The following is a 243,793-nucleotide window of genomic DNA, read 5'->3' as shown; positions in this document are numbered from 1 at the left end:
TGTGAAGTAGCTACTACAGGCCGGCCAGGTCTAGGGTCGTCTTCAACACTCTCCCTTCCACGTTTAAACTCGCTTGACCACTTTTGAATGGTAGATAAAGAAGGAGCAGACTCACGGTAAACACAATCCATTTCCTCTTTTATGGTTTTTTGATTTTTACCCTGTTTTGTCAAGAATTTTATCACGCATCGATGTTCTAATTTAGTTAACATTGTCAATTCCCACATGATGTTCATGTTTGTTCAGCAATTGCAGAAAAACAAAAGAACATCTCGGTTCGAATTATACTTTTTTTTAATGTCAATGAATAAACCTTAGCGGCCAGTAACGAAAGAAATTTTAGAAGAGATACCGAGAATATTTTGAACGCCCCTCGTATATATTAGGTATATTTTGATGATCGGACCTAGCGGTTAATTAATAAAATTGTTAATGGCATCGGCGAAAAGTATTAATTGGCAGGCTAAATTGTAGTATATTAAATAGCTCACTTAGCTAATTACACCTCTACTTAAACAAATAGAGTAACGACTAATGAAAGCCGAATCCAATAGCTTAGACCAGGGGTCTCCAAATTTTTTTACCCGAGGGCCATATTGCGCCTCAGAATTTTCGCGCAGGCCACCGTCGGCGCCGAGGGGGGGGGGAGTATATTTGCTGCTGTTAGGGCTGAACATCTGGAGCCTGGCTCCCGCGGGCCGGATTGGAACGCTTCGCGGGCCGGATCTGGCCCGCGGGCCGGGGTTTGGAGAGCCCTGGCTTAGACGACGCGTCCTCGTCAATTATTTGTATCTTATCACTGTAAATTAACTGTAAAAATACCTAATTGACAATCTTGATCTACCAACAGCTAATACAATTTTTTTATTAATACCAGCTGTTTGGAAGCTATTATGACGCTTATGGTGCAAAGTTAGCAGACTGACTAGTGGATTCGAATTTTGTTAGGCAAGCTTTAACCCTTTGCACGCCACGTCTATCGCACACGGCACGTCATAGTGAACGTTGTCGGAATACACGAAGGTTGATCATGGGCTGTAGCCGCGCGCGTCAATTGACGTCTTTGGCGGTCAAAGGGTTAATCGTCTAAACGAATAGGTACCTAATATTCGTCTTGATTGGAATAATTAATGTTACTGTAGGTATAAATAAATAATAAACTGTAAGCACTATTAAACTAACTCTATTGCTATATTGTATTGGATATTGTTTTGCACTGGTTGATACAATTAGTTATGTATACACTAAGCTTTTAAATAAATACGTTTTTAACTATGACCATCTTTAATTTAATTATTTGAAGTTTCATGAAGGGCAGGAGGATAATTCGGCTTAATTAGCAAAAGTAGGGATCGTACATGAACTATTATATAGGGGGCAGCACATGAGCCGTCAGATTTTTGCCGCGAGGTGTAAATGTAAAGTTTAGTACCTATGCTTTCGATGTACCTACCCACAAGTTGTCAGAACCTACTCGTACTATGCACAAGAAAACGTAACTACGAGAACTGTAGATGGTAGCACTTGCTTTGGCAATGTACATGTTTATGTTTCCGATTCAAGCTACTATTAGACTCCGGGGCTACCACGAATATTGAAAATTGGAATTCGCCTGTGTATCTTCGTCCGAATATGCAAAATCGATACAGGCAAATAGACGAACGAACGTAGTGGCTCGTTTCGTGGCTATCCGCTCGCGGAACAAACGCGAATACACGTCATGATAAAACTGTCGTATTGCGGCTATTGTAATCAGTAAACAGACGGCCCGTGCATTGTTTTGGTCGTTACAAGGCTGAGGTATTTCACTTAAACAAGCATTTTCCTCAATGGCCTTGTTTCGGTTTTTTTAGGGTTCCGTACCCAAAGGGTAAACCCTAGGGTAACGGGACCCTGTTAAGACTCCGCTGTCCGTCCGTCTAGCTAAGATATTTAAAATTTTCACAGATGATGTATTTCTGTTGCCGCTATAACGCTCCCATACACCTAACGTGATTTTTTTGCCTACCTAATGGTACGGAACCCTTCGTGCGCGAGTCCGACTCGCACTTGGCCGGTTTTTTTTAATAAAAAAAGGTTGAAATAGGACACCACATTCCATTAGGTACTACTAGGGTTTGCAGGACGGATCCGAAATGTATGGGAATATCCGCGGATCCGGATCCAGATCCGGATAATTTCGGATCCGGATTGCAAACCCTAGGTACTACCACTAAAAAAGAGCACACCGAATGCGTAAGGCGTATAGTATCTAGACGTGCACGTGCGCTAAAATGTTGGGGCGGCGGTGCTACAAGTGTTACAACGCGAATGTGCACGCCTACGCACGCGCAAACGCATCCAGTGCGCACCGGCCTTAATGGGCATATCTAGAACCAAAGAACCTTGGTAATTTCGGGGGGACGGGCAGTGGTTCAGCGTTCTACAGTAACTCCCGGTAGTCCCGGTTTAGTACAAGTAAGTACGAAATGTACAAGACGATTTATAACTTTGAGTAGAGCACCGGCTGCCGTTTCGCCAACGCTGTTCTACGCGTGGCGTCTATAGTGTATGCTAGGGAGTTTAAAATCAAAATATGTATATTTAAGACAGTAAAATTATCTTTTATTGTTCATACTTTATAAATTAATAACAATGTAAAAATGGCGGATGAACAAGTGAAGTGATGAGACTAACCACTGCTAATGATGCATTTAAATGAAATAACTATAAATTCATATGATTACCACAATACAGCTTTCTAATTCGGTAATTAATTTACAAATGAGAGCAAAAACATATTGGTAACAATACAAGCACAACCTCATACACAAAAGATAACCTAATTTAAACTTTATTTGTATGACAACAAGACATGATTTCAAACTAATTCATACACAACATTAGCAATGATTACAATAATGACTGCCTTAGTCTAATTTAAAAATGTAAATGCTTTCTAACTATATAGATAGAAATCTCAAGAGATACATGTCAATGGTTAAAAAGTCTATTTCAGGTTTATTAAAAGGCGAATCATGTCCAGTCAGCAGCAGAAGTTGCTAAGCGGGCCAGGTGTTCAAAATGATCTTGACGCGACTTTATTGTTAAGAGAATAAGAGCGCGTCAAGGTAATTTTGAACACCTCGCCCGCTTAGCAACTTCTGCTGCTGCCTGTCCATCCATTTGCTTACTGGTTTTAGCCTTACTTTCTTCCCTATTCCCTTTCAATACTTGATAAATGCATCTAACAACTTGAATCAATTACCCATATAGCTAAAAATTTACCCATAGCCTAAAATCAAATAAATAAAAACAAAAAGCCGTACACCCTAAAGTGTAAGCTTCAATAATTATTTACATGATTTCTTTAGACTTGTCTTTTTGGGTTTTTACCTGAAGATGAAAATTTTCAACGACTTTTCTCATTAATCTGTCAGCTCCCACGGCTCATATATGAGCCAGAACGCTTATGGTGACGTCATATCGTGGGATTTGACAGGTTAATAGAGAAAGCACAAAATTCAAAATTATATTGTTGGATAAAAACTTTCATCCTCCGGTCAATTTGAACCTATCTAATGATTCTTCTTAGGTTTACTGAGTTTCTCGTACTTGGTCTTTGAGGACCACCAGAGGCCGAAGGGGATGGCCAGAGAGGGCAGGGTCATGACAGCGAAGGCGGCCCAGTCCAGGACGTGGGAGGAGAACTTGCGGTCGAAGTCCTTCTGCGCCACGATGGCGCCCTCGCCGGGGGAGCTGCTGATGGCGTGCTGAACCTGGAAATGAGTAGTTAAAATTTAGTAGTTTACTTGTAATTTATAGTGTTCAATCAAAACCAGTTTTTTTGCCGAAAGCGAACCTTCGGTCAAAACATGGTACAGACACTAAGGTTACGGTGCGGCCAAAACGTTCGGCAGTTTTTTGGCTGATAACGAATCTTTGGTGCAAATATGATTTTTATGTGGAAACCTATAATAAACTTCAGTTGGATATTAATTTATTACAATCTAGCAAGATGACCCCTTTTTCCAATGCAATATCATCCAGGGGAAGTCCATTAGGGTCCTATTATAAAAAATCAAAATTAAATATAACACATAACAGCAGGTAATAGAGTCCTATTACCTGCTTTAAACAATTATGTGATCTATGAAAACCTATGTTTACTTATAAATATAAGATTTATGAACATTTTCAAACTAACTATGAACTATGCATATTTTAACAGCATCTCTACTCTTGCAATAGTAAAGGTAAATTAAAATAAATTAATATTGGAAATTATCCATATCATTATTGAGAAATACACTACCAAGCATTATTATGCCTGATAAGTAAAACAAAAAAGTGAATATTCTACTATTTTTGAAATGAAGTCTTGAAAAAATTTTGGCATGATATCCATTTAAGACTTTATAAGGAAAAAAGATTAATAATTTGTTACACATATAGTCATTTCTGTGTTCTTAATTATTATTTAATAACATCACTGGGTTGACAAATGTTTAGTGAAGCTAGTGCAATGTTTGTATACTATTGTTATTTGTAAAAACTGGCAAGTCAGACTAAAAATACCTATAAGTAATAAGGTTACTTTAACATACCAGTCTTAAAGATAAAACAAAGCATTAGAATTACAGTGGTTGTGTATGATGGTGTAGCTGCAGGTCTAGCCAAGGTGACAATCGCTTGCGTTTCTCCATCAAATCACTTTGTGTCTCTCTATTACTTTTCCCTATTAGTGTGACAGTGACAGTTTGACGGAGTATTAGCGATCGGCATGTTGGCTATGGGGCTTGTATACTGGCAGTGGCATGGAAACTTTTTTTTAATGTTCTCAAAATCAGAAGTACATAACTAGTGTACAAAACTCACCTCAGTAGCGTCTTCGGTGGGTTTGTAGGTGATCTCAGCCGACGTGAAGTTGAAGTACCCGTAACGGTTGGAGCGCACGGTCACGACGTGCGACACGTTCGTCTGCGGCGCGATGCGGTCGATCTGCGCCGACAGCTGCCCGCCCACCACCGTGAACACCTCCGGGTGGAACCCGTTGTCCACCAGCTTCACGTCCACCGCCGGTGCCGTCCCGACGTTGTACAACGTGTACTTAATCAGAATATCCATGTCCTCGACCAAGTACTTGTTCAACACTTGCTTCGACACCAGCAGGCGCGCCGCCGCCGTCTCCTCATCGGCCGTCACCGCCGCGGCGATGATCAGCACGAGCGACAACAGTTTCGCAGACATTTTATCTGTAATAAGAAAATTTTGGTACCGTTATCGATGTGTAACGAAAACTGAGAATTTATAAATGAAACTACTGTAATTCATCACTGTAACACTGACCAGGGATGCTGTTGTACACAAAAGGAAATTAAAATGTACAATTTACAAGCATTACCTGTTATCGAGCTTATTTTAATACACAATAAATGAGAAATGAGAAAGGTTACGTTGACAGGCGATTGTACGTGGCTGACGTTTCACTCCACGCAACCAATCTTCTTGCCAGCAAACAAAAATAATTACCCTACGGTGGCGATCACATGAGCGATATAATTTTTATTGAGTTGCTTAAGAAACAATAAACCTAAATATTATTACGCTAAAAATAAATAAATAAATTGTCATTTTTCAAAATGATTGCGACCTTTTGGTTATAATAGATAAAATAAAATAAAAGTCTCTGGCAGTCATTCTTTGTGAAAAGGTTATATTCTTTTCTTATTCTTTTTTGATTAGTCAGTGCAAAGTCAGTGTCAATGAACGCGATCTTACATGTGTCAAAAAAATACGTGTTTGTATTTCTTGTTCGCAAACGATTAAAGATGATATCAGGCGAAAATGTTTGAATTAATTTAAGCTTTATTTATTTATTAAGTAGTATAGTGTACAATTTAACTTAGCACTCAATTAAACTATGACCGACAAGGAAGATACTACCAAAAAACCGGAACAAGAGCCATTAGACGACGAAGCACTAGAGAAGTAACACAATTTCCATTTACTGGATGTATACCGATTGATTTCCAGTATAACGACATTCTAGCCTTAAATTAGTAAAAAAAACCGAACCAAACAAAATGTATACAAAATTTCCAGTTACATTTACTTGTGAATGTACACTTTCAGATTAGCCGTTGAGGAACTGATGCGGGAAGCGGTCCAAGGGGCAGCAAGAGCCGAAATCGTGGGCCCTTCCGGTTGGGTTAGAGGACCCCAGCAGAAAACGAACAAACGCTTCCTCGTTAATACACTGCGGAATGCGGTGAGCTCAAACAAGTACCACAGCTCGCGTGCCGCTCACAAGAACTCGCGCCACAGGTCCCCCAAAAGAGACAGGTATCCTGAACCCAGTATTAAGAAGGACAGATCCAAAAGAAAAAACTAAAAATGGCAGATTACAATATAGATTCGCTTTTGCAAACTATTTTCGATAGCACTGAATGTAACACTTGGAAACCTTCAGATAAAATTCAACTTATCAACAAAGAATTGGAAAAGCTCAAAGCTGACACTAGAGACTTCCTTAGCAATGCTGACTATGACATATCGGCAATCGTTACCGAGAGCAATGAGCTGTGTGCCGAGAGTGGCGCCCTGGTGCAGGAGATGGAAGCTTGCAGGGAGGAGATAGAAGGGGAAACTATGGCCGACATCCTTCAGGCAATAGACAAACAGAATCAGCTGACCAAAGAATTACAAACTGTAAACTTCGCCATTAATCTAATCTATGACGTAGTCACTTGTGGGAACTACGTTAAAGAATTTGAATCTGGCAGGGTTGACAAAAGCTTCAACCGTGCTTGTGAGTCCGTGTATGACTTGCTGCAGTTCTTAGAGAACCCGGCAGAAGGGTTCACGAGCCTGGATATATACAACACGACGAAACAGAATGCACAATTAATATTAGAGAGCCTGCTGCGTGACTTGTACACAGTATGGGATAGGATGATAGCATATAACATTAAGAGCGGGGCCAAGAAAACGGAAGTTACCATTACTTTCAACATGGAGGAGAGACTTGTAGTTGTTGATGCATTAAATGCCCTCTGCAAGTGTAAGAGACTAATGGAAAAGGTTAAACACGTATCCCAGTTTCTTTTAAAAGATGTCTTAGAACCAATCATACACTTTGACTGCACAGTTTATGCGGAAACTGATGATCAAGTTAACATAACAATTAATCACAAACAGAAGAATCCTCCTTATGACAATGTCATAGCTAACTTGAGGATACTCTTCCATTTTCTGAGTAACAAATTAAATGTAGATTTTGACTATCACATGACTCTGATGACACTTATAGGTGAGACAATTGCTGTAGAATTCATTGATATACTTGTCAAAGATTGCCTTTTAGACACCATACCAAATAACTTAAATGACTTGCAAACATATGGCAAGATAACTGCAGAAATAGAGGATTTCCAGCGGTTCCTTTCAATGGTGAAATTCTTTTATAAGGACAAATACTCATTATTAGCATATATGAAAGATATTGACATACTGTTTGCTAACAAATCCAGTCAGTACTTTCTTGAGACAGCTAGAGCTATCATGTTGAAAGATTTGAGTGTGTCGATGTCTATTGGTGTGGAAAGTATACCAGCGGACCCAGAGACACCAAGCACCTCGAAGTTAGATAAAAGTACAGAGGAGGCCTTAAAAGTGTTTGACGAGACGCTGCCTAACAGCCTGTTCTACTTTCCCCGGTGCATGATATCGAAGACGGCTCAAGAGCTGCTGGACCTGGTGTATGTGATGATGGAGCAGGCGGTGCAGTGCTCGGACGTGGTCTCCAAGAAGCTGTACAACACAACAAGGCTTGTGTTTGAGTTGTATGATGCTGTGGTACCTTATCATCATGAGAATTATCTGCAGACCATTCCTCAGTATGTTGGTTAGTATCCCAAAGTTTTTTTAATGTTTCATCTTTAAAGCATGCAAAATAATTGATCATTTGAAGCTTTTACCTAACTAAATTAAGGCATTGCCATCTGCTGATAAGCTCTGTTTTTTAAATGAATTTAAAAACATATTACAATATTTAATTTAAGCTTTAATCACATCAAATAGTCCTTAGTTTGGCTTTGTCAGTATTTAATGCCTTAAAAAATCACTATCTTGTCACAGTTATTTATGGATTGCCCCTCATTATTTTATCTGAACAATCTGTTCAGTGATGGTGTCGATGTCGTACGGAGTCCTATGACTTCTGCCGTGAACTGATTCTTGTTATGTATGTCAGTCAGCCAGTCAATGTCATGTCAACACTGATTTTATAAGCATTAACTTTCTACTACTTGGCGCCGTTCTGTGGAGCAAGAGCTAGGTGTATTGGGGATGGGGTGGGAGGAGGCTACCCAAGCTGCCCAGGACCGGAGTAAGTGGAAGGATTCGAGCACTACACTCCAGCAGGGGGTAACCGGATGGAAAGAAGAGAAGAGAATAACTTTGAGACACAAAAGTGGTATTGTTTTTAGGGTTCCATACCCAAAGGGTAAAAACGGGACCCTATTACTAAGACTCCGCTGTCCGTCCGTCCGTCCGTCCGTCTGTCACCAGGCTGTATCTCACGAACCGTGATAGCTAGACAGTTGAAATTTTCACAGATGATGTATTTCTGTTGCCCCTATAACAACAAATACTAAAAACAGAATAAAATAAAGATTTAAGTGGGTCTCCCATACAACAAACGTGATTTTTGACCGAAGTTAAGCAACGTCGGGCGGGGTCAGTACTTGGATGGGTGACCGTTTTTTTTGCTCATTTTGCTTTTGTTGATGGTGCGGAGCCCTCCGTGCGCGAGTCCGACTCGCACTTGGCCGCTTTTTTTTTAATAAACATTCCTTTTACCTTGCCTTCCAGCGTTGTTCCACAACAACTGCATGTTCCTCGCTCACCACCTGCAAACCTTCGGGGACAAGTGGCTGATCCTGATGGAAGGGCGGCGCATGCAATACCCAGTCAGCTTCGTGGACTACGTGCAGCAGCTGCGCGCTCTCGCTCACTCACACCTAGCGGCGCATATGCGGCAGCAGCGCGCGCAGATACTCGACAACATACGCTCTTCGGGTAAAACCTTTTCCCAGTTAGTGTAGAATTTTAAGCAAGGATTTAATTTGTATGCACTGGTTCATTTTGGATAAATGGGGTGTCAATGTTTTTAGGGTTCCGTGCCCAAAGGGTAAAATCGGGACCCTATTATCATAGAGAAATATAGTAAGACAAGAGTGCTCACTCCATACATCAGTTAGACTATTAATTTCAGTGTCTACATCTAGCATCGAGTAGCGGAACTATCAGTACTGCTACATCTATTGTCAAGTAGCAGTACTGATAGTTCCGCTACTCGATGCTAGATGCTAATAGTATTTTTGGTACTAAAACTGATGTATGGAGTATTGTATTTTTTTCTCTATGCTATTACTAAGACGCCACCGTCCGCCTGTCTGCCACGTGGCTGTATCTCATGTACCGTGATAGACAGTTGAAATTTTACAGATGATGTATTTCTGTTGCTGCTATAACAACAAATACTAAGAAGTACGGAACCCTCGGTGGGCAAGTCCGACTCCTACTTGTCCGGTTTTTATTTGAAAGTATCACTTATATTACCAGTGGTTTTTCAAATCAGATCAGTCTCAGCAATGTGTATTGTTTAAACTCATGTTTCAGACTTCATCCGAAACTAACCTTTTATATAGTAAATAAAATTGCAGTTAATCAGTATTTGAACCTACCTACTCAATAATTCGAACTTTCATATTTTTTCTCAAAAATTTCGAACCATTTGATGATATTTCAAACTCTCGATAATTCGTAATATTTTAAAAGTCCTTTGAGTTTCGAATTAACGAGAGTCGACTGTATTACGAGGCCATATTGACAAATCACAAGGTTGAATGAAAACTCCTATACCTACTACCGCCAGTCAACGTGTCACATTTTCTGACATTGACATAATTTCGTCAGATTTGAACAACATGGCGATGAAGGATGTCCTCGGCGACGACGCGGAGGCAGCGATACGTCAGAGCCTGCGGCAACTGCAACTGCTCAAGAACGTTTGGATCGGCGTGCTGCCTTACAACGTGTTCACGAGGTATGGATACCCGATGTCACAGGCTCATATAACATGTCCTCAGATCTGAACATCATGCCGATGAAGGATGTCCTCGGCGACGACGCGGAGGCAGCGATACGTCAGAGCCTGCGGCAACTGCAACTGCTCAAGAACGTTTGGATCGGCGTGCTGCCCTACAACGTGTTCACGAGGTATGGATACCCGATGTCACAGGCTCATATAACATGTCCTCAGATCTGAACAACATGGCGATGAAGGATGTCCTCGGCGACGACGCGGAGGCAGCGATACGTCAGAGCCTGCGGCAACTGCAACTGCTCAAGAACGTTTGGATCGGCGTGCTGCCTTACAACGTGTTCACGAGGTATGGATACCCGATGTCACAGGCTCATATAACATGTCCTCAGATCTGAACAACATGGCGATGAAGGATGTCCTCGGCGACGACGCGGAGGCAGCGATACGTCAGAGCCTGCGGCAACTGCAACTGCTCAAGAACGTTTGGATCGGCGTGCTGCCTTACAACGCGTTCACGAGGTATGGTACCCGATGTCACAGGCTCATATAACATGTCCTCAGATCTGAACATCATGGCCATGAAGGATGTCCTCGGCGACGACACGGAGGCAGCGATACGTCAGAGCCTGCGGCAACTGCAACTGCTCAAGAACGTTTGGATCGGCGTGCTGCCTTACAACGTGTTCACGAGGTATGGATACCTGATGTCACAGGCTCATATAACATGTCCTCAGATCTGAACAACATGGCGATGAAGGATGTCCTCGGCGACGACGCGGAGGCAGCGATACGTCAGAGCCTGCGGCAACTGCAACTGCTCAAGAACGTTTGGATCGGCGTGCTGCGTGAGGTATGAACTTAAACATAACATGAACTTAAATGTCATATACTAAGAAAAAGTGACCAAGGCCTCTAGTGCCCCAGGCTGGAATCGAACCAGCGTCCTCTGCTATCGCGGCAGGTGCCTGTACCATTCGGCCTGCGGGCCACAGCGGCATAGGTCGAATTTTGCCAAGTATATGCACTTCTTACTGAAGGCTTATGGCGCCCCCTGGCCACCTCTAAGGTAGAAATGGTTCGACCCTCTAACAGTTAGAGGGTATCACCTGAGATGATCCAGTTAGAATCTAACTGGATCATCTCAGGTTATACCATAAAGTAAGTATAGTATAGAGTAATCGGCCCATACAAGCCTCGCTTAGTTCCACAAAAATCCAAGAGATGTCACTCAGAGCACCATTGGGCCTAAATATATATTTGTGTTATTTCAAATCTTGCCAATTTTTAAATTAACATGTATAGTTCTAATTTATTTAGCATATTACAACAAAAACCTTTTAAAACATCCATTTACACATAGTAAATCGACGCAGAAAAAAATAAATAAATAATGGCATGAACTATTCTAAGCGCCATCTATCGCATTACTAGACAGTTAGTTTCTTGCCGTTGTAACACACTAAATAGCTCGATTGTTTGAGAAAGACTATCAATAGATGTCACTGTAGTAAATCCTCATACTTTATGATCATATCACAGACAACATATCAACATTATTAAGTAATAAATAATATAATTTTTCTCAAAAATGGACGGCAAAGTCGACGTTGCCGGTTAAAAAATAGGTCGCGAAGTGTGTAGTTTATGGTCATTCTAAAAATTAAAAAGTTAAAAACATTGCTGTCTCGATTTCGGGACTGCAATGTTGCATACAAATTCCATTATTAAACGAGTTCCAAACTTTTTAAAACTTTAAATGGCCATATCAAATGAAGGCATAGGTCCATTAAACAGCCGAACAGATGATCAGCACTTATTATTAATATAATGTTGGTACCGCGACTATTTAGGTGTCTCAAATACGTTGGCGTATTTTCAGCAGAAAAATACACTTCTATTTTTTTTAAAGGCGGCAAGCAAATCTTTTTAATGGTTTTACTTTTCTCTGTGAAAATTAGAACGTTGCTTCTGTAAAATATCTCTTGCACCATTTTTGAGAAAAGCACTATATATGACTCGGCTGGAAGGCTACTTGCTGGCTTCGGATTCAATTAAACGGACTCCCAAGGTCGTCCGTTTAAAACGAATCCTCAGCTTGCAAGTAGCTACTTCCGAACCTCGACAATAATGTACTATTGTTCTTAGAAACGTGATAATAATTAAAATATATTAAACCTACATGGTATCATCAGCCACACTGTTAAGTGTTAACTGTACCGATGTACAGTTAGGAGTGTTGCTGTTTGTATATTAATTTCGAGGGCATGGCATGAGTGGTGGGGATAACTGACAGAACGGGATAGTCTTATGTATCTTTCACTAGGAGTAGCAGAGAAAGCGCTATCATTGTTTGTCTTTGTCACAGTCTCATATTTTTTTATTCCCCACCGTAGTTTATGGTGGGATACAAACAATGCGTAAACGTCAAATTGGTGTGAAACATATGAACAGTGCAAAGATTATCAGGAAAAATATTGAAATCAGTGTTTCGTGTGCATGAAGTAGTACTTAAAAACTCAACAAATATGGTGAATTGCTCAGTTTTGCGCTGTACAAGTGACTGCCGGCAAAAACAGGACAACGTAACATTTCACAGGTAAATACAGTATTTTATACTTCGGTCACATTATCATGCTTAGTAACAGCATCCTACAATCTATATCAATTAAAATCTGAGTAGAAAAAGCATTTACAGTAAATAATAACTCGGGTAAAAAAATTAACCTGTAAATATTTCCTGATAAATTAACCGACCAAATTACGTACGCATATTGACAGTAAGCCGTCACCCTTTTAATAAAGTGTATTCAATTTAGTCGCATTGCTATTATTCGAGGGATACCAGCCCGTGATGCATACAATTACCCCAGAATTCGGGTATTTTGTATTTTAATAACATTTTTATAAATAATTTTGCTGTAGAACTGGACATATACGAACAATAAAAATGAACTGTGTTTAAATTAGAATGTAAATTATATTTATTTAAGCATTACGGATTCTTTCTAACGTTATAGGGGGTTTTGCCACGGCTCAGAGAATCTAATTCTATGATATGCTGCAGGCACTAATTCTTAATTTTGCAATAAGAGTGACAGATTACAAAATGAATATTTCGTTTATTACCTCCAGATTTCCACAAGATGCAGGCACGCGTGCTAAATGGATTTTAGCAACCGGAAGGAGAAACTGGGCACCGACGCAAAACTACCGGATATGCTCAAAGCATATTACGAAAACCTACCTTTTCTATTTCTTCCTGTGGCACACAGTATGCTAAAAATTCTTTCTTTAGGCGTACTTGTAATATGTATAATGAATCGCTTAATGATATAGACATTTTTGTTCATAATTTGTCCGTTTTCAAGAACAAAGTTCGGCATATTTTGTTTACTAGTAATTGAAAAATTGTTTCAAATAAATATTTTGCATTGTTTTCTTACTTTATTTGCGTGTTGTACTCACAACTATACCTACGGGTAATTTATAATTAAGTAACCTATTTACTTTTCATTGTAATAGTCAACTTAGTAACGTATGAAACTTTAGGCCTATTTTTAGTCCTTTTTGTAAGACTTATTTGTAAAAGGCTGTTTGTTTTCCAAATAAATTAAAAAAAAAATTGGCCCATTGATATTTTATTTATCGCTGCGTCTTACGTAGGCGAACAACTCGCGAACGTGATTAAAATTACCCCAATATTTGGTAATATTGGGGTAATTTTTACCTATATGGTATCCCCGGGTTTGTGACGTCATCTATGTCTATCCCTTACGGGGGCACGCGGTAGGCCACATCTATAGAAATACTACCATCTATGATTAATTTACTTAACCTTACGCATTACAAAATTGTCCTCATATAGCTATACATATATTTTAGGACAGTCTTACACTAATCGACCTACTTGGTAACAAAACATTGTAAATTCTTGAGTAGTTTGAATAGCAGGGCAGGTGACAAAAACTTGCTCAAAAGCATAGAAGGTAGCATCCTATAGAAGTGGTGTACGCGTGCCTCCGTGAGGGACAAAACATGTAAATTCGACCAATCATAGCGTCGCATTGCGCCGCTATGATTGGTCGAATTTATTTGTTATGGTGGGCAACAAATGAATTCGACCAATCACGGTGGTCAATTTACGGTGGGGAATAAAACAAGATGTGAGACTGTGACAAGGACAAACAATAATAGCGCTTTCGCTGCTACTCCTACTGAAAGATACATAAGACTATCCCGTTCTGTCAGTTATCCCCTGCAGAAATTCATGCTCAAAAGAGAAGAGACATCCGACATTTAAAAAAATATCCCTATATGTATGAGAGCAATAATACAATGTGTAAATGTAAATACATACATATCTTATATTTTATGATCATATCAAAGCTGGAAGTCCTAGGTTCGGATCCCCCTAAAAGTGTATTAATATGGTGTCCCATGGTGGTGGCCCATTTGTCCCCGCCGCCATACAAGAGGTGTGGACAGATGGGAATAGATATAGACCATTAATATATACACACACAATTAAAAAACAAATAAATGTCCTATGAGGATTTGAACCCAGGACCTCCTACTTCATAGCACATAGCAGAGCAGGGTCACTGTCACTACTGACTAGCTAGGAGGCCGTAGAAATAATATACAATTTATATATATTTAAATTAAGTACAGTCAGCGTCGTATAGTAGGTCGCATCCAAAGTATTCAAATAGTTCAGTACGCCATACAAATAATATGGTGTACCGAACTATTTGAATACTTTGGATGCTACCTACTATATGACGCTGACTGTACTTATATAACAATTAACAAATCAGACTGGCAGCCACAGTTTAATGGCTAATCTAGGATTAAAACTTTTTAGTGGCTTGCCATTATGTTCAAAACATTTAGCTTCATACCACATCAAATATTTAAGTTTACCGCCATTGCCCGCCAGCATTGAACAAATTGGTTGTTAGTGGGTAGACAAAATAAAGTCACTATCATGTTAAACATTGAATTTATTAATTGTATTTTATTATTTTTAAGAGAATCTTCATAGCATGTGCATGGTATAATAATATACTCCGCCTGGTACTCTCTTCCGAGATTCGCGAATGACCTAACTGGCACTTGCCTACGTCATCATGCTGTTTACAGGTTCTCAAACTTTAAAATGTGGGAGGATTTTAACCAACAGTGAAAATTATTTTAACGGCATTAATTTTAAGTTATTCATGTAGAAACATAGTAAAATAAAACAAATCTATACTGCACTTTTCACTCCTACTCTTACAGTTCCGAATAGAGCAGCCAACCATTTTCGTAACAAAACATTAATTACGAAGTTTACGACGTGAAAAGTTTGGAAAACACTGCGACTGCTGACACTGAGCGAGAAGGAAATAACAATTAACACGCGTTCGACAAGGACGGTCAGTCAGGGACAAAATGGCGGATTGTCAAATGTGACAGCGCTATCCTGTGTTGCCAGTAGTGTAAACAGAATTACCCGAACGTCTGAAATTTCTTTCGTGAATCGGAAGATATTGCTAACGAATAATTAAAAATGACGTGTTATTGTAAAATTTAAGATAAAATACATATAAATGAAAATTCTTAAATTATAAAGAAATAAATTAACTTATTAACCATAGATATAATGTACCCATGTAACATGTTATGTTGAAATAAAGTGGCAATGTTATTGTGACGTAGGCAAGTGACACTCTGGGAAGAGAAGACCATGTTTTATTAGACCATGAGCATGTGTCTGTCCGTTGAAACAGGAATCAATCTCAACCATCTTCCACTCAAAATATTTTACTTGTGGTACAGTCGCCATCAGATATATCGGAGCGGCCAAGGCGCTCACAAATATCTGAACACGCCTCTATTGTCAGGGCGTTAGAGTGCGTGTTCAGATATTGTGAACACCTTGGCCGTTCCGATATATCTGATGGCGACTGTACAGACATGCATTGACTATTTCATCTTCACTCTCTTGTTGCATACATTGTAACTTCTAGTGGCTAGAGGCTGGGTCCTGAAATCAGAAACATATTTTTTATATATAAAATGTAATAATATCACAATAAAGTTTAATACACATTGCCTTCACATTGGAGTCTGTTTGCAAACACTAACCATTGTATAGATTTAGACCAAGAAAAGTATGCAGCGATATTGATCGCCTGCGCAGTACATGTGTTATTTTAAATGTCAAACATCTTTGAAATTATGACGTACCTTTCTTCTTTCTTGCTCTAACTCTAAATACTTTGGAATCTTTTGCTTGCTCGGGTATCAATATTAGCATGGGGGGTTAAAATAAAACTTGACAATAGTTATTAGTGGGCAAGGGGGCAAAGCAGTTGTTTAACCGCTCATGCTAATGTTGATTCCAGGGCAAGCAGAAGATTTGAACTATGAGCGTAGCGAGTGGTTCGAGAAGTGGAATCTTGAGCGTTGTGAGAATTCAAGGCACGAGGGTTAAACAAACATTGCCACCTAATGAAACACAGAATTTATCACCATGCCAATGCAGGGAAAATACCAACTATAAAATACCAAAAAAATCAAATCCACATGAACATTATAAAGAATTTATAATTCAAAATCATCATTTAAAAGTAAATTCTACCAGCTAACATAAGGAAACTCAAAATTTAGATCTGATTACTTTGCCCCACATGTGGGATAAATCATAAATGCAATTTTCTCATTAGTATTTGAACAATCAAGGGGGCCTTTACCAGTTGGTGTGGTGATAAATTATTTAATTAACCTTTGTATTCAAAACAAACTTACCTGAAGTGTTAATTTTTTATCAATTTTATCATTTATTGGCAAACAGTAGACACTGTCAGATTAATATGTAGGTTTTACCATTAGTAGTGTTCCGTTACTACATCGGCAATTCACGTCATCATCACAGGTCTTTTCGTCTATTGCAGACGATTTATGCATTGCTGTTTAGACAACGGGTTTGGTGATTGTGGAGGCCGATGCGTGAGCGGCACGACCTCCCACATTTTGGGCACATGTCACGCTTAGCACAGTCTTTAAAGCGCCACATCGGTCTTCCAACTTTCCTTTTAGCATACCTACGCAACTGCACCAAGCAAGACACGTCTAGGTATTCTATTCACGTACTTGTACTATAGTTCAAATGAAGCTATAATATGAAATTAATAAGTTTGTAGAGACAAACCAAAGAAAGTCTGCAGCGCAATAATTTGACATCGAATTAAAAAACTACATATGGCAATGTTTTTAAGCAGTCAGTAAACGTCATGCACTATGGTATGTGTTTGTCAAAATCGTTTAAATATTCATTGTGTTTTGTGATGAACGGAATAAACATGGTGAAACCTTACAAAACCGGCGTGCGGGAGTTACTTTTCCGCATGACGAATAATTTTACACTTGTAAAAAGTCAGCACGAGGCGATTCAAGCTGAAAAACGACAATGTTTACAAAATTTGGAGTTGAAGACGGGTAAGTGGAATGAAACATCTTAATACTTCACCATATGTACCTACTTAGATAATATAATATTGGTTTAGACAAAGGTTTCACAGCAAATTGAACACACCTAATAGGTATAGGCATACTTATGAACTTCCTCTAACATTTCGAGAAACTCATTGGTACTAGCCGGGTTTTGAGCTCGAACCCACAACCTCCATGCTTATGCTCACGGCATGGGTACCTACTAGTTAAAGCTAAAATTAATTTTTAATATATGTTTATTGTTTTAATGGTTTATTTCGTTTTTCCGAAAACTTTAGTTCGCAAATTGCGGGCAATTTCTCTGTCAATCTAATTACGCCTTAATGGGAATAAAAGAGAAAGATGCTCGCATATTGAGAACTTCGGTGTTCGCGGTAGGCCCTCTGTACCTATTTACCGCCGTCGCGGATATTACAAAAGCTTATTAATTTTGATGAAGCCAAATGTCACATTCTCCCAATATTATTTATCAATATTAGTATATTTCTACATATTAATAGTGACATCTATTGTTGGAATGAAATTTATTTTACCATAAAAATTAAGCTGTGCATACAGCTTAATTTTTTCATAGACGGTAAATATGGTAGAAATTTCACAAGTATCAAAACTATTTAATCCATTTTCTGTGGTGTTGTCGCATACTGATTTTTAAAAACTACTTTTAATCTAGCGCTGCAGACTTTCTTTGGTTTGTCTCTATAAACAGAAACAAAGCAAAGGCAACCAACAAACGCGGTGCCGCTTTGTGGCGACTTGACTATTTGACAGTTTATTTTTAGTGTTGCCGTTGAAAGTTCTTTCTTGTCCCTAAATAGAGCTTTTATGATTTATTATTATACAATATTATTAGTTCAAATAAAATATGATATTCCAAAAGACTACAATAGTAGTTTATGCAACAGTGATATAATAAGGGTTCTTAAAATTCAAGGGTCGAAGTTACAAAACGAGACGTAGTCGAGTTTTGTAAAAAAAGACCCGAGAATTTTAAGAACCAATTATGAGCTGTTGCATACATTACTTTTTCTATGACAGCTGCAGCAAAAAAAAAGAGTTATTATTAAAAAAAAAAGAGTTATTATTTAAATAAAATTGAGTTATTATTAAAAAAAAAAAAAAAGAGTTATTATTGTAAATGAAAACATACCTCTTTCAATCAAGATGATCGGCACTTGTATTTAAAAAAAAAATAAAGCAGTTGTATTATACTCATAAGATGACTGCTAGCAGTCATCTTATGAGCCTATAGACAAATCATTCAAATGACATTGCTTTAGATTTCACTGTCAGTCATTTAATTGACACATTTAAGTGCTGGAGTAGAAAAATAATATTATATAGTACTTAAATTCCAAAATAATGATAATTATGCCTCAGTGTCCATTTCTGAGGGCCTACCGCGAACCACGTTCGACGTGTTGCCTCTCTGTCGCACTTGTAAATTCGTACGTAAGTGTGACAGGGAGGCAACACGTCGAACGTGGTTCGCGGTAGGCCCTCAGCTTTTTTAAGGAACAGGCGTATAACATTACCCTGAAGTAGGGGACTAATTTTAAAATAGCAATAATCATTACTTGATGCCGTTTTTGACGTTTCTGTGCACGCTGTTGTCTGTCTATACTTATAGGTCACATAATTAGTGATACAAACACCTGCCTGGTCAATATACGCAAAATTAGATATATTTATTCTAATTATAACAGAAAAAGTTTATTAAAACAAACATTAAATGCTTTTGTATAATAATTTCAGGTTTGATAGGTACGGGTTTTGCCATGGGAGAAGTTGAAAAGGAACGTTATGAAAACATATCTTTGTATGTATAGGTACTAAGATGGTACAAATCATGTACAAATCTGTTGCTTAAAAATAAAAGCACGACGCGACGTTGCCAAACTGCTATGAGTTACTGCGAAGCGAGTCCAGTTTAACTCGACAACGTCGCATCGTATTGTTACAATAGGGTATTTTCGTACTAGTCAAATCAGTTACTTTTTTATAGTTATTGCAATGCAACTTGTATCGTAAATTTTTAGAAGGCACGATAAGAGTGAATTGAGCATGAATTGAGGTATTTTATCTCATTAGGATCGAAAGAGCTCGTGAATTTGAGTACAAATAACACAAAAGTGGCAAAAAAGATCACAATATAAAAAATGGCAAAAAATAGTAGTTTTCGATATAAGTGCGAGAAGTATGTCATTTAGCACGAGTACCGAGCTTTCGATTTTTCCGGAAATATACTGAGGGGCTACCGCCAAAACCGAAATTCGCAAATTGCGGGGATCTTTCTCTTTTACTCCAATGCAGGCGTAATTAGAGTGACAGAGAAAAATGCCCGCAATTTGCAAAATTCGATTTTCGCGGTTATAGCCCTGTCACTTACAACGGATGCCTTTGCTTTGATATCTGGTGGCGTTAAATTAACTCCAAAATCGTCTGAATCACTCATTTTTATTTAATAACTTATGCTTTCTTGGCAATTACTTACAAACATAAATCACTTTAAATGTTGAATAAAAAAGGCGGGAAGGGAATAAAAAAAGTTTTACTTTTAATTGCCATTTTTTTCAATGTGGATTCTGTTGTCACTGTTGTCAGCATTATGCCAATTGAAGAGAAATTGTATTATTAAAATTAATAAAATTAATTTTCAGAACATATAATTATACATGGTCAACCAGATCTTGACAGTAGAAAAAGGCGGCAAATTTGAAAAATGTAGGCGCGAAAGGATATCGTCCCATAGAAAATTTGAATTTCGCGCCTTTATTTTACTGACAAGATTTGGTTGACCAGCTATATGTAAAAAAACATGAATCTTTTGTTATTTCATTATATTGATATATATCTAATTAATTACATTTATATTAAGTGTATAAAGTGTATTGTACGAACGTCAGCTTCATTCTGTCGCGCGTTGTTCAAGTAATACTATTGGGTCTCGAATAATACTCCTTTATGCCCAATCGCGCGTTGTTCAGGTGGGTCATTTATAAGCGGGTCTCGCATAATACTCATTTATTTAAAATGTATCAATCAGATTACTTTTTAGCACTAGTGTAAAAAAATCAAACTTTACGCACGATTTGCAGCTACAAAAACTAAACTTTTTGAGCAATTGGATTAAAAAAATATAAAGAAACGCTCAAGTACCAGTGGCATGGTGGCATATAGACGGACTTACGCCAGTAGTAATGTCTAATCCTTTTGCCATGCACCAATGGTAGCATGCGCAAAATTATTATGACAGGTATTTATTTTCAGCCGGTTTAAATAGTTTCGGCAAGACTTATGTAGCATTCTTATAATATATAAATATTATCATCACCACAGTATCGTTTTCCGAAATTACTTTATGGTTATACCGTTTGGCTACGCTATTTCTCTGTACCCTGCCTCTCCCTTCCCTCCCTGTACTCCTTAAGTGCCCGAACTCTCTTTACTCATACTGAAAGATACATAAGACTATCCTGTTCGGTCATTTCCTTCCACCCCTCATGCTTGATCCAGTTTTAAACTAGATTCATGATTTATTTAATACGCTATAAAGCGACATCTGTTGATTACTTCTAATCGTTGGCAACGACATATGTCTACTAACTTTCAATGAAGACGTATAGATGTCGTTAGGAATTCTATGATTTGGATGTGACACAGCGCCATCTTGTATCCATGATAGGCAACAGTGCTTTTTCAGTGACGCCATCTGGTAATGGTGCGCTTTTAGGCGGTCACATTTGAATGTATGGGATAGCAGCGTCTGTATATATGTAGTCTGTGGTTATACCGACAGAAGTAAAAGTTCCAAACAGCTGACAGGCTCATATCGTCCGGCGGACTGGTAATCAGTGGGCCCCTAACAGTACAAACATGGAATATGAACAACAATTTATGAGACTATGAGTACGTACGGAATGTTCTGTTTTGATAATAAAAAGCCGCCCAGGCTAGCCGTCTTTGGAATTCACTCCCTCTAAATATTAGACAAGCTACTAGTAAGTTTTCTTTCAAGCGGATGTTACGTAAGCATTTGCTAAAGCAAGAGTTCGAATAATATCCATCATTATTATATTTATAGTATGTATTTTATAAATATGTGGTAGTTTATATATATTTTATTTATTTATGTAATTTATAAGTATATGTAGTTTGCTTTTTTTTAACTCACTCAATATATTTTCTCTCTCTGCACCAATTGAAGGTATCTCTGTTTGGCCCTATGGTTGACTGGTAGAGAATGCCATTTGGCATTAAGTCCGCCATTTGCACATTGTTGTATATATTTTGTGCAATAAAGTTTAAATAAATAATATAGATTTTTATACCTTACCGACTATGCAATGCAGGCCCGAGAAACGACAGAAATAAATTCTTCCTGCAGCTACAGCTAAACTATGGAATGATCGCCCGCAGTATTTCCGGACCAACACGACCTTCAAACCTTCAAGAAAAGAGCGTATTCCCATCTAGGCCGGCAACTCACAGCCCCACTTGTTCAGATCTGAGAATATGTTATACCAACACCACTCGCTAACTCGGTATCACCTGAGATGTCTGTCTGTCATAGACCCCGGATTCTTGTCGCGATCACGTGACAAAAGGGTGATTTGGGGAGTAAATGGAATGGTAGAACAAGATAATACTTAAATTATAAGATAACTAATAAACTTTTCAAATATGCTCCGTTAACATCTGTCCCAGTGGAAAGAAGCTTTTCTTTTTTGAAGTGGATATATTCTGCTAGAAGACGTAGCCTAACCGCAAGTCATTTAGAACAACTGTTGATCTGTTACGGAGAGTCCGTTAACAATAGAGCGACGTCGACATTTTAATCTTTTTTTTGTATTATCTTATCTTAATAAATCCGTATTAATTAATAGGTACTGTTCCATTTACTCCCCAAATCACCCTTTTGTCACGTGATCGCGACAAGAATCCGGGGTCTTCAGATGATCCAGTTAGAGTCTGTCTGATCCAGTTAGAGTCCAACTTAATTTCTATTTTATGTCGCACTATATCCATAACTTTTCTAGGTTAATGGCAACACTGGTGAACATGTTCGTGGGGGAGTTGATCCACCGCGTGTGCACCGTTGAAGACATCTCCATGGAGATGGCCTCGCAACTCACTGATATGTACACGCTCGTCGTGCAGAAGGCACCGCAACTGTTTCAGGTTACATGATTGTTTTATTTTTCTTCCTGCCGGCCTAGCCAAGGTGACAATCGCTATCGCTACGACACCGGAACGCTTTGTATCTCTATCGTTCTTGCATATTAGTGCGAGTAACTAGTTGCCTTTCGATCGCTACGGAGCGTAAGCGATTGGCATGTTGGCTACGCGGCCTGATGTGGATGAACCCTTTCCAACCCTGTTGAGCAGAAAAATTGTATACAAACCTTGGGCAGTAAATAAGCCTCAGATTACATGATTGGCGACCTCGGCTTTGCCTTGGCCGAAAATTACATGTGTACACTATTGTACAGTCGTAAATATGGCTACTTTGGCCGACACTATTTCGTCGGGTGACAAGTAAAAGTCACTAACTAACACCATTGAAATTATTGGACAATAAACCGTGTTACAAGTGTAATAAAGTGCATTGTTACTTTAATTTTTTGATTGACTTTTCACCCGACGATATATTTCATGTAGACTATACTATAGTTTGTCAAAGGACTGTCTCATTTCAAACATAGACAGAGAGAATCTTATTATCTTTGTCTTACACTATAGTTCGTTTTTTTAGCATTAGAAATAAGGTAAACAATCTTGACGTGTCTTTTTATCGAAAAACACGTTTTAAAAATAAATAATGGCAAATATGTAACAATTATGAATCTAATACGATCATTTATATTCTTCTGCTTTCATCAGTAATAGCATAGAGAAATAAAGACAAGAGTGTTCACTCCATACATCAGTTCAGACTATTAATTTCAGTGCCTACATCTAGCATCGAGTAGCGGAACTATCAGTACTGCTACTTGACTATAGATGTAGCATCGACCGGAAAGTCTTATCTCAACAGCATAAGACTTTCCGGTCGGTGCTACATCTATTGTCAAGTAGCAGTACTGATAGTTCCGCTACTCGATACTACATGCTAATAGTCTTTTTGTTACTAAAACTGATGTATGGAGTGAGCACTCTATGTATTTTTTTCTCTATGGTAATAGTTACTGGTTTTTAAAAAGCGTTTTTCAATTAAAAGACATGTCAAGATCGCTTACCTTCTTTCTAATGCAAAAAAAATCGAACTATAGTACTAGCACCCAAAAGAAAAGGTTGAGTATAGTTTTCCTGGTTCTCACTGACTGACAAATTGGTTTGACCAACTATAGCTTCTGCCCGCGCCTGTCCTCGGTATGTCGTTATATTGCCACTTTCCTCCACTCTCAAACCGCACCATTTGTTATTCGCAATAGCAACTTACATATATACTTGGTCAAGCAGATCTTGTCAGTAGAAAAAGGCGGCAAATTTGAAAAATGTAGGCGCGAACGGATATCGTCCCATAGAAAATTTGAATTTCACGTCTTTTTTAGGGTTCCGTACCCAAAGGGTAAAAACGGGACCCTATTACTAAGGCTCCGCTGTCCGTCCGTCCGTCCGTCCGTCCGTCCGTCCGTCCGTCCGTCTGTCACCAGGTCTGTCTCACGAACCGTGATAGCTAGACAATTGAAATTTTCACAGATGATGTATTTCTGATGCCGCTATAACAACAAATACTAAAAACAGAATAAAATAAAGATTTAAGTGGGGCTCCCATACAACAAACGTGATTTTTGACCGAAGTTAAGCAACGTCGGGCGGGGTCAGTACTTGGATGGGTGACCGTTTTTTTGCTTGTTTTGCTCTATTTTTTGTTGATGGTGCGGAATCCTCCGTGCGCGACTCGCACTTGGCCGGTTTTCATTTTTTACTGACAAGATTTGCTTGACCAGCTATAATTTATTTTTCAGAAACCGAGCGATGTGGAAGAGCACGTCAAATCCTGGATCAAGCTTCAAGAGCTCATCTTTGTCCTTGGAGGTTCTCTGAAAGATATCGACATCCACTGGAATGACGGCCAGGGCCCGCTGGCCGTCCACTTCAAAACAGAACAGCTCAGGAACCTCATAAAGGCACTGTTCCAAAACACACAGTTTAGAGCTAATTTGCTGTTTAAGATAAAGTAAACGTGTTTTATGCTATTTCAGTCATTATAATAAATAATATTAAAATAAATATGGTGTTGATTGAATTAGCTTGACTTTTATTTAGAATAACGAATTACCAAAATGGAATTTTCGCCAAATTTTCATAAGTTATTGAGTTTCATTTCATTCTTATCCAATTTATAATCCAGTGAAATTGTAGAATTTTGTAACGTGGCTCTTCTGCGTCAAATCCGGTAGTTCTGATTTTTTGCAGACTTATTTATGAATCTAGGTTTGTGACCTCGAGCCAGTCCTCTCATATATATATTATACTACTCTTTGGCCAGTCCTCGAGCGCTGAACGCAACTTTTTCAAAAATCGAAAAAACCGCGAAAATTTCAGGTGTAGATGAACTTTTTTTGAGTAGACAAGCGCTGCGTAAAACGAGATGCAACTGTCAGTGTCAAGTCAAACTGTCAGTGCATAACATAACCTCTAGTATTGTACTCTGTTCTGTGATACCAATATTAAATTGCATAAATAAATATAAAACGTGATGTGAATAACTTTACATTAAAATGCAAGCTTTAAAAAAATTATTGCGCAATAGAAACTTTAGCGCCCTAGCACCTAGGGCTTACGCCACTACTAAAAAGAAAATACCGACTTCCACAGAAGAAGAATTACCAAGTATGTTTATAAAAACTATATTTATTTTGTTAAGTGAATTAATGCTGTTATATTCTAGCTGTTAATAAATTGTTCTCTATCCATTGTGCTCCATTATCTTTGTTGTTCATGCTATTCAAAATATCACCTAAAATTATACCTACCTAATCCTTGCTAAAATCTAACTTGAAAAGCGCCCTCGCAAAGATAAGTCTAAGGGCACTGTACTTTTTCTTGAATATAATCTAGTTAGGGTTGTTCCTTTAACCTGTAATTTTATAAAATATAAAGTGTATACATACAATTTCTTCCAGTTTTCCAGTACTCAGTGAGCAAGAGTTCAGATCGGCGGGTGTATGTTTGGGGATTGGCTGAAACTGGAGCCCTGGGCATCCATATGCCACGGGGCAAGAAACGAGGGAAGAAAGCCTACAAGAACAATTTTTCGTTGGCCTGGTACCCTATGAGGTCTACTTTTGGAGAAAGATTTGACGTATGTATAAATTTTTGTTACTGTGTAATAGATCAAGTTTGTTGTCTTCAACTTGAGAAGCTTTTCATCAGTGGAGGTTTAAGTATATTTAATATTTATTATATCTTTAAGTAAATGTCGGATATTTCAAACAGTTCATTACAATTTTGCAAATTATACACTTGTTTTCTATAAAGAATCCTCCATGATCTAATTGAAATTAACTAATATTACAGGTAACAGATATAGCATGTGGCTACGGGTTCACAGTGTCTTCGGTAAAGACCAGTGAGCAGCACAAAGTGTTTGGTATGGGCATCAACACAGATTCACAGATCGGCTATCACGCCCCGCGCATGGGACATCCACTGGAGTTGTTGTTGAGCCCAGCACCCATTTATGTACCTTATAAATCTTTAGAAACTAAAGTAAGTATTGATAATATTGAAATTTACCCTTCCAAGATAAGCTAGGCTGTGATTACATAATATCAACCATTATTTTGAGCATACTATATGTTAAAGCTTGTTGGAAATTAACTAAACTACAAGGTACAGGACTTTCCAGACATTTTCCAAGCTTCGGTTACTGATCATCGATTTCATGTTGTAATCCTTGTTGCAACAACTTATCTTTAGTACAGAAGGCTAATTGGGATAATTTATTGCCAATAAATGAAAAATAACTGAGGACCCAATCACTATAATGTTCTGATTTTCACAACATAGTACAGTTTGAATTGCAATTTTAGATCTTTAATAATTATAACTTAATAATTTAGGGCACATCCCCAGAAACCTCACACTAATAAATAGTTACTGATAATATTGCAGGCACGATAACTTGTCACCATATGCTCTAATGTTGTTTTCTTGTAACTCTGTTTGTAATTGCAGATAATTGGCCTAGCAGCCGGTAGAGCCCATACAGTAATACTGACAGACACAGAAGGAGCATACACATTAGGCAACAACGCGTATGGCCAGTGCGGCCGCAAAATCAACAGTAACGAGGAATACAAAGGAAGCATGGTGACATACAACATACGCAGTCTGGGCAAGGAGAGGATCACGAATGTGTGCTGCGGGCAAGATCATACGTAAGTTTTGTTTAGTTGCTTCTTTCTATGTTACACAACTCTTGAAGCCAATATTTTTACATTGGTTAGTTTTGAATTTCAAACCGTGGATAAGTCAGCTTAGCTTAAAATATTTACATAAGTAGAATAGGGACCGTAAGCATTGGAGAGCCTCTCTTCTTGACGCCGATAAGTAGGTGCTGCCCCTACAGGCAGGTGCTGCCCCCTAGCGTTGGAGGGCCAAAATCGGAAATTCAACTTGACAATACAATCTCATATCGAGCTCCCATACAATTTTTAAATTTCACGCATTTTTTTACTAATAAAGTTGGCTTCCAGGCTAGGTACCTATACTTCCATTATTTTGTTCTTGACTCCAACACAATACTTCAGTTTGAAAATATTTCAGTCTGTTCGTAACAGAATCGGGTCGAGTGTGGGCGTGCGGGTGGGGCGCGGACGGGCAGACGGGTCTCGGGACGTACGACAACACTAGTGCGCCGGCCCCGGTGAAGGGGGACATCACTAGCGAGAGGATCGTCAAGGTGGCTTCGACTGGGGACTGCGTGTTGGCGCTTAGCGGTAAGTCGGGATCAAAGGGCCTACCGCGAAAACCGAAATTCGCAAATTGCGGGGATCTTTCACTTATACTCCAATGAAGGCATAATTAGAGTAACAGAGAAAGATGCCCGCAATTTGCAAACTTCGATTGAACACAGAGTGCTTACCACGAAAATAGTAGCTTTGTTATGTCCTTCTCTATCGCTCTTGTTAGTGATATTGAGATAAATGGACGAACGAACGAACGAAGTGGTTCGCGGAATGCCCGGAGTTGATTCAAAGCCGACGCCTCATACAAGTTCAGTAGGGAATCGTTTTCGAGGTTTCCGGGTATTCAAATTTAATGGATATGATTTTATATTTGAAAGTCATGATTATCAAGTTTGTTACTCTTAACATACCTAGTATGTAGGAGTATTTATTCTAAGTATCTTTGTCTTTCAGATAAAGGAGAGCTTTTTGGTTGGGGCAACTCTGAGTACGGACAAGTCCCGATGGCGACACAGCACCAGCAAGTGAATATGTCGTACGCATTGTACAGTTTCACCCGAGGACTGGGCAAGATCGTCGATATAGCTAGCGGGGGCTCCTTCTGCCTTATTGCTAATGGTATTCTAAACAACGATTAATTAATGTACGATTCACACCCCTGGGGCCCGTTTCTCAAAAGCTTGAGTAACTTGTAATACAAGTGGAAGTCCCTTTCTAACAAAAGCTGTCAAAAAGTGACATCCGCTTGTATTACAAGTTACAAGCTTTTGAGAAACGGGCCACTGGGGTCAGATCGCGTCTTACTAGTCAAACGAATTTGAACCTTATGTAGAGTACTTACAATCTATATCAATGGCAACGCCATTGGACGCTAGCAGTTGCACGACTTGCATGTGCGCGGCCCTGCCATGTAACTATGGAATGTAGCAGGTTCAAATTTCATTGACTTTGGTCATAAAAAATACTACTCTGTTCCAGAACAAGGCGATGTCTTCGTATGGGGCTACGGTCTATTAGGTCTCGGCCCCAACGTATCCAATAGCACCAAACCCAAGCTAATACCGCCAGCCTTCTTCGGCCGCAACGAATTTAACCCCGAATGCATGGTCCAACAAGTGGTCTGCGGTATCGGACACCTAGCAGCCATCACCAATAATGGGGACCTTTACATGTGGGGAAGGAACCGTCATGGCTGTTTAGGCTTAGGCCATTGTAAAGACCAGCATTTTCCCATGAAAGTGGCGGTTGGCGCCCAAGTCCTAAAAGTAGCCTGCAGCGTGGACCACACTATAGCTTTGAGTAAACCGTTTGTGTAGAGTAGAATGTTTGGGTTGTATACTGAGAGACCTGATGTTTATGTTAAATAAAAATTTAATTCCTTCATCTCAAGTTTTTAATTCTTAATTCTCCTATTTCATTATGTACCTGCAGGTTCCATTGAGAAGTCGCAATATTATTACAGATAAAAAATAATAGAGGCAGAGAAAATGTGACCATCAAGGTTTTAGTTATTTACATGTATGAATAAAATTATTATAACTCAAATTCCAGTAGGCACCATTTGTCATCAACTCATCACTGTAAACTGACAACTCGTAAATCTTTTAGCAACAACAAAGTCTACCAATGATCAGTAAAGAGTGTAGCTGTAAGTACATCTTATTTGTTCTCTAAAAGTGTGCAAGTTTTAACCTTTGACTGTCACTGACATGACAACACATGTTAAAAAAAAAACTGTCTTTTATTCAGATAAGGTGTTTTATTGAAGTTACGTCAGGCGTGTCTCACTCCGCGATTTCGTCGCTTTGCTACAGGTAGCTAAAAGTACATCCGTTCGGCCCCAATTTTGGGGAAAGCCATAAGCCGCGCGTGGCGCTGTCGCCACCTAGTGGCCATATCTGTGCTGATCGTAACAGACGTGTTTTGTTAGAGAGTGTCTTCTGTACTTAGTACTATTATTTATTCTGTGGTTATGTTAAATATGTGGCAGTAATAAGGGCAAAACACTGACTTAATATAAAAGAAATAGACACACAAAGCAGAACAAAAACGTCAAGAAATGTGGATCCCAATGACGTTTCGCACCATTTGCATTGATGATAAAAACGCTTACGTAAATTTTGAGTCAAGATAAATGTTTCGTACAGAAAAGAGCTTAATGTCGTAAGCATTAAGTGTCAAATTTGCAAACATAAGTACCAACACTGTTAAAAAATTTAGTCCGATGGCACTAAACGTAACGTATTTACGTCAAACAACGTCAAACGAGAATAATGAACGAATGGAGTCACTTTGGTACACTTTAATATGTATTACTGTACAGGAAAACCAATTGAAGTAATAAATAAAACAAATTTAATTTAATCGGGAACTCAAATAAAATTAATTCGTGGTTCAAATTCAAACAAATTAAATTTTTAATTCGTAAGTATACGTCTTTAAATACTAATTTCCTTGAAATAAATTCTACTTATTAAATAACTATGTATTTAAGATCTACATTTACTCATAGCATAGCGCGGGTGCACGGGGACATTTAGATACTGATTGGATTTTTTTTATAAAGTCTACCTATACTTTATAAAAAAAATCCTGTGGTTGTCACTGTGTTCCGACAGGTTTAGCATTTACTTAGTCGATATAAGCCCTTATTGGTGGTGTATATGTCGGAAACAGGGAAATGGGCCGAACACACAAGTGCCGTTTTGCCTTGTTTAAAACTGCAACACCCCTATCTCTTGCTATAATTAAATAGCAGTCCACTTTGCACGTCGCATAGGTTTTCTTGGAAATCTTGAATTTAAACATAATATTATTTCTTATGAATTTCATATAAAAATATAAAAAAATATTGACCTCACATCGACTCATTAGATTTTTGTTCCTTAACATCCCTTCTTTGGTACTAACAAATTAATTTATTCAAAACCATAAAATTACCACCAGATTACATAAATTATGTAATGCTATCCAAAGAACTAACCGAAAGAAATACATTCCATCCTTTTTCCTTGTTTTATCATTGTTATTTTTACATATTTTAACGGCACATTTCGTAATTGTTGACAACTTCACATTTGAGCGTTTCAAACAAGACTAAACGAAAAAGTAATGCATGATCTGTTTTGACATCACTTTTGTGGGGCCATTTTTGGCGGCTGATTGGGTATCCAGTTCTTTATACTATATCAATGGGGCAAAAGAGCTCTACTAGTACTTGGGCTAACAAGTTTTTGCCTGAATACTGCTTCAACTTTAATCAGAATAATTAGTAAACTACATACACCATGATTCTCCTTTATTCTTAATAATCCCTAATTATAAATAAGCAATCTTAGATTAATTCTATGCTATAAAATTGGTATAATCTATATATACATATAATAAAGCTGAAGAGGGTCGAAAGTCTGTACATGGAAGATATTCGAAAAAAAGTTGGTTGGGGATACTTAGAATCGATAACAGAACACGTTCCAACAGTTTTTAGAATTTTTGTCTGTTTGTCTGTTTATCTGTTTGTCTGTTTATTTGACCGCGCATCACGTGAAAACGGCTGAACGGATTTTGATGCAAACTTTACTAATCTGTCAAGAAACTCCCTGGCCCTATTTTAGGCTAGAAAAATTCAACCCCTAAAAGGGGGGGTGGCCACTACACTCAATTAAGTTATGTTTGCACCTGAATCTTATGGCGCTAACTTAAGAAAGTGGTGCACACTTTTTTTTGTGAATGTACTTTGTAAAAAAAACAACATTTTTCTTAGTCAATGTCAAACGTCTTTGCAAATACATATTAAATCACATTTATAGACGGGTCTAGCGCGGGTTTATTGACAATAATTAACATTATGTGAAGTGGGTGGTTTGAAAATATGATGTCTACCCCAAACTTTTTCATACACTTTTCGTCGGGTAGTTGCACAAATCTCTGTTTTGACATTTTGTTGGGACATCAGTTAGCCGCGACCATGACCAGTGAAACCTGTGTCGAAACGTCGGTAAATAAAGGTAATAAAATAAATTTCGAGATAGGCCCGCCCGTCTATAAATGTGAGTTAATATGTGTTCGAAACGCGAAAGTTTTTAAATAGGTATTAAGTAATTGTAAATGTCAAACAATTTGGGACTTGCATTTTAAACGCGTTACCATACCTATCCGAAAAAAACTAATTTTTCGCGAAATTCTCGCAACGTATTGAGGTTACAAGGTAGCACGGTCTCAGGAATCTGAGGAAGAATCGGAGACGTTCACGCAGTGCGAAGAACGGTTGACCGCTCAGCGGATTCGCACGACAGACGCGCTCGACGGTAAGTACTGCGGTGCATCAGCGGGTACTGGAGAGCCCAGCACACACATTAACCTACATTAATACTATTGTTCTGTGTTTAAGCACTGACAGCCTGGACGCTTCGGGCCTTCCTCCCTACGCGGAGCTCGGCCTTCGGCCTTCGCACTTAGACAGTTATACTATTGTTCTGTGATTAAGCACTGACATCCAGGACGCTTCGGGCCTTCGGCCCTACGCGGAGCTCGGCCTTCGGCTTTCGCATTAGATATCCACACCAAAATTCAACCATTGCGGCGGTGTCCCTGACATAGCCTCTCTCAATTTTTTCTATCAAAAAAATTCGCGCTCGCTACGCTCGCGTTTTTAACTTTTAAGGTTAAGCCTACTTTGATAAAGGTGGCATTCTGGGCACCCTACCGAGCGACTACTACTACGACGGACACTTCGGGCCTTCGGCTCTAAGCGGAGCTCGGCCTTCGGCTTTCGCATTTAGACACTGATACCATTGTTCTGTGATTAAGCACTGACATCCTGGACGCTTCAGGCCTTTGGCCCTACGCGGAGCTCGGCCTTCGGCTTTCGCATTAGATATCCACACCAAAATTTCACGTAAACCACTGCGGCTATGTCCCTGACATAGCCTCTCTAATTTTTTTTCTATCAAAAAAAATTCGCGCTCGCTACGCTCGCGTTTTTAATACGATTTTAAAGGTTAAGCCTAATTTGATAAAGGTGGCATTCTGGGCACCCTATCGAGCGACTACTACTACGACTTAAACACTTACATCCTGGACGCTTCGGGCCTTTGGCCCTACGCGGAGCTCGGCCTTCGGGGAGCTCGGCCTTCGGCCTTCGCATTTAGATACTGATACTATTGTTCTGTGCTTAAGTACTGACAGCCTGGACGCTTCGGGCCTTCGGCCCTACATGGAGCTCGGCCTTCGGCTTTCGCATTAGATATCCACACCAACGTTTCACGTAAACCATTGCGGCTGTGTCCCTGACAACATTACTCCCATCTCTCAATTATTTTTCTATCAAAAAAAATTCGCGCTCGCTGCGCTCGCGTTTTTAATACGATTTTAAGGGTTAAGCCCTACTTTAATAAAGATGGCATTCTGGGCACCCTACCAAGCGACTACGACTTAGGCCAATTTATAATTAAACATTTTTTTACACTGTTAAAAGTAATCCCCGGTACATACATATATGTAGATATTTAGTTGTGCATACATAAACATAACTGTAAATAAAGTGTAAATACTCGGCCTCAAGTTTTTGATATTTATAATATTCTCCTTTCCTGTAATCTTACTTCTAACTAATATAATATTAGACCTAAATTCGAAAGTTTGTTAGGAAGTATGGATTTCTATGTGTATAAATCTTAATTTTTCATGCTCAGAATGATTTGACTGGAGGACAGAATTGGATGATATTTGCTATGGACATGTTTTGGATAGGTACACTCAAGAACGTAAAAATACAAAAGTAGTACTGTATTGTCCGTTATACACCTTTTTTTTTTTTTTTTAAGAGGGGAAATGCTTTAAGCATACCACCCGGCGCGGGGACGGGCCGGGATGGTTATGTGGGACTCCCTGTTGTGAGCTAATGAGACCCCAGGTTTACCCACTAAAACCCCTCTGTTGCCGCCTCGCTGCTATAAGGAACGCCGAAGTACTCTTCCGCAACCTCGCCAGCGGCCGTCCGGACTCGGACCCGACTCTTGGGGAAATCACCCCTTCACCTCATTGGGCGCGTTGGCTACACATCGCGCCCGCCCACGCAGGGGTCCGTTATACACCTACTATAACTCTGTGTCGTTTAAATCACGTCTAATATTGGAATAAGGGCGAACTACTACTACTAAGGGCGGACTATTGGTTTTGGAGTGTAGTTTTGTTTAGTGGTAAGTACCTACCTAATTGTAAAATATTTTATCTGGACTTCAGTCCGCTAATCGTATCCATCTGTCAACTTTACTTCAAGTTCCGCCTCCAGGGGAGAGAAAGAGAAATTAGGGATGAATTAGCTTACTGACACAGACCGAATTCCACGCGGGCGGAGCCGCGGGCACAGCTAGTTTTTACATAAAATTAGAAAGTTTACAATATGAACTCTCACTGCATGAGACAGAAATAGTAAAAAGACTTAAAAGGAAGCACATTGTGCCATATGAAAGTAGTGGTTAAGAGAGACGATGGTCTCCAAAACCCAAATTTTAATAACTATATACAGCAAAACTGATTATAGTCATTATCAACTGATGGCAGTTCAAACCAGAAAAAAAAAACTCACTTAGCACTTAAGAAAATACACATGAATATGTAATTTATTTCTACACTATTTTCTTTATGGTAAGTATAAAGATGAGATAACTAAAGACAAATAATTGGTTCATTCACTGTTAAGAGTCACATAAACCTAGCTGCCGTTCTACAATGAAAGTGAGAATCTTGCTTTAAAACAACATTCTGAAATAACATGAACTTCGACATGAAGATTTACGTACAAAGTTTCTACTCACTCTATTTCCTTTATATAACCATCTTTCGTAACAATAACGAAGTACCAGACATACATATATGTTACGTAAAATGTTCGAGCCAAGTTTCATGTCATTTTAAAATGAGAGTGTAACTAAATAGTGGCTTATTGGTGGCAGGTTTGTGTAAATCTTAAAGTTCAAATTTTTATGAACTGGAACAGTATAATCACAATCCTGCTGGTAGTTACACAGTCCCCTCATTACACTTTACATATTCTTATATTGAACGAGAGTTCACACAACATAAGTCTTTTCCCAACTCTCTCGTTCAATACCACAAAGACTATTGTTTGCATTCATCGTGGAACGGTTCCAGCGTGCGGAAGTCGCGCCACGCCGGCGGCAGCAACGAGGTGTGGTGCAGGTGGCATGAGCATCTCTTACAAGGTTCACTGAACAGGTTCACATAACTATGCAGCCATGTCATGAATGAGCGCACCGCTAAGTCCGGCAGTGTTGGAGAGTAAAAATGAAGCATAGCTGCATGAGCATTCTCTGTTACCTTCCTAAAGACATGGTGTCGGGACTCCGTCCACAAATCTAGTGTTTCACCGTACCCTTTTACCATCACCCATTCCATGAGCAGCCCTTTAAAGGCAACAACAGCTTTTAAAACATGACTCAAATTGATTTGGACAACGGCGTTGCTCGCGAACGGGCGGGAGATAGTTATTTTCATGTCACTGTAGGATCTATCGATGTTATTGATGACTTGATCGACCTGGACTGGCGCTACGTTATGGTTGCTTTGTAGTTTGCCGCGTCTCTTGGTGTTGCCGGAGTTTATGTACGAGCGTTTTAGAGAGTTCTGGCTTAACAATGTGTGGGCGAAGGAACTGTACTCGTGCACTTTGTCAGTCCATTTGTAGCTGTTGACTAACTGCGTGTAGTACGCTTGACGTTCTTGTGTAGTTTCTTGGCTGAGGTACGTCGTGTTCCCCAAATTTAATGTGAGTGTTGTAGGCACCGGGAGGCCGTTTACAGTCTGATCTAAATCCCTCAAGTTAATATTTACATTGTTCAGAAGTTCTTGCAGCTCCAAAAGGAATTTATCTTTACCATCTTCGCCGTGGTCGGCTCGCAAGCCATTTGATAGCGTTTCGAAAACATGGCTGACGCTTGAGCGTAACGTTCGAAGCGAATTAAGTGCCGAATTCAGCTGGTCCACATTTAGAGTTTGATTCATTTTGTTCTATAAACACAATCTTTATAATTTCGCAAGCAAACACCGTCCATTAACAACAGTTCATGAGAATCATGAGTTTAGTTCACCCACAGACCTAGAATCCACTCGAGTTCACCATTCACCACAATCACCACTGTCAGTACTGTCATCGCTAATTTGACGTCTACATAATAGTGTCAATGTCAAAAATAATATTTGAGCTATAAGTTTAAAAGCTTGTAAAGAATTAGAATTGGTTTACACGAGACAGTTCGTTGCAGCCAAATTTGTGGTACTACCGCCGCCTGGCAGCTACTATTTACTTACAAATAAATATGACATTGATGCTTCAAGGCGGTTTGTTTAATGTTTGTGCTAGTGGCGCCCCCTATGCAGAGTTTTGCTTAACCTTTTGGACGCCAATGACCGATATATCCGCAGATCCGCACCGTAGGTTCAACGCCAAAGACCGATTAATCGGTCACAGACCACAGAGCAACATCGACCTACGTGCATATACATAAAGTTCAACTTCAGTTTTGACACTTCAATGATGTGGCGTCTGAGTGACAGCTTTGGTGTTTGACACGGCGTGGGAAAGGTTAATATTTCCTAAGAATAGGATAGGGTGGATTGACCCACTTCCTATACCCCATTTGGCTTAATTTCCAGTAGGTAGCTGCTTTAACCCTTAAATGCATTATTTTTTCTTTTTGCCCGAAATTAATATATGTGTTACGTAATTGTTTGCTCATTATGGGAAAAATGGTAAAAAAATTATAACATCGATTTTCACTGCGAAATCAGTGTTAGAAGTTGCATAGGCTAAATCATGTTTATGTAAATATATAATTTTCAGTAAGAGATATATGATAAATCCCACTATCATCAGAAAGGTACACTATTTGTGATACACCTATGATAGAGTTTTTAAATAAAAAATAATTACAAACCTCAAAAAAACATCCAAAATCACATACTAAAAATCATCAAATTCTGTTTTTTTTTCGAATTTTCTGACATTTCGTCTTAAAACGAATGTAATTTTTATAAATTAAAATATTGCGTTAGTAAAATTTATATAAAAAATCGGAAAACGGATTAGTTTTACTATTGAAATAATATATAAATAGACATATATAGGTTTTTCTAATTATGTATAAAACTAGATGTTTTTTGTGTACGCTGCATGGTACACCATGCATTTAAAGGGTTAAGGAAATAATTTACCGGACCGAGCGTTAGCGAAAGTCTCCGTTTCAGCTTGGACTTTCGTATGACCGGATGTCGCAACCGATTCTCGTGAAATCTTGTGTGCTGATAGAAGTTTTTCGTCGTTTCCGTTTTTGGCTCGGAATAAGGTTTTTGGATTTTACATTTATTCAGTTGTAAAGCGAGGTCTACAGTTCACAGAGCCATTAGTTATATTGTACATATAAGTAATTTCAAGAAACTCGGGCTGATCATGAAACAAAACATGTAACATTGCTTACCTATATTTCATACAGTCAGTATACACCGCAACTTTACGAAGGAAAACGACTTCAAAACGTAATGCTAGAAGGCCAAAAAATGCTGCTCACGTAGCACTCAATCTCAAATTAGTGCTACTCTGAAGTTTTTTACATATTACCATATATTACTTACATCTTTCGCGTAAACAATTTTACTACAATGTTACCATTGGTCCTAATGCCGCCCATTCGCCTAGCTTTTCACTGTTGTTCCGACTCTGCTTAACTCCAGTTTAGTATGCTAATGTGTGTTTGGCACGACTGCCGTCTTTGTGAAATGCGCGATAAACGCTCTTCATTGAGGATTTTAAATAAACGTAACTGAGTTATGTTCAGTGTGGAACTGCCTTAATATCGTGTTTTTTTATTCGATGTTCACAGAGTTTTAATTTTCTTAACTAAAAAGGTTTTTGCCTAAAATTTCTCTATGGTTAATAACACCTGACTGCTATGGATCGAAAAAAATTGACACCAGCCACTAAAAAAAAATGTTTTCTTCTTCTTTATTTAATGGTATCATGATTTTTTTTTCTTTATACTGACAGTAATTGCAAAACAAAACATAAGAAACCTTAGAAAAATAAAAGTGCTAAACCCATACATTCAATGACTCTTCTCTCTCCGCACAGACATCTAGAATTTTTCAATGCGAAACTCCGAGTGAGTGTGTATAATTTTAAATTTTAGGAATATGTAGGTACAAGGTCATTAGGTATATTTTTTACTTAAAACTATTAATCACTGATTTAACACCCATTTCTTATAAAAATACTAAAAATACTACCAAATACTTATAAAAATCTTTCAGTTTAACCCGTCTTCGAGCTCCAGTATATGAACAGCATGTAGGTATACCTACTTTATTTTACAAGTGTACGAGCTTGTTCGCAATATATTTCTCTGAAAACTATGACTTAATTCCTCGGTCTTGACGCTCGGTTACTGTTGCAGTGTTTCAAGGCTGTTCTGTTCTTGTTGCTGCAGCGACCACAGGAGCCCGATTTAGATTAAAAAATATGTTACGGTTGAAGAAATTTCACTATTGTCAGCTGACAGATCATATCCATAACCATATGATATCAAAAACATACTATTCGAATAGGCTTCAAAGTCAAATTATTCCCGTCAGTCGAATAGCGAATTACTACTACTCGTAGTTTACATATTAACTATGGGCGGTCGTGGTCAGAAGGACTACCGCGAAAACCGAAATTCGCAAATTGCGGGGATCTTTCTCTTTTACACCAATGAAGGCGTAATTAGAGTGACAGAGAAACATGCCCGCAATTTGCGAACTTCGATTTTCGCGGTTATAGCCCAGTGGTCTTACAGAGGCGATAGCTCGCCTCCGTTTAGTGAGCTATGACAATAGGTTCAAGACTTACACAGACATTATTGTAAAGACGGGCTTTAGTATGTCTACCGAGATTCTAAAATAGCATCAATTCAGTGCTACAAAGTACTAAAGCTTCAAGTTGGTATAAATGGTGGTGCAATAATGAAAATATATTTTCCACCACAGCACAGTGAGATAATATATCATCAATGACGTCCATTGAAATGAAAATAAAATAGCAGGTTGCAGACTTTATTGCTAAATCAATAAGGTTCTAAATAGATGATTTTATTTAAGTAATGCATAGCATAAAAAGCAACTTTATGCCGCATATACGCGACTTAAATACCAACTTTACTAGCATGAGAAAACGTTTTTTCCATGCAAAAGGCTTATAAAAGCTGATTGTATAAAATATTCGCAGGTAGACCTATAAATCGACATCTTGACTTTTGGACCATTTGGGCAGACACAAAATCCATTAAATATAAAACACTGGTATCGTCTTGGGTCGTCCCATTCGTTTTTCGTCAAGTTCTTAAATTAGTCCTATTCTGCTTTCGTCACGTATTCTACATTGAAAGCCACCGACGATTGTGACGAATGTAGAATGGGTGACGAAAGCAGAATAGGACTAATTTAAGAACTTGACGAAAAACGAATGGGACGACCCAAAAGACGATACCAAATGAGGCCAATTGTATCCAATATTGATCGAGGTGTTCGTTTCTTAATTTTATTAGGCATTTTCCGCTAATCGACAACCATCGATTCAAGCCTAAGTATTTTGTGTGAAAAATGAGGTAGCGCTACTCTATCAACCCCAGCTCCTCCACGAAAACTCCTGCAAAGCAACCTGAAAAGGTTTTCAGGTTGCTACCTGTCTCCTTTAGTGTAGGTACACCATGTGTACACGAAGACCCGGGGTACCTGTTCCTGTATATACTTCTAGATAGAAAGTAGGTACTTGCAGTCCAGAAGAATGTGTTTTGTTGTTTCCGTTGTTTCAATAGGATAATATCGGCGGTTAGCTCATTCCACAACCGGTGCGTTCGTGCGGATTTCCCTTAAAACCGCATCGTGTAAGATCATTAAATGCCAAAGCGTAAGAAGATAATCTATGTGGAATTAAATTACGCTCCGCTGAAATCAAATTAATTTAAATTTGTATAAGAAAATTTACTCCCACTACAGATTATTGACGATGAGAGATTAAATTGTATTAATGTGCTAAAGAAGTAACAACACTGCAAGCTACGCCGTACCTGTGTTTTCGTAGCATGACGTAGCATGTAGTCATTTCGAAGAGCTTCGTAGCACAAACGAGTTGAACGAGCGCAAGAGCATTCTATGAATTCATATTTTCGTCCATTCACTTGACGATCACCAAATTATGCACGTCTTGTTTACAAAGTGGGAATTTGGCGCGAAAATATGCCGACGTATCTCGTCAGCAGCGAGAGGGTTAACGCCGTCGTTACTGCGCCATTAGTTAGAGCAGTATTCAGCTAAACATTAAGGAACCGACTTTGCAGGGTTATCCGAGCACGTATTCTGTAATGACACGTTCAAACTGCTGCCGTATTTTCAGGATGGTTTCAGCTGATGGCGGGGTCTGTGGGGAACTGGATTCGGAAAAGTATCGTGCATTTGAACTTGCTTCGGCACGTCTTCATTGAACGGATTTTTCCCATATTTTTCCGAGTATTTCGCTTTAGAACTGAACTTCTAAAAAATAGGTCTGATTGATACCTTTTTCCTGTTTTCTTCATCTTTCAAGTAAAGTTCTTGTAAGATGAATATTGAATTGAATTGACCTTTACAAAATTTACAGGTTTGATCAATACTTGCGTATGTTACGTGTTGCCGAGTTTACATAAACAACAGGCGTGTTATGGCTCACTATAGCTGAAAGCTATGCTGGGCTGATAAATTGCTGAACAAAACTCAGACGGATATAATTTAATATATGTACCTAGTTAGCGATTAGGCCCACCTGACCGGAGTTCAAAATAGAGGCCAAAATGTTGTTTTGAAAAATATGCAGTCGTATTGAAAATTACCTGCGTTTCTTAGAAGTCGGTTAAAAATAAGCATTGAATTAGGTTCATAATAAAATGGTGTGATGTTAGTGTAACCCGCGGAGCCTCCGAACGGCTCAAGTGTAGGTAACCGTTCGGACTCTGACAATAGGGCATTCATCTAACGTCGACAAAAGATGCGTGAAGGGATCTTTGTATCATTCAGGCGCACGCCGGCCCGCCTGCTCCCTCCGCCCTATGGTAATCCGCCCCAGATTTACATGACACCCAAATGGAAATACAGTTTCGCTTAATAGAATAATTTATATGTATATCGAATGTCGCTAACATATTCCATAAGTTTGCATTTCATCGCGAAAAATTAGCAAGCGAATCTCTGAAACTTAAATAGAAATCCCGAATGGCTGATGAGCGCTCGGCGAACCGTTCGACGAACGTGTTTTCTGATTTGGTTAAACGGCGCGGGTCGAGACGCCAAGGGCCTCCGAGGGCGCGCAGGCAGACGGCCGGCTGCAGCGACCTTGGCGCGCCCTACTGGCCCGGGCATGTCCTGCTCAATCACCGCTTCCGCGACGTCTCCTAATCGCGAGAGAAACTATAGGACAGAATGATCGGAACATAAAGAGATTCGAGGGCCTTTTTGAAGGGGCAGGGCCGGGTCGGCGCGCAGACGTTCGCGCGCAGCGGGGCGCGGGGCGGCCGGGGGCGGCCCAGTCCCGTGCCGAGCGCCGCTCGGGCCGGCCGCGTCACGAGCCGCATGAGCGCGCCGGAGTGCTAGCGCAGGTGCGCGGGTGTGGTATGCCCGCGCGTCGCCGCCATGGCCCCTCTGCTGGTGGCCTTGGCGCTGATGACCTTGCTGCCCGGTGAGTGAGGGCGCGCAACAGGCGGCGCCGCCCCCGCGTTTGTTTACCGTGCGGGATCGATGGCGTGACGAGGTGTTGTGAGTGTGACCTGGATGAGGAGCCGAAGGTAGAGGTAACGGTTACAGCGAGTGCCGCCAGCCAGGATATGTCACATTTTTCTAGGGTGTAAAAATGGCAGGGCTCGCCTGTGGAGCCCGGTCACGAGCCACGTGGTGGCAGGTAGACGCGCCGAAGCTCGGTGACAGTATAGGCATAAAACGAACAAACTCCTTTACGAGAGCGCCCGCCGCGCCTGATCCGTGCCACGTATGATAAGATGGAAGTTTTATGTTCTTGCTCTTAGGATTTTATGGTTCACCTTATTGAAGCCGTCTTATCCCTGATTTCCTTCAACTTGCCTGTCTTTTTGATAATATTTCCATTTTCTCCGAGAAAGTGTATTAGAGGATATCTGAAAAGGTACCTACGCGGTTTTTCCTGTGGGTAGGTAGATCGTAAAGTTGGTTTACTGTAGGGTACCCAACCTAGTTAGCTATGGCTATAACAATCATAAGCAAAGACACAATCCGTGTTTTGTTACGGTTAAAAACCTACAGCCATTGTTTCAGCCATTGTTTTCTACTGTAATTAGGCAAAGAAACAAATAAATGCGTGAATTACACCTACATACCTTTTTGTACTTATTTACAAAAAAAGAACCTTAACAGCAACACTTTGTATTACTGCCTACACTTCACATTATGTTTTCATGAGAGTGGCGCAAAATTCACACACGTCGTTAACAAACGTAATGGACCCTCAATCATAATCTCATAACTAACGTTACCTTTCTTCTTTCATTCATAAGTGTCATGAATGATGGTCGCCATCTATCAACTGGATTGTCCAAATCGGCGGGCAGCCTGGGTCTTCATTCCCATTTATTGCATAATACTCACTTAAGACGGACCAGTATAAGTTTGTGCTCTGGATATGCGTAGTTGATACTGTTCTCGGGATCGCAGTTATACTGGTTTGCCTGAGACGAGCGTTTTTTAAGTTACGGTAATGAATGCCAGGTCTCCATCGCTCACTAACTCATTCCCCTCCCATCCGTTACCGTCCAATTCTGCTGGATAATATTCCAACCGCCGTCATTTCGCAAACATTGGATGGGACGCCATTTGTAATTTCCCAGCTATCTCGCTTTATGGAATAGTTTGCATTTCAAAATTGAGCACAGTTTCAATGTAAAGAGACTTTAGATAACATTTTCATAATTAGAATGCGAATTAAATCTTCGTTCATTCTAGTGAATTTAGCTGCATAATAAGTCTTTCTCAGAATACTAAGCTAAAAGCCAGCCTGTTCACGTTATACCTGATAGGTTTACCTAATGGGAGTAGTGCCGTGTCAGGGCACGGTAAGCCCATTAGACCATATATAGCCTGTAGCATTTACCGTGAGTATGGCCACGAGTAGTTTAATACACGGAGTGGAATAAACACTAACGAGCTAAAGCACACGTAAACCGCGTTGTGCGATTTATCAGCTCGCAAACTTGACTACATACGAGGGGTGTTCAAAATATTCTCGGTATGAGAATGAAAACAAACAAGTACGAAAAGTTTGATATTTTTATTTTTCAATATACTCCCCCCCTATGTTCATACACTTAAAAGATCGATCAATTATTTTTTTTAATCGCTCGTAAAAATATTTTTTATCTTTCGTGTAAAAATGCTCCTCCACTGCCGCCTTCAATGCTTCATCGTCAGAAAATTTATTTCCACGCAGATCCTTTTTAAGATTGGGGAGCAAAAAGAAGTCGCTGGGGGCTAAGTCCGGACTATACGGTGGGTGAGTAACAGTTTTAAACCCACATTCAACAATAGCTGCCTTGGCAATATGAGCAGTATGGACGGGGGCGTTGTCATGCAGAAGCAGAATACCTTTGGTTAACTTTCCTCGCCTCTTTTCTTTAATTACATCCTTTAATTGACGTAGAATGTTAGCGTAGTACTGTCCTGTGATATTTACACCTTTTTCTTTATAATCGATTAGTAATACTCCTTCACAATCCCAAAATATCGTGGCCATGACCTTGCCAGCTGAAGGGATGACCTTGAACTTCTTGGGATGAGCTGAACCCTTAATGTGCCACTGCATGGACTCTTGTTTACTCTCTGGGTCATAATGATGAACCCAGGTTTCATCTCCAGTAACTATTCTTTGCAGCACCTCATCAGGATTTTCACCGCACAGGTCAATAAAATCGGAACAACAAGCTACACGCATGTCTTTTTAAAGCCGAGTCAGCATTCGCGGAACCCATCTTGCACTTACTTTTGACATATTAAGATGGTCATGTATAATATCATGTACGGTACCAATAGAGAGATTGGTTACTTGTGCTATAGATTTTACCTTCGCTCGACCATCTTCCAATATAAGTTTTTCCACTTTATCAATATTTTCTTGTGAAGTAGCTACTACAGGCCGGCCAGGTCTAGGGTCATCTTCAATACTCTCCCTTCCGCGTTTAAACTCGCTTGACCACTTTTGAATGGTAGATAAAGAAGGAGCAGACTCACGGTAAACACAATCCATTTCCTCTTTTATGGTTTTTTGATTTTTACCCTGTTTTGTCAAGAATTTTATCACGCATCGATGTTCTAATTTAGTTAACATTGTCAATTCGCACATGATGTTCATGTTTGTTCAGCAATTGCAGAAAAACAAAAGACTATCTCGGTTCGAATTATACTTTTTTTTAATGTCAATGAATAAACCTTAGCGGCCAGTAACGAAAGAAATTTTAGAAGAGGTCGTAAGATATCAATACCGAGAATATTTTGAACGCCCCTCGTATAATCCAGTACTTCATAAATTATTGGGTTGTTCTTGGAACGACAGCAACACATTTTTTTTGCTTTATAGCAAACACGCGCACGATATCCAAGGTGAACTACGAGTAATTGGGCGTTTTTTTTTTGTTGTCCCCAGCACTTTCTTTTCAAATTTGGGATTTTTTATGTTACTTCTACTCAGAATCACGAGCTCTTTCTATTCTAATAGGAGAAAAAAAGTGTCGTAAGGTTTTTATTTCCATTACGTCACCAGTTTTCATAGACTTTGTATGGCGGTCGCGCAATGGAAAGGTCGAAAAATTTATGGAAATTTTGGGACATTTTTTTTTTCCTATTAGGATAGACAGAGCTCGTGATTTTGAGTAGAAATATCATAAAAAATCCCAAATTTGAAAAAAAGTGTAGGGGACAACAAAAAAAAAACGCCCAATTATGTACAAGTACAAGCAAGCTGCACGGACATTAGATCGAAATAAGTAGAAACCGTCATAAATTTGTAATTCGAATCTGCTTCCAGCCAGCCTATTATGGATAGCTTTATCCATCTTTATCCACGTGATAAAATAACTGTCACTGTTTAACACCGTGGGAAAGAAAGTGACGGACACCGTTTTATCACGCTGTCACGTAGACAAGAACGACCATCATATCCGTACAGGACGTTACCTTGCCTACGCCTAGTAATAATAGGCAATCCATATCCACGTAGCGTAATGCGGGCGATACTAATGGCACGAATGATCGATGCTGCGACAGACGGACGAAGGATATCTCCCGTATGACTGATGAACTTTTAATGTGCCGACTTAATGATGTAGGTGATGTTACGTGGGATGTTACAATATCATACAGGTTTTGGAAATATACTGTGAACAAATATGGTGAATATGTGAAAGTGTGTACACTAGTCGAATGTAGGCGGTCGCATTACAGTTTTTACATAACAAGTCGTAAACATGAGTTCAGGTAATGGCTCGATCAAAAATGCGAAAATCGCTGAAATAAAACAGTTAAGGTAGGTTAGGTAAATAAGGTACACGTAACACGTCTAATGATGTATAAAATATTAAAAAAAAAACATAATAGTACAAGATTTTTATGTACCTAAATAGTATTTATCAGTGACAAACAAACTTTGAGCCAAGATTCTCAAAAACGTTATCTACAAAATGTTTTCAAAGACTTTTACGCCAGCCACTAGTGCACTTAGTTGAGCCAAGTCGATTAGCAAGACTACATTATTAATTCAAACTAGCTTTTAACAAACCGTCGTAAAATCTTTATTTCGACATTTTCATAAAATCTCAAATTCTTAAGTACCTAACGTTGAACTTAGCTTAACTTTGATATACTTTTATGGCTCGCTCGTTATCAGAAACTACAACAAAAAGCGACCGAGTGCGCCATCAAAGTTCGCTGGAAAGTGGTTACAAGTTTTCCTTTGAGCTCGACAATAGCCCAACTATGATATCCGCAGATCATCTTCCTAAATCGATTAAATCCGTTTTATAAGTTTGCATTGAAACTGTTGGCTCGAACGTGCCCGGGATGGCGGTCGGAAGATTGGACGATGCTAGTGTAATATCCGAGCTTGGATCACTGCAGCATATTCGGTATTTAGACCTCCTCGGCTTTATTTATATATTTTTTATGCAATGTGTTACAGGTAAATGTTAGGTAAATACTAGTTCACGTCTTTCCTGGAGACTTCATCATCTTCATCTTCCTCGCGTTGTCCCGGCATTTTGCCACGGCTCATGGGAGCCTGGGGTCCGCTTGGCAACTAATCCCAGTAATTGGCGTGGGCACTAGTTTTACGAAAGCGACTGCCATCTGACCTTCCAACCCAGAGGGTAAACTAGGCCCGTATCGTACTATCCACACAAGGAACTGTTTTCTGAAATAGGTTTGACCCAAATGTGCTTTTAATGAAACTAAATGTCAGAATTAGTTAATTATTCTTAAAATCTAGAGTGACATGTAATGTAGAAAACCTTTTAATAGTAAAAAGAAATCAATAGCTACATGTAATTAATAACACAGTTAAAGTTTTTGAATCAAAAGCCCGTGTAGCGTATAATAAAACATTTTAGACTTAAAGTACCTATTTATAGTACGGCACTAACTTAACAGACTTAAGAGCTAAATATTTAAGGCTACGTTTTAAGAGCTAGCGTGTAAGAGATTGATAATAAATTCACGAATAAAATGTGTCTCAAAGAGATACGGACTACAACCGGAATGCTCAGTTAAGCCCATCAAATATGAAGGTCCCACTTTGCAGATAACATGCGATCGTTTGTCAGTCGCGCAGCTCAGAGCCGTTTTATTTAGCCACGTGATAAAGATAAAGTTATGTCAGGATAAAGACAATTTGTCTCGTTCTTAAAGATATATTCAGTTTAATGAGTTGGTGCTTAGACACATGTGATTTCTTTTATTTGTATTTTTATTGCCCATTTTTAACAGCGACTTGATTCAAGCAGATAAGGAATGAATTTAATATATTTGGCACGTTGTCAGCATAATACGACAAAAATCGCGTAGTCAACCGGAATTATAGCTCGGTTAAGCAGTAGAGGAAGCATGACTTTATTTCAGATAATTGCGATTTGAGATTTATTCGAGACTAGAGTCTTTTTGTACATTTTAGATGCCACAAAACAAGTATAAATTGAATAAAGAGTGTCTTTTTGAGCTGGTGAGGTGAAAAAATAATACAGGTAGTTCCAAAAGTAAAATTTTGAGCGAGGCCTCAAACCAGAGCAGTATTTAGGACATAAACTTATTCTCGAATAAGTGAGGATTTTATTATCCCGTAAACTCTAAATCGAGCAGAAATCTCCATTACCTGTAGGCTCGATAAATTTGTCGCTCCAAAGGCCTAATGGCGGCCATATGTGATGTGCCTAAAGGCCAGACATGCCGGGGCTGCCCCCGCATTCCGCCGTTATGAGCCCGTTTATGCCAAGATTCAAAATTAAATTTAATGGATAGTTGGCGTTTATTGCTTTTGATGGGTATGTTGTGCTGTTACGGTTCTGGTGAGCGGCGAATTTAAGTAATAACTAACTAAACTAACTACAACTAAAGGGATTTTAGCTTATGTTATGTCGAAGAATTTCTAATCAGTGGGCCCGATTCGGATTTTGTAATAGACATCTATTAGATATCTTTTAGTCATCGCCAAGATACGATAACGATATGTTTAAGATCTAACCTGTCAAATTTGACATTTCCGCGATTCTGGAGATACTCTTGAACGATTTCCACAAGATATTACTTAGAGATCTAATTCACATCTAATAGATATTTAACACGATCTATCGTAAAAATGACATTGGTTGCCCGAATTGCGCTGTAAAAGAGAACTAGTTGAAATCTAAACTACTTATAACGTATCTAGAATGGATCTAGTACGTGTCGTCTCTTGTGAATATCTTGAAGTTCGAATACGGCAGAGTTTCTTATTTAGTCTTCTTAGAAATTGTGTGGTAAATAACTGCCTAATAATCAATATCTATACTACAAAAACTCGTTCCACGCCACTGCTCGGAAATGTGGCAATAGATGGTCTGAATCTTGGCTAGAAAGTAGCTCTTAGTTGTACACCTGAACCAGCATTCCAACAATGTTTTCGTTCATACACAGGCAAATTAAATTAGAATAATAATTTAATTGGCGACACCGTCGACGAAAACCCGAACTCTTTGAAGTTTATCCAAATAACCCTTCCGAATTGCAAACTGAGTCACACGAGAAACTCACGCCGCTGCATTCCAAATTATAACTTATTAGGGTACACGCTGCCTGGAATGCAAATGTAATTTAAACGTATTATGAATATAATTTAATCCGTTCTATGTGACACGGACCGAGTAGAGTACCTTTAAATCAGTCACATCAAAAAATACACATTTATGTTGGTACGTATTAAAAATATAAGGTTTACTTTACCTGTTTTATGTTAACATCTTATATTATTCCTTGATTACATTCCTATACCTACTATTAGTAGAAGTGACCAAAAGCATCTTAAAAAGCTTTTAAGAGAGTGCTTTTAACAGAATATATAGTTGTGTTCAGATTACTTATAATCATTTTAAATACTATTCGAGAGTGGAGGCCCTCAATGACGGCGTTGCATGAACAAAAGACTTCCTTTGGCAGGATTGGTCCTTAGGACCCAAGGATGGATTTAAGAAGTGGAGCCACCGAGATTTTTGATGTAAAATTTTAGGAGGGGGGGGGGGGTCTCAAATTTATCTTGTTATCTATATTATTTAAGCTACTAAGCCAAGTTTGGTATTGTTTTCATATAAATCGGGGATGCCGAATTCATTTATGATATCATAATGACACCATTCCGAAGTAAGAACACATAAAATATGAAAAAAAAACACAATTTTTTTAAATTCCTCTTCACGCTTAAACTGCTGAACCAATTTAGTTGAAATTTAGAATAGAGATAGTTTGAGTCCCAGGGAAGAATATAGGATACTTTTTAATCTCAAACATAATCCCTTAAGTAGGGATTGCAGAACCGGTACTGTTTAAAAGAACCGGGATTTTCGGTACCGGGCAAAAATGGAACCGGGATTTCCCGGTATTTTCGGTACTTTCGGGACTGCCTTCAAAAATCAGTTTTCACATCAATTTTCAGTAAAAAAAAAGCGTTAAACGACCACGAATCTTTCTTAAAACAATAAAAAAGTAGCACAGTGAAGGTACACACTTGTTTTGTACCATAATATGTGTCTTTAAGTCACACAATCATTAATATAATTTTTTTTTTCCTAAACTACATGATGTTTCTACTATCTTTGTTGATTGGCAAAAACTGAATTATGGCTCAGTAATATCATAATTTTTTTTAAATAACTATGTAAGACGTTTTGTGAAAAAGGATAAAGAAAATGATAATTTTCGCATGCGTTCAAAATGGGCTGTGAACCTTCGGCTGCTTGGGCTGTTATTATTAACAGAACTATCAATACGACAAATCAAGAAATTATTCAGCCAGAATTATTAATTCATTTAAAATATCATTATCATAATTATGTGAGTATCTTATACCGTGTTTGAATTGGAATTAAAAGTAGTATTTTATTAATTACAAAATTGTCTCTATTTTTGCTTCTAGTTAGTATACAATTATGAAATAACTAATTGTTCGTATAAAATGATTTATCGTACAAAACATTTATGCCCTTAAAGTATCAAATTACGCAATTTTATACTGTCGGCATTGTCAAAACCATTGACTTTTTTAATTTATTTTAATGTAGTGGTAAGCCAAGCCAAGCCAGCCAAGTAAAAGTATTACCATCAGCCTTAGATTGATAAAATATATTTATTTTCTTTATAAAACATGATATTTCATGCTAAGTAACAGAAAGGAGTCAAATATTGTACCGGAAATTTTAGTCCCGAAAATCCCGGGAGTACCGGGATTTTAATTTTGAAATCCCGGTTCTTTGCTTGGCTCTAAATCCCGGGAATTCCCAGTACTTTCGGTACCGGTATTTCCCGGGAGCAAACCCTACCCTTAAGGGTGTGAAAAGGGAGGTGGAAATTTGTATGGGGATTCAATAACCGCTAAACCGATTTAGATAAAATGTGGTACATATAGAGATAGTTTGAGTCCCGGGGAAGAACATAGGATAGTTTTTATCCCAAAAAAAACCCTTAAGAATGAAAGTTAAGGTGTAGGATTGTATGGGGAATCATAAACGCTGAACCGATTTGGATGAAATCTATGTACTACATCTTTGATTTAGTTTAAAATCTAAACTTAGAATCTAAACTTATTAACCTCAGACGTCGCAGACGCTTAAACCCCCCCACCCCCCACCTGCATAAAAAATCTGGGTGGCTCCACTTCTTAAATCCATCCTCGGGTCCTAAGGACCAATCTTGCCCATAGAAATCTTTTGTTCATGCAACGCCGTCGTTGACCTTTTTCGTCGTTGAGCACACTCGACTATACCTGGCCTATTTAGCAAGGTACTTTTACTGAAATTTAAAAGCAAAAACAGCTAACGCTATTTAGTAAAAAACCTATCTGTTTCATAACACGCGCAAGTCTAATTTCCTCCTCCGGACTTAACCTAAAAGCATAGGTACATAACTTTTAAAACAGCCTCCAAATTTCACAAACGGCGCTTCTTACCCCGGTCACGTGGCCCAGCTTTGTATATTTAATCTAGGGCCGTCGTTAAAAACCGGCCAGCGTCCATCGTAAGCGTTTCACTTTCCGCGGGATTATATTTTGCAAAATACTTACTAAATAAGAACCAAGTAACACCAACATCTAATAAAATGGCTGGAAAGTAATTGAGACGGTGGAGTATTTTGTTGTGCATATTTTAGGTGCATTCAATTTCAAATACAAACACGCTTTTGTGCTTAGCTGCCCTGAGTCAGTCTCGAAAATGTACATACATAATACAAGTATTGAGAGATAAATTGAATTCACTCTGCGCAGCGCGTCGTAAAAGCTGCCTGTGGCCGATACGTCCCGACTGTCAATTGTTCACGACGTCGGCGTCGCGCGTCGCCCATGCACGTTACGTCCAAGTTCGAAATTTCGAACTAAGCACGGCGCTGTCGTCCCTTTAGATACTTTCGCAACTAAGAATGAGAGCACAGAGCAAAGTGATCGAACTTCGTAGAAAATTGTGCCATTATCGTAAATGGGATTTCACGGTGCTTTGTTTTCTGAAAGAAATCTCAGGTGAGCTGTGTAATTTGCAAGTCTGGACTGTAGTTACCTACTGTTGATAAAGATTCGAAGCTTCTTTCTCATCTTTAAAATTCAACTCAGTTTTTGCTGCAAGACAAACTTGAGTTCTTTTAAACTTGTTGGTAATGTACAGTAAAAACTCATGTCTCTACTATTAGATTTTTAGATCCATTTTTGACAATCGTTTTTTTAAATACATACTGTAAAGTGTAATCATTTATCAGACACAAAGTTTTACGAGGACTCTTTACCAATACCTACATACTCAAATTTAGATAGATCCCTCAAATAGATGATGGGGTTTTTCTTATAAAACTCGCATACTTTTAAGTTGTGCCTTGTGCCTCAAAAGACTCACAAAGGACTTAATACTCGAAAGTCCTCTAGGCGTCCTTGTGAAAGTGAGATGAGTACTTCAAATGCAAGGCAAAGCTCTACCTCTAGGTGTAACTAATTCGTAACTTTTTGCACCCGGGATAGCCACGGCCGAGGGGAGAGAATTTCAATTAGTACGGGTACACTTTTCACCGAAATTCGGGCCCAAATTCGCCACCGAATAATAAGAATTAAGATGTATGCTTTCAAGTTGCTCCCTCGCGTAAATTACGGTATGGTTTTGCTTGTTTTTGAACATTTGTTATTGAGGAAAAGATATTTGTAATCTGTAATTACGGTTGTTTCCGAGCTAACTAGGTCGTAAATAAAAATGTTGTTCCTATTACTTTTTGAAATGTTTATGTTTCATGTGCCCTGACATTTTTTGCAATTTTGAGGTTATCTTTTTCTTTTTTAAATACAAGGCACCTACCTATTTTACTCCATTTCTAAGAACTATGGAAACTCAATATTCTTAACTTAAAGGCTGCGGCTATTTTCTTCGATAACGGCAATCTACGAGTAATGAACAGGGAATGAGGCTGATGTTTAATCAAACGAGTACGTAGACATGGAACATAAATAAAAGAAGGACGAAGTGAAATAGTGCCCGGAGATAGAGAACTAATAACACACTTTTAGTTCCCTTCGTGATTTCTTTCTTGAGAACAATATGTCATACTGACATTCCTACTGTAGGTATATGCAACACAAAAGATACAGGAGCTAAAATTGGCATGAGTTAATTTTAAATTAAACTAACATGTACATTTTTAGTAATAGTTATGGTTTTTGTACCTCTTTTTTTAATTAATTAAGATAAGATAAGATAATATTTATTCATTGAAAACTTATGCTAATTTGATTGATACAATGGTAATTATCCAATTTATGCTTAAATACTAGTACATTCATAGATTCAACTTGAAATAAGTAAATGTCATGTTAAGAAGAACCGGACAAATGTGTATTTCTGTCGCTAATGGAAATTTGATAACAATACCTAAACTAAGTAAACATTTACTTGTATCTTAGGTATGAACTTTTTGTAGGTCAATGTGTAAGCGGGGAAGTGCTTACCAAACAAAATGATAAAAAAAAGATTTAAAAAAATATTAAATAAAATTGCGGTAAAAGGTAAAAGTGACAATTGCTATTCGAATACTAACACGTAGGCGCCCGCTTTATCAAGTTCCAATAAAGTGGAAGTTAACAATTTGGTTTCATTTTATTCAGTTCTTTCGTGCAGCCTTAAAAATAGAAGCTTTGAACAATGAACATGTCCATGAACAATGAACAGGGCCCAAGAAAGTTAGGCTTTTAATTCCATCTAGTTTAGATGTCTACAGGAAAGACACAACGCTAACTCATTCGAAAAAGTTTTTGTCCCAAACACACAGTTAAATATAACGACCCAGATGTAACGTGTCTAAGACGTAGCGTACAGTACACGTCACGATAAATTAGATCGTTTATTTGATAAATACACATCTCTGATATTGTTAGAAGCATTCGGAACATTGAGCACTTTGTACTCCAGTGAATTGAAACGAGATAATAATGACGTTTAATCAAATGTCAGAATTGAAAATGTTAAATACGCTGTCTAGTATTGGTTGAGAATGACAGGACGGTTTTCATCAGTAAAACATTCCATTTACGAAAAATGTTTGCCATTAAATTATATTGTCGACATTGTCGGTCATACTCTTACATATAAGTATAGGCTGTATAGGTATCTTATCTTATCTTATTGTTTTCGGGGGCCGTTGCGGATACACTTCGACCCAAATTCAGATTCCGGCTGTATAGGTAGGTACTTATTCGCTTTTTCCCGTGACTTTGTCTGCATGGGATGATGATGATGATTACTAAAAACTATCCTATGTCCTTCCCAGCCTCAAAAATATCCGTAACTGCCAAATTTCATCTAAATCGGTTCAGCATTGGGTATATGTTAAAGCAAGAAGAGGTAACAGACAGCGTTACTTTCGAATTTATAGTTTTACATAGTGGGATTTCAAAGTGAAGTAAATAAATTGTAGATTTGCGATCTAGCTTTTACTAGCATGTTTTATTCAAGCTAACAAATTAGCTACAGGTACTCTAGACACATCTAGCGTGCCTACATCCTATCTGTTTAGTTTAAGTCCTAACTAGTGCAACTAGCACGCAACGCCGACGGAAGCCAGCGCTATTTGTAACAACATGCGAGATAACATCTGCCCCGCAGCGCCGATTCAGCGTTTCTGCTATATCCAGAAATGTGGGTGGAAATGGTTTTCATTTGTAACAGCTGCCTTTGGTGGCGATTGTTATTTAAGGCCGTGCATCGAAAAATAACAGGATCTTAGAAAGGTGGCAGTGGCTAGCCCCGGAAACAAACAGTAGTGATTTTCGGATATATGTTTCTTGACTATATGATAAGAGATTTCGTAGTAGTCGAAACACGAATGCTTAAAATTTTCTCGATAGAAAATAAATCCAAACTTACGTGTTCATTTTTCGGTTTTAGCTTCGTGCAACTAGAAAACACATCCATATCCAGCACAACCCACCTTACAGCAAAGGTTTTCATCTCGTCTTAACTTTCAAAGAACTAAATATTAACTTATTATCCTTTACCGATGGATTTATTATCGATTTTTGATTTTATGAATTCAACAGCAAACGCCCATTTTACGCAGTTCCGTTTCTCTTTCTGTCATGCGTCAAAGTCATAAATGCATCCTTTATGCCAGTAATGTTAGATGGCCGTCGTGCCTCAAAGAGGTAAGACCTATGTCACTTCGCGCAGCGCTCCGAATTACGTAAAATGTTAATATCCAATAAACGTTGAGTCGTAACTCCATTGAGTAGTAACGGAATCGGAGGTAAACCTATGATGGTGCCTTCTTACAGGGCTATACGTTACGCATGTGTGCGTGTTTGCTTAGCTACGTCATGCTACGTCGAAATCTATACTCTTTGTCAGTTACAACGGGTTAGGAAATTTCGACAGATATTGAAATGTATCGGTAGCTGTTTGGTATTTAGCCATCAGAATCTAAGCGTAACTTTTTGCTTTATTTTTGTTTGAAAATAAAATATCTATAAGAATATATTTTTTGCTTTTTTTCTATTGTAATGATAAAAATAAATCTAGTATGTTTCATGCTCAAAAAATTTAAAATAATTGAATAAATATTAAAAACTAATTGATATTATTCGTTTTAATTATTATATTATTAAGTTTGTTTGAATAAAATATTTTATTTCAATAATACGAAAAGTTATTATATTTAAGTACCACTAAAAAAAGGTCCTACTTACAAAAACTCACTTGCACGGGCCGGGGTTCGAACCCGTGACCTCCGGTTTGAAAGTCTCACGCCACTACAATTTCACATAAGTAATTTACAATGACATGATACCGTAGAAAAAGTGAATATTACAATGTACTGTGTTACTATCATTTTATAGTTTATTTTGGCTTGACAAGGAGGAATGAGAAAAACGTGCAGAGCGAGAGGATTAAATCTCTCTGTCCCTTTCTTAAAGTAGCCAATCCTAATTATGACATCTGTTTTGATATTAATTCTTTGAACATCATTTGTCGATGTTCTTTTTTATATAATCGAGAAAGATTTTTATTTAAAAAATGTGTTGAATTTATATGTTTTATTTATGTTTTTTGGCATAAATTTCATTACTTTTGACAAATTTTGATTGTGATGACAAACGATTTGATGTGATGTGTGAAACGAACCATGTGATCAACGATTTATCTAATAAAACTTCATTTAGTCGAAAAAAATAGTTGTCTACTACCGGGTGGAAAAAAATTATGGGCCCTGGAGGGAAAGTGCCTTAAAACCTTAAGTTTGCTATTTTACTTAAATGAAACATTATTGTTTTTTAAAGAAACAACTGCATTCAAAGATTTTTGAAGTGAAAACTTCTTTAGCGGCGCTAGGCACTTTTTGAGGTGGGGAAAAAATGATAAACTCGAGACAGCGTAAGGCGATCATGTGACCGTAAGGTTTAGATGGCCAATCATTTAGATGGCATTTAAATCAATAAAGAAAACTCAATGACATTACATGAAAAAGGTTATAATCTTGTACGGGCTGAAATACGAGGATCTCACAGTATTATAACTTTATATCACTCAAATATAATTCAATAAAGCTACATCTTGATGAAATCGCTAATAAAAGTGAACTCTAGTACTGGTGAATAAAACTCAAAATATCATGACCAAATATATTTAGATGCGAGGTCTGCAAGGTAACTACAATATCTATTCGAATTTTAAACAATTAACGCTATAAATTTGAATTTCTAATTTTAAACAAGCTCACTGACCAGCAATTTCGGAACCAAAAGTTTTCAATAGAAAGGAGGATGGGTCAATTATACATAGTGCTGCAGACATTTTGGACTAGTCATTGAGTTTTCACTTCTGTCGGCACTCCCGGAATGCAACACGTTGTTTTTTTTTAAATTCGCTTAGTCGCGCCCGGGAATCGAACCTACTTTTTCCACACTGTATAAAAGAACACAAATGCTTTTCTTCTGGTAACTTAAATGTTCTATCTATCTTGGTGATATGTCAATGCAATCAAATAATCTGAAAAAATAATAATAACCCAATTTATGAATTCCGTTCCTTCAGAAAAATGCGAAATGTACGTACAATTTTTAGGGATATCGTACTTTTCCCAGAGACAAATTTAGTTGGCTAAGAGACATTTTCACTGATTTGGGGTCTGGGCTCTAAAAATCTAACATAATATGATAAGGACTTAATCGTTTTAACCTCAAGAGTGAGTTTTCCTAAAGCTTTTTCTAAAAATTATGTCTTTATTAACGTTAGGAGTGCACTGCAGCATGTCAAATGTATGCCAAATTGTCAAGGGAGAGAAAAATAAATTAAGTTTCAATTCCACTTCCACTCATCAGCAAAGTGATATAAGTATATCAGCAGTTTAAAGTTATTTTAGATTACAAAATTAGCGCATCAAAAAAATCAAAGTGCATAGAAAAAAAGTCTCCTGAGTCATAATAAAATTGATGTCTCTTGGGTCACCAGAAAAGTCACCAGGGAGAACGATGACCCAAATCACATTTAAAAGAAAATGTAAATTTTGTGTACTACCTACGAACATTTTTCAAAAAACTATGTTTTTATAACATATTAGACCCAGGATAGATCTAATACCTCTTTTCGTACCCCGGATAAAATGGTCGGCGACTAAAAAAGTAACTGAAACGTTACGTTATTAGGTTCACGATGCCGCGTTGTACCCTTGCCTTCGTTGCGATATGTTTGGTAAGTCAGGAAACTTAAAAAATGAGCCATGATTTTGGGACATATTAACAAATATTTTTTTGAATATATATTAATTTTAGCTGACTTTAATAATTTACCAGTTAAATTAGACGTAAATACCTTTTTAGTTAATCGTTAATATGATATATTAGTAGCAGTAAAACACTTTATTGTACAAAAAGACACATAAAACATGAAAAAACACACGTCCTTCGTATATGGTACAATATATTTTTCACACTTATAAGTAAAAACCAAAACCGATACGCGATTGGGATACGCTCTTTTTGTATGGGATACAAAAAAAAATCTCCAGGGTCACCAAGAAAAATCGACATATTAAAATAATTCAGTTCGTTTTTAAGTTCTAGTCAGATTGACTTTTTGGTTATTTGAGATAAATTACAATAACGCTTAGATTTGAAAAACATGATTTTCTATTTTACTATTTCTATTAATACGGCGAATTTGAACTTTTGTTTGTTGTCGTTGTAAAATGTATTAAAAAATAATGTAGGCACCCTTGACAATTGAAATTCAAAATTATCCAGAAAAAGCGGCCAAGTGCGAGTCGGACTCGTCCATGAAGGGTTCCGTATTTAGGGGATTTATGACGTATTAAAAAAAAACTACTTGATACTAGATCTTGTTCAAACTAATTTTCGGTGGAAGTTTGCATGGTAATGTACATCATATATTTTTTTTAGTTTTATCATTCTCTTATTTTAGAAGTTACAGGGGGGGGGGGGACACACATTTTACCACTTTGGAAGTGTCTCTCGCGCAAACTATTCAGTTTAGAAAAAAATGATGTTAGAAACCTCAATATCATTTTTGAAGACCTATCTATAGATACCCCACACGTATGGGTTTGATGAAAAAAAATTTTTTGAGTTCTAAGTATGGGGAACCCCCAAAAAAAATTTTTTTTTCTATTTTTGTGTGAAAATCTTAATGCGGTTCACAGAATACATCTACTTACCAAGTTTCAACAGTATAGTTCTTATAGTTTCGGAAAAAAGTGGCTGTGACATACGGACGGACAGACGGACAGACGGACAGACAGACAGACAGACATGACGAATCTATAAGGGTTCCGTTTTTTTGCCATTTGGCTACGGAACCCTAAAAATGAGTGTTTCAAAAAGGCACCCTGTATTCCTTACATACCTAAATAATCTCTTATTCAATAAAACATATAATTACTAAACACTGTGATTTATTTCAAATAAATGCAAATCGATCGGATAAAAGATATTAATACCTACCTATACAACAATGAGTACGAGTACAGTCAGCTGCAATAATATGTTACACACCGAAGGCCGTTTTGCGGTAGATCATGTTAGATCTTATTTGTAGAGCCATAAGAGCGTGTCACATATTTTTGCGGCCGTCGAAGAGTAACATATTATTGCAGGTGACTGTACCTATGAAAAATTCGAGGGTTAAAAAGCATTTCAACCAAAGCATTTATAATAATAACGACTATGGACGCCTGCAACCCCAGGGGTATTGTAACCCCATAACAATAAGGTTGAAATTTGCATTTAGTGACCGCAAAGTCAGGTGAGCGTAATCAAGTAAATCTGTTTTCATCATATTTTATCAAAAATAATCTCTTTTCTGTTCTTGTGCTATTTTCTTATTATCAATACTCTTAACTTATATGCTATATACGCTGCTGCTTCTATGCTGTTAACATCTTCCAAAACAACAATAAATATTCAGGTTTATGAATTAATTATTTTATTGTTTGCTATTATGAACAAGTAACAACGCCATCTGTTTAAATTTTTTCCGAATTTAAGTTTCTGGCCGACTGCAGCGACCGCGTATAATGGTAGTTACCTTTTGTAACGTTAGATGGTGCTAAAAGGTCACACAAACTTCACGTGCGGCGCGAAGCGTTTCCATGTGTGCGTGTTAGCGGGGAGGGAAGAACTAGCGGGCGTGGTTTACGAAGCGCCAGACGCGGCTGCAGTAGGCCCTTAAAGTTGTTTTTGGCTGCGGCTTGTGTGTTTTACGACTTGCATTTTAGAGGAGAAACGTTTTCATTTAGCTTGTTTAACTACTAATAACTCTAGTTTGCAATTAACAAAGGGGTTTTAACTAGCACCCTGACATATTGCTGAATTGCTTACTCTTGCAAGTTTAGTTATTAACGCTTTTTTGATATCAAACATGGTTTGAACAGTACGGCCGAAAGTCTCCGTCAATCACGGATTTAGAGTTAATAAACTGGATTGAGTACATTGACCAAAAAGTGTGTCCACATGAGAAGTCAAACTAGAGCCCTGCATCTCGTTCTAATTAGGGTGACCATAAGACATCTGTATGTGGGATATTAGGATAACATGGAATATATCAGTAGGGTGTGTCATTTTCTAAATAAAGTGAAATTTTAAGTGGTCAGGTTTTTTTTTCATTTGTAGTCGGCCTCTTTCGCACTCACTCATGGTATGTTCATAAAGGTAGGCTTCCCTTTTGTCCACTTCAGCTTTTTTAAAGTGTAAGCGTCATTGAAGATCTGTTTAGCAAATATGACGTTTTTTTAAAGTTGGTGCCTTTTTTCTATTGACGGAAATGTGTCCTACCTATAAAGAATCGATGTCATATATCAATTTGACACACCTAACAAAATATTATGTATAAATGAGAGTCTGTAATGTTTAAGGAGTTAAGCACTTTGGTTTTAAATTTTGGCAATTGAAGGGATGTTTACAAAAACAACATACCTGACTACACTGGTTGACACCTGAAACGATTAACAATGTTCTTAAAAAAGTGTCAACCGGTCTAAGCAGTTATGTTGTTTTTGTAAACATACCTTCAATTATTCTACAACAAATCTTAAATTAAACATGCCGAAATAAAGATATAAGGTACCTATTATGTTAAACTTACTTTTACATTACCTACGTTAATAATAAGAATTCTGTGAGACCGATTCAAAACGTGCCGACATCATAGTCACCCTAATGAGTTTGACAATGTTGTCTTGTATTTTTATAGTAAAATGTAATAATTGTGGCTTTCTTGTGAAACAATATTCCACAATTAGCAATTATTTCACTCCAACAACCTTTAACACAACATTTCTTCACAATTTTTAAGAAATTTCGCATTCACGTGTTTTGAAGAAATGTCATCAAGTTGGGGATACCAATTAATATTTAAAGTTACTACAAATTCTACCATACTAACATTTAGTTTTTTTTTGCTGTGTATGCGCTTGGTTTAATCAGTTAATAATATTGGCATCATAATTATTTACAAATTACTTAAAAGATATCAGAACTGTAGTCTGAATATAGCACTAAAATTGTATAAGAAGGTAATTAAATTCAGTAGTTTATTGATATAATTTCTACCACAATGGTATCTTTTTAACATTGGCAACATGTGCGAGTGAGACACAGGGCTCGGGTTTTTCTATCTCAAGTGGACCATTTTCTCTAGTCTGGTACGAACAACTTTCTGTCTCGGTGATAAGGTTCAAATTAGTATGGCAAAAAAAGTGACAACTCGCTCCAGTTTAAAAAATATAACTTCATGCCGTCAATAGAACTTGCTAACTATGTAAACAAACCGCCATATTGAAATTGTCTCTGAATGATGAATTTACTAGTGATGGGCAAGACTCTTACTTACAAATTTACTAATGTCAAATCATATCGAATAATAAAATACCAAAAGTAAAAAACAAGTAGTTACTTATTTTTAATTTGTTTAATCACGATCAGAAGTCAGAAGACAAGTTGGTACTTAAGAATCATGTATTGATGTATTTTACAACCGCGGCGGTAGATACAGAGCGTGAGTTGGGTAGTGTGTAGCGGGTTTATATCACAAACTTTAGTCACAACACTACCCATCATAGACAATTGTAGAATTTAAAAGAAACAAAAACGTCATTCCATGAGGTCCTAATAACCTAACTTATGAAACCATTTTAAACTTTTAATTAAATATCCAAGATACAGCTATATATTTATGTATTTTACGGGACGGACCGTTTCAATAGTGTATATGTGTATGGTTTCAATGGTGTTTGATGAGGTGGTGTGAAAATTCAAAGAGAAACAGTGATAAAACAAAGTTACGTTGTTTGTTTATATAGTTAGTAAGTTCTATTGACGGAGACTTTACTCTCGGGTTTATTCGGATCGATTTTGTGTGGTGATGTAGTTAACTGTAAACTGTGTCAGTTACCTCCACAGACATAACAATAAAATAAAGACTCCGATCACCGCTAACGAGTTCGTTACGCAAGCGGACGCCATGTGCAAACGTAACGTTGGACTACGTTGTTAGTTTTAGAACCCCAGCACTGTGGCTAAGCATTCTAAATGAGGCATACTAATCAAGTGGAGCGCTTGGCTAGTTGCATTAGTATGCAGTGTTATGAATGTTATGATAGAAACGGCATGTGTGTTGAGCACTCATTGCAAAGAGTTTGGATGTAACAAGTGATTTGTTATAGAAAATATAAAGCTTGCGATGAAAAATGTAAGGTAGGGTTAGACGAAATGCATGTAAGGTACTTAAAGACTTACTTGTGTACTGAAGTACTACTCGTACTACAGATATTGTGCCATTTGTGCCCCTAAATTACATGTAAGATATTTGATTTCGGAGTAAAATTAAACAGCGTTTTTAACCTTGGACTTTTTAGTCCAATCGCACACTATGCCAAAACTGTATAAGTACAAGTGCGCTGCTCTTAGAATGTCACAATTTTTATTGCACTAACAAGTAATTCTTCTTTTAAACACCGTTTTCTCGCAACAAATTTCATTAAAGTTACAAAAGTACTGGTGTAGAAACTTAAAAGTCATAAATTTGTTAAATTGGACTTACCAACGGGACAACTTAACACGTTAGAGCTTTAACTTTGCTTTAAACCTCGGCACGCAAAGTGACTGTAGCTTGTGTGGGAGGATTGGCTTACTAAAATTAAATAACAAGACACCGCTTCTTTTTAAAACGAGTGTTCTTTAGTAAAAATTCTAAAAACAAATGAAAAACAAAAGTGCTTGTTATATTCAACAACGCGGAGAAGATAAGGTTCTTTCATAGTGTTTTGTTTAAATTAAAATTGTATCGCCTGGGGCTTTAGTTTAAATTGCATTTGACGTTGAAATGATATTGAAAATATATTGATTTCTTCCACTCGCTCGTTCGCGCTCTACAATATTGCTCTACGTCATTTATCTCTTACGATGTGATGTATACGAAGGAAAAATATGTGGCCAAAATTTTCAAAACAATTTTTAGAACAAAGCTAAAATATAGGTACTAAGTTTGACCTATAACTCATTTTCCGCATGTACTAAATTACTAGCATGACTTTCTTTTACTAGTAATATATTTTTGATATCAATCTGGGCCACCACTTGTCCCTTGGTTTACTGATTAGGTTTGTTTATTTCTTATTTATTCCTCACACACCCGTCGGGCCAACTCGGGGACCTAGAAACTAGTAAGACTTAGTAAATTAGCTTTATTAGTTAGGAGGAGTTCGCGAAACTAGTTTTGCTGCGGTGTACAAACTCTGCTATGTAAGGCAGATTCTGGTTTCGGTGTAAGTTAACTTGTACAAATACTCACACTTAAATTGTTTTGTAATATTTTATGCATTGTTACTACTCGTATATGTTGTATACCAGACATCGAATTCTAGGGGGCAAAATTTGTTGACAGATAGGGAGTTCCTAATCGACAAGTCGATTATGTAAGTAATATTTCAGGGTCGATGATAAATTTTGCACAAAGCATATTTTATGTGATCATTAGGTCAGAAAAAAAATTAAGGAGCTTCAAAAATCAATTTAAAATAAAGAAGAAGGGGCGTTAGTTATTATTTTGTTTCAAACAGAACTTGGTGCGAACACCATTAAGGTTTATTCGGGTAATTCCAGAAATCGGGTAATCCCGAAAATCATTGTAAAATCACTCATATTCCGTTGTAGTAAGAGTCAGCTTTCGGAATTATCCGCCACTTTCGTTCATTCGGAAATACCCGAATACACCTTATCAATGAGAGAAGCATCAATAATTGAGTTTAATGATAAAGGAACTCCCGACCTGTCATTAAAGTTTGCCTAAAATCCGATGTCTGGTTATTACAGACTGCCTCTGTTTATGAATTTCTCATAATAATACATTACGGCAAACACACTACTTTGGCTTTGCATTTTACTTCTTGGAATATTCTCCATAATTCTTCCATTAAGAACGTCAGAACTGCGAAATAACTAACTTGAGCTAAAGAAATGATGTCACTGTGATAATGACTTTATAAAGCGCCGGCATTATGTCCAAACTCAGCACTGACACGTACTCGAAGAGCCCAAACTATCAAATTAATTATCCCTAGTTTCGGACTTGTAACAACCGCTCGTGCACTTTACCAACCTTAATCCAAGGGAACAAGGTGGGTTTTCCTGCGAATTATGTAACCGCTGTAGGGATAATGAGCATGGCGCATTGTTAACAGGTTTCGATTAGAGTTGGTTCATATTTAGGTCAAGTTCGGATGGCGAAGGGTGTGTAAAGTTAGCCACTAAAGGCTGATGAGTTGAAATTATCCTGTGGCTAATGGGTTAGTTCTAAGAAGTTTCCGTAGATGCGACATATGTTGGAGGAGCATGATTTATTAAGTGCCATTACGGTGAACGCCCAAGTCATTTTAAAGTAATCAATTTTAATTAGGTATAGTCAGTGGTATAGTGTTATTATAATGGATGGAAATCTTATAGGTACTATTTCATTTGTTTTACATAAACACAGTGTTCTATTGCTATTCTCTATACAATCACAGAGGATAAAGATTAAAAAAAATCCCTACTATAAATAAAGGGTGGCCCAAAAATACACTGACAAAGTAGGAATATTTTCTTACTTACACGTCTGTTACAAAATGTCATTAAAATTAAAACTGCAATAATTTAACTAAAACAAAACTTAAATGTAAGACCTGAGTGGACGCTCGAGTTGGGCGTGCAGCGGGGCGGCGCGTGCGGCGTGCATGTTAAACAAATGCAAGCGTATAGGAGCGGCCTTAGTGCACGCTACTCAAATTACTTGTGAGCCCGACGCCACGCTGCACGCCCCGCCGAACGCTCCGCTTCGAGCGTCCACTCAGGCCTTACACTTAGTCTTCAGAATATTCTCTTTTGACTTTGATACACAAACTCAAACGTTTGTTAAAATTATCAACAGGTAAATCGTCTGTCACTGGCCATCTTCCAATAACTGGACACAAACTACTTAAACAGTAACAAATATTTGTCAACGTATTTTTGGGCTATCATGTAGGTATAGGTATCATGTAGGCTTAGTCGTTGTATCTGTTAACATAATAATCAATGTATGCTTATTTGCACTTAGATCAGACTTAGATACACAAAACTATCCTTCTCAATCAAACCAAAAACACCATTCCACAAACCTGTCCTAATAAACAAGTTCTATAGTTTATGATAATAGGCCCGTCTAGACATTCCATACGATCGAGAAAATAGATCGCACGGGAACATAAAACGCGTATTGTTTATTTCACTTATTCTTTTGTATAATAATGGGTATTGGATGTCGACATAGCTCGAGGCGAAGGTAGTCTTTCAAATGAATGCCTTGGCTGTTTGTTTTGCTACTAGTACTTATAGAACAGGGGATACGGCGTGCGACAGTGCATGTATTAAAAAACTTCATCTTTAAATAGCTAAAGTAAGTGTCATAAGTAGCTTATTTTCATTACGTAACTGTTATGTAATGTAATTTTTTCTACTCCCGTACTTTTATTTTTCATTTAAAGGGTCGTGCACACACCTTTAAACCCCTATCTTATAGTTGTCAAGACAAGTCTGTAGTCTATTCCCCAAAAAAGTATTTGTGCATACACGCAGTATCTTTTTGGCACTTTTACGATACTTCGTGTAACCACCACCTAAAAAATATTGTATGAAATACATTGTTGCCAACCTAATTTTAATTGTCATCTCTGACAGATGAGTGAACCATAGACATGTTTTTTTTTATTTCATTCATTCTTTTCCCGCCCGTACCCTCCATTTTTGCTACTTCTTGAATGAAAAATATTTGTTAAATTTACAATTTTATTTCAAAGTAAGTGCTTGGTCGTAGAAAAAGTATTGTATGCAAGTTGCAGCAACGTTGTTTAACTGAGTCAAAAAATACTCGTGGCGTCTTTATTAACAATTTTCGGCTTCGCCTCAAATTGTTACTCACGCCGCTCGCTTTTTTGACCTCTCTTAAACAATAAACAACGGTTGCATAAAATACTATTATATGACTGCGTTGCCATGAAAACACCAATTGCGGCTAAATCAAGTAGAAAGAACATGTTACCTACTTATTGGAACGTGTCTTTCTGATGTAATGGTTGTTTGCTCTGTATCTCATTGGCGTTCGCTCATTGCGTGCACGTGGATATTATCGTGTTTTTTTAGGTCGTTTTCTTAGGATACAAGTGCAATGTCATATTTCTAACATCCTTTTTAAACTATAAAAATTGTTGCCATAAATGTTGCATTGTATAGGTACGTATAGTACATATATAAGCGATCAGACCTTCGGTATAATATTTTTAACTTGTGTATACTTCACAACCTTTTATTTCATAAGATGTTATGTACAACATGAAAGCAACCAACCTGCATTGCTAGTAGCGGTGGTTTATTCCCTGATCCCTATAAGACAGGTTTACCTAGTTTAGGGCTCAGGACACTATTCCTAGGCTGTCTAACAATAGAATACTTACTCCTAAAAATGTAATACCCTTCTACTATGTAATAAGCTGCATTTTTGATGCCTAAATAAATCATTTTTCATTTTCAATTAGCTTCCTTCCTTTGTAAGAATAAGGCTACCTTTCCTATGAAGCGGAGATGAGTGGAGATGACAGGAGACATCAACCAATGCTATTGGTTGTAATCTACATACTTATCTTCTCGGCTCCGCTGGATTGTAATGAATACTATTGGTTGATTCCCGCACACCTTTCTCTCATCTCCGCTCAATTCCGATTCAGTGGAAAGGTAGCCTAATGCGCTTCGATATTCATTTAAATTGACTAGTCAAGTAATAAAATCCTATCTCTAGTAAGAGGGTACAAAAAGTTTTCATACTTGTAGCTTTTTGTGACTTGTAATAATAGCTGTAGGTTTTTATGTGATAGTCAGCCAACGAGTAGACGAGAAGTTTGATAGGAAGCGATCACCGTCTCTACTTCTCTCTCTCTGTCTCTCTCTCTCTTGTGTGTGAGCACAATGTACTATTATAAAGCAAAATATATATGTATAACTACGAGTGTAGCTTTACTGAGGATACGTTGAATCCATGTATTGTATTACGTACGTTACGTTACGTTGTATGTTAAACAATAAAAGTCGGCATGTCACGGAAACTACTTGAACTTTACGGTGCTAAATGTACGTGGAACCTTTTTGTTTTATCTCACACAGTTGAGGAGCAAATCGCGCGAGTGTCTTGTTACCGCGCCGAGTGAAATGAACGACTCTCGACTAGTGATGGGGGGGCTTTGTAATATTACTAAACAACTGGTGCGTCAAACTAATTTTTGTACCAAGCTGACGTCTTAAAAATTGTTTAGTATGAGGTAGCACATGAATTTAGTATGAAGTACTGGTGAATTCTCAATATAACATGAGATGATATAACTCCGGTGATGTTAAGTTAGAATCATAGAAGGTAGGATCCTATAGAAGTGATATACGCGTGCCTCCGTGAGGGACAAAACATACGCAATTCGACACTATGATTGGTCGAATTTATTTGTTGCCCACCATAATCCATACTAATTTATGGTGGGGAATAAAAAAAAATGTGAGACTGTAACAAGGACAAAAAATAATAGCGCTTTCGCTGCTACTCCTACTGAAAGATACGTAAGACTATCCCGTTCGGTCATTTCCCCCCCTCCCCTCATGCCTGGTCCAGTTAAAATACTAGGTTCATACCTAGTACTATTATTTATTCTGTGTTCATGGTTAGAATCATCTTTCGGAAGATGTCGCTATGCGCCTCCCTAAGGCGTGTAAAAAGGTAGGAATTGAAAAATTTGCTCTGTAGCTCAGTTCATCAGAGCGATTGGTGAGTTCGAATCTTGCCAAACGCAGACAATTTTCAAATTTTCCTTTAATCAAAATTGCTAACTGGCGAGTGTTGACATAACATATATCCATCTTGTTCATGCGAGAAATATATATATATATATATATATATATATAATATTTACAATAAAAATACAGCATAATTAAAAGCAGAATATATTACCAGTATTGCAAGAGTTTTGTAATACTATATATAACTTTTACTTTATAAAAAACGTAACGTGTTTTTAAGTATGATGCCTATAGCGCGAGCCCATCACTACTCTCACCATCTACGCCGTAGAGCCGTAGCACTGCTACGGGCGTAGACCCTCTACGAGTCGCTCATTCGTTATAGCTCTACCACAAAGCAAGCGCGTAACGTTGGGAGTATTTGGTATTTTCATATCTATGTATACTAAAAATTAAAAATTATAAAGAAAATACTTTGGAATGTTTATAATTATTTTTTTATTTTTTCAGTCGTTGAAGACCATTATAAATCTAATAATTTGAAAATAAAAAAGGTTTAAAAATAATAATAAAAACAGCATACAAGGTATAAATTTATACAACCTGCGCCATAGAAAGCCCGTTTCTTTTGTAAGTTTTAAATGGGTTCAAATTTTGCGTACAAGTATAGACAAAACTGCAAATTCATATTAATGGTCCTTCATTGACGCAGATCGCAGATCGATTTTTATAAAAAAACCCGGCCAAGTGCGAGTCGGACTCGCGCACGGAGGGTTCCGCACCATCAACAAAACAGAGCAAAACAAGCAAAAAAACGGTCACCCATCCAAGTACTGACTCCGCCCGACGTTGCTTAACTTTGGTCAAAAATCACGTTTGTTGTATGGGAGCCCCACTTAAATCTTTATTTTATTCTGTTTTTAGTATTTGTTGTTATAGCGGCAACAGAAATACATCATCTGTGAAAATTTCAACTGTCTAGCTATCACGGTTCGTGAGATACAGCCTGGTGACAGACGGACGGACAGCGGAGTCTTAGTAATAGGGTCCCGTTTTTACCCTTTGGGTACGAAACCCTAAAAAAAGAACACTACTAAAAACCTGTGTCGACTATAAAAGCAGATGTGTTCATAACTCGAGTATATCGCGAGAGTCTACTACAGAGTGCGTCTCTCCACGAGCCATTGAACCAAAGTATAATGCTATTGTCTTCTTCAGTCGAGGGTTTACAAGAGCAGTGTTCGGCGAATCATGGGGGCTGTATTTTTATGACAGCGTGCTGAGGGTGATGTAATTATGTATTGTGTATGTAATTATGTATGTATAGTAGTGACTAGAGTCTTTTGAGTTTTTACGAAATGCCGCACTAGAAAATTCTGATTATTTAAAGTTTATATTTTCTTCCTGGACATTTTACTAGATTATTTTTATGAGCTCAATTTCATTTGACAATAAATTTTCTATCCGAGCTAGATACACTACAAGTGATGTCAAATAAATATCGAATCATGATAATGTATGTGTAAGGTTGTCTGGAAGAGATCGCTTTTTAGCGATAAGACCGCCTGTTGTTTACCTCTGTTTATATTTCTGTTTTATTTGTGTTGTCTTCTTTTATTGTGGTGTGCAATAAAGAGTATTTGTATTGTTGTTGTATATCTTGAACGCCGCTATATATCACGTTACATAAATTGTATATTGAATCTCCCATCACCAAACCTCTCCCACGCAAATGAAACAGACACGTCACGACGTCAGATAAATGACATGTTTCAGCACAAAACAATCGCGTTATATATCAATCATGCACCGGTCTGATATTCCAAACGCTTGTGTGTTTTTTTTGTTGTCCCCTACACTTTTTTTCAAATTTGGGATTTTTTATGTTATTTCTACTCAGAATCACGAGCTCTTTCTATCCTAATAGGAGAAAAAAAGTGTCCTAAGGTTTTTATTTCCATTACGTCACCATTTTTCATAGACTTTGTATGGCGGTCGCGAAATGGAAAGATCGAAAAATGTATGGAAATTTTGGGACACTTTTTTTTCTCCTATCCTACATTTGTATATAATAAATAGTTGACGATCATAATATAAATTCGTATAGATTAGCTTAGAATAATTTATAATGTAATTTCATATTATGAAATAAATAAATCTAAATCTAAATCTAAATTTATACGCCAACGTGCCAATCTCCATGATCCGTAGCGTATCGTAGTCATCTCTCTATATCACTCTTCCCTACTAGTGCGACAGTCACAGTTACTTTGCGTTTCGTTTGCTACGGAGCGCTAACGATTGCACGTTGGCTACTCACCATGGTAATCAATAGCACGCAATAGTTATTTACAGTACATATGGGGCTACTTTTCCGCACTAGTGCGTAAAATAGCACTTTTCGTGCGATGTCGAAACTTTAAAGTGCCATATGTACTGTAAAACGTTATTCGATACGCGTGCGAATAGGTAATTCGCAACGAGTGGCGATAAATTAAAACACGACCGAAGGGAGGGCGAGAGGAGAACTAGTGCGGGAAAGTAGCACCATATGTACTGTAAAATATATTAAAGTTTGAATGTGGCTCTGGTTTAATTACACAAACGGGTCTAACGCGATATAATTTCATTGTTTTTACCTTTAATTCCGACGTTTCAGCTGAGTTGCACCAGCTGTGGTCACGGAAAGACTGACGTCTCAACAAATGTCGACGGATGTCCGGGTGTCTACAAGATAGAATGCAGTTGTGGAAGTGCGTACATTGGCCAAACGTCGGAATTAAAGGTAAAAACAATGAAATTATATCGCGTTAGACCCGTTTGTGTAATTAAATGTTACGGGTTCAGCGGGGAGCCCTATAGTGGTATAAAATAAAATAAGGAATTACTGTATTTAAGGGTATATTCCTTTCACCTTACAATTTGCTACGCCAGCTTAGCGGTAGGATTAGGTTATGTAATAACTAATAATGGTAGTAAACTAGCTCAGTCTTAATTTAAATTTAGAGCACAGGGGGTGAGTCTGTGTTTCAAGATGCTGGAAGACCTTGGTAACTGTAGGTAAAAATATTAAATTATTGGGCGCCTTAATAAAATATATTATAAGGAACACTCTGACCTCGGGTTAAAAAAAAGCACGAGAGTTGGGCCCTGCAGCCGCGTGGTGGTGAGCTCAACCACCCCGGTGCCACAGCAGCCGCCTCCGAACGTCCATGCCAGTTAAGTGGTCAAGGGCAGCACCAGCTCAGCGCGGCCTGGAGCACAACCTCGCTCATGCCGACGCCCTTGACTAACTAGGGAACTGAAGGGGTAAACGAAACCTCCTCTTGAAAGCCCTGGAAATAATTTAAAAACAATAAGTATGAGGCTTTGCCGATCCTCGACGAGGGTTAAAATTCGCAAGAACGGTTGAGCAACTTACCCAATGCAGAAAAGAAGCCGGCTTTGTAAATCCGTGCCTTCATGTCTATGCATGGGGCCTTCAGAGGTTATGGTAAGTAGAACATAATATTCTCCCTGAAAATAAGTAATAAAACAATAAGCACTGAACACGTCTCGAACAATTTGATACGTAGATCAAGAAAAATACTTACGATTAAGCGGTTTAAGCCGCGATTTAAAAAACAATGTGGCACACTGGCCTTTGAAGAAAACGGAATCCTCTCGCTACAACATCTCATCCGAAATGCCGATGACAGCTGACAGATCGAATCACAGATACTCCCACCGCTGCGTCTCGTTGCGCGTACGACGCAGATACAGCGACCGAAACTCGTTTCAATAAAAAAAATAATTTCCAAAAAAGGAAAGAAGAAAGTTATAAAATATTTAATTGTGTTTTAATATTTGTAAATTAATAAAAGTAAACCTTTTATTGAAGAAAAATCAGACAGCGAGCTACTCACGCCCTCTGTCGATATTTTCAGCAACTAATTAGCTTTCGGACCGACGTTAATACGATCAATGCAAGTATTACCATCGCCCAACGCTAGATGTCCTATGAGGTCTAAAAAAATATTGTTACAATGTGTACAAAACGCGAGAGTTTAAAGTGTTATATGTGGCTCTGGTTGTTCAAACGTGGAGTTTTAAGTTCCGCTCGCTCCTTTTACTTAAACTAATGATCCGTAAGCGTTGGCAACATCAGCCCTTCTCCACACCTACCATTGTCATGTACCAAACACGAAAGGACAACATTACGAAAACCCTCACATACACACAAGCAAATTACGACCTTAAACGCACAGTTCAAGGTTTAATTTAAAACAGGTATAATGTCGTATGTTGATTGTACTACGGAATTCCACAGACGGAATATTGAAGTCAGTATCATTTGGGCGGAGGCTGGAGAAATTAATTAAGGAGGGTGCCTGTGAAACATGTGAGTGACCACGTAACGTGTACGAGTCTTGAAAATTATGAGGCACTAGCATGGCGTTATGGCCGCCATTTGTATATGTTGCGAGGGTCACGAATGCTTATGTCAGCAGTCAACAATATCCTCGGGCTTTGTCTGAATGACGGTGAGAATGTGAGTTGCGATCGACTTTTCTCGCGCAAGGATCAATGTAACAGATCCGTGTATTCATCGTTATTCCCGAGTGTTAAAACTGGTTGTATCAACTGTTTTTAAGACAAAACTCCCCTACTATGAAAAACTTACTCATGGCTGATCTAGGCAAAAAAAAACCTGGTAGAGAGGTATCCACCAATACAACTTTTTATTTTTTTATTTGACGTTTCACTCTTGCCAGAATTATGGTAGATTTCACGTGGCGACGCCACTCTTGCCCGATATTTTTTCCACTTAATCTATCTTTATATCCTTTTATGAAGGGAATCGTATTCAAATGGCTAACTATTTTACTTTTACTTTTTCAGTGTGTCGAGAATGAACGTACTCGTATTTATATGCTCTATCTAATGGGCGCGTATAGTGAAGGAGCCACGCCATCAATTATACAAGCGCTATGCGACACCGAGCTCATACGCACAGATTACCTAAGTACGGTTGGTGCTTTGTCTCTAGAACAGCTGATATCTGTTATCAATGACTACTCTTTCTGGGTTAATTAATTTAGCAATAATTGCAGTGCTAAATAGAAAAATAATACTACTGCTTATTAATCTTATAATACAGATTCTTATAATCTAATAATATATAATATATTATTATATTACTGCTTATTAATCTTAGACAGAAAAAAGTAAAAATAAAATAGGTTAAGTTTTGTGGTAGTGTTCAAATAGCTTTCTGTTCTTGATAAGTACAAATAACGTACCGTAAAACGGGATGAAGGGGGTTTCGCGGGGAGAGGTGGGTTATGAATGGGGAGAGAAGGTTTGAGAGGGGGTGAGAAGGGATTTTAAGGCTACTGCTACAAAAATAATGTATTCCAATTTAAAATGGAGGTATAGTAATACGCATAATAAAAAAAATCGATCCAACAAACTTCCAAAATCACCTTTGTATGAAAACCCCTCTCACCCCAAATACGAGGCACTACGGGGTGAGGTGGGTTTTCCTCTTTATCGTCAAAGTTATGAAATGGAACTACCCAAAATAAAATAAAAACTAAAATACAAACGTCCGGAACACTTATTATATACACCATTCAGTTTTCATATGTAAAAATAAAATGTTATCGAGGTTTGAATTTCAGTTTTGACCCTACTCACCCCATTTTACGGTACCTAAGAAATTAATATTATTGCATACGTGCACACAAGAATATAACCCACAATTGAAATTAAGTATTCATAAGTAACGTTCGTCCAACAACTTCACCTTTTAACTCCCAGGGTAAACTAAAACAGAACATCAAAAGAATAGTTAATCTGATACGATTATGAATTCAAAAGTTTTCATTCAAGAACGAAGTTAAAAGAGTTAGTGACCGGCTGAATGAACGGCTCCCGTGTGACCGAGTGAGTGAATGGCTGAGCCGCGTTTTAATATTCACTCGCTTCGTTCCGACGCTTTCCTTTGTTTTGAATTTTGATATTTTAGGCCGGAATTATGGAAAAATGCCTTTGTCATTTTGATTAGATTTTTGTGAAGTGTTTTTTATTTACGTTTGTTTGTATGAGGACCTGGAAATTTAATGGGCAGGTACTGAATAATTGAAAATGGGTTTTGACAATGGCGTTTGTTTTTTTAGGCATACATAGGTACTTATTTTTTTATAAGTGTATATTACTTATGTATGCCTAAAAAAATAAACTCCCTTGTATAAAGACAGTACGAATGCAAGGAAATTAACAAAATAATGGGATAGATAAAGTTTTTTTTTTAATAAAACGTCGGTGGCAGACAAGCATACGGTCCGCCTGATGATAAGCGGTCACCTTAGCGCATAAACGCCTGTAACTCCCGGGATATGCGCATTGCCGACCGTTTAAAAACCTGTACACTCGTTTTGTGAATTAGTCCCTCGAAAAGACCTCGACAGCTCTTACGAAAATAGAAATAGAATAGAAATTTGAAAAGAGTTGCTAACCTTTAAACTTTGCAAGCTGTAATTAAGTGATATGAGAGGCATCGACGAGAGACGAGATATTTATAGTGAACGCCAAATTTTACGGTAGAGCGGCTGACACGGTAATGGGATGAACTGGATGAAGGCTCGTCGAAATGAGAAGTATTTCCCACGCTATGTGCACAATGTTCCTAACATATCGCACATATAGCACCCGCTCATGGCTATCTCGTGATATATCTTATACCTTTAAACGAGAAATTCTTGTTTGTTTATTTATTTATTTATTTATATATATATTTCGGCGATCTCGGAAACGGCTCTAACGATTTCGATGAAATTTGGTATATGGGGGTTTTCGGGGGCAAAAAATTGATCTAGCTAGGTTTTATCTCTGGGAAAACGCGCTTTATCGAGTTTTTATATGTTTTCCGAGCTTTGCTCGGTCTCCCAGATATTCTGGCTTATATTCTACTTTGTGTACGTTGTTTAGTGATAATAATTTATACTTGTAAGATAAGTATTGTGCGGGCGTATCGTGGATTATAATAATATACATATATGGATATTGATTTATGGGAGTCTGGGTCAAATTATTTTTATCTAAATAGAATTTATTCCTAAGACATTTTTTTTCAATTCGGTCAAGCTAGTTTATATAATATAAGTTCTAATTTTGCTACAAACACGATCCTGGCCAAGCGAAATTATTAGAGCATATTTCGTCTGCGTGGAATAATGATAGTTAGGTAATGGTAAAAACTACCCTATGACCTTCCCCGGGCCTCAAACTGTCTCCAAACCTAATTACGTTGAAATCGGTTCAGTGATTTAAGCGTGAAGAGGTAACAGACGAACAGACAGAGATACCTTTCTTTAAAAAATGTCTTTAACAATAAGTAAATGAGAGTACCTACCCTAATGTTTAGTGTATCGTATAGATACTGCAGACAAGTGTTACATTACTGAAGCCGTTCGACCCGGCACGCGATCCTAACATTTCTTCATTTTTTCGCCGGTCCGCATCGTTAATCTATTTTCTCCATTTACTCGTAATTTTTTCTTATCTATTTGATCTACCTTGCATTTTTTCGTTTGCGTTTGTTAGGTATTATTATAATAATTAGGTATTGCATGTAGAAGTACGAAAGTTTATTAAAAAGAAGGGAAAGATAGTATATTCCTTAAGGTTTGATTTGAAGGGGGTAATAGATTGAGAACGTCTTAACTCAACAGGGAGAGTGTTGCATAGTCGAATAAAATTTGGAAAAGGAAGATGGCACAGATAGGAGCTAATTTTGAGAGGATGTAAGAGAATTAACTTAAAGGAAATGCTCTTTGAGATAGCGGGGAGTTGATCCGCTTTAAATAGATCAGATTTTCTATTTATTTAGGTGTATATTTTAATTGATTTTACAATATTTTGTTCGGAAACTTACGCAATTCTAAATTCCTGTTGCATAATCCTTCTGTCCACTGTGATTCAACCGAGTATTTAGCAATCTGTTCGTTAGTAACCGTATAGCATACAATAACGTACCTATATTATGAGTCGCACAGCAAAACAGCTGAACAATTCAGGCGCGGTGCGGCGTAATACCCGGCAGCGCGGAAATACCGTTGTGAGGCTTGACTAGGATTATTCGTTGTTGCCCATGGCTTGGATTCAATTAGTAACTTGCATTTCGCTATGAGTTTACGGCGACAACAATAATTTGCGCTGAAAGATGTCTTCCTCTCCGTCTTCATTAGATAAATGCATCTCGTACAAATACAAAGATATCATACGCATATGATCTCAACAAATATCACTTACGGCCATATTCGAACTTTAAGATACGTCAAATACTAGAGATTGAAACGATATGGAATGGATATGTCAGTGTCAAACAAGTGTCAAAAGTGACGTTTCTTCAAACAAAAGCGTCACTTTTGACACTTGTTTGACACTGACATATCCAATCCATATCGTTTCAATCTCTAGTATTTGACGTATCTTAAAGTTCGAATATGGCTGATAGCAGGCCTATGGAACTCTCCGCGCGAGCTCGGTTTTATACCTACGAATCTGTTCCCGTTCACGGTAGAAAAGCAAGCCAGTTGGTTGCCACACGCGCTCACGCACGCACGTCGAGTCGCCGCGCGCTCGAATATGCCAGATTGTATGCGAAAGAAATGTCTTCTTCACGAACAAATAACACAGCTTGTAGTGTCGATGGATGCAGAAACAACAAAATTAATAAAAATAAACCATTTTTGCTCTTCCGATAGATAGGAAAAGTATAGCATAGATAGACATTCTCAATATAAGTAGTTTATAAAACGGCGTAAACACTGCGGTTACTGCAGGGAGATATGACCTTTTAAAATGTTTCGCAGTCACTTGTCGGAATAAAACGCATAAACGGAATATTATAATAACTAATTGCAACTTATCTTACTCATGTGTAGTTATTGTACGCTATGATTTTATATGGCAAGCTCTAATGCAAGTTGGACAATTAAAACTTATATTTTAGGTATCTTCTATAGAATATATAGTTTAAGTAGGTACCTACTTATTTGTAAAATCATTTCTAAGCGTCGGCAACCCTAGCGTTGTGCCGGCGCGCACGGTGCGGGAAGCGGCGCGTTGAAGGTCACTCCATTGTATTTTTGTGTAGGTATCAAAACGGTAGGTATTTGCGTTTTCTTTGAGAGATAAGTATCTGTTCGTAAGAACTATTATATAATCTGTGCTGATAGTGAAATGCCGTGAAGTCCAATAGGCGTAGCGTCTTGTGTGGGTAGTACGAGTAAGAGTATATTGTGGTAAGGTCGAGTTCACAAACATCTTTACAAGCCAACGTATAACGTATATCTTTACAAGCAAATCTATTTTCACGACCTTGTTGTTAGTGTCTTAAAGACTTGTAAGTAAATATATTTTTGGAACGTTGATTCATAAAGATGTTTGTGAACTCGACTGTACCTACACTGTTAATGGCTTTGGGCCCGATTCGGATTTTGAAATAGACATCTATGAGATATTTTTTAGACATCACCAAGATACAAAAAATATCGATTTTTAAGATCTAGCCTGTCAAAATTGACATATCCGCGATTCTGGAGATACTCTTGAACGATTTGCACAAGATATGACTTAGAGATCCAATTCACATCTAATAGATATCTAACTCTATCTAACGTAAAAGTGACATTGGTTGCCCGAATTGAGCTGCAAAAGAGAATTAGTTGATATCTAAACTATAATGTATCTAGAATGGATCTAGTACGTGTCGTCTCTTGTGAATATCTTGAAGTTCGAATACGGCAGTTTGACTGATCCATACCAGATACGTGCTCATTGCACTGCAACTCATACCTAGAAAGTTTACTATGTTGATAACAATGATGACATTGATTATCGCAAATGTAAATAAAATTCTCATTTCTGCTTCGATCACGCAACGGACGCGTTCAGCACTGTGCGCTCCATTGCTTTCAAATTTCACGCTTCCAATTCAAACTGTTGTTTTATTTTAGAAATTATGTATGAGATCGCTATTTAGATGGCATAATAGGGATGATGACACATGTTGAATTTTATAACAAAATCTAGTAAAATAGATAGCAAACGAGCAATTTATCACAATAATGTGGATATTAAAATAAAATATTGAAAAATTACAAAAATACAGGACCTGAAAGTTTCAAAATTTAATTTTTTTTTAACTTCCAAAAACGATAAAAGTAAGGGTACTATTCGATTCCTTACATTTCATCCAAAAAAATATTGTATAGCAACTATATACATAAACGCAATATTTCACCGACAAAAACGCAATTTTCTTGTTTTGTCCATACTACAAGATGGGCGATGACGTCACGGCCTCTGGCCGTTTTGTATAGAGCGTTCCGCGAGTGCGACTGTCGGCCTTTGACTACAATCTCTGACTTTAGGTCCCATATAGACATTTGATCCTAAAAACAAACCCGATCGATTGATACCATAAAAAAAAATTAGTCATGTAGCCTATTATCAATAGGTAATGCACCGTGATTGTGTATTGTGTTGGCTCATATTATGCGTCAACCCAATAACTTTACACACCCTCAATCAATCGCGGAAACCAAAATGTGCCATTCAAATCTGGTAGGCCGATCGCTAGCCGTCCAAAATACAAGCTCACGTTTGCCGCCGCCAGATAACCGCCTGTCAAAGACCCCTTTGCGTTTGCGTGGTTCCGGTGGCTATTAATTATAGTTTCGGTTAACCGCAGAGGTAACTTTGCACATCTTAACCCATGCCTAAAGACAACTTTGAAGTCTAAGGTTTGCTCGGAACTTCGGATGCGTCCCAATTCAGTTGGAAACTATTGGATCATGTTTTAACTCAATTAATATGGAAATAATGGATTTGTAATAAAACCCGCTGTTTAAAATTGATATCTTATTCGTTTTCCGAAAAATATATAGGAAATCGTTATTTTCTTTATAATAAATATCTGATCACATTTTTATAGAAACCATTAAATGCTAGATTTCTAATTTAAATTCAGTCAATATCAGTTAAACTCCTAGATTGAGGGCATCAGAATAGGTACATACAATTAATCCATTTCATTGGGGAAAGTCGGAGTTAAAGCTCTAAAGAAATGGATGAATATGTAAATGTTCTTAGATGTTGCCGTGAGAACACGAATGGTCCAACTTTTACTGCGAAACTTATACTTACTGCAGCTTATAAGATTAAATTTTTACGCGTACTTTTACCGGGATTACATGAACATGGTTCAACATGGTTCAACGCATAATTTACAAAAATACTTATAAACTTTTACATTTTCCAGTGGGGTGTTCCTCAATAGTCTCCAGGCGGTGTCGTGTAATACTCTGTATATAATGACGCAGTTCATAGTTTCTAAACTAACCCTGCTGTCTAATCCCTCTGGCCAGCCAATGAAAGATAAGACAGGTTTACAAATTGGAGGAGCTTTCCTGATGAAGCTTGTTTTCCGGCCTCACATTGCCAGAACAACCTTTCGATCTCGCCTCAATTTATCATGAACAGCATTTATACAGGGTGATTCAGGAGACGTGAGCAGGATCAAGCCTACGCATACAGTAAGTAATAAACAACGGTTTCGTACCAGTATTTGTGGGATTAACTTTAATTTATTTTACACTGTTTAAAAAAAAAGTTTTAATTTATTTACGACATTTATGGTCACCCTCTTTATTTTATCCATAACAAGTGCCAAATTCAATGTCATCGGAGACTGGTTACTTTTGAAAAATCGTATCTCACTCAAGTGTGACATTTCATTTTCTTCATACTCGATGTGCTGTCATAATGGTTAAAAAGGTTTTAATAATTTAATAATTCAGCCTTTATACGTCCCACTGCTGGGCACAGGCCTCCTCTCATGCGCGAGAGGGCTCGGGCTATAGTCCCCACGCTAGCCCAATGCGAATTGGGGACTTCACATACACCTTTGAATTTCTTCGCAGATGTAAGCAGGTTTCCTCACGATGTTTTCCTTCACCGAAAAGCTAGTGGTAAATATCAAATGATATTTCGTACATAAGTTCCGAAAAACTCATTGGTATGAGCCAGGATTTGAACCCGCGACCTCCGGATTGAAAGTCGGGCGTCATATCGACTCGGCCACCATCGCTTTTTTTATCTTTGTTAATTAAATGTTGTAGGGTATCCATGATAGTAGATAATTAAATTTGTCCTTACCAAAAAGTATAACAACAGAAAAAAAGCGTGATTGTTTTACTTAAATATTGTGGTGAACGATTCTACTACATTTACTGATTGTGTAGGCTTAGTCCTGCTCACGTCTCATGAATCACCCTGTATATGGTAGCTTATTTTCATTAAGTCTCTCGGTCGCATTTTTCTTGGAAATGATGAAGAGAATGCGTTTTGTCGTTGTCTCGGTGGAATGGTGTTCTATTTGTTTCTGCACGATAATAAACCCTTTAGTAGGTACAATCAGTAGCTAGTTAATCGATAAAACAGTTACTTATTGGAAATATTCGTTGTTTTAAATACTACAGTTTTATGTTTACCTGTCCTGTCCCACGAGCATTGACTTAAACTGAAAGTTGCTTTTAATAATGTACATATGTGTCCCTATCCTTTTTGACCCAGATTTGAGTCTTTGGGTGAGGACAGGTTAATATTGTTTTTAATAAGACATAGCCTTTCTTATACAGTTCAATATAAGTTACAAAAATGTCCACCAACCATTTTACATTTCGTATATCACATGCACGCACCTTGTCTGTACAACAATTATAATACCTACTTATATTTTATAAATACCATTACTTACATCGATGGTTGTTGACAACCACATACTTGGGCCTGATGTTAAATAATCTTTGGAGCACAAATATTACGACGATACCGCTAACGGACTGTATATCGTAACGATTACAAGAGTCTACATATGCTATACCTACCCAGTTCTGACCACCAGAGATGCTGTAATAGTACTACTATATATTTAACAGTCAGTATTTGAATCTATCTATAAATGTAGTATATTACAGAACAAGTCGTGTCGTAATCCTTCGGGACACGCTCAGCTGCCCGCTCTAGAACTTTTAAGTCTTCTGTTCCCGGTATATCCTCACCTAAAACGCTTAAAACTCCGCTCATCCAACAATGGCTAAATATTCAACAGTTGCTAAGTTCCCGAGGTTAGTCCAAATTGAATACGAAATCTAATCTCAGTCTAACTACATATACATAGGTATCTACATTGAATATATTATGTAAATACAGTTTATAGAGTCCTTGGGTTCGATGTCGCCGGAACTATGTTCGGGGAACTATTGAATTAATTTGAATTTGTTGGGATGTTTTGGTTAAACTTCCACTATAATTACTTTGTTATTCCGAATTTTGTATCCCAACTTTTACTGTTAAATTAATACTAGATATCCGTTTGTTGCTATAAGGCGTGGAATTAAAACTTTATTCTTGATTTTATATTATTCTCAGCTGTGTATCCTACTTTCAAACGACAGCACAAAACTTTCAACTGGCTATATATATTTGCTCGCACAATATACTCCACGTCGAGGGACAGTACGTACTTACGTGGCGCGCTGTCAAAGCGAATCCTCTAAAAGTGCTTGAAAATACAAGTGACTAAATATTGTGCACTTTGGAGGTATAAGTCTTTTTTTCTACTCGTCGACTGCAATGCTTGAATTAAGACTTCGTATACCAAAGTGAAATTTGATACTTTTTTCACTATGGGACCCCAACTCACTCCCATACTTTTATTTGTCATTTAGAGGGTCGTGCACACATCTTTAAAACCCTATCTTATAGTTGTCAAGACAAGTCTTTAGTCTATTGCCCAAAATAGTTATTTTAGATACAAGTGCGAAAAAGAGGAAATTCGAAACGAGTGGCGATAAATTAAAACACGACCGAAGGGAGTGTTTTAAATCGAAACGAGTTTCGAATTACCTATTCGCACGTGTATCGAACAACGTTTTACAGTACATATGGCACTTTAAAGTTTCGACATACGCCCGAAAAGTGCTATTTTACGCACTAGCCCCATATGTACTGTAAGAGCATTTATGCATACACGCAGTATCTTTTTGGCACTTTTTCGATACTTCGTGTAATGACCACTTAAAAAATATTGAATGAAATACATTGTTGCCAACCTTATTTTAAATATCATGTGACAAATAAGTGAACCATAGACATGTTTTTTAATTTCATTCATTCTTTTTCCGCCCGTACTCTCCATTTTTGCTACTTCTTGAATGAAAAATATTTGTTAAATTTACAATTTTATTTCAAAGTGCTTGGTCGTAGAAAAAGTATTTTATGCAACGTTGTTTAACTGAGTCAATAATACTCGTGGCGTCTTTATTAACAATTTTCGGCTTCGCCTCAAATTGTTACTCACGCCACTTGCCTTTTTTGACCTCTCTTAAACAACGGTTGCATAAAATACTATAATGTCTCCTTCTAGTGACCGCCTTCCATTCAAAACAGTTTAGTTAGGTTTTTATTTCTTAATGCTTCTATATCTGCCTGAGCACATCACAAGAGTGAGATTGAGAACCGCTTTTTACTTTAAGCGAATTGCTTTTATATTCAAGAAATAATAAAGACGAAGTCCAGAAAGACCTTAGCGAACTCGGCGCCGTCGACTGGACAGAAACGGCTTTGGACAGAGTAGCGTGGCGGTCTTTGGTGTCGGAGGCCAAGATCCACTTCGGGTCGTTGCGCCACAGCAGTAAGTAAAGTGAACATCAAAATCAGACCTACATATAGGGCATTTTCCTTCCTTGCCTTGTCGGTGATACTTGGTGATAATGCGTGGTTATCTTACGCTGAGCTTACAATGCTGAAATGTAAGCACTTAAATCGCTGCCAACCCGATTGCGAGGATCAAAACTGACAGCTGCCAAAGATTTTATAGCTCGCATTTCCTCATGGTTAGAACTGTGTAAGATTATAACGGAGTATCACCGAATTACCAAGATAAGGCAAGATTTGCCAATTTGACTATGATAAAGTTAAAGTGACCAACTTATTTCGTACATAAAGTTCTCGATACAAATATACAAACGTAGTACTTATATACTTAAGTGGCATGGATTGCTACGTATACTACGGCATGTCTTCAAAGGATCCAAAGCACTTTACTGCTTCAAGTGTTTTCGTTTGTAGCCGTCGTTTTTATGGATCTCGCACCGTTAACTCGAGATTCAGCATAGTGGGATTGTTAGGTCAGTGAGCTTCCGGGTGATTGAGGCAGCTATTTATGAGTTTTGTGTATATAGTCAACATACGTTAAGTTAGTATTTTCCGGAGAATATAAGTTATTATGTTTTTACAGAAAACTGAGTATGAATGATGAACAAACGTGACTTTTTTTTCATTCGTCCTTTGATTCTTATTTAGCAATTATGGCAAACTTTCTTCAATGAAATAAATCAATTTTTGTAGTAGAATAAAAATCTATGATGGTGAAATTAATTTATTATAATGCTTAAATAATTCCGAAAACCAACAATAAACCATGTAATCTTGAAAATAAAAACAACAATAATAGTTCCAAAACAACCGCACCAGTACACACGTATAAAAGGATACAAATACGAAACATGATCTTTTAAGATAAAGCTCAAATATCCACTCTGTTAGAGCTGAGTCAGCTGAGACAAGATTCATATTACAATAACTCAAAAGTCTGAGCTCCTTTATTGGGGCCCGATTCGGATTTTGAAATAGACATACGATAACACCAAGATACGATAACGATATGTTTAAGATCTAACCTGTCAATTTTGACATTTGCGCGATTCTGGAGATACTCTTGAACGATTTCCACAAGATATGGCTTAGAGATCCAATTCACATCTAATAGATATCTAACTCTATCTAACGTAAAAGTGACATTTGTTGCCCGAATTGCGCTGCAAAAGAGAACTAGTTGAAATCTAAACTATAACGTATCTAGAACGGATCTAGTAAATGTCGTCTCTTGTGAATATCTTGAAGTTTGAATACGGCAGTTGTTCTCAATTCGCGCCAAACCCGAGTCATGAATCAAAGAGCGCATTACAAAGTTTTACTGCGCGTGCGTTGATAAATAGAAACCGGTAGCCGCAATGTCCTGAACGTTGCGACCATCAACTTCCCATTACTATTCAGACGAAATTCTATAGATACTGTACGAGTAGTTAATGGTAAGGGGCTATGCACTGAGAATGTGGTGATTACAATTTAACAATTTCCTTACCACTTTAGAATTTATACCGAAACAGTTTAGGCCTTAAATATGATGCATAAGTGTCACTTATTTTTTACTACTTACACCTCACTTACACTTAAAGATAATTATTTCAGCGGCTTTGAAAGTTTCTGTCAGTCAAAGGAACTGCATTTTTTGTCTGATATCTCTTAGAAATTACACTTTTATAATAATAATAACTAACAGGAACACAATAAGTAAATACATTAAGAGTTACATTACATTATTATGAGTAAATACTCATTTATATTATATGTGTGCGAGGCAGGCTATTTATTTTTGTGTCTGTGCACTCAAGACACGCCGGAGCGGATCGCGACAAAGAATTTAACAAAAACGCTTGAAGTGTCGAAGCCCTCGGGAGCCGGTGGCACGTTTCAAACAGCAGGGTTTAGTCCGTAATTTTATTTCATTCGAAATCTGGTTTAAACCGCCTTCGTCTAGACAGAGATGGTGGTGCACTGATCTTAAACGATATTAATGAAGGAGTATTCATTTTATGCATTTATTCATTTCTTTATAGCTCTGTTTGTATTTTGTCAAGGTAATTTAACCCAGAGATAGGTAGATTGAGTAGGAATAATGCTTGACGTGCATTATGTACATCTTTTTCTTTTTCGCTCCAACAGGCCAATGATCATAATTCGCGAATTATGATATATGCTTTATTCACCAAGACTTTTAAATTTGCATTATCTTCAAGGCAATGTAATGTCCCACAATTGATATAATAACAACGACATGTAATAAATATGAGTTTTATACGGTTATGTAAAGTTTTATGTAGCTAAATAGAATACCTCGCAAGAAAATGAGGTCGTCGTCAAATTGCCTGCAAACTAATTAACATAAACTAACTTATGCCAGGAAGTTAAACAAACTACTGCGCTCCTGATATGCATGTGCTATATTACGTACCTACGTATATTACACCTACGTGTAATTAATTATATGCGTGAAAAATTAAGAAAATTAAGTATGAGGTGTCATCTTTGCACCGACTTGAACAGAACGAGGTGAGGTATTATAAACGTCGTATTTTCATAGAAATTTGACATTGATAATGACATGGGCATACTTTTTCATTGCAAGTGCCATTCAGTGTTAGCTTAGTCTAACTCTAGCTCCGCCCGCTATTTTATCTGCGTAAAAATTATCAAATTGGCAGCTTCGAATACTAATTTCCAATACCTCCATTCTACATTGATAAAACGTATCCTTTCTACCTGTATGCTAAATGTTATTCAAATCCGTTCAGGCGTTATTCGTGATCGCTCAGGCTTTATTCGTGATCAGAAAGCATCAAATCTCCAAAATATTAATTGATCTAATCATCCAATGGATTCAATTTCATAGTTTATCCGATAGGTATGTACTTCAGAGAATATCACTAGTTAACATCAAGAGTCCTAGTATTGTCCTTCTGTAACACTGATTTAAACTTTCACGATTTTTACACATACCCGCACTTGGTCTTGTTTATCCGCTTGAACGCTAGGTAGTTCGAAAAACTCGCGCGGTTAGAAGATGCTGATGTCAACTTAAGGCCAGTCTTCTCCGAGACCACGGGGACAACGCCGTCCCCGAAACGTCGGAGGTAAATCTTAAAACTTAGATACGCGATTAAGTCCCGTTGTACAATTTAATAATGTCCTTCTGTACTCTGTATTTGGCGGATTATTGTTCCAATGTCATTTGACAAAAACAAATGAAAACCTAAATCCGTGTATCAGTGCCGCTGCTGCATCGTCGGTTCGACGGATTACCCACTGATGACAGCATTGTTCACGGGATTACATCCGAATTCCCTAATGACCTTTATAAAGGACGCCTTTCAATGCAATTTGAATATTTATCAAGTAAGATCAACGAATTCAGTAATGAATAAATTTGATAAGTCCATTTCTAATCCCATTCCCATTTTGTGAAAAGTTCGGAGGAAGTTTCATCCAATTGTTGTGGATTTAGTCATATAAAGGTGACTTGCATCTTTTCTAATGCGAGTTGCCAAGCAATGGGACTTGCTCCAGTCACGTATTTACTTTAATACATATAATATGAGCCCTTCAGGGTAAAAGCATGTAGCCTAAATCATTATTTAATCATCTGACTTTTTCGGATTCTCCTGCTCTCTCTCGGCCCGATTCGAACAAAGCTTATAATATATCACACCGATATGTTACTGTTCTGTCAGAGTCAAGTGACGTTTTTGGTTGAAAAATGATACCGATAACGACACCGATATGATACTGACCGTCAATCAAAGTGACAAAATGTCACTTTTGACTGCAGTTTTTGCTCGCTGCGCTTGGACCAATAAATTGCCTCGGATAAAAATGGATCGCTTTATGCCCTTGTTGTACAATATGCTAAATAATAATCAAAAGCCATATAAACATGCAACTGCTCTAGGTTGTTATCAGTAAATGCGTTATCCTATTTCTATTTTCCTAATGTAGCTAGTTATTTACGAGCAGGTCATCACCCCGACGTACCGTCCTACCGTCCACTACACGTTCACAATCTCGCCACACGGCTTTATTGCGATCTCGGCTCGAGTGGCTTCATGAAGCAAGAATGACTGTAATCATAGACGTGACGTTTTAATACAACTCGGTCAAACGTGAGTTCACATTCACAATATAGTAGGGCTAGCAACACCGCACAGCTGCGGTCGGCTTTTATTGCATTGGGTTTGGCGGCCATTACGTGAATCACTGGCAACACTGACGTGCTCGGTTGCGGTTTTAACATACATTGTTCCCACTAGATCGCACATTTACGATCGAATATAACACGGTTTATGATAAAGCACATAATTATGTACCTATATGTATTAGGAAATAAGAAAACGGGGCGTCAACGTGTTTTACACAGTAATGACAATCTCTTACGATGCATATTATTTGTGTAAGGCGATACGCGGTATTTTTTTTAAACCTACAGTGCTAACTTCAGTGATCACTAATCGATGCGGTTCACGGTACAGCTGTACACGGTATTTTTAAATAAACTATTTTTTTTTTTTCAAAATTTATGGTAACAGAATATGAGCTCTCCGCATTAGGCTACGCAGTACGCCTATATCGTAGGCAAAGGCCGAAATAACGCTAGGTAGAAAAATATGTAGTGGAACAACGTTAAATAAGGATTGACACACGTCTGATTTTATCAAAAAACTTTATTAATGACACCCTTCAATATAACAGTTAACTTAATTATTGTACCTTCATATAAAGTTGTCAGTGCAATGAGACATAAGTAGCTTCGCGTATTGTATTAACTTTAACGGCTTTCATAACATTCTCTTTAATGCTTGTAATATTACTAAGAGTCGTTTTTACACCTCGCCGAGTAATAAAAGGAGCAAACAGGTGGAAGCCGAAATGTGTGCTGAAATTAAAGCTTACATTTTCAGCAGCGATTTTTAAGCTGACAGTTGATGGACGATGGTTTGTGGGGGAGAACCAAAGCAAAGTATTGGCACTTCAGCCTGGCATGTCGGCGAGTACCTAGGTATAAAATAAATGACGCGTGAGACCGGTACTGTTTTGGGGCGATAAAGGCCAATGAAAACTTGCATTTTGACATAAAAATAATACCTAAATGTCATTTTGTTATAATTTGCCCGTGCCCGTGCGTCTCGCTCGCGCTAACAAATGGTACAAACTAAGTACGAGCGAAACGCACGCGCAAATGATAACAAAATGTGATCATTTAGATAGTGATCAATTTGATGTCAAAATATAAATTCAATTAGTATTTTATAAAAGGCACGCTGAATTGGACATCAGTTATACAACAACGAAACTGCCGCTTTTCAATTGTGTCGCTATTTCTGGTGTCACTCACGCAACGTGACCAGCGAACGTGCCGTGCGTTGATATGGACTATGGTGGCGCCGGCTGACCACAGCCGCGCTACGGTCGTAAGTAATGTGTGTATTATCATACTGTATAATGTGCCGTGTAATGAATGTCTGAGTAATAAACAGGTTAAAATATTATCTTCCTACCAGGGCATGAATACCGGAATTTCGGAATCCCTAAATACCTACCGAATTATTGGACAGATTTTCACGATATTGCAATACCGGAATTGAAAAGATATTGCAATAACAATATCGATACACCTAATTTTTTTACTCCGTTTAAACAAACAAGAACTAAAACTTAAAAAAATATATTTTATTAATGTAATTACTTAATAAAACATTATTTCTTAATTATAAAACACAAACTTCATAAAACAAAAAATATGATAAACCTAAAGTACTTAAAACATATTGGAAACAAAATATACACCTATGTAGTTGAGTAAGTTTAGTGATAATTAATAAAAAACTTTTCGCGAAACTGTTTGATGTAAAAATATAGATTTAAAAGCATATCATTTAAACCAGTAAATCCGACGTCGTCGGCGTCGACGAATAATGCAGAAATAACTGGTGATACCGCCGCTTAATAGCAAAAGAAAGAGACTCAGAACAATGAGTATTTGAAAATGGTTTCCAATGCGAGTAAGGTGCCGAAGGGCTTTGAGAAAAGCCTCTTTGATTTTATTTTTAAACCGCTTAGTTCAGTTCCGATCAATCAAAGTCAACGTTCTTTATTCCTCACTTCAGGCATATTAAAATGTATTTACGAATGTCAAAAGGCTACCATGGAGTCGTAAATAAATCGTATTTGCGTTAAGACGGCGAACTGATTTTTCGTAAAATTTATCGGTTCTGGAGGTTATACTCTGGATAAAGTTTGTATAAAGCCATAATAAAAATAAGACCGCCTTTTATACGATACCGAGCGTCGACCACTTCAGTTATTCATGTTTAAACTGAACAATCCGTGGTTAATTCGGTCAGAACACAATAATCGAAACAAGCTGAATCTAGAGATCTGTGTTGTTATTTAAATAAGCATTTGGAGCATTCGTTCAGCTGGAAAATGGTTTGTCAATAAGCAATCGCGGGAAGCAATAAAACAAAGTCCTAAGTAGCATTTTCGAGCTGTAGAAATGGGAATCTAGACCACAGTTATAACGTAGATATTACTTTGAAAGTCCGATTGCTGCAGAAACGTTTTTTGGCGTGTCATGCAATGTCTTCTATCGGGCAGCAATTTCGTACGTCATTCACAGATTTTCCGGCAGCCACTTTTTTGTTTTGTGTTTTTTGCAACTGCAAAAAATGTTCAACTATTTGCTAGTCCGTTTCCCTTTTGATTTTGCAGGTTATTTTTCATTGTGCTGTCGATCCGATATATATTATCTATGACGGTTATAGCTTCCTGTTTGCTGAAGTCACAAACGACATTACTATTTGTGAACGTTCGGCCAGTATTGTTTTAAAAGCCCTAATCTTTTAATACTTCCAAAGAAACTCATAGAGTTAGACCAAGATAAGTCTGCAACGATTTTGATAGCACACGCAGTGCAAATCTAGTGTTATTTATACGTCATACATAACTCCATAGAAGTATGGTTTTTATTTTCCCAAAACAATCAAGGAGGAGCGTTTGTGACCAACATACTGGTTTGCAAATAGTTATTTAGAGCATTTATAGTTAAATAGAGCCATTTAGGTTACATTACAATAGACATTTCGTAGCGTAGTACTGAACAGCCTATTAAATTAAATTCTAAACAGCATAAATTATGTGATTACGTGAACGTGTCATAAGACATGCATATTTCGCTGAAATGACCAAGCATTAGAAATGAGATAAAACTAGACGTCAGATGAACAATTTCAGATCAGGGGCCCGTTTCTCAAAAGCTTGTAACTTGTAAGACAAGCGATGTCACTTTTTGACAGCTTTTGTTAGAAAGGGACTTCCACTTGTATTACAAGTTACAAGCTTTTGAGAAACGGGTCCCAGATCATGACTAAGTCATTGGATCTCCCTTAAACAATAAGATAGTTTTGAAATACCCCCTCCAAGTGCATTGGCAGAACAAAGCCACTTTACCAGCGGAACTCCCAAGGGACAGGTGCAGAACGCTACCCGTTTGAAACAAGTCTTGACGTCTTGTCTCTGTGCGACAAAGTAAACATCCCATCAAAAACATTACATGTAAAAAGGTGCAAGTCTCGCAACGCTTTTACTACAAAAAAGTTTTGAGATGTAATGTGAAACCAAGTCGGTTATTTTAATCAGTGCCAGGGGGTGTTAAAACCGTATCAATAAGATATCTTTAATTTGTAATACGTATAATGACTTGGCCAGCGCACGGCTGCATAATGACAAAAGGATCATCGTCACCTATTAAAAATAATTCTAATTGAACATAACGCTAGCGCTAATTGTACGGTACGAATAAAGCATTATGTGCGATTGCCAAGTCATTATATGTATTACAAATTAAAGATATCTTATTGATACGGTTTTAACACCCCCTGGCACTGATTAAAATAACCGACTTGGTTTCACATTACATCTGAAAACTTTTTTGTAGTAAAAGCGTTGCGAGACTTGCACCTTTTTACATGTAATGTTTTTGATGGGATCTCATCTCTTTTTGTAGGCAGTCCTTCTTTTCGGGTACTCATACCCATACTATGTATACACATATCATAACTAAACATATCTTCATTCATACTCACATCGTACATCGTAGTGTACCTTTACCTACTATTTGTAGGAAGTGCAACAGTAACTTTGTAATATCATATATTTATATGGGATTACAAACTTACTTATGCAATTCTCAGATCTTTAAAACGTGACTGATATTGCAATATTTTTAGGTTTACCTTTTATGTGGCCATTAAACCCTAACTCTGTACCAAATTTCAGCTCTCTGAGTTTATGGGAAGTACTAATTCTATTCTGATTAGGGCTTCCAAATACCGGACTTCTCACAATACCGGTATTAATACCGAAACTGTCTTCATCAATACCGGGATCCCGGGATCCCGGTATTGGATATGAATCGCTTAAAAATATATAGTTTTACAAAGAAGGGGAATTAGAAAGGCTCACTGGAATACCAGATATGTCCTAAAAGCTATTACAACAATAAACAATCAATGCCGCCATCTGCAATAATTTTATTTCACACTCCAGGTTGGCAATAATTTGATCCAATTTGTTGACTTCACCTCACCAGTCACATTTGTAGTTCAACTTAACCAACCAGACAACATTTTTTCAAATTTCCGTCAAATTGGTTTGCCATTATTACAGTTATCCTTGCTCTTTCGTTTTATTATTTGATAAAATTATAAGAACTAATGATGTTAATGTTAATGTCACTATCATCATATTCATCACTCACATAACTTCAGGATTCATCCACCATCAATCACTAAATATTTATCTGACGCATTAGGCAACGATCTTGTTTCAATAATAAAATGCGGGCTAGAAACCAGTTAGAGTTAGACCAAGTAAAGTCTGCAACGATTTTGATAGCATTACGCAGTACGCAGTGCAAGTGTTATTTGTACGTCATAATTTCACAGAAGTTTGACGTTTAATATAACACTTGCACTGCGCGTGCTATCAAAATTGTTGCAGACTTTTCTTGGTCTAACTCTAGATGCGTCTGGCGTTTAGTAAGCCTTTTGATACAGCCGAATATAATGGATTTAAAGGGTTTATACTGCGCATTTCCCTCATTTTTTAAAATACCGGGATCCCGGTATTGCCTTTAAAAATACCGGTATTGAAAAATGCGTTTAAAAAGACGGGATCCCGGGATCCCGAAATACCGGGATCCCGGTATTGGAAGCCCTAATTCTGATGATCATGAGTGAGTGAATGAATGAGTGTCATAAATGCGAAACTTTGCTTTCGCTTAACTTCGGAACTAAATGACCTACAGACTTGAAACTTTGGATTTTAAGTATGTGATTATAGCTTACTTGATGACGAAAATTTCTGCGTTCTGGTCTTATCCAGAGGTTCTCAAATAGGGGCCTGAAAATGCGGCGAAATGGTTCCAGTAAAGGATGGTACGGCAGTGTTTGCTTCGCGCTCGACTTGGCGGGGGCACTGCCGTGCCCCCAGATTGTAACCAATGTTTAGTGTGGCCATAGATAATGGAAGTGTGGTGGCTAGGCTGTCAGACTAAGGACAATCCAAGTCAACAACAACAATCAAGTCTAGTACCAACAACTGGTCAGCCTTATTTAGCTTTCTATGGGACTAGGTCGATTGTAAGATTGTCCAGTATCTATTTTAATTTTTATTTTACTTGCAATGTATGTATGTTCGGGTATTAGTTGCCTGTTGAAATAACGTACAGATAAGAGGTACACTTTTACAGACTACAAATAAAAAAAAAAGAACTATGACTAGGTATAACAGTTTATCTATACTTGGTCAACCAGATCTTGACAGTAGAAAAAGGCGGCAAATTTGAAAAATGTAGGCGTGAAGGGATATCGTCCCATAGAAAAATTGAATTTCGCGCCTTTTTTTACTGACAAGATTCGGTTGACCAGCTATATATTTATATTTATTGCATTAACTAGCTGTCAGTTACAAGTGTAGTTAATCCAACGAAAATATTCACTAACCACAAAACTAGTTCCAAGTATTTATTTACATAAGACATATATACACTTATACTTACAGTGGTACTACCATAGAGAAATATAATAAGACAAGAGTGCTCACTCCATACATCAGTTCAGACTATTAATTTCAGTGTCTACATCTAGCATCGAGTAGCGGAACTATCAGTACTGCTACTTGACAATAGATGTAGCACCGACCGGAAAGTCTTATCTCAACAGCATAAGACTTTCCGGTCGGTGCTACATCTATTGTCAAGTAGCAGTACTGATAGTTCCGCTACTCGATGCTAGATGCTAATAGTCTTTTTGGTACTAAAACTGATGTATGGAGTGAGCACTCTATGTATTTTTTTCTCTATGGTACTACTAAACTAAATTTGCAACTAGCTTTAATCTAAAATAGGCGTTTGTTCCAAGTCCCATTAAATATTTGTTTGTCTCCATCATACTATAAACAGCCCCTTCATATAGAATTGGTTGCAGAGAGTAAACCGAATGGATAAACAAGTTCTCCCAAACCTATCCTATTAATTAGAACCAGTTAGGTAGTCATAGCGAAGTTCATTAATTAACATAGGCAAAAACTTGCCAACACTCGTTCATAACAACTAAAACCCGCAGACATGTAATTAAATAGACCACGCAGCGTTTTGTCTACTGACCGAACGTAATACGTATAGTTTGTCAAAGGACTGTCTCATTTCAAACATAGACAGAGATAATCATACTATCTTTGTCTTACACTAGTACTAGCACCCAAAAGAAACGGATGAGTATAGTTTTCCTGGTTCTTTCTGACTAACAAATTGGTTTGAACAACTGTAATAATGAACAATGATTGGTGAAGTTTAACGTAAATTGTATTGAATTTTATCGAACACAAATTGAAGTTAATAAAATTAAATTGTAAGTTTTTTTTGCTTATGAATCTCATTTTGAATTAACGTTGCTTGTAAGAATTGTTAGACGCAACATTTCGATGCCAACAATCCTAAAATTTTGTATCTTTCAACTCAATTCTCATGTTAGACATAGGTTAGGTGGCATCGGTTAAGAACATATATTATGCATTCATATCAATTCTATCTCTTTTTGACAGCACTCGCACGTGCATGTTACTGTACAATTTTTAAGAAATATAAGTTTTTTACACGCCTATAGTGATAAAGTACGAAAATTAGGGCTCAAAGTCCGTTTGTTACAGGAATGTTGCTCAACCTTAAAGGATGACTCACGTTAGACCGGACCGTGTCTGTGCCGGAGCTTCCGGAGCTTCGTTTTCTATGGAAAGCATCACGTCATCACCTGTCATCTGTCATAGAAAAGTAAGCGCTGGAAGCTCGGAAGACACGGCCCGGTCTAATGTGGGTCATCCTTTATTCGTCTACTAACAAAGTTTTTGACCCATGACGGTGCGTTGTCTATTATATTTCAATGTCTGCCACTCAACCCGCTTCAACCGGCTTGTCACGGCGTGTATGACGGCAATTTAAGTGGTAACTAGTGAAGATGTTTTGAAGCTTCGGGTTGTTTGGGTCGAACCACCCTTGTTTTAAATCGGCTATTCATGGTCCTTGTGCTGAAAGTTTTAATAGGTATCTTTGTGTTTGTATGTTATCCCACATACATTGAGGACCCTAATCACCCGAACTTTAACTATGTATTCTGGCTAGAGTGTTATATTTGTATAGGCCTCATTTTGACCTAAGTACCTATTTATATTCTAGAAGAAAATACAGACTAACCCAGGGGTCACCAATTAATTTCTTCGGGGTCCGATTCTTAAAACAAAATGACCATCGCGGTCCGTTTCTCCTTGAGTGTATGAAATAAGCAAATAAATATAATAGGTTCGCGGTCCGGATGGGGACCGCGGTCCGCCAATTGGTGATCCCTGGTCTAACCCGACTGGCTCTTGAGGGTAACTTTGACCATTGGGATGAATTCAAAGAATGATTGCACAGAAATTATAGCTTATTGGCAATAAAAGCTAAAAATATCAAAATTGCTTTTAAAAATTCAAAAACATGATATTCGCGGTCCCGAGCATGCACATCCATCTCGCTCATGCTTACGCTCAGTGAGAGTGAGAGAAGAACACGAACTTATGGGGCCTTAAGTTCTCGTACTGTTTTCTTGAAGGTTTAAATATTTAAGGTTTAGGTTTCATATTTGTTGCGAACGCAACCTTTATATTTGTATAAAATCTCAATACCTATATTCCTAATGCAGTAGCTAAACGCGGCCGTCGGGCTCGGCTAGTATTCGGAAGCTTTTTCTTAAGCACCAATAGGGGCGCTCCACATACTTTGTATCGCGGCTAATTAGAGGCACCTAAATTTAAACCACCTTTTGTACTGATCAAATATTACAAATCACTCTCTCATCAGCCTCCATACAATAACTCCACCACTTCTACATTTAACCGTTTTGGCAAGAACACTTTGTAACCAGTATCTTTGGAAGATTACATCAGTTTACTTTAAATCGAAGCTTTTTATTTGAGTCGTCGAGATCCTGACCTGTACGGCGGCTACAATATTCATTCCCAATCATATTCAAATAAGGCCCACACTTTAGCGTACAAAGACGCTCGTCTTAAAAATCCTAAAACTTCCATTGAATTTAAACTACCACTAAACAACGGACGTAACACGGACAGTCTTGGCCTGAAAGAAACTCTTTACGACGGGAAACGGTAAAAGAGGGCGTAAAACGTTTACGGCCGAGCTCTGTCTGACACGCCTCACAATACAGAGGAAGGTAATTAGTCGAGAAGGCATATTGCTGTATAGTGCATAAGGGCAGGAGAGCGGGAAATGTTGTAAAGATATTTTTAGCCTATTTCGCCGCGTGGGAAGAGTATATAGAATTTTTTAACATAACGCGAATTTTACTAAATTTGGCACACAGAAACGACCAACATATTTAGTAGGTGTAATTAACCTGACTAGGGAATGCTACCGGTACTGAGTTTGTATAGCGACAACAGGGAATTCGCGGTTCCGGTACTGTATTAGTATAGAAAACCGGTACCGGGAGCACTCCTAAAACCTGACACGTTTCATGATTATATGAAAAAATAATATAAGTTGTGCACGGCTTAAAATAATGAGTTTTTTATTTATTTAGATGGAACGATGCACCCCATTCGATATCTTCTAGTACAGTCAGAGCAGAAGTTGCTAAGCGGGCGAGATGTTCAAAATTATCTTGACGCAACTTTATTGTTAAGGGAATAAGAGCGTGTCAAGGTAATTTTGAACACCTCGCCCGCTTAGCAACTTCTGCTGCTGACTGGACCTACCTCTGTCGTTAATAGTACCTAGGTACCAAAATCCGTCCCCGATTCTCATGTCTCATACTGTACGTAGTTTCACCAAGCTTATGATTCTCCTCTGAGTTACAATGACAGAGGACATTACAGTTGCTTTGATTTAAATCATTACTTACTCAGAGATCGACCTTTGCTCAGAAAACATAATATAAAAAGTCAAAAATGCGCGTTTTTCCAGAGACAAGACCTAGATCGATTTTCGCCCCCGAAAACCCCATATAGTAAATCTCCCGTTGACGATAAATTAGGTAGAGTAGGATTTTTGATGTATGCGTTGTGAACAGAAGACTAAGGTATAAACTGAGAACTAAATAATACCTCATCTAAACTGATGCACGTCTCAAGCATATTTTATCTCGAGCAGATAGTAGACAAACTTGCGAAACAATGCTAACCCCGAGCAGACGTCGTCAACACGGCAAATCTATAAATCCGCAGCCGAGTCGCGACTGCACATGCATTATTCAGCCATCTCGCCTTTATTTTATTTACGACGCTTCTTTATTTACAAGCCACATGTTGACGAGCCCTGGTTATAAACGGCTGCTATAGACTGTGAAAGGTTATTACGTTTTACGTGTGACGTAGAATATCTTCCAAGTGTGTGTTACCTATACTTTTGTTGTGATGTTTTCTGCGTATCATACTTAGTTTTTGAAGTGAAAACTTCTTTAGCGGCGCTGTGCACTTTTTGTGATGGGGAAAAAATGTTAAAATCGCGACAGGTCACGTGACCGTAAGATTCGTAAGACGTAAGACGGACACGTGACCTGATCGAAAAACTGTTACAATGTCATTGAGTTTTCACTTCTGCCGGCACTACCGGAGTGCAACCCGTTGTTTTTTTTTTGTGATATAAAAGGCAAACGAGCAATCGCATCGCCTGATGGTAAGCGATTACAGTCGCCCATGGACACCCGCGACACTTTGAGCTGGGAGTACGCTCTTTTCTTGAAGGTCGTAGGTATCGGCACAGAATAAGTAATAGTATTATCATACAGAACGGACACGCACCGCCCCGCCCCGACTCGGATTACCTCGCCCCGCGACTGGCCGCGACATGAATGTCTACTGAGAGCATGCCAGAAGTCCGTCAGATACACAATGACGCGTGTACAGACGTGCCGCGCACACATATAAACGCAAATCATTTTTGATGTATGGCGTGTCCGCCCTGTGGTATCGGTCTGGAAATACCGCAGGCGGCGGTTCATTCTACAGCTGTGCGAGTATATAATTAGTTACACGTAATATGATAATGCAGGAATACTTCCCGTAAAATATTAAATAAATCCTTATTCTTTTTTTTACTGCTCATAGTGTGTATATTTATTTTACTTTTTCCCTGGCCAGGAAAAGCCAATTTTCTGCCAACGAGCCGGGCGTTATTGTTTTACGGCGTTGTGTGTTATGGGAACTTTATTACTTATGTCTTTTAACTTTACAAATACACAAGTAAATCTGCAGCAAGTTGCAAAAGTGCATGGACAGATTAAACATGAAATCCATTCATAAAGTGGCCATGCAATTGTGCGGCTAGATGTACACTAGTATAGAGATACAGTTCTTAAATTTCTTAGGAATTCTAGTCCTTACATGGACCCGTGAATTATATACAGAGCTGGGAACAATACTCCATTTCGTATTCTCCGAGGAATGGTCTAGCATTACGGTTACTTTCCCGTCCAGGCTGCTGCAAAAGAACTAGTCACAAATAGTTTTCCTGAATATGTAAGCGCGAACAAGAGACACCAGAGTGCGTTTAGAAGAGCGATGGAATAAAGATGGTGTTACTTTTATTCAATTTGTATGTTTAGTCGGTAGATATATCGGCGGCCAAGGTGCTCAAAAATGTCTGAATGTGCGCTTTAACGTCTTGATAATAGAGCCTTTTTTTTAATTAACTTCAAAACGTTTAACTATCAAAAATGTAAAATCATAAGAAAACAGAAATGAGCAACAACAAAAACATTGGTAGCGCTAGAGGCTTTGTCCAGATATTTGTGAACACCGTGGTCGTTCCAATATATCTGATGGCTAATGTATAGTCAGCAGCAGAAGTTGCTAAGTGGGCGAGGTGTTCAGAATTACCTTGACGCGCTCTTATTCTCTTAACAATAAAGTCAAGATTATTTTCAATACCTAGCCCGCTTAGCAACTATTGCTGCTGACTGTACTAACAGCAACACTCTTAACTCAAATGTGTAAGAAACCAAACAAACCAATCCCTAACACTTTGTTGCAATATAATAACACGTGTATTCATACTCGAACGATTTCTCGAACTCTCAAAGCTCGGGAAAATGTTACAAAAATTCTAGAGCATTCACGAAACTTGTGACTCAATTGTGCTTCTCGTTGATCGAAAAATTTAATCTTAAAACCGATTGGAACCCACTGCACTTTATAATACTACGAACCGTTACTTTGAGCTTAACGTGTATGAGACATTCGAGCGTATTGTGTAGCTGTAGTGAGGATTTTTAGTGCGAGAAAATGGCGCGGGTGTTGTATTCCCATGGCCGTATAAGCTGAAGTGACACACACCTTTCTTAAATTAACAAGTATATGATGATCTCGAGTTCTGTAACATCTATTATAGGACAGAAAAGTATTTCACATCAGCCCTCAAATCAAACTTACGAAAATACACACTAAATAATAAAGTACTCGGTAGTGATAACTTTATTGTATATCTCTTCCAGCTAATCATAGAGTAGAATAGGCAATTATCTTAGGCTAAGGACGTTTAAGATAATATTTTAATATCTGGGCGACCGAGCTTTGCTCGGTAAACATATAAAAACTCAAAAATTAGCGTTTTCCCTGAGATAAGACCTAGCTAGATCGATTTTTTGACCCCGAAAACCCCCATATACCAAATTTCATCGAAATCCTTAGAGCCGTTTCCGAGATCGCCGAAATATATATATATATAAATAAATAAATAAACAAACAGGAATTGCTCGTTTAAAGGTATAAGATAAATGTCTCTCCTGTACTCGGCAGACGACTGGAACGTCGCTGATGGCTTCTTTCGCACATGAGCGGTTATCTTGGCCACTTGTGGCGCATATGGGGCACTTTAATGACGAACCGTACAACTTTACTGACGCCGATGCGTGGCAGGCGTACAATGGGCACGAGAAATGTTAACTAGAAGTTTAGAGATAGGGGAATTTTAAGGAAAAGGGTATTCAAAAACATCTACTAAGTATATAAATATTATAACTTATGAACCTAAATACGTCTTTAACTGTAGATCGGTAATTTTGCAGCTATTTGGTAGAATGAGATAATGATATTCATCTCTGTAGTATAGCTGTGTAACCCCAACTTACGTAAGTAAAATACAAGTATATTTTGGGTTTTTGCAGAATGCGAAGGGAAGTGGAAAGTGTACCAATTAAAAAAATAGTATTCGGTTTCAAGAGGGATTCACCAAATTTTATTGTTACAAAGGATAACTCGGCACAAAAGAGCTTGAAAACCCCTGTTGTAAACATAATGGGGAGATAATTTGTCTGAAAAATCTGTCGATCCCATTCTTATGATGGTGTAATAAATAATAATAAATGAGCGATTCTTATGAGAAACCTAGGGAAGTTTTATTATAAACGAGCCTGTTTCACGCTCATCGCCTTCCTCATCTACTTAATGTTCGAATAACTATTCTTATTTAAGAGAAAAGTGCCGACCGCTTCTCAATACAAACGTATGCCTCATTTTCCTCTCAGGATATTAACATTACCTACCTAGTACCTACAGAAACTATTTAAACACAATGTAATGTATCCATAGCTATGGTCTGTTCTTTTTACATTTTATAATTTTGTAAGAGTTAAGAGCTTTTAAACTTTTTATGGGATTTGTATAATTAAAAAAAAATCTTAAAATGTCAAAAGAAAGACGCATACCTATGGTTAATCTTATCTTATCTTATACCTTTAAACGAGCAATTCTTGTATATTTATTTATATATATACAGGGTGGCCCATTTAGATCGGTCAGTATGGGAAAATCTGAAACTATAAGACATACGACGATCTCTTCTTAGGAACCATGTCATCGATTTCAGTAACAAGAAAAACTGCATTCATACATTAAAAAAAATGTGTACTCAGCTCGGGAATCGAACCCGGACGTTTTGAAAAAAAAAAATATCTAAAATTATTTCTATTTAGATATCGATTGTGTAGGTCTTAAGCAGTAAATGTTACTATGAAACATGATGTCTGAAATGAATAAAATGCATTGTATTCATATCCTTTAATTTATTTTAGTATGTTTTCGAAATGGCCACCATTTTTTTCAATACATTTTACATCAAAAAAAATGAAATGTATGAATGCAGTTTTTCTTGTTACTAAAATCGATGACATGGTTCCTAAGAAGAGATCGTCGTATGTCTTATAGTTTCAGATTTTCCCATACTGACCGATCTAAATGGGCCACCCTGTATATTTCGGGATCTCGGAAACGGCTCTAACGATTTCAATGAAATTTGCTATATGGCGGTTTTCGGGGGCGAAAAATCGATTTAGCTAGGTCTTATCTCTGGAAAAACGCGCATTTATGAGTTTTTATGTTTTCCGAGCTTTGCTCGGTCTGCCAGATATTATACAATAAATTGTATAAAGATAATTTCCATAAAGTAAATATTCAGGGAGGAAAACGTGGACCACGTTTGTATGAGGAAACGGTCGTCCACTATCGTCTTTATAACTCTAACTTCTGCCAACGCCCGCATTGTGCTATAATTACAACTATTCTTTGTGATGGACCTTATGGACGATGTTTCAGGGCTGATCAAGCGAACCGGACAATGATTGTAGTGACGGAAAGTATTCACGTTTAGAGTGTGTGCGGAAAGAAAAGAGTCGTGAATTGTATGGAACAAAATACATTCTACGACTCTTCTCTTTCCGCACAGACTTTATACTGGGGATGATACATAATATATTACGAGTAAATGAACGAATAGAGGTTGAGGTTTGTTGTCTCGGTGATTTGAACTTGAGAAATCAGTGTCAAAAGAGAACTAAATGTTATGTATGTCATGATTTTGGTAAAGTTTCTATAAAAAAAAATGGTGGTGATATCATTTTTGAATCCATCGAGTCTTTTAATAATTCGTGAGACCAATGTGTTGAATCAACTTTTTTTGTCACTCGTTGGCATGGTTCTCCTGGGTCACTCTTAAATTCCTTGTTTTATGGTACCTATTTAAAATAACCAAATATGCATTTTTATGCCGTTATATTATAACGGCATAAAAATAAACAGAGCATAGGTAGTAGTAGAACGTGGTAGGTATGTTTGTCATTCCTTTTAACAAACTATAGGCACATACTACTATTGTCGCCTGCCTGACGGGACCGAATAACAAAAAAAAATTGATACACCCATCTATTGATAATAAAATCATCTATTGTAAAATTTAATTCAGCCACCGATAACGACTCGAAACTAAACCGCCACGTAATTAATTAGGGTCGCCCTCGACAAATGGGCTATTCAGTTGGCGCGTTAAAACGAACACTCTAAATGTGGCAAATGACCTATTGCTCCGCAAAGGGTTTATGGACATCATCGTTGTGACTACGTTTGTTAGGGGTAGTTCACACTTCACTCTGCCTTACAGCGTTTCGTCCCAGACTCGGCACATATTGTTCTTGAGGTGAATTATCTTTAGAACCAAAAGGAGCAAAGATCATTCCCGATTCTTAGATACATGACAGAACCTTCCAGAATTTGATATGAGTTACCTCCTGCGGTATTTAATTTTCGTGATATAGCGTTCTTTAAGAAGCGGGTCAGCACCCCTGAAGGGTCAGCAATGCATAAGTGGCTCCCCCGACGTTGCTTAGGTATGTCCATAAGCAACGGTGACTGTCTCCCATCAGGCGGCTCGTCTGCTCGTTTGCTGACTATCACAGTAAGAGAAATATTTATTAGTTTTATAAATAAAACTAAGTATACTTTGATTAACAAAATAAAAGAGGAGCGAATTTTAATAATACCTCCATCACCTTTACGTCTGTCTGTATTATTTGCGTTTCCGTACATTTATTCTGAGGTTGTGCAATAAAAAGGATTTGTATTGTATTGTTATAGTTATTGGCCGTATAGCTGGTGGATAAACGACCTCCAAACAATAAGCCTTACCACCATTTACAATGAAAACCGACTAATTGGCTCTTTTACAGAAATCACATTCCGTATTACGGAAACGTGCAAACGCTTTTTTTTTCCTTTTTGTTAAGACTTGTTGCTTCGGCCAGTCGGCTGCCAAGACGCTAGCTAGATTTAAGAAACGCAGCCACATAGACTAATCTATTAAACGTTTTTAAACTAGATCGTTCCTTTTAAATTGAGAAAGATTCGCCTTAACTACAGTTAAGAGCCCGCAATTTGGTTTGTCGTAAGCATTAAAGATTATAGCTTGATATAAAACGCTTACTGTGTCCGATAACAGTGACATTTAATGTAAAATGGTAGACGTAATGATCTTTACGTCCGGTATCTTTATTTTTGGCTATTAAAACTCTGTCAAACCTTTCTAAAGGCATTATATTCTGTTTTGAAATGAAGTGCCGTATTGATCGATGTCATTTCCTCTTAACTCATCCTTTAGAGCACAGTCCACCGACCCGGAAGGCGTCTCGCTTAACGCCGCCCGCACGCCCAGTGCTCTGAAATGGCTTAGCACGACAGCTTTTATTGTTTATTACGTTAAATTGCTTAAAGTACTGCAAAACTGTTCTAGAAACTTCCAAACCATTTCAAAATAGATACCAAATAACTGAATAGTGCTATTAACACTATCCGTAAACAACACCCGTATTTGACAATAGTGACCCATAAATAAATGAGTAAACACCGAGCACTTCACGACGGTTTCCGAGGAGGCCCGAGGCGGACATTTTATGGGCCATAACCGCGCAATATGGCGGACGGCGGGAAAATATTTCGGCGCGAAATTTGCGACATCGAAAGCGTCATTCGGGATTTATAGTATCGCGTTGTCTTTGGGAATATTGGGCGTCACTTACGCCTGTAAGTAGAAACAAGCGCGGTAAACATGGTACTCGGAATTGCCCGGGCTTCGGAGCGCATTTTTTATCACTTGGATGTTTGTAAGCGTTTTATGTGATGGCTGAATGTAAGTTCCGTCTTTGTTATTTGGCGCTTTATGTTGAAAGATGCCGAGTTAGTAAACATGGCTTTAAACTCTGGTACTTTACGAATGTACTTAAGAAGTTTGGATATTACGGGGCAGTTTAGCCTAGCTACATCGTTACTTTGCCTACGAAATTGATGGCCGAGGCTAAATCTATTAAATAAATAATAAAATATAAATATCGGTGCAAATACAAATATTAGTCTCCCTTTTTTCTCTCTTTCTCAAGCATCACTTTCCCACATGAAAGTAACAAACTATTCCCCCTTTTAACCCCAAAAACCTTCGTGTCGTCACGTACCGTGACAGATAATAAAATAACTAAACGGATAACCGAGGAGTAATAGCCCCGCCAAGTGTCGACGCATCCGAATTCGATTATATTATCTCCGCGACGGAAATCGCCGATATCGAATGCCTACGAACACGCAAGACTACCTCTATCAGATTCCACATCTGGATCCGTGACACAACTTAAATAATAGTACTAGGTACAGAAGATTCACTCTCTAACAAAACGCGTCTGTTACGATTCCGATATAGATATGCCTATTGGTGTGGGACGGATGTACTTGTAGGTACTTGTTGCCACGCCACGAAATCGCGGAGTGAGCCACGCCTGTCCGTGATGATAAATGGAGACTCGCAATCATAACACATAGGCGCTTTTATACTTGTCAAGTACAAATCATCTGCAATATCTTAGTTAAGTGCGCAAATAAATATGACATCAGGCTCTTATGGTTCTAAAATAATAATGTTTCAAATTTATTGCACGCATCGTTGTGCATTCTACTTGTAGTACGACATAAGCCTTGCTATTCAGTTGCATTAAACTACATTTCTGTTGATATTGCGTAATTGACAGCAACAGAAATGAGATGTTTCACTATTTTACAAAGTTAGAAGGGATGACAGCGCAGATGCCTTGTGATTTGCCGACTACGGATTTGCTGGCTCCATTCTTAATATGTGTCGTGGCCAGATCATAGATCTTGATTCATGAAATGCCATTTTAGAATTGATCACTTCATATTATGGTTAGGTTAGGTTTGACTTGACGGCCAACCGATCATTTCACGAAATTATTTCCACATAATGAAATGACTAATCCTAAGATATGGCTAATCCAGAATACGCGTATGCGTTATCTAGTGGGCCAGTGATCTATAAAGCAGCCACAACATGAATAGCTAGGAACAGCGCAATATCTGTCACGCAACCGGTGGATTGGGGCCGAATTCGGCACTTTAGGAGATACTTCGGTTTGGGTTTATTGCTGAAACAGTTATTAGTTTATTGGTTGTGTCTAAACGAGGATGGTATACAAGGCAATCTTTAGTTAAATACAAAACAAATTCCAATTTATTGGTTAGAACTAAATAATATCTTTAGTGAGTTAAATATACCAGTACCTAGGCATATATCTTTAATGCTGGATAATAAACATGGCACTTTCTGTCATGATAAAGATGTTAAGACTAAAGGGTCACGTGACCACTTTTCCATACATCCCCCGTTTTCCTCTCTGGATATAACTCTTTGGATAATATATGTTTACGCGATTTGATTCGCACCTAACCTAACCTATCTATAGGATAACCTAACAAAAATCCTGAAATGTTAACGGTTTCAGTTTTATGACTAATGATAATATGACAAACAATACATTATGACTTAAAACGTTATGGGAAACAACGGGACCCCGATTCGCATGTATGCGAAGTAAGTAATAGTAGGGATCCTGTCAATCTGACGAATTACCTGTGTAAACAACCTTGACGTAAGCATAAAGTTACCCCCGCAGAGACTTCCACATAAAATACCGTCTCAACACGGCTACACGTCGACTCCATAACATATCGCACGTGCTGTCAAGGAAATGTACCGTTAATAAATAAAGGGGATCAAGGGCCGAAACCCTCTTATAAATGAGGTCACTACTTTCAGTTTCATCTGAATAGGGTTATTGGGGGAGGTTAGGTTTGATACATATCGGATAACGTGGGTTTGGTGCGTAAATTATTGAGTCCGTTTATAGAGTTTAGGGATGGAAATAAAAAAAACGTGAAGAAAGTGGTGAAAGCTCATAACGTTGATGTGAGTCACGCGATTTTAAGCGGTTTTCGCTATATTGTGCGAATGCTGTAATGTACACATGTACCTACCTATTTTGCTTAGGCCCTAGCTAGGCCACAGGTTGCTAAAGCCACATAATCTGCTATAGTATTTCATACAAAATGGTCACGTACCACTCCGCCTCGAATGGAACTACCTCACCCCGCTACGCCAGATTTCGATTAGCAAAGCAGATGGCAATTAAATTTACAATGCTGGTGTATTATACCATGTACGGGTACTTGTCAGTCTGTGATTACGCTTTGATTACCCTAAGGAACTTTGATCAGTGATCACACATTGATGCTTTATGATTGTACGGGCTAAATATACTAAAACGATTTCCGTAATATGGCGTGTCCTGTGCCTGTATTCTTGTGTTTACATTTTAAAAAATTTGCAGCTCTTCCTGCGAACTAGTCATAGTTCAAGTTTAAGAGGGGTCGTAAAGCCAGGAAATTAGAAGGAAACAAAAGATAAACTTGCGATGGTTACAAACTACAATTTTGTGTTAGCCTCCACTTAAATAAAAGTCATTCACGTCCGCTAGAACCGATCGTGTGTGTAAATTCCATTTGGATATGGAAAGCGACAACTGTATAAAAGGAATACTTTTGAATTTAGTAGGTACGAATCATTCCAGCCCGGTCCGGTCAGTAGGTCTCGTTTACCGTGAAAGTAGTTTTTTAGATCGAACAATTTGCAATTATCGTATTTTATAACCTACAAAGTTATATTTGCCAGCAAAACTTGACTTTTTAGACACTTTAAATCTACATTGCTACAGTTAAGACTTTGAGCATGAGCGTAAGATATACATATACATAAATATTAGGCAATTAACAGACTTAAAGACTCAGAAAAACACATAAAAAACACCTGATTGAAGATACTGTCATCAAAAAGGTGTCAGTCAATAAGACAGCCTAGCCCTGATCTCCCTCTCTCAGATAAGGAAGTCTTTTGTTGGCCGTATATTGAAAAAGGTTCGCTCGTTTACGCTCCATCTTGTGTGTGACGTGTTTGTGCGGGGCTTCATAACGTGAAGTTTATGATGATGGTGGGAAAACGTTTTCAAGGTTTTGTTTTGTGTAATCTGCTGATTGAATTTTGGGTTTCGGAAGAAATAAATCGTTAGAGAGATGACGTTAAAGTTTGCATTATGCCTAATGTATGCAGTTATATACTGGGATTCTAAATTTTGCGATAATATTAAATTGTTATTTACGGTTGAAGTTCCGGTAAGATACCTAACTTTTTCTTGAGTGTAGTAGGTAACACATACATTTCACCTTATAATTTTGTGACTTTATTTCCAAACTAGTGATACGATTTCACAATTACACTTGATTTAAAAAAAAAACGAACCGAAATCGTGACGGAATGACCTCGGTTCACCAGCTATTAACGTAATAAGCCCCGTTAATGCAGTTCGACGCATTCTTAATGAGATATTCAAATTACATATTGGTTGTTACTGAAAGCCCTGGAGGTGTATGGAAAACCGTAAAATATGACGTCAATTTTAATTAAATTGTGCATATCATGAATTCGGCACTACGGTGGTGTGGTGGAAGATGTATATTTGAATCATGTTATTTATGTATCGTATCCGTGTGTGTGTATTGTGTATGGGTAGCGTGGGCGATATAAGTACCTACCTAATACTTTCAGGGCACATTATAACTTATATTACGTCTAAGTGTACTTTTTATGTAATGAGCAATGAAATTCTTTAATTCTTATTTTATTATTCAAATAGAATTATATTTTAATAACAAAACTTCCATGAGACACAGACATATTAAATATATTAATAAAAACGGGTCATTCACGTATTTTAAGTCGAAAAACGCTCAACATGTTTCACTCCGTACCGAGTTTTTAATATATTTAGAATTATATTATTATCCAATGAACTTAAAAATTAAAACAGGGACATTTTTACATAAGAGCCTCAATATATTAAAGGTTGAGAAGGTTTTATCGCGACACATAAACGACCCCATCCCATACCCTCGAACCTTATTAGCATAGGGCTAGCAATCCCGTAAAGAGACGTGAAAGAGATGTCTGGTCGACAGTAAATTAACCCTTTTAATGGCATTTGCAATTATAATATATTTAAGAACGAGTATAAACCCTTTATTTTAAGCAACGCGCCCCTGTCACATAACTCTCGGAAAACATAAAAACTCAAAAATTTGCTTTATCCCAGAGATAATACCTAGCTAGATCGATTTTTCGCGTCCTTTTTTTTGTAATTTGACATGATCATTCAAGTATATATACTATATCTAGTACTAGTTTTAGTTGCTAGAAACTGTAATAAAAATAAATTAGAGGGATTAGATTTAGAAGTTTACATACATAACTTTTACTAGCTCTATTTTATTTGTACGTATAACAATTTTTAGCAAGAGAAACTAGTATCAAATATAGATAAACTTTATTGTGACATAAAAATACAAACTAAACTAAGTAAATATTATAGATATATGTTTTGCAAGTGTTCAGGCCAAATTTCACGTAATTTACGTGAGTAACTCGCTGACTACGTAGCCAATAACAATAAAACTTCTCATCTGCGAGTAGTTTTTATCGTTTTCAATTTCCTTCCATCCTTTTATTTTTATACTACTTATTTTAATGTATTAAAATTTTACGTCGCCATCTGCCGTCAGAATTTTAAGTAATGATATGATTCAAACAGTTTTACGGCGAATCAAACAATCTGTATTTTACTGTAATGGTAAACTAGAATAATATTTTGGATGTTTGACGAATGTGGTGTTTGCTGTGTACGTATGTATATCTCAGCATCATGCTGATATGACACATCATTTCGTAGAACTACCTCCTTCGTTTGTTTTTTGGGTTGTATAATTTTCTCTTCTGGATTTACCATGTCTAATATCTACTTTGATTACATAAAACTAGAGTATGTTAACTCGGAAAATATTTTGGACAGCCTAGGCTGCCGCAATTGCCTAGAAACCGAAATATTGTCCGGATATGTTGCGGATTTGATCTGTTACGGATATAATCTGTCGGCTGGCAACATTGAAAATTTTCAAGTCGAAATAAAACTATTCACAGCTGATAGATTCTATACATAAGAAATTGATAAGTACTCAATACTCAATACTCAATATCTTTATTGCAAATAAGGAAGAGTCCATGCAGTAGTGGATACACAGTATCAGACCAATTTAAACATAACATGTCAAAAATATGGATAATAAATAACACATAATTAAAATTAAAATTGATGACGTTTGAAGTAACAATAATACAAATTGTTTGCAGACGTTTTAATTTAAGAAATTACTGTTTGAGCCTTTAGAGTTCGTTAACGTAAAAACTCAATAGGATCATATTTTATCATATGTCGAACAAACTAAAATTAACTTTAACAAGTCTTTTACAGACAGATACTTTCAAAGGCGCTAATGAGCCTGCCTTCACACTTCAAAACTAAAATTCTTTCAAAAGTTTTATAAAAGACTTTATGCCATCACGTAAAAGTTCAACATCGAATGGCGAAAGCCTTGGAGGATACAACTAAACGGAGTAGCCATTAACAGGCTTTCCCCTCTGTCGAAAATAGGCGGCCAACGGTCATACACAATCTATGGACTGACGTTTATCTGACATGGCTATTTTTACGTTACGCATACATTTGACGTTCCCCTCCCCCGCAAAAATCGGCAGACTGTTTTGTACAGAAAATTACAGACATGGCGTCTCCGTTTGATTATATCCTCCAAGGCGAAAGCCGTATTTCCTGCAAAATTTTACGTGTAGGTTGTATGTATGTAACTCATATCACGGCATGTGCTGCCAGGCTCTTGTAAAGCCGAACCACTTTATCCGCAAATTAAGACAGACACGCATTTCATTATTATCATATCTCTTGCGTCTTCCACCCATGGGGCTTGACGTTTCTAGTAAAAGAAGAACATATGCACCTAGAAAATGATGTAGCATTTGCTCTTTTCGATTCACAAGTGTATTGTAATGCGGAACGCCACATGCAGCTTACGACGGACCCAATTACACGCCACATAAGAGTTATACAACGTTTATATAACCCTTGTACAGCCCTCGTATAGCTTTTATATGATCTTTGTGTAAACGCGGCCAATAGAAATGCGATGACACAATTTGCGTGCGAGATTATCGTTATATGGCCCTTATTTTATCAAGCGCGGGATATGAGATAAAGGGGTTAAATGGATATAACAATCATGTTATAGAATAATTTGAAATTTTACACAATCTCTTACGACATTTTTGTTGACATTGGAATTCCAATTTCACTGTAGTCAAGTCAAGATTTTTGAAGTGAAAACTTCTTTAGCGGCGCTGGGCACTTTTTGAGGTGGGGAAAAAATGATAAACTCGAGACAGCGTAAGGCGATCACGTGACCGTAAGGGGCGTAAGGTTTAGAATTAGATGGCCACTCATAATTTAGATGGCATTTAAATCAATAAAGAAAAACTCAATGTTATTTGACATTTATGTTGCGGACTCTTTTTCAAGACTCTTTACCTATGTTCAAATAATTTGACGTTGTCATGGCAGTATGTAAATAAACATGTCAATGAAAAAGTGTGATCATATTTGAGAATGATAATAATATGTATATGCTGATAGATAGGCCAATTCAGTATGGTAACATTTACTATCGTTAGATCTTAGAATGGAATTAAAAAAAATGTTTGTAGTAGCAGTAGTTGCAGTATGTTTTATTTTTTTAAGCGCCCTTGAAGGGGTGATTCAGATAGCCCTCTAGGTCCTCTACCTCCCAGCTTCAGTATATCACTACTTCTTGGGACACCTTGTGTAATAAATAAATAGAATACCTCCGCTAAACGTATGTATCGTGTTACCGGGCGTCGGTAACATAGTGAGGTGAGTTTTCACTTCTATCGGCACTCCCGGAGTGCAACCGTTGTTGCTTGTTTTAAAATCAATTTGTTATCTTCTGGTTTTTAGAACTTTTAACTTTGCCTAGGTTTTTTTTAACGGATCTGCATACCTATTTAAAATTTCAGTTATGTCTCAATCTCATTAAACAGTCAGTCAGTTGTGGCTTATAGATTTCTCAGCTCAAGGTATATAATGTAATATAATTTATAATAGTATAGGCTGTACAGGGATCGATTACATTTCTGATATTTTGTATTCTTTCCTCGTAGGTACCTACTCTGTTAGATTGGTCTAATCGACCGACCGACGAATTACGAGTGAGTTAAGCAAAGCCTGCTTTGGATCAACCCTCTGAATTTACCGATTATTTTCACAACCTCGCTTCTTTAAGGCTTCTTTTGAATTTGAACTTTATCCTGAACAACGAAAGGCTCCTTATGCAAGAACTCAATTAGGGACAATATCTTTGCGAAGGTAAGCAATCGGATAATGATGAATTGGATTTTCCCAGGGTTAGCACCTTTGGAAAAAATTGGGTCCCATTTGTTTCATATAAACTCTTATTCCTTATGTATACCTAATTTATCTTTAATGTAATTTATACAAACATTTCTTAGATTGGAGATCTGAATTGAGTAGTTTGGGCAATGATTTAATTCGAGAGAAACGCTTTAAATACTTTACATTGCATTCTTACCATATAAGTTTGAATATCCGAAATTTCAATGAACGTCCATATTTATTGGTAAAAGCTGCTAAATAGTGATTTTCGTTTGTACCTGATCAGAACGATAATCTCTCAACGTAAAAGTAAGGGCTGTATCAGTCACCTGCAATAATACGTTACACAACGAAGGCCGCAAAAATATCTGACACGATCTTATTTGTAGAGCCATAAGAGAGTGTCACATATATTTGCGGCCTTCGAAGAGTAACATATTAATGCAGGTGACTATACTCGCAACAGAATACTGTACCATCCATCTCTGGGCGACCTACTCTAAATAATTAATTGTACGGCGACGTGGCGCGTCCTTGTGGCTCATTTGTCACTCCTTACAATTTGCAAAAGTGGACTTTCCTGAGATCCTAATTACTTAGTGTAAAACACAAACTTGCAGATAACATAGTTTTCACCACACCCGCAAATAAAGGCTCTCATAATTGTTCACAAACTGATGAGAAAGTTGCATTTTATTCACATGTGTGGCAAAATACCTAATCAAATGTAAATTTTGAGTTTTTCCCTTGTGTTGGGTGGTAAAATTGACTTTTAAATGATGATTTTGAATGATAAATATTTACAACATCCATTTTGAATTGATTTGATTTGATTGATTTGATAATTTACGGTTAGTATATTTCTTGCGTTGGTGTGGTAAAAAATGTAGTGTTTCATTCGACGGCAAAATTTGTTTAACCGTGCCTTGAACTCTCGCAACGCTCAAGATTCCACTTTTCCCAGAAGCGCTGAGAAAAGATGAAACAATTAAAAGGGACCTAATTTTGTGCTGTGATTAGAGATTTGCTTTTAGCATAAACTTGTCAAGCTTTGCCTTCCGTGGCAGGTCGGCTAAGTAAACGGCTCCAAATTAGTCCTACCCGGGTCTACCTTAAGACCCGGCTGATGTATGAGACAAGGGCTTCGTTAAGCACCTTGAATTTCATTATGGAAGTAAATTTTAGCTCCAAGATAATTATGTGCGATATCATTAATATCATTATATTAAATTCTTGTAAAATGCCTTTAAAGTTTTGGCATTTTCATAGACAGTTTACGCTTGCTTTTGAAGCTCGTAATGCTGTGAATACTTTCATCAGAAGTTCAGTTTAATTAGATACGCGGGCAATGATGGGCTTTTAATTATTTTTAGATAATGTTCGGTATGTAATGTAGGATTTACCAAAGTAGTAGTTACAAGTGACTTTTTGTACAGTTTCACAGGCCTGTAAGCAAATTCCAACTCATTACCTAAAATAAATAATATTGGTTCGATTGACATGCGTTTCGATCGACATTTTAAAGTTTAAATATACGCTACATACCGCTACATATTGGTACTTATTTTAATACATATTTAAAGCCCCGTGAAACCGCATGTAAATTTAATTAATAACATACTGTAATATATTATTATGTAAATAAATGTTATTAAATGTCCATCATACCGAGTTCTATTAAAAGGACTTTCACCACTATATAGAAACGGTCAGCTATTGTCATCGAAAACTTTTTCAGTTATGAGCTATAAAACAAAAGCCATTTGGTTTTTACAACAAACTAATATAACTTTTAGTTCACGGCACAGTGTTACAGTTAAATTTGAATTTAGTTCAAAATTGCACCATCGTCGACGCCCTATATAGCCAGTAGCCACAGTGCGTTTGGATAGCCCTAGTACCTACTTGATCATCAATCGACATTGAATCTTACGCGCTTACGATAAAGACGAATTCAATGAACATCGCCGAGTATTAAACCGCTTAGCAACCGTTAGCAATTTGAATTTTGTGCGTGTAATAATAAGGATTAAAGTCGTTGATTTTGACGCGATGTATTTTGCAGGCATCGACAAGCAGTGGTCCAGGGTTGCCAAACGAATACATAATTAATCAAGGCTGTCAGGCCACAGAGCTGATACGTGTACGGTTCTAATAGGGTCGTTGTACATGATAAACTACTTACGGTTAATGAAGGCGTGTGGTCTATTGTGTTACTTGCCGCGACCATTACCGAAATATGGTAGTAATATTTCTATTATTGATATTGTCGATGGGAGTGCATTCGGAAGATTGGGGTTCTCTTATGGATACTATAAGCTCAGGATATTTGGCGATCGAACAATAGGGTGTAATGTGTTTTCGGAATTGTATGTAGGCGTGGAATATTTGTTTTCCTTTTTTTATAGTTCAATCGAAAAGGACGTGAACTAGCGCAATGTTTGACTATTTACGGCAGCGTTCGGCAACCTTTTAGCAGCCAAGGGCCACATAGAGTCTCTCGAGCTAAGACGTAAGCAAACGCTTGCCTTACACTACTGTCTACTTCTAAGAAATCATATTGACAACCCATCCGTTCTGGAGCGTATGCGTATTTTTACCCCCGACAACTACATAGCTGCAGTAGGGCGAAGCGCACGTAGAGCCAGAAACCTCTTCGCATATCCAAATGTTCGCACCTATCACGGTTCGAACGCACCCACGTACCGAGCAATAGAATTACTCAATAACTTCTTAGCTACAGTCCAAAACGCAGACATATTCGCAGACAAGTGGCCGTCCTTACTGCATAGTATCAGGATGTTTTTAAACTCAACCTATGTAAATTAGTATAGTATCAGGATTTACAAAGTAGTTTTTTTTTTAACTCTACGAGTACCTATGTAAATTAGTATAGTTTCAGGCCTTTTTTTAATCTCTACATATGTAATAGTTATAATGACTATGTATTAACAGTATAAGTGTTTTGGCATATCTAGAGCTGTAAACTTATACCTGTATTTATTTAAAGAATAAAGAATAGTAGTTAACGAAGGTGACGCGGGCAGCACTTTGTTAATATTTATGACTTTATCAGACATTGCCGTTTGTTAATGTTACATACAAAATAGCCAGGGAGGCACGCGGGCCGCAAGTCACAGGTTCACAGGCCGCATGCGGCCCGCGGGCCGCAGGTAGCCGACCGCTGATTTACGGTATGCAGCCTCTATGTGGGTATTGTGAGTGGTACTAAAAGTAGATAAAAATAGTCATCAGAATTTTCACATGCAAAATAACTAGAACAAGTTATTTTTTAAATCCCACTATTACAAAAGGTATAACAAAACATGACAACTAAAACTTTACAGACCTGCATCAAAATGTTGGTAAAAAACTGTTGGTAAAAATATTCACCAACCGACAGCTGCTGCCGCCATATTTAGCGACAACCGTTCCATTAAATTGGGTTTATGCAACCTGCCCTTAAAATGCAAATGGATATTTTAATTTCATGTTTTTCAATTTAAAATATTGCCTCAAAACATTTTCGTGCAACTATTTACACGCATCGGTTGACTTGGGAGACTCCGTTTCGATGTTATTAGTAACGTAACGTGAGTAATCAGTTTCATCTGTTTATTCACGGCTGTGAACATTGTCGGGATTTACATAAGAATATTTTTGAACAATTGCAACTGTCCACGATTTCGTTCGCACGGAATTCGTCAGTGGCATGGATATGACATTTTAGTGTCACAAGTGACATTTTCAGTTGACGAAACGACGTTTTTGACACTTTTGACAGATAACAACCATAGCTAATCTAGATCAAATTCCTTCCGTTATTACAATTAGAATACGCCTCCAGAGTAGGTATTGGTTTACGTGATTTTTCAGAAAATTACCTAAAAAGCTTCTAAACCTACAAATACAGACATTAATGAAATTAGTACGATAATGTTCACACAAATTTAATTTGCTACATAATTAGTTTAATGTTTTTATAAATAGGACATTCTTAGACAGCGAGTATGATAGTTTAGGCCGGATGATTACGGCCCGGGCTATCCGATCCGATCTGGCGGATAAGGCCCGGTTTATCCCGGATCATCGGTATTGTCCCGAGAAACGCCCAATTTAGTTATTATATTACCATCGTAAATATCGGAATGTTACGTTTACTGAATACATGGATTAAACGCCGCCAATACCCGTTTTACTATTCATATGCAATGATACTCTACATACTTACTTACTAAACTGAATTATTTTACACAAACTTTGATAATTTACACAAAATCTCATTTGACACCCAAAAATACTGTTAATAACTTCCCGCAACTCCGTGTTACAAATAATTCGTACCTATAGGGAGCGTGCATAAACTGTAGGGGGCACCACAGGAGACGCCAGATTTTTGGCGCGAGGCGTAAATGTAATATTTTTCTTTCCACAGTAACCCACAAGATGGCAGAACCTACTATGCACAAGAAAACGTACGAGAACGGTAGATGGCAGATTGCTTTGGCGTGAAGTGTCAATGTACTTGTTTATGGTTGCGATTCAGGCCACAAGATGGCAGACCCTCCAACGCGCACGGTCCCTATCTTACCTCTGCGTTGATCTTGGACAGGACCCGCTGTAGGGCGGAGTCGACTCGAAATGGCGACTAATAAAATGGCTGCCCGTCACTTTGAGTGGGGTCTACTTTGATTGTGTTATTTCATAACTGGGAATATTGTATATTTTATAAACAGTCTTGAAAATGGGATATGTATTTATCATATAAGTATGAGCAAATGTATTGACTGAGAAAAATCTAGCAAATACGAGTACATGACTTTAGTACCTAAATTCACTTGAACAATATTACTATATTTACGGCAGTTGTGTATTTACTGGTTCTTAAAATAAATTAAATATAATATTTTTAGTAGATTTATGCATAATATGTATTAGAAACGTTAATATCATGATATTTATAACATTTATAAAAAATTAATAACTAACGTATTATTTTTCCAATATTTATCATCAAAGTTAACTGGCGTCTGTGGAATGTTAGAAAATTACTTTAGTAGTTTATTATGAGTACGTATTTAACTTCCCACAGAACCTAGGTAAGTCAGGCAAAAAGCCTTTCTATGAACGCATTCGTATTCAGACAGTCTTGCAGCAATTGTAACACTTCCAGCTCCGTCGGTCTGAAGCCTCGGGGCGTCGCAAGCGTCAGTTTGAGATGCGACTAATAAAGGATCTTTGTCTGGCACTTTGAGGCCTGCCTTTGCGTTTGTTGGACATTTTTTTTTCGTTTTTGTAAGCGTCTTGTTAGTTAGGGGTTAAGGACCGACTAGGTACACCGCATTGATGCGCCGTATAGCAGTGGTGTCAAAGATATAGTCTGTCAAGCAAACTAAAGTATGGTATCCCTAAGAAACGATACAAAAAGCAATGTACATCGAACAACGATGAAATGTAACAAAACAGTTCCACAGATAACTCACGAGGTAACGATGCAGCCGACATCCTGGCGAGTGGTGGCTCGGAACTGAAGGTGGCAGGACCTGAGCCAATTATACCTCTGCCATTTGCCTGGCTCCGGAACATGCTGCGTCATAACACCAAGGTAAAACACCAACAATACTGGTCTAACCTAGGCACCTGCAGGCAGGCGAAGGAAGCCCTCCCGACACTCAACCCCAATCTGTCACGGAGGCTGCGACAGCTGAAGAGACCACAGCTCCGGCTTATAGCTGGGGCCATAACCGGCCACGCCTCATTTAACAAACACCTACTAACCCTACGTGTTACAGATAGCCCCCTCTGCAGGGCGTGCATGGAGGCAGAGGAGACAGCCGCCCACGTCATTCTCGAATGCCCAGGGGTGGCAGAATACCGGGCACAACACCTCGGCTCACCGGGGTCGCTCCCAGAAGTCGTCGGCAACGTCAAGGGTCTGCTAGGCTTCCTGGTAGAGCTGGGTTGGCAGGAATAGGCCGCCAACCCATCACGCAAAATAGGCGCAATAATATGACGTCGAGTTGCGGAAACCAAGCCCGCGAATACCTATAACCTACCTATAACCTATAACCAGTTCCACAGATAAGATATAAATGACACGCGATTTTCGAACAATGCAAACGTAGTGTTGCTAATCCGCGATTTTTCTTTACCGCCTTTTTCTACTGATAACATTTGCTTGACCAAATATAATGTCTACTTAAATACTTATACTTTTGCACCTTTGTAATAAGGCGAAAAATATGAACATATCTTTGAATGTTTATTTATTACTTGTGGCGTAAAATGTACACAACCTATTTGGAGTGTCGGATTGTTTGACATGTTTATAGCCCCAACAGGACTTGATAACATGATAACGAGAGCTCTGCTATTAACGTTCGATGCTCTGAAGGGCGCCAAAGGCTATAAGATAACGATAGACTATGACAGAATTATCGCTATGCCACCCCGACACTTTCCGATGCCATAACTTGAATTTAATATCTATATATAGCTTCGGTTGTCACCCAAAGATTTCCTTTTTTTAAATTATAAATGGGCTTACTCATGGCCACAGACTAGCCGAGGCGAAGGCGTAGCCTACGATGGAGCGAGCCTGCCCAGAAGGTGCCTGTTCACCCTTGATTTGAAGGATGCCGGGATATAAGAGCTCGGAAATATAGACGCCGCCGGCAAGGAATTCCATTCCTTGGCAGTGCGCATAAGAAAAGAGGAAGCAAAGCGCTTCGTGCGAATTGGTGGAATATCTACCAAGTAAGGATGGAAACCGGCCGTTCCTTCCATCATTTTAACTTTTATTTGTTACAATTTTCTTTAATATTTCATTTTGCTTTTGCAAAATCTAAAAAGCTGTGTTTAAGGCATATCGCCTGGCAGCGTTGCAATCGTTTCGGTTTGTAATGGCGCACAAAGGAAGGCAGGCGCAGACAAAGTGAGACACGCGGGCGACTCCGGCCGCAGTAAGCTGCCTTAACCTTAATACGTTTTTATTAAAGAAATGTTACGGTATTTTCATCCAGTTTAGAAAATATCTTCATAATTAAAGGAATACGATTCTTTATCCGACTTTAAAACACGGGGGTAACGTTCTTTAAGTCTTTATTGTAGAATTTTTATGGCGATAAAATTAAATGAAAATCGTAAATGAAGGAAAGGATTTGTAAGTACAAAAGTTACCATCACTTAAAACCTTTTAAATCAAAAATCTTTTTTTATTTTTTTCTGTATTTCACTTTATCGCCTATTATTCCAACCGATTAGATACCAAGTTATTCTTAGGCCAGTACGCCCTTGTGTTGTGTAACTTATACGAACTGCCTATAAGGCCAGTTTCTTTTTTTACGTTTTCTAGATTAAAAATTGACCTAATTCTCCGATGACCTGGCGCGGCTAAATATAAATAAGGCAAATTACCACCAAACATGATGGAACGCCGCGCCTTGCCACGGTGTGCACCAGCCACAAAAATAATGCTAAATTTAAATACAAACTGGTCATAAATCTCGACCTTGGATAGTAAAGAGTTGGAAATTTAAAAATCATGATCATCATCCCATTTTAATCTTTGTCAATAAGACAGTATACGTTATGTGTGAAAACACAAAAAAAAACTTTATATTCAATTGCACTCTGGCGGCAAAACATTGCAGTAATACTCCCTGTATTACTGCAATGTTTTGCCGCCAGAGTGCAGCACTAGTGACTTAAGTATACCATAGAGTAACTTATACATCATGTACCTTAAACTGTTTTTAGGGTTCCGTACCCAAAGGGTAAAAACGGGACCCTATTACTAAGACTCCGCTGTCCGTCCGTCCGTCCGTCCGTCCGTCTGTCACCAGGCTGTATCTCACGAACCGTGATAGCTAGACAGTTGAAATTTTCACAGATGATGTATTTCTGTTGCCGCTATAACAACAAATACTAAAAACAGAATAAATTAAAGATTTAAGTGGGGCTCCCATACAACAAACGTGATTTATGACCGAAGTTAAGCAACGTCGGGCGGGGTCAGTACTTGGATGGGTGACCGTTTTTTGCTTGTTTTGCTCTATTTTTTGTTGATGGTGCGGAACCCTCCGTGCGCGAGTCCGACTCGCACTTGGCCGGTTTTTTGACAAGTTTTCACAGACAATCAAATATGACATTGATACATCAAAGCGGTTTGTTTACAAAGGGCCTACCGGGAAACGCGAAATCGAAACTCAGCTATCTGCCTCTTCATCGCTCGAATATGCAAGAGTGATAGAGAGGTTAGATAACAAATAGGCTATGACGGAATTAGCCACATTGACCTTATATCAAATCTTATACACAAAAATATACTTATACAAATTCGAACAAATAAAGGGAAAATCGTCACTCCTAAAAACCAGTTCACCAGCACATCTGCATTTCTACCTACAGCTTCACACAATACGGTTTTTTATTCTTTGTCCAGTCAACGAAATTGAAAGGAGTTTGACGCTTCTGCGCAAATCTGGGTTTTAACGTAAAATCGGAATTCAAAAACAAAAGCATGACACGTATGCCTCGGTTTTTTGGCCGTTAGTGAATACGTGGGTATAACAGAGACTTTTCATAAATACAAGCTTGAAAATCTTCTCTGCATTATTTTATTTCTGCTAGCTTTACACTCACGTCTTAAACGTGTATTTAAATATCAGAAATATACTTACATGTAAAAATATTTACGGGTTCAAACCCCGGCTCTTACCAATGCGTTTTTCGAAACTTATGTACGAAATATCATTTGATATTTACCAGTCGCTTTTCGGTGAAGGAAAACATCGTCAGGAAACCGGACTAACCCCATAAAGGCCTACTTTACCCAGGGCCGGATTAAGCATGTCGGGGCCCCTAGGCAGTGCAATGCTCTGGGCCCCCTTACAGTTAATTCTGCATACATAAGTTCAGTTGTTCAGTACAGCGAAGTAAGTTTGCGGTTTTAATTTCAACCTTCAGGTATCGGTTGAGCCGATCCGAACATGCCGAACGATGTCTTTTTCGCTTTTGCGTGGACATAAAGGTTTTTTATATTAGTTTTTGCCGATTCCTCCTTGCGTCCAGTGTGGGGAGAGCTCTTTTTTTCTCAATAAGTAGTTAAATATTTTGCGAGGCTGAACAGCGATTGTCCGACCATATTAGCCACATGATTAAAATTAACCTAATAATAAATATTTTACATGTGTTTAAATGATTATTCATTGACCAGTCGAACTAGCATGTAAGTATTGGGTAATTTGGAAAAGCAATAAAAATCGCGAGCGCAGCGAGCGCGAAATTTTTTGTGAAAAAATTGTGAAAGCGTGTTAAAAAAGCCTAAAAATCCGAAGTTACCCAGTGAGGCGAGCTTTGATGCGAGGTCAAAGCCGTGCTTCAGGATAAGCTCAGCTAGATCACAGACGCCAACCAATGTTCATTGTATTAAAAAGCGAGACCGCAGGCCGAGCTTGGCGCAGCGAGGCCAAAGGCTAAGCTGAAGAAGAGATTTGGTAGACGAACCAAAAATTGAGGTAAAAAGTGAGGCTGAAGGTCGAGCTCAGCAATCTCCACATACTTAACAAGCCCGAAGCGTACTTATAACCAGCGAGGTGAGCTTTCATGCGAGGCAAAACGCTAAGCTTCTGAAATCAATGTTTATATTTGTTAAAAACCGACGCCGAAGGTCGAACTGTAAGAAAGCAGCGCTCTGATATGAACCAATCATCAAATGTTACTCAACAATAATATATGTGTCATACAAGAGTTACTCGGAGGGCCGCAGTTTCATTAATGAGGTTTTAGGCCCTCGGGAGCCTGAAATTCGAGCTCGATTTACAGACTTTAAAAGCTATAAAATAACATAATTTACATAATCTTTTGATGATTGTGTGTCTGAGAAACTGATATTGGACATTAGGTATAAGTAGGTACCATAAAAAATTATTTATGAATTTTGGTCATATGAAACACAATTTTTTTTGGCGCGCGCGGGGCCGCCGGGGCCCCCTAGCCAAGGCGGGGCCCCCTAGCCGAGGCGGGGCCCATAGGCAGTTGCCTACTCTGCCTTAGGGTTAATCCGGCCCTGACTTTACCCCCTGGGTTGAACGGTCAAAGGTCAATAGCAGTCGCTTTCGTAAAAACTAGTGCCTATGCCAATTGGGAGTAGTTGCCAAGCGGACCCCAGGCTCCCATGAGTCGTGACGAAATGCCGGGACAACGCGAGTATGCACGTAAAAATATTGGTATACTCACAATTATATTTATTAAGGGAACCTCGATTATTGAAGAAAATTGTTTCCCCGAATCAAAAATAAACGACGACTTGATTGGCCTCGTAATATTTCCGCGCCGAATTTCATTTTGCGAAATTTCATTTTTCTTGTTAAATGAAGTGTGGATATGGAGGTAACGTGGATATAATGATGTGTCACGGTCTCTGAGTGTCGGTACAATATTTGAGCTGATTTTTGTATACATATGTTGGACTTGAAAATAATTATATAGGTACCTACAGTAATATACAAGCCTGTTCATTATTTTATGTTTTTCTATTAGGTATTTAGCTTCGTCTGCGTGGAATAATGATAATGTTTGATAAAAACTCCCTTTGTCTCTCCCCGGGCCTCAAACGATCTCTATACCGAATTTCATCTAAATTGGTTCAGTTTAAGCGTGAAGACAGACAGAAAAAGTTACTTTTGCATTTATAATATTATAGTAGGGATAAAGCTTATCTGACCTGACCTGACCTGACCTTAATAAATCAAGAAAACGAAAAAAGTAAAAGCTAAAACTCATAATAATTTTAAAATGTTTTGTTAACAGCTTTTTGTTTGATTTTAATACTAATAGTATAATAATACTATAATAGTTAATAAATACAAATGTATAGCCTGAACTTTTTACCAAATATCTATTAAATCATCTTCATGTTAGAACTGTAACAACAAAACCCACAACCCGTAGCGGCTTAGCCAGTGCTAAGACAAGTACAGTATGTCTGACTTCACTCTCACATACTAGGGGCCCGATTCGGATTTTGTAATAGACATCTATTAGATATCTTTTAGACATCGCCAAGATACGATAACGATATGTTTAAGATCTGACCTGTCAAATTTGACATTTCCGCGATTCTGGAGATACTCTTAAACGATTTCCACAAGATATTACTTAGAGATCTAATTCACATCTAATAGATATCTAACACGATCTATCGTAAAAGTGTTATTGGTTGGCCGAATTGCGCTGCAAAAGAGAACTAGTTGAAATCTAAACTATAACGTATCTAGAATGGATCTAGTACGTGTCGTCTCTTGTGAATATCTTGAAGTTCGAATACGACAGTAGAACCATAAGCGTTTCTCTTTCGCCCATTAGATTCCAATCGTAGAAGTTGAGAGTGCGACATAATTCGCCGGTTAAACTGCTACGGTTGCGGCGCAGACCGTCTACGAGCTAGCGGGCCCTGATTTCTATGGCTTGGCGAGCTCTTACGTTAACTTTTTACTTTTTTAGTTAACGTCGTTAGTTAACAAGTCAGTCATCGACTAACGGCGCGATTCGGGAAATTTTAGAGATTCACTAGATATAAAATAGTAAAGATATGTGACGTTCCACGGCAAAAGGTACCATTGCCCCGGCTGAATATTGGAGCGGCGTTAATAATAGCGTAAGCGCCAGCTGCCATAAGCCATAAGGTACCTTTTGCCGGGGAACGTCACATATCTTTACTTTTTCATATCTAGTGAATCTCTAATTCATTTCCCGAATCGCGCCATAATTTGTATTTTAAAGTGATAACTTAGGAAAAAAAGCTTTTGTGTATTTATGAACACACTAATATAAACTAGTTTTCACTAAAAAAATTGATAATCTAGTTAAAACTAATATGCACCAAGGAACACAGGTGAAAAACAAATTTAGCTTAACTGAAAAATCCCATTGAAATCGCATTTTCACTAAAGCGTCACGGAAACATGCACGCACTGGCGAATGATGTCAAATATAGAATTTACTTTAATTTTTAAGTTCGAATTGGCTCTGTTCACGTGTGCACAAGTGTGATTTTAAAATCCGTACCAATAGAAATGTTGACTGATGTTTTAGGCGAATTAAATAATTTCAATGAACATACTTGTGTTTTAAAATATTATAAAGTAAGTAGTTGCTTACAAAAAAGTTATAGAATCGACTGAGGCAGTACGTTCGGCAAGCAGTTAAAATGAAGTCCTAGTTGAAATCTCGGTTGCAACCCGCTTGGATTCCAGCTATTCGGCTGGATATTTGCACAAATTGCACAATGCACCGTTAGCTTAAAGAAAAATGGTAATATGCGCATAAGATATTGTAAGTCGCTTACTGTGTTTTGGTACTGGAGGTCTGGGCGACTTTAGTACGTAAGTTAACTTGTGCTTGGGAATTGGCTTTATTTAGGGGAGATACTTGTCTTTTAACCAGAGGTTAACATAGTGTTAAACAGTTTTACCTTTGAACTGGTTGTAAAAATATTTGGGTAAGATTTAAGTAAAGTTTTCCTTTAGTAATCTAGCACACTTTTAATTGGGTATATATTTTAATCTTCATAATATGAATATATAGAAGAATATAAGTTTTCACCTCAGCAGCTCGAACAAGGGTACTTTGCTACTTAAAAACAGTGAGCAAAATCGCATTTTGCTCACTGAGTGAGACAAAATGAGCAAAATGCGATTTTGCTCACTCAGTGAGCAAAATGCGATTTTGCTCACTGTTTTTAAGTAGCAAAGTACCCTTGTTCGAGCTGCTGAGGTGAAAATTTAATTGTTGGTATATCTTAAGAAAACGTGAGTGAATAGAGGTAAGTGATGAAGAAGGAATACATTTTTCGGGTTCTCTAATATGTTCTCACTGCTGAGGTGAAAAATGTTGTGTACTACACGAGATCAAAGTTATTTACATCTCGTGCGCTTTTGAGTCCCTTACTACGCTCAAGATTCTAAATTAGATTCACTCGCTACGCTCGTGAATCTATTATAGAATCTTTCGCTTGCACGGGACTCAAAATAAGCACTCGAAGAAATATCAAACTTTGATCTCTTGTTGTACAAATAACTATTCTCTGATTGTATGAAATGTCGTTAAATATTTACCACCTATTTTTAGGTCAAAATATAACCGTGAGTACCATTTTTTTTGATGATATGAAGATGATTGATGATATAGTTTGTCTAAGGACTGTCTCATTTCAAACATAGACATAGAGAATCATACTATCTTTGTCTTACACTAGCACTAACACCCAAAAGGATGAGTATATTTTTTTGTTCTTATTTACTGACAAATTAGTTTGACCAACTATAGGTTAAATCAAAACGAATCTCCCATTCAAAACTGGCCGCTATGCGAATCGCAGGCGGTTAAAGAATTCCCCTTTTTAAATTTGGAACTGGTGATCGTTCGTGATTGTTTCGTTTCACAAATGGCTCAGACTGTCGTTATGCGCGCTCACGCGTAACCGTTGAATTGATTCACCTAAATTCGAACTTCGAAATCCGAATTCGAATGTCCCATAAGTGGTGCTGAAACGGCGACCAATATTGGAACATTGGGGCGTATTTGGAAACGAGAAATTGACTACAAATTTTTATTTCAATGTTAGTGTATCCGCCTCACTCACGTGAAACTACAGTAACGAGATAGGAATGTACAAATATCCATATGAAATGAATATAATATTGTGGGCAATCTGAATAAGTTATTGTTTAAAATTGTTTGTACAAACATACATCGTGTTGACAAACATCAAGTCATCAAAGTGCATTGTAAGTGCTAGAGGATTTTATGTTTTTCTAATACTGGCATAAAATGGAATTATAAATAATATATCAGCTAAAGTGACACCATAAAAAGTTATCTAGTTACTAACGATATTTTAGTTGCGCTGTAAGTACTTATGTTGGTACCTTTATACCAGAAAATATAATGAAATTATGTACAATGACGTTACATTTTGTTAAAGTAGGTATAACTAGTTCATTGTTGCCAAAGCAAGCGTTTGTCAGTATAGTTATGTGCAAGTAGTAAGTCAGTTATTTAGTTAGATATTTTAAACTTTAATATAAATAATAGGTACAAGTTCTGCAAATAAAATGACATTAGTAAGGTACTTGCGCCGCATTCACGTGGACCAATTTATTATCAAAACCTTAACAAACTTTAAAACCAGAATACCGATCTTTATATAACAATCACGTCAGTCTTCAGTCGGACTAATCGGCTCGGGCTGAAATCAAATTAAAAAGTTACATCGATTTGCGTAATGTCGATTTTAAAAAGTTTTCATTGGTTTTTTGCAGCGTTTGCGTGGATTGATTTCGTTATTTCCAGTGGCTTTATTGACATTGTTAACGTTTTGCAAATCTATTTATTTTTAGTATTTGTACATTTTCTACCCCGAGGCTGCGTGTACGTTTGAGATGAAACTATGTACCTACTCGTACATTTTTATCGTTCGTACTTATATAAATTGACATATCGAATGCCAAATGCGTTTCTGATATAGATATATCGAATGTAGCGAATTATTTGGACTAAAACGTGTATATTTTTTTATTCAGGGTTCAAAACAACTGGCATCTTCTAAACGAGCGTACAAGTATTGAATAATTTTACGGTTTAGACTCACTTGTTTTAAGTCACTCGCGCGACATGTTTCGGAGAGCCTAGGTCTCCTTTCTCAAGCACTAACATTGCGAGCAGCGTTCACGACGGCGGTGTATCGCATACTGCGGCACGCCGAAAGAAACGCCGAGAAAGCCGGTTGGGGGAGGTCAATGTTAGTATGTCTCACAACAGTTTAAGAGCCAACAGTAGTGGTCATTTCTCCATACAAACGTACTCGACTGTTTCCTCCGTGAGTTTGGAAGCTAGAGCAATGATTTTTTCAACACAGATTAATATTGTCAATATCTGTGTCGGACCGTTTTGCTTTTTTTGATATTTTTGTTTTTTAAGGCGCTAGAGCCCTTCAAAAATGGCCGAAATGGCCTAATTGACTATGCCGCAATGAGAGGCGTGGTATTCAAAACTGATAACAATTAGCCAAAAAAGAAAAACGGTCCGACACAGATAATTTCATAATCATTTAGATTTCCAAATTTGGTTACGATTGGTTAAGCTTTGGAGGAGGAAACAGTCGAGTACGAAACCTCGATTTTTGAGATTTTTACGCAGGATTTTTCGCCTTGTCCTTATCGCACTAGTTTTAGGAGCCGCTTCCGTTAGCGAGACGGGTATATTTACCTAAAATATTTAAATCTCAGCTCCTGTTTCGTCTTAAATTCGATTAGCGTACAAGTAATTTGATATTTGACACTGATGTGAAAAATAACTACAAAAACTAATACCTTTGTAATACTATACCTAGACTTAGGCCCCGTAAAACTAAAGTATTAATAAAGCAAGGATCCTCCCTGAATGTTAAATACGCCTGTTAATTTGCAAACTCCGGGAACTTGGCGAAGCTCATCGACAACCCGGGCACGGCGCAGGGCTGCCACATTGATGGTTCGAAGCTAGGTGCGGGTTCACAAAGTACCGGTAAATAATGTAATTACCACAATATTATTTTCATAGTTAACCACCCATATATGTATTGTTGTCAAAACTCAAATCTCGTGCTGTATAGAGCAAAAATAAACGTTCTTGAAAAAATGCAAAAAACGCCTAAAAATTCGGTCAGGGTCCTTATCATTTACAGACAAAAGGTATAAACTGCAAGAATAGGTATAGATATGAAACATACCTTAATTTGGTAAACTGTAGGTACCTATTATATTCACATCTTTTAGTGTAAGGCCTGAGTGGACGCTTGAGTTGGGCGTGCAGCTGGGCGGGGCGTGCGGCGTGCATGTTAAACAAATGCAAGCGTATAGGAGCGGCCTTAGTGCACGCTGCTCAAATTACTTGTGAGCCCGACGCCACGCTGCACGCCCCGCAGAACGCTCCGCTCCGAGCGTCCACTCAGGCCTTACACTTAGAGACGTTTTGAAGTATCAATGGAACATTTAAATTAGAAATTGCTTATTGAGGTTTTTGCATAGGTAATCTAAATATATTTTGCAGAATCTAAATATATATTAGTTTTGCTCAAATTGCAAAACTAACTAAAGTAACAAATTACGAACTTTCAATGCGTGCGTCCGACTTTTTGGTGCTGATTTTCCTAAGTTAAAATTTAAGATACCTGAAATGCTTTCCATTTTTACCGACCCTAGATGCAAACCGTGACACAGCTAATAAAAACTTTGCAGTGTAAATTCGAATTCGAAGTTTTGACTGGAATTTCTTAAAGAAATACGAATCGAATACCTACCTATCCTTTTCAATTTGTTACTTTTTGCTCTAGCTGAGTAGAAATAGCAATGTGCCAAAGAGAATTAACACATTCTCTGCCAAGAACATATATGTGTGTTCAATTTGTTTTGAAAATGGGTCGCTTGGCACTGAAAGTGTTAATAAACATTGTAAAGTTCCCATGAAATGTTTTGGGCATTTTTCTGCACGTTTGTTATCAAATCTTCTTACAGTTAGTTTCGATTTCTATCAGGGCTATAGCCGCGAAAATCGAAGTTCGCAAATTTCGGGCATTTTTCTCTGTCACTCTAATTACGCCTTCATTGGAGTAAAAGAGGAAGATCCCCGCAATTTGCGAATATCGTTTTTCGCGGTAGACCTTCTGACTTGAAATAGCCGCCAATGAGTGACGTATTGAATGAAATTTACTTTAATTTAATATGAATAATGAATCGACGAAAATTAATATTAAAATAGTGATAACACTTAGCTGTGAGACACAGCATTTTGCGCTCGTATGTTACATAAAAGACGGTATAGCTTCACATAATTACTAGCCTAAATTGACTTAGAGATGTAAAGGTCTCTAAGTGTCCGAATCATTAAAAATATAAGTATGTACAATAATTTTTTCGGGGATCTCGGAAACGGCTCTAACGATTTCGATAAAATTTGCTAAATGGGGGTTTTCGGGGGCGAAAAATCGATCTAGTTAAAAAATGTAAAATGGGAAAACGCGCATTTTACATTTTTTATGTTTTCCGAGCGAAGCTCGGTCACCCAGATATTAAATATAATAAGTGGAAATTGATGACAAGCAAATGGTAATACAATTAAATTTACGCATACCTATTGCAAAAACATTTCATATATATATTTTTTTCTACTCCCGTACTTTTATTTGTCATTTAAAGGGTCGTGCACACACCTTTAAAACCCTGCCTTATAGTTGTCAAGACAAGTCTTTAGTCTATTACCTAAAAAAGCATTTGTGTATACACGCAGTATCTTTTTGGCACTTTTTCGATACTTCGTGTAACGACCACTTAAAAAAATATTGAATAAAATACATTGTTGCCAACCTTATTTTAAATGTCATCTCTGACAAATATGTGAACCATAGACATGTTTTTTTTAAAATTTCATTTATTCTTTTTCCGCGCGTTCCCTCCATTTTTGCTACTTCTTGAATGAAAAATATTTGTTAAATTACAATTTTATTTCAAAGTAAGTGCTTGGTCGTAGAAAAAGTATTGTATGCACCGTTGTTTAACTGAGTCAAAAAATACTCGTGGCGTCTTTATTGTTAGTCAAATTGTTACTCACGCCATTCGACTTTTTTGACCTCTCTTAAACAACGGTTGCATAAAATACTATAATCTTATCTGGGTATCAGTACGAGTTATATTATTGGACGATTGCCAGTCAATCGAAATAATCATGAATAATGCGAAACATGAAATCGGCTTATGAAACGTGAGAATCACTGCCTGTTCCAAATAAAATGTCATGATAATAAATATTTAAATCCCTACAGTACAGAGCATGAGGCGTTTTCCGATTATAATAACAAGTTATGATTTTGATTCTCCTTCAATCAGAAATGTCACTTTTAACACTACCTATATATGATACATATATATACATAAGAAATCATGATTAAATTAATAACCTTTCATTACAATCAGAATACGCCTCCATAATACCGTTCACATCCTGCACAGAGTATACTAGTAAGTATAATGGGTCAATCAACTTTTTCTTGTCACTCGTTGCCATGGTTACGGTCGCCTGGGTCACTCTTTAAATCCTAGTTTTATGGCATTTTAAATTAACTAAACATGCATTTTTGTGGTAGTTATACGCCCTTTCCACTATGGGCCATGCACGAAGCACGATATGATAATATAACTCGGTACAATAGTTCTTCTAACAGACTGTGCTATTATATTGTCGCCTGGCTGATGGGACAGAATAACAACAAGAAATAGTTGGTTACCTAACTAACGTACATTTTAAATATTACATGCGAATGTGGTACAAATAGATAAAATGTTACCGCGGTATTCGGAAAACAAGATCCGTTCTACAGAAGAGAACGATACGATATGTACTAGATACCTGGCGGCGTAGCACGGTCGCGTTTTTATCGCTTGTCACCATGCCTGTCACGTTCTAACAAGTATGTAAGTGCGAAAGGGACGGGCATGGTGATATGCGATAAAAATGGAACCGTGCTGCGCCCGCTGGTAATAGTTTAGATTTCAACTTTCAACTAGATATCTTTTGCAGCTCAATTCGGGCAACCAATGTCACTTTAAAGTTAAATGATCATAGTAAGATCGTTTCAAAATCGTTTTGAGATCTAAAAATACATAACGAGACGTTTTTTAGACATTGTGAAAATCGTTCAAGAGTATCTCCCGAATCGCGGAAATGTCAAATTTGACAGGCTAGATCTTAATAAATATCGTTGTCGTATCTTGGTGATCTATAATAGATATATAGTTCCAAATCCGAATCGGGCCCCTAATCTCATTCAGGGTTGGAGGTTGGAACTAGAATTTTCAGTTCATGCATTCCTTGCAGTTTCGCTGGTTGAACCGCGAGGAAAGTGGAACTTTTGAGTGCGCTTGAAACTCACATTATTGGTTTGAACTTAATGCAATCATTTTGTATTAAGCTCAAGGACTTCTTTTTAAGTAAATCTCGAGGATTCTTTTCTGTGTCGGCTAAAGGCAAATAATAAATTTAATGTATTAAATAACGTTTTACACATCGTAGCGGTTATTCTTTAACGTCTATACCGTACTATGAATAGAATTGTAGGTACATCAATTATGTACGTGTGTACAATGTGACTCGGAAATTCAGCAATAACATTAATCTGTCGTCGGATTTGGATGTGCGTGGGTTCGAAATCAGGAAGTGTCTCGTTGCTTATATATTATTATATGAACTCATATAAATGTATGTTGTGACTTGTAAAGCTCTAAATTATAAATGTAATAACACTAAATAAAATGACAGTTTTTAACTCTCTCATGTTGATTTTCTAATTTTATTTAAATAATAATTTATGTATTAGTGAATTTTTTGTTCTATGCTTTTAAAAATAGGTAAGTCTGTCAAAGATGGTGAATGTGGATGGTGTGTTATTTTATGGCTGAAACAAACGAAATTTGAAGTTTTATTCAAAACTTACCTTATAGGTAAAAATAATATATACGTTAATGGATATATACATTTAACAAAACAAAATATAGCAATATGCCACACCGAAAAAATTACCCTGTATATGAAGCACTCAAGCGATACACCTTTGCATGCATATCGAAAAACGCCGAGTGTACAAGACGCGATATTAAAGTTTCAAGCCCACGTTATGCGGGTTATATGTTATGTGTGGATGTGTGCGAATATGTGCAAATGTGTGTAAATGTGTGCGGCAGATATAATGTAAATCGGAAACCGCAAACTTGCCGAACTTTCGGATACTTTGCGAATCTCCCGCCGAACTGCGTGAATAGTTGCGAAATAAGTTTTGCGTTGATATTAAAGTAGTTGTAGGTACAGTACATGTTGTTTTTATTCTTAGTGTATTTAGACACTAGTTTTTACGAAAGCGACTGCCATCTAACTTTCCAACCAAGTGGGGAACCTAGGCCTTATAGGAATTGGTTCAGTTTTCCTTCACCGAAAAGTGGCTCGTACCTAAATATCAAATGATATAAGTAACGTACATAAGCTCCAAAAACTCGTTAGTAGGAGCAGGGGTTTGAACCTGCGACGTCCAGATTCCAAGTTGCACGCTTTACCGCTAGGCTAGAAGGTAAGTACTATATGCGAAATAATAAAAAAATGATAATTTCGCGCATGATCAGTTTTAGTCATCGTTAAATATTTGTAACTTACGAGTAAGATGACGTTGACAGACGGCTTGGAGACTGCTCAAAGTAAAACTAAAGGAAAAATACTTAGATTTGATTCATTTGGTGCGAAGACAATACAAACAAAAATGTTATACTTAAAATGATATTCTATGGAACTTGCTAACTATGTAGACAAAAGTATAAATAATTTAGTAAATTGACATTCAGACAATTTTAATATGGTGGTTTGTTTACATAGTTAGCAAGTTCCATAAAATGACACTTTACATGAATAAAAAACAAAATAGTTACCAGAATGTGTCGTACTCATAAGGCTTGTTCAAATCATTTTTATAATTCGCCGGTCGACTGTACACTCGAGCGCATAAGCGGATATCGCTCGGGCGCGTTTAAAAATTGTTACAAGCATTGAGGACCGTCTGCGCTGCGATATTAAACTTTAGCACGAAACTTTACACGAACGTATATTATTATTTGTACAAGTAACCTACTCCAGACAATATATATTTTTCACTAGACTTATATCGTCCGGGATTCAAAACTGCTATGTATTTTTATTTCAAGCTTTTCTCAATCCTTGAAAACATCAATGATGTAGAATTATGCTATCCATATCAACATTTCAGTGATAATGTAATGTTATCCTACTATGCAGCAGGTCTCATCTGGTGATGAGTACTTAAAATTGGCATAGGAGCTTTAGTAAAAAACAAGGTAATCTATTGGGATTTAGGTTCGTTTGAAAACAGTTGCTAAAGTGTATGCATTTTGGCAGCTCGCTGTATATATGAGTAATAAAAATCCAAGTATGTAATTAGTTGTCAATAAAACCATGTGTCGAAAATGACATAATGACAAATAAAAGGTTTTGGTATCAACTCCGTTGACTTTCGTCGCATGACATTGACGATACGAATTCATTCGTGAAATACAGTCGGTCCAAGCGAATTCTGTATGGTATTAGAAATGACAAAGTCTGGGAATGTAATCATTAATGTCAAATTTAATATGAAAATATGATGTTTATAATGACACCAACACACTGTGTTCAAGTCGGCGCAAAGTTATCTTAGACTCTTATATCCATTTTCGATGGCTTCATTGATCAGGCTATTAGTTACAAACATTATGTACCTACGTATATACCATACGTATGTATAATAATAAGATTTTACTGGGTAATAATTTGTCGAAGTTCCTCTAAGCTATTGAGGCCGCTGCTAATGCGAGAATAGTTTAAATTAGTTTTGCACTAAAGAGATTAAGATAGTTTTCCGATGCTATTTTGTCCATGAGGGATCAACATTTTCCGTTAGGTACCTACATAACAGCACCTTTGGCAGGACTGGATTGTAAAAAGAATGTTTGTTGTTTTTTTTTAAATTTTCCAAGCTCTTGCTGCTATTAGCTACAGTAAACATAATTATTATGACAATTATCAAGAAGATAAAGAGGCTATTTGAATCTCTAAATCTAATTAGAAAACAATGTTTTGAATTAAATACTTATATTATTCAACACTGCTCATCACATCAATAATCTCTATTTTACCCCAACGCACCTTAAAGCATATTTTAGTCCCTAAAATGTAAACGCAGTCTATTGAATTATACTATTTTGGCATTGCGTTACATATTTGTAGATAATTCCACAAATATGTAACGCAATGCCAAAATAGTATAATTCACAAAAGCCATTGAATGATAATCTAATAGACGTGTATTCATATTCTGTAGTGTCTTTTTAGAACCTCGTTACAATCAGTACTCCACACGTGTAGTGCAGAGACACCTAAAGCCAAATATAATTTCATCCCAAACATTTCACTACTCCTCGAATTAAGCCATGGAAATCTCACATTATAACATACACAACCTAGTCCAAATCACTTAAGAGTTAATTTTAATTACACGCCGAATTAACATACGATCTTCCAATCAATGCCAGTTAATCATGTTGCAGGATTAGTAATCTTGTTTGCTAAGTCGTAAAGTTCAATTTCGGATACAGAGGGTGGGGACATGGGATGTTGTGAGTGTCAGTGAGGGCTGACCTTACCGAATTCGCAGCCCTGCAGGTAACTGGGGCAAGAATCGAGCCCGGCGTTGCTAGGCGACGCCCTGGCTGTTGCGTCCCTGGCGGGGTACAAACCGACCGCATGGTGTGAAGCGAAAGAGAATAAAGTTTATCTGGACTAAAGTATACAAAATATTGCATGACGTTACCTAAAAACGACTGTTTACTGTTTAGAATATATTATGTTGTTAAAAATGACCGGGCATTGCAATTGTACACAATAGGCAAAGTGGTTCGTTATAAATGTTACGCGGGACATTGTTCTACAATTCTTTCTTACTATGTACTAGATACTTAGATACTACTACTACTACTACTACTAGCACTGCAGTAATGCAAATCCCAACGGTAAAGTAAAAAAAAAAAAAATTCAGTACCATTTCGTACCTTGTTACAGTGCCAATCGATATGAAAGTCGCTAGAAACCTCATACTACAGGTACGAAATGGTACTGAAGTTAAATTCCTTGAACCTTAAATCATCTTCAAATTACTCGCGTACAGTTACCTGCAATAATATGTTACTCTTCGAAGGCCGCAAAAATGTGGCACATTTTTGTGGCTCTACAAATAAGATCGCGTCAGATATCTTAACGGCCTTCGTTGTGTAACATATAATTGCAGGTGACTGATGTATACGTGTGGTCGGTGTGTCCGTTATTAATGTACGACCCGTTAACAGCGGACGGTGGATTTACAAACAGCAACAATCTTAACTGTACATCGGTGGACCTTATTACGAAAGGCATACGGTCCACCGATGTACAGTTAACAGTGTGGGTGTGTGTACTAAGTACCAGCAGATTATTACTTAGCGGCCGGGCAAGACATAGAGAGGATTTACGAATACAACGTATTCTTTTCGTACAATAAATGGTACGGGTTTTGAAAGATATAAGTTTTTTTCTACTCCCGTACTTTTATTTGTCATTTAAAGGCTCGTGCACACACCTTTAAAACCCTACCTTATAGTTGTCAAGACAAGTCTTTAGTCTATTCCCCAAAAAAGCATTTGTGCATACACGCAGTATCTTTTTGGCACTTTTTCGATACTTCGTGTAATGACCACTTAAACAATATTGAATGAAATAAATTTTTGCCAACCTTATTTTAAATGTCATCTCTGACAAATACGAGTAAGTGAACCATAGATATGTTTTTTTTTTAAATTTCTTTCATTCTTTTTCTGCCCGTACCCTCCATTTTTGCTACTTATTGAATGAAAAATATTTGTTAAATTTACAATTTTATTTCAAAGTAAGTGCGTGGTCGTAGAAAAAGTATTGTATGCAACGTTGTTTAACGGAGTAAAAAAATACTCGTGGCGTCTTTATTAACAATTTTCGGCTTCGCCTCAAATTGTTACTTCCTCTATTGCCACTCGCCTTTTTTGACCTCTCTTAAACAACGATTGCATAAAATACTATAACATTATCATCTGTGTTTGTTAAACATGTTACGTTTTTTCTTAAACATGCAATAAAATATTGATGTTACTTATGTTCCAACCTGCGAAGTATCACATTTCGCGTGCAGCCAGACGGGAGGTTTAATGGAGCGTATTCTAATTTTAATAAGAGGATGTGAATTAGATTAGAATTAGACATGGATCTGATCTGTCAGTGTCAAAAGTGACGTTTTTGCTCGAAGAAACGTTTGACAGGCCAATTCGGACGTACATTGATATCACAATGACATTTGAGTTTAACTGGATGCTGATAAGCAATAATGTGTTTACCCACATAAGCACCATTTTGAGAAAATGGCGTCTAAAGATTTTTTCGCGTTTTTTGAGTGTTTGTTCTAAAAATTAAAGATTTTGATTAAAGTGTTGGATTTGTCAGTTTAAATACGATTAATACTAGTGATTTATACTTATAATTTTCGTAATAAATTTAAATTTGTCGCAATAATCCCCTTTTTGTTTATTGCAAATTGCATCATGACGTCAAACTTTCTCAAGAACGTGTCATTATACTTAACACAGTTTTGCTAATTGTGTAAAACTGCCTTTGAACTTATAATCAACATGTTATAGCACATAACTTGTTGTGGTTAAATACCAACATTCTATAAATTTTGTTTTGCATTAATCAATCAAGCCTCATAATGCATTGATATGATATTTTTTTCGATTTGCAAGAATGATTCAAGTGCAACAAGTTATTTAAAATCATTATAATTATAAAAATAACATTATTTTACGAATGCACATACACTCAAATTGTTGAATTTGGCATTTAAAATGAATTGCTTAGAAAAACTACAGCACTTTGCCGTTTTATTTAGTTTAATTAGGTAAACTTTCCTCAAAAATAAAACCCTTAAAAACGAATGTGATTACGCTTTATAAATACCTTATTTAGATCAGCATTAGTAATTATCTCTTTAAAACCGCAACAATTAACATATTTGTGCACTAAATTCGTAAAATTACTTATTATAAACACCATTTTTAGCAACATTTACCTTCATAGCGCTTCTGGTAAAACAAAACTAATGCAATGTGTTTTCCGCAATAATGAGTTAACCTCTCTTAAGACATTATTGACATTTTATTACGCGTTCTGGCCATTACTGCAATAAGTTAAGGCACTAAACGCATTAATGCAAAACAGACAACACATGTTAACGGATTTGTGTTAACCTTTTTTCCTTCTTTTGGAATATTTATAAATTTCAAATCACTAAGGTCATTTTTGCAAAATGAAGTCCAGCGGACCGGCTACAATATGGCATTAAAATCTCATTTTTTAAGTTTTTGTGGGTTGACACATTATTGCTTATCAGCATCCAACTGATGTAATTCATTTATCGTGCATTTCACTCGTACTTATTCGTACATGTATTGGCGCGGGCGAGACGTACAAAAACTAAATAATATGATTCAAATATCATTCTGATGTCAGTGTACGTTCGAATTGGCTTGACTAGCGTTGATGAAATGGCGACCAAATATGACATCAGTTTACAATTTATATATAGGTAACCTAGTACCTAGTATAGTATAGAGTGAATACTTAAAAAAACACTAATCAAAATAATAATCAAATAATTTGCTTTGTTCCAAAAGTTGTACATCTCGAAAAGTTTTAATTACTGTTCGTAAGAAAAGTAAATTACTTTTTCAAACCTGTATTACGGCGCGGCGGGTCCTTAGCAAACGCCCACACAATGTCCATGTGCCACGAACCCGGACAAAGCTCCTGAGAGATCTCTAATTATCCCGGGATAGAAATAATTCTCAAATTCTCCCTCAATTGCTCAAAGGTTAACTGGGAAAGATCCCTGAAAGGGATAAGTTCCCCTTTGTACAAAGGATGTGTGTTTTTTTCATGTTTTATGTGTCGTTTTGTACAATAAAGTGTTTTACTACTACTACTACCATAGTGTGACCTTCGTCTTTAAAAGTGGGCACGACAGCCGGTTATTTACCATTACTTGGCATTAGATATGAGCGCCGATAGGCATATAGCCGGCGGCGGCGCGCCGGTCAAAATTGGTCGGCGGCGGCGGCGAATCGGCGGCGTGGCCTTGAAACACCTTCGATTAATGAAAAAAGAATTCAAACCAAAATTTTACCGAAAAAACATGTTTTTGCTGTAAGAAAGTTATGAAATAAATGCATTTTTTAGTTTCAAGGATAATTTATTGAATAATGGTACGAAAAAATTTTATATCGTATAAACTGTGGATAAGCGGTATCGCGCGGCATCAGAAGCGATCTTAATCTTGGCGAGGCTCTGGCCGGAAGATCTTAGCGAGGCCCTTATCTTTTGTGCTAAGTTAAAAATTGCGGATTGACTGTATCAGGGAAACGTCTTGTCGACAGTCCAAAGAAATCGAGCTCCGTCATTAACCAATATCGATTCAACAAAACCGATGTATGACAGAAAGTGAGGCCCAACGCCGAGCTCCATGTAACCGAAGACTTGATTTCGACGCCTCCCAATTCGAGGCTAGAGGATGAGCTGCAGGTAAGCCTACAGCTAAGAATCGAACGCCAAGTGTAAGCTTGGCTGACGGCCGAACGCCTGGAGCGCCGATTGCGGCGCGCTTCTGTGCGAGGCCTAGCTGCAAGAGAGCAGAGCGAGGGCGCAGGCCGATAAAGACTGAAGCCATAGTGTTAAAGATCTGGAGCTTTCCTGCGGGCGCATTCGTGCGACGCCAAAGGCCGAGCTGCAATGGAGCTAAGATCGGATAAGGACCAATGCTCAAGCGTTTTAAAACAGGCCGAAAGTAGAGCTCCAAACAGGGCCATAAACTTGCAGGTTCAGATAGCGGCTTAATTCCATGCGAGCGATGCAAGGCCAAAGATTGAGCTGCGAGAGAGCAAAGCTTGAAATTTGAACAGTGGCCAAGTTTAATTGAGACCCGATTCCGACGCCATTCCGTGCGAAGCCCACGGCCGGACATTTGGACGTGGAAACGCTTAATATCTCAAAATTAACCCCATTTTATACCTTTTAAAGACGTTTAACCATGCTTGCAATGGTTAAATTCGCGGTAAATGACGGATAGTTAGCTGGCAAAATTAGTTATGCATTGTATCGGTAATCCAAAGATTTGGGTTCGAGTGTCACGTTACCCAGAGTTGATCACAGTTAATTTTTTCATTGTGATTGACATATGTCTAGTGTATATATACAATCTATAAATTGTAATGTGGAACGTTCCACAATAAAAATGGAAGGAAATCAGTATGTTTATTACAAGCATATTGATGTTAAAATTGATATTAAATAATTTCGTTTCCCCAAGACTAGTAGCGCGGTTACTAGTCAGATAAGTTTGCATTTGCCTTCGATATTTTGAATTATAGGGGCCTAAAATACCTTTTGAATGCCTATAAACTATTCGAAGTGGCGCCGTTAATGATCTAAACTCGACTAAAAATATATTATCTGATGCCGAAAGTAGTAGTAACTACCAAGGTCACGCCGATGCCACGCCGATAGCGCAGCGTCATATTTTGAATTATAGGGGCCTAAAATACCTTTTGAATGCCTATAAACTATTCGAAGTGGCGCCGTTAATGATCTAAACTCGATTAAAAATATATTATCTGATGCCGAAAGTAGTAGTAACTACCAAGGTCACGCCGATGCCACGCCGATAGCGCAGCGTCGGCGGCGGCGGCGCGACAATTTTGTCGGCGGCGGCGGCGCGCCGGCGCGGCGCTCATATCTACTTGGCATTGGTAAAGCGAGTGTTATCGAAAATAATATATTAGTACCACAGAATAAATAATAGAACTAGGTACAGAAGATTCATTCTCTAACGAAACGCGTCTATTACGACTTTACGACAGATATGACCGCTAGGTGGTGCAAGCGCGAGCAGGCGTCCGTTCCGTTGCGGAGCACGGCAACTACTATGGCTAGACACCAAACTTGGTATGGGCCGCATGTACTTGTAGGTACTTGTAGCGACGCGACAAAATCGCGGAGTGAGCCACGCCTGGTAGTACGTCTAAGCTAACTTTGCACGGACTTGAATATAACAAAATGAGGGAGTGTCATAAGTGATGACATTGCATGCCACAATTTGTCATTGTAAATGCCATGCTGAGTTTTTTTCCAGCAGTGGAACACTAGAATAGGTTAAAAAACTTTCCTTACGATCTATAATAATACCTACGATGAAAAAAATGTTTACATTTTGCGCCATACCACCCAGCGACCAACGGTCAAGCAGAACGCTTTGTACAAACAATTAAAAAAGCACTGCACAAATTAGAGGGGGAGAGTGGTGTGATAACACAGAAGATTCGAAAAGTTAAGAGTATACTTCGAGGTACGCCAGGCACTTCAGGAGATACTCCCTACCAGGGACCGGAACCGGTTACCTTAACCGGGGTTTTTTATAGGGTTATTTTAGAAGTGGTTATAAAAACCCCTACCATAACGGTAACCGTCTGATAAGGTAACACTTTGATTCGGTAACCGTATCAGATCGAGTTAACCCCTGTTACCGGTAACCGAAATAAAAACCCAGTCTATTCTGTTACCTCATAATAAGGTTTTCAACCAGTTCAAACGATTGTAATCTTTACGCAGACTTAAATTCGACTTATTATTGAATAACCGTGGTTGGCATGGGCGGTCTATGAAGCCTCCAGCACAAACAAGTTTTTTTGCCGGTAACTTCGCTTATTGTCAATTCAAACAATATTGTACTTTGAGTCCTTAAGCTAAAATTGAAAACATAAGTGAGCGATTACAGTATTATTTTCGAGCGTCAGCCGCAGCGCGGCCATTCCTTTGTTTATCTTTATACCTGTGTGTTCCTATTGTTTTTGTTAATTTCGGAGCAATTCTAGTTTAGAAATTTTTAGAAAAGGGGTTGCAAGTAAACAACATCATATCCTAGTAATATCTGCTATTATTTAGTAATATTTTATGCTACTTAGATTATTATTTTTATTTTCGGGTTCACACTTGGTACCTACAGATTAAAGACTGATTTAAAGAATTTTTTTCACCTAACTAGTAATTTTACTGGTACCTAGTTAGGTATAATTTATCTTAAGTGATTTAAAAAAAAATCACTTTGTGATAAAGATACATGCGCTAGCGGATTGTGGTAGATATTTTACCATTGTTAACAAATGACATATGTACTAGTTATTATGAGCTTATTTTATAATAAGCAATTAAAGTCTATTTTTTTATTCGGTAGACTAAAATGACATTTCATAGTATGAAATGAAATGACACATGATGTTCATACTATGAAATGTCATTTTAGTCTACCGAATAAAAAATAGACTTTAGTTTTCAGATGCGGTGAGTTGTATGAGCTAAGTCGTAATTTACCTTGTACCGCTTAATGCAGCGATCAGAAAATATATATCTATAGCAGTTATAAACTTATTTTAATACTACAAATCTTTCATTAATACCAGGGGGCTCAGCACGGTTCCATTTTTATCGACTATCACTATGCCCGTCACTTTCGCACTTACATACTTGTTAGAACGTGACAGGCATGGTGATAAACGATAAAAATGCGACCGTGCTACTAGGGCAGAATTCATTATACATATTCATTGGGTATCTATAACATTGGTAGGTGAAATAGTTTTGATTAAATTAAATAGATACATACATACTTAGTAAGCAGTGTTGGGCATTCAAGAATAAAATCATTATTTAAATAAGAATTCCTAAGAATAAAATCATGTTGATTTTATTCCCGTCAAAATTATTCAAATAATTTTGATCGGAAATAATTCGTATGTGAAAAAATTGAATAAGAATAATCTCATTCTTAATCAAATAAATATAATCATGATTTTATATTCTAAATAATATTCCTGGATTAAACATGTAGTCTGCGTGCCGTATAGGCGTTACGTATAGATAGAAGTAAATTAGACAAGAAACTATTATGTTTCTTGACTAATTTATACCTGATTTTATGCAATAAAATCTTACAAATTTAATTGACTGCCGCATAGTCTTGGTATTGGACGATACCCGTATTTATTTTAATGTGATAACTAAATCATCAGGTACTATTCATTCAGGTGCTCTGAACGGATGGTGGATAGCGAAACTCTTCAATGGCTCACTGTGCCTAAATTAATGTAAAAAATAAAAAACCGGCCAAGTGCGAGTCTGACTCGCGCAGGAAGGGTTCCGCACCATTACGCAAAAACCAGCAAATAAATCACGTTTGTTGTATGGGAGCCCCACTTAGATATTTATTATATACTGTTTTTAGTATTTGTTGTAATAGCAGCAACAGAAATTAATTATTTGTGAAAATTTCAACTGCCTAGCTATCACGGTTCATGAGATACAGCCTGGTGACAGACAGACGGACAAAGGAGTCTTAGTAATAGGGTCCCGTTTATACCCTTTGGGTACGGAACCCTAAAAAAGATGTTTTAAAGGTAGGATAAGGAATGGCTCGATATGGTGTATTCCTATTTCTCCCCGCCGGGTACAGATGGGAATAGGCGCTTCATTTAAATCATTCCCATATGTCCCCGCCTCATGTATCGCGGCGATCACGTTGGGCAGGAACAAATGGGGAAAATACTCATGATTTTTTTCTGTTTTCGAATTATGTTTATAGTTCGTTTTTTTTTAGCATTAGAAAGAACTTGAAAGAAGGTAAGCGATTTTGACATGTCTTTTAATTGAAAAACACTTTTTTATAACCATAACTATTACTTATGAAAGCAGAAGACTGTAAAAGATAAAGATAAATACATTTTTGCAAATAAATATATCCTTATCTTTATCTTTAAAAGATCGTATTAGATTCATAATTGTTACATATTTACCGTAACTTATTTTTAAAATGTGCTTTTCAATTAAAAGAGACATCAAGATTGTTTACCTTATTTCTAATGCTAAAAAAAATGAACTATAGTATGTGGTTTCAGTATCCGAGTTACTACCAAGACTTAAGGTGTTTTTAAAAGCTCTTCTGATATTTAAAATTTGCATGTATTATTTAGACGGAAATTAACAGGTATTAATATCGTTTGACACAACGCTTGCCGCACGTGTTTAGCAAATGCTGACAAAGAAGTCACCACGCCACGACTTAATCCTATTGTTATTGCCAATAAGTAATAAATGACGGTCTCAAGTGGAAACACGCCTGCAACTTTCTGCAAATCTATTTAATTATAGTGATAAGCGTAGGACTCTTTTCTTACCTGCAGTAATTTACTATCTCATTCACTTTCCGTAGGTGTGAAAGAGATAGCATACGTAAGACCTCAAGGCTGGTAGGAATAATAAACAAAATACATACTTAATACCCAAAGAAATATACATTGAACCATCATAATTATAATTTCGCAGTTTACTTTCTATGTAGCTTCATTATAAAATTATCATCACCGTTTCGAAGGCTTCAAAAAATTCAAATCAATCCGACCATTGAAAAGAGGGGGGAAATTCATTTTACTATCTATATACATTGTACTACATATAATATGACGTATAATATGACCAAATAAATGCCATTTAACCTTGTTACCACTAACTCATGTATCTACAATTACATCAATTAGTCATGACACGGCAGAGCACTGATAACAATACTGTAGTGTAGTACAATAATAAGGCTTTATTGTTGTCACTATGACTCTCACCGCATTCTGCTTAATCCTAAATATCCTAATACAATAGAAAATACCACGACCTTTAAACATTCGGTGCACTTGCGTTGTAGCGCGTGCCAGCGGAACGCAGCGTTTCGATTTAAATACGCATGTTGCTTCGCCTGTGTAGGTATATTTATTATCTTCATGTTATTAGGTACTAGGAAGTGCAAATAATTGACTTCATACATGAAAGATATTTTGCAGATTTTGTTCAATAGTCACCTTCAACAACACGAGAGTAATCTAGAGCAGAGTTGGGCAAAAAATAACTTGTTTTATTCAATTAGAATGTTATTCTGAATTAATTTAACTTTTGTAGTTACATACACTACTTTTAATTTTGTAAGTTTCTAAAATAAATAAAACAAATAAAATAGATTAAGTAAAATAAGTAAAATAAACAAAATAAACAAAATAAACAAAATAAACAAAATAAACAAAATAAACAAAATAAACAAAATAAACAAAATAAACAAAATAAACAAAATAAACAAAATAAACAAAATAAACAAAATAAACAAAATAAACAAAATAAACAAAATAAACAAAATAAACAAAATAAACAAAATAAACAAAATAAACAAAATAAACAAAATAAACAAAATAAACAAAATAAACAAAATAAACAAAATAAACAAAATAAACAAAATAAACAAAATAAACAAAATAAACAAACTAAACAAAATAAACAAAATAAACAAAATAAACAAAATAAACAAAATAAACATAATAAACAAAATAAACAAAATAAACAAAATAATAAAATAAATAAACAAAATAAAATAAATAAAATAAATAAAACAAATAAAACAAATAAAACAAATAAAACAAATAAAACAAATAAAACAAATAAAACAAATAAAACAAATAAAACAAATAAAACAAATAAAACAAATAAAACAAATAAAACAAATAAAACAAATAAAACAAATAAAACAAATAAAACAAATAAAACAAATAAAACAAATAAAACAAATAAAACAAATAAAACAAATAAAACAAATAAAACAAATAAAACAAATAAAACAAATAAAACAAATAAAACAAATAAAACAAATAAAACAAATAAAACAAATAAAACAAATAAAACAAATAAAACAAATAAAACAAATAAAACAAATAAAACAAATAAAACAAATAAAACAAATAAAACAAATAAAACAAATAAAACAAATAAAACAAATAAAACAAATAAAACAAATAAAACAAATAAAACAAATAAAACAAATAAAACAAATAAAACAAATAAAACAAATAAAACAAATAAAACAAATAAAACAAATAAAACAAATAAAACAAATAAAACAAATAAAACAAATAAAACAAATAAAACAAATAAAACAAATAAAACAAATAAAACAAATAAAACAAATAAAACAAATAAAACAAATAAAACAAATAAAACAAATAAAACAAATAAAACAAATAAAACAAATAAAACAAATAAAACAAATAAAACAAATAAAACAAATAAAACAAATAAAACAAATAAAACAAATAAAACAAATAAAACAAATAAAACAAATAAAACAAATAAAACAAATAAAACAAATAAAACAAATAAAACAAATAAAACAAATAAAACAAATAAAACAAATAAAACAAATAAAACAAATAAAACAAATAAAACAAATAAAACAAATAAAACAAATAAAACAAATAAAACAAATAAAACAAATAAAACAAATAAAACAAATAAAACAAATAAAACAAATAAAACAAATAAAACAAATAAAACAAATAAAACAAATAAAACAAATAAAACAAATAAAACAAATAAAACAAATAAAACAAATAAAACAAATAAAACAAATAAAACAAATAAAACAAATAAAACAAATAAAACAAATAAAACAAATAAAACAAATAAAACAAATAAAACAAATAAAACAAATAAAACAAATAAAACAAATAAAACAAATAAAACAAGTAAAACAAGTAAAACAAGTAAAACAAGTAAAACAAATAAAACAAATAAAACAAATAAAACAAATAAAACAAATAAAACAAATAAAACAAATAAAACAAATAAAACAAATAAAACAAATAAAACAAATAAAACAAATAAAACAAATAAAACAAATAAAACAAATAAAACAAATAAAACAAATAAAACAAATAAAACATATAAAACAAATAAAACATATAAAGCAAATAAAGCAAATAAAGCAAATAAAGCAAATAAAGCAAATAAAGCAAATAAAGCAAATAAAGCAAATAAAGCAAATAAAGCAAATAAAGCAAATAAAGCAAATAAAGCAAATAAAGCAAATAAAGCAAATAAAACAAATAAAACAAATAAAACAAATAAAACAAATAAAACAAATAAAATAAATAAAATATATAAAATATATAAAATAAATTAAATATATAAAATAAATAAAATATATAAAAAAATATATAAAATATATAAAATATAAAAAAAATAAAAATAAAAAATAAAAAATAAACAAAATAATCAAAATAAATTATAAAAATAAAATTAACGAAATTAATAACAAATAAAATAAATGAAATAAGTAAAATAAACAAAATAAAAAAATAGACAAAATAAGTAAAATAAACAAAAACATTAAAATAAACAAAAACATTAAAATAAGCAAAATTAAAAAAAATACAAAAATAACAAAATAAACTATTAGTTCTATTAATAAATTAATCTTTTAGTAGGTATTTGACTGACGGCACATCACTAAATACGAATGTAGCAAACCAATAAGCAACCGATAATAAAGGTTACCATAACTGAATAAAAACCGGTTAAAAACCCCTAACAAAAACCCTAACGCGATGGGGTTTTGAGATTAACTCGGTTAAAGGTTAAGGTTACCGTTTCAATAAGCTTACCGTTACAATCAGGTAACAGTATGATAGGGTTACCGAATGATACGGTAACCGAATTGATTGGGTTACCGAATGGATAGGATTAAGCGTAAAGAGGGGTTTTCCGGTCCTTGCTCCCTACATGCTCATGTTCGGGAGAGAAGTGAGAACAAGGTTAACGGCAAAGATCCGCGCGTCTCCCAAGTCTCCTCCCCGACTAGCTCCGATTGCAACAAGGCAATTCGCCTTAGGTAGTAGAGTCCAGGCGCGAAGTTATTCTTTGTCTGGTAAGAAGTGGCAGTTTGGTACAGTAAAACGCCGGCTCGAGAATCTACATTACGAAATTGCGATTGACGACGGGCGTGTCTGGATACGCCACCTGGACCAGCTGCTCCCGGCTCCAGGGATTCCAGGAAATCACGGCGGAGGCGTGTCATAGCCCAACCTTCAGCTTCACGACCTCGTCACACGCATTAGCTAGTAACGGTTGTTATTGTACTGACACTTGTCACTTGAAAAATATAGTTTGTTATGATTGAATAACGTTTATGCATTTTATTAAGTATTTAACACATTTCTTCTTTACGTAATCCTATAAGTACCTAATCGGAATAACCCTCATTCACTCACAAAGTAAGAAAAACCACTGTAACTTGACCTCAAAATGTGTAAAAGCTTTGCGTACACACATATCTCACTTACGCTGGTTCATTGACATTTCAGGAGCGCTCTTGCGAAGGGATCACAACCTTCCATTCAAAACGTAAGGACCTATTTTCATACAAACAGCACTGTAGTTAAGTCCTTCAGGTCAGGTTTGAATGTCTTTTGTGAGAGACACAAAGGAAATGCATTAAAAATGATGTATTATGAGATTTAAACGGTGATTAATTACCTTTATCTTGAGATTTGTGAGTATCTTTAGGTGTGCCCTGACACTCCGGACAATCCAGACAGTCTATGTGATATATTTGTTAAACGTTTTGTGTTAAGTTAATGTATTTCTTACTTATATATGTACCGTGATTTTTACGGCATTTAGGGTTCTAGCTAAATTGGACATTTCATAGCGTAAGTATGGCACAACCAATTTAGCTAGGACCCTAAATGGCGTAACAATCCCGTGTGGTGACTGTACTAGCACAGAATAACTAATAGTACTACCGTACAGAAAATTCACTCCTTCACAAAAGTCAGATTTAGGTATAAAATTACACCTATATTGCCGCCTGCAAGCAAAATTTAAACTTAAAACCGCGCACGAACCGTGAATCTCCTTTGCGCGCCGCAGTTTTATGACCGAGCTGTGAGTGTCGGCACGGGGTTATCACTTGACAAGTTTTTATACCTAGTCTATAGTAGACTAAAATTACATTTCATAGTATGAACATCAAGTGTCATTTCATGATTTCATACTATGAAATGTCATTTTAGTCTACCGAATACCGAACCGGACTTTATACCCACTGATTTATTATTTTTAAGATAAATATGTAGGAATTACAAACGTTGATTATGTAAACATACATTTTTTATCCGGAGATAGTATGTCTGATTCTCACGGAAGTAAGTTTCGAAGCCATTGTGTATTTTCAATTTTGCGCGAGCGCCACGTGACACGACTATCGTGCACGCCGAGCGGCAGCCCACTACCATACGCCTGTCCGATGGGCGCGCCGGCCAAATGTACCTAAACTGCGGAGTGACACCCCCCTGGTACTAGCTTCGTTTGTGTGGAATGACAATGATGATTGACGAAAATTACCATTTGTTCTTCTTCGGGACTAAAACTATCTCCATACCAAATTTCATCTACTTCCAGTTTTACGATTTAAGTGTGAAGAGGTAACTGACAGACAGACAGACAGAGTTGCTTTCTCATTTATAGTATTAGTAGGGATGCTGTAATATGTAGATAATGTAGGAGATTTAATACAAGTATCGAAATTATATTACATGTTAAGATCGAATACCGCCCCCGTGATGGTTTCATTTAACAGTAGGTAGTTAACATGAATTTATGTAGAAACCCGAGTACAAAAATGTTGGAAATTGAAGGTAATTTGCTACAAAATATCCATTTCCACCTTTCTATTCATTCCACTTCAATTGTCAGTACAATAATTCCAGCACAATAGAATTAATCCAGGCAAATGGAGCCTAAACCGTGCTTTTATATCCTGAAAGCCGTTTATTCGGCCCACGTAGGCATAAAGAGATGTGTTAATGCCTCAAGGTCGTATAGGCATTTAAAAACGGCAATGCCTATCGGAGCGTCGAAATGTGTGCCCGGTGCACGTGGCCGCGACCCATTCATGTCCGACCCCTTCAGGCCCCTTTCAGGCCCCTCCGGCCCCCGCTGGCCCCGCTCTGACCCCCAGCTCTCCCCCTCGAGCTGTTGCTCGCTAGTATTTGCCGAACGATAAGATTCTTGGTGGCCTTTTTTGCTTGGTTTATTCACTGTGTATTTGAGTTTTGGGTTTATGTCTTGATTTTCTGTTAAACGCGATATTTGGAGTTTTTGTAGCGCATTTGCAGGAAGCGGCTCTCGTGGGATTGAGGAAGTTCTGTAGGATTTTTTATGTCTAAATCTCATGCCTACTTTAAAATTTCTTTTTATGGCCATTTCGGTGATCATTGGAAGAAATGTTGCTTTAAGGATCTCCTCCGCGGACAATTTTTTAAAACACTGAGCTTTCTCAATGTATTAAAACATTTATAATCTAAAATATCCGTCGTTAAACACTACAAATTTTGACCTTTAGGTACAACGGAACGCATTAGTAGCTAAAAAGTATGAAAGCCGCATCTAATCGTAGAAATTCTAAGCTATCTAATTATACGGGTAGCTGGGGTTCAATCTAGCAGCCGGAACCCCGATTCAGATTTAACAATTTGATTTCGTTTTGATACGAGCTTGAAAACCGCTCACCCAGATTGGTGCAAGCGAAATGAAATGCGTGCGTGAGAGGCGCGCCAAACCAACATGATCGTCAAGGCTATATCAAAACCAGTTCAAAATTATTGAATTGAATTGAATTTAAATAGCCTTTATTCCTGACACATTCATTTTGTTACATTTTCTTCACTATGCAAGTTATCCATTTATTTATTTATGCTTTTGATTAACTCTTTTTCTGTTTCTTCTTCTTTGTCAGGCTGTCTTTGACATGGGCCTCCTCCAGGGTGCGCCACCCCTCGCGGTTTTTTGAGAGTCTTCTCCAGTCTCCAGGAAAGTCATCTTCCCATCTTTTGTATAACAAATTGTTAAATTTGAATCGACCTCCAGGTCTGCACAATGCTGTAACTTTGTTGAATGGAGCTTACACGAGGAGAGGTTATCTTCGCTCGGACAATACGGTCTTGATTGAATGCTTGTGTTTAGACTTTAGATTATACAGTGTTCGCAAAGAAAATTTAATATTGAATTAAGTTCTTTGAAGTGACTTTGCTTACGAGATTTATAATTTCGCGAGGATCTTGATTATTGGATTACGAAACGTTGATCTGATAAATCAAGGAAGTTTGGTTGAATATCTAGGGAACAGAACCAAATGATTTTTATTCAATATTTTGTTTTTAAGCCTAGCCCAGTTTTTAGCACACTACTATATATATATAAACAAATTATAAATCGATATTAGATTTATGTACTTTCGTTCATCGCTCATCGGTATAACTAAACTAATTTAAACTTTTATTGAAAACGAAACTTAACTTTGAATATTGTAATTTTGCAAGTAATTTCAAACAGTGTTTTCGATTTATTATCTTTCTACTAAGTCTATTGTATTCGTAGCCAAGTAAGGTAAGCTACAGTATACATAGTAACGACCGAAAGTTATAATGGCTTGTACATATCAATTATGAGTTAGTAGCGGACAGTTTTAAACAACCCCTCGACAGCCCGGTTACACGTACCAGCCATTATTTAGAGTGAATTTAACTTGCTCAGGTGACAAACTGACGGTTTAACTAGGTTTTAATGTTTAATTACCTTTGTGAATGTTCTTTGTTGTATGTGTCAGTGTAACATTAATTCCTATTTACTTAGTTCCGATTCAGACTATGGTACGATGTTATTGCTGACTGAATTACTGCCGCAAATGTCTAAAATCTTGGTAGAAACATCGATTTTCATATTTGCGGCGCGACATTACTGCCGACTGCAATACTGCAGCATTAACGAGTACTGCAGTCTGAATCTGAACGGTACCTTAAGTTTCGTTCAGAAAAGAATTACCTAAAACTAGGTTACTTTCTCTCAGCATTATTTTTCCTTCTGTACAGTAAATCTCAATTTCTGCTATCTGTTCAATTTCATCTTAGATTATTTAGACTCCTAAGAAGTAAGAAAGTATAACTTTTCCGGTGTTCGCTCCATCATTATTCGGCGCTCGTTCGTTTAATCAGTTTTTCTCATCTAAGTACCTTTTCGCCAGTGATGCTGTCGATACACAGGTACATCTGCACAAAAATAAATACCTAGTTAAAATAAGCATCATCTTCCTCGCGGAATCCCGGCATTTTGCCTCGGCTCATGGGAGCTTGGCAACTAATCCCAGGAATTGGCGTGGACACTAGTTTTTACGAAAGCGACTGCCATCAGACCTTCCAACCAAGAGGGGAAACGACCTTATAGGGATTAGTCCGGTTTCCTCACGATGTTTTCCTTCACCGAAAAGCGACTGGTAAATATCAAATGATATTTCGTACATATGTTTCGAAAAACTCATTGGTACGAGCCGGGGTTTGAACCCGCGACCTCCGGATTGCAAGTCGCACGCTCTTGCCGCTATACCACCAGCGCTTACCTATAAAATAAGCACCAGCAAGTTAGTTCCTTACGTTTCCAACTACGAATTTAAGCATAGGTACGCATATGTTTAACCGCTTTTGTTTGTATAAGAGACAGCGACAATTCCTTACGCAGTTCCAAAGTTTGCCCCGATAAGCTTAGGGTGTTCAATGTTCAGATACAGTCGTACAAAAGGTCCTTTTCCTTTGTTGCTCGCCGATAAGGTAACTAATAGGAAACTTTGAGTCATTCCCAAGTCTAATCTAGCGTGTTCTGTATTGAGCTAAACTTGTAATTGGTTGTACCAAATAATGTTATTGCTAGTTAAAGCTGCCTTCATATAGTTTTCTATCGCATGTATAACGGAGAATGCTATGAGGAATTGTTCGGATTACTCCCTATCGCTTCTTCCCGCCATCGCTCTTCGCGACAACATTTCCATTTTCACGACTCAGATGGTTGGCAGTCCTCAACCGTGCGTTCCTCCAGAAACTTTTTGTCTCGCACAACTAAACTGTGGATTTAATAGTCGCCCGCGGTATTTCTGGACCGATACGACCTTCGAACATTAAAAAAAGCGTACTCCTATCTTACCAAGGCGAATCGTCTAAGCGTTAAGCCTCGAGAGTCTTAAGTGTTCGAGTATTTAAGCCTCGAAATGAGCGTTATTCACAACACTACTCTGCCCAGACCTGAACCGTTCCAGCGTTAGTCATCCTTTATGCGGATCATCAATATTTTTGTTACACCTTGCATTATGGAACAACAGTTCCATTTTTAGTATTCTTCCATTAAGTAGGTAAGTGGCGACCACATGATAATTCATTACAACGCAATGACAACGCTTACATCTAAAATGTTTGTGAACTCAAGTCGGATAAAAAAAAACAATACAATTTGTGCTTCAAATATACGGAAAATGAAACAAGGAAATGGCACAACAAATGGCTTTCAACCCTCAAATTAGCTGTCATATGTTACAGAGGGCTTACAACCGTTACATCGTAACAAAGGTCCGTCCAAATGTTCCAAACAAATGTTTCAAAAGAACTTTTTAACGGTCACCTGAAACAATTGTGTTTCGAATCTCATTCAAATATCCCGTCACTTCCGGCAACCGCTGAAAAGTAATCTCGGAGCTAAGCGGCCGTCGCGATAACTGCATGTCACGAAACACGGGCTAAGCTAGAACCAGCTAGAAATTCGATAGACCAGGAGCTGACCCACATTTTTAGATGAATTTTTTAGAGCACGAACCCAAACCCACTCGCGCATGAGAGGAGGCCTGTGCCCAGCAGTGGGACGCATATAGGCTAAATTATTATTATTATTATATGTAATTGTGCACCCAGATAAATTAAGTGTTTTCACTTTTTGGTTAAGGGCCTACTGCAGCCGCGTCTGGCGCTTCGTAAACCACGCCCGCTAGTTCTTCCCTCCCCGCTAACACGCACACATGGAAACGCTTCGCGCCGCACGTGAAGTTTGTGTGAACCTTTAGCACCATCTAACGTTACAGAAGTTAACTACCATTATACGCGGTCGCTGCGGTCGGCCAGAAACTTAAATTCGGAAAAAATTTAAACAGATGGCGTTGTTACTTGTTCATAATAGCAAACAATAAAATAATTAATTAATAAATCTGAATATTTATTGTTGTTTTGGAAGATGTTAACAGCATAGAAGCAGCAGCGTATATAGCATATAAGTTAAGAGTATTGATAATAAGAAAATAGCACAAGAACAGAAAAGAGATTATTTTTGATAAAATATGATGAAAACAGATTTACTTGATTACGCTCACCTGACTTTGCGGTCACTAAATGCAAATTTCAACCTTATTGTTATGGGGTTACAATATCCCTGGGGTTGCAGGCGTCCATAGTCGTTATTATTATAAATACTTTGGTTGAAATGCTTTTTAACCCTCGAATTTTTCATAGGTACAGTCACCTGCAATAATATGTTACTCTTCGACGGCCGCAAAAATATGTGACACGCTCGCTCTTATGGCTCTACAAATAAGATCTAACATGATCTACCGCAAAACGGCCTTCGGTGTGTAACATATTATTGCAGCTGACTGTACTCGTATTCATTGTTGTATAGGTAGGTATTAATATCTTTTATCCGATCGATTTGCATTTATTTGAAATAAATCACAGTGTTTAGTTTATGTTTTATTGAATAAGAGATTATTTAGGTATGTAATGAATACAGGGTGCCTTTTTGAAACACTCATTTTTAGGGTTCCGTAGCCAAATGGCAAAAAACGGAACCCTTATAGATTAGTCATGTCTGTCTGTCTGTCTGTCCGTCTGTCCGTCCGTATGTCACAGCCACTTTTTTCCGAAACTATAAGAACTATACTGTTCAAACTTGGTAAGTAGATGTATTCTGTGAACCGCATTAAGATTTTCACACAAAAATAGAAAAAAAAAATTTTTTTGGGGGTTCCCCTTACTTAGAACTGAAACTCAAAAATTTTTTTTTCATCAAACCCATACGTGTGGGGTATCTATGGATAGGTCTTCAAAAATGATATTGAGGTTTCTAACATCATTTTTTTCTAAACTGAATAGTTTGCGCGAGACACACTTCCGAAGTGGTAAAATGTGTGTCCCCCCCCCCTGTAACTTCTAAAATAAGAGAATGATAAAACTAAAAAAAAATTTATGATGTACATTACCATGCAAACTTCCACCGAAAATTGGTTTGAACAAGATCTAGTAAGTAGTTTTTTTTAATACGTCATAAATCCCCTAAATACGGAACCCTTCATGGGCGAGTCCGACTCGCACTTGGCCGCTTTTTCTGGATAATTTTGAATTTCAATTGTCAGGGGTACATTATTTTTTAATACATTTTACAACGACAACAAACAAAAGTTCAAATTCGCCGTATTTTTATTACCCGGGTCGATCGCAACAAAATAGAAAATCATGTTTTTCAAATCTAAGCGTTATTGTAATTTATCTCAAATAACCAAAAAGTCAATCTGACTAGAACTTAAAAACGAACTGAATTATTTTAATATGTCGATTAGTCTTGGTGACCCAGGAGAATTTTTTTTTGTATCCCATATAAAGAGAGCGTATCCCAATCGCGTATCGGTTTTGGTTTGTACTTATAAGTGTGAAAAATATATTCTACCATATACGAAGGATGTGTGTTTTTTCATGTTTTATGTGTCTTTTTGTACAATAAAGTGTTTTACTGCTACTTAATATATCATATTAACGATTAACTAAAACGGTATTTACATCTAATTTAACTGGTAAATTATTAAAGTCCGCTAAAATTAATATATACTTATTCAAAAAAATATTTTTTAATATGTCCCAAAATCATGGCTCATTTTTTAAGTCTCCTGACTTACCAAACATATCGCAACGAAGGCAAGGGTACAACGCAGTTACTTTTTTAGTCGCCGACCATTTTATCCGGGGTACGAAAAGAGGTATTAGATTTATCCTGGGTCTAATATGTTATAAAAACATAGTTTTTTGAAAAATGTTCGTAGGTAGTACACAAAATTTACATTTTCTTTTAAATGTGATTTGGGTGATCGTTCTCCCTGGTGACTTTTCTGGTGACCCAAGAGACATCAATTTTATTATGACTCAGGAGACTTTTTTTCTATGCACTTTGATTTTTTTGATGCGCTAATTTTGTAATCTAAAATAACTTTAAACTGCTGATATACTTATATCACTTTGCTGATGAGTGGAAGTGGAATTGAAACTTAATTTATTGTTCTCTCCCTTGACATTTTGGCATACATTTGACATGCTGCAGTGCACTCCTAACGTTAATAAAGACATAATTTTTAGAAAAAGCTTTAGGAAAACTCACTCTTGAGCTTAAAACGATTAAGTCCTTATCATATTATGTTAGATTTTTAGTACAGACCCCAAATCAGTGAAAATGTCTCTTAGCCAACTAAATTTGTCTCTGGGAAAAGTACGATATCCCTAAAAATTGTACGTACATTTCGCATTTTTCTGAAGGAACGGAATTCATAAATTGGGTTATTATTATTTTTTCAGATTATTTGATTGCATTGACATATCACCAAGATAGATAGAACATTTAAGTTACCAGAAGAAAAGCATTTGTGTTCTTTTATACAGTGTGGAAAAAGTAGGTTCGATTCCCGGGCGCGACTAAGCGAATTTAAAAAAAACAACGTGTTGCATTCCGGGAGTGCCGACAGAAGTGAAAACTCAATGACTAGTCCAAAATGTCTGCAGCACTATGTATAATTGACCCATCCTCCTTTCTATTGAAAACTTTTGGTTCCGAAATTGCTGGTCAGTGAGCTTGTTTAAAATTCGTAATTCAAATTTATAGCGTTAATTGTTTAAAATTCGAATAGAAATTGTAAAGTTACCTTGCAGACCTCGCATCTAAATATATTTGGTCATGATATTTTGAGTTTTATTCACCAGTACTAGAGTTCACTTTTATTAGCGATTTCATCAAGATGTAGCTTTATTGAATTATATTTGAGTGATATAAAGTTATAATACTGTGAGATCCTCATATTTCAGCCCGTACAAGATTATAACCTTTTTCATGTAATGTCATTGAGTTTTTCTTTATTGATTTAAATGCCATCTAAATGATTGGCCATCTAAACCTTACGGTCACATGATCGCCTTACGCTGTCTCGAGTTTATCATTTTTTCCCCACCTCAAAAAGTGCCTAGCGCCGCTAAAGAAGTTTTCACTTCAAAAATCTTTGAATGCAGTTGTTTCTTTAAAAAACAATAATGTTTCATTTAAGTAAAATGAGCAAACTTAAGGTTTTAAGGCACTTTCCCTCCAGGGCCCATAATTTTTTTCCACCCGGTAGTAGACAACTATTTTTTTCGACTAAATGAAGTTTTATTAGATAAATCGTTGATCACATGGTTCGTTTCACACATCACATCAAATCGTTTGTCATCACAATCAAAATTTGTCAAAAGTAATGAAATTTATGCCAAAAAAACATAAATAAAACATATAAATTCAACACATTTTTTTAATAAAAATCTTTTTCGATGATATAAAAAGCGGCCAAGTGCGAGTCGGACTCGCCCATGAAGGGTTCCGTATTTAGGCGATTTATGACGTATAAAAAAAAAACTACTTACTAGATCTCGTTCAAACCAATTTTCGGTGGAAGTTTACATGGTAATGTACATCATATATTTTTTTTAGTTTTGTCATTCTCTTATTTTAGAAGTTACAGGGGGGGGGGGGGACACACATTTTACCACTTTGGAAGTGTCTCTCGCGCAAACTATTCAGTTTAGAAAAAAATGATATTAGAAACCTCAATATCATTTTTGAAGACCTATCCATAGATACCCCACACGTATGGGTTTGATGAAAAAAAAAATTTTTGAGTTTCAGTTCGAAGTATGGGGAACCCCAAAAATTTATTGTTTTTTTTTCTATTTTTGTGTGAGAATATATCTACTTACCAAGTTTCAACAGTATAGTTCTTATAGTTTCGGAGAAAAGTGGCTGTGACATACGGACGGACAGACAGACGGACAGACGGACAGACGGACAGACAGACAGACATGACGAATCTATAAGGGTTCCGTTTTTTGCCATTTGGCTACGGAACCCTAAAAAGAACATCGACAAATTATGTTCAAAGAATTAATATCAAAACAGATGTCATAATTAGGATTGGCTACTTTAAGAAAGGGACAGAGAGATTTAATCCTCTCGCTCTGCACGTTTTTCTCATTCCTCCTTGTCAAGCCAAAATAAACTATAAAATGATAGTAACACAGTACATTGTAATATTCACTTTTTCCACGGTATCATGTCATTGTAAATTACTTATGTGAAATTGTAGTGGCGTGCGACTTTCAAACCGGAGGTCACGGGTTCGAACCCCGCCGGCCCGTGCAAGTGAGTTTTTGTAAGTAGGGACCTTTTTTTAGTGGTACTTAAATATAATAACTTTTCGTATTATTGAAATAAAATATTTTATTCAAACAAACTTAATAATATAATAATTAAAACGAATAATATCAATTAGTTTTTAATATTTATTCATATATTTTAAATTATTTGAGCATGAAACATACTAGATTTATTTTTATCATTACAATAGAAAAAAAGCAAAAAATATATTCTTATAGATATTTTATTTTCAAACAAAAATAAAGCAAAAAGTTACGGTTAGATTCTGATGACTAAATACCAAACAGCTACCGATACATTTCAATGTCTGTCGAAATTTCCTAACCCGTTGTAACTGACAAAGAGTATAGATTTCGACGTAGCATGACGTAGCCTAGCAAACACGCACACATGCGTAACGTATAGGCCTGTAAGAAGGCACAATCATAGGTTTACCTCCGATTCCGTTACTACTCAATGGAGTTACGACTCAACGTTTATTGGATATTAAAATTTTACGTAATTCGGAGCGCTGCGCGAAGTGACATAGGTCTTACCTCTTTGAGGCACGACGGCCATCTAACATTACTGGCATAAAGGATGCATTTATGACTTTGACGCATGACAGAATGAGAAACCGAACTGCGTAAAATGGGCGTTTGCTGTTGAATTCATAAAATCAAAAATCGATAATAAATCCATCGGTAAAGGATAATAAGTTAATATTTAGTTCTTTGAAAGTTAAGACGAGATGAAAACCTTTGCTGTAAGGTGGGTTGTGCTGGATATGGATGTGTTTTCTAGTTGCACGAAGCTAAAACCGAAAAATGAACACGTAAGTTTGGATTTATTTTCTATCGAGAAAATTTTAAGCATTCGTGTTTCGACTACTACGAAATCTCTTATCATATAGTCAAGAAACATATATCCGAAAATCACTACTGTTTGTTTCCGGGGCTAGCCACTGCCACCTTTCTAAGATCCTGTTATTTTTCGATGCACGGCCTTAACTAAAAAAATCTATGGATTTTATTTCATTAATTGATTTTTTGGGAATATGTAGAAAAACATTTGCGCATGCATATTATGTTGACATTATATCTCCATTCTTCCTCGTACGTTGAGTTCAGTAACACTATTTACTTTACATAGTTTAGAACGAACATTAGTGTAACTTATTTATATTCTATGTATATAGATGTTAGTTGTAAAAAAATAAGTTTTCCTTATTCTAGGTTAAATATTGCAAGAGTAAAACATTTTTATTTAGATATTTCTTACTTCCTACTATGAATAAGACTCATAAAAACTACTTGAGTACAAGACACTGTGATCCTTATCCGCGCAACTTTTAACCCGTCTGAAATGAGCGCATAGCAAGTAAATCTAACTTGTTAATTGCGCCAGAACCCAAGTTTTAAAAGTGTCAGTTCCGTAAACTGCGGTTGCTTTGATCATCAGGATAACTTTGATATAAAACTTTGTTAATGGAAAAGGTAGAAATAAAAAACTTGTAATTTTGAATGAGGTACAAATTTGGTGAATTTTTTTCCTCAAGTTCTGAAAGAATGAATTAAGAAATTTCTGAGGCGGCTGCTTTTGTGATGATTTTGTATAAGCTAAATACGCCCCTCCAATGTGTTTAGTTAGGTATGCTCAAATAAAATAAATAAAACCATAGAGCGCTATTTACTCAACATTCGCACATCAAAAAACATCGATTAGTAGAGAAGCGTTCAAAGATTGGTTTTACTTTGCCAGTGTGTTCATTACCAGTTTTTACAAGTATATTTTAGCTTAAAAATAGGCAGCTATATTCGAACTTTAAGATACGTCAAATAATAGATATGGAAACGATATGGATTGGATATGTGAGTGTCAAACAAGTGTCAAAAGTGAAGTTTTTGTTTGAAAAAACAAGAAACATCTATCCATATTTTAAGTTTATTTATAGATATTTTGTATTATTATTTTTAAGCTTATTTAATGTTCCATGTGTATTTGTCTCTTAAATAAATAATTTTACATTACATATGGGGCACTAGTGCGTAAAATAGCACTTTTCGTGCGTATGTCGAAACTTTAAAGTGCCATATGTACTGTAAAACGTTGTTCGATACACGTGCGAATAGGTAATTCGCAACTCGTGTCGATTTGTCGACTCCCTTCCGTCGTGTTTTAATTTATCGCCACTCGTTTCGAATTTCCTCTTTTTCGCACTTGTATCGAAATTAACTATTTTAATTTGTCGTATCTTAAAGTTCGAATATGGCTGTCGGGCTCTCGTTCTACCGTCGTCCGTTAATTAACGGCTGCGGTCGCGCCGTAATGGAATGCTATTTCAAACCAATCGCTTTTTTCTGATTGGTCGACGGCGTCTACATTGTCTGCCGTGCGTATGGCGTGGACCCTGTTTCATAACCGACGCGACGGTTCGAATACTGCTGACAGAATAAACAAAATACATACCAGCAACATTGCTCAGGTTTTTGTGATGTTCTGGCATAAAAATGGAATCACTCCTGAGTCAAATTTTGTTTAATTTACCAATGGTAAAAACGTTTGAATTAAAAAAAAAAACATAGGAGGAAGGACGATATTCAAACAGAAAACTATACCAAGCCAGGCGTGTCTCATTCCGCGATTTCGTCGCTTTGCAACAGGTAGCTACAAGTACATCCGTTCCACAACAATTTTAGTGGCTAGCCATAAGCCGCGCGTGGCGCTGTCGCCACCTAGCGGCCATAGCTGTGCTGATCGTAACAGACGCGTTTTGTTAGAGAGTGAGTCTTCTGTACCTAGTACTATTATTTATTCTGTGCCGATGCGACGGTTCGAATACTGCTGACAGAATAAACAAAATACTAGCAACATTGTTCAGGTTTCTGTGTAGTTCTGTAGACGCTGGGGCATAAAAATGGAATCACTCCTGAGTCAAATTTTGTTTAGTTACCAATGCTAAAAACTTTTGAATTAAAAACAACATCGGAGGAAGGACTCTTATTCAAACAAAAAACTTTTGTCTTTTCTACATTTTATAGGTAATTTGTTGTATATCCAGTTTGTTTGTTTTATATGGGTGCTTCCTGAAATAAAATCATTGAGGTATTTTTTTATTATACCAAGCGAGATAAGATAATACTTAAATTTATTAAAAATCCTGAATCCCGTCTACGTCAATATATAAATATAAATCGAATAGAGTCCGTTTAAGCTAACTTTGCACCGATTTGAATATAACAAAGTGAGTAAGTGTCATTATAAACGTCATATTTTCATAAAAGTTTGTTATTAATGATGACATTGGAACACTTTGTGAGTGCAAATGGCATGCAGAGTTAGCTTGATCCGACTCTAGCATAATTAATCCGAGTTAAAATAAACAGGGATGTTCAACAAAAAGTAAAACGCTCGTACGAGTATCAACCTTTAGAACTAAATTCAAATTCGAATTTGGAACCTCTTCGGGCGTTAATATCACCGGCTGTAAGCACGAGATTAGCCGCCATGATGCGACTTTATTGCGCATAGACAAGCAATAGCGGTCCGACCGAGCATTGTGTCCGTTATGAGAGTGTTTTTAAATTTCGAGCGCCAAAGACCTAGATTCGCGGGGGTGGATTCTGGAGGATGTGATTTAATTTTACGGCATTGCATTCTGTGGTTATTCAGTTTTATGGCGGCGCAAGCCAATTTAAGTTCTTAAGCACATCTCTTTGAAATTTGACATTCACGATTATGTGAGATTTCTATGTCTAGGAGATGTACCTATTCGGAGTTTTAAAATATTACTAATGTAATATTACTTGTGGAATATCCTTTTTTGCTTATTAGCATGTTTGTAAAAATCTTATTTTTACAATGTAAAATTCTGCAAGGTTATTGTTGCACGAAATTCAATTTGGTTGACTATTAGGTAAGTATACAAATCTACTCTAATATATATAAATAATAATCTATTACAACTAGAGTCTGTGCGGAAAGAGAAGAGTCGTGGGATTTGAGGGCGCGCCAGTGCTATTTTATGTTTTTTGCTATGCTGACAACACTGGTCACGTGATTATAGTACGACACTAAAGGTCATGATACTTGAATCCCTTTATTCCAGTGTTTTGCCACGGCTTACTAAAGGGAGCCTGGTGGTGGTGGCTCGTCAACTAGGCACTAGTTTTCTTCTATTACTCTCTTCTTAATTTTTTTAAAACAAACTCTTGTTTTAATGTCTCCGATACTAAAGTGACAGTGCTATTGACAAAACTACTAAAACTAGAACTATCTGGGATATAAAAATAGTGCATAAGTAGGTAGGCCTTATTTTGATATGTCCGGTTCTCTCATCTCACGATATTTTACTTCGCCGAAAAGTCACTGCTAAATATGAAATATAATTTCGTAACTAAAGAACTTACAAATAAAGAAATATTTTATTAGAAAAAGTTTTATTCTTTGTAATCGAAGTCTGAATTATTCAATGTCACTTATATTTGAGCTAGCTTCAGACTTCAGAACAACCAGGGAGACTCATAGAACTATCTTCATCTGAATTGGATGTGCTTGAATCCGGCACGTAGATTACAAATTCTTGTATATCACCTACTTAGTGGTTTTTTATTCGAGATACCGTAAGTACTTTTACTTAACCTGAAAAAAAATTACATATAAATATTCATAAAATGGCAAGTATCAAAAATATTTGTCAGTTATTTTAAAGACCATGAATGACCTGAATATTTATGAAAATGAATATATTTTGAATGAATATACTTACCGACCGGAGACAAGTTACTTAGGGGGCCTATTAAATAGGTAATTATTTAACATTAAATACAACATCAATACCCGTGAATAGCCGAAACACGTTCCGCGACTTTTTGTAAGTCGATGGTCGGCTTTTAGCCGTTTTCTTCCCGCTGACAAAACAGAACAATGTTAAATATAATTTTCCTTGTGGTTTTATGTACGGTTTTACCGTGTTTAAAAAATATTTCATACATAAAACTTGCGGTTTTTGTTAATAAAAATATACAATGACAGAAGTTTGTTTACTTTTTACAAGACAGGTGTCAAAGGTTTGATTGCCATATAAAATTGAAAAAATTAGTTCCCGTTTCAGCCACGACTCTTCTCTTTCCGCACAGACTCTATGAGATAACGATATCCCACGCCTACCTACGCTAGGAATAGAATATCGTGAATTTAAATCAACGCAAACCAGAATATTACAATGTTAAACAATTATTATCTAGTTGGGCCTTTATAAAGGAAAATTAAATTGAAACCCACACTGTAAATTAACATTGAATTAGCGCTTGTATTTTAGTATTAAACAGTACCCCTAGTGTAAATTTCATTCGATAGCGTGACGTGACGTTCGCGTTTGCTTTAAGTGTCATTTTGTATGGGATTTTGAGTTTTCAAAACTTGCCGCTTGGCGCGCTGTTCAAAATCCCACACAAAAATATACATAATAACGCAAACGCGAACGCTCGTCACGCTATCGAATGAAATTTACACTAGGGGTTAAGTTAAGAACCCGTACTATGAGCGAGATGTATAGAAAGTAAATTACGTTCTCGACGGCGTTTATGTCAGTGCCAAACTGATGGTAACCGTACGTGTCGTTCAGATGAAGTTTGCGTGTCTGAATTGTCAATAGAGTTAAGGCAGCCGTGTAACGCTTAAAATTGATCGCGACCCTTGTCAAATGCAGCCTTCACTTCAAATTAATCCTTTGTCGATCGATGACAGTGTATTCTTAAGAGGAAAGGGGACAACCGCTTCTCCACACAAACGTAGTCCCCACTTTCCTCTCTGGATATTAAAATTATATATGGCCAATAAAGAGACGATTGCGACATCAAGAACCTGTGTAATAAAGATGGGCCCGATTCGGATTTTGAAATAGACATCTATTAGATATCTTTTAGACATCACCAAGATACGATAACGATATGTTTAAGATCTAACCTGTCAAATTTGACATTTGCGCGATTCTGGAGATACTCTTGAACGGTTTCCACAGGATATGACTTAGATATCCAATTCACATCTAATAGATATCTAACTCTATCTAACGTTAAAGTAACATTGGTTGCCCGAATTGCGCTGCAAAAGAGAACTAGTTGATATCTAAACTATAACGTATCTAGAATGGATCTAGTACGTGTCTTCTCTTGTGAATATCTTGAAGTTCGAATACGGCAGGATGTCCGTAGACTCGACCAGTACACAACAAAGCCTTAATCTAAAACCACGAGCACGAGCAGAATACGACGGACGAACAACAATCGCGTAATTCCGCAGTTAACGAGAACATTGTCCGCTGCGATAAAACTGCACCGTTGCAACCAGGGATGCTGCGAATATCCGCATCCGCATCCGCAACCGCGGAACTCCCGCATTATTTTCAACATCCGCATCCGCATCCGCATCCGCATAAAATCGATGCGGATTTAATGCGGATGCGGATGTGGAACAGGTCGGTACAGGAACGTCTTAGCATGCTAGACTGCTAGGTAATTTAGTCATTAACCAAAAAAACCTATTCGAAATGAGCAGTCAAGCGTGAGTGGGACTTAATGTACGGAACCCTTGGAACGCGAGTCCGACTCGCACTTGGCTGGTTTTTTGAAATAAAAATTCCTAAAATGTAATATTTGACGTTTTTTATGGTACTATCTTGACATCCGCATCCGCATCCGCATCCGCGGATGTGAGCCTTTAAAAATCCGCATCCGCATCCGCGGATGTCAAAAAATCGGCATCCGCAACATCCCTGGTTGCAACCACGACACGTAGCGTAGCCCCTATTCCATGGCCGCACATATTTCTTACAACTTCGCCCATACTGGGTGGAGACAGTTTTCTAGTTGAAAACTGTAGAAGTTATTTTGGCCATAGAGAAAAAAATACATAGAGTGCTCACTCCATACATCAGTTTTAGTACCAAAAAGACTATTAGCATCTAGCATCGAGTAGCGGAACTATCAGTACTACTACTTGACAATAGATGTAGCACCGACCGGAAAGTCTTATGCTGTTGAGATAAGGCTTTCCGGTCGGTGCTACATCTATTGTCAAGTAGCAGTACTGATAGTTCCGCTACTCGATGCTAGATGTAGACACTGAAATTAATAGTCTGAACTGATGTATGGAGTGAGCACTCTTGTCTTTATTTCTCTATGTTTTGGCTTAGCTAGAGTCTGGCTAATGAAAGTTGAGCCTGAGATAACGCGGGAATTTCAATAAAAACCGCACCTGGCAATAAAATTACTATGAAATTAAATGACAGCTTGAAACTGACAGCTTATTTGATAGGAAAAAAAGTTGCCATATAAAAAGTTTTAAATAAATCTCAGGTTCAACTTTCATTAGCCAGACTCTAGATCACGCTATGTGTTCATGCCAAGTGTAACATCAAGTATGGATGGAGCTTATAGCGATAAACTTGGCTGGACACGCTAGGTACCGCGTGTCTAGATGTATGTGTGCTTACTGCCAAGTTTGTGCAAGGTTAGCATGGTATTATTTTAGTCGCATGTTTTTTTAATACAATCTTTTATCACTAACCAACAGTTATCTCTTCTATCAAGATAATTTTAATGAGATTAAAATCAATGTGATTGCTTTAGAAATGTGACATATATGACAGTATTTTCATTTATTTATTTAAACTTTATTGCACATACAATAAAAAGGCGTTATGTTCTTATGTTTTCACAATATAATAAAACACCGAAAGCACTCATAAAGCACATAGATCATACAATTATTGCAATCTTCTTATTTTACAAAGAAAGATAAAAATAAGTAATGAAAACCGCTCAAACTCCACGAATAAAAAACAATAAAGAATGCATAAAACAAAAGCCAGTAAAAAAGGGAGCTGTTCGTAAAAGAGGTTAATCAACTTCCGAGAAACTAATTACCCTGGACTTTATTATTTTTAAAGACGCCACTTACAAAGTTCGTCGATGACTTGGGCACTCCTCATTCTGCCGTAAAAACGCGTTTCAGGGCTATAACCGGGAAAATCGAAGTTCGCAAATTGCGGGCATTTTTCTCTTTCACTCTAATTACGCTTTCATTGGAGTAAAAGAGAAAGATCCCCGCAATTTGCGAATATCGGTTTTCGCGGTAGCCCCTCAGGAACGTTTTTTGTTAAAGTTTTTATGCCGCGTTTCATGAATTCGCGGGGAAGTTTGTAATGCGTTTTTAACGTGGTTTTATCTGCTGGTTACATTAAAAGGGATCGTTTTCCATGTTCGAGTTGTTCGAATAGTTTTTTTTTAAGTACAAATGTTGCATAGTTTGAGTTTGGTTGAACTTGTAAGAATATTAACATGTACGTTCATAGAGCTAGTCTATGTCGAGTACCTACCTTACTTAATACATTGCTGTTTTTTTACTATACACGAAATATATATCATATAGCTGGTCAACCAAATCTTGTCAGTAAAAAAAGGCGCGATATTCAAATTTTCTATGGGACGATATCCCTTCGCGCATACATTTTTCAAATTTGCCGCATTTTTCTACTGTCAAGACCTGGTTGACCAAGTATAAGTTCTCAATTTTCCCATCTAATGAAGTTTATCAATATATAATTATATATAAAAGTCTTACAAAGTCTTATTGTAAAAAGTATAGCAATTTAAACGAAATTGTTTTTATTTACCTAGCAAGCCAACTCCAGACCACTTAAAAGTAATTTTCTTGAAAATATAAGTAATCAAAATTCTTACGGTGGGCAATCTCAAAATTGTTTGAAATTAATAATGACTCAGAAACTCGGCTGTTTGTCTGTCGAATATAATCGCTCAAAACTTCTAATGGTTCATTAAGCCCGTCACAGACGGAGCGATAGCAAACTAAAAGATATCTTACTATCTATTTTATCTACACACATGTCGTTAGTGCTCTATAATGCGTTCAGAAACAGTAGGAAATGACCAGCTTTATTACAACCAATTTTACTATGAGAACTTTCTTATCTGTGGTAGTGGGAAAATCTGTACTGTAATGTTATAACGTTATAATTTTTTTGTATCGTTATGAGTTTAAATTTGGAACAGCAGTCAAAACTCAAGTGGGTCTCTATTCTAGTATCCATAAATATTAAAACAGTTATCGATACGAAACGTCAATTTAGTATGTTTTAATATAAACCGCACGATATTTGATCTCGAGTGACATGAGAATAGGGACTTCATTCTTTTGTCTAAGAATTAAAAAAAAAAAACTATGGATGCGTGACATGCGTGAAAAAAGTTTTCATTCACCGCCATTTGACGTACAGTTTATCTTTTAATTAGTTTTAAGTATGTGTTTAGATAAAGTAGTGTATGTAACTGTACATAATTAGGCATTAAAACACTCGTGTGATCCTATTAAGAAACTCACTAACGTTCGTTTCTTAAACCCACACTCGTATTTTAATGCCTCTCATTATGTAGCAGTCACATTAACTACTATTACGTACTATTTGGCAGAGTCCACACACCAAGCTATAATATATATATTTTGGTATGCTACGATATATTTTGGTGTATTTCCTCTGTCTCACAATATAGGTGGTAAACAGTTAGCGATATATATTTTGTATGTGGTGGTGCTTACTTGCTTAGCTACACTATATTTCGGTATCTTACGGTATATTAATATATATTATCGCTCCGTCTGTGAAAATTGACGAGAAATTCTTTAGTAAAAGAAGACAATGAAAAGATAGACATAAAAATTTAAATGTAGCGTAGGAGACACAATCATATTTTTTAAATAAGTAATGTCAGTGCTCCATACAAATTCATATTTTATTACGAGAAGAACACACTGAGATTTAAATCATATTTAAAACCATATTTTAAAACCTCAAGTAACCTTCGTTTTTGTAGATAATAATATAAACAATTAAAAATGTCATACAATTACAAAGCCAGCCTTCTGGGTACCCTACCGAGCGACCACGATTTAGGCCAATTTTTTTATTTATAAGTTTTTATTTGTGTTTGTATTAAATAAATAATTACAAACTTACCATTGTACAATAGACTATACTGTATTGAAGAACCAAACTTGAAACCTAAATGGCTCAACATTTAAAGGTCTGTAACATACAAATTACCAGGTCTGCCCTATCTCGCTACTAAACCCATTTAATTCAAGGGTACCTTTACACCCAGCGATCAGTAAGCGCGACCGCACACTCGTTCGCATGAATTCATGGAGCTGGCTGTATTCCGTTCGCTGTACGAGCGGAAGCGAGTAGCGTCACAGAATAAATAATAGTACTAGATACAGAAGGTTCACTCTCTAACAAAACGCGTCTATTGCAACAGATATGACCGCAAGGTGGCGCAAGCGCGAGCAGGCGTCCGTTCTGTAGCGTAGTGCGGCAACTACTACTGCTAGGCACCAAAATTGGTGTGGGCACTTGTAGCGACGCGAAGAAATGCGCGAAGTGAGCCACGCCCGGTAGTGTAGCGGACGCAAGCGAACCAGCCAGGGCCTAGCCAAGATGACAATAGTTTGCAGAATACGTAACGAAACGCTATTGTCTCTCTATCACTCTCCTCTCCCATATTAGTGCGATAGATACAGATAGCGTTTCGTCTCGTTTCTCTGGGAACGATTGGTTAGGCCCCCAGTGTTATATGAAATTATCCCGATTATTTAGCAGTGGCACTAGTGTGCACGTTGATGGGCTCTTAAATTTACGCACCAGCAACTGGTGTTTGGCATCGTTTCCCGGCCGGCACCAATTTCATTAGCTTGCTGAATAAATAATACCGCCCAGAATACCGATGGACTTGGCTGCTCCGTTTATATTTAATGCAGCTCATTACTGAATATCACACTAAAATGTCTAACAAAATGTCATTCCGAGTCTGGGAAATTATAAAAAAAGTTGCTATTATTGGCGTCGAGATCTTTGTTTATAGACAGTTTTAGACGCCGGAAATTTTTATTTATGATGGATATAAATTCTACATAATTTCGTTGAGGCGCGATATTATACCTTGGTCGAAATAACATTAATTTTGTATGACTGTGTGCGGGATGACTCTTCCAGAAATGAAATGTCACGTTACGTTATTGGAAAATCCATCTGGAGAAAGAAACGGTAATTCCAACGTAGCATCATCCAAAATATTTGGGCCTTAATAATACATACCTACTTAGATGGGATATCCGGCTTGAATAAAAGGTTCTTGCTTAAAGGTTACATAGATATGTTCATGAAACCATGAGTAAAAATCGAAACATTGACGTATTTAATTAAGATAATTCGATCAACTAGCTGCCTGTCTACTCCCACATGACTAAATCATGAACATAATCAGGGAAACTCATTGTTAGGATAAATTGATTCATAGATTTGATTATGTTCCCTTCGTCTATTGTTCGGATTGCTTACTAATCTCGTATCCAGAGATGCGATTTATTTGAAATACTTCTATTTAAAATGCAAATACAAAATGCAAAATACCTATTTTGTATTTTGCATTTAAATGCCTTTTAGTAAAAAACATTTTGTATTTTATTTGAAATACTTTTCCAGATGTATTTTGCATTTTTAATATTCATTTCAAAATGCAAAATACTTTGTGATTAAGTTTAGCCAACATTACCAGTCAAACAATATGAAAAGAACGAATGACGCTTGTATTGCCGAATTTGACCGATAGAGACGTCTGCTAGCCATGCGCGCCCTTTTTTTTTCTTTGGCCAGAGTGCGCGCCTTATAGCTGTTTAGACTCGCGGGTCGGCTCGCGGCGCGTCTCGTGGCTCGCCTCGACACACTCGCATTCGGCTTGTCATTCGGTTATAAACCTTATGCCGTGCCGTTAGTGTTTAAATTATATTAGCTCGACGAGCTTGCGAGCCACGAGAGTCTAAACCGGCTATTATGTCTGACTAGTGTCAATGTGAAACGAAAATGACGAACATTATCTATTCTATGGCTATTCTCATGATAAATACCTAAAATAAATAAAAATATCTGAGATTTGGTCAAAAGGTATTTTATTTTGAAAAAGTATTTTGAAAATACCTATTTTGCATTTAGCATTTGAAATACAAAACGCAAAACTATTTGGTATTTTGCATTTGAAATAGTAAATCTGAAAAGTATTTTGCATTTTGTATTTAAATGCTTTTTTAAAACCATTTTGTACATCTCTGCTCGTATCGGCCAGGAGCTATGTTCTCGCACAGCTAAAATCATAATGAAATTTCATTGTTACTTGAAACGGACGATGACCCTCTCGCTTCAGCTAACACGAGCGAATGTTAAATATTTACCAATGTTGGCATTTAAAGAAGCCTGTCTGACTAAATGAATAACATTTTCGGACTCTATTGTCCACACTGTTAACTGTCAATTTGTAATTGGTACTGCAAAAACATATGTAAGAAGTCTAGCCGAGACGACAATCGTTGATAATAAACGCAAATCGACACTTAAATCATCAATGAAATAGTCACGTGACTTTTCGTAGACTCTTCTTTCTTTTGTTTGGCGTTAGTCGATACGAGTACGGTTATTAGTAGGCCCCACGGTCTACAAATAGTCCACGATTAAGAATGTAGCTGTCAACAGAGAATCATTGAAGACAATTTCGTGTTTCCAACTTAACAGCTAATGTAGAGGGTGCCATACGGCCGACGAATCGACGAAAGAAAGTATAACTATTCAGTTATCTACTCAAACTTAAGGGTATATTTTTTCAATGCCTACACGTCATGTATAATCTGTAACTCTTAATAGGTGTTGAATTGAAGAGGTAGATGTTGCTCAAGCTGTCCACCGCACGCGTACTGTCAGCTGCGGAGAAAAGGTACCACGCCTGCATACAAACTTCTATGTAGGGGTGGTACCTTTTCTCTGCAGCTGACTGTACTATATTTCACATTTTACGCTCCATACATCACCTCTTCTAGCCATCGAAGCCTCTCTAATGAAACTTTATCGCCGCCAAACTGCTAAGCCAAAATGATCTCTACATCTTCAGAATACGGTCTTGAACTATCAATTATTTGTAGACCACACCACATTAAAAGGTCGTATCTTTTCTGATATTGTGGAATACTTGCATCGTTTTGAGACTGGATAGCTACAGGTGTTCCCAAGTCGGTTTAGAGAGCTATGGATTTGGACTATCCTTAGGGTTAGTAATCCGGTTTTGGTTATCAATCTAGCTTTGCTCTGTTAGCGGGTTTGGGTCAGGGAGTGATTTTGGATTATAGTAAAGCTTGGCCTAGAATAAATTATAAATTACGGAGGTTGGCTTATTATATCTGGAGTTGGGTTCGAATAGGTAAATAGACAATGTAATGTTAGATATTATGCAGAATAAGGTCGTGTACTCGTAGGTCCTATCTAGAATACAAATCAGAGTAGATAGTGCATTGAATCATACTTCAAAATAGAACCACCTGAAAAGGCAACCGAACAAAACCTACCTAAAGTAATCACCTTACCTTTACACAGTCGTACCTACCTTTCACACATTGTTAACGATAATTCGTAAAGCGGAAGAAAATATTAAGGCCGTTAAGAATTTTGTAACGAAGTATTATAGAATATGGACTATTTTTTGCACTGTCATGTGAAGGATTTATCCAGAAATAAATGTAAACTATTTGGCAAATTTATTTTTGTTTGTTACGAACTTTTATGTAATAATTTTGGCCAATAGGATTAGTAAACATGTTTTAAAATATTATACTACCATAAACGCACCTATTTTCTAATAAACCTCAAAAAACCTCACTCCTTAAGCGTATTGTCACAAATTTAGATACGCAGTGCGATAAGTTAGTGCGGTCGTGAAACTGACCCCAGAGGGATTGAGGCTGGTCATTCCAGACACATAGCGAGCCGTTACCATCATCGCCTCACCCAATCCAATACTGCTACGGTCTTAAATCAAACATATATGTTACGTATCAAGTTACAGTGGATCTCAGGAGCACTCGACTCATCAACTCTCACATGGTGTATAGGAACACAGGGCTCGGTTGTACTGTAGCTGCGGTTTGCAGTTTATTAATCGGCTTTTGGGATTGTTTTATTTCGGGTTCATGAGAACTGAGTTGGGAATGGAAGGGATTAAAGTGGAACTTAAAATGAGACTTACGGTTTCTTCTGATTTTAGGGTGACCCTTTTTGGTGCTAGTGAACGATTAAACTAAAGGAATTTTTATCCAATTGTGAATCTTGCCATCTTTAGGCCGTGTGTGTATTTTTAATTAAGAGTAGGAAGAAATACTGCGGATCCGCCCTTTCCCCCCCTTTTTGGGGGTAGGCACGGTACGATCTCGTGGCTACCGGGCATTGTTTGACCTTAGGAACAATCGTGCCAAGCGGCATCGCCTGAGACAAAAGTGCATACTCACTGCACTCACACTTATACTACGAATTCAATTTAAGAAATTATAAGTTTTGAAAGGCTCTATAACTGTTTCAGGGCTTAATTGATACATGAAAAAACAAAACTTTACATCTGGCCTTGCAAAAGGGTCCCGATATTTCTATGCACTGAAAATATGCCAATATCGCAAGCAATCTTCAAGGTATCAAAACCATGTTCAAAGGGGGTGTTGTTCGAATTGCCTGCTGAGAGAGCACCACCATAAGTTGCCCTATTACGCGTCCGTAGTAGTTAACGAGGTCACACTATATTGTCCTCACGTGTAAATGTAGTTTTACACTTGGTTGCTTTTTTGTTGTATAATAAAAGCCCCTTGGTTCAGTTGTCTTTTATGTTTAGCAGTAAAGATCTAGGGCTCTATTCAAGAGTTCGTATATCTATGTTCACAGGTGGTAAAATATGTCTGTGGCATTTCCAGTGCTCAGAAATAGGTGATCCGTTGCGCCTTCAAGTAGAAAAATGTAGTAAAGTAAATAAAACATAGTAAAATGTATCTGTATCCTCTACTTATTCAGATACCTTCTATTCCATTTTAGGTTTGTAAGTATATATTTTTTCCAAATTATATAGCATTTGTGTATATTTTTGACGTGTGGGCGGCTACCGGATATATTTGTTGAGTTCCTAATCGTAAAACAACCATTGTTTTTGTTAATATTTGAAATACCAGCAAACCTATTTAACCCTTTGGACTTTGTCATACATGAGACGAATATGGCTAGACTAATATAAAAACACGGCGGCACTCGTTTCTCTACCTTCTGGCATGTACGAATGAGACATGAAAGTTAGAGAAGAAATGATATCTAAGTTATATCTATAACTTTGGCACGCAAGTGGTAATATAATGTTTTTTTTTAAGTTTTTGCTTCACAGATGGGAGCCTTTACCCCAAGGCAGTCTCTATTCCTCTATACACTCTACAGACTTCTGGATTTTTCAGTTGATTTTCTGTTTAATTCATATCAAATTTCAGAAACGTGTCAATCGAAATTTTCCATTGCCAAAATGAAAGCTTCCTTTGTTTCCTGTAAAATTTTCCTAAAGTTCCTGAGAAATCTTCTAACATAATGGAAACCTTCCGCAACTTTATACAAAATTTAAAGTTACCGTTAATTTTATCCGACGTTAAAGCGTTAAAACAGTATTTTATATTTCATTTTGATGTATGTATTGGTAACATACCAATATTATAATTAATAATATAAGTAATACAACAAAAAATTCAATTGAAGCAGTTATCAATTCCAGAAGTCTGCAGAGAACTGTATAGCCCGTGGCAGTGTCCATCTTAATAATCTGCCCCTAGCGTGCTAAAGCTTAATTGATGCATCGGTTCCAAATGTTAGATAGTGGACACAGAATGTTGTGGTCGCGCGGTTTTAAAATGTACATTGCACTTACACATTCGGGTGGACCCGCTGCACAGAAAAGCTTTTAAGGGGGCCTAGATGACAATCGTATATCGACAAACGCCAAATGAACAGGCGGCCTAGCCAATGTGACGCTCGCTATCGCTTCGCCATCGAATCGCTTTGTGTCTCTCTATTAGTGCGACAGTGACAGTTGCGTTTAGTTCGCTACGAAGCGTTAGCGATTGGCATTTTGTCTACGGGGCTAGAAAAAATATATAGGGATGACAGATGCTAAGAAAAGTCACGTGACCTTTTTGATATGGTCATACATTATTTAAGTTTCAATTTAGCGTTCTCTATTAACGATTGTCATATTGTCTAAGCCCTCTGCTTCTCAGGGGTTTCTTATTCAGCGTCGTTAGACACGTATCTTCAGTTCTCCATGTAACCCGGACTGAGCTCTAAAAAATCGTAAATCGTAAATCGTAAATCGTGTAACTAAAAGAAAAGTCAAACTAGAGCATTGCATCTCGTTTTGATTACAATATTAACGGCGTCATTTGACAGTAATGTAACAAAATCATTTGGTGGTACCTAATTAATTAAATTAAATGCCATATGTACAATAAGCAATATGTACATACGGTAAATTGTGTAAGTGAGACACAATCCTCTGTTTAGAAGCTTTTATTCGGACCGTTTTCTCTAGTATCCTAAGATAATCTGATATCTTCCTCGGTGTTAAGTAGTCAAATACTATCCGGGTTACCGTTCAAAATATATTTCTATTAGCTAACAATTCTGAATAAGAAAACCTTAGGAGATTAAAAATTAAAAATTGCTTAAGGCTTCGTCACACAGGCGCGTTTTCTGGGCGCGGCGTGAGCGGGGCGCGCCGCTTTTACATATAAAATGCTCACGCTGCGCCCGGAAAACGCGCCTGTGTGACGAAGCCTTTAACGTTTTACAGCGATACTAATAAACGAATAATATTCCAGTGTCGGAGCAAGGTCCCCACGAGAAGCGTCTACTGAACGCTCTGCTGGCGTCGTACAACACGCTGGAGCGGCCGGTAGCCAACGAGAGCGAGCCGCTCGAAGTCAAGTTCGGCCTGACGTTGCAGCAGATCATAGATGTGGTGAGTTCGATATCAATGTTTAAACTGAGCGGCTATTATCTCAATTAAGCTAATACGGTATAACTAACTCATGTATTTTTAGTTAACGACGCCGCGGTTATTGGGGTGCTATGCCGCGGTGTAATGCTTAAAAATTAAAACTAGGGGCCCGTTTCTCAAAAGCTGGTAACTAGTAATACAAGTGGAAGTCCGTTTCTAACAAAAGCTGTCAAAAAGTGACATCCGCTTGTATTACAAGTTACAAGCTTTTGAGAAACGGGCCCTAGGTCTTCGAAATATTTCGCGTAAGAGACAAATAAATACGTGAGTAAGTACCTAAACCGTAAATCTAGCTTAATAAGTTAGTATGACACACGACTGTTTAACGCCGAGTGCGTGCGAGCCGAAAGCACTGGCGAATCAGTATAAAGCGTAGTTCAGCTTAATAAGATCCAGTTCTCTGCGTAAATATACCGATAAGTGTGTATGAAACTATAGGATAGATGTGAAAACATACGCGTTGCGAATTATTATATTATGGGCATGCAACGTATATTATCATACACGTGTTTATGCGCAAGTCTACGCAGAGTACTGGAGCCAGGGCGCAGGGTGTGTATCGGCCTTAAGTACGCTTTTCAATTATAAAATTACAAATCGCCGCTATACTTACTCAACCTCGTATCTGCAACATTCATTTGATGACAAAAACACCCGTATTCCGAATGAAAGAAAAGCGACATTTCCATCAAATGATTGTTGCAGATATGAGGTTGAGTAAGTATAGCGACGAAATGGTTTTTACATACTCGTAACTCTAGGTCACTTTGTATTGACTATCTTGAGAACTTGACTCGTCCGCGCTTTCGGATCCGTTGAGAATATATTAGAATTACGACGAAAGGTTTGAAAAGCGACAATTGAAAGATAATTTGAAGATAAGTTTTACAGTATGCTTCAAAAAACGTTGAAAAAGAATTTACATGAATATCTTTCCTTCTTTACATATCTCTTATAAAAGCTTATTTAAAATAAAAACCATCAATTACCCATCATTTAACTAAAACAGGACATATTTTGTTTAAAATATACGTCTCTCGTTTTGACATAGGTACAAACGTAATGCAAACGTTTGTTATACTGACCAACAATATGCCACAGTAAAAAAAACAACTTGTTTTTGAGCCATTCTGTACTATTGGCTATTTTACATTGTTTGAGTGTAGGTTTCAACAATAACTTGCCGATCAACATTATAAATCAACAGCTGCATTACTGTTGCGACACTAACTGCACCTGCAGTAGCCATCCAAATTTCACCTTTAGATTATATTATAATATTTATTCTTAATTGAAGCACCTTTCAATTGTCGTTTTTAAGTTTTATATTAAACGTTTAAAGTGTAGAGACGCAAGATTATTTAGGTATAGCGAAAATAGAGTCAAATAATAAAATTATCGGTCGATCGTATTGGGATCCAACTGTACGTATACTTGTATAGTAAGACTCTTCAAAGAGATATTGGCTCTCATATAGCTTCTTTCTGAATTACCTAATACAGTTCCTTGAATTTTCGGGTTCAAATAAGCCTTTAAAACGTGTATTTACTGAATATACACAATGCATAACATTTTCCCGTCCACAATTTTCTAGCAAAGGTTTCATCTTTATTCTATTTTCGATATATCTAATTAAAGGTTGATTATAATGGCAAAGGTATTTATCGTCTGATTATAGTCGCAGAGGAAAGTTACTCTTTATATAGAAATTTCCTTGTATCGATGTTCGTAGAAGTTTAGACACTATGAAACAGATGGATTTAGACTCGCGTTAAATATACACCGTGCAGATTTCTGCGTAAAAAATAATGCGTATTGATGAAAGTGGCGATCAGTGACGTAATTAAGTCTTATTATAGGTAATTTAATTTGATATAACCCAAAGACGCAATGGTGTTGTCTTATTAATTTGTCTTTGATTAATTAAAAGACATAAATATATTAGGTATAGGTACATTGGATCTATACTGGTACATAAAGAGGAAACACACAGATAACAAGTAGGTAGGTAATTTATCTGTGTTGATAAGTATCAGCATCAAATCAAAAATAGTAAAATTAATGAATTTTTTCAATATTTTTAGGCGTAAGGCGAAAGAGCGGATAATTAATTACCTTTATTTCGAAATTAGTATCTAATCAAAAGAAAAAATTAAGTTGTTGTATAATCTGTGGAATCTTGTACACTTATATTTACGGTATTTATTAACTGGGCATTTGGTAACTTGTCATTTTGATCGCCTTTATTATTTAGTAAAACAATGTATGACAAAACACAACAACAATAAGTTTTTCATATTACAACAATCGTTGTATAAGTACAATTCTCACCACACCGGTAAATTACTTGAAATGGATATAAAGCAAAATTAAGTTAAAAGTGCGGTTAAGGTAATGGCCGCTTTTATGACAGATTACTGGATGCACCGCCGAGAGTACTTTGAGGATTACAGTTAAGCGTTTTTACACGACTCTAGTGTTCACCTTTCTCTTTTATATTCACCTCGAGCTGAAATTATAAAACATCTGATTTAAAAGCAGAGCTGGAAACTAAGTGTTTATTTTGATTTAAGCACTTACTGACACTTGGACTCGTTTGAAGGCGTTTAAAACTAGGGCTCGCGGTCGTGTCCGTGTTTCGTGTACACGTGTTCGGTACCCGTTTCCGAACTACACGTACACGGTTTTCTGACCCGTTCTACACGTGTAGTCGGGTACCCGTGTAATTAAGATCCGTGTATCCGTGTACCCGTGTACACGGTGAACGGAACATAAATACACGCGGGCCTAACCCGTCTTGGCGTGTAGAGGAGATTGAAGTAATGTATAGAGCTTTAAATAAAACAAAGATTCAGGATCAGGAGCTCAGATTGGAATCGAATCCTATCAGTTTTATCGGATTTTCAATGTTATTGATATGTATTATGCTAATTTAATTAATTTTGTATTGCCTTTGTCATCATTTAAGATATGGGGATATTCATAAATTACGTCATTTCAAATTAGAGGGTGGGGGGGGGGGTCTAGACATCGGATGATGTAGAAGGAAACGGGGTCATTCGAAGCATGATTTTTGGATGATTTTAGGGGGAGGGGGGGTCAAAAAACGTCAAAAATCGATGACGTAATTTATGAACAGCCCCTATACAAAATAACTCGTTACTCAAGTAATAATTAGGTAGCTACACAAAAAACATGTACTTACGGTTTAGTTCTTTATCGTCGTAGACGTAGAATAACATGCATAGATAAAATAAAGACCATACCGTACGTGATGAGATACTTTATGAATCTTAGGCACAGATATTATTCATTTCTTGCTGTCTTTGTTATTAGCAAAATGCTCTTTAATGCCGCGTTGCAACAAAACAATGAGATAATTCTACCTGAATGATTAGTTGTTGTATTTTTTGCAGACGTGTTAAGCTTGTTACAAAGAGATAACACCAAAAGCACCAATTCATATTGTAAAAACAACACGGTATATTGAATGAAACACCTGCACTTTGTTTATTGCATACCATATGGCCATTTTAAATACTTAATCCCTTTTTGTGATGAACTGTATGTATGAATTCTTGTACATTTTCTTCACGCTATTCAACATTTACATAAAACAACACAGTTTATTTATCAGCACGATTGTAAATACACTGGAGCGGTGGCGAATTGATCGATCACGCTAATCGATGTAAGAGGGCTTTTAGGTTACCTAGTACCTACTTATGTTTGTAAAAAGGTCAGAGATGCGTGCTTATTGCCTTGTCTATCTTACGGTGCACTAACATGGTTTTTCACAAAGGACATAATAAAAACAAAAATACGTTCATATCAGCGAGCTATTGAACGAAGTAACCTGGGCATTAAGCTCAGTGACAGATGTAATAGCGAAAACATTCGCGAGAAAACTAAATTAATAGACGCAGGACAACACGCTCTACAGCTGAAATGGACATGGGCGAGACATGTAGCTCGCGTCACAGACAGAAGAGGGACAAAATGGGTAACTGAATAGGCGGGCCCTATCGGGAAAAAAAGAGGCAAAGGGAGACCCAAATACCGCTGGATTGACGAAATCCAAAGAATTGCTGGTAGAGACTGGAAGCTTAAAGCACAAGACAGAATAAAAAGGAAACAAATGGAGGAGGCCTTTACCCAAAGCGGGGCCATGTAAAAGAAAAAACGACTATATGTAAATTTGCATGGAAATCAATATTATTAGTATTATTATACTTATGTCTCAGGTCATGATAGTATTATTATACTGGTTTGTTCAAGCATCAGAATTGCCACCCTCGCGCTACAAAGGAAAATATGACATATCCGTTCGTGGTAGTTTCAGTAAGCATAACTAGCTACTTTTGTATTAGATTATCATTTAGGTTTACTTTCATTATCAGAAAACTACAATGAAGAAAACGAGCTATCAATGAAATCAACGGATACTACGATACCTATTGTTAATTTTAATATTATTTAGAGTAAAGCTAAAAATATGAATTATTGAAACAAAATGTACTTACCTACCTATTAGACATTACCAATCAATCCGGTAAAACTGCAAAGTAATCGAATTTTCCAATTCAATCGTATGTCTTCAAGCACGAATCTCCCCAACACGAGAGTGAAGGGTCAAACCCGCGGGTAAATAAGATCCGTGTATACGGGTACCCGTGTACACGGGTACACGTAATACACGGGTACACGGGTAAACGTTTGCGAATCCGGGCGGGTTCGTGTAGTTCGGGTTCTTAATACCGCCGGGCTTAAGAACACGGGTACCCGTGTCAGCGTGTAACACGTGTATCGGGAGCTCTATTTAAAACTGCATTGCTCATTTCTTAGTCAATAGTTTCACTGCGATTACTAACTGCCGTAAATATTTCAGTATTTATTAGCTTGTATTGATTTTAAAACTAAAAGTAAAACCGGATATACGCATAAAACTAAAATGGAGGTCGACCCGAAAAAAGTAAAATTCAGAGTGTTAAAACAGAACCGCAAACGGCAATTGAAAAAACAAATAGACTTTTGTGAAATAGAAACGCGTTCGTGGAAAGTTAAATGTACACTTGAACGAGTCTATCGATAAATTAGACCGAACACGCTCCGGAATATCCGGACCGTGATTTGCGCGTTCCGAAACTCGGAAATGCGAGAAACACCCGTGAAAATTGAAACGTCTGAATGAAATCCAGTTAACGATCTAAGTGGAACCTAGAATGTTCAAGGGAATGCTGGGGTGGAAATAGAACGAAACTTGCTTAGAGAAACGGGAGGAAAAGAGTGCGGTCGCAAACAAAGTGCTGGAGGCACTCGTGTATCATTTTTCCCTTTTCTCAAAAGCGCCTTCCGAACTTTGCCTAAATGAAAACTTGACTTAATTAAAAATAAATGTAGCCGTAAAATTTTAATAGCAAAGGAACCTTTTTTATTATAAACCGGGCCTTTGTGATAAAAGGCTAGCAACATACGGCTTTTCGTATCAAAATATCCTATTCAAAACATGAATGGAAGCGGGGCAGGGAAAGAAAGCTGTGCCTATTTGCCGTTCCGTTTCAAGCATTTACATTGCCATGTTTGCCTAATGCGAACTGCGTAAAATGTTGTATCTGATGTTTGAAAAGAGGAATGAAGCAGCTAGCACTCACTCAGAGTTGTAAGAGTGAATTTACTTTACAATTTAGAGGATTTTTTTGGCTTGATCAAAAAAAAAATCGAAGTAAATTTTAACAAAAAATAAGGTGCTTGAGATGTTTGTTGTGCTTGTTGCAATTGAGAAGTAGAAAACAACATTTTCATAACACGAAACGGGAGAAGTGAAATTTTCATTTACTTATGCCTTAAAATTTCGAAATATTCTTGGTACCACCTAGTGGATTAGCTTGATTCAAAATCAGACCAATACTTTATAATAAATATAAACAAAAGTCTTGGGTCTAAGTCTCAAGAGTTGTAAATCGAACAAATGACAAAATATAAGAGGGCGCCATATTTTTGTACGGTAAATTGAAAGAGGTTTCGGCAATCTTATTTTATAACGGATTCGAATCAGGGACGCCTCATTTAATGAATTAGCTACCCGCATTTATATTAATTAAGCCCGAGTTCGCGCCGTTCGGCGTAGTCGGCCATTATGGAAAAATGGAGTTATCATTTTCAGGGCAAGATGTTTAATTTCAAACGAATGCGTATTCCTGACATTAAGCACCTTATAATACGCCATTAATTAAGAAACTTTTGAAATACAATGGATAAATATGTAAAATACTGTTTTAAGATTTTATTTCAGAAAGGTTTAACTTTAAATATTTATACTCAAAACAAAAATGTTAAAAATAATGAGAATGAGCATATAAATTATAAGTTATTTAAATAAAGAAGTAGGTAGTATGTATCAATAAAAGTAATCCTTACAATACTTTTCTAAATATGCAGTATATATTATTTTAAGTTTGATGTTGCAGAAATCTCTTAGCTTGATTCAAAATCAATATAGGTAATTATAAGTATGTCACGTCAATAAAACAACTTTCTACTAGTCTGGTCATAAAACGCTAGTCATCACAAAACCTCTGTTCGCGAAGATGTCGTATTTAATTGCTTTCCCTTAACGAGATCTTGCTATAAAACGGATTACAGCTTACTCTGCAAATTTATCGGGGCCAGGAGATTAAAATGAGTTTGTGGCTTAACGATCACGACTTTAATACAATTACACATTATAAGTATAGACCTCCATTAACGAGATTAATTTAAGGAGCACATTATGTTCAGGGTGAATCAATCAGCTGCGCAGATTACCGTTTTGATGTTCATCATGTGTTTTCGTTCCTTTCTTGCGTCGCCGCGCGTTCGTTTTACAAAATAAGGATGAGAAAAATCAAATCCTGACCACGAACGTCTGGCTCAACTTGGTAAGTGGTAGGAGCCGGGTCTGGCGCTCGTCCCGCCTCCCGCAACCGCGCTCGCGCCTTCGTCGCTCACCATGGCACAGTAATGTTAAATGCACCTCATCTTACAATAATGTAATCTCGCTTCACGACACTTGAAGTGTTTGCACCAGTTGAAGACGGTTCTGGCAGGCGGGAGGGTCGAGCGCCGCCTTCGCGGCCGAGTGTCGCATGGAGAGTCGGTGTGTCGTGTTGTACACATTTCGCATAATATATATCTATATTAGATTGTGTGTGAGCGGCGCGCGAGGCCCGGGCCCGCGCGCGCCCGCGCGTCGCGCGCCGCCGACCCCCGGTATTGTGTGTCCAGAAGGTGTCGAGTCACAGTGTTTAGATCATTATACTGACTGCGTCCTTTTTCTGTTTTTGTTGACACCGTCTAACCCAATAGGACGAGAAGAATCAACTACTTATAACCAATATATGGCTGTCATTGGTAAGTGTGATTAAAAAGAGGAAACTAAATTAACATTTAATAAAATTTCTAACCTTTTCGTTTCACTCTTTTACCTTTCTTTTCGTTCGTGTTTGTTTATGTTTACTTCTTTCGATTTCTGGCTCTGTTCCTCTTCTCCCGATGCGTTTTCTTCTCTCTTTGACTGTTATTATTTAATGAAAAATTGCATAGCGTTGTGGAATATGCGGCAGTTTTGGATTTTTTGTCATGATTAAGTGTAATGGAGAGTTGTTTAGAGTACTTGGATCGAGGGCGCCTGCGCCCGTAGCGTTGACCCTTCGTGCATCCTGCGTACGAGCCAGCTGTCACTCTAGTCCATTAGTGTATCTTTCTTATCGACATAGTAGACATTACATTTCATTATGTACCTACTCTTTATTATATAATAGTACCCTAGTATACTTATCATCAAAAACGAGGTAAGTAAGTGGTTATCGTGTAGACGTTGTACAAGACTGGCCAACTTTGGTATACCAGCGTGTTCGTAAGTCGCAAGCTGCCGCGTAATCCGCAATGCTTTAACAATATGTACTAATGGTTGACGAAATCCGATAAAAACTAAACAATTGCTAAACGGCTGTGGCACTGGCCATCGGCGCTGGTCCTGAGAGTGGTAAAGCGGGTCGGAGAATGTCTGAATGGGAGCATTCCGATGTCAATTGAGAGTATCATATTGGTGTCTTGTTGTACGGTTGTATGATGCACATTGTTATTGGTCGAGACATGAATGTCCACTGTACATTGACTCTGCACATCCCGGGTTCGCTTGTTTCGGCTACAGATGTAGTTCTTTCATATCTGCATGGCCATGGAATGTTACGGTTACGGTAAAGACATAATGAGGCATGAGGAAGCCCGAGTTTCGTTTGCCTGCGAACCCCGCTGGGACCATAAACAATAATTTAAAAGTATCTTAATCGTTTTCGTTTCGTATTTTGTCAGGATTATTTTTATCGACATGTTGTAAAGAAGTTTATATTTTTTGACAGCAGAGTTTTGATTAAAATGTACAAATGTAGTTTACGTTGGTCTAGGTAGAAGGTTATGTTATTATAATTTGAATTTAATAAATAAAATATAAAATAGTTTTTTTAATTTTTTTTTACGTAACAATTTGCGTTTTTTATTATTTCTTTATTAAAAAGAAGATAAATTAAATCTGCTTAATGCACATACTTTTGATACTGGCTGCTAAAGTTGACTTAATGTGTGAATGACAATGTTTATTTTATTTTTTTCCAGCACTGAAGGTATGTTTGTTAAGCGAATTAAATAACATAATTATTTAGCATTTACCAAAATGGCAGCTTAGTTACCCCAACTGTAGTGACCCCAAGTCCTTGGTCTTGTTAATAATAGGGGAGCAGTCTTTCTAAGTCAAAAAATAAAGAAAATTTGCTTTTGTAATATATTCAGATTTGTAAGTGCAAATCGAAAATATTTTTCTGGTGCATGATGACTTGAAACTTTCCCATGCATGTGTAGTTGCTTTTGTGACATTTTTATTCCAATTATTATTCTATACTGACTATTGACAAAAAGAAAAAAAAAACACATTTAACTGATTTGCAAGACCGATGTGATCCCATAAGTGTACCGCGAACAAAGTTTGTGCGGAACACTAATAACACTAATCGTTTATTGCAAAACAATGGTCAGTATGATACGTATCTACCTTATACATACATATACGTATTTCTTTAATATATTATTCTTATTTAGTAAATGCACTGTATTTTGTATTTTTGTATACGTGCTAGTTGTGTCTAATGGTATTGTAATATTCCGTACTATATTAAATACTGGTGTATTTTATGCGATAACTATTTGGTATTGGTATTGCTTTTATTGTTGTATATTTAAATATTTATCATATGTTTTTATGACAATTATCGATAATTTCTTATGTGCCCAAAAACAATTAACAACAAAATCTCATTGTGACAATCTTTCTTTATGACTATTTAAAACTATTTCTCTTTTATTTACTTAGATGTAAAGGTCATGTATCTAAAGATCATGTGATTTTACAAATAATCGGGTTAAGTTTCAAATGCAAAGTTTATACCAAAACTAACCTATGTCCGTCCTCGCGCCTTAAAATATCTCCATATCTAATTTAATTTTAATCGGTTCAGCGGTTTAAGCGAGGTAAGAGACAGACGGGCAGAACTTTGTGTTTATAATATTAGTAGAGAAGTAAGGATTAGTTACTTTACCCACAGTCACGTTGCCACAACGAGTTTTTGTAACCCAATATCATTGAAAGCGAAAAGTCCTTCGCCAAGCAAAATTTCCACGCTATGTACAGTCACCTGCAATAATATGTTACTCTTCGAAGGCCGCAAAAATATATGACACGCTCTTATGGCTCTACAAATAAGATCGTGTCAGATATTTTTACAGCCTTCTTTGTGTATCATATTATTGCAGGTAACTGTACCTACGACATTGGCTTATAAATAAATGTTCTCTTTGATGTCTCAATTGCTTGGCGAGGGAGTCGACGCGCTGAAACGAATAATCTGTCTCACTCTAACGCGTACCAACTGGCTGAACACAGGTGGCAAATTTACGGAATTTCCAGTTACTCTACTCTTATTTTAGCATTTTTGAAAGGTTTTGCCAGATACTTTATAAAAGAACAAAAAGCAAATGTTACCGTGAAGCTCATATTATTGTGTATAAAGGTACTTTACGTATTACACTGCAAAATTGATATACCTATAGGTACATTTTAGTCTCTAAAGGCATTGTAATCTTTTGGTTGTAATTAAAAAAAAATACTTGTAAATAAGTATGCGCTCAATGTTAAAAACTAAAAATAATTACATTCCAATACACATAGGTAACATATTTTACTATATTATTTAATTTTGCTGCGAAAATATTATGTAGGTTTCTGATTTCCACGGCATTTGGGAGTTGGGTTAAAATGTGTTGCGGGCAACAAACATACAAAAAATACAATAAATTGATGCAAATAATTCAATAAATTCAATTGCGGGCAATAAATTCGCGATAGACCTAGAAAATTGAGTTATCAAAGATACAATCTACCACAGCAATACGAGTATTATAGTTAACACCAAACTTGTATAAATGGCGCCACTCGCAGCGTGATTATACTGAAATATGGCGTGTTTACTGCTTTATTGAGATTAATTGTCCTCCGCACTCCGCAGTTTTGTAAATGACACTAATGGGCGTTTTTTTTGTTGTCCCCTACACTTTTTTTTTCAAATTTGGGATTTTTTTATGTTATTTCTACTCAGAATCACGAGCTCTTTCTATCCTAATAGGACAAAAAAAATGTGTCCCAAAATTTCCATACATTTTTCGATTTTTCCATTCCGCGACCGCCATACAAAGTCTATGAAAAATGGTGACGTGACGGAAATAAAAACCTTAGGACACTTATAATATTTAACCTTACAATATTAAACCTTACCTTATAATATTAAACCTTAGGACACTTTTTTTCTCCTATTAGGATAGAAAGAGCTCGTGATTCTGAGTAGAAATAACATAAAAAATCCCAAATTTGAAAAAAAAAAGTGTAGGGGACAACAAAAAAAAACGCCCTAATCTGGATTTTCCCTTGTACTGTCGTACACAATCATGAAAATCATCAATCAGTACTGAATAACTGATAACTGCCTTTGTAATTCGAGCGACGTTAGAACAGAAAATAATTCCATGGTTCCGTTTCCACCACGGTCAACCCTAGCCCGCTAAAACACTTGTCAAGTTCTGACAGTTCATGACGACCCCTCATAACGCAAACACCCGAGACATAGCTAACTTGCCCAACTTTTGTAATATTGCGAAGTTGGTAGCAGTTGCTTTGTTGTCTCTAAGCAGGTTATATTGCAATGCGCCTGTATGTACTATACACGTTGTTGTATCTGTAATAGGTATCTGTATTCAGCCAGTTGGGTGTAATTGGAAAACAATTTTGAAGATTACTTTGTCTATGGTTCGTGACAACGTTTTGCCTGTATGAAATAAACGCTAAAACATTGCATGTTTTTAAACGTTTCACGGTATTGTTTAATAAAGGATTGGATTTATATTTTTGGGTCCGTTTTACTCATACTTTCTATTTAGAAAGGCATTTTTATAGATCATAACATGAAATTTCTTTCATACTTTTTACTATCTAATCATTGTAATATTTCATTATGTAACGAGAAATGTAGAAATTTAAATGAAATCTGGCAAATGGCCGGGGGTCTAATTAAAGAGGCCGTAACGAGTCCCGAGCTACATTATGACGTCATTAGTGGGTTATGTTAAGACGCTCGTTGAAAAAAATCGAAAACGATCATTTTGAACTAAACTTCCAGTTTGCTAAATATGTACGCGTTTCTGATTATTACTAGCAAAATGGATTTCCGTAAGTAGGTACCAGGAATATTTTTTATTATACTCGTAAAATTCATATAGCTTTAAACCTTAGATATATATGTTTATCTTATCTTTTTTTAATGCACGAGTCTTCAAGATTGGTTTTCAAAAATTGTTTAATTTACTGACGAGCGATTTCATAATACCTATTTTTATTCAAAAAATCAAAGCATAGTTGTTATAAACTAAAAGTAACATATTTTGCGATATAAATGTTGGCCAGTTGATCTAATAATTGATTGATCTAAGTAACTTTTTATGATATGTGCTCTTTTATGTTCTGACATTACTTTTAACTAGTTTTCATATTAAAGAGCTCAACATATAATCGCAGATATTCAAGTTGCATTTTCAAACGTTATCAACATGACGTAACACGCTATCCCTTACTCTCACTTTAATAAGTACTTGCGTGTGACAGGAATGGAACGACTACAACCTGAGGTGGAACGATAGCGAGTACGGCGGCGTGAAAGACCTGCGCATCACACCCAACAAACTGTGGAAGCCAGACGTTCTTATGTATAATAGGTGAGAGTATGGTTGCCGTGAGGGAGTATATACTGACTAATACAGCAACAACTATACTGGTTCAACCAAATCTTGTCAGTAGTAAAAGGCGGCAAATTTGAAAAATCGCGGGTTAGCAACACAGTGTTCGAATAATTCCAAAATCGCGTGTCATCTGTGTGTTATCTGTGGAATGTGGATCGTGAATGACAGCCATCATCTTATTGTTTAGATTCTGAATCGTTTCTATTTCAAGAGAAATTTCTGCTATCACCATTAAATACCAAGATTATGCATGACCTCAAGCAAAGCTAAGGTGCCTACAACGTACAATCATGCTCGTTGACGGTAAACATTACTAAAATTTGAGGTTATGATAATTCACTCGAACTGACGTATGAAGGGCGGAAAAATAAACACGTTTTGGTTCGATGTACATTGCTGCTTTTCTTAGCGAAATTCTGCTCTTTGAGTGTTACATGGTGTTACCCTACTTTAATTTGCAGTACATTGCTACTGACAAGATTTGGTTGACGGACTATATTTATTGAATGATGACACAGACGACATACATATGACTTGACAAAGGCATTATTCCCACCTTTAATTTTATCCAGTCAGTCAAAGGTAACTTTGCACCGACTAAGTGACTTACTATCTAATTTTTTTTAAATAGTGTAATACATGATATATTTACAATATTTACACAGGTATTACATACATTTTAGACGAATCCTAATGTCACCTGGGGCATAGTCCCCAGGACACTGGCCGCATTTCCCCGCTGTATTGTTAAACTCAGCCTTTGGGCAAAATATGACCCTGCTCGTAGGTCGCCAGACACCCCAACAAGTTTTCGGGAAATATCCTTTCATCATCTTCATCTTCCTCGCGTTGTCCCGGCATTTTTGCCACGGCTCATGGGAGCCTGGGGTCCGCTTGGCAACTAATCCCAGTAATTGGCGTGGGCACTAGTTTTTACGAAAGCGACTGCCATCTGACCTTCCAACCCAGAGGGTAAACTAGGTCCGTATTGGGATTAGTCCGGTTTCCTCACGATGTTTTCCTTCACCGAAAAGCGACTGGTAAATATCAAATGATATTTCGTATATAAGTTCCGAAAAACTCATTGGTACGAGCCGGGGTTCGAACCCGCGACCTCCGGATTGCAAGTCGCACGCTCTTACCGCTAGGCCACCAGCGCTTCCTTTATCTAAATTAATAATGTCATTAGGACAATGTTCGCAGACGCATAGACGCACATGTGACTCCGAGACGTAAACAATTTACAAAAGAGAAAACACACGTTAAGACTACGACTTGTCTATGTTAAAAACAAATACTTTTTCCAGACATTTATTTTTTACAAGCAAATTGTGTACCTTTTTAAGTGTTTAATACAAAAAAGGGTTTTGTGAATCCCGGATTGTACTAAATCGAGGCTTTACGAAGGCCAACACCCAGAAAAGGCAACCACCGCTAACAAAGATGTGGCGATATGATTTATTTTGGGTTTTTTGGGGCGGTTTGTAGAAGGTTTTACGGTTTGACTCTCGTGAGAAATATTAATTAAATTTGCGTGGGATGCTCATTGTAACGTGTGCCATATTATGAGTTTATAATTACAAAAGATAATTACAGAAGGCTGTTATAAATGCCGCATTATTTTTCAAATTTTTAGTAAATATACCTATATTTAAAATCATATTAATTTTGTTTTGTCATTCTTTGCTCTGGGTACGTCTGGGTCACCGTATAAAACCATAATTTTTAATGTTCTAAACATGCATTGTTGTTTAAGTTATTGTCCCCTGACTTCATAGACAGAACAGGTACAAAAAATATTAATACTGGTATTAACATTAATTTGTAGAGTCTGTGTGGAAAGAGAAAAGTCATAGAACGTAATCGTAAATCAATTTTTCAACTAGCAGATACGTCTGCGAGCGATATTGCAAATTTTATATTAAAGGAAAAAATGGAGAAAGTTACGCTTCCGGCAGGACTTGAACCCGCATCCTCCACAATCCGTGTGTTGCTCTTAATCAATTGAGCTACGGAAGCCTACCAGGGCGTCGCAGGATTGTGGAGGATGCGGGTTCAAGTCCTGCCGGGAGCGTAACTTTTTCCATTTTTTCCTTTAATATAAAATTTGGAACGTAATCGTTCCCTTATATTCCACGACTCTTTTCTTTCCGCACAGACTCTAGTCAGAAAGGTAAAGGTAAAAGAGCACATCGGTTCCGATCCGACCATTGTTAAACATAGTCGACAAATACTATGCGACGAACGTGACAAAAACAGTACCCATGCCACAGTATACAATATACATCTCGCTCGCACTAATTTGTCAGGACGAGCGAGATGCATAGTAAGTTACATAGACGTTAGCGTATGTGTGTTGACACTGTCAGTGACTCGTGATAAGGGTACAGCTCTCATTGTTAACCTATTCTATCAATTACCCAGCCAGTTTAAATCCATCTCCAATTAGATTTTAGGGGCGTGAGAATAGTGCTCCAGGGATTTCTTCTTGGGCTACTCTAATTGGTAGGATATTACTTTCTACTGTTATTACCTTATTTTCCTAACGGGTCGATTAAACAGTTAATTTAGAAAAAGGGCATCGTTATTTGAATCAATAAGCGATTATTAGCTTGAAGGTTTTTTTCTGGGATTGCTTTTTTGTGTTAGTAGTGAGAGAATAAAAGGTTCAGAAAAAAGGGTGAAAGGAATGTATAGTGATGAGTCCGGACATCCGATGATCGATTATGTCATTTAGATAAATGCAGAGAATAGAACTTATTTGTGGCTAGAATATTGCTATTAAAGTAGCTATTCATTTCAACAAAATTGATTAGGTTTTTAGGCAATCAATTGTACACACAGTTATCCGCCTTAATTGTTTTGATTAAACATAATTCTCTTAGTAATCCCTCAATACATACATATACATACTATAGCATACCCACATTGAAATTGCCGTAATTTTGAACCTTTGTCGAATTAAAGCTGAGTTGTGTTTTAACTGCTCATTTGAATGAGACGGCATAATATTTAAATTACAGTACATTTCAGCCTTGTATGCTTAAAAGGTCGTAACTGACCTTATTTTCGTACTTAATACGCTATTTAGTACTAGAGTAACGTGGTATAAAACGCACGTGGAGTACTCTAATGGCAGTTGGGTTTAATCAGATTTGCGGTACGGTTTAGAGTTGATTGCATTCATTTAATTTTGTACTAAAACTAGGACATCGCGCGGCGGCTACGTATAATTAGGAGTACCTAGTTTTGTTTTCATTAGCTTGTCTTTAAATTAAGCTTTTTTATTCTGGCTTCGACGATGTAACTAGATGTAATTGATTAATTTAAATAGGTATTTATCAATACTAACTGTTAAACAAGAATTCATAATTATTTATGCATCTTGAGCTTTCATTGATTGGGTTTTATGTAGTCAACATAGGAATAGTTTAAAACCGAAGTACATACTGACTCGTAATGTAAGAAGATACGGGTCTCTTGAAAAATAAATGCGAAGTAGTTCGATTTGATATCCACCTCTTTTCTCTCTATTTTCTATCCATTTTCCTATTGCAATGTCTAATAGTTTGATCATTCGGAAAATGTTGCAAGAAGTTTCATCAGTTAAAAAAAAAACATTATACGTATGTTTAAATTCAACGTGGCAAGTGGCAAAACTTTAGCATTGATCTTCAAACTAAATTAAACGTATTCTACTGGATCGATCTTTACTGAGCTAACACAATTCTGATAAGTAACACTTCCTTTCAAGATTCCGTTCAAGGTTTGACCCTGATTCAGCAACTTCTGTTTTATTTAACTTTTTACACGGTTCTAAAAGGGCGCAGTTTATTTTTTCATAAATTATCATCCCAAAGCGCAATATTAATATCCCAAAGCAGCGAATTTTATCAATTTGCACCTGGCAACACTGGGCTTAAGCGGCGTTCACCCCCGTTTATGTTAAACACGTTGTCTTGCCATGTAAATTGTTCCGAAATTGGCCCCCAGCGTGGCGATGGTTGGCGCTGCGCCAGACGCCATGTTATTCAATGCTTCTGGGCTTGCTTTCAGAACGTGTACTATCATAGTGATTTTTGTAATAACTATTAGGTATTGAAGTGAGGCACTACATTTACATACACATAAAGAAAAATTATATCTCTTATTCTCCTGAAAGGAATGGATACTGCAGCCTAATTTTTTGTTGTGGCTTATATGAACTAAAACAAGTCCCAATGTACTTTTAGGCTATACGAAAACTGAGGGCGTTCAAAAATGTAGTATATCTAAAAAATTTACAAAAAATAGTTACCTTAGAGCTTTGCTTAGATTCTAAAAATTTTTGTGGCTTAGCGTATCCAAGGAGCTTGGTCTCCAAAGTAGCATGCCATTATCCCAATCCTAAGCAACCGATATGCCTCCTTATGGTCTCTCCAGTGACACCTTTTTGACCCATCAGACAGTTTAACCCACTTACGTTCTTTTGGCTGTTCCATTCTCTCTTCGATCACAAACTTCTCTCAATCTCAGCAGTCTTTTGTAGTGTGGTCACGTGCGTTGATAAGTATTTTGTATTTTTACTCTCCGCCATCAGTAACTGATTTTTGTCTTTTTATTTTAGAACTAAACTCGTTTATTCATATTCATATTCATATTCGTATATTCATAATAATTCATATTACATGTCGTTTTTCATAATTACATTAAAAATAAAAAAATAAAATAAGAATTAACAATTAAGTTAATTAAAATTAGCATAATAAAATACAATGTCAAATAAAAGTACTTACATATACCTACAGTTACTTAGTTCACTTAGCTAGTCGAACGCAGCCATATTCCATGTCCTGAAAGGAGTAAACAATATAATGCGTCGACGGGTATGATTTAGTATCTGTTCGTTGCTGGCGCGAATCCAAAATGGATACCTTTGCAAAACTGCCACCTCGAGCCAACTCCATAAAGTAGAGAAATAAAAATAACATTTAATCTTTTAAAAATCAGTTATTTGTGGTAGTGATATTTAAGTGATATTTTGATATATAGATAAATCGAATTATAGTAATAGTAAATCGAATTACTTATAAATAGTTAAGTACCTATTCCTTGGTGGTAGCTCGAAGATTTTATTCTAAGGGTTGAATTAATTAAATAAATAAATAAAACAAATAAATATTGGACATTTTTACATAAATTGACTAAGTAATTGAGTAAGCTCAAGAAAGCTTGTGTTGTGAGTAGGTACTTAGACAACGACATGACTGAAAATAACTGAAATCAACAAACAATCGTAGATATTTTATCCTCATTAACAAGATTGAGCACCCGTTTTTCGAAATAAATATTTAAAATAGCACTCATTAACATGAGTAAGCACATAATTTATCTAAACGCTTGCTTAGATAAGTTAACACTGCCTCTCAAATACAATCAGGAATTGTTTACCCATTTACGAAATTGCTCGCGTTCAAGTATTTTCTTGAAACAGTTGCCATAGCAACATAATATAGTCAAAACCGCGCCCTGTTTCTAACTAGAACATTGCGTTGTTTAATTAAAGTTAATGAAAGTCGTACAGTTCACATGTTCATTGTATGCCTATGTTTTGTACAGATTGGTACACCGAAAAGTTATTCGAGAAAATAATATTAGTGTATGAAACACTCAATTTCAAAAAACTTCAATTACCAATCAAAAAACGTAATGAATGAAATATAAAAAAAACTTCTAACCATAATTATGATCATAAACCATGATCGTAGATTATCTAATTCTGTCATAATATAGCATAAGGCAAAGGTACCTTACCATACCGTTGCCGTGCACAACCACGGTAGTGTTCGTCTATTTCTGGACAGGGAACAGTCTAAAAGTCTAAACGTCGCTCTAACGTCGGCCGAGCAGGCTTGCCAGGCATTTGATTATGAAAAGCTTTTAAATCACTTACGGATTGTAACAGACTCGTTGTTTACTGTCTCGCCTGTGTTCCCGTCGACGGCCTAGCGTCGCCGCTGTCACACCGTCTAACTATACTCTAGCCCCCTTATTCATAAAACTTGGCAACCTATTACAATCCACTGTTACATTTTGTCTCTTTCTGACAAACAAAAATTTCAAAATGACGGATAGAGACAAATAATTATCAATGGTTTGTTGGATTTGACAGAAGTTTATAAATAACGCCGTAGGCCTTTAGTACTGATGCTTTTCGTTTTATATTTTGTATTTTTGAGCATATTTGGAAGAGGCAGTTTGGCTATTTAAACAAAATACTTTATTGTAGGTTTTATGGGTGGAACTTTAAGGTTTATTTGATTTGACTTAGTCCTATCCGTGATTATTTGTTTTCTGTTTGTGGATAAAAATAACCAGGGACATCCTCAGATGTAATGGAAAAATCAGTAAAAATCTTAAATAAATCTCGAGATTATCATCATAAAGGCGAAGAAAAACAAACGTCGTCTAATCAATAATCAAGCAATTTTCAACTTATTGTATTTCCTAGGCACAACATAGGTACTAAAACATGTTGGCACATCATCAAAGTTAAATCTAGACAGCTTTGCAGAAAATCCAGCGCAGCACACGTGATAAACCTGCAATCTGTTTAACATTCCATTAAAAGGCTTCACGACACGGTGTGATACAAGCCGACTCTTGGCGGCCCGCCAGCCTCGGAGTGGTTACCCCGTACACTATTACACGAAAGGTATTGCTGAGCACCCTTCACGAGGTTCCCTCGGCTTTCGGCTTTCAATTCGCATCCTCAGAGACTTATCTCCACTTAATCTGGGGCCAATTGCTCGTCTTTTTGTTCCAAGGCTTTTTGTCGCGGTAATTAAAAGAGGTTGGTTATTTATGGGTCAAGTTTATTGCTTTCTCTATTAGTTTCTCTGAGAAAAATGTGGACAGTAAGTAGTGTCCTTTATAAGAGGTAAAAACATCCCTTTCTTCGTTTCGTAGTTTTTGTATCTCTCGTCTTGTATTACAATGACACAAGGTTACAATATTATACTGCCAGTAGTTATTATACGCTGTTTAGCATTTGGGAAACATGACTTTTTTGAACTGACTTTAAATATACCTAGATGATGTTGTAGCCATTTGCCACGTTGAATTAAATCAGAGCAACCTAAAAAAATGGACTAACATTCTTAAGAAAAAGTTTACTTATGTGGAAAATCAAAAGTTACCAATGCGGGTACCTACATACATATACTGTTACGTATTTCTTGTTTGGGCCTCAAGTACTGAAAAAATGTATCCCTCCTGTACTGTAAGGGTACACTTCAAAAAATCATCTTTTGTTTCTCTTATTTGCGATGTGACAGGAAAGAGTCGAACGAGTTCAGATTACAATAAAAATAAATGTGTATGGTCCAAATATAGTATTACTGATACAAAGTAACCATAAAATATTTGACAGATAATTAGGGTTATTAGGGTGTTTTATACAAACAAAATCTAGAAATAATATCACTCTCTCGTTAGTTCTTTGCATTTAGTCCTAACTGCTCGGTAACTTTTTTAAAACGAGTTTTTATTAGTAACTAAAAAAGCGGCCAAGTGCGAGTCGGACTCGCCCATGAAGGGTTCCGTATTTAGGCGATTTATGACGTATTAAAAAAAAACTACTTACTAGATCTCGTTCAAACTAATTTTCGGTGGAAGTTTACATGGTAATGTACATCATATATTTTTTTTAGTTTTATCATTCTGTTATTTTAGAAGTTACAGGGGGGGGGGGGGACACACATTTTACCACTTTGGAAGTGTCTCTCGCGCAAACTATTCAGTTTAGAAAAAATGATATTAGAAACCTCAATATCATTTTTGAAGACCTAGCCATAGATACCCCACACGTATGGGTTTGATGAAAAAAAAAATTTTGAGTTTCAGTTCTAAGTATGGGGAACCCCAAAAATTTATTGTTTTTTTTTCTATTTTTGTGTGAAAATCTTAATGCGGTTCACAGAATACATCTACTTACCAAGTTTCAACAGTATAGTTCTTATAGTTTCGGAGAAAAGTGGCTGTGACATACGGACGGACAGACGGACAGACAGACAGACATGACGAATCTATAAGGGTTCCGTTTTTTGCCATTTGGCTACGGAACCCTAAAAAGGGCTGAAGGGACTGAAGGCCCATTTCATACAACATACAACTAGAATTGTAGTTGTCAACCTAGAATAGTTATGTAGCGACGATTAAGCAGTTAAGGACTTGTTGGACGCTCTACAAGTGGGCGCGAGATTTGCCTCGACGACAAATTGTCGTAGTTACGAGTTCCTAACTAAACCGCTTCAACTACGTGCTTGTAAAAAGACTAGTTAGTTGATAAATACTGGTATAAACTCTGAGTGATACTAGACTAGGTCAAGTGTTGTAGTACAAATTCAGAAACACGAGTACGAAAATTACTTTAGCTAGTTAAACAAATATGGGTCAAATATTTTTATTAACTCACCTTTGTCACCATAGAAATTAGGACTTTAGCCATAACCATTTATTTAATCATAACTTTAATCAGGTACGTACCAAGCTAAAATTAGTTTATTTTTGTCAGTTAACTATAGTTTATAAAACTGCAATAGTTTATAGATTGGGTTATCTGCAGTGACAATATTAACGAAGAGAAAACTTGCATATGTATATTTAGCTGTCCAAAAACTAGAATCAAGAAATTTTGCTTGATAGCTGCCTAGGGTATAAATATAGGTAGCAACGCTTTGCAATAAATTCTCATATAAATTTGGCATATATATCAAATAAGCATCCTGAAATTTGCGTTTCATTTGAAATTTGGCTATATTAAATGTAGGAAGCCGAGCCGTCTTGAGTTATGAATATGCATTCATCTAACGCGCTCACAATGCCCTACGAACTTGGAGGATATAATCAAACGGAGACGCCATGTCTGTAATTTTCTGTACAAAACAGTCTGCCGATTTTTGCGGGGGAGGGGAACGTCAAATGTATGCGTAACGTAAAAATAGCCATGTCAGATAAACGTCAGTCCATACATTGTGTATGACCGTTGGCCGCCTATTTTCGACAGAGGGGAAAGCCTGTTAATGGCTACTCCGTTTAGTTGTATCCTCCAAGCCTACGAATAATAATGTACAAGGTATGAATTATGTCACTCATGAGCTGGCGTTCGTGAATATTTTATTGTTGCTACACGATAACTGTCATCGCAAGTGCGAATGTGTTAACGTTAGAGACGATGGGGGCATGGGGCCGCTTTCTCGTGGGGCTCGCGTCGGAATCAAGGACCGGAAAACCCCTCTTTACGCTTAATCCTATCCATTCGGTAACCCAATCAATTCGGTTACCTTATCATTCGGTAACTCTATCATACTGTTACCTGATTGTAACGGTAAGCTTATTGAAACGGTAACCTTAACCGTTAACCGAGTTAATCTCAAAACCCCATCGCGTTAGGGTTTTTGTTAGGGGTTTTTAACCGGTTTTTATTCAGTTATGGTAACCTTTATTATCGGTTGCTTATTGGTTTGCTACATTCGTATTTAGTGATGTGCCGTCAGTCAAATACTAAGAAAAATTGTTAATAATATTCATATTCATATTCATATTCATATATTTTATTGCGATCATGTTCATTACAGAGGATGGTATACAAAATTATGTAGTAGGTACATGTACCCCGTTAGGGCATTGCAATAGTCTTAATACTACTTAATGTTAACTATTTACAAATTATACATTATTAGACTTAAGAATTACAAAACTAATTATAATTATAAGCAGAATTTTAATTAAATGTCATTCATATTGCATTATTACTTATTTGATACATATATTTAGTTCATCATAAAAGCCCAACAATAATAAATAATAAAATGAAATTAAAATAATCAACTAATATTTAACTAATATTTACTCTAATTCATTATCTGATAAAAATTCCTCGATTGTATAATATGCCTTTCGTATTAAAATTGACTTAAGTTTGTTAATAAATGATTGCGTTTTTTGCTCACTAGTTACGCTTTTTGGTAATTGGTTGTAAATTATCACAGATCTATAATGAGGGCTATTTCTGAACATTTGTAGATTTGGTTTTGCTGGCAACAATAGTTTATCCTGTCTTCGGGCACTTTTTACATGGTCGTACAAAGTAATATGTTTCCTAACAAAAACAGCAGTTTCAAGAATGTAGAGACAGGGGAGGGTGAGCATATTTTCTTTAATAAATAATTCTTTACATTCAGCTCGTTTGCGAGCGTTTACAATTATTCGAAGGCACTTCTTTTGGCTTACGAAAAGGCTTTGCGCTTCTGAGCTGTGTCCCCATAGAATAATGCCATATTTCAGCCACGAGTAGGCATAAGCATAATATGCAGATTTAGCGCATTCAGAATGTGTATTCGATTTCAATAAATTCAAGGCAAAAATGAATTGGGATAATTTTGATTTTATCTTTGAAATATGTTCTTGCCAGTTAAACGAAGTATCGATAGTGATACCCAGAAGGTTGAAGTGCTTTACTTCCTCTATATTTAAAGTGTTAGTTACTGTAGACAGGTCTAGGGGTTCCTTTTGGTATGGATGAAATTGTATAATTTTTGTTTTGAGGTTGTTAATTTCCAAATTATGATTTGAGAGCCATGAAGTCGTGTTTTGATAAGATTCTATAATTTTGTTAGCGTCGCTTAAATGTTGGCAATCAAAAAGGAAGGACACATCGTCAGCATACAATATATTAAAATTATTAGTCGATTTTGGCAGATTATTAATATAAATGATAAAAAGCAAACATCCGATCACGCTGCCCTGAGGGATAGAACAGTTCATTATTTTCGTGTTAGATTGCACTAAAGTTAGTTGGTTACTTTGTTCGTCAAAGTGCTGTATTTGTACGTATTGTTTTCTGTCGCTGAGGTACGATTTTAGCCAGCCGTAAGCGTTACCTCGTATGCCTATTTCCTCCAGTTTCTTTAGCAAAATGTTGTGAGAGACCCTATCGTATGCCTTCGTCATGTCGAGTAGGAGTCCTACCGCGTAATGTTTGTTTCTTATGAAATCTAGAGCACGTTGTACAAACTTAATAAATTAACTACATATTTTATAATAGTTTATTTTGTTATTTTTGACAATTTTCTTAATTTTGCTTATTTTAATGTTTTTGTTTATTTTACTTATTTTGTTTATTTTACTTATTTTGTTTATTTTACTTATTTCATTTATTTTATTTGTTATTAATTTTGTTAATTTTATTAATTTTATTTATTGTATTTATTGTATATATTGTATTTATTGTATTAATTTTAGTTTATTTACTTTATTTATTTTATTTATTTTATTTACTTTATTTACTTTATTTACTTTATTTACTTTATTTACTTTATTTACTTTATTTACTTTATTTACTTTATTTACTTTATTTACTTTATTTACTTTATTTACTTTATTTACTTTATTTACTTTATTTACTTTATTTACTTTATTTACTTTATTTACTTTATTTACTTTATTTACTTTATTTACTTTATTTACTTTATTTACTTTATTTACTTTATTTACTTTATTTACTTTATTTACTTTATTTACTTTATTTACTTTATTTACTTTATTTACTTTATTTACTTTATTTACTTTATTTACTTTATTTATTTTATTTATTTTATTTATTTTATTTATTTTATTTAGTTTATTTATTTTATTTATTTTATTTATTTTATTTATTTTATTTATTTTATTTATTTTATTTATTTTATTTGTTTATTAAACATAACCTAACCATTGTTCATTAATTTTTGTCATAAGCATTTATTTATTTAATTTTATTGTTAAACATTTTTTTTTACTCTATTAAACATTTAGAAGACCTGACGTATTTTCCTTTAGGTATATAGTTAAATGTTCCCAAGTTTTAATTCAGGCGTTCTGGGTTTCTGGCTTATATTGATATAGCTTGCATTTTTATACTACATACATTACTACTTAATTCCTTTTACTCTTTCGGGTTTAAAAAAATCCCGTGAATTGGAGAAGAAAGTTTTGTTGGAATGTAAAAAGCATACTAAGTCTCAAGTCTCAGAGTTGGACTAAAAATAACTTGAATAAGAAGAAGAATAAGAACATACATTTTATTCTTATTCCAATCGATTTGAATAAGAATAATTCTTACACTCGTTATTTTAGAATAAAATAAAAGTTAATAAATCATGTCACTTTTATTTTATTAAATGAAAAATAAAAAACGGAATATTTATTCCAGGTGTAGGATTATTCTAAATAACGTTTTATTCAATTAGAATGTTAACTATAGATAGATAGTAAAATGAATGTTCGGTATTAAAACCTTCTCCGTTTAGTTATATTGATTTTATACATTTAAAACATTGACATATTAAAAGAGTGTGACTTTTTCTATTTAGATTTGCACCAAAAACATGTATTCTTTATTAATAAATAAGAAACAACGATGATACGTGTTTAAATATACAATACATAATCCACTTCAATTTCACCCCTCTTTTCAATGGTCGGATTGATTTGAATTTTTTTTTTAGCGTAAAAGATTTTATTGTGATAGATAGGTACATTTTTTGAAGTCTTCGAAACGGTGATGATAATCAGGCTTCGGAGTTTTTTTAGCACGGTAAGACTAAGGAGAGCTATGGAGTCTTTGTTAACATTAAAATTAAATTCATACTCATACTCATCCTCATTAATTAAGTTCGTCCGAATCGTTTTATAAATACTTAGACTACTTATATGTAATTAATTCTGTTTACATATATTTAATTAAATGTTATATTATAAAAAAGTAATAATATGTATATGTGTATGTTAATATTATTATATTACCCATATTGCAGTGTCATCGCTCCAATATTTTATTTAAGTACTTAACGTACCTACATACTATAATTACTGTTAAGATAAGGATATTGGTGTCTTGAAAATGATGCCCAATAATATAATATGTATATGTGTATGTTAATATTATTATATTACCCATATTGCAGTGTCATCGCTCCAATATTTTATTTAAGTACTTAACGTACCTACATACTATAATTACTGTTAAGATATTGATATTGGTGTCTTGAAAATGATGCCCATGAATGCGACTTACGACGTTTATACTGCCCATTATGTGTGAACGAACTGTTTTGTAGACGTAAGGAAGAGTAACGCATAACTATTCTAAAATATTGTAGCTCTATATCAACCTTAATGAATAATAAACAGTTTTAATATCTATGGAATATCGTTTTAATATGTCGAATACGTATTACCAATGTTTATAATCATAGGTTGCATGTCTTAAGTACTTTTTTAAGTGATAGGCCACTTATGATTAAACCTCTTTACCTAAATATGTGTATGAGTAAATCAGATGTCACATTATGTCATGAATATATAGTTACGTATTTCGTTATTGTGATGATCGCTGATATTTATTAGGTCTAGAGCTGTACATAATTTACTTGTACTTAATTAATGAGGATGAGTATGAGTATGAACTTAATTTTAATGTTAACAAAGACTCCATAGCTCTCCTTAGTCTTACCGTGCTAAAAAAACTCCGAGGCCTGATGATAATTTTATAATGAAGCTACATATAAAGTAAACTGCGAAATTATAATTATGATGGTTCAATGTATATTTCTTTGCGTATTAAGTATGTATGTATTTTGTTTATGATTCCTATCAGCCTTGAGGTCATACGTGTGCTATCTCTTTCACACCTACGGAAAGTGAATGAGATAGTAAATTACTGCAGGTAAGAAAAGAGTCCTACGCTTATCACTAGATTTGCAGAAAGTTGCAGGCGTGTTTCCACTTGAGACCGTCATTTATTACTCATTGGCAATAACAATAGGATTAAGTCGTGGCGTGGTGAATTCTTTGTCAGCATTTGCTAAACACGTGCGGCAAGCGTTGTGTCAAACGATATTAATATCTGTTAATTTCCGTCTAAATAATAAATGCAAATTTTAAATATCAGAAGAACTTTTAAAAACACCATAAGTCTTGGTAGTAACTCGGACACTGAAACCACATACTAAACATAATTCGAAAACAGAAAATAAACATGAGTATTTTCCCCATTTGTTCCTGCCCAACGTGACCGCCGCGATACATGAGGCGGGGACATATGGGAATGATTTAAATGAAGCGCCTATTCCCATCTGTGCCCGGCGGGGAGAAATAGGAATACACCATATCGAGCCATTCCTTATCCTACCTTTAAAAACATCTTTCTTAGGGTTCCGTACCCAAAGGGTATAAACGGGACCCTATTACTAAGACTCCGCTGTCCATCTGTCTGTCACCAGGCTGTATCTCATGAACCATGATAGCTAGGCAGTTGAAATTTTCACAAATAATGAATTTCTATTGTTGCTATTACAACAAATACTAAAAACAGCATATAATAAATATCTAAGTGGGGCTCCCATACAACAAACGTTATTTTTTTGTTGGTTTTTGCGTAATGGTGCGGAACCCTTCCTGCGCTAGTCAGACTCGCACATGGCCGGTTTTTTTTATTCATAGCAGCTGAATTGTACCTGATAATTTAGATCACATTAAAAGAAATACGGGTATCGTCCAATACCAAGACTATGCGGCAGTAAATTAAATTTGTAAGATTTTATTGCATAAAATCAGGTATAAATTAGACAAGAAACATAGTAGTTTCTTGTCTAATTTACTTCTATCTATACGTAACGCCTATACGGCACCCAGACTGCATGTTTAATCTAGGAATATTATTTAGAATATAAAATCATGATCTTGGGGCACGGCAGTGCCCCCGCCAAGTCGAGCGCGAAGCAAACACTGCCGTACCATCCTTTACTGGAACCATTTCGCCGCATTTTCAGGCCCCTATTTGAGAACCTCTGGATAAGACCAGAACGCAGAAATTTTCGTCATCCAGTAAGTTATAATCACATACTTAAAATCCAATTTCAAGTCTGTAGGTCATTTAGTTCCGAAGTTAAGCGAAAGCAAAGTTTCGCATTTATGACACTCATTCACTCATGATCATCAGAATAGAACTAGTACTTCCCATAAACTCAGAGAGCTGAAATTTGGTACAGAGTTAGGGTTTAATGGCCACATAAAGGGTACACCTAAAAATATTGCAATATCACTCACGTTTTAAAGATCTAAGAACTGCATAAGTAAGTTTGTAATCCCATATAAATATATGATATTACAAATTTACTGTTGCAGTTCATAAATGAAGATATATTTAGTTATGATATGTGTATACATAGTATGGGTATGAGTACCCGAAAAGAAGGACTGCCTACAAAAAGAGATGAGATCCCTTAAAAAAACATTACATGTAAAAAGGTGCAAGTCTCGCAACGCTTTTACTACAAAAAAGTTTTGAGATGTAATGTGAAACCAAGTCGGTTATTTCAATCAGTGCCAGGGGGTATTAAAACCGTATCAATAAGATATCTTTAATTTGTAATACATATAATGACTTGGCAATCGCACATAATGCTTTACTCGTACCGTACTCGTAAATATGTGTAATGCTCAAACTGCAATTAGCGCTAGCGTTATGTTCAATTAGAATTATTTTAATAGGTGACGATGATCCTTTTGCCATTATGCAGCCGTGCGATGGCCAAGTCATTATACGTATTACAAATTAAAGATATCTTATTGATACGGTTTTAACACCCCCTGGCACTGATTAAAATAACCGACTTGGTTTCACATTACATCTCAAAACTTTTTTGTAGTAAAAGCGTTGCGAGACTTGCACCTTTTTACATGTAATGTTTTTGATGGGATTACATTTATTTGATTAAGAATTATTCTTATTCAATTTTTTCACATACTAATTATTTCCGATCAAATTTATTTAAATAATTTTGACGGGAATAAAATCAACATGATTTTATTCTTAGGAATTCTTATTTAAATAATGATTTTATTCTTGAATGACCAACACTGCTTACTAAGTATGTATGTATCTATTTAATTTAAACAAAACTATTTCACCTAGCAATGTTATAGATACCCAATAAATATAATGAATTCTGGTATTAATGAAAGATTTGAAGTATTAAAATAAGTTTATTTATCACTGCTATAGATATATATTTTCTGATCGCTGCATTAAGCGGTACAAGGTAAATTACGGCTTTTAGCTCATACAAACTCACCGCATATGAAAACATTTTAAACTAAAGTCTATTTTTTTATTCGGTAGACTAAAATGACATTTCATAGTATGAATGAACATCATGTGTCATTTCATTTCATACTGTGAAATGTCATTTTAGTCTACCGGATAAAGAATAGACTTTAATTGCTTATTATAAAATAAGCTCGTAATAACTAGTACATATGTCATTTGTTAACAATGGTAAAATATCTACCACAATCCACTAGCGCATGTATCTTTATCACAAAGTGATTTTTTTTTATCACTCTATCTCTATTCTCTGGAATCTAAAGATAAATTATACCTAACTATGTACCAGTAAAATTACTAGTTAGGTAAAATTTTTTCTTTAAATCAGTCTTTAATCTGTAGGTACATACCAAGTGTGAACCCGAAAATAAAAATAATAATCTAAGTAGCATAAAATATAACTATGTAAATAATAGCAGATATTACTAGGATAGGATGTTGTTTACTTGCAACCCCTTTTCTAAACATTTCTAAACTAGAATTGCTCCGAAACACAACAATAGGAACACACAGGTATAAAGATAAACAAAGGAATAACCACGCTGCCTGCGGCTGTCGCTCCAAAATAATACTGTAATCGCTCACTTATGTTTTCAACTTTAGCTTAAGGACTCAAAGTGCAATATTGTTTGAATTGACAATAAGCGAAGTTACCGGCAAAAAAACTTGTTTGTGCTGGAGGCTTCATAGACCGCCCATGCCAACCACGGTTATTCAATAATGAGTTGAATTTAAGTCTGCGTAAAGATTACAATCGTTTGAACTGGTTCAAAACCTTATTATGAGGTAACAGAATCGACTGGGTTTTTATTTCGGTTACCGGTAACAGGGGTTAACTCGATCTGATACGGTTACCGAATCAAAGTGTTACCTTATCAGACGGTTACCGTTATGGTAGGGGTTTTTATAACCACTTCTAAAATAACCCTATGAAAAACCCCGGTTAAGGTAACCGGTTCCGGTCCCTGGTCGGAATACTACGAGCTGTAAATTATATCAAAGTGTCTTTGAATTAAATGCTTATGTTTTATTGTTCAGGTAGGGATGTTGACATGAATCGCAATCAATCAATCTTTGGGTAATATGGCTCCATCGATACTGTCGATGATTTCGCCAACGTCAAAGTGGATCCCACGTGGGATCGAATTAATATTATTTGTAAATACTAAAATTCAGTCAGTGTACGGTATAAAAGTATAAAACTATGGCCTCTAGGGCTCTAGCCAGCCACGGTTAGAGGTAGAAATACCAAAATAAATGCTCTAGAGCACGACGTTGTTCGGTAAGTAGTTGGGTTCTCAGTTCTTGTAAGGCGATAGCTGGACTTTACAAGAACCCGCGTGGGCTACCCGGCGTTGACGCCAGAATGGTGGTTAAACGCGTTTCATGATTAATTTTTCATTATCTGCACACTTCCACATTAGTTTACTGCATAATACGCTATCAATATTACACTTAAAACAATATTAATAAGCAAAAACAAAGAAATGAATCACGAGGCGATGTTACCAAAATGGCGGTCGACGAATAAACCGACATGAATCGCGAATATATAACATGTTATGTTATTACCATAGCAGGGAATATTAGAATGCGGAAAATCATATTTTGCAAGCGTAATAAATTAATTAAAAATAATCAAAAGTATTTAAAATAATGCCCTGTATCACGTGACTGCAAACGCCAATCGGAGCGCGTGACGTCATGGCATAAGAAACACCACAGACAAGTCGTCAAACTTGACCGTAATCCATACGACACCACCAAAGAGTTTGGATGTTCAAAAACTGTATGACGGTACATAAAACGATATTCCACTAAAATATTTTTAATAATTTGGCTGAATAAAACTATCATTGCCACGTTGGCAGTCAGAAACAAAAAAAATATAATTTAAAAGTTATATCTGCGCCCGTTATTTGCACCCAAATTTTTAGTTGTATCAAACTAATTCATCTTAAATTGTAACCGTAAGTAAGTGCATTTGCGTGAAATCAGTTATTGTGATTAATTTTTGAAACGTATTTATCATCGCTGAACGTAATATGTATTGTATAGTGCGCAATTAACAATATCATTCAAGTCAAAATTCGTAACTGCAACGTAAGTGTCATGTAACAAATATTTGTTTTATACTCTAGGGTCTTGATTGTTGTTCTTTTATACATAGGCACTGCATAAGACGTGTAAAACTTGTTATTTATTATTTTAGCTTATATATTTACGTACTTATCATTTAGAAATTTAGAAAGAGAGATAAATTAAATACTACAGCTTTTGATCTACGCTAGGACTGACATTTTGGCAGCAGTTTGTTTATTTACGAGTTCGTGAATTCATCAAGATCACGTGACAGCTTGGAGCGTTTAGGCTCGAACTTTAAATACTAAACTAATTACGCTCTATTTTGTATTTTTTAACGAAAAAAATTTTTAAATATATTTTTTTGTAATAATTACGTGTCTATCTATAAAATGAATATAGGTCTAAAAATTGTCAACATCCCTATTGTTAAATAATAATTAATTAAGGAAGAACTTACCTACATAGTATAGTGGAATATTTCGATTTTAGTATTTATCTGAGAAACATATGAAATCTTGAAGCATTTTTATCTTAATTTTTAAGAGTAGAGAACCTAAATAATTGTAGTTTCTCCCTTTTCTGATAGAAAGGTCCTTATGCATATGAAGCGTAGAGAGTATACTTATCTAATGGAAAGCCGCAATTTAATATTAAAGTCTAGTTTAGAGTTCGAAAGTTCTACAGTGTTAAGTATCACACATAATTCTTCCATGTGAAGAAAAACCCAAACAGTAGCAGATCATTATGCATATATTTTCAACAAGTATAAAGATCACGTAGTATTTTTTATATACATTCAGAGACAGCAAGCAGGTGGCCATCTTTTACTTTGAATTATCCATTTGAGTACTTAGCATCTTACTCGTACTGAACAGGATTTAATGACTGTGAAGGGAAAGTGCTCAAGTTAAGTACATTGTGTTTTAAATTCTGTAATAGTGTATTTTTAACTATTTTAGTTTGTATTATTAACTGTGTTTTTGGTACTGATGATGAACTGAAATTTCTTTTTACAATTGTTTTTGTAGGTAGTTAAAAATTAATACCAAAGCATTTTCCATTCCTTAATTTTCGTAAACATGCGCTATTCGGCAAATAAATAGAATACAAAAAGTATCGTCCATTAAAAATAACTCTTTATTCGCCGAACAGCGTTAACCCGTTGAAAACCTTTTAAATAAATAAAAATGGTTGCACTTTCAATAATCATAACTTTTTCTTTTTACTAAATAAATCGACTAATTTTTATTTTTGAAATTAGTGACAACAAAGTAGGAGGTTTGCCCGAATGACGATTGGTGCTCGAACCATTTGTTCTCTTTTTTTTTAAGAGTAACAATCGTCCGCGAGGATTCACACTCCTACTCAGTGTTGCCACACCTAAATAACATTAAAAGTACATGGCACGCTAGTCGCTGATTTGAGACACCACAATCGTCGTCTCGCTTGTCAGACCTCCTTTGATAATGTTCAGTAAATGGCAACATTTCACAACGCGTCCTTTGACAGTTTCGCAGTTGAAACCATGAAAGAACGATTGATGTGCCGTGTAGTCTATGGTCTGGTGGAGCGAGAGGATGATTCCTGTCGGTATCAGTGATAAATGAGTGTTTTTAAATTAACGTTTTATTTATCACTGTCGGCAGCATATAAATGGTCCCCGATGAAACCAAAGCACTATAAATTTAATACTAAACACTTACTATAAATACTAAACTATTTTATACACCTTTTAAGAACTAGTACACACATTAGTTTAGAAGATAAACTGTTTTGTTTATGTATCAATTAAATGGCTCTATTCAACTTTCTTTAGCAATTTTATAGCTATATTATAAACGCTTGATTTTTTATTTTACCTACGTAAACGTTTTGACCTACTTTTAATAAGCACAATTAACGCCCGTACACCTTGAAAATAATGAAAAAAATATAAAACCAAGAATCCTTACTAAGGCGTCTCTCATAAAAGGGCTTATTGAAATTTAAAGAGCCCTTTTATTCATTAAAGAAAGCTTTCAAGTATTTGTTTCGGATTGAAAAGGGTCGATGAAGGGTCGTGGACTTAGTTCAAAAATTTATTATTGGAGCGAGATACTTAATTTTTTCTAGCTAAGAAACTAAGTACTTACAAGAAAACAAATCTTAATCATTAATGGAAAAACATGACACAGAAACACTTACATCCGATCGGCGTTTTGTTGAAAGATAATCTGTTTTTCAATGTATACCATTGTTTGTTAGTGCTGATGAGGGTTTTGACGGGACCTACCAGACCAATGTGGTGGTCAGAAACAACGGCAGTTGCCTGTACGTGCCCCCGGGCATTTTCAAGAGCACATGCAAGATAGACATCACGTGGTTCCCCTTCGACGACCAACACTGTGACATGAAGTTCGGTAGCTGGACCTACGATGGCAACCAGGTATAGAATAGTGAGCACTTTAGCTGCGTCGACCGTGCGTTTGCGCGTCTACTCGAATCCATTCCGTTCGAGTCCATACGCAAACGTTTGTATTGCGATTACCCTAATCTTTTCTTTACGTGCCGCAGCTAAAGCGTTATCAGCTGCTGTTGCATTTTATAGAAATTAAGCATTTGCAATTACAATAGTTTAAAAAACGGGTGTAACAGCAGTCTTTTGTTAAGGCTAAGATAGGATATAAAGTAGGGCTGATAATGAAGGGAACCATGTGAGAAACCAGACGGATGTTGGATATCCCAAACGTTTTGTATGTACTATTTTGCATGGAGCAAAAACTTCACACGAAGCACTCTTACAAGCGATTATATTGAAATTTCAACTGCCATACGGATAACCTATAGTAAAAGATATAAACCATATTGAATTACTTACAATTGTAGCACATTCATGTTTTTATGAGTTCAAATGAAGGTGTGTCTTGAAATGAACGAAAAATAGCAACTGCTTTCCATGACATAAGTACCTAAAAAAACAACTATGTGCTGCTATGATAATTTATGGTCACATGCTTGCAACCTGACTTGCTACTGCTTATCTGTCATTTGTATCGAGTTTTGTTAATACCGTTTTGTTACATTACTACATATTATGCATATGAGAATCTATTCATAAGAATTTCTACATAAACACTTATATATATGTATAATTGCACGATGTCGATCATTCACAGTCATTGATATTATTTTGCGAACAGTTTCGGCATGGAATCGTTTACCTATATGTAATAATATTCTTTATCCCCTGTATCCAATATCGATATTTGCGGTGTAGTCCGTATGGCAGTGTTTTAGTTATAATCTGTACTCTCTCAGCATGATTCTGCCTGCATCCCTTTAGTCTGTGTACCGTAGCTGCACACTGTTTAAGGATCTCACATTCCCTATGAACCAGTTTTATGAGAGCTGCCTAAGCATGCAAATACGTGGTACATGAGGGTTTTGCATGGTTGGTTCCCGGATTACGCCCTTAGATAGTGCATCATAAGAGAATGTACGATATTTGGGACTTCACCATATTTTGTTCTGACAGCTGGATCTGGTGCTTAAGGATGAGAATGGTGGCGATTTATCCGACTTCATTACAAATGGAGAGTGGTACTTAATAGGTGAGATTTTCAATATTTTTTTTTTAAATACAGTTCATTTAAATTCACTTCAATCCGGTTTTCAAGCGTTAGTTAAATTTTATCTATGTTAATGTAAAATTTCAAATACATACTAATATGATTTTTTTTTATTTCACAGGAATGCCAGGAAAAAAGAACACGATAACATATGCGTGTTGTCCAGAGCCCTACGTGGATGTCACTTTCACCATTATGATAAGAAGAAGAACGTTATATTACTTCTTCAATCTAATAGTTCCGTGTGTCCTTATCTCTTCGATGGCTCTCCTGGGCTTCACTCTCCCACCAGACTCTGGAGAAAAATTAACACTCGGTCAGTACCATTTTTAAAATTAGTTTAAATTATGTGTAAACTTTCTTAGATAATGGCATTTATAAAAATAGAATTTTGCATGACAGTTCTCTATTACAATCAATTATGATCGGTTGTTTAGGTTTATATAAAACTAGCCAACAAAATTGCTCAAGAGTGTAGTATGGACTAGAATAGAAAAAGATGGGCGCGAAATGGCCTAACATAAAAACCGACTCAAGAGCCACGGGTATGGGATTAACGATAAAAAAAAAAAAAACAAAATTCATTTTAGCAAGTGAACTGTCATATTGATTATAGTTTTGGCAAATGCCGACAGGTGTGACGATATTATTATCGCTGACCGTGTTTCTGAACCTCGTGGCGGAAAAGATGCCTTCGACATCGGACGCAGTGCCTCTAATAGGTATCGCACTATAGGCACAAGTAACACACGCAATCTGATGCTGATATGTCACTTTTATATGTAAGAAAGTATTTCTCATGATTTTAATAGAATGAATATTTTACCTAAAGAAATATCGGCAGCAGTGTGCGTGAAAAATTAGATTGTGTTTAGGCTGTGATACGAGTATAACTGAATGTCTATGTTAGTATCCCTGACACTAGAACCCCAAATGTGGTAAGTATAGTTAGGAGTAGATGTCATAATTGTGTTTTCAGCTCCACTTTTCGAGGAACAAGGCACATATCACAGCATTTGGAGAGTTGTGTAATGAAAGTGACATTCGAGATATCACGCAAACTAAGCTAGACAATGCTAGCTTGCACAAGATATCGGGGAACTGCTAGGATAAACGTAGGCTTTAGAGGCTTAATACTGCCCTATGAGAATTGAGGGCCTCTGTAGGGTTGATAACATTGTCTTTGATTGCAGGAGTCACTATTCTTCTCTCGCTGACGGTGTTCCTCAACCTGGTAGCCGAGACCCTGCCGCAGGTCTCCGACGCGATCCCCTTGTTAGGTACACTGCCCACACAACGACCATGCTGCCCCATCCTACTAATCCTTATTTTATTTCATTCTCCACGTCATGCCCCGCCACTTTAATTTCATTTCATTCTTCACATTTATTTTAATTTTATTCGCTATCGTTTATTTAATAAATAAATTCAAGTTAATAGTTATTTTAAAACATTACAAGGAGTTAATTACGTGCGTAAAGTTATGGTTTAAATCATTTTGTGTCTAAGGTTGTTAAGAGGTTTAATTAAGCTTTGATTACCGACATAAATGTCATTATCAATGTATTTACCTAATTGTGCTTCGCTTTTGAATATCGCAATATAATTGGTGTTTCTAATTTGTGTTAAATGTCTGGATCCAGTATTTTGTTAAAGTTAATTTTTTAAGTATTGTTGGAATCGATTTCGTGATTTAGTATTTTCGATCGTTAAGAGTCTTGTTTTTATTTATTTTTGAAGTTACTAAGTAGGTATATAAAAAAAATATCACAATCACAAAAAAAAACCAGTGGCATGGCATGAAAGTTTGGCGTTGTTTTACTTTTACGGATCTTAAGGTAAGTAAGTTGCACAATTTCTGAAATAAATGTTACACCTTTTGCCTCCTTTACACTTTCTTCACGTAATCGATTCCATGTCCGTCATATTTAATGTTTTATACTCTTATAGTAGTTACTGGATGTTCACGAATAAGAAAATCGACGACACACAGTGTGCCGGATACTTGGAGGGTGGTAGTTTTAAGAACCCTTCTAAATAAAACTACTTAAACGCTAATTCTTAGTTTAAAAATAATTCTAAATGTTTTGCATGGTTTTTACTTAATTCTGTTTATGATTTTACTTGAGCTCCTGTACTGACAGCACACTTACAGGAATCCCCATTCTCGAGGTCTCTACGAGGGCATACCTCTAACAATATGTTCCATAGAGTTTTGTTTTACATAGAATATTATATTAATCTTTACAGGTGTTACGATCCTCCTGTCACAAACAGTTTTCTCCCTATTGGTGGGGCACGTTATCACAAAAACGTCAGAGGCCATCCCCCTGATAGGTGAGAAGGCCCACGCGTTTAATCAAAAAAGTTTATTGCTTTAATAACTTGATAAAAAATAATTGAAGTTCTAAAATAGTGAATGAGTCTTGAGGTTTATTTTCAAACATTTTTCTAATCAGATACAAAATATTCCTCTGACCGTTCTTAATAAACACTTAAAACCAAATATAAAAGGAATGCATTGCTGCTTAAATTATTGGCTACGATTATAGATTTTTGCCTGTAAACCTTTCTAAATAAATAAAAAACTCCTGAGGTCTGCAGTCTTACGCTTGACCTCACTTCAGATAGAACTACACTAACGCGCTAAATCTTATCTTCTGTACGTCTCTTCGGGATTCTAGTAAAATTAATCTTCTTGTAATGTATTAAAATATTATGTTAATCTAAACTTAGCTTATTAGTTGCCCATAATTCATTTACATCTTAATTACTTTACATTTTTTCCCGATTTTCGGACTTAGTTGACTTATCGAGTAACGCATGTGGGTTTTAATCAAGATCTAAAGCACAACTCTCCTCTGTAAAATAAATGTGTAAATACGCTTTTGATTGTAGGATTGTCGCTTGTTTCAAGGCAAGTTTAAATAGTTTAAAGTTAAACGTGTATAAGCATCAAAGTGTATACGGGTTGCGAAGGTCCAGCCTCCAAGTACCGAACGACGGGTTTCATCTTCTGGTCTGCCTCCATCCTCTAACTAGATGGTCCTATTTCAAAACTCATTCATTCTTTCATTTTGCATATATTTTCTTTATGTCGAGAGATTAACCTTTTCGACGCCGTGTCAAACACAAAACTTCCTCTCAGACGCCACGTCATCGAAGTGTCAAAACTGAAATTGAACTTTATGTATATGCGCCTAGGTCTATGTTGCTCTGTGGTCTATGACCGATTAATACGTCTTTGGCGTTGGATCTCCGGTGCGTATATATCGGTCATTGGCGTCCAAAAGATTAATATAGATGAACTTTTGGAAAAGGACATTATAAATGTTAACTGATATATTGGTACATTAACAAAGGCACTCATAGATCACCTTAAGTGGTTCTGTTCTCAGTTCCTTTGATAGTGCTCCAGCTTAATGTAGTTGCATACTGTCTTACTAATCTAGATTTAACTCATAGATAAAAATATTTACCTCATTTAAATTTTAATACATTTTTAACCATAATTTTAAATCATGGTATGTTAAATAAAATTGGTTATTACCATTATATCCGTAGTTAAAAGCGTCTTCATAAATACCTAGAAATCAAAGTCTAGATTGGCGTAAAAGCTTGTTAAGTGCATGTATATAATAATGCTTTAAATAAACAATTGACTTCAATCTGGCTTCGGCTTCCTAAATAACTCCTTATTTATAGTGGTGATAAAAAAAACCTTCTTTTTTAGCTATGGAAGTTAAAGTTGAAACATGAAAAGTAGATACTTAAGAGGAAAATAGACGATGTATAATTTATCATCTGAAAGCTTCTTCTGATTGTATTAACCGGTTTTGATCTTGATCTGCGGGCTCAGCACGGTTCCATTTTTATCGACCACTATGCCCGTCACTTTCGCACTTACATACTTGTTAGAACGTGACAGACATGGTGACAAACGATAAAAATGCGACCGTGCTACTAGGGCTGGATACGATTTGTTCGTGTTAAATTAAAAGTGACATTTCTGGATGTTTGTGGTAATTACAATCAGAATACACCTCCTAGAAGAGATTGGAGGAAGTTTAGTACTTCCAGTAAACTGCAGCTGTTTTTTTTTGTTCCTATGATTACATTTTAGTTTAAAAAACTTTTTGTTAATCTAAATGGATTTTTTAAATTGGTGTTTTTATCATTGCTTTACCAGAGAGGAAACCTTTTGATTTAATTTAAATCTATTGATAGATCAGCAAAAAAAGTTATAACATGATGAGTTGATGACACTGCATGAATTATTGAACAGCATGACATTGATGTTGGCAGTAGAATGTATCTATAAAGACGTTAAAATTCATACTAAACAGTAAAATTTTATCTAAAACTCACAACAAGCGTATAATTTACTTCTTGTGTTTATCCTTTCCCTGATTACAACCATATTTGTTGTGATTTTAAATTTAGTGAATTCTTATGTTCTGATCTGAAGTGTATTTTGTGAATATCATTCATTACATCTCGTCTAAAAATATTTTAATCATACATACTACTTTCAAGTGTTGCTTTGGTAATTTGGTGCGATCATTCAAAGTTGTTTGTTCTCTTTATGTGTAGTTTCGTAAAAAACACTTCTATTTATGACAGTTAGTCGATCATCAAACAATTTCCTTCAATAGTCTTAATCAGTTTAGCTCATATTTAATCTATGAAGTACTTTACATTTTTAAATTAAATTCCTTTTTATAGTTCGTATGTAATTGTTTGCTGTGGACAACTTATTATTAAGTCCATTGAATATTGATTAAAATTGACGATACGTGCTGGATTTATTCTCAGATACAGATTGAGCTTTTATTTTATTTTCCAGCCCGTTTCTCCCGCACGTAACGTTATTTTAAATGTGTTCCCTGATACTGTGATGTATTGATGAGTAATTTTACTCAAACCCTCATGGATTCTGTAATTGGCTCATTCGCTGTTTTAATAAATAAACATAAATGACGTCAGGTGTTAGAGTAAGACCAAGATAAGTCTGCAACTGTTTTGATAGCACACGCAGCGTAAGTGTTACTTTAAATGTCAAACTTGTATGACATTATGACGTATAATGCGTGCGCTATCAAAATTGTTGCGGACTTATCTTGGTCTAACTCTAAAGTTTTTATGTTTCTATTGCAAATTTTGTCGAAACACCCCATCACATCCATAAATCGAATTCGATTTGATCTAATGAGTCTAATGACACTTCAGTAGTATACGACAGGGTCAATAGTATTACAAATTGTCCTTATCGCGAATCTGACTGCCACAGCGTAAGTTATTCTGACAGACATCTGTCAGAATGACTTACGGTTGCGTGAAGCCGTGCGTTGTCGCGTGGATGTCCAACAGACCCAAAGGACAAGAAAAGGTTTATTCAAATTTGTAAAATAATGTAGTGATTTTAATCTTAGTTCATGACAATCATACTTATTCATGAGCGTTTGAACTAAACTAAGGTCGAACGAAATCAAATTATTAAAATAATAACAAATCTGAATATGCCTTTGTTAGTATAGTAATGTAGGTCAGAGGTAGTGAGAGTTTGTATGGGATAGTTGGTTGGGATGTGTAACAGTGCCCTTATGTTCAGGGACGTATTTCAACTGCATCATGTTCATGGTGGCGTCGTCGGTGGTGCTAACTGTCGTGGTGCTGAACTACCACCATCGCACCGCCGACATACACGAGATGCCACAGTGGGTGAGTCCGCTTAGCTTTTCGTTGTAGAACGAGCGATAGTTAGCCGGTTGTAGTTCTAGGATCATGATCATTCATGTTGTTTAGATGTTGTTACCATGACCACGATGCAGTCGAAATTAGTGATGTGCATTTTTGGCAATATTGTCCTGGTGAATTCTTGGCAATAGTCTTTAGTTCAACATTCATTATTATGATTCCTAAGTATAATATTGCTTAAAAAATGCAGCGAGTATTTTAGAACGTCCCGACGTCACACTCTTAAGTACAATATGAGAGTTAATGCTAGGTTTTGCCACTCGCTGATGGTCTATTATGTGCAGGGACATATTTTAACTGCATCATGTTTATGGTGGCGTCTTCGGTGGTACTGACCGTCGTGGTCATTAACTATCACCATCGTACCGCTGATATGTACGAGATGCCTCAATGGGTGAGTAATTATTTTAGCTTATCCGTGTGTAGAAAATACGGCATATAAGCCGAAAGTAGTAGCTTGTATTCGTTTAGAGTTTAGAATATAGTTGCAAATGTGCACTGTGAGCTCTATTGTGCTACCATGTCCACGATGCAGCCAAGACCTTTTCTCCTGGGAATTATTGCCCAAAAGTGTAAAAATTCTGCTTGCGATATTCCCAAAATAATACCACATTAAAATGGCAAAACCATCAATATTGCCAAAAATATGTCCTGGGAAATATTGCTTCCTAAACTGATCACCACACAGCACTATTAAAATTAGCAAAATTGACACGAATAAGAACCTAAAGCACGTAGAAATACGTCCACAAAAAACATAAAAGCACTGACACACATCTTGAGCGAGGATCCAAAGCGAGGGTCACACCCTCGTTCAACAGTCTCTTGTACACAGGCACGTACTTTAACTGGATCATGTTTATGGTCGCGTCGTCCGTGGTTCTGACCGTCGTGGTGATAAACTACCATCACCGCTCCGCTGATATGTACGAGATGCCGAAGTGGGTGAGTAATGCTTTGCTTAGCTTTTTGTGTAGATAATGTTGTATATATTAGATAATGTGTTTAGTAATTAAACTCATATGGACAAGTTTAGAGGTTCACAAAAAAAACTGGATTACAGCACCTTAAGTAATTTCAAAATTAATTTTTCAACTTTTTTTTTGCGCTCCCCTAAATTTATCCATGAGTGTAATATGTTGACTAACTTATACGCTAGGGATTTAAATATTGAACAACTGTTCGTCTCAAACAAATTAAGTGCAATTTTAAGGTACTTAAAGGATTTTTTGGTTGTAATATGAATTCAAAGATCAAATCACAAGGTAAAATTAAACGCATAACGACGCGGAAAAGCTGGGAATAGAACCCTAGGGGCTTTTTGCCAACGTTGAAATTCATATACATAGCTAACTCCATCTCTGTCATTTCAATATAGTTAGACGGGTGGAAATGGAGAAAGAGAATATTTCAATGTTCGCGGTAACCCCCTAAAGGACCTCTTGAGATTCGGCCGAGTGCGTTTAATTTTTCCTTGTGTTTTGATCTTTGCACGCATGATAAAGCAGAAATTAGAGCCTGTTTTCAAGTAGAATATGGAATTTGGGGCAAATAATATACCTATGTCTCAAAAGTTACCTATACTGTTTTGGTACTTTGATAGTTCACTAAAATAAAATAATTTATTTTTTACTCTTAATAGTGCAATTGATAACAACTATCACGGAACTAATACCATTTTTGGAGTAAACGACGTATCAAAAATACAAGTAATAAAAATAATGTGTATAATAAAAAACTACTTTTAAAAAAGATCAATAAAATTAATCTTTAATTTAAATTCTATATAAAGATTCAACCGGTTTAATGCTTATATCATGTTCATGAATGCGAGCTAAATAAATTAAATATTCTCCAAAACAGTCCTTTGTCATTAATATTGCGAATAACATTCTTTATCCATTTCCAATACATGCATTATCCATATCCATTCGTATTGAGTATAATTACCGAGGCCACAGCTGCTTTTTAGGGTTCCGTAGCCAAATGGCAAAAAACGGAACCCTTATAGATTCGTCATGTCTGTCTGTCTGTCCGTCTGTCCGTCTGTCCGTCTGTCCGTCCGTATGTCACAGCCACTTTTCTCCGAAACTATAAGAACTATACTGTTGAAACTTGGTAAGTAGATGTATTCTGTGAACCGCATTAAGATTTTCACACAAAAATAGAAAAAAAACAATAAATTTTTGGGGTTCCCCATACTTCGATCTGAAACACAAATTTTTTTTTTTCATCAAACCCATACGTGTGGGGTATCTATGGATAGGTCTTCAAAAATGATATTGAGGTTTCTAATATCATTTTTTTCTAAACTGAATAGTTTGCGCGAGAGACACTTCCAAAGTGGTAAAATGTGTGTCCCCCCCCCTGTAACTTCTAAAATAAGAGAATGATAAAACTAAAAAAAATATATGATGTACATTACCATGCAAACTTCCACCGAAAATTGGTTTGAACGAGATCTAGTAAGTAGTTTCTTTTTTATACGTCATAAATCGCCTAAATACGGAACCCTTCATGGGCGAGTCCGACTCGCACTTGGCCGCTTTTTTAATAATCGAATTATATCATAACAACAGGAGAAGCAAATAAACAGGAGCTAACCTGTTAAATTTGTATTAATAATTAGTTTAATTTTAAACAGGCGGCGCGATTCGGGAAATGATTTAGAGATTCACTAGATATGAAATAGTAAAGATATGTGACGTTCCACGGCAAAAGGTAACTTATGGCGGCTGGCGCTTACGCTATTATTAACGCCGCACCAATATTCAGCCGGGGCAATGGTACCTTTTGCCGTGGAACGTCACTTATCTTTACTATTTCATATCTAGTGAATCTCTAAATAATTTCCCGAATCGCGCCGAGGGATTTTGGAGCGAGCGAACGACTTGACTTTCAAATGAAATTGTTTCTGTTGCCGTCTTGAAATGACGTCACAAATTGAAGTTTTTAGAATGTTTGCTTGATCGAATCGCCTTTCCACCTGCCAGTTTTTAAACGAAGCGTGTATTTTCTTTTAATTTAATAATGTTGTCACCTATATGTATTGAATATTCAATGATTCAACAATGAAAATTACATTATGATTTATCATAGTAAGTTGTGCCATTAAAGGGTCTCTATTGTTTCCCAAAACGTTTTAAGTCATAATGTATGTTTGCCCGCATTTTCGTTAATCATAATTCATTTGCTTCAGAAACGCGTCACTTTTCAGGATTGCTATAAAATAATCTAACCTATCTATAGGATAACCTTACAAAAATCCTGAAAAGTTAACGGTTTCAGTTTTATGACGAATGATAATATGACAAACAATACATTATGACATAAAACTTTATGGGAAACAAAGGGAAAATCGTTTAGGTACCTTTAACGCTCATTAAGGGAAGCTGATGCTATTTGAGTATATAATGAAATGGTTGAGACCCTAGAAATACATTGTTTTAAGTAGGGTGTATAAATCTTAAAAGACAGAAAAGGCGTTTGCGGTATTTGTGGGAAGAACATTTTTTTTTTAAATATTATCAATTGACATTAGATCAGTGCGACCTAATACGTCTGCGGAATGATTCTATACATTATTAAACAACAGTATGCATTTGCTGTCTGTATGAATAAAGCAGCGATAGTAATCAATTGAAAATGACCCCCTGAACTTTGTACAAAATTTATTACTCGCACACTGATTTGGCCACACTGATCATTCTTGAAATAAGTATAAACCTAGACATTTTAACAGCACCAAGCTTGATTTGTCCCAGATAAAATCCGTGCTCCTGCAATGGTTACCATGGATACTGCGGATGTCGAGGCCGGGCAAGAAGATCACGCGCAAGACCATCATGCTGTCCAATCGGATGCGAGAGCTGGAGCTGAAGGAGCGCTCGTCGAAGTCGCTGCTGGCCAACGTGCTGGACATAGATGACGACTTTCGGCATGGTCCGGGAGCGCCTAACAGTACGGCGTCGACGGGGAACCTCGGGCCAGGGTAAGATGCTTATTAATGACTTAAAGATGACCCATGACCGTCCGGGTTCGGGTCGAGACGTCTGACACATCGTTTTCTATCGGTGATAACGTGACGCTTTCTATAAAGTGTCATTCAATAGAACTTGGTAACTATGTAAACAAACCGCCACACATACTAAAATTGACACTGAATGTCAATTTACTAGTAACTTTTGTTTACATAGTTAGCAAGTTCTATTGAATGACACTTTAGAAAACGAAGTGTTGAACGCCTCGGTGGGGCCCGGACCGTTATAGCGTGAGTCATTCTTTATTCTAGCCTCTTTCTCATTTTAGTTGGCAATACTTTCTTGTACGTACTCGTCAGGACCGTCTGTCCTATGGGTTATCTTTGGTGACATATTTAGGCATACGCTTTGAGGTTTTTCTTGATTTTTCATCAAGTTGTGGACATTGTGATTTTCCACAGAATTGCCACATCCACAGTAAGGTGCTATGTGTATCTACGAAACCAAAATAATCTGATATAAATCCTCCAAAGATCCATAATGACCATGATGTTTTCGTCATGTTCGCGTCCATCCAAAGATTACCGTAAACCTCCCATTCAATAGATTGTCGGTCTATCTTGTAAGAGGCTTAAGCAGACGTATGTCTTTTTATATGTACTTAATTTCACTGATTTTATTATCTTAGCCACAAAACAATAACCTCCCCCTAATGATTAAAATAGTAGTTCCTAAAATTTTGCTAACTTTAAGGCACAAAATGTATGCACAACTGTTTTTTTCCATAACCATATAGACAACAAAAAACACAAAAAAAATACATTGCTTGGAAGCCTTTTATACTTAATACCTACTTAATTCAATACTATTTAAAGCGTACAGTTTACACATCGTCAGTAAGAGTAAAAGCTTAATTTTGCCAACATTAAAAGCGTTATTAAAACACCACTTACCGCCCTAAGCCCCATTTACTCCAAACGTCTATACGAATTCCATAAGCCTGATTTACACATACTCTATTCAGCTAGTTGGGCCTAAATCACTCGCATAATCGCGCTTAAAGCGCCGAGGCAATTCGTATTTTAGTTAAAACGCAACCTCATCAACGTGCTATTTTACTAAGCACACAAATTAACATACAGGTACTTAAGTAGGTAGCGTAGACTACGTCGTATAGACTCCACATTGTGTAGGACAGTGTGGAGGACACGAATATAGTTACGCGGTCAGTCACCTAACACATTTAGGTGCTCTGATATATGTAAAGAAGGTATTATTGATATGAGCTGCGCATATTTATGTAGTGTATGGTGTCGTCCCTTTCAAACCAATTTATATAAGAAAACGGGACGACACTACAGTGTTGCCACTTTTTAATTTCTACTCTTTTTTGCCAAGCTGTATTTGCACATATTAATGGTATAATAATGTTTATGCCCACTACAATACTTGTTACTACCTACCTGGGTACCTACTTGGGTGCTGCTCAAAGGTACAGATAGATGTATTCAATTTAACAAGTGTATCTTGGGCATTGGTAAACTTTGGTTATGTCCAGATACAAAATTAAATAGTATGGCAGGACCTATGGGTGTGGTGACCATGCGTCGTCTTATATGTTGTAACCCACACAGAAAAACAAAAGTTGTGTCTTTTGTAGGTAATTCTGATGATCATAAATATAAACGTTCCTGACGTATATCTTCACATAATATGACGCCATTTGTGTTACGGCGCGATTCGGGAAATAATTTAGAGATTCACTAGATATGAAATAGTAAAGATATGTGACGTTCCACGGCAAAAGGTACAATTGCCCCGGCTGAATATTGGAGCGGCGTTAATAATAGCGTAAGCGCCAGCCGCCATAAGTTACCTTTTACCGTGGAACGTCACATATCTTTACTATTTCATATCTAGTGAATCTCTAAATCACTTCCCGAATCGCGCCGTTAGCCTATGGAAACGGAAAAAAATGACTAGACTTTAAATCTGTACCTATATTAGGCGACTCTTATACGCCATTGTAAGTTAGTAATCTGTGAAAGGCGGACACGCCTCTCCATGGGAAGGCAGACTTAAATCAGCGGCAAACGACTCAACTTCGAAGCTTTGTTAAGCTTACAAGTTACGTGACAGCCGCGACTTTTTGCTTTTAATTTACGAAACTGCTCCTAAATAATGAGAATCCCTATCTCCCGGGAACTTGCTCGAACGGTTTTTGTTGACTTTGGAACAGGAACGGAATTCTAAGTTTAAAATATGGGATATTTATGGGCCATTTAATTTAAAGCTCTTTCTATCCTAATAGGAGAAAAAAAATGTCCCAAGGTTTTTATTTGCATTCCGTTACCATTTTTCATAGGCTTTGTATGGCGGTCACGGAACGGAAAGATCGAAAAATGTATGAACATTTTGGGACACCTATTTTTCTCCTATTAGGATCAAATGAGCTCATGATTCTGAGTAGAAGTAACAAATAATATACCAAATTTGAAAAATAAAAGTGTATGGGACAACTTTAAATAAAATGGCCCTTATGAGCATTCGCAACCATTAAAAAAAATTCTTTGGCAACGTAAATATACTATAGCTTAAGTAAACTATCATGATATATATATCATCATAACTCGAACATCAAAATGATATCCAAATGATATTATTAAACTATCATTCCCGTGTGCGTTTCGCTCGAACTTACCCGTTCATGTATTCGCGAAAGTGAGAGCTCAGACCACAGACAAGACATCCTCTAGACTGAGCATAGTAACGCTACCCTATATACGGTAGTTTTACTCCATCTTCGAGTCAAAGTGTCAGAATCCCGTGCCGTGATTGGTCCGTGTCTTTGAACGGACCAATCACGGCAAGGGATTCGCTCACCTCGTCCCCCCGCACCCCCCGTATTTTTGGCAGAATCGGTTTCATGAAATAATTGCTCTAAACTCCGTCTAGAGGATTCCTAGTCTATGGCTCAGGTGAATGCAAGGTGCGAACAAAATGACATAATTTAAATATCATTTTGATGTCAAATGCAAATTTGAATTATATATAAAGCTTCCTGGGTAATTAGTAAAATGCGACATCAAGGCAATACGGGCTAAGCCGGCTAACGGCGTTCATTAAGCTAATCTCGCTTGGCTCACGGCATAATTATGGTACATATAATCCTAACTACCAAGCTATTATTATAATTTGAACTATTAATTCCAGTACCTAATTTACCGAAACATTATTCAGGTATTTTTAAGTGCCGCTAAAATTTTATTAGGAATGAAGTAGAGATTGATACATGTTTTATATTATTTTGAGGAAAATGATATTATTTCTTCCTTTAATAATGATTCTGAAATAAAAAAATGCAGTTTGTAAAATAAATATTTGATCGAAATAAGATTGTCAAGGAGTGGGAAAAATACTCTTATTTCGATCAAATATTTATATAAGACAACTTGGTTGTCTCGGTTAAGACATTTGAAAACAGAGCCCTTATCATATTAAGTGCCAGTATAGTAACAAGTACAAAACCTTTTGACAATCGTAGCAGCTCATCTCTCCCCCTTAAGTTTGCTACCCGATATAATAAAACAAAGTGTTAACTAAAAAAAAACCATAGTAGGACACAACAAGAAACTGCAACACAACTAAGTAGACTACTGACTAGCACTACACTTCATGTACCTTCTAAACCTAATTCTTATTATTAACCCTTCGTATGTCTAAGCACTGTTCAGTTCGCATGAATTAAAATCCATTGTTTAATTACAATAGGTTTAAAAAAAGCACTGGTGGCCCAGCGGTAAGAGCGTGCGACTTGCAATCCGGAGCTCGCGGGTTCAAATCCCGGCTCGTACCAATGAGTATTTCGGAACTTATGTACGAAAAATCATTTGATATTTACCAGTCGCTTTTCGGTGAAGGAAAACATCGTGAGGAAACCGGACTAATCGCAATAAGGCCTAGTTTACCCTCTGGGTTGGAAGGTCAGATGGCAGTCGCTTTCGTAAAAACTAGTACCTACGCCAATTCCTGGGATTAGTTGCCAAGCGGACCCCAAGCTCCCATGAGCCGTGGCCAAAAATGCCGGAACAACGCGAGGAAGAAGAAGAAGTTTAATTACAATAGGTTTAAATTTATTCGCACTGATCAGTGCTTAGACATACGAAGGGTTAAAACCTTGTTAGTTTCTACATTATCGGATTTAAACCAAAGAGTAAAGTAAGTATAATAGGTAATTTAAACTTTGACATTGTTTCGGCTCTACTATTTATAACCCTAGGTGATCTTCGTAATTATTAGGAGAGCGTGTCTTTATCCCATTTAATCTTCCACTTTACATAGCTGCTAATATATTTAGTAAATATTAATGTAAATTGTAATTACTTGGGAGATTACTTCTAATCCTCCTCTCGTTAAACTGTACCGGCGAAATATTTCATTCGCCTTGTCTTTAATCTTTATATTATGTGTTGTATCAAATGGTTACAGTCTAGGGAAAGTTCAGTACCTATCCAGAGACCGTGAGTTCAAGTCTCACCCAAGACAGTAATTTTTCCACTTTTAAATTTATTTATTTATTAATTTATTTATAGCATCGTTTGCAGACTTTAATAGGCAATAAAATAAAAACTCAAATGCATAGAATGGTAAGACAATACAAGTCTTCTATATGACAATACCTCACATACAAAAGAACAAAAATATAATTTAATACAGTAGTAAACAATGGTATAAAACCTACTAGTACATAGCTTCCATCATATTTCTTATGGATCTCCAAAAGATCCCGGCTCACCCGGACTCGTTTATATATAATATAATTGCTTGTTAGTTACTGAATGTGTAAAAGATACTTTTATAATGCGATGCTAAATTGGGTATCTTTTTATAAATAATGACGCTGATTATACTAAAGTATAAATCATTTATTTACAAACAAGATATGTACAGTGGAATTACTAAAATAAATTAAAACCTAGCTTAAATCTAAAATAGGCCCTTGAGGCATTGTACCAAGGATGCTGGCGACATTTCCTCGCTGTATCGCAATGCTGATACGTTGTGCGAGGTAGCCGCCAGCTCTTCGGTCACCAGTTACGTCAACCAGATTTCTGCGAACAACTGCGCGCTGGGACAAAAAGTATAAATTACTTTTTCAGCATTCTTTTTAAAGCAAATGTTATACAGATACACAACCATTCTCATAAATAATTCGCATACAATTTTTTACGCGCAAGTTACTACCCCACCCTACTATATCTAATTATAAAACAGATACAAACTACTGTAATGGTTTTTACTCAATCTTGGGATTGATGGCATTATGGGTCTCAGAAATCGCTTATATCTGGCATGGTTTTACGTCAGGTTGACATTTTTACAAAATGAGGGTGGCGATGGCGAGAGAAAATCCGGTCCGGCGAGTGAATGTCACTGTGTCCGCGGATAAAATTATAACGAAATAATTCAGTTTTTGGTGCAATCTGGTTGTAAACTTATTGAAATATTGTACATTAATTGTTGAAATAAGTGCATAAACGTTATCCAGACAGGGGGTAAGTGTTTTTACCGGCAATTGTTAGTTATAGTATGTGAATGCAACTCGTTCAATTCAAGTGTACCTAACTTGTATTCACATACTGCTATTATGTTGTTCGCAGCCTTTTAGGAACGCCCCTTATGCATACGGTGATCAATTGTGTGGCAAATCATTGAACGGGAATCAAATTTTGATTACAAAGGCTGTTACTAGGAGCTTGTTGATACGGACACAAGATTCGCAGTTACTTGCAACGGGCTCATGGTCTGGTGGTTCAGACACTCGAATAAGACGTGCTCGTCACAGAATTCCCGAGTTCGATCCTCACCGCGCGAATACTTTTTGTTTTTTATTTTCTTTTCTTTTGTTTATTTTCATTTTCTTTTTTTTTGTGTTTGCCTCCGGCTGTAAAATCTTACATTCTGATTTAAGTAGTAAGTATTTTTACATATTTTTTTGTTCTAAGAATTTTAGACTGCGGAAGATGAACTGTGTAAGTGGCTTTTCGGAAATATTAAATTTTTACTTTTTTTCTTTAACTTCTACTTACGCCACCGTTTATTCTACTTACGCCAACTGGTTTGTTAAACAGATATTTTAAATTTATTAAATAAGTATTTGCATTTGTAAGCTCAAATTTCATTTATCTCTTACTTAAGAACCTGACTCATTACACTACTTTTTCACTTGTGTATAGACCCTAGGTCTTATGGAACAAGTCATAAGTTCAGGCCTCATAAATTTACTCTAATCACAACACAGGCCGTGACTTCCGAACTCCAATATTATTCTTACAAAAATATGTCCAATAAGAGAAACAAATAGCCGGAGAAGTCAGTAAACACGTGTCCTGTTTGTGCGGCCTGTTTTGATACGGCTTTTGATATTTTTATAGCGTATTGTTTTTCCGAAGTTAAAATACCAATAAACTGGCCGTTGCTACCTTGCGTGTGAGTACCTACATAGAATTAAACGATGGTTTTTAATTAAAACAGGGGCTTTCAGTCTTTTTAACACGCTTTTATTAGGTCGACATGTATGTAACTATGTAATGGAATCTTGCAAGTTAAATTTGATCCACTTCCCGGCTCAATCGGAAGCTGAAATTTTGCATACACATGTAAATCGGGTGACAATGCAATATTATGGTACCATCGAGCTGATCTGATGATGGAGACAGGAGGTGGCCATAGGAACTCTGTGATGAAACAACGCAACCTAATTGTGTTAGGGGTTTTTAGAATTCTCTCGATGAGTATTAGTTGTCTGTCGTAAGAAAAGTACAGTCAGCGATAAAAGCGTGTCCCAAAAATGAAATCTTTGCCAAAAACTTATTTACATCATTTAATGACAAGAATAAAAAAAACCTTAGCTGTTATACTTATAGGTTTAGTTAAACACTGGCGGCTAGGTTTATCACTCGAGAAATTTTCTGCCTAATGGTTAAGTGTTCTACGAGCAATAAGATCACAGGATGACTACGTAAGTCGCTGTTTGAAATTTGTTAGTCTTTAACGTTTCGGCTTACTTATTTATGACAAGGTGGATCGACAATTTTTGGCAAAAGTTAAGAACAACTTGATGGGGGCATTTTGACTGATAGGATGATGATGGACAATTCATTTAAAGTATGTTTTGCATATTTTTTTATTTTAAATATAATGATTGCCATACAGGTCTTATGTACCTACAATAATTGTCGTGAAGAATCCAAAAGATTGTCATCATATCAGAGATAACGCTACCTTTACGCGTGACGTTTACCTCGACCAAACACCATAATAAATGCTTAACTATTACGGCAAATATTCGTGACCTGACACGAGTTTTTCTCTACAACGCCTACTACTACTAGTAGGGCCAGCCACAGACAATCTAACCTCTAGACATAGCATAGTCGCGCTACCCCCTCTGCCACACCGGTAGCGTTACTCCATCTTCGAGTCAATCCCGTGCCGTGATTGGTCCGTGTCTTTGAACAGACCAATCACGGCACGGGATTCGCTCACCTCGTCCCCCCGCAACCCCGTATTTTTGGCAGCATCGGTTTCATGAAAAAATTGGCCTAAGCTCAGTCTAGAGGTTGGATTGTCAGTGGGGCCACCCCACACTAGCGTCTTAGCGTCGGCGTCTAGTCAGCGCTATGGAAAATGGCGTCGCGCAGTTGCGCTAACGTTGCGTCGAGCAGCAGTAGGGTTGCCAGATCGAAAGGCGCTATTATCGGGAAAAAATGATAATGAATGAATGATCTTTAGGGATTTTGGGACTTATGTCGGGAAAAAAACATTCAAATTAAAGTAATTATACTTATTAAAAACAACGAAATTTTACATTACTGGCACTACGTCATTTGCTCAGACCAATATCTCGCCGACGCGCTCGACGACAGTGCGGAACTTGAAATTATTGTTACTGTCATAAGGAGAAGCTGATTTTCGGGACAATTTTCACTTTGTCGGGAATCGGGAACACATGCTAAAAATCGGGAGAATCCCACCAAATCCCGACCATCTGGCAACCCTAAGCAGCAGCCATAGATTTGACTAGACGCCGACGCTAGTGTGGTGGCCCGTATAGTGCTACCCTACTTCCGAAATAAGTGACTTCTCAAGCTCCCCCAGATGCTCCATCTTCCGCACCGACTTCCGCCGCTCGTTCGTGAGACCGTCAACCATGGAGGACGTGGGCGTGGGCCACCATCGGGAGCTGCACCTCATACTGCGGGAGCTGCAGTTCATCACGGCGAGGATGAAGAAGGCGGACGAGGAGGCGGAGGTCATCAGCGATTGGAAGTTCGCGGCTATGGTTGTGGACAGGTTGGTGCAATTATTAAGTATAAATTATTTCTCTTTCTAGTAAGGATATAACCAAACGGAGACGCCTTGTCTGTAATTTTCTATACAAAAAAGTCTGCCGATTTTTGCGGGGGAGGGGCACGTAAAATGTATGCGTAACGTAATAATAGCCATGTCAGATATACGTCAGTCCATACATTGTGTATGACCATTGGCCGCCTATTTTCGACAGAGGGGAACCCCTGCTAATGGCTACTCCGTTTGGTTATATCCTCTAAGAGTAAACAAAAGATTTATCAACGAACGGCTTATTAGAATTGGATTATATTTAAATGATGATCTTGGTAGTCAAAAGATACAGTTAATAAACTTACATCGTGCATCTAAATTTCTAAATTGATTAATAGGACAGCATGACATTGGCATTCAGGGGTAATGGATGTATATACAGGTCACTTTGTCATGTTCTTTATACGTCGAACTCCACCTGACTTATGCAGGCTGATCATGATTCTGATGATCTGACTTGACACGTTTTCCCACAGGTTTTGCCTGTTCGTGTTCAGCCTGTTCACGATCATCGCGACGGTGGCGGTGCTGCTGTCCGCGCCGCACATCATCGTACAGTGAGGCCGCACGCGCCCCACGCACCGAGAGAGAACTATGCTTAAACCTAGACTTATGATATACCTTGCGCCCCAATCAAAATGGCCACCTAGGACGGTAATGGGTCAATCTGACGACACCTTTGTTATCTCATTCTGACCTATTACTGAGCACCTATTATTGTTACCTGTGGCGCAGTGGATACTTCTAATTTTAAAACTGTATAATATTGTATCTAAATACGTGGTTCAAGCGCACACGGTCCCTAAACCAAGTCGAAAGACGGTAAATATAAATAACATACGTTACGTAGTAAGTCCGACATAATTATAAAATGATTGTGATGTTGACTAGGATGTTATACAGATAAACGTTGACAATTATAATTTGTTAAAAATTTAATAATATTACTAATTAAAGGTAAAAGAGGTTTTAATGAATTGTTTTAAAGGTACGCTCGAAAGGTTTGGCTCCGCGCGGCATAGATTTTTGTTCTAAAAATTTTAATAAGCAATTTACGAAATATACAACTGATATTGAAGAATTTTACTGACAAATTATTTATTTAATACAGTTTAATACATGCACAATCGACATATATATTTTGTATTGGCGTTTAAGATAGTTGTTAATTTTGGAATTGGGATCTTAGAAGCGAGAGGGACGGCGCCCGCTCGGGTCGTAATCCTTTAAGCAAATGAGGGATCACAGATGCTGACATTACCTTAGGGTAGTAAGTAACGTGTATATAACATAAAGGATCAAATATTGGTAGACTCGACTTATAATACGTCGTTACGGTTATGTTTTAAGATAGATCTATACGCGAGTTCGCGTCACGAGCGACGCGACGCGTATATCGCGGTTCACTTGTTTACCTTTAATTTCCGTTGGAGCTCCAGGAATTGTTTTAGTCGTGGAATTGATACAAAATAAACAATTAACATGATGGAACCAAAGTAATGGTAGATAGTTAAAATTATTGTAAAACAAAAGCTTAAACTAATTGTTAAATCATCAATTACATCTTAATTGTGTAAGTGAGCATAACCGCAGTATTAAGGACGTAGATGAATTGGAACATACCTATTCAAATTTATTAGAGTCATTGAGCATAAGCACGACACGAAGTACTAGGAGCATTCTAGTGGTTATTTTATCTAGTCCCTTTAGCGACCTAGCGAGCGCGGCAGCGGCGCATTTGGGAAACGTTTATCAATAATGTACATAATAGTTATCAATTATTAACGTGTGTATTTGTACATAATATCAAAAAATGCAGCAAAAAATATTATTCATTTTGGAACAATTACTGGTACGAATTGCGAATTTATTGTAATTAACTAGTTTCAGCACGAAAGAAAAAATTAAAAATGATTTATCTGTTTTGATAAGGTAAACGCCTGTCTTCACAGCACGCTCTGTACTAGAGCTCCCGATACACGTGTTACACGCTGACACGGGTACCCGTGTTCTTAAGCCCGGCGGTATTAAGAACCCGAACTACACGAACCCGCCCGGATTCGGAAACGTTTACCCGTGTACCCGTGTATTTCGTGTACCCGTGTACACGGGTACCCGTATACACGGATCTTATTTACCCGCGGGTTCGACCCTTCACTCTCGTGTTGGGGAGATTCGTGCTTGAAAACATACGATTGAATTGGAAAATTCGATTACTTTGCAGTTTTATCGGATTGATTGGTAATGTCTAATAGGTAGGCAAGTACACTTTGTTTCAATAATTCATATTTTTAGCTTTACTCTAAATAATATTAAAATTAACAATAGGTATCTTAGTATCCGTTGATTTCATTGATAGCTCGTTTTCTTCATTGTAGTTTTTTGATAATGAAAGTAAACCTAAATGATAATCTAATACAAAAGAAGCTAGTTATGCTTACTGAAACTACCACGAACGGATATGTCATATTTTCCTTTGTAGCGCGAGGGTGGGCAATTCTACATCATCCCATGTCCAGACCCCCCCCCCCTCTAATTTGAAATGACGTAATTTATGAATATCCCCATATCTTAAATGATGACAAAGGCAATACAAAATTAATCAAATTAGTATAATACATATCAATAACATTGAAAATCCGATAAAACTGATCGGATTCGATTCCAATTGGAGCTCCTGATCCTGAATCTTTGTTTTATTTAAAGCTATATACATTACTTCAATCTCCGCTACACGCCAAGACGGGTTAGGCCCGCGTGTATTTATGTTCCGTTCACCGTGTACACGGGTACACGGGTACACGGATACACGGATCTTAATTACACGGGTACCCGACTACACGTGTAGAACGGGTCAGAAAACCGTGTACGTGTAGTTCGGAAACGGGTACCGAACACGTGTACACGAAACACGGACACGACCGCGAGCCCTACTCTGTACTCTCCGGTAGGTAGTGCCCTCGACCCGTGTACCTTATGCACTGCAGCGGTTGCAGCAACGCGCGCAGCAACAGCTCGCCACGCTCCCGTAGTGACCTATACGCCCTCTAGCACGTATCGTAGCAACTAAACTATATCGTATAATAGTCGTATTGTTTAATGAAAATAACACTAATTCACGTCTTAATCTATGTCCGTTCCTCAATTTCGCTCTTATAGATGTCGTGATAGCCTAGTGAATGTCGTGTCCCTTAATAAAAATAAGGCTATGGTTATAAAGGAAATATGTTAAGGAAGCTCACTAGTTTAGAATAAAATTTTATGCATCTCGGTGTGTTCTTTCTAATACAATTTAAAATAAGAAATCGTTTTATGTTTATCATCGAACAACGTTAGTAGGGATCGTTGAATGTTTTTTTGGTTTATGTGTGTTTGTTAATATTACTTAATACCTAGTTCATATTTAGCGAATATTTTAAAGTACTTTAATATTATTTTATAACTTTTACGTAGGATCAAATTTTTTCGATTAGTCCATTTTATATAGATGTTTCAATATAGTTTTGAATTGATCGCGTGGTGCTCAACTAATATCATGAAAGCAAATTTTAACTCCGTATATTTGTTACAAAGCTACAACATTTTAATTCTATATTAAGCTTATATAAGTAGTCCAATGTATCAAAGTGTTTTAGTTAACCTTATACTTTTCAACATTATGTTTACCATCATAAATGACGTGTTAATGTAACACTGTACTTACCTACCTATTTCTGTCAAAATTAATTAATAATAAGGAAAATGAAATTGTAAAATTAATTGATATATATTTAATTAGATTTGTTAGTGCCAAAAAATAGGGTTTATAAATGATAAATTAAGTTGGATTATAGGGGTATAAATAAAGGTTAACGTTGAGGATTTTATTGTAAAAATAATAAAAAAAACGAACTAGGGTCTTTGTTAACAAGTAATTAACGTTAATGTTGTCGGGACATCGGGTCGCCACGACGGAGTATCAGCCAGTTTTAAAAGCTTATTTTGTTAAAAAAATTATGAGGTTGTGAAACGATTATAATTCATGTGGTCGCGGCCCAATGTCTCATTAAAATAGAGTTGAGGACAGATTGTGGTAGTCGACTCGTAAATTTATTTATTTAACATCGTCTTGAATTAAGTAACGACGCCAAGTTGCTTTTGGATAAAAGCAATATTGCTCCATTAAATATTGATCTCATTAAATTAAACGTTAATGAAACCAAAAGCTATTTGAAAACACTTTTTCACTCCCGAGCCTACTCTCACAATAAGTTTTCAACTTAAATTTTAAACGCGAGTAGAAAATTTTCTACAAATAATAAATGCTATAAAATAACGCCTGCTCTGGACCGGGTCACAACTAAACAGAAATGAACTGACGCACACTTTCATCTGCAGGCTTTACAAGTTCTCTTTTTAAGTTTTAATGTTTTAAGCTCGACCGCCGAGGCATATTCATGGGAGAACTTTCAAGTTACGGGCGAAGTTTGGACGAGATTTGCCTTTCCATGTAGGTTTAATAGAAGCGTGGTAAACCTTGGAAGGAATTTTCTTTACGAGCTTTCAAAGAGACAACAAGTCAATATAAAGTAAGTTTTACAGCTCTTCGCAACTTATAACCATCTTGACGCAAAATACACAAACTGTAGGCAACAGGCGCGTCCGATACGCACTTCCCGGAATTTCCTCACAATCTCCCGCCTGGTCATGCGGCGTCAGCCATTTTGTAAACACGCAACGTATGAAATGGCGCGTGCCAATTTCGTATAGTTTACTTTGATATCTTTTTTTTATAAAGATTAAAAATAATATAACACTGCCAGTAAGCGCAAGTAGGGTTTTGTGGTTTGTCCTATTTTAAGAAATCACGCCAGCTTTAAAACGATTCATGCATTTCCATGTTATAGCTCAAACGCTAGTTACAAACTCCGAAAATTTGCACATGAATTGTATATCTACGTATTAGAAGTTGGAAGGCCAATTCACATAAACTTTAGTCAAATTTAGTAATCAGTGTTGCCTGCCTTGTTCTCTCAACTCGCGTCTTGTTTTAGGCAATAGCACCAACAGCTCTTTCCGAATTTCGCTTCAACACTAAGGAACCACTATACACTTTACCGTAATTAAATATGTCTATATTTAAATATACATAAATCTTTTCACGGTGTTTAAATGGCATACAAATATGAATTGAAGGTTTGTCTTAGCAATATTTTTAGTAAAATCACAACTCGAATCAGACCAGCTATCATGGTCGCATTTTTATCACCTGTCATGCTATGCGTCACTTTCGCACTTACATATTTGCTAGAACGTGACAGCTATGGTGACAAATGATAAAGAGCCGGCCATCTTAGCCCTACAGTTCTCAATATGAACTTTGACATAATATGTCTATTGTCTACCTGTAGGCTATTTCGTCAAAATTTGCCTGTGCTTTTGATTTTGAAAACCATACCAATAGTCAAACAGCCTATTAATAAAATTATTTATATAATAAACTACTACTAGTTCACTTTGTATGTCCTGAAAACATGATTCATCACTGCACAATAGGGAACTAAATGCTTTAATCTCGAAACAGGTATTTTGGACTCTAATGTACATTCTCTACCACTCACGCTGTATACTAATAAATAAATTATTTTATTTGATACAATGAACGTGGCTGAAATTACATAATTAATAGAAGCTGTATTATACAAACTGTTCTAAATCTCCATTATTACTCGGCTTATTAATCTCAACTTGAAAATCTCTCTTCAGGCTTCTTATGATTTAAAAATATATATTGTAACATTATATGTAATATGTACACTCTGGGTAAGTGCATGGCCACTTCATCGTTGAATTCCATTCATAATGGGTCTACGCAAATTTGCAGCCCATGATTATCTTTTTTACCTTATTTCAAAGGATTTTAAATGTATAAATATGTATGTTTTTATCTGTATTGGTTCTCCTATACATCAAATCAAATAGTAACTACAAACGTTGAAAATGGTACAAGTCTATTTATACTCTTTTCAAATATTTTCCCTCGATCGACATTGTCATTTATTTAACAATTTGGAGGTTCGACTAACAGCCATATTCGAACTGTAGGATACGTCAAATATTAGACATTGAAACGATATGGATTGGATAAGTCAGTGTCAATCCAGTGTCAAAAGTGACGTGTTTGTTTGAAGAAATGTCACTTTTGACACTTGTTTCACACTGACGTATCCAATCCATATCGTTTCAATATCTAATATTTGACGTAGCTTAAAGTTCGAATATGGCTGTTAGACTTGAGTGAACCCGTCTGACGTAGGCCGTATTGCCCGTTTAATGAAGGTAGGTCGCTCCCCATTTGTTATTCCACGGATCTTAGGGGCTATCCCATTAAGTCGCATTGGTTGCTATCGCTCGCAGACATCTAAACGATTCTCAATACTATAATTATTGGAGATTTCTGTTTTTGGCTCTCTTATTTTATGTAGATATCTTGTGTTGTAAATAAACCCATTTGAACGTACGTACAAATATTATAAATGATTTCACGTAACATATTTCATATTATAACAATTTGAAAGTTTTCGTTAGCTTGATGAGGCTAACTTTTATAACATAAGCCTTTTTAAATTCCATATTATTTTGAATTTCAACCACGTTCCAATAAGCACACCATTTTTAAAACTAAAAGGGTACATACTATAAGATGTCTTACGAATCTGGTTCATACAATTTTAATTATTTTACTATTCTTGTTAGTTACTCGTACCTATTTAGAAGGGGCAATGCACGTATTTCATTTAAAAGGTACTTTGTAAGACACGATTAAGAAACTAGCTCAATCAAGGAATTAACAAAGTTGTATGTCTTAAATTCCTTATTTAACACGCTTACTTGCACTTTAATTATGAAAGGGTACAAATTGAAACTATAACATTACACCTGGTGTGTTAGTTCTATTAGCTTACTTGTCGCCCACTGCACTCAGCACCCTTACGGCCTGGCCACGACATTGCGCGACTGGCTTCGGCTAAGGCGGCAACCATAGGTGGGACCGAAAGGTATGATCGCTGTGTCTCGCTCCAACTTATGGTTGTCCTTAGCCGAAGCCAGTCGCGAAATGTCGTGGCCAGGCCGTTAGCACATGACTGGCGCGACAGTATCTCGCGGCGAGATAGACTACCCGTCTTTTTCTGTGTTAACAAAAGAGATACTGTCGCGTCAGTCATGTGCTAACCCGGCTGTAGTCTCTGGCAACAGGGTTAGATCATCCGTAGCCAACCTAATATCTTTGGAATTCTATTGGTCGGTGTACGCACTAACTATACTAAAATTAGACCAACACTTATTTTATGTTGTCGCTTTTTCTGCATGGATCACTCCACATTGTGTTCTCAGTGGTAATAAAGCCTGTGAAATAATTAATTAAAGTTAATAAAACACGACTGCAGTAAGTTGAATAAATACAACCGAGTGTAATGTAAGTTTGTAATACAAAGCCCCTATGGAGGTTTTTATAATAGTTGACAAAATAAATGATACAAAGGTAAATTTGTAAAATAAATAATTCGACGGGTAAAATGTTTATTCGTTAAAATTGATTATCATAAGTAGCATTCGATTTGTATAAAACTAAAATAAATTAAAGCAATCTGATTTATACTAACCGAGTTGTTTTATTTCTTGTTGTTGTTCTAAGGCGTACTTGTTGTATACGATAAATCAGTCTCGTCCCTAAGACATATATTCTCCTAAGCTAAGACCCCCCAGACATATAGAGCTTAAAGAGTATTGCGTTTCCGAAAATGGTTAGTTCCCAATTCGCCGAATTCTTGTTTCGTCGGATTCCTGTTTCGCCGGATTTACTTTAGGGAGAATCCGACGAAATAAGAATCCGGCGAATCGGGAACTATCCGAAAATGACGCTCATTTAAAATTACAAGAAATAAATAGGTATCCAATCTTTAGCAGCTCAATTATCTAGACTCTAGATGGACGCTCCATTATAAAATCCAGATCGCTCGCATTTTGCTCTAATTTTCAAGTTTTCCTTTTTATTTCATACTATACTTATTAAGAAATGTGTCAGCCAAGTATAAAATTAAACTACTGCATTTAAAAAGCAAGTCTGGACAGTGTTGTGAATAACGTTAATTTTTAGGCTTAAAGACTCGAGCCCACAAGACTCGTAAGTCTTCAAGACTATTTGAGAATTGTATTTATTTATTTTACGCGTATGGATGTAAGAGATCGTCTTTGCCACCCTTGAGGCGTTAAGCCTCGAGAGTCTTAAGGGTTCGAGTCTTTAAGCCTCGAAATGAGCGTTATTCACAACATTATCTGGATCGTTTCATAAATGTCCTACGTTTAGTTTAAACTGGGGACAGAGCAAACTTCTTTGGTGGCACAAAATCTATTCTGAAAATTTTCCAATTTTCTCGAGCATAAAACGGATCGTTCCGGTCTATATAATCAAATATAATATATGAATGGAACTACACCCGTCCATTTATTAATTCGGTAACTTTGATCACTCAGGTAATATTAATCGTTCCGAAGGGCCGTTTACACACTGCGGCGACTGCAACTTTATGCAGCGATGATTTAGTTGTGAAATTGTGTATCTGTCTCAATACTCTCGATGCAGTAGCGATACCAATCATAATTCAATTTGAATACCTACTGCCGATTTTGTTACAGACGCGTTTATATCGATTGAAAAAACTGCGGTGTGTAAAGGTCTTTAGAAAAAAAAACCTTTAGAGTGGCAGCGCTCTCTTACTGATCATCGGGCAACATTGCCATCTTCACCACTTAGATGGTTGGCAGTCCTCAACTGTGCGTTTCTCCAGAAACTTCCTGCCTCGCACAGCCAAACTGTGGAATGAACTGTCGCCTGCGGTATTTCCGGATCGATACGACCTTCAAACCTTCAAGAAAAGAGCGTACTCCCATCTTAAAGGTCGGCAACGCGCTTGCAACCCTTTTGGTGTCCATGGGCGGCGGTAATCGCTTACCATCAGGTGATCCGTCTGCTCGTTTGCCTCCTATATCATAAAAAAAAATCGGGGGGCCTAGCCAAGATGACAATCGTATATCGACAAATGCCTAAACAAAAAAAAATATTGGGATGACAGATACTAACGAAAAGTCACCTGACTATTTACATACGTCATTTACTTCGATTGACGTTTTCTATCAACGATTATCAACTTGGCTAGCCCCCCTGACAGTGATGATGTGATGACAAAATGTGATCCAGGATTCGAGTGGTAACAGTTTTGGTACCTAAGTCATAATTCGTTCAGAAATGTTTACTAGACATACTATAGTATATTTCAAACAGCTGGAGACAAATGTCATCTCCATACAATTTATAGGTAACCTTCGCGCATGTGCAGATTATTTTGAACACCAGCCACGTGCTCGCACTCATAATCCCCACAGCCAAAGAAAAAAAAACCGGCCAAGTGCGAGTCGGACTCGCGCACGGAGGGTTCTGCACCATCAACAAAAAATAGAGCAAAACAAGCAAAAAAACGGTCACCCATCCAAGTACTGACCCCGCCCGACGTTGCTTAACGTCGGTCAAAAATCACGTCCCCCCCACTTAAATCTTTATTTTATTCTGTTTTTAGTATTTGTTGTTATAGCGGCAACAGAAATACATCATCTGTGAAAATTTCAACTGTCTAGCAATCACGGTTCGTGAGATACAGCCTGGTGACAGACGGACGGACGGACGAACGGACAGCGGAGTCTTAGTAAGGCCAAGCCACACCGGATGCGTGTGCGTGACGTGCACGTACACGTACGCGTCCCGCTGCGTTGTAGAATACGAAAACACATAAGAGAGGACACACCGCTTGCGTGACGTGAGCGTGACGTGCGCGTACGCGTGACTTGCACGCAACGCAGCTCCGACGAGACAAACCGGCTGCGTACTGCGTGCACGCATCCACGCAGCGGAGCGGCAACGTCGCTTCGTTGCGTGCAGTGATGACGTTGTGTTTAACTGCGATCCCTATGAGAGGGCGAACCGAGCAGGTTCGGACACGCACAGCTCGGTGCTGCATAGGTGCTGTGCGTGTACACGCGCAGCTCGCTTGTATTTATTTACAACTCGGTCGGTGCGCGTGCTGGTTTTTAATATGGATTCAGTGATAAAAGAAAAACTAAATAAAATCTTTCGTCAATACGAATGTATATTTACAACATAGCACAAAGATTACAAAAAAATACGTCTTATATAAATAATTTGGCCTGTGGGAACAAATCGATGTTAGGTATTTATTAACCAGGCATGTTATATGTGTAATAATTGCAATGGCGGCATTAGGTGAGCTGCTTCCATTTGCAACGGGAGTCACATGATGTAGGTACTGTCGCAGGAGTATTTTATTTTACTGCACGCATGACTGAGCTGCAGCGTGCACCTGCGTGGCGTGTGCAGCACACTGCGTGGCGTGCGCTGCGTGACGTGCGCGTCACCCGGTGTGACAGGGGTGCTGCACACGTCACGCAGCGCACGCCACGCAGTGTGCTGCACACGCAGCCGGTGTGGCTCGGCCTTTAATGGGGTCCCGTTTTTACCCTTTGGGTACGGAACCCTAAAAATACTAAACTCCAACCGCATTCCACGATCGCCACAAAATACGAGAATTTCCAAATTCAATTATCGCAAACCCAAACATTGGCAAGCTTGAAGTTCTCGAGGCGTCTTCAATCCCTTAAATTAAAAAGTTATTTTTATGAGGCTCCAAACAGGCTGTTATTCTGGAACTTCTTTGAAGCGAGGGCGACAGGTGCGAAGATATTGGTTATTCTGACTGTGGCTGCGCCCCTACCTGCACCAATAAGTTAGACACAGTATTTTGACTCGTCAGGTTGTGTTTTGTGGTTCAAATTATCCCATAGATGTCGTAGTTCCCGACGCAAACTAGATAACGGTAGTACATATTTGCTAGAGCACATCAGGCCCCGTAGACAATATGCCAATCGCTAATGCTCCATAGCGAACGAAACGCAACTGTCACTGTCACACTAATATGGAAGAGTGATAGGGAGACACAAAGCGATTCGATGGCGCAGCGATAGCGATTGTCACCTTGGCGAGGCCGCCAGATATCGCAAAAAATTAGTAACGTACTAACATAGTACGAAACTATGGAACTTAAATATATACAGTCGTCATCAGACATATTTGAACACGCACTCTAACGCCTTGAAAATAGAGGTGTGTTCAGATATTTGTGAGCGCCTTGGCCGCTCCGATATATGATGGGGACTGTACCTACTTTATCATGAAGGCTGATCTTATTATTTGATGTGATACAATAGAATGGAATAAAGTAAAATTTATTCACAACGCTTATACAATTTTTTTACAAAAAACATGTCACAAAAACGAATCGGTTCAAAACATCACTGAAAAGGTTTCCACTCAGCTTGGTGTCAAAGTACCTGATGATCGTTTTCTTCCTGTTAGAATGATATTTCAGAAAATTTCTTGGGCTAAATACACGAATGTCGGGCACTCAGATCCTGTAAAGCACCCAGGTTCGGCAGGTCTAAACTAAACCGGCTAGGCGATGTTGAGACTAGGCGAGGCACAAATCGTAAAGGTACTGATAAATAAATCTACACTGTGTCCCAAGGGAGGCAGGTATCGATCTTCGCTTCACAATTTCACCTACATTGCCATTCTACGGTAACTGTCGCAAAGTCGTACACACGAGATTGTTGTAAAAACAACTTAAATCGGAATAAATAAGGTTTAAATTTCAAATGGCATTCGAAGTTTGTGTAGGTGGGTGTAAGAGGTTTTGTTTGTAAAATATGTTGTCATGAGTATTCTATTAACTATTTATATTTTTCTTCTTTTATTCAGTAATTAGTCATATTAGTACGTTAAGTTTAAAAACTTAAGTTACCCCTGACCTTAGAAAACATCACGCTATAACTAAAAATTATCATCATCTCTTGCTTGATATCTTTTCAAATACCGCTATTTTGGTAGAACACGGATCATTTGCGAAAAGGAGAGTGATATTTAACTTTAATTAGCATCTTATTGCATAAAATTTCAATACAACTTTTATACGTAAAACTTAACGTAATGATACTGATAACTAAATAAAATACCTACCTATGGGCCCGATTCGGATTTTGTAATAGACATCTATTAGATATCTTTTAGACATGGCCAAGATACGATAACGATCTAACCTGTCAAATTTGACATTTCCGCGATTCTGGAGATACTCTTGAACGATTTCCACAAGATATTACTTAGAGACCTAATTCACATGTAATAGATATCTAACACAATATATCTTAAAAGTGACATTGGTTGCCGGAATTGCGCTGCAAAAGAGAACTAGTTGAAATCTAAACTATAACGTATCTAGAATGGATCTAGTACGTGTCGTCTCTTGTGAATATCTTGAAGTTCGAATACAGTATGTGAATTTCATCACGCTAAAAACTTTGAATTCAAACTTCAATGGTTGTTATCAAAATATATTCAGTTCTTATCTTTACGTTGCATGCCAGTATCGATTGGACGCGGGTCTAGTATCTGATTATGGTAATACTGACCTGATTTAAGAACTGCGCGATAAAGGTAAACATCGTGTTGCATCTACTTTTAAATTTAAAAGAATAGTCTGATTTACTAGACTATAGACATCAAGCTTAAAGCAGAATTCAAAATATAAAAACCTGGACTTGATTTGTTATTGAAACGATACGAACTTGACATGACTCCCGGTGCTATGCTATGCTATTAAGTAGTGCGCTTCTGGAGAAGTGGTTCTTGAGACCAATTCAAAATTACATATTGACATCAAAACGATGTCATTTTGTTATCATTGAAATGAAATGAAATGTTTATTTGCTAGAATACGTTACAATTTGGTCTTAATACAGTTATAGCATCAGTATTCAGTCGACATAAAGCCAACATGCAAAATGTTTGTAAATTATAATACGGGTACATCAGGTACATGCAATACAATTATAATAATCCTAATAAAACAATGTCAATTCATTACAAATAAAATAAAAAATAGAAATCTTATAAATTGCACATTAAAAAAATTAAGCTAAAATAAAATAGATTGATGGTGTCAGAGTTATGTCCTGAATGATTTAAATATTACATTTCGAAATTTAAATAGTCCTTAATAGTATAGAAGCAATGATATTGGAGCCATTTAGTCAGTTCTTTCTTAAATACATTTCCATGCAATATTCTCAATTCATGAGGGAGATTATTGAACAAAACAATACACATGTTATACGCATTTTTCCTATAGATATCAGATTTACAAGCTGGCTGGTATATCATATTTTTATACTGGGCTCGTAGCTCTCTTGCAAACATGTCATCTCTGTTTTTAAAATATCCTGGGTGGTTCTTAATAAATTGGCATGCCTTCAAGATGTACATAGAAGCTAAGGGGAGAATTTTAAATTTATGGAATAAAGGTCTGCAACTGTCATCAAATCGAACCCCACCTATTTCTCTTAAACATTTTTTCTGAATGATGAATGCCCTGTGAACGTCAACAGAATTGCCCCAGAGCAAGAGTCCGTAATTGAGAGTGGACGACACATACCCATGGCCCATGGTAAGCAGTTAACGCGGCGCGAACAGAAACTGAATTCCTCATTCGCCCATGCGTCTTACTCGTGCCAATAAATGCCTAGACAAGTACAACCGAATTAACCATATGGCATCATTTAGATACCAAAATTTACGCACGAATTGGCCACCATGTTAAAATCTTGTTTGCGTGATTTGAGGTAAACCAACTGCCAAACAGCCTTACATAAAAGGATTTTACACATTTCATTTTCTTCTTCCATTTATTCTCGCAATAATAACAATAATTCATTTATTATTCTTACATCAAACAGGTTCTAATAATCCTCTAGGTATGTTTGCGTGATTTGAGCTAAACCAACTTCCAAACAGCCTTCCAAAAATCTTGTAACAGATAGTTTCTGACTTTTGACCTTAAAAAATGCAATAAATGAATGATGATGATTCCAAAATACAATAAAATCCGGAACGCCACGACAATTAGCCAGATTCATTCATAGCAGCTGACAAGAGAATTCCCGCCCAACCATCTCGGCACAGGCCTGTCAGAGCAGACAAAACTCCCAATTTATTAATCCCCCAACTTCAGAAGAAAACAGAATTGCCGTTTTAATAATTAAAGTTAAATCTGCGAGGCCGAGCAATAACTCCGTGTGACAAAAGCAGGTCATTAAATTTAATATTTTACAGAGTGCTAGTTCCACCCTCGACCCCGTTACCTTGTTAGCAGCACTGGAGGTTTAGCGCTTTTTTAGCTGTGATAATTAAACCCGTTTTTGCGATACGAGTTAGGCATGTTTTTGCTTATATGAAGATTTAAGTAACTACCTAATTAGCTTATTGTCTAAGCAACAGTGGCGGTCGTCAAACATATCCATAGGCAAGCCGGGGCTAATTTGGCTTACATATTTCCTTTACAACTCCTGCTCAAACGTCCAAAAACAGGCAAGCCGGTGGAAATCGGCTTTTATGGACGCACCGCCACTGCTAAGCAATGCCGTGTGGTGATAAATTTGTATTAATGTTATCAGTAAATCAGGTTTGTTTTTAGGATCAAATGGCCATAATGGGACCCATATAATATATTTACTTTAAAGCTTATCAATTTGCAGTAGATGTTTAGATACATAAGTTGAGGGTTTTTAAAATAAAAACTTCAGAGAATAGAAATTTCGCGTTAAATCTAGCGATGCAGGCATTCTGGAGCATTGTGTCACAAGTTAGTGACAACCCTAGAGCAGAGACGAGAATATATTAAGGACTGCTAATCTCCATTAAACGTAGCATGCTTCAAGTATATTGTACGAGTAGATTGCGGCACTGATCTCGAGCAGATTTAAACAATATTTTTGAGATATTTATGTACTTGTAGTAAATAATGTAAAATAAAGTGCTTTAGCTGCTCACAAATAAAAATAGTATCCTGAGCCTGACCGAATATTTAGAGTCATCTTTTTTGCATTTTTTCGATAGCGATTTTTTCCCTCTATAGAGCAAAACCCAGGCTTGAATTTACGATTTTTGACTACCACACACAGCAAAAGTTAAATAACAGTCCTTATTTTACTTGTCTCCGTCTAAAGCATCCCAGGGCTGACATGACAAACCACTCCACTGCGTCGCTTCGTAACGTGTAACGCGAGACGAGAGAGAATATCCACCTAGACACTTAAAATTTTGTCGCGCGTCGGTCTAGACAACGTTTGAAAATTTTATGTTAAAGACGAGACGCTTTTCACATAATAGATTTTCGTACAGAATTCTCATTTTATAACAAAACTGACAAAGATGTCATACTCATCTACTAAAAAAAAGTTAGCAAGTCCTCCAGTGGCCGAGGCTGAAATCGAACCGGCATTTTCAGCTTAAGGATGACTCACGTTATACCGGGCCGTGTCCGGACCGGAGCTTCGAGAGCTTCGTTTTCTTTGGAAAGCATCACGTGATCACCGGTCATCTGTCATAGAAAAGAAGGCGCCGGAAACTCCGGCGCGGACACGGCCCGGTCTAACCTTAGTCATCCTTTACGCAGCTAACGCCAGCCACCGCAGCACACCCGTCCTAAATTTTTGAGTCAGTTAAAAAAAGTCTTTCTTGGGGTCACATAAGACAGGTTTTCCCGAAAAGCTAATGGGAATACAGCCTCTTAAGGCCCAATGTGCATTACAATGTAAACTCTGTTTCAATCTAATTCGAACCTTTCAAAAACTACAAAAGGTAGCATTTCTTTTGTTTTCTAAAACAAACGAAAGTCGCCCTAATCAACTATACAACAAGGTTCAAATTAAAAATAGGGAAACTGTATGGTGGGCCTTATGAGGATAGACTGCAGCACAGCTTGGCGTTGTATAAAGCATTTGCCCGCCATTGTTATTGCTCGCGTGCGTTTTTTCTCTAATTAGCCTGCTCTTGCTCTGTAGGGTTGTAACAATTATGTTAAACTAATTGTAAGCTTTTTTGCTTTGTAATGTATTGAACGATTAGGAAGTAGTATAAATTTCAAGAAGGTAGCAGTTTTAATATCAAGTTTTTTGTCAACCTTTTATGTTTGGTGGTATCGAAAAAAATATTTTATACAAATATGTTATTTAGTACCCCAAAATATAGTGTATTTATTTAGTAGTGTCTAAAAGCAAAAAAAATCCAACTTGGAACAAGGTCGTTTTATTCTTAAAACGGATTGTTAACAGAGCAGTATGCTTTCGTTTAGTTACAAAACTCACAAAACTGATATATCGCCAAAGTGACTTAAAAAATCGCGAAATCCTCGGTGACGCCCATAATTGTTCATCAGTAAATATTCTTGTATTTTGTACCCACATGACAGCAAAATTCAATTTTGCGATTACTTATAAAATCACTAGAAAAATTTTATTGGGGAAGGAAATAAATGTTATTCAATGGGTAATACTTGTTGCCACGCCATGTCCGGAATAGATTTGTGGGGGAATGATCGCGTCGGTTTGACGAGCCATGGATCAAAGTCAATACACTTATTTTTTGCAGACTCACGTATAAATCCCTCTGCGGCAGAGATAAATTGAGAGAAACGAGACGACATAGGGAAGGCCACAGAAGAATAATCATACTTTGGGGAAAACACATTTTTCAAAAATTGGTACATATTCGTTTTGGCTTAAATTATATCATTTATTTACTTATCAACAAATATAAGTACATATAATTACATTTAATTATTAACATTACCATAGTCAGAGTGGGCATACGTATATTTTGTGAATTTATGTTAGTTTGGTAGATGTCAAATACTAATATTAAAATTTACTGCAACTTCGACAAAAAAGGTGTCCAAAAAGTGATCGAAATAATATAGTTGAAACGCTCGATTAATATCCCATTAGCTACACGAAAGCCCCATTTGCGAAAAATTTTGAAGACAAGGTGATTTCAACGATTGTTTAATCGAATATTTTCCACGCGGCACCAACCCGAAATTTGTAAAAAGTTTTCTGTCTGTGTATTAAAAACTCGACACCTTCTGCCGAAATGATGAAACAGTCAATAGCCAATTGTGTTTCGCGATTTCATCATTAATTCTACATATGTAATTGGCAAAAGTTGTCCACTTTCGAAGATGGGGTAGCGAACTCTCTTGTTTACTCGCTCCAAGCCTATCCAGAACGAATAGGCAAGCATTAATCCACTTTGCCTGAAAAATGGTTTGAAAATATCGGCGTGGCCCGAATGCCAATTAGCGAAATGCTCTATATTTCAGCCTGGAGTATAGTCAGAATAATAACTTGGCGAGTAATTTGGAAGATGCGCTGAAAGGTTTGCAGGTACAGTTTAATCTGATTGAAGTGCAGGGGCCTTGGATAGTGATGGAGTGGTATTCGAACTATTAGTGTAAGGCATGAGTGAACGCTCAAGTTGGGCGTGCAGTGGGGCGGGGCGTGCGGCGTGTATGTTAAACAAATGCAAACGTATAGGAGCGGCCTTAGTGCACGCTGCTCAAATCACTTGTTAGCTCGATGCCACGCTGCACGCCCCGCCGAACGCTCCGCTTCGAGCGTCCACTCAGGCCTTACTATTAAACCTGGAGGTAAATTCTAATTTAACATTTTGTTATGGTTTTGATACGACCATTGCCATTGATGATCGCCTTTCTTCTCATCTTTTTCCTTGCCAAATAAATAGAACCCGTTACCTTCAATTAAACAAATGACGAATTCTTTGCCTTTTATGAACACCCCAAACTAAATTTTTGAATATTCCTCAAAGTAAAGATAAATGTGTATAAAGATAGTTTATTATTAAAGTAGGCATGTTACAACGTACTTATGAACGTCAAATAAAGCTACAGTACAAATTTGTGCCCAACTTCGCCTCGGTAAAATATTATTATGATCATTTTACCAAGAAATAGATATATGTTGTATATTCACAATAAAAAAAACTACGTAAAAATAACTTAAAAGTAAGAAGTCCTCACCACTTGTCCCTAACTTCGCCTTACCGTTTATTTTATTATGAAAATTATAGTAAGACTTGGATCAAATGCTAAATGTTTAATTCGCCTATGAATCCCGTACCATTAGGAATTATGGTTTATGTAATGCTAATTAAAGGCGGAATTAAGTACTAAACTCGGATTCAGGGTACGTATTTAGCTAACCCTTATCTTATCTTCATTGAACTGCAACATTGATAAAATATTAGAATCATAGTAAGTAGAAATAAATGAAACATTTGCACATACTATTACCAAATAATATAATACGGAGAAACCGTGAATCAAGCAAATAAAACTCCACTACACGGGTACAAATCGTCGCTATACTTACTCAACCTCATATCTGCAACAATCATTTGATGGAAATGTCGCTTTTCTTTCATTCGGAATACGGGTGTTTTTGTCATCAAATGAGTGTTGCAGATACGAGGTTGAGTAAGTATAGCGGCGAAATGTTTTACATATTACTCACATTCACCTGAAAGTTGTGTACATTCACCGAAACGCAGACAAAGAATATTTTTATATGAAAATACCAGACTCAATTTTATTACTAACATAGTGAGGTTTCCTTTGGTATCATGTGTAATCTAAACTAAGTTTTAGACACATGTTAATAGAGTTTATTCTTGTATGTTGGTGAATTAGTGCTTTCACTTTATTGTGTGATTTGCTTGTATATTATGAGCTTTGGAAGAGTGTTCTTTTAGTTGTTATTAATATTTTGTTAAGAGGGAGATACTGCAAAATTGTAGTTTTTATATTGTTTTTTTTTTCATAATTTAATCAAAAGAAAATGTCATGAAGACTAGACTATATTTACAAGGGCAGAGTCTAACCAAAATATTCAAAGGTTAAAGTTGGCTCGATAAAAAATCACGAAAACATGACAAATTTTCATTAAATTTCAATTATATCTCGTTACACTGCATACTTATATCGTTCCAATTGTAAATAGATTACTTACTATTGTTTGTTCCAGGCAGTATCAGCGTAAATAAAGAATTCCGTTTCAGAATCCATAAACAAGTATTCGATAGGATACCACCTGGCGCTTGAAAATTTATCTACGAATTAAAAATACAAATCTGTACAAGATACCGATATCTGAAATTTTGTAAGAGTAGGTAGTATCATATTACGTAAAACGTGTGTGCTTTTAAGCAAAATTGAATATGCTAATATTTTTTTATTTTGCTTGCCTTAAGCTTATTTAAATATATTTTAGGATTCCGTACCTCAAAAGGAAAAAACGGAACCCTTATAGGATCACAGGCGTCTATCTGTCTGTCTGTTCGAATGAAATTTCATTTAGTAGATTCGATAACTTGAGGTTTCTTTATTTAAATACCTTTTTAATCAGATCTACCTACTACCTATCATCTGAGGAGTGTCTTTTCAAAAGGGTTTATTTTTTCTGGGAATCTATTTCTAAATTGGACCTTAAGTTTTCTTGAGCAAGGTTCTCTCTAGAAGTACCGCTAAGAAAAAAATAAACCCTTTTGAAAAGACACTCCTCATCTATCTACAGCTAACTATGGCGCCTCATAGCTGTATCTTACACATAATATATCAAGTTAGAAAATATCTGAATAGGTAGTTTTTGCAACGTTTCCCGGAAATATGTGGCCACCATGTTATAAGCGGCACGTTTTCCCAATAGATACATAATGCCCGCTCGTAACGGGATATTACGCAGACCATGGATATAATGATCCGTGTCATACGAATATCTTTTATAAACAGTCTTGCGGAAAGTGATTTGGGTAATACTGAATGGAACTATGAGTGTTTTTGGGAATTACTCGCCATTGGACACTATAATATAATACTACTATAATAGAATACTAGTAGGTATTATATTACAGGTAAAAGACAGTAAAAAATATAT

General features: G+C 36.7%; 6 protein-coding genes across 11 annotated transcripts; 4 read left to right on the top strand and 2 right to left on the bottom strand.

The window, feature by feature from the left end:
- Positions 1 to 3,529: 3,529 nt before the first annotated feature.
- Positions 3,530 to 5,528, bottom strand: LOC134663091 (translocon-associated protein subunit beta). The gene is made up of 3 exons (XM_063519419.1): positions 5,384 to 5,528; positions 4,858 to 5,234; positions 3,530 to 3,758 (listed from the first exon to the last, which is right to left on the bottom strand). The coding sequence occupies exons 2-3, from the start codon at positions 5,227 to 5,229 to the stop codon at positions 3,558 to 3,560; spliced, it is 573 nt and encodes a 190-aa protein (XP_063375489.1). The 5' UTR covers positions 5,230 to 5,234; positions 5,384 to 5,528; the 3' UTR covers positions 3,530 to 3,557.
- A 229-nt stretch (positions 5,529 to 5,757) lies between these two features.
- LOC134663040 (protein POLR1D-like) lies at positions 5,758 to 6,377 on the top strand. The gene is made up of 2 exons (XM_063519333.1): positions 5,758 to 5,970; positions 6,115 to 6,377. Exons 1-2 carry the CDS (start codon positions 5,903 to 5,905, stop codon positions 6,371 to 6,373), a joined length of 327 nt encoding a protein of 108 aa, XP_063375403.1. The 5' UTR covers positions 5,758 to 5,902; the 3' UTR covers positions 6,374 to 6,377.
- Positions 6,361 to 24,839, top strand: LOC134663041 (centromere/kinetochore protein zw10 homolog). Its single transcript, XM_063519334.1, has 5 exons — positions 6,361 to 7,885; positions 8,854 to 9,060; positions 9,961 to 10,090; positions 22,627 to 22,768; positions 24,559 to 24,839. The coding sequence occupies exons 1-5, from the start codon at positions 6,376 to 6,378 to the stop codon at positions 24,772 to 24,774; spliced, it is 2,205 nt and encodes a 734-aa protein (XP_063375404.1). The 5' UTR covers positions 6,361 to 6,375; the 3' UTR covers positions 24,775 to 24,839.
- A 363-nt stretch (positions 24,840 to 25,202) lies between these two features.
- LOC134663038 (RCC1-like G exchanging factor-like protein) lies at positions 25,203 to 28,889 on the top strand. The gene is made up of 7 exons (XM_063519332.1): positions 25,203 to 25,426; positions 25,720 to 25,898; positions 26,114 to 26,305; positions 26,774 to 26,976; positions 27,365 to 27,537; positions 27,961 to 28,125; positions 28,486 to 28,889. Exons 1-7 carry the CDS (start codon positions 25,315 to 25,317, stop codon positions 28,821 to 28,823), a joined length of 1,362 nt encoding a protein of 453 aa, XP_063375402.1. The 5' UTR covers positions 25,203 to 25,314; the 3' UTR covers positions 28,824 to 28,889.
- Positions 28,890 to 34,491: 5,602 nt separating this feature from the next.
- On the bottom strand, positions 34,492 to 35,582 carry LOC134663037 (mediator of RNA polymerase II transcription subunit 27). The gene has a single exon (XM_063519331.1). The coding sequence runs from the start codon at positions 35,530 to 35,532 to the stop codon at positions 34,630 to 34,632; it is 903 nt and encodes a 300-aa protein (XP_063375401.1). The 5' UTR covers positions 35,533 to 35,582; the 3' UTR covers positions 34,492 to 34,629.
- Positions 35,583 to 41,019: 5,437 nt separating this feature from the next.
- Positions 41,020 to 225,803, top strand: LOC134663064 (neuronal acetylcholine receptor subunit alpha-7). Of its 6 annotated transcripts, XM_063519377.1 has the most exons (13): positions 41,020 to 41,266; positions 171,268 to 171,407; positions 178,791 to 178,835; positions 183,688 to 183,797; positions 204,340 to 204,520; positions 205,610 to 205,685; positions 205,825 to 206,019; positions 206,897 to 206,983; positions 207,954 to 208,040; positions 211,315 to 211,424; positions 215,225 to 215,451; positions 223,592 to 223,795; positions 224,320 to 225,803. In XM_063519377.1, the coding sequence occupies exons 1-13, from the start codon at positions 41,221 to 41,223 to the stop codon at positions 224,402 to 224,404; spliced, it is 1,593 nt and encodes a 530-aa protein (XP_063375447.1). In that variant the 5' UTR covers positions 41,020 to 41,220; the 3' UTR covers positions 224,405 to 225,803. The 6 variants fall into 6 exon arrangements, with proteins under 6 accessions (XP_063375447.1, XP_063375443.1, XP_063375445.1 ...); XM_063519373.1 differs by lacking the exons at positions 207,954 to 208,040; positions 211,315 to 211,424 and adding an exon at positions 212,296 to 212,405; XM_063519375.1 differs by lacking the exon at positions 207,954 to 208,040 and having other exon boundaries at positions 223,601 to 223,795.
- Positions 225,804 to 243,793: the final 17,990 nt, after the last annotated feature.

Source organism: Cydia amplana, chromosome 4 (assembly GCF_948474715.1).
Source record: "Cydia amplana chromosome 4, ilCydAmpl1.1, whole genome shotgun sequence".
Lineage (NCBI taxonomy): Eukaryota > Metazoa > Arthropoda > Insecta > Lepidoptera > Tortricidae > Cydia > Cydia amplana.
Note: the sequence above shows the minus strand (reverse complement) of the source record. Positions and strands in the feature narration are given on the sequence as shown.

Excerpts from the sequence above, each read along its gene's own strand:
- LOC134663091 (XM_063519419.1), bottom strand. The coding sequence starts at position 5,229 with ATGTCTGCGAAACTGTTGTCGCTCGTGCTGATCATCGCCGCGGCGGTG. Across the intron at positions 3,759-4,857 it reads CCACCGAAGACGCTACTGAG|GTTCAGCACGCCATCAGCAG; the intron begins GTGAGTTTTGTA and ends ACTCATTTCCAG.
- LOC134663040 (XM_063519333.1), top strand. The coding sequence starts at position 5,903 with ATGACCGACAAGGAAGATACTACCAAAAAACCGGAACAAGAGCCATTA. Across the intron at positions 5,971-6,114 it reads GACGACGAAGCACTAGAGAA|ATTAGCCGTTGAGGAACTGA; the intron begins GTAACACAATTT and ends GTACACTTTCAG.
- LOC134663041 (XM_063519334.1), top strand. The coding sequence starts at position 6,376 with ATGGCAGATTACAATATAGATTCGCTTTTGCAAACTATTTTCGATAGC. Across the intron at positions 10,091-22,626 it reads CCTTACAACGTGTTCACGAG|GTTAATGGCAACACTGGTGA; the intron begins GTATGGATACCC and ends TAACTTTTCTAG. Across the intron at positions 22,769-24,558 it reads AGGCACCGCAACTGTTTCAG|AAACCGAGCGATGTGGAAGA; the intron begins GTTACATGATTG and ends TTTATTTTTCAG.
- LOC134663038 (XM_063519332.1), top strand. The coding sequence starts at position 25,315 with ATGCAAGCTTTAAAAAAATTATTGCGCAATAGAAACTTTAGCGCCCTA. Across the intron at positions 25,899-26,113 it reads CTTTTGGAGAAAGATTTGAC|GTAACAGATATAGCATGTGG; the intron begins GTATGTATAAAT and ends CTAATATTACAG. Across the intron at positions 26,977-27,364 it reads TGCTGCGGGCAAGATCATAC|TCTGTTCGTAACAGAATCGG; the intron begins GTAAGTTTTGTT and ends AAAATATTTCAG.
- LOC134663037 (XM_063519331.1), bottom strand. The coding sequence starts at position 35,532 with ATGAATCAAACTCTAAATGTGGACCAGCTGAATTCGGCACTTAATTCG.
- LOC134663064 (XM_063519377.1), top strand. The coding sequence starts at position 41,221 with ATGGCCCCTCTGCTGGTGGCCTTGGCGCTGATGACCTTGCTGCCCG. Across the intron at positions 183,798-204,339 it reads GACGTTCTTATGTATAATAG|TGCTGATGAGGGTTTTGACG; the intron begins GTGAGAGTATGG and ends ATTGTTTGTTAG. Across the intron at positions 205,686-205,824 it reads TGGAGAGTGGTACTTAATAG|GAATGCCAGGAAAAAAGAAC; the intron begins GTGAGATTTTCA and ends TTTATTTCACAG.